Below are 288,358 nucleotides of genomic sequence, written 5' to 3' on the forward strand. Positions count from 1 at the left end.
GGAAAGATAAGTGTTTAGGTAAGTCTAGGTTATTCTAAAACCCATTCCTTTTTTACCACATCATTCCTGAGTTCTAGGAAGACTGAGTCAGCCTGTATCTCCTGAACATCAATCTTGTTTTTCATCATTTCTGGATGATCTTGGGGACTCTTACGAGGTAATCCATGTTCTTCAAATTTACCAACCTTGCTCTTGCCTTAGGGCCTTTGCTCCAGGGTATTTCCTCCACCTGAAACATTCTTCCTCCAGATATTCCATGAAAACAGGAACACATGTCAGATAGGTAATAGGGGATCTGATCACATAGGATCTTGCAGGCCATTGTAAGGACATTGGCTTTTTCTCTGAATGAAATGGGAGACATTGCAGTATTTTGTGTAAAGGAGTGACATGATCTGATTTAGATTTTTAAAGCATCGTTCTGACACTGTGTTGAAAAAGAGACTAAGGGGGCGGAGTAAGGAAGGTAGAAAGAAAGTAGGAGACTTTTTAGGGATTATTAGAGTAATCAAGGGAAAGATAAATGGTGACTGACCAAGGTGATAGCAATGGAAATGAAATGTGTTAAAATTTTTAACCTTTTGTTGTGGAAAATATCAAATACATACAAAAGTAGGGAGAGAAGTTTAATGAATTACCATGTTCCTGCTAGGTACCCCATGAACCTATCACATGTCAGCATGGGTCGGGCACTTTTCAACAGCTGCAACAGTTGTCAACTTGTGACCAATCTTGTTTCTTCTCTACTCCTCCCCACTACCTCCCTGACCCTAGATTGAGGAGGAAGCAATTTGAAGGAGACCCCAGATACCATATTTCATGTGTAAATATTTCAGCGTTTACTACCCCAACTGCTTCTAACTGCTCCTCTGCTCTGCGATTTACCCTGTGGCTCCTGCTTGTTCATAGCTTTGCATACTCATGGCTTTTACTTACTGCCTGCCCTCTTTGTCCTCTTTAAACCTTTTTAAAAAATTTTTTAAATTTTTATTTTATTTTTTTATTTTTGGCTGTGCTGTGTGGCTTGTGGGATCTTAGTTCCCTAACCAGGGATCAAACCCGCACCCTCGGCAGTGAAAGCTTAGAGTCCTAACCACTGGACGCCAGGGAATTCCGTAAACCTTTTTCTACCAATTACTGTGTATTTCTCACATTCAAACTCCCTAAAGGGAGGTTCTTCTAGGTTCAGTTCATTGTGTTGTTCCTTCTGCAGAGAGAAGGAACATAAACTGGCCAAACTGTGTTAGATTGGCTGCTCTTGGGTCAGGCACCCTCTCTTGGTCAATCAAATTGGCATGATATCAAGGTCAGTTTCCCAAAGAGGGGTTATAGCAATGGTAGTCACTTATCAAACAATAGGCTGCTCTCCAGTACTAATAAATAGTAGAGATTTAATGCTAGAAAGGATATAAATTGTAAAAAAAAAAAAAAAAAAAAGTGAGCCTGCAGTGAGGCTAGAAATAGATAAGTGCCTAACCACTTAATTGCCATTTTTACAGTCTGACCTGACTCATTTGGAGTGCTATTCTTGGGTGCCACTAAGGAATTAAGGGACTTTTTTTTCCTTAAGATATTTTTGTTTATAATAGGCTGAGTAATAGCATAGATCATAATGTACTGGACTAAAAGTCAAGACCTACATTTAATTCCTGTGTGCCTCATGGACTCTGTACAACATTAGATGAGCTAATAAACTTGTCTGTGCCTTAGTTTCTCCACTTTCAGGTGAGATTAATACCTGCCCTTTTCCTATTTCACATACGTAGATAAGATCAGAGAGGTAGAAGCACTTTGAACCTTTATTTTTAAAAAGTGTGTGAAAAATCTAAATAATTACTATTTTCAATGTGAAGTTTTTAATGAAGTTATAAAATGAACAGTGGATTTAAGTTCTTGTTTTTGCAAAAGATTACATATTCTCTAATCTATTCATCTTCATCATGTGTGCCAAACATTTTTCTTCCCACGTTGTAATGTATCTGCCATGTTTATATACAACTTAGAATGATACCTGGAACTTGGTAAGAACTATATAAATATTAGCTGTTACCTTCACCAGTGTGAAAAATAATTAGTCAAAACAAAAGTTCATAGAGTTAAATGCTTAAAAAATTGACCACCCTCTGTGCCCTGTAATACACAACCACCTAAAATGCAATTGCTTGAAATACATAAAATAGTATATCATGTGAGCGTGTGAGTGAAAGAAAACTTTTGAGGCCCTGAAAATCTGTCAGTGTATGTGTTTATGAGTAAAGGGGGGATGACACTTGAAGGTGACACTTTTGGTATCTGATAGCCCACTTTTTCTCAAAGACTGGTTAGTGTACCTGCTGCATCAGAATCACTTGAGAGTTTTCTAAAATCCCTGGTTCTATTTTCAGAAATTCTGATCTAATAGGATAACAGTGGAGATTAAGCATGCAAACATTTCTTAAGTTTCTCAGATGATCCTGATGCTTACCCAGGTCTAGGAATCACTGACAATGTAGAAAAATATAATACAGTTCTTTACCCTAGTACATCATTTGTTTCCTATCAGATTATTCAAAGTGGTATGTATGGGGAAATATACAAATCCACACTGGGAAAAGAGGACTGGGAGGATATCTATTAAAATCAGAATAGTGATTATCTCTGGATTATGGGTTTATGGAAATATTTATTTTTCATTTGCTTTTTTATCTCTAAATTTTCTGGTTGAATATATATTATTTTCATAATAAATGTTACTAAGGAAGATATTTACCACCAGTACAAGATTTTAAAGACCTCCATGCAATGTATGTTTGTAGTTTACCAAATGTGGGAAAAAACCCAAAACCATCTATCAAGGCATATGCTGCATAGCTTTTTTTTTTTTTTGAAGGAGAGACGACTTACAAAGCAATGTGGGAACTATATTTATTCATCTGTTTTTTAAAATGTCACAAATTCTTTTAGAACACCAATAAATGTACATCTTAGAGAATGTAAAACAAATTAAATCCTAATTAGCTTTTATGTGTTTTGCTTTAGCAAGACTGGAAATATAAGCCATTGGCTAATGTTTAATAAAAGGACTAATCAGTCAGCAACTTTATACTTGGTGAGGAGAGGAAAATAAGTTCTGGTTCAGTATAGATTTTCCATCTAATATGTGTTCTGGGCTCTGCTCCAGGAACAATGCTCACTCCTTTTTGAAGATCCTCTTGGCTTCCACTCCTTCATATACATAAGTCTGAAATGTGTTAACAAACATAGAAGAATTTGCCATTAAGATTAAAGGCTATATTAAGAAAAATATTAGTAGTATTATAGCTTTGAAATAAGTTTATAGTTTTTTTTTTCTTGTACCTGATAACAACACTTTATACAGATACAGGATACATCCATTTAAAAACACGTTTTGGTTTTTAGTCACATTTTTAGTTACAATAAGCTCAATGTATTGACATATATATGCATCAGAAAATATATGTATTTTAAAAATCAGTAAGATTAATGAGAAAAGTAATAGTCTATTTATTGATGATATAACTCAACAACCCCCAAAATAAAATCATTGCTATGTGATTATTTTTGTCTTTGGAAAATAACTATAATAACCACTCACCTGGACCATTTCACCACCTATAATTTCTCGGACAGCATTTAGTTCATTTCCATTGTCCACCCGTTTGAATTTTCCAACAAGTTTATCTCCCTCTAGGCTCCAAGCCCCCTATGTAAAATTTAAATAAATAAATAAATAAAATAGCATTTTTTAGGGTCTTACATGTGTCAGGCCCTGTTTTGAGGCCTACAGATCTACTTCTTCAAACTTCACTATGACCCTATGAAGTAAATATTATCTCCATTTCACAGATGAGAAAACTGAAATACAGTAATTTACCTAAAGTCACAAAGCCAGGGTTGAACCTAGGTTATTGGGCTCTAGAGTATGTGCTGGTAACCATCATGCTGTCCTCACTCAGTTGTTTCCAAATGCCAGATTTTAAGGCAGATCATCAGGGCTTCTTTTTTCTAAACCTTTCACATTAAAAAGAGTGTTCTAAATTTAGCCATAGTTCATATTAGTTTCATGGAGAAGCTAACAAGCTTTTGCTTGTTTTAATTTATGTAATTGTTGCAGTAATTAAAACATAACCATAATTGATAAAATATTTGACAGTGTAATTGTCATTGCAAACACGTTTAATTTAACCAGAAAAATTCTAAGGGCAAAAAAGTTTTTCAAAAATCAGTTGAAAAATGTGACTCCATAAAATTTTATATCAAATATTAAAAGTTGAATTCCCAATGACCTAGATTGTAGCATTAGACCTTTCCATTTGATCACACATTAATTCACTAATTTATTCATTTTATTGTATTATTTCAGTTACATTAACTAAATGTCTATTATGTTTAAGTTAGATAACTCTAAAAGCTTTTGTTGCTGTCAGATATGTAAAGTTGAAAAACACTGAACTTTAGTTTTCTTTATGAAGAGGTGTATACTCAGTCATTCAAAGATATTTTTCTAATTCTTATTGTTTAATCCTTTACAGATGTGTATGACAATCAAAAAGTTATGTTTAACTACTCTGCTAACTTGTTTGATATATAATGTGGATAAACTCCATTGGCTGCTTCAGTAAATGAAAGAGACCTACATTAATTAAACCATCCAATGACAGAAAGCAGAGATTATTTTAGTATTGTGTAGAAAAATCAGGAATGCCTTGCTTATAAAAAATTTCTTACAGTGAGTTCAGTTCCATCTGCGAGGCTATAATTAAAAGTGACACCAAGCTCAAACACAATTTCAGTGTTTCGAAAAGTGCTTGATTCTTTGACTGTGAATTTATTTCCTTCTTGTGTAATTATCAGTTTCAAATTGTCATGAGATGCAAGCTTCCTTTTCACCATGTTAATACCTGCAAAGGGAAAGAGATTTAAGGAAATAAAGTAAAAAAATGCCATGGAAAATGCTTACTTTTCCAAGTTTTGTTTTAACTAGTTAATTAATCAATTGATATTTTGAGGGGGGAGGAAAACCTGATAGCATTGCCTTTGCACAAGAGCATTCACATTGCTTCTGTAGAAAAAGTTCAGGCTCAATCATATCAAACTATTTTTCCAAAACTTAAGAAAAATTAAATGAAGCAAGAATTGTTGAATCTTAGAACTGAGTAATTTTTTAAAAATTATCAATATTTTTGTTTCAGTGTTAAGTAAACCAAATTCCAGGAGTGTCAAGTGAAGGATTTTAAAAGTATATTTATATATTTATAAGGATATACAACTTTAATTCCACATGTATGGTACTCTTTTTTTTTTTTAATGTCCTTTTGCTTTCCATAATGGCTTTAAAATTTTGAACTTCAGAATTCTCTGTCTTTTGTGGCATTTCCGACTGTCTCAAAAATGAGAAAATTAGCAAACATTATAGCCAAATTTATTATAAGTCAGAGGAAAAGAGAATTAAGTCTCATTTATTCAGAGCTGTGACTTCTGATAGAACTCTCTTTCATTGCTTTATTTTATGGACTTTGCTTTTCCATTCCCTAGAATTTAATGTTTTAAAGTCTGGAAGTTATCATTACACACGGCCATATTTTACTTCCTAAACAAAAAAACTGTCAATTTTCAATCAGCAGTTAACGTGAATGAAACATATCTGGAAGTTTTTTGTGATTCAGAGAATAGCACCCAAGAATCTTTTCTTCCAGTGATGAGGCAGCATATTCTTTCCAATGTAAGAAGTGGGAATATGGTTTTTGCTACTCTGAACCATCAACCATTCCCAATCCGCACCGCCACAACAGGTGTCATTCTCTAAGCCTTAAGGTTTAGAAGGAGTTAGAAAGATGTCTGTGAGAAACAAAAGAACAAGCCATTAAAGTATTAAGCCCTTACCCATTTTTTCCATGAACTTTTCATAGTTCTCGTTTCGGTCTACCTTCCAAGTACCATCGAACGCCATGGTCTCCAGCTGATTGAGCCTCTAGACAATCAGAGATGCAGGGCTGTCCTTAGGAGAGAATTTATGCCATTTCTTATCTTAGAACCAACTTCATACTGTGATGTGGAAGTTTAAAGTTCAAGAGGTCACTTAACTACATTAATGCCAAACCATCATAGTTTCTCTAGTTTCTATAAATTTCTTAGCTCCTCTCCTGAAATTCAGCTGCATTAAAGCATGATAAGCATAACTTACTCTGTCTTAAACTATGATTGTGGGCACATTTATTTCAAGGATTAGAATGCATATTGTCTGCAGATAGTTTTTCCGCTTACGAGTTCAAAGTGCACACTGTGTTGAATGTTACATAATTTAGATCATATATCAAATAACATCTGGGAAGTGAGACTATTAATGACGTATCCCTTTTTTACAATAGCAATTACCTTGTAAAGTAAGACTTCATGACCAAGTACAGCTGAAAAGTTAAGGTTAGTAGGATATTGATACTGAATATTTATTTTTCTAATATGTCCTTTTGCATTGTGTTTTTGGGTTGCCAGGGCTTTGGGTAAATATCCTGGCACCTGGTACAGTGCGTGACACACAGTAGAGACCCATTATATTTTTGTTTTGGTCTTGAATGGTGATAGGCCACTGAGAAAAATTTCAAGAGGTAGAAATGTGGCTGGATAACATGAAAACTCCCATAAGAGAAACAACATCTTTAAACATCTGCCACATGCAGAAAAATCAAAAGCCAGATGTCAGCTATGCCATTAACTAAAACCATTCCTTTGTTTTACTCTCACTCCCTCTCATCCCCAAACCTGGTGCTGTCCTAAGCCAAAACTCAACATGTGTGTTGGGTGGGTTGGGTGTATAGAGGGTAGCTAGAAAGGTGAAGAGTGAAGAAGGTCATCGTATCTGTCCCTGCCCCCACTGCAGGCTTCCAACCTGGAGCATGCCCTAGCTGGTGCGGGAAAAAACATTAACTTAGTGTGAAGTGTGCAGTTTTGATTATTAATGAGCCCGAACATATTCATTATTAAAAAGAGACTATTATTGTGCGTGAATGTGACCAGAGAACCTCTTATTAACTAAAGCTCAGTAGAGAAACTATAGAGCATGCCCAAGATTTCATTCAGGGTCAGGGGAAGGACGTATCTAACAAATTTGAACAGGACATTGGGAAATAGAATAAAGTTTTAAAATGTTTTAAAAAATATTTATTTATTTGTTTATTTGGCTACATCGGGTCTTCGTTGCAGCATGCAGGATCTTTGTTGTGGCATGTGAGATCTTTCATTGTGCTGTGCTGGCTTCTCTCTCTAGCTGTGGCTTCCGGGCTCTAGAGCGTGCGGGCTCAGTAGTTGTGGCATATGGGCTCTCTAGTTGTGGTGCATGGGCTCCAGAGCGTGTGGGCTCAGTAGTTGCAGCACGTGGGCTCTAGAGCGCGTGGGTTTAGTTGGCCCACGGCATGTGGGATCTTAGTTTCCCGATGAGGGATCGCACCCACGTCCCCTGCATTGGAAGGCAGATTCTTAACCACTGGACCACCAGGGAAGTCCCACGTTTTTAAAATTTTGATATCTATTGGGCACACTCTTTCAGAGGAGTTGCCCACTTTTTATTTTCTCAAGCACATTAAACAGTAAACTACCTTCGACTAAATCCGTTGTTTCATTTAAAAAGAAAAAGACATCCAAATATACACACAGACATACACACACACAGAGAGAAAGAGAGGGAGAAAGTGGGTGGGTCAGGGAAGAGAGGTCATAATTTGAGAATAATGGGAAGTCCTTTACATATGAAAAAAATTGACTACCTTTGTACTTCTCTCTTTTGCCAAAGATAATGAAAACCTCATTATTTGGGAACCGTCACCCTAGTGTACTTTCAACTTGGAGAAGGGAAGAAAAGTTTATGGTTACTCTAGAGCCTGGGTTTAAATAGTCTCTCAGGTAATCCACTATTTATGGTGATTTGTGAATTTAGAAGGCCATGGATAATGGATCCAATCTTTTTTTTTTCTAGATTAGAAAAAATAGATGTATCTGGTCACTGGAATAGAAATGTAGTGCAGTAAAAAGAACATGTGTTTTAGAAACAAAAAGACTTGTTTTCAATACTGCCTACAACACCCATTAGACACTGTACAGGACCTTGATCATATCACTCAATCTCTCTGAGCCTAAATAATTACTCATAATTAATCATTATTATCCTCATTTTATAGATGAGGAACTGAGACTCAGAGAGATTGAGTGATATGATCAAGGTATATGATCAATATAAAAATTATATAAAGCATGAGCCTGAGCAACTGAGAGACATCAAATACTCAATAAACCTTTGTTTCTCTTCTTGTTCCCTGAGAAAGAAAATCAATCTCAATAATAAATTTTTGGAAGTATCCCAGGTCTCAAACCACTTTGATATTTGAGAAAGGAAATCCACGTCTTTCTATGGTTTATTAGAAAGTCACCTTTATTTATTTATTTAGGTATTTTTTGATTTGTACTAGTGATTAACTTGGGACTAGGTATGACTTGGATTTGCCTGTTAAGGTTAGCAGGATGCTTTAGACCCCTCTGGGAATACAACTTTTCTCTCTATGATCTCACAGCAATGGAAATAAAAGTGCCTGACTCAGGAAGGTGGGGAGGAAGAAACTAGAATGGCTCCTTACCATTGTTCACCTAACAGTGCCCTTTTTCTCGTGGCCACCTTGAGCTTCCCAGGAAGAGCAGAATAGGATCAGATGAAAGCAAATAGCACTTGGTCTCATGCAAACCTGCTAACAGAATAGACATGTTAAACTTTCAGTCTTCCATTTATCAGTGGCAGTAACCTAATTTAAAGTCGGTAAGGAATCCCTGTTATCTCTGCAGCGTGGCATCACTGGAGTTTTTTTAAATGATTAGATCAAATTTTTAACATTACACTTTTCCTTCTTCAGCTTCTGAACTCTGTAACTCCCCAATTCTTATCACTTACCTGGACCCCATCTAGAAAAGGTTGTACAGAACCTATGGACCAGTTTCCCTTACAGACCTCTCGTACTGATGATACAGTTGGGCCAGTCAGCTGAGGGCAGACCCAGTCCTTTATTTTCTTCTTTGATAATACTCAAGATTTAAGGTCCTGCAGCTTGGGAAAGTGGGTGGATTAGGTGTGTGTTGGGGGGGGTTGCAGACGCTATGGAGGTAGACTTGTACTCTCTGTATGGACTCCGCAGTCTGCATCAGCCACTGAGTGGTATGGAAGAAGTGGAAATCAGCAGAAACTCCTGCTCATCCCTATCCCGTTCCTCCAAGAGAAAGTACCAACCACATTCCTTAACGTGGCTTCTGAAGCCCCTACTTACATCTCCAGTCTCCTGCCATTCCTTACTGTGTACTCTAAAATCTAAATATATCGAACTTCTTGTAGTCCTCAGTCTGTTAAATGTGCTTGCTTTCTGTTGCTTCAGGTCACAGCTTGGTCACTGAGTGCTCTCAGAAGCCTGCCCTGAACTACCAAGAATGGGTCAGGTAAGTCTACTTCTCCCAAGTACAATGACCTTCTAAAGGTCTCAGCATAGCTCATAAGAGGCAAAAGCAGCTGATTCATAATAACCAGGGAAACAGTATCATCATGAAGTCCAGAGATATCACGAGGAGGGGCAGTATGATATTTCAAGCTCATTTCAAAGGAATAGCTTTCTAGAGATCACAGAAATCCTTTTACCCCATTGTAAAGCAGAAGGGAAAGTTTTTGTAGAGCATTTTAAAATATATACATATATATCATTTATGGGATATAGCATTTTCAGGCACTTACTAATCACTTCAGAATTTCTGAATCCTGCTTTTCAGTCCCAAGTTATTTAACTTTTACATGTCAGAAAAAAAACAGTGGTCTCCATTAGGGCCATGTAAGAGAAGGATTTGAGGGACAGATGGAAAGAGCAACAGGAAATTCTTAAGGTTACTGTCCAATCCCTAGCAGTGAATGGGGAGTGAGGGAGAATTATAAAGTTTGCCTGCAGAGTTTACTTCATTGTGTTTTAACCATAAGCCTCTAAATTTTAGAAATATTAAGACCTGTTAAATTATGTTTTAGGATTTTGTACCTGAGATGGCTGGTTGATTTTCTTCCGAAAAGACTATAGAGTTACAGCAGTGTACAGGGAGGTATCTACCAAATAATGGTGAGTGCAACTTGCTGATTCTCATTAATAACAAGACAGCCATCAGTGGCAGTTGAATGATGTTGCACGAAGGATTCATGACTTCATCTTCTGTCTTATCTTTTTTAATCTGGGTCTGTTCCCCCAAATAATGAGTCTCCCTCAAGCAATTTGAATGGAAGGTTGCTCATCTCTTATACCCCTCATACCACAGAGGAAGATGGGTGTGCATTATCTCAGCTCCCCACTCCCACATCCATTATGTTTCTGCCTTTTTTTTTTTTTTAAAGAAAACCTTTTCCTTTGAGACCATTTCCATTTGGCTGTCACCTTCCAGCCAACTTCATCATCATTATCTACCATCTATCCCATCTATCGTCGTTATCTACCATCTGTCACGGAAAATCATGGCACCAGGCTCACCATCATCCTCTGTGTCTTGCCATCATCCTGGGTGAGCTCAAAGTCCATGTGGATAAGCTCCTTGTCACTCTGGCCTCACGGTACCTTAACCTCCTCATCTCTAATAATCTTTACCTCTACACTTTATCCACTTACGTCCAGGGCTGTAACCTGTGGTTTGTCACCACTAGAGTTGTTCCTTCTGTGAAATTTAACATGCCGCTCTCCGGCCACAACTTTTCATCCTCTCAGCTCCTTCATTTTCTCCCACAGTATCAGCCCTTAGCTGGGAGAGAATTTCAGTCAGTTGTCACCTCCATTTTCCCCCAAGTTGGAATCCCCTCCTGGTTTGTTTACATTCTCTATCCAGTCAATACCTGTTGCAAATAAAATAACTCCTGTGCTGTTCCAGGTGCTATTACACACGCACGGTTTCCAGCTTCAACTGAATCGTCTGCCCTGCCTGGCAAGACTTTTGTGTACCTCAGTCAACTCCCTCCTCATTTGTGACAGTGACTGGATCTTTAATCGTTCTCCTATAGTCTTCTTCCCTTGCCTTCAGCAGATGACCTGGGTATTACTCCACAGGGGAAATAAACCAGCAAGCAATAATTCTCCCAGTTTATGTGCTCTCCTTTTCAGTGTTATCTGTTACTACTTTGCTTACTTCTATAAATTCTTTCATGCACGTATTCATTGAACATATATTAGAATTCCCACTATAACCTAGGAACTATGCTAAATTATAGAGATAGAATGATGAACACATACAGTTTCAGTCAAGAGAAAGCAAGGCTTGAAATTACAATAATTTGATACATATAAAGTTTTTTTTTTCTATCTCCATATCTCCCTTTTAATTATTTATTTGGCTGAGGTGGGATCTTTTCTCCTTCACATTAAGATAATCCAGTCTCTCCCATCTTAAGAAATGAAAAAAAGTCTCCCTGGCTTCTATTGACATTTCTAGAACCTACTCAATCTTTCTCCTTCCCCTGATAGCCAGGCTTCTTGAAAAAGTAATCTATACTGTCTCCTCATTCTTATCTTCTGTTAGAGCCTGAGTCTGCTGCAGTGGGGCTTTCATACTCACCCCTCCACTGAAACTACTTACTTAGCTCATTGATGAATTTTTTTGTTGTCAAATCCAATGCACACCCCTTGGCCCTTATTTTATGTCATTATAGCATTCCAGACCATTGACTCCTCCCTTTTTGAAATTTCCCCTTTTCTTTTCTTGACTTTATTCTTTCTTGATATTCCTCTTACTTCTCTGAATGTCCTTTTCAGGCTCTTTCACAGGCAACTCTTTCTCAACCAACACTTTATATTTTGAGGTTGCATCTTAAGATCTCTTTTTATTCCACACAATTTACCTGGGCTATTTTTGCCATTCCCATGGCTTCAGTTTCCGTCTATGTGACTCTAAAATTTTAAGGTACAACCCAGATCTCTCTCCTACCAGGTACCTATTCCTTACCAAGTTGCTCTATGTGCATGTTCAATTGGCACCTGAAACTCCACAAACTGGAAAGGACGTTAATGTTCCACCCAGCCTTGTTCCCTCTTCTTGTATGTCCTGTATCAGTGAATGATACTGCCATGCTAAGAATCATTCTAAAGTCTTTCCTCTCCTTTATCCTTGGCTTTCCATTTTATCAACAAATCAATACAATTTTTACTCCTTAATATCACTTAAATATATCCCCTCTTCCTTTGTATTCCCAGATAATCCCCATTTTTCACCTAGGTGACTGCAATAATCTCCTAAATGATTTTCCCCTCTCTAGTCTCCCAGAATCCAGTTTATCCAGAGAATATCTTTATAAAATGCTAATTTGACCATAACCTGTCCTTGCCTATTTTTTTCTTTTCTGTCCTTGCCTATTAACATTCACTCATACCCTATTGCTATCAGCATAAAGTTCCAGATTCCTTACCTCTCCTGTTCACCCCCATTTACTCTTCCTTCACCAGATGCTATGATCTCTCACATCTCTCTTTGTACATTCTCTTTCCTCTGCGTGGAAATCCCACCCCTCTCGCCATGCTTTTCCTGCCTAACATCCACTCAGCCTTTAAGAAGCGGCTCAGTGTCATCTCTCCAATAGTCCTGACTTGCCTATGTCCTTCCTCTTTGCCTGGGCTCACTTTCCTTCATGTCAGTATCATCATCATAACCCTATTTCTTTACACTTATTGTATTGATTGTAATAGTCTGTTACCCTGTTTGTTTCTTCTACTCTTCTACTTTCAGATTTAAGGGTAGAGATGACGTAAAATGGATACATAGTATGAATGAAATAAGTTCATGTATTCTAATTAAAGCCCTTGTTGCCCCTTTAGAAGTGTCACTTTTTCCTACTCTGGGTACAGGATGTGAATATTGACTAGCTAACAGGTTGTTTGATAATGAGCAGTACACCAGTGCTGTTTTTTTCTTAGATTTTTTATTGATGTATAGTTGATTTACAATATTGTGTTAGTTTCAGGTGTACAGCATAGTGATTCAGTTTTTTTTTCAGATTATTTTCCATTATAGGTTATTACAAGATTTTGAATGTAATTCCCTGTGCTATACAGTAAATCCTTGTTGCTTATCTATTTTATGTATAGTAGTTTGTATCTGTTAATCCCATATTCCTAATTTGTCCCTCCCACCCTCCCTCTCCCCTTTGGTAACCATAACTTTGTTTTCTGTGTCTGAGTCTGTTTCTGTTTTGTATATAGACTCATTTGTATTATTTTTTAGATTCCACATATGTCATATTATGTAGTATTTGATACATGTCTGACTTACTTCACTAAGTATAATCTTCTGTGTGAGGTGATACCTCATTGCAGTTTTGATTTGCATTTCTCTAATAATTAGCAGTGTTGAGCATCTTTTCATGAACCTGTTGGCGATCTGTATGTCTTCTTTAGAAAAGAAGGTCTCTAGGTCTTGTCCCCATTTTTTGATTGGGTTGTTTGTTTTCTCAATATTGAGTTGTATGAGCTGTTTGTATATGTTAGATATTAACCCCTTGTTGGTCACATCATTTACAGATATTCTCCCATTCCCTAGATTGTCTTTTCGTTTTGTTTATGGTTTCCTTTGCTATGCAAGAGCTTTTAAATTTGATAATGTCCCATTTGTTTATTTTTGCTTTTATTTCTTTTGACTTGGGAGACTGATCTAAGAAAATATTGCTACAATATATATCAGAGAATGTTTTGCCTATGTTTCTCCTAGGAGTTTTATGGTGTCATGTTTTACATTTAGGTCTTTAAACCATTTTGAGTTTATTTTTGTATATAGTGTGAGGCAGTGTTCTAACTTCATTGATTTACATGAGGCTGTCCAGCTTTTCCAACACCAATTGTTGAAGAGACTGTCTTTTCTCCATTTTATATTCTTGCTTCGTTTGTTGTAGAGGTGTGTGGGTTTGTTTCTGGGTTCTCTGTTCTGTTCCATTGATCTATATGTCTGTTTTTGTGCCAATACCATGCTGTTTTGATTACTGTAGCTTTGAGTATAGTCTGAAGTCCGGAATGGTTATACCTCCAGCTTTGTTCTTTTTCTTCAGACTTGCTTTGGCAATTCTGGGTCTTTTGTAGTTCCATATAAATTTTGGGATTATTTGTTCTAGTTCTATGAAAAATGTCATGGGTATTTTGATAAGGATTGCATTAAATCTGTAGATTGCTTTGTGTAGTATGGCCATTTTAACAATATTAATTCTTCCAATCCAAGAGCATAGGATATCTTTCCATTTATTTGAATCTTCAGTTTCCTTTATCAATGTTTTATAGTTCTCAGCATCTAGGTCCTTCACCTCCTTGGTCAAGTTTCCTTAGGTAGTTTTAGTTTTACCTGTTTTTTTCCTTCTATTCGTAGATATTTTTTTTGGCACAATTTTAAATGGGATTGTTTTTTTATTTTCTCTTTCTGATATATCATTATTAGTGTAAAGAAATACAACAGATATCTGTATATTAATCTTGTATCTTTCTATCTTGCTGAATTCATTTATTAGTTCTGATTGTTTTTTATGTGGCGACTTTAGGGTTCTCTGTACAGAGTATCATGTCATCTACAAATAGAGACAGCTTAACCTCTTCCCTTCCAATTTTGATACCTTTTATTTATTTTATTTCCTTTTTGAATTTCTTTTTCTTACCTGATTGCTGTGGCTAGGACTTCTAATACTATGTTGAATAGAAGTGGTGAGAGTAGGCCTCCTTGCTTTATTCCTGAATTTAGTGGGAAGGCTTTCAGCTTTTTACTGTTAAGTATTATGTTGGCTGTGGATTTGTCATAAATGGCTTTTATTATGTAGAGATATGTTCCCTCTATACCCACTTTGGTGAGAGTTTTTTATCATGAATGGGTGTTGAATTCTGTCAAATGCTTTTTTTGATCTGTTGAGATGATCGTGTGTCTTTTGTCTTTCCTTTTGTTAATGTGGTGTATCACATTGATTAATTTGTGTATGTTGAACCATCATTGCAACCCTGGAATGAATCCAACTTGATCATGATATATGATCCTTTTTGTATATTGTTGGATTTGGTATGCTAATATTTTGTTGCGGATTCTTGCGTCTATATTCATTAAAGATATTGGCCTATGATTTTCTTTTTTGGTAGTGTCTTTCTCTGGTTTTGGTATCAGTGTGATGGTGGCCTCATAGAATGAATTTGGGAGTGTTCCCTCCTCTTCAGTTTTTTGGAATAGTTTGAGAAGGATAGGTATAAGTTCTTCTTTGTATGCTTGGTAGAATTCCCCAGTGAAGCCATCCAGTCCTGGACTTTTGTTTGCAGGGAGTTTTTAAAATTCCAGATTCTATTTCATGTCTAGTGATCAGTCTGTTCAGATTATCTGTTTCTTCTTGACTCAGTTTTGGCAGGCTGTATGTTTCTAGAAACTTGTCCAAATTAAACCAGGTTGTCTAATTTGTTGGCATATAGCTCTTCATACTATTCTCTTACAATTTTTTGTGTTTCTATGGTATCAGCTGTTATTTCTCCTTATTTTGTTTATTTGAGTCCTCTCTCTTCTTGGTAAGCCTGGCTAGAGGTTTGTTGATTTTGTTCATCTTTTAAAAAAAACAGCTTTTGGTTTTATTGATATTTTCTATTTTTTAATCTCTATTTTATTTATTTCCTCTCTGATCTTTATTCTTTCCTTCTTTCTGCTGACTTTAGGTTTTGTTTGTTCTTCTTTTTCTAATTCTTTTGGGTGGTAGATTAGGTTGTTTATTTGAGTTTTTTCTTATTTCTTGAGGAAGGCCTGTATCTCTATGAACTTCCTTCTTAGAACTGCTTTTGTTGCATTCTGTAAATTTTGTAAGGTTGTGTTTTCATTTGTCTCAAGGTATTTTCTGATTCCTTTGATTTCATCATTGACTCATAGGTTTTTTTAGTAGCATGTTGTTTAGTCTCCATGTGTTCATTCTTTTCCTGTTTTTCTTTCTGTTGTTGATTTCTAGTTTTATGCCGTTGTAGTCAGAAAAGATGCTTGAAATAATTTCTATCCCCTTACATCTGTTGAGGCTTGTTTTGTGACTTAGTGTGTGCTCTATCCTAGAGAATGTTCCATATGTGCTTGAAAAGAATGTGTATTCTGTTTTTGCTTTTGGTTTTTTCTTTTTTTTTTTTGGATGTAGTGTCCTGTAGGTATGAATTAAGTCCAACTAGTCTGTTATGTCATTTAGGACCTCTGTTGCCTTATTGATTTTCTGTCTGGATGATCTGTCCATGGATGTCAGTAAGGTGTTAAAGTCTCCTACTATTATTGCATTATTGTCCATTTCTCCCTTTATGTCTTAGTATTGTTTTATATATTTAGGTGCTCCTATATTGGGAGCACGAATGTTAACAAGTAGAATATCCTCTTCTTGTATAGATCCCTTTATCATTATATAATGCCCTTTTTGTCTTTCTTTATGGTCTTTGTTTTAAAGTCTTCTTTGTCTTATATGAGTATTGCTACCCTCACTTTCTTGTTGTTTACATTTGTATGAAATATCTTTTTCCATCCTCTGACTTTCAGTCTATGTGTGTGTCTTTTGCCCTGAAGTGAGTCTTTTGTAGGCAGTATATTCTAGGTTCTTGTTTTTGTTTATCTAATCTGTCACTCTGTGTCTTTTGATCAGAGCATTTGGTTCATTGACATTTAAAGTAATTATTGATAGGTATGTACTTACTGCCATTTTAATCCTTGTTTTCTGGTTGTTTTTGTAGTTTTTCTTTATTTCTTTCTTCTTTTTGTTTTTCCTTTTGTGGTTTGATGACTTTCTTTTGTAGTGTGCTTAAGTTCCTTTCTTTTTTGGCTTTTGTGAATCTATTTTATGTTTTTGATTTTTGGTTACCATGGAGTTCCAGTATGTTGACCTGTAACTAAATCTACTTTCTTTCTTTCTTTTTTTTTGGGGGGAGGGGCTGTGTTGAGTCCCCATTTCTGTGCGAGGGCTTCCCCTAGCCGCGGCAAGCGGGGGCCACTCTTCACCGTGGTGCACGGGCCTCTCACTATCGTGGCCTCCCCTGTTGCGGAGCACAGGCTCCAGACGCGCAGGCCCAGCAGTTGTGGCCCACTGGCCCAGTCGCTCCGCGGCATGTGGGATCCTCCCAGACCAGGGCCCGAACCCGCGTCCCCCGCATTAGCAGGCAGACTCTCAACCACTGCACCACCAGGGAAGCCCTAAATCTACTTTCTTTAAATTAACAGTCATGTAAGTTCAAACAAGTCCTAAAAGATCTACATTTTTATTCTCCCCTCACCCACATTTTGTGACTTTGAAGCCCTATTTTACATCTTCATGCTTATCCTTTTACTATTAATTGCAGTTATAATCGTTTTTTACAATTTTTTGATTGTTTTTTTTCTATGCACTGGTTTGTTTAAGTGATCTTCATTCCTTCTATGTATTTCCTTCATTCCTATTGTGATTTTCCCTCTTCTATAGATTTTTGCTTCTCTTCTATTTAGAGAAAACCCTTCAATATTTCTTTTAGGATAGATTTAGTATTGCTGAATTCTTTTAGTTTTTGCTAAAAAACTGAGAAATTCTTTATCTCTCCTTCTATTCTAAATGATAATCTTGCTGAGTAAAGTACTCTAGATTGCAGGTTTTCCCCTTTCAAGACTTTGAATGTATCATGCCACTCCTTTCTGGCCTGCCACGTTTCTGCAGAGAAATCAGCTGATAGCGTTATGGGAATTCCCTTGTAACAGACTCTTTGTTTTGCTCTTGCTGCTGTTAGAATCCTCTCTTTACCTTTAACTTTTGTCATTTTAATTATGATATGTCTTGGTCTGGGTCTGTTTGGGTTCATCTATTTTGGGATCCTCTGCTTCCTGTACCTCGATATCTGTTTTCTTCTTTAGATTTGGGAAGTTTTCAGTCTTACTTTCTTCAAATACATTTTCAATCCTCTTCTCTCTCTCTTCTCCTTCTGGAACCCCTATTATGTGTAGATTGACACATTTTATATTATCCTGTAGACCTCATATGTTGCTTTCATTTCTTTTCATATGTCTTTCTGTCTGCTGTTCTGGATCACTTATTCATTCTTCTGTGTCATTTAGTCTGCTATTCAGTGCCTCTGGATTGGTTTTCATCTCTGCAATTAAATTGTCTATTTTTGATTGGTTCACATTTATAGTTTCTAGTTCCTTGTTACAGTGATCTGTGTTTCTGTCAATAATCTTTTTAAATTCAGTGAGCATTTTTATTACCTCCTTTTTGATCTTGTTGTCTAGTACACTGGTAAGCTCTGTTTCATTTGTTCTCTCGGGATTTCTCTGGTTTTTTTTAGTTGGAGTAGTCCCTCTCCATTTTCATTTTATTTAAGCTTCTCTGTCTCTATGAATTTAGGAAAAACAGTTATCTACTGTGGTCTTGAAGGGGTGTTTTTATGTGGGAGAGTCCCTGTGTACGCTGTGTGTGTCTAATGTTTTTGGTGTGAGGGCTGGCTTTGGCATGGATGCCAGCCACGCCTTTCCTCAGGGTGTGCTGGCTGTTACCTCTTGATAGGGGGAGTGGCTGGTGTCGTAGTGTCTAGAGCCTGTTGGACGTGAAGCAGGGCTTCCTCTCTGATCTGTAGCTGTTGTCACCCTGTCTGGGCCAGGGTCTGCTCCCCAGATGTTGAAGTAGAAGCCTTGAAGTTTGGGATTGATCAGGCTCTGTTGCCCTTGAGTGTGTGCCCTGCCTCAAAGGAGGTGATTGCAGAAGCAGTGAGGCCTGTGTGATCACAGAGAACCTGTGCGCCATGTGTGTAGGCGTCTGCAGTTCTGCTCAGAAGCAGGCCAAGGTCACATCCCTTTCTCTCTTGTGTTTGTCCCAGGTCTAGTTGGTGCAAAGTGTTGTGTGGAGTAGGGTAGGGCTGGGGGTTGGGGTGTTGTGGCTGCAGGAATTGAGGTAGCTGCGCTGCTGTCTGAGATCTGGGCTGCCTCTGTGGCAGTTTTCTCCCAGGACCTGTCTACCCCAGATCTAGTGCTAAGCTGTGGTGTGGAGTGGGCGGTGCCAGGGAGCTCTCCGTGGGAGAGGAGCTGCTGTGTACTCCTGAGCATGCTGACAGTGGCTTCTGTCACCCCACTCAGACAGTAAGTACCTCAGGCCCCCTGGGCTGTCTCTGTGTAGCTAGACGAGTTCTCTCCCAGCGCTCTCTGCCTGAGATTCAGCAGTTAGCTGCTAAGTGCTCTGTGGTGCTGTCCCTACATGTGTTAACAATGGCTACTGTGGCCCTACCTGCTGCCAGATGTGTGCACTGACAGTGGTCTTCATGGCTCTACCTGGATCATTCCCCAGGCGCCCTGGTCTGTCTCCATGTGACTAGACTGAGTCTTTGCCCAGATCTCGTGCCAGGCTGTAGTGTGGAGTGAGCAGGGCTGGGATGTTTGCCCCTTTGGATTGGGAAGTGCGGTGATGCAGCAGCTGCCAGTACAAGGCTCTCTCCACCCTGACAGTTAGCAAGCCAGCACATGTGCACTTCTTGTGAGTAGAGTCTAGGCTTCTCCAGCCCTATCTGTCTCAGTGGATTTCCCAGCAGGCAAGGCGGCTTGTCTCCTCCGTGTAGGACCCTAGGACTGGGATTCCCAGATTGTGGCTCCACCTGCTCTCTCCCCAGGGCTCTCTCACCCATGTGGACCTTCCGTTCCTTACAGATCCCCCCAGGGGGCACAGGTCCCAGCTTGATGCCTTTTTTTCCCAATCCTACCTGATTACATGGAGATCTTTCTTGCAGCTTTGGTTGTACAGGAGTTCTTCTGCCAGTTTCTAGTTAATTTTCCATGAAAATTGTTTCACATGTGGTATTTTTGATGTGTTTGTGGGGGGAGGTGAACTCCCCGTCCTCCTACTCTGCTGTCTTGATCCCTGCTGTACCTCACTGCTTTCTATTCTGACACTAAGGTCATGGGTTTACCTTGTGTAATATTTTGACTCCCTGCTTACTTTGCAGCCTAAGTGAAGAGCATGCATTTGCAAGCTTTCCAAAAGAAAGTTAGTTGCAGATAATTGGCTCCAAAGCTATCTAGTTGGTAAAATACTACAAGGGACTTTGGCTCCTTGATGAAATGAAGCAAATTTTCATCTCAGATTGAAAGAATGATGTTGCCAAAGTGCTACTTTTTAGGCTTGGCAGAAGTAATATTGCAGAAATAAAGAACATGTTACCAGTTTTAGGAAAAGCATCAGTGGGCTTTGCTATACCTTTTATATAGCTTTACCTCCCTGCCACAGAGAATCACACTTAGTGAGGAGACTACCATGACTGTATATACTCACTGTAGACAATTTTGAATATATAGCTAAGCACAAAGAAAAGTAAAAATTGCTCAAGGTATTATCTCCCAAGGTAATCAGTGCTAGCACTTACATGTATGTGTTTATAGATATATATATGTATATACACACACCATTCATTTACAGTAAGTCCCCTACATAGGAACCTTCAAGCTGTGAACTTTCAAAGATACAAACATGCGTTCACGTGTCCAATCACGTAAGTTAGTGCTATTTGAGGAGGCACTGTTGGTTTTTGAGGCCCAGGACCCAAACATAGAACGGTACACAAAGGTTGCAGCAGCCGTTCAGAATGCAATCCAGTGCTACCGTGTCATCTATGACGAGAAAAAAAGAGCTACTACCCGGACATCACTGGGTCGTTTTTTCAAGAGGGTAGATAGAATTGAATCCAGCAAGGAACCAGAACCTGTGCCATCAACGTCAGACGTGAGTGAAATTGCAGCTTGCCCTCCATCTCCTACTGCTGACGATCCTTCAGCTCTACCATCTCCCACCTCCTTTCCCTTCACCAGTCAATAACTCTTCTTTCCTCTTCACTCAGTGCCAGCCCCTGTATGCCAGCTGTTGCACTCTACTACTGTACTTTTTAAGGTACTGTACTGTAAGATTAAAAATGTTTTCTTTATTTTTGTGTTTATTTTTTTTTTAGGTATTATTCATGTGAAAAGTATTATAAACCTATTACAGTACAGTACTGTATAGCCAATTGTATTAGTTGGGTACCTAGGCTAACTTTATTGAACTTACAGACACTCTCTCGGAACAGAACTCGTTCATATGGAGGGGACTTACTGTGTATAAAATATACATTTTACACAGATAGATGGGTTCATACTATATATACTATTTTGTAAACACTTCAAAAATTAACAACTATTTAAAATTTTCTCATTTCATTAAATGTTCTCTATATCATTAAGAAATTTTTAAAAATTATATTAATGAACAGTCAGTGCAGTAACTTAGAAAATGTAAAAAAGCATAAAGAAAAATTTAATCAAGGACTCATAATCCTACCAGCTGAACATAATTACTATAATGTTTATGTGTGATTCTTCTGGTTTTAAGTATATGTGTATGTTTGTACACACACATACATATATGTATATTTTCATGTATCCATGTACATATATGTGTGTATATGTATGTATATACATCTTGTATATATACGAATACATAAGTATGTATATGTATATACTCACATATGTTTGTGTGTGTGTAGATACCTACACACATATTTTCCTTTGATCAGATTTGTATTTTAGAAGGCTTCATTTGGCACAAAATATAGGAAAGATTTGAGGCACACATCTGGAAGAGAAGGCTAATTAAATATTACTGTGATCTTGGTGAGAAATGAGGACTGAAAATAAGATGGTGAAAATGAGATTGGAGAAAAGATAACCACAGATATGTGGGAACACCCTGGTGGTATCAGAGACTAGAATAGCAAACAAGACAGTAGATGACAGCTGAACCAGATGGGTATGGTATTTCCCAAGGTCATCAGGGCACAGTATTCTCTTTTCAGCTAGCTCACCTATATGGGAGAATAACCTTTGAAATACAGATAAAGTCCCTAAATAACATCAGTCAATCAGACATTGAAATTTGCCCCCAATGAATGTTTCTACCCTTTTTAACAGGAATTTTCTTCTTAAATCAACTCACTGTTAAGGAAACAGATTAATTTAAATAGAATCACTCTCTTTAGTAACTTAAATTTCCTTTTACTATCTATTTTTTTATTCATTTCATTCTCCCCCCATCCATCCTTCTGTAAACGTAAGTAGAATAAGCACAATTTATGGAGTTTAACTAAAATGCAAATTCATTTTTGTCTTTAACTTTCACTGGGAGAAGTTTTTTTCTTGTGCCTGTATAAAAACCTATGCAGTCCCATGATTTTTCTGACCACTCAAGAAATAAAATGTTCTGTCGGGGCCTCCAAGTTGCACAATTCTAGGGGGCACCATTTGCATTGTAATCTTTGTAAATGAGTCTCCTGGAGCCCAGCTCCAATAAATTATAATGGGAATGGTGCCGCTGGAGTTTTGCAACATGGCCTTGATTCCTAGGGTCACTATAATGTCAAAATCATAGTTTTAATTTAGTATTTAGGTACGTTTTGTGTAATATATTAAAGAATACTTTGCTCTTCCTTCAGTTAAGACTTCTCCTCCCCACCCCACCTTCATCCCAGGGCCTGGCTACAGGCATGCCAGCAGTCTTCAGGGAAGAGTATGCTATAAGCCTTCTTGCTCAACTCCTAGGGTTGTACAGTTGGGAGGAGGGTGGAAAGGTGGCCCCTCTGATTGCCCTGGCCCTCAGCCTAACTCTCCACATGTAGCAGTGCATCACCTTCAGTTGGTCACCCCAGTGCCCCTTGGCTTCTGCCTTGCAGCAGTTTTCCCAAAGTCCCTTTCTCCTAGGTCGGCGTCAGCTCTCTCAGACCATCCTCTTGGAGAGGATACCTTGTTAAATGACCCCAGGCAGATATTTATACCACTATTTTTCTTCTAGTCCCTGGAATTCCCATACTTTTGACCCATTACTAGAGGAGAGTGCAGTACCTTCCTAGTCACGCACCTATGTCCTGCTGTCATAGGTGGCTTTTGCAGGTACAGGTGAGGGTCAGACATTATTACCTTGTGCCCATCAGTCAGGACTGGGACCACTGTGAAGCTGGTGAGGCACTCACCTTGAGTGCAGAATTAAAGAGGGTGCCAAAAAACTCAGCAGTTAAGATAAACAATATTTTAATGAAATACTTTTAAATTAAATATTAATGCAAAAAAGCATGATGAACAAGATATCAAAACTTTAAATAAAGACAGGATTAGTACAGGAGATGCTTACTGAGTTCTGTGACTGTCTTGAGGTGCATTGTAAACAAGCCTCATCATTGTTCCCCCATAGCACTTCTCTCTTTCCAATGAAGTATTCCTCAAAAAATTTTCTCAGTTGCCATCATTTTTTATATCTGTGTTGAAATTTAGGCTCTGTGTTCTAACAGCTCACTTTGAAATGTGTTTTTGTATATTGTTGCATCAGTCAAAATTTCCAGTGTAAATTATAGTTATCCATCTATCCATTCATTGAGTGGGCTTTTGTATGAAGGAGAATAAAAACAATCTTCAAATGCTAATGATTAATGCATTTTAAGAGATGATTAAACTAATGACTGTTAAATGGAAATGTTTACAGTTACAAAGGGAATACCAAATTGATCTGCCTCACCAAGTAGGCCCTGAGATAGATTTGTAAAATTAAAGGGATCTGCAATGCATTCTACTTTCCTCTTAGAAATGTCCCATAAAACATGGTCATGTTACCAACTCCTCTATTCTGCTTATCTGTGTAGAGTCAGCCCTTGTGAGCTGTTCTGAAACAGCTCATTCCATGGTTTCTGATCAGTTTGTCAGTGTAAATAGAGATCTTCAGAAGTAGAATGATGAGCCTGATCTTGTTCAGAGAAAAATTAAGGGCCCTTCAGGCTAGTGGATTGTCAGTTCCTTTGTAAAGAGTGTTTTTATTACCCTTCAGCTGCCTTAGGGGTAGTTGTTAGCAAAGGATTAACTCAAACTTTGTATCAAGGAGTACAGATATGCATGTCATTGTAGACATTGAGATTTTTTTTTTGAAATTTATTTTCAAACTTTTTTTTTTTTAAAGCTGATGGATTAAAGGGGTAATTTAATCAGTAAACATTTGTTATCTGTTTATTTAGCTTACTTCATACAGAGCAATTGGCTCCAGTGATTTTGAGTGGTCAAAGACAATTCTCTAAAATCAGTTCAGGCCCCTTCAGCCTATTTGTGTAACCAGGTACAAATTAGTGAGTTTCCTTCTTGAGTCCAACTGCAGTGTATTGTTCTGTAAAGTGTCCAGTTGTCCGCTCTGGTTGCCTTGGTCAGTTGAATGACCCTGCTCTATAAGCACAGCCTATAGTGCATTTGGCTTAATAAATTAACTAAACTAAACTGTAACATGCTGGCCACAGAAAGGAGGACTTTATAGAACCATTCCTGCTTGGAAGAGCATAATTGGGATTTCAATTAATTATAATCCAGAAAGTTGTCTTACCCCAAGGCGTATGACCCCTGAGACCCCAAATGCCAAAATCTTACTATGTAAAAATGATCCATGTAATAGAAAAACAAACACATAAGTTGAATTGAATTTCACACCATGATGTTTTCCTAAAATATACTGTCTAAAGAGTTCCTGCAAATCAGTTCCTGCTGCTATATAAATGACCATATTTAAATCTAATCACAATAACCCTCCTGCAGTGAAAGGCTCATTTGTTCAAAAAATGATTTATGGCCCAATCCCACCAATGACACCAGGGAGTCTGTAGTCCTGTTGCTGCATGTGAGCAGAAGGTCAGTGAAAATGAAAAATGAACACATACTATAAAGTCCACATTTCTAACAGAACATTTTGCAAAGAATAAAATGGGAATTCAAGAAACATGTACAAGTTTACTTAATATTTTTATTAACATTAGCATTGATATGAAAATACATTTCACATATATAGTACAAAGAGTAACCAAATAAATCCCATTTTAGCCCCTTCTAGTTTAAAAAGTAGAGTGATACTGCAGCAGGCCTATCCCATTAGTGCTCACTATTCCTGAAAAGCACTAATGGCATCTGCTGTAAGCACCTGAGGTGCTTTGCCTTCAGGCTTTCCTCTGGTCACAGAAATATGCTTAGCCCCTGCAAATATGGTATGCTGGAAGTGCCAGAAGATCAAGGCCACCAGGAGCAGCCCTCAACTAATAATGGACGGAGGTGGTAGATAAATATCTAAGCTTCCTTGCTCCTCAGGTAGGATGACCTTGAGATATATTCTCTACAGTCTCCAAGAGGTCCCAGTGAAACTGAGCCTTGGTTGTTCATGGTAATAATCTGCTTATTAACTCACCCTTTGTAACTTCCTACCTTTCCTTTCCCATCTCACTTCCCTACTCCTTTACCAGTGTTTCCTGGGATAGTCTCCCAAATAAGCTACAGTTGACCCTTGAACAACACAGGGTTAGGGGTGCAGACTCTCTGCACAGTCAAAAATTCACACATATAGCTTATATTGGCATTCCGTATTTGCGGTTCCTCTGTATTCGCGGTTCCTCCATATCCCTGGTTCCACATCCACAGATTCAACCAACCTTGGCTCATATAGCACTATAATATGTACTGTGGAAAAAGATCCATGTGTAAGTGGGCCCACACAGTTCAAACTCATGTTGTTCAAGGGTCAACTGTAATTACATCCAAATTCTTGCATCAGGGTTTGCTCCTGGGGTATTCTAACAATCACCAGTACTGTTGAAGCTCCTCATCTTCATCCCCAATTTCAACTCTGTCTCTCCCCAACCAATGCTAACTACTACTTCGATTTTCTTTAATGTTTTTTGAGCTGACTAAATGTATTTCATACTATTTGCATTCTTTTGCAGTTTTTTAAAACTAACCATTATGTTTCTAAGATTCATCCATGGGTTACTTCTGGATTTTTGCCGTTATGTCAATGCTACTGTAAATATTTCTGCACATCCCTCCTGGTACACATGTCAAGAGTTTACCTAGGAGCAAAACTGTTTAGTCATAGACTCTGCATTTTCATTTTTTTTAAAAGTGACATTTCCTAGTAAAGATAGTAGATTTAATACATAAGTCCAATGTTATTTTCTTTCAAAACCCAACTAAAGCTTTTAAAAAGACAAAAATCCATAGAGAGGGGAAAAAGAGAAGATGAGACAATATCAATGCAAGTTTTAAGTCTGGAAAGTAGATGGTAAGTGGCAAATTACTTGCTAGAACTGAGAAAGCCAAATCTAAGATGGGGTGAGGGGCAGTGGATGGGAATCAGGGAACCAACTTAATTTATACTGCAGAATCTTCAAAAGGCTCCATGATTGGTACCTCTAGAAGATGGGATAAAAGGAGTTAGCTGAAATATAGTGAATTGATTGAATAGATTAGAATATACATATAGATACAGAATATACATATTACATATGTTATATCATATGTACTATATATTTGTTGTTTTATTACATATATACTATATTTTATAAATTGTCTTAAAACTGTTCTCATGAAGAAGATATCAGCTTCAGACAGATTTACAACGAATTCTAACAAACTTCTAGAGGAAAAATAGTTATTGATGAGGATGTGGCCTAAGGGAACTTTTACGTACACTGTTTTAGGGAAGGTAGATTGATATATCACTTTGAAAAAGTATTTGGTATTGTATTTCCCCCTGTTTTAAAATATACTTTAAAGTTTTTCTTAATCCAAGTTTTATATGCATATTTTATCCTCCAGCAGCATATTTTTTCTTTGTCTCTTTCATATATTTATTTATTTATTTGTTTGTTTGTTTGTTTTAATTTTTGTCTGCATTGGGTCTTCATTGCTGCGTGCAGCTTTCTCTAGTTGTGGCGAGTGGGGGCTACTCTTCATTGTGGTGCGCAGGCTTCTCATTTCAATGGCTTCTCTTGTTGTGGAACACGGGCTCTAGGTGCACAGGCTTCAGTAGTTGTGGCACACAGGCTCAGTGGTTGTGGCTCGTGGGCTCTAGAGCACAGGCTAAGTAGTTGTGGCGCACGGGCTTAGTTGCTCCACGGCATGTGGGATCTTCCCGGACCAGGGATCGAACCTGTGTCCCCTGCATTGGCAGGCGGATTCTTAACTACTGTGCCACTGGGGAAGCCCCTCATATACTTTCTGAGATGTTTCTTTATCACTTAACTCTTCTACTAAGTATTTCATTTCTTCCATCACATTTTTAATTTCCAAAAGCTGTTTTTTTGGTTCTCTGTTTAATTTTTCATGGCATCCTGTTTTTTTTCCAGAGATACATATACTCTCTTATATCTGAGGATATTAATTATAGATATATTCCTGTTTTGATTCTCTAGGTTTTATACTTCTCACATATATCTAAAATCATTTCATGTATTTGTTTTGCTCTCTATCTTTCAAATTAGAGTTTTTTTCTCAAATGTCTCCTTGATTAAATGCTCATTTTTAGAGACCTGGTGAGCTTGCTAACCATGAACTTCCCTGTAGGGTGACCTAGGTGGGCCATTTGTTGGGGAAAGTGCCATGTAATTTTCTTTAGGTCTTTCCACATGGGCTGGTCAGCTCCCCCAGAGAAGACTCTTCCAAAATCTTGTGTAGAAAGTCAGGGCTTGGGACTTACTGGTGGCACAGTGGTTAAGAATCCGCCTGCCAATGCAGGGGACATGGGTTTGAGCCCTGGTCTGGGAAGATCCCACATGCCTTGGAGCAACTAAGCCCATGCACCACAACTACTGAGCCTGCATTCTAGAGCCCATGAGCCACAACTACTGAGCCCACGTGCCGCATCTACTGAAGCCTGCGCGCCTAGAGCCTGTGCTCCACAACAAGAGAAGCCACTGCAATGAGAAGCCTGCACACCACAGTGAAGAGTAGCCCCTGCTCACCGCAACTAGAGAAAGCCCGCGCACAGCAACAAAGACCCAACACAGCCAAAAATAAATAAATAAATAAATAAATTAAAAAGAAAAGAAAGTCAGGGCTTGGCTCCTAGTGTTCTAAAACGTGAATTGGGTGGGTCTCTCAATATTTAATAGGCACACATTCAATCAATCTTCCTGTTTCTTCATGTTTTTTGTATCTCAATTGTGTCTAGTATCCCTCAGTCAAGAGTTCTTCTGTTTACCCTCTCCGTAGAATAATTCTGCTGGCTGTGAGAGGCAATTATTCATGGGTGTAGTGTAGAGAGGGCGATTTGGGAATTTATCTGCTTCTTTAAAAGCTTTCAGTCATGCCCTTCTCTCACTGTGGCTGCTGTACTTATCCATTTTCTTTTAAAATTTGGCAAAGAAATACTAAAAGATTCTCCAGTGGGTCATGGGGATACCAAACATATTCCTTCCTGCTCCTATTGTGTAAGAGCAACCCTTCCTTCTGATACTCTGGGTCGGTTACTCCTGCTAGGATGGTGACTTCTTGCCTTGTTTTGGTCTCTTGGGAAACAGGATTCCTAACTTGCTGAAGCCAGAGTTGAAGGAGTGGGAAGTGATGGCAAAATGGCAACTTCTACTTTTACTCTTTATTTCCCAGCACCGGATATTCTACCTATCGATGATAGAGTATCATATAATGTTTATTAATAAGTATACTATACCCTGGAGACTGATCCCCACCCTTGCAGTGTATGCATACCTTTATTTCCTTAGGAGAAATTCATAAAGTAGATTTATTTGGCCAAATAGTCATGGTAAAATCAGCTCTCATACAGATGAGGGTAAGTGTTCCAAAGTAGGCAATCACAAATGAATGATTAACTGGCCGAAATCTCATTGATGATTATGACTGTATTGTATATCAAGCTTGTTCAGGGGAAGTAAGAGAGCAGTTAGAGGACTGTGCTGAAATAAGCAGATTGCAGCAGATGCTCTTTGGTTACCATTGCAATAAAAAGCTCATTCACCTCAGCCTTTTTTTTTTCCCTCGTGTAAGAGATTAAAAAAAAAAATAGATAATGGATTTCTGTTTAACTGGGATGTATGGAAGTAATTTGGAGGAAGGAGGTTTGGATGGAGAAAGAGGAGTAGACAGCACACATTCGGATCATCCATGAGAAAGACTCCCAGCTCAGCTGCCTTTGATCTCCAATGCCTTCTGAGATAGTAGAAGTGCATAATGACTCTTCTCTCTGGACAGGGTAATTAGGATGTGTGTTTGCAGGCCAAGAAAGATGGCACAGGTGGGATATACACTGTAATCACCATTGATCTGTGGGCCACAGCTCACACAGGAAGGCCTGAGGTGGCCTCTCAGAGACAGGTGATTAGCCCATTGGGTCACTTCTCCTGTGACAGCACAGCAGTGACAAGAGCAGGGACTTTGAAGCCAGACCTGAGTTCATATTCTAGCTATGTCACTTGCAAGCTGTGTGACTTTGAGTAGGTAACCTTTCTCTGCCTTGTTTTCATGTCTGAAAACTGGGGACAAAATTATCTACTTAATGAGATTGTTGTAAGGATAAAATGAGTTAATGTATGGAAAGGGCCTGGCACATCGTTGCTGCTCAATAAACGTTCACCTCCTTCCCTCCACTCTGCTAGAAGGCCTTTCTGTAACACCCAGAATTGTCCTCTGGTAATTCTATAGGAAAGGCCTCTTTAGTGTGAAATCATCTGCCAGTTGTGCCCAGGACACAGACTTCACAGCTCTTCAGAGCCTTCTAAGGGGCAGGGCTCAGGCCAGAAAGATACTTCACTTTAGCTGCAGCAGGATGGTCCTGAGGACCTCCGCCCTTGCCAAGGTAGAGCTCTCTTTCCCTGCGGAGTTGGAACGGCCCCATCCTCATCTGGAGTTTACCCTGGGTTTTGAAGAGCCTGCAAACTAGAGCAGCAAGGAAGGCCTAGGGCTGAGCGGGAGACCAGCGCCCCCACTTTAGATTTTGGCTTCTGATGAAAGCACCACTGGCTTCACCTCCTCTCCTAAATCTCCTTTGACATGCTTGTGTCTCTGATAGACTTGGAACAGACTGCATGCTCAGGGATGTTTTTTCCCCAAGTCTTCTGCCAGGGCCTTCTTCAAAGCTGGACTGATCCCTTGGTTCTGATAATGCACAGTGACTGTCAAGACTTCTGGGGCGGAAGCTGGCAGGAATCTTTGCCCTCCCAAATTGCTCGTGGGTGTTGATCCAAGCCATCTGGACATATTTAGATGATAAATCAGAAAGAGCACCTTTGCCCTCTTCTCCCAGATCTAGAAACAATGGGGAGAATTACCAGTAAGCAGTGTCCATAAAATACGAAATGTCAGCTCTCCCTTTGCCCATCTCAGCCTATGACATGCCACATCCAATTTGTCTTTGTTCCAACTGTGAGAGGACTTAATTTCATCATCCTGGCCTTTTGCAGTTAAGTGTTCTCCAAAGATATGTTCTATGAGGAGGAGGAGGACTGATAACGGAGCTAATCTTTCAAAGTCCTGCTTAAGCAATTGTAGATAATACAGGAGGAGAGGAAACCTTGGAAACCATCATGATTATCCTACTTCTGCCCTGCTGAAACTCAATCCAAACCCCCCGTGTTTTGACTTCTCTTTTCCCTACATAGATGGAATATGTTGTGCTTTTGTTAAGATGAAAAATCCAAATAATTAGAGAGTGAACAAAGTTTTCAGTGAGTTTGCTGTTTCAGATTTCTCTTGAATAAAACTGTTACTTTAATCATTAAATCATTGATGAAATGGCTTTGTGTGGTGATATCTTATTTCTCTTTAACCTTGGGATTGTTAGCAGTTAGAAGAAAAGAGCAGTGTCTTAGATGGGTGGTTCTCCGACTTCAGCGTACATCAGAATAATATGGAGGGCTAATAAAAAACTCAGATTGCTCAGGCTGACCCTCAGTAGGTCAGGCCTAGGGCTCAAGAATTTGCATCTTCAACAGGTGATGCTGACACTGCTGGTCCCGGAACCACACTTTGAAAATTACTGATTTATATAATAAAAGCCTGACCATTTGGAGCCTTAGAGAGTGGAATTATTTTGTAATGCCAAGTATACCAGATTTGATATGGGTTCAAGTGGCAACTCTGCAAATTATAAAAGGTGAAACGACTGAGTCTCTCAGACTCAGTTTCATCATCTGAAAATCAGGAATGAAAATAATGCCTGCATCGCAGAATTGCTATAAAGATGAGATAAGTTCATGTATGTGAAAGAGCTTGGTAAATGGCAAAACACAATCTAAGTTTAATGCATCCTAGATATACTTTTTTTTTTTAATTTAATTTATTTATTTTTGGCTGTGTTGGGTCTTCGTTTCTGTGCGAGGGCATTCTCCAGTTGCGGCAAGCGGGGGCCACTCTTCATCACGGTGCGCGGGCCTCTCACTGTCGTGGCCTCTCTTGTTGCGGAGCACAGGCTCCAGATGCGCAGGCTCAGTAGTTGTGTCTCACGGGCCTAGTTGCTCCGCGGCATGTGGGATCTTCCCAGACCAGGGCTCGAACCCGTGTCCCCTGCATTGGCAGGCAGATTCTCAACCACTGCGCCACCAGGGAAGCCCCCTAGATATACTTTTAATAGTCAACTTTTATCTTAAGAATAAAAGCTTTTATTTTGACTTCTGGGATAGAAATCTTTCCTTGTTACCATCATAATAACAGTAACAATAATATTGATAGAAGTCTACTAGTCTACTCATTGTACTTTCTGTACTGGGCACTTAACACATTTTCTTTATGTCTTTCAAAAACCTCATAAAATCTACTTTATCATGTAAATTCTTTGCCTATGTAAAAGGAGTATACTGGACAGAATTTAAATTTTTCTTGAGGCCTCAGGGCAGGGCAGCCTCCTTGGGTGTGTGAGGCCCCTGTCTATGTAAACAATACGACTAAAAATGTATTACATGTGGTACACCCATACCATGGAATATTATTCAGAACTAAAAAGAAATGGGCTAGCAAGCCAAGAATAGACATGGAAGAAACTTAGCTGTATATTACTAAGTGGAAGAAACCAATTTGAAAAGGTTACATAATATATGATTCCAACAATGTGACATTCTGGAAAAGGCAAAACTGTGAAGACAGTAAAAAAAAAAAAAAAAAAAATCAGTGGTTGCCAGGGGCTGAGGGAGGGGAGAGGGATGAATAGGTAGGGCACACAGGGTTTTTAGGGCAGTGGAACTGCTCTGTATGATACCATAGTGATGGATACAAGCAGGGAGTATATGTGAAATCTCTGTACATTCCTCTCAGTTTTGCTATGAAACTAAAATGCTCTAAAAAAATAGTCTTTAAATTGAAAAAAAGAGATAAGTGGTTGTCAGGTGTTGGGGGAGATGAATAGGCAGAGGACAGAGGATTTTTAGGGCAGTGAAATTACTGTTTGATACTGCAGTGATAAGATACTTGTCACTATACATTTGTCCAAACCCATAGAATGTACAACACCAAGAGTGAACCCTAATGTAAACTTTGGACTTCAGGTGGCAATGATGTGTCAGTGTTGGTTCATCAGCTGTAACAAATGAACCACTCTGGTAAGGGATGTTGATGGTGGGGGAGACTCTGCATGGGGGGTATGGGGTATCTGGGAACTCTGTACTTCCTGTTCAGTTTTGCTGTGAACCCAAAACTGCTCTATTTCCTTTGCGTGTGTGTGTGTGTTTTATTGATGTATAGTTGCTGTGTGGTATTATATAAGTTACAGGTGTACAATATAGTGATTCACAATATTCAAAGGTTATACTCCATTTATAGTTATTATAAAATACTGGTTATATTACCTGTGTTGTATAATATATCCTTGTAGCCTATTTTATACCTAATAGTTTGCACCTCTTACTCCCCCACCCCTATAGTGCCTCTCCCCTACTCCCCACTAGTATCCACTAGTTTCTTCTCTTTGAGTCTGCTTCTTTTTTTGTTATGTTCACTAGTTTGTTGTATTTTTTAGATTCCACATATAAGTGATAGCATACAGTATTTGTCTTTGTCTGACATTTCAGTTAGCATAATGCCTTCCAAGTCCATCCATGTTGCTGCAGATGGCAAAATTTCATTCTTTTTTACAGCTGAGTAATATTCCATTGTATATGTGTGTGTATATATACACACACCACATCTTCTTTATCCATTCATCCATGATGGATGCTTAGGTTGCTTCCATATCTTAGCAATTATAAATAATGCTGCTGTGAACATTGGGGTGTGTGTATCTTTTTTTGAATTACTGTTTTTGTTTTTTTGGATATATACCCAGGAGTGGAATTGCTGGGTCATACGGTGGTTCTATTTTTAGTTTTCTGAGAAACCTTCATGCTGTTTTCCACAGTGGCTGCACTAGTTTACATTCCCACCAACAGCATACAAGGGTTCTCTTTTCTCCACATCCTTGCCAACATTTGTTATTTGTTTTCTTTTTGATGATAGCCATTCTGACAGGTGTGAAGTGATATCTCATTGTGGTTTTGATGTGCATTTCCCTGATGATTAACAGTGTTGAGCATCTTTTCATGTGTCTGTTGGCCATCTGCATTTCCTCTTTCAAAAAATGTGTATTTAGGTCTTCTGCCCATTTCTTAATCAGGTTGTTTGTTTGTTTTTGATGTTGAGTTGTATGAGCCATTTATATATGCTGGATATTAATCCCTTATTGATCATATCATTTGCAAATACTTTCTCCCATTTAGTAGGTTGTCTTTTCATTTTGTTGATAGTTTCCTCTGCTGTGCCAAAGCTTTTAAGTTTAATTAGGTCCCATTTGTTTATTTTTGCTTTGATTCCCATTATTCTAGGAGATAGATCCAAAAAAATATTGCTGTGATTTATGTCAAAGAGTGTTCTGCTTATGTTTTCCTCTAGCTGTTTTATAGTATCCAGTCTTACATTTAGGTCTTTAGTCCATTTTGAGTTTATTTTTGTGTATGGTGTCAAAGAATATTCTAATTTCACTTTTTTTAACATGTAGCTGTACAGTTTTCCCAACACCATTTATTGAAGAGACTGTCTTTCTCCCATTGGATAGTCTTGCCTCCTTTGTAGTAGATTAATTGACCATAGGTGCATGGGTTTATCTCTGGGCTTTCTATTCTGTTCCATTGACCTATATGTTTGTTTTTGTGCCAATACCATACTGTTTTGATGACTGCAGCTTTGTAATATAGTCTGAAGTCAGGGAGCCTGATTCCTCCAGTTCTGTTTTTCTTTCTCAAGATTGCTTTGGCTATTTGGTGTCTTTTGTTTCTCCATACAAATTTTAAGATTTTTTGTTCTAGTTCTGTGAGAAATGCCAATGGTAATTTGATAGGGATTGCATTGAATCTATAGATTGCCTTGGGTAGAATAGTCATTTTGACAATATTGATTCTTCCAATCCAAGAACATGGTACAGGTCTTTTGCCTCCTTAGGTAGGTTTATTCCTAGATATTTTATTCCTTTGGATGCAGTGGTAAATGGGATTGTTTCCTTAATTTCTATTTCTTTTAGTTTGTTGTTAGTATATAGAAATGCAAAAGATTTCTGTGTATTAATTTTTTATCCTGCAGCTTTACTGAATTCATTGGTGAGCTCTAGTAGGTTTCTGGTGGCATCTTTAGGATTTTCTATGTGTCGTATCATGTCATCTGCGAACAGTGACAGTTTTACTTCTTCCTTTCCAATTTGGATTTCTTTTATTTCTTTTATTGTAGCGCTATAAACTTCCCTCTTAGACTGCTTTTGCTGCATCCCATAGGTTTTGAATTGTTGTGTTTTCATTTTCATTTGTCTCTTGGTATTTTTTTTTTAATTTATTTATTTTATATATTTTATTTTTGACTGTGTTGGGTCTTCATTGCTGTGCATGGGCTTTCTCTAGTTGCGGCGAGTGGGGGCTACTCTTTGTTGCGGTGCGTGGGCTTCTCATTGCGGTGGCTTCTCTTGTTGTGGCTCACGGGCTCTAGAGCACAGCCTCAGTAGTTGTGGTGCAGGGGTTTAGTTGCTCCACGGCATGTGGGATCTTCCCAGACCAGGGCTCAAACCCATGTCCCCTGCATTGGCAGGCGGATTCTTAACCAGTGTGCCACCAGGGAAGCCCCCTCTCTTGGTATTTTTTAATTTCCTTTTTGATTTCTTCAGTGATCCATTGCTTGTTTAGTGGCATATTGTTTAGTCTCCATGTGTCTGTGGTATTTTTACAGTTTTTTTTCTTGTAGTTGATTTCTAGTCTCATAGTGTTGTGATTGGAAAAGATGCTTGATAAGATTTCAATTTTCTTCAATTTTACCAAGGCTTGTTTTGTTGACCAGCATGTGATCTATCCTGGAGAATGTTCCATGTGCACTTGGAAAGAGTGTGTATTCTGTTGCTTTTGGACAGAATGCTCTCTATATATCAGTTAAGTTCATTTGGTCTAATGTGTCATTTAATGACTGTGCTTCCTTACTGATTTTCTGTCTGCATGATCTTTCCATTGATGTAAGTGGAGTATTAATGTCCCCTACTATTCTTCTGTTACTGTCAGTTTCTCCTTTATGTCCATTAATATTTGCTTATATATTTAGGTGTTCCTCTCTTGGGTGCATATGTATTTACAATTGTTGTTCTTCTTGGATTGATCCCTTGATCATGATGTAGTGTCCCTCTTTGTCTCTTGTAACAGTCTTTATTTTAAAGTCTCTTTTGTCTGATATAAGTATTGCTACTCTGGCTTTCTGTTGATTTCCATTTGCATGGAATACCTTTTTCCATTCCCTCACTTTCAGTCTGTGTATGTCTCTAGATCTGAAGTGAGTCTCTTGTAGGCAACATGTATATGGCTCTTGTTTTTGTATCCATTCAGCCACTCTATGTCTTTTGGTTGGAGTATTTAGTTCATTTACATTTAAGGTAATTATCGATATGTAGTTGTTATTGCCTTTTTGTTAATTGTTTTAGATTTGTTTTTGTAAGTCTTTTTTTCCCCTTTTTTTCTCTTCTCTTGGGATTTGATGACTATCTTCAGTGTTATTTTGGATTCCTTTTTCTTTTTTGTGTGTATATATATTATAGATGTTTGGTTTGTGTTTACTGTAAGGTTTTTGTATAGTAGTCTATATATAGATATATATATACATGTGATTGTTTTAAGTTGCTGATCTCTTAATTTCAAATGCATTTTAAAACCCTGCATTTGTATTCTCCTCCCTTCATGATTACTGTTTTTGATATCATATTTTACATCTCATTGTTCTGTGTATCCCTTAATTGCTTATTGTGGATATAGATGATTTTACTACTTTTGTCTTAACCTCCCTACTAGCTTTGTGTGTAGATGATTCCCTAGCTTTACTGTGTGTTTGCCTTTACCAGTGAGCTTTCTCATTTTGTAATTTTCTTGTTTCTAGTTGCGGCCTTTTCTTTTTCACCTATAAAATTTCCTTTAATTGGTTGTAAAGCTGGTTTGGTGGTTCTGAACTCTTTTAGCTTTTGCTTGTCTGTAAAGCTTTTGATTTCTTCCTCAAATTTGAAGGAGAACCTTGCTGGGTAGAGTATTCTTGGTTGTAGGTTCTCCCCTGTCATCACTTTAAATATATCATGCCACTCCCTTCTGGTCTGCAGAGTTTCTGCTGAAAAATCAGCTGATAGCCTTATGGGAGTTCCCTTTATGTTATTTGTTGTCCTTTTTTGTCCCTTGCTGCTTTTAATATTCTCTCCTTATCTTTTTGTCATTTTAATTACGGTGTGTCTTGCTCTGTTCCTCTTCATGTTAATCCTGTATGGGACTCTCTGTGCTTTCTGGTTTTGGGCAACTGTTTCCATTCCCAGATTAGGGAAGTTTTCAGCTATTATGTCTTTAAATATGTTCTTAGCACCTTTCTCTTTCTCTTCTCCTTCTTGGAGTCCTATAATACAAACATCAGTGGGCTTGATGTTGTCCTAAAGGTCTCTTAACCTATCCTCATTTTTCTTCATTCTTTTTTCTTTTTTCTATTCAGTGGCAGTGATTTCCTCTACTCTGTCTTCCAACTTGCTGATGTGTTCCTCTGTATCATTTAGTCTACTGTTGATTCCTTCTAGTGTATTTTTCATTTCTGTTATTGTATTCTTCACCTCTGTTTGGTGGTTCTTTATATTTTCTAACTCTTTGTTAAAAACTTCTAACTTCTTGCTCTGTGCATCCATTCTTCTCCCGAGTTCTTTGATCATCTTTACATCTGAACTCTTTCTTGGGTAGATTGTCTGTCTCTACTTCACTTAGTTCTTCTGGGGTTTTATCTTGTTCGTTCATCTGGAACATAGTCCTCTGCTGCCTCATTTTGCCTAAGTTGCTATTTATATTTTTATGTATGTGGTAGGTTAGTTATGTTTCTCGACCTTGGAGAAGTGGCCTTCTGTAGGAGATGCCCTATATCTCACAACAGCACACTCCCCTCTTGTCACTCAAGCTATATGCTCTAGGGGTTCCCCCTAAGAGGGCTGCGTGGGTCCTTCTGTTGTGATGGGCTGACTATGTGGGCGGTCTTACAGGTTTGGTTGACCCCCAGCCTGGTTGGTTGCCAGGCCCTGCCTCATGTGGATGTTGCTGGCTGCTAGTTAGTGTGGCCTGGTCATGAGGCGGCTGGCTGCAGAACCCTAGGAGGCCCTGGGGCTAGTCCTGGCTCACTGGTGGGTGGAGTCTGGGTACAGAAGACTCCAGGGCTGGTGCCAACCCATTGGTGGATAAAGCCAGGTCCTGGGGTTAGTGCCAGATTACTGGCAGGCAGAGCCAGGTCGTGAAGTATGGCTGCAGGGCCCAGGAATCCTGGAGCTGGTGTCAGGTCACTGGGGCAGAGGCAGGGGATGGGGCACCGGTTCCTGACACAGTTGGGTATGGGGTCTGGGGAAGCTTGTGCTGGCCTGCTAGTGGGCACAGCCAGGGCTTAGCTTGTCCCAGGGTGGGGTCTGGCCTGCTGTGGGTGGGCTGTGTCCACAGGCTGTGTGAGTGTGGTTTTCTTGTGTCTCATGTCTGCCCCCTGATGGTTGAGGCTGGTCTAGAGGCTAATACAGGCTTCCTGGAGGGCACGGTCAGTGCCTGCCCACTGATGGATGGAGCTGGGTCTTGGCCCTCTGATGGGCAGGGCCATGTCTAGGGGAGTGTCAAGAGATGGCTCTGGGCTCAGGAAGTCTTTAGGAAGCCTGTCTGCTGATGGGTGGGGCTGTGTTCCTGCCCTGTTAGTTGTTTGACCCGAGGTGTCCAAGCACTGGTGCCCTAAAGGTTGTTGGGTAAGGCCAGGTTTTGGCACTAATGAGCTAGAGGGAGGATCCCAAAATGGCGGCCACCAGCACGCATGTCCGTGTGGTAGAAGGAGCTCCCCAGGGTGTCTGCCGCCAGTGTCTGTGTCCCCAGGGTGAGCCTCAGCCACCCCTGCCTATCCGGGAGACTCCCCAAGACCAGCAGGTAGGTCTGGCCCTGGATCCTATCAAGTTACTGCTTTTACCCTGGGTCCTGGTGTGAGATTTTATGTGTACCTTTTAAGAATCAAGTCTCTATTTCCCCCAGTCCTGTGGGGCTCCTGAAATTAAGCCCCACTGGCCTTCAACACCAAATCCTCTGGGGGCTCATTTTTCCAGTGCAGGATCCCTGGGCTGGTGAGCCCAACATGGGGCTCAGAACTCTCACTCGTGTGGGACAACCTCTGTTGTATAATTATTCTCCAGTTTGTGGGTTGCCCACCTGGGGCTATGGGACTTGGTTATATCATGAGTCCACCCCTCCTACCTGTCTCGCTGTGGTTCCTGCTTTATGTCTTTAGTTGTAGAAGATCTTTTTTGGTAGGTGCAGTCTTTTTCATCAGTGATTGTTCTGCAATTAGTTGTGGTTTTGGTGTGCTCATGAGAGGGGATCTCAGGGTCTTTCTACTCTGCTATCTTGGCCAATCCTCTTCCAACCCAAAACTGCTCTAAAAAATAGTCTGTTAAAAGAACACACCAAAAATGTATCACATAATTCTTGAGTCCATGTGAGAGTGACTGTGTTAGACAGAATAACGGCCCCCGAAGATGTTCACATCCTAACCCCTGGAACCTGTGAATATGCCACTTTGCATGGCTAAAGGAGCTTTGCAGATGTGATTGTTAAGCATTTTCAAATAGGAAGCTCATCCTGGATTATCTGGGTGGGCCAAATGTAATCATAAGGATCCTTATAAGAGGGAGACAGGAGTGTTAGAGAAGAAAATGTGAGGATGGAAGCGGGGGTCAGGGGGAGTGTGTGTATGTGTGACTGTGAGAGAGGGAGAGTGCTTTGAAGATGTTATGCTGTTGGCTTTGAAGATGGAGGAAGAGGTCATCAACTAAGCAGTGCAGGCAGCCTCTGAAAGCTCAAAAAGGCAAGGAAATGGCCTCTAGATGGAATGTAGCCTTGCTGACACATTTTAGACTTTTGATCGCCTGAACTGTAAGATAATAAATTTGTGTTAAGTCAATACATTTGTGGTAATTTGCTACACCAGCAGTAGGAAACAAATACAATGTTTTTTTCAATGAAAATTTAGGAAATTGAATACAGAAGAGATATTTACATATTTCATTGCCATGTAAAAATCAATTCATTTTGATAGTGTTCAATTTCAGGAACCACCTGCTTGTGTTCTTTACTGTCAAATGTGTTCTTTGTCTCTAACTTCATAACTCCCACTGACAGAAGAAAATAGTGACTCTGCTACACTCACAATGCTGTGGTCTTTAAAACCAGTTTGTACAAAAATAATATAGATCTTCTTGCCTCTGCAGTTCCCTAATACCATTTATTTATATTGGCTATATGATTACTCATGACGCTGCCTCATTCATTGTGCTGCCTGTGAATACTTGCTTCCAATGACTCAAAGTTTGTTCGTGTGCTTCAGTGCTGATTATCACAGATGCAAGTCTTAAACAGGATAGGCAGGAAAAAAATGTGAATGATAATTTCTGGTCATGTGAAATTTACTTTTCAGAATTTTCTAATATAAAATAGAACAACATACCTTCCAACTATGCTTCTCTTGAATTCTTTAGTGAATTCACTGCATTCCTAAAATGGGATCTCTTTCAGTGTTGACTTCACTCCTGCCTTCTACACAGCCACCAGCAGGAAGGAGAGAGGAGGAAGATGTTCTTATTTGCACATTCTCTGTGCTCTCAGAGAGCACAGCTTACAGGCCGACCCAGGAAAGCACTGATTTACCACATTCGTCAGACGCAGGAGAGGACATTGATTGAAAAGACCCACTGGTATGAGCAACAGTCTAGAAACCCTAACAGGAGGTAGGCATAGCACTCCAAGAAAACCGTGCGACACTGGCTCGTATGGAGCTTTGTGGAGGTGGTCTTGTAAATAAGTTCCTTTGGAGAGCATGCTGTGGTCAGGTGGGTTTCCTGACACTCCCTGCCTTGACCCCCACCCCTCTGGAGGCTAGACCTTGGGACAGCTCACATACCGAACACACTTACCTAGGATTTTCAACTTGCACTGGATCAGGGTAGAAAGAAACAAATCCCCAGTGTTTACTGTTTTTATTAGATTAACCACACCCATTTAAGGACTGTGGACTGATGGCTGTCACCCTCCAGTCACATATCTGACTGGGTTAAGGGTGGAACAGGAGACCAAGAGTGTCATTTTAGGGATCTTCCTTCATTTGGAAACACAAGAGTGAGGACTCAATGATTCCTCCCAACCACCTCTATCAAAGAGTTCTGTTGCCTGAATTTCTTGGGTATCTGATCGTACAGTCTTGTGGCTTCTGACTTTGTACACTGTGAATTGTTTCCTCGTGTATTTTGCAATTATGAATTATGAATTTGTCTTTAGTGGCATTATTTCTGTGGGAATTTCATGGGCCTATTTGAGGCTGTGTTCTTCCAAATTGCCTTCCAAAGGCAATTTTGCCTTTGCTGTTGCCAGTTGTTCAGGGGTATTACCTGCCTGAGACTTCTTTTTCTGTTATTTATCAATAACTTGGGTAGTCCTGCATCACATTCAAACCCCAAATCTGTGATAATGTGAGGATGGACTCAATGTTACAATTTTTTTTTTAAACCAGAGCTCAGATTAAGACAGGCATGCTTCCTTCAGTTGTCCTGTGTCTCTGAGTGAATTTTCCCCCCTCCCCTTTCTACATGTTGAGAGCACAGCTCTTCAGAGTTCTCAGTCTTTCTTGGAGAGCCATTCCCCAAGTGCTTCACTGGATCTCAAGACCATGTTTCCTGGTCTGATTTAAAACCCCTTCATGATATAGATCTGCAAATATTCCCAGGCCTGACATAGTATCAGCTCACATGCTTGCTGATTGGATTTTTAATTTGCTTTATTTTGGCCTGTGAGGATTTCTCTTATTTTCTTAAAAGCTCAAATATACATTTAAAGGACATTAGCTGGAGTATAATATATAAAAATACTGAATCATCATGTTGTACACCGGAAACTAACATAATATTGTAAATCAACTACACTTCAATTTTAAAAAAAAGGACATTTGCTTTATTTTATATAACATTCATAAGTATTCATAATATTTGTAAATATATTTTTAACTCTTATCATTTAAAAATATAAAATTTATAATTATTTAAATAAATTGTGAGAAGGCTTTCAAGTTCTCAAGTTTGCTACTTCTAGGTCTTCACATGTTTTCTTCTGCCTAGGAATACTCTTCTTCCTTTTCACTTAGCTATAAACCAGTTGTCACACACTTAAAGAACCATCTGTAAACCCTCCACTCCCATCCTCAGTGCATAGACATGGCTGTCTATTTGCCCTGGTGTGTAGCCTCCTCTGGACTAGATGCTTTGTGAGACCATGCCTATTAGTTTACCCCAGCCTGACACTCAGGAGAGAATCAAGTATTTATGAATGAATGAACGTCTTCTGTTGACTTTTGTTTGCTTATTTTTATTTTTAAATGTAAATCTTGTCTTTTCCGCAAGATCATTGGCTTCTAGCCTTTGTGAATTTTCCTTGGCTCCTAGCAATATGGTAAAACTCCCTGGGAGTAACTCCACCAATGGTTATCAATTTATGAATTAAAGCCTGGTAACTAATTTTTCACGATAGAAAACAAATATTCTTACCCCAAATTGTTTTATTCAGTTTTTTTTCATCTTAAAATTCAGCTCTTTTCCAACTGAGAATTTCTAAAAATGCTGTATTGAGTTTTCTGTTGTCCTTCATTGGAATTACCTTCTCCCTTCTTTATAAAAAATTCAATTTTATGTCAAATGGGAAAGGATAGAAATCTAGTCTTTCACTCAGTGTTTGTTGAGTACCTTCAAAGTACAAGACAGAGTACAGAGATGCTGGTGGGAGGGCTGTGTGATTCAGGTAGGTGTTCTTAGGGCAGGGGAGAATCAAGTATGTTTGAAGCCCTTATGAATGGAGCCAGAACAGAAAAAGAGAAGCAGAGGTTTAAGAAACAGAGGAAATAATGATAGGACATGGTCCTGCCTTCATACACTCCTCCAAGTGCATTACTCATTCTAACAGACTTGGTAGAGCACCCTTAGTAACTACTTCTGTTGGCTTTTCTGGAGAGAGAGCAGCTGTAGCCGAGGTAGTTGTTGAGCATGTCTTATGCTTTTCCTCCTTGGTCAAGGCACATCAGCGAGATCAGGGAATTCGTGACTTTCAGAGAGCTGGTTGGTAAAGGGGGAAGCTGGTGTCTTAGAGGTATATATGCTGGATTGGTGTCATATAAAGCCTAAAAAACACTCCTGTTGGGTAGGGGAAACAGTGATATGAAGTGAAATATGGTTCTAAAAGTAATTAATATAGGGGATATTAATGTTTAAAACTATTGTGATAGTTCATGTTCATTCCTTTTTTCTCCCCCTTAGCCATGCAATCTTGTCCCTTAAATTCACTTAGAAAGATGAATCCTAAAATGTGCCATTGGGATTCTGTCAGATGACTGAAAGAGTCAACTTAGTTCCTGAATAATTTACACACCACACATACACACGCACACGCACGCTCATACATACACTTAAAATGAGGCAAGCATGCCATTTAATTAGATTTCTTTTGATTCAAATAATTATTTTGATTCCATTCATAATTCTTGTGGATTTTTATTTTGAAAAAATGGGTTGTAAACTAGAAACAGAGAGTTTTTCTCCTGCCAAGGCTGAATATAGCTTAAAATCAAGGAATATTCTCTGCAGGTTCAAAGTGTTTCTGTTAATTTGTTGTATGCCTTAAAAAAACAGAAAATTATATACTGACATTTGCATATATCAGATATATATATCAAATATATCCCTGTTTGCTGAGAAGGCAGCACAGCTGATAGCAAGAATGTGGGTTCAAGAGAGTTGTCAAATGCCTCCCTTTTCTACAAGAAGGGATGATGTCTCTGTGGGTGGAATATTGGGTATCAATCAGAGAGACTTCAGGTGATCAGTTATTGTTTGGGGAAAATCTTAAAGAAATGATCCTGGACAAAGGAAAGTAAGCAAATCTTAATTCCCATTGATTTTTTCCATTTGTTTTTCTTTAGCCGGTAAAAATCTTTAAAAAAGCAGTTTTATTCATTGTTTGTACCAAGATTACTTATTTAAATACAACTGGAACTGTGGCGCACTCTAGTGATCAGAAGATCTAAAATATTGTTTTACATGAGCTTTCAGTTTACTTTTGCCTTTAGCTTTGTGAAGTAGGCATAGCCTAGATATTCTGCTCCACCTGAAGAGGGCTTGTCTAGTGGCAAAACTAAATAACGAGTCAGAAATCTTGCATTTTATTAGACCTCCATGCCTCTAGACTAGCAGCACCGAAGCACGGTGGTACCTGGGATTCTGTGATGGCATGGCATTAGCTATTACTAGATGAACTAAAGGAACGTTAACTCTAAAATCCCAAACAAAACCAAAGCTGCTGGGTGTGGGAAATCGTGTATCTAATGCTTCTAGGTAGCCCATTTGATCCACTAAGAATGGATTTGGGACCTTTTACTATTAAAATTCAAAAAGAGAATTAAGTGGAATAAATACCTGCTTTCAAACTAGACAGATCTGGGATCGAATCCAGCTCATGCCATTTGGCAAGTATTTAATTCCTAAGCCTTAGCTCCACATGCAACCTGAGGATGGTAACAATCACCCTCTATAGAATTGTTAGGGACTTGAGAAGTGGTGAGGTGTATGGAAAATGTTGCCCTCAAACTGGTAGCAAAGAATATTAACAAAAAGAATATTACTGAGGTGTCTAGGCTGAGGAAAGAAAGGAGTTTATTAAACCACATTTTTTTCAGCTAGTAGGACCACAGGTTAGCTTGATTAAAGTCTCTCAAACTATTGGGCCCATTCTCCCTGCCTAAAATTCAGAGTCCCTAATAATCACACAACGCTCATACCTACTTGTTCATTCTTCTTTTTATTTTTATAAAGCATGGCAAAATGAGGAAACAACTGACAAGTGAAGAGTTTGCGCAATGGAAAACCACCCTGACCATCTCTTGACTTTATAGGGATCATAGGTGGGTAAGTGTTCCTTTAAAGTGATTTTGTCATAGGAGAGTCACATGAAATGGTTCTCGTGGTGGGGGGAGAGGAAAGACAAGAAATCAACATTCACAATTATTTAAAATGACTTAAAAGCTAAACATAATATACATAGTAACTCCTTTATCCTAGTACAAAAATAGTGCCAGAAACTATATATTTGTTCAAATGTATTGAAAAGGTATAAGAATACAAATAGATATTAACAGTGGCTAGTGATGATTCATAAGCTTTTTCTTAAACTGAAATAGAAATTTATATTTTCAACTATTTACATGGTGTTCAACATCTATTAAGACATGTTTACACAGACTTTTGAGAAGCATATGGAAGGGCAAAGTGAGCTTTAATACTTTCTTCCTCACTCCCTACGCTGGAGCAGAAGGGGTCCAAAACTGTGTGCAATTTAACAGTCTAAGAGAACTCTTGAGTAATCTCTACCTGGCTAGCATATGGAAAAATAATCTACATAGTGGAATATATGACTCCTTACTTACATAAGGTGTTCTCTAAGCTATCAGCAGGCTAAGTGATTCATGCTTGCAAGAAGACAAGATGTTCACTGACAGATTCTTAATAAGTTCCAGGTAAAGAAGGTCCTTGGAAAACTATGTAATACATATGTTATAGATGGAAATGAAAGTGATAACTGTACCCTATATTTTCACGTTAAATCGGCAGGATCAGAAGCTGGTAAGTCTCTTATCCAGCACTCCCTGCAGAGACTGTGAGCTCCTTGAGGTCACTGCTCTCTCTCCCCAGTGGAGCACAGTGCCTGACATGCAGCAGGAACTCAATAAAAGGTGGATCGAGGCATGTCTAACACTGAGCAGTTACGTGATACCACCTTGTTTTAACTGTAGTTGTTGCCAGGAGAGGAGAGCAGTTACATCCCTCTCCCCTCTCTTCTTAAATCAATCTTGTAAAACAAAACAAACAGCATTTCTTTTGATGGCCTGTAAAGCTTTAGGAGTACAATCAGGTGGAAAACACAGGAAAATTGAACATCAGATTGGAGTAAGTCTAACATTTGTGCTCTGTGCTGAAAATAAAGGCACTTCACTGCTAGGCAAGAATGTATCTGTAACCGGTTTCCTCCCGCAATCCATTATTTCCAGTACACTTTCATACTTTCTTTTCTCCAACACTCCTACGGAAGGAAACCATTCTTCATAGTAAAGAGATCAGTGGTGAAACATCATCATCCAGGGTTTGCACCGTGAGATGAGGTGCTCAAAGAGCTCTAAATCTCACACATCTAGTGATCTGCATGAGAAGCCAAAGAAATGTACTATCTTTTTCTCAGTCTTGGGAACTCAACACAGGAAATGACTTAAGGGATTAGATACCTTGCTCTGTGGCCTGCTATCCCATTTCTGACAGTGGTCTCCAGGGCCCATTAGGGCTTACACAGTAGCTGCCTTCTGTGACATCCTCCTCTGAGACAAGGCTTAGCCCAAATGTAACTCCTTCAACAGCACAACTTGTTCACACTCACAGAGGTTAAAGAGACTTACACAAGTTCACACAGGATTGTGGCTGGCAAAGGCCAATCCTGTGAAAAGTACAAGACCAGGCAATTTTATAGACATCTTCTCACAATTTAGTAAAATAGTGGGAACTTTTGGGGCTGAAAATTGAAATGAAATGGTATCATGGTACTCAGCTATAATGAAAACAAACAAACTAATCTAGAGCAAGAACAACTTCTTGCTAGGTTACAGGTAATATAAACATAGGGTAGGGTGAGAGAAGACTACATATATATATTTTTTTTCCAACTTGAGAAGATACTGGAAAGGAAATATTCACATACGAAGAAAATTTGTGCCCATGTACCAGGTAATAACCCATGTATGGAATGATTTTCCTAAAAAATTAAGAATTATTTGAACCAAGTAACCAGTCCTAAAGAAGCACTCTTCTGTATGAACTAAAATACCCAAAAATGAAATAGGTATGGCACTGCCCCACTTCTTTCAGTTTCTAAACTAGTAAGGTAAAATAAACCATTATCTAAAAGTAAACCAAAAATTTATAATCTAAATACACCTTCTTGCTTGTTAAAATGACACACATACAAATCCTCCGTACATAGTCTACTGTGTCTTTAAAAATCTCAGTGACATATATTAGAGGGCTCTAAACAAACTACTAAAGTATTTGACTACCGATTTTAGCATAACTGCTAAATCACAATGTGTATGGCAAAAAGATAGATAGGTTGTTAAAGACTGCTATTCTTCAGACAATTTTTCTATACTAAGGAATTGTGTCTGCATGCATAGGTGTATACCAGTATGTAGATACATTATTTTAGTGACAGTCTTTGTAAGTTACACACCAGTGCCACCAAGAGGCAACCTCACAGATTTCATGTGTATGACATAAAATAGAATAACATCTTGAAAATACAGGTGTCACAACAGTAATACATAGCCCTTACCGCTACAAAGTAATGGCAATACAATTTGTTTTGCTTTCTTTTTAAAACCTGAAGGGTAAGAATAAAGCCACTTTATGTCAAGATACATATACACACTCAGAATTTTAAAAACTTAATGAATATGTTGAATTTTAGGTAGTTTAGGGAACAAGTGGTTATGAATGCAAAACATGTTTGTTTTAATGAAAAGTCTTTGAGAATGCTGCATTATCATATCCCCAAGAGCTTTTCTATACAAACTAGTTATAGAAACTCAGAAACTTTATTCAGGGGTGGGGAAGTGGGTGAACAGATCAAACAAATACCTCTCTTCCTACTCTTGCCCACAAACATTATTGCATATTTAGAGCAGATTTTCTTTTCCTGAACTAGGTTCTCAGTTCATTATCTACTTCTCCAATATGTAATAAAAGTGTCTTTAGGGGCACACATGTACAGTGGGAATACAATTAAATGGGCTCAAATTCTAAGAAAGTGTTAACATTTTCTAAATGTACTAAAAGCTGTGAGAAGTAGATACCACTAACTACAACTCAGGGCCAGTGTTCAGGGTGCATACCCAAACTTCTGTGATTCTGGGTTGACTAGTCCTGTAAACCAAAATATGGCAGTTTCTCAGTCACAAACTCAATACTGCTAAGTTTACTCAAGCTTGAGGTTTCTTACCATATTGTTCCCTCGATTTAATTTTTGACCCTAATATCAAGGATAGCCCTTTGCTGTTTGTACTTTTCTCTGTACTCCATTTAACAAACAGAAAAAAAATATGATTCATTTTGTACCCTCTTATCCTATACAGTCATCTCTCACTTCAGGCCAGTGCTCCCATGATCACTTTTTCTCGCTCTCCTGTTGAGTCTTAAAGTGTTGACTTACAAGCTGTGGCTTATAAGGTGAACGATAAGGAAGTTATTTACAAAAGGAAGTTCAGGATTCAGAACACTCACTGACTGTCAGGAGTGTCTTCCAGCAGAACGTCCTCTTCACTGGCAGCCATCCTTGGCTGTTCCATTTCTGCATCACACTCATCCCTCAGTAAAGTCAGTGACTGGATCTTCTCCCAAGGTTTCCCCTGCTTTCCATCAGGTAGGTTAGATCAAAGTGAGTTTATGGGTAGCCTTTGGATAGATTTATTGCACTGAAATGAGAAATTTCTCTCCTGCCTGTTCTCTAACAACAAAAAAAGCAAAATAATTAAATAATGCCTTTTCTTTACAGTACTACCTTATAGTACTTTCCATTTGTTTAAAGTTTTAACTTTTTTTGTTAAGGTAATACAGTGTTGACAAATATACCCCATTCCTCTTAAAATCCACTCAGCCAACATTTTTCTCTATTCTATGAAGGTTTTAAATGTCACAGAATATATTCACTTTGCTCCTAGCCTGTTTTTAAGAAAAACGATTCCAAACATTCTTGAAAGATTGGTAATTCAGAAAACACAAAACCAATTATTTAAAATCCCCAGCAAGAAAAAACCAAAAAACCAAAAAAACCAGCCTCAGTGCAAGAATGCAACTTGTATCTCGCAGTACACGAAATATCACAAACAAACAGAGCTCGTATCCATGTGCTAAGGGTAGGTGTCATTGATAATCTCAGTTCAGTGGCATAAAACAAATATACAGAAAATATGCAATAGTCCTCTAAAAACATTTCATGCTGTGTTTTGTCAAAAGTTGTGCAAAAATAAAAATACAGCAGTGGCAAAGTATACACCAAATCTGTACAGTCTATAGCAAAACTGGGCATACTGCAGAATACACCATCTGTAAACTTCAACTCTGCATGAATAGGCCACTCAGTTCCGCTTGGCCTGGCTGCTTTCCCCATTAATCAGTGTCTTCTCCTGCTGTTCTGCAAGAGCCTGCCATTTTTGCCTGTTCTTTCTGCAGCCATCCAGCAAAGGGAAACAGTCCTCCGATACATGGGTCAGGGCCTAAAGAAAGAAAAGAAAGCCAACAACTAGATGGCAGCTAGGAAATAAGCCCTCTCCCAGGCCTGACGCAAAGGGCCACATTGTACACTCACTTCATAAGCAGGCCCACTGTTGGGATTCTCACAGACTGTGTGAGCACAGATCATTTATGAACGATTCCTCTTAAGCTATACAGACGGAGTACATGCTGAGAGAGAGACAGCAGACACACACATCCGAAAATAACATTATTGAGCTATGGAGACAGATCTGTGTGGAATCGGCTTTGCAGAGAAATAATCCATTTGCTTTTATGTAGTGCAAATGGTTCTCCCTAAGTGCTGACTGCCTTGAGAGCTGCTTAGTTTTTCTGTTTTTCTGTAAAATGACTTTATTCAATGTACTTAAGTAGATTTTTATCCAAGATTATAATAAACATTAATTTATAACTATATGTATATGTTTAATATAACTAAACATTATTATTTACCAACTACAGTGCCATAAATATTTAGCTACAAGTATGTTCACTGCAGATTTCTTTGTAATAGACAAACATTGAAAATGACTTAAATACCCAACAACGGGGTTAGGAATATCGTGTTACTATTTTGCAGCCATTAAAAATGTCATAGAAACACATTTGAAACAGAAAGATGTATCTTATATTATGGATCACAAAGAGCAATTTTTGTTAAATGAAAAATATATGAAAATGTCATAAAGCATGTGCACTGAAAGGAGATAACCGTGGTTATCTCAGAGTAGTAGAATTATAAGTGATTTTATCTTTTTGCTTCTTTGTATTCTGATTTTTCTATAACAACATATTACTTCTGTAATAATGGTAAAAATGCATGTCTATATCAAATAGAATTCAACAGGAGAGTCAAATAAAATGAATCCTTGCACAAATAGGAAATGTAGAAGGATGAAATCTATAATGGGTGATTTGACTGTTAGTTTGACTATATTTACAGGCATGGGGAAAAAAAATCAAGAGAGACATTAGTGTCTACATCTGAGGAACTATTAATCCAATCCACAAGAAAAGCATCTGTTATGGAAAGAATGAGATATTCAGGGATGTTGGAGACACTGCTCTGAACACACTTCTGCACAGATTGCCGAGAAAGGTGGGGAGACAGTGGTGCAGAGGCCTGACACCCAATGTTCTTCTGTCCTGTTTTCTTTTGCTGTCTCTCCTGTCCTTCCCTCCTCAGCCACAGCTTCTTTCTTAAATTTATCCACTGGCTAGAACCCTGGACTCAGGCTGAGAACTGGATTCTAAATACAGTTCTCCCACTAACTACCTGTTTGGGACAAACATTTCATCTCCCTGGAAGTTGGACTTTTTACAGATTCAATGACGGAATCTGTGAAATGTCTGGATTAGAAGATTTCTAGGGTTTCTTCTGGTCTTGACAGTCTATGATTACTCCATGATAAATGTTCTTTTCCCAAATACTTAAAATTTAAGACAGTTTCCTGTTTAAACTTCTAAAGACAAGGATAGCATCTACTTTCTATATTTGGGGCATGAACACCTAAACTAGTAAACTGGATGTTTTAGGGAGAATATCTTTACCAAAAAAATAAATAAATAAGCAAAAAAAAACCCAAAACAAAACCCCAAGCCAACAGGCATATGGAAATGGGAACCTGCAATATTCTTCTAGCCGCCTTCTTTTAATCGTCATAAAAATTTTCTTAAGCCACACTATGACAATGAGAAAAAGTTAGATAACTATTTTTCCTTATTTAGGCCAAAAGTCAGACTTAAAAAGAATATGCTCTTAAAAAGAACATAGAGTATGCACAGTATACCTCCTTGAGGGTAGCACTGGCACGTGATTTTTCTTAGCATTCCCTACACGAATTTGCTGGAGCCCAGCACATGGTAGGCACTCACTAGGTAGTTATACATTAATGAATTAACATTTTTGAGAAACAGTAAATATAAAATGTGTTCCTTATTCAGTACAAACAGCATGTTCATGAGCAAAAGAAATAATCCTGATAATTTTATTTCTAGTTTGTTAAGATGCAAAAAATATACGCCTGGTGTTAGTCGCTTCAATTTACTTTAGGTTTTAATTCATAACATGGTCAAAGTTTAGCAAGTCTAGTAGTTTTCATAATAAATACCTCATACAGTTGCAAGCAGATGGCATCTATGAATCCAACTTGCATACTTGGGATTTTGTTTTTCTTCTCCCTGTTCATTAGGTCCTGAAAACAGAAACAGACACACACAGATCTGCATTTACTTAAAGAACACAATGCAAGTTGGCTCTAAAAAGATGAATCACTGGGTTAGCTGAGGAATGCTAGATACCTGCCTACCTGCCTTCTTACCACACTCAGGAAGGCCCTGGTCCTCTCTCCCATGTTCGCCCCGGCTGTGACCTTCCCCACATGACCCCCAGAATTGATTACTGACCTAGAATCAACTGCTGACCTACAGTCAAGCACTGACCTAGAGTCCACTGCTGACATGTATTTGGAGAACACACATGCTTTCAAACTGTCTACTGATGTGGCATCAAACACTCTCAGCTTTGTGGAAAAAGCCACTGAGGCCACAGTTGATTACAATTCAGTTGACACAGAGAGCTTTTTGAGTGAAGATTATGCAGATGTCACTGCTGCTTATTCCCAGGAGCTCATGACTGGTGCAGCGGACAAGCCCAGCACCTCCATGGGGAGCAAAGAGCCTGTCTCAGTGCTTGTTTAAAATGAAGCAAATTCTCCATTAGCTGCGACCATCACTCTGCCACCCACCATTTTCTGAGAAGATTCTGAGCTTCTGAACAAGCCCACTACTACATAGTAGGAGACTGAATAACTGCAAAAGACTAATGAGACATAGGATGTACCCAGGGGAGGATAAAAAGCAGGGTGGAAGGAATGGTACACAGACGGAGGAGGGGCATCTCGTAACCATGTCCCATTTAATGGGGGCTCAATAAATGTTCATTTGAATTGAAAAAAAAGACTCTATGCTTCATTTCTGGGAAAAACTTCTCCAATGGTTTAAGAAGAATCTTCTTGTATTCGAGATTCCCTACACTATACAAAAAAGGCAGTATGTATCAAAAAATCTTTAGAATCTGTGTGCCCTACAACACAGCAATTCTGGAATTTATCCTAACAAGGTAATGAAAAATGGCCCACAGATGTTTAGCAACAAAGATGTTTATCAAAGTGCTGTTTGTAATAGTGAACTCTGCAAACATTGTACCAAAAAGTAAATTATGGTTACATCTATTTCATGTAACCATTATATATGATATATAAGAGAGCATCTGTTAGAATGAAAAGTGGCTTATGATATTTAAATGGAAAAAGTAAATTACAAAATATAGGTACAATATGATGACTTGTTATTTGCTTATTTTCTGTAGCAAACATGTATAATCTTCTAGTAAGAAAAGTTTTTAAAAATAATGAGAAATTCTGTTCCTAAGATCTCATAGAAGCATAAAAAGAGTCTACCATAAAAAATGTATATGAATAATTCCTACCAGAAAGGTCTCATACTTACAGCAGGCTCTATGTTGAGTTCTTTTCTCTCTCTGTCTCCTTGGTCAAAAAATTCAGTGGCAACAAGTTCTGCTATCTGAAATCAATAACAGACTAAGTTTGGGTAAATAAAAGCATATTACTCTGTAAAACAGAGACTTTCAATGAAGATAATAAAATCTATCAAAGCTGTAGCTTTCAACCACATCAGTAAAATTAGAATAAAGCAGTAACAACTAATAGAAATTTTATTTGTTTTAATGTGTACCTAATCACAAAGGCTAGAGTTTGTAATCTTCTATAATTACACAGAAAAAAGCAACATTATTTCAACTTCAGCAATCAGTGGAAAAAAAGTACCGTGTGCCCATCTGTATGCATAATCAACGATATATTTATTAAGCATCTGTTGTATGAGGTGCTGTGTAAAACACAGTATCAAATAGGTCCATATACTGAGACTGATTGATACGCCTTTTAGGTTTCTTTTAATCTACCAGTTCCTTCTCTTCCCTTTTTAAAAATAGTCCTTATAATTTTGGTTGTTGTTGAATAAACTGGGTTGTTTATCCTGCAGTTTTCCACTGTCTGGATTTTGTTGATTGTGTTCCCATGATGAAATTTAATGTTTCTCTGTACCCTGTATTTCCATACACCAGTAATGAGATCTAGACACTTGATTAGATTTAGACTTGAAAATTTTTTTTTTTTTGCCACAACTCTTTCACAGGCAGTGCCCTGTACTTCTCTCAAGGGCTGTATAATGCCTGGTTGCCTCTCTCTGTGAGATTAACAACCCTTCATGATCTCTGTCTAGATTCACTAATTAAGAGGCTGCAAAAATGTAATATGCAAAGCAATCATTCCTTTTTCCTTTATAGCTGAAATAAAATAAAGTTCCCCACATCAATTATTTAGTTACCCTAAAGCAGCGGTCCCCAACCTTTTTGGCACCAGGGACCAGTTTCATGGAAGACAATTTTTGCACGGACCAGGGTCGGGGGGGATGGTTTCAGGATGATTCAAGTGCATTACATTTATTGTGCACTTTATTTCTGTTATTACATTGTAATATATAATGAAATAATTATACAACTCACCATAAAGCAGAATCAGTGGGAGCCCTGAGCTTGTTTTCACTTGCCACTCACTGATAGGGTTCTGATACGAGTCTGCAAGCGATTGATTTATTATGGTCTCTGTGCAGTCACACCTCTCTGCTAATGATAATCTGTATTTGCAGCTACTCGCCAGCGCTAGCAACACCTCAGCTCCACCTCGGATCATCAGGCATTAGAGTCTCATAAGGAACGCGCAACCTTGATCCCTTGCATGTGCAGAACGTAGTAGGGTTCTCGCTCCTGTGAGACTCTAATGCCGCTGCTGATCGGACAGGAGGCAGAGCTCAGGCAGTAATGGGAGTGATGGGGAGCGGCTGTAAATACAGATGAAGCTTTGCTCGCTTGCTCGCCCACCGCCCACCTCCTGCTGTGCGGCCCTGTTCCTAACAGGCCATGGACCGGTACCAGTCCTTGGCCCGAGGGTTGGGGACCCCTGCCCTAAAGTACAATTTGTATAAATAAAGCACGAGAAATACTTGATTTTCTCTGCTTTAGTTACTATGAAAAAAAAAATAACTTGGTTCTCAAGCATCCACCAAAGACGACTATGGAAGGTTTTGTTTTATTATTTTTATTATTATTTTGAACTCTTGGATTTAAACATTATAATGTATTTCAGTCCTCACTGACACTCAGACATTGTTCCATTTTGGCCAGCTGAGAGCATATTAAGTTGGCTTCTTTGTTCTTTCGACATGGCTTCATCAGTCTTTGATAGCTTCCTCGCTTTCTGCTATAACAAGATGTTCTAGGCTCATCTTGTACATTGCCTGCTTTGGAACTGCAATCAGCCATTTCATTGTGGAGCCCTAATTCCTTTAAACTGAGGTATTTGGAAACCTCAATCTGGGCACTAGGTTCATTCATTACTACCAGGGTGATCATTATTTTTAAGCCCTTTTAATGGATGGAGCTAAGATACAACGTAAGTTCATACAGTATTTCCTATTCAAATTCAGGACTACAGGATTTCTGCAAAACCTTATCCACCTTAGATCTTTATCTTTCCACTCATGCTGAAAATCCTACTTCTCAACAACACCAATCTAATTTTTCATTTGCTTTTATCCCACATCACCCACAATGGTGACTGAATATCTATACAAAATTGCCACTAATATGATTAAAAACAGTTTTAAAGGTTTCTTTTTCTTGGAGTTCTTTTTGTTCTCAGTGTACATCTCGCCAGAGTTATATGGTCAAATTACTGTTTTAATGTCACTTGGAATAAAACAGTCCCTCTCAGTGTGGTTCTGCAACCAAAATCATTTTGTTTCATTTTACTTTCAAGGTTAAGTGATTTTTAAAAAATTCAATTTATTTTATAACTATAAGAACAATTTACATGGTTCGTAAATTAAATCTACAAAACAAGTGCATGCAAGCAACTCTAGCTTATATCTCTGTTCCCTCTATCTTATTCCCTTCCCCTGAGGGAAATAATTAACTTTTTTGTGATTAATCCTTCTGTTTTTTTAAAATATAAGCAAATATGTACATATATTATTTCATCCCCTTCTCAGATAAATGGTAGGATACCATACCCATTTTTCTCTGCTTTGCTTTTATTTTTTTTTAATTTTTTTTTACTTATAATATATCTTTGTAATCACTCCCTAGTAGTATATAGAGAATCCTCATTTCTTTTTGCTGTTGCAAAGGATTCATCATGTAAATGTACTATAATTTATTCAGTCAGTAACCTATTAATGAACATTTGGGTTATTTCCAGTGTTTGCTATTACAAATAGCACTAAAATGAATAGGCTTGTGTAAATGTCTTTTTATATTCTTGCCAGTACATTTTGGGATAACATTCTTAGGAGTAATGGTAAATGAATTTGTGTATTCATATACTTCCAAAGGGTTATAGTATTTTGCATTCCTTTTTTTCCCACAGCTTCCCCAACAGAGTATGTGGTGAAACCTTTGGGTGTTTGCCAATCGGACAATTGAGAAATGGTGTCTCAGTGCTTTTTTTAAATGAAGTAGAATTTACATACTGTGAATTGCATAGACCACGGGTATACAGTTCAGTATATTAATAAAAGCATGTAACTAGGTAACACACACCCCATCCAAGAAATAGAATATTTCTGTCACCCTGAAGGTGCCCTCAGGCCCTTTCACAGTGAATCCCTGCACCTTCTTCCCTCCCTCCCCACCCAACCGCTATCCTATCAATTAGTTTTGCCTCTTCTAGAACACCACATAAATGACATCACAGTATTCTTTTGTATCTGGCTTCTTTTGCTCAGTTTAGTGTTGATGAGACTAATCCATGTAGTTGCCTGTATCAGTTTCAGTTTCTTTTCACTGTTGAGCAGTACTCCACTGTGTGAAGGAGTAGTGTACTACAATACATTTATCCACGCTCCCGTTGAGAGACTTCTGGATTGTTTCTAGTTTCTGACTATTAGGAGTAATGCTGTTATTGTAATGAGATTCTGTACAAGTTCTTTTGTGTCAGTGTAGTTTTTGTTTGTTTTGTGTTTTGTTTGTTTGTTTTGTTTTGTTTTTTGTTTGTTTGTTTTTTTAAGGCCATGCCTCGTGGCATGCAGGATCTTAGTTCCCTGACCAGGGATGAACCCCTGCCCTCTGCAGTGGAAGCACGGAATCTTAACCACTGGACTGCCAGGGAAGTTCCATGTGTCAGTGTAGTTTTAACTTGCATCTTTTCTTATGATTGAGGTTCTGAGAACCTTTTCAAATGAGTAAGAGCCATTCACATTCCTTTTTCTATCAACTTTTTGTTCAAATCTTTGGCCCATTTTCCGGTAGGGTTGTTGGTCTTTTTCTTCTCTATTTTTAAGAAGTTCTTTAATATTAGGGGTATTAACTATCTATCAGATAAAAGTTGCAAATATTTTTACCTGTTTTTCATTGTCTTTCTTATAGTGTCCTTGCCATGCAAAAAATTTTCTTAATTTTTTAATTTTCTTGTAATCAAATTTGTCAATCTTTTCCTTTGTTGATTCTGCATGTTGAACCATGGTTAGGAAACTTTTCTCACTCCTTGTTTATAAAAGAATCCACAAATGTTTTTATTTAGTACTTGTATGGTTTAATTCTCTACACTGAACTCTATGCCCCATTTGGAATTTAAGTATGCAGAATAGATCCAATTTCGTCTTTTGCCATCCAACTATGGAAGATGGGAAAATCATCCTAACATGATTTAGTAAAGTCTATTTTCCCCCCAGTTATTTGAAATGCTATCTTTATTATATATTAAACATTCTATGCAATTCTCAATGTTCTATTATGTTCCACTGGTCTGACACCAATACCAAACTGTTTTAATTATAGAGGCTTTATAGTGTTGCTTTTTATGTCTGGACCCCAACTTCACTGCTGTACTTTTTCAGGGTTTGATTCAGAAAAAAGAAAGAGTAAATGAAAAGACAAATTCTTCCCTCTTCCATTCTCTTTCCTGCTTGGAAATGGGCATATAGTCTTATTTACTATGGAGCAGGAAGGTCTGTAAAGACATTTCATGAGTGCTTGTGGCACGTCAGCTTTGGCACATTGGAGAGTGCGCTCCCGATACTGTTTTCTCAGCACTTGTTTCATGAGATGAGCCTGTCATTACTGGGCTCCGTGACTGTGCAGCCCAGAGCTGTGACCAACAGTGCGGCCAGTAATCTCAGGTAGTACATTTAGGGTTCAAGGTGTAATCTCAGAAAACAGAACCACAATATACACATCACTGCATATACACCCACCCCTTCTTCTAGCTTAGGGCCTTTATTGCCTCTGCAAGATGTTACAGCAGTTACTTATCTAGAGAGAGGATGTACTTCTAGCCTCCTAGCCACAGGCCCTGATCAGATCCTTCCTGACATCTTATATCAACACGTCCTATACTTCTAAGCACCAGAAATGTTTAAGTTCTACCTGTTAATGCCTATTTAGAGTTGAGGTATAGCCTAATACGCTAACTGTAAGAAAATTAAGTTTGCTTCTTCTAAACTTTAATATTATTAAAGGGATGTGTTAAAAAAAAATCCCCAACTAAGCCAGCAGTAGTATTGGAATTAAACTTTATCAACAGCTAGGTGTTGCTGTGTTAATATAGATGCTTTCTTTCTTAATATATCTTACAAATATTATTAAGTGCTAACGAGTCCTCCAAAAAAGAAAACCTGTTTATGTCCAATTATCAGCTTTTAATACTACTTAAAATTTAGATAAAAAGTTCCCCAAATACTTCAAAAACTACATTTAAGAGTAAAGATTTTTCTTATTTTGACTTGTTAATGATTACTTTTATCGTCACTAAGCAACATACCCGTTGTTGGATAGGCCAGGGTTTTGTAATTGCAGAAAGATCACAAGCTGTCATCAGCATCGCTCTGTTAAGGGAAAAAGAAGCCCAATACTCCTGTTTACTTTTATGTGAATATAAACCCTAGTAAATAGTTACTAATAAAAAAGTTAAATTAAAACCCTCTAAACTATGAGGATGGCAGTTTATAGACTAAAGAAACAGAAATAGAATTTACATACAAGCAGGGCTGATACATTGATATCACAGTGTCATTGTTTTGGTTACCCAGTGAACTACTGGAATTTGCCTTCACACTGCCTCATTTATCTCCAGATTAGCAGCAGGAGAGAAATTATTAACCTTTGAGCAAAAGCTTGCCTGCTATTATTTTTTTTTTTACTTTGGTCTTCCAGTCTAAGTGACAGTATGATGAAAACACATTGATTACTAATAATTAACCATTAAAGGATAACTTCAGCTGTCCTACTGATAAAAGTTCCGTGACAGCAAGAACTATGGTGGGTCATTCTAATTCACTCAACACGTGTAGTGACTCCTATGTGAAAAGCCTTTGAATTATTGAACAGTATCTGCTGGAGAAAAGAGGGAAATGAAAGGATGATGCTGTTTATTCCTTCGCTTGTTAGAGAAGTTGAAAACCATGCTGGAGTCTGGAGTCTGTGACAAGGCGCTATAGAACTCAATACTATATAAAACTACTGTATGGAAATAGTCTCTCTTTAGTGCAGTGTTTTCTCATGTCAGGTCCAAATACCTGCCATCTAATCCTTTTAATTTGTTTGAAGACATAGGCAAAAAGGTCATCACTGTCATATAGAAGCACTCAAGGTAAAGGACTGTATCACTTGTCCCTCTAGGGAAACCCAACCTAAAAGTACGTTCTCCCTAACCATATTAGGCCACAAAGAAAATGGTTTTCTGCCTCTAATTCTATCTCTTATACCAACTCTCTCGCAAGTCATGAGTGCACCAGAGAAATCTTTAATCATGAAGGATTTCAATATACTTGCCAATACAAACTGCCTCCCCCAAAGAAGACTATGCCCCTGTGTGAGCTTAACTACAATCTGGACTGTGAAGAGTGGAAGAGGCAACGCAAGCGCTAGACATCCTGAGTGCTTGTCTGCCGAGAGGTCAGAAGTTAGGAGAGTGGAGCAGTGAAAACTGTGGCACAGACTTGGAATTGTGGTCAGATTCCACTTTTGTCATTGAGAAAAACTGTTCACGAATCACAGTAGCGTGTCTGTACTTTTCTAAGGCACCGTTCTAAAAACATGTTGAGACTCTTAGGTGAAGCATGGCTATAGAGAACAGACAGCTGGGCATTTGTATGTTTCCTTGTAATTTGCATCTTTGTTTGCATGTGAAGTAATACCAATCTATTTAAAGAAATGTTGGTTATAAAATTGTAATAGAGCACTATCCTTAGTATTACTACCTCTGTCTTTTCTTTATTATTGACACTTAGCTCTTTTTTATTGATCCAGTTCGTATCATGACAAAGGCAGTGATAGTAATAGCAAAGGATGGGAGGGAGGGACAGAGGAACAGGTGAGGAAAAACAGAAACCCTGAAGTTCTGACAGCGCTACTCAGCTGTTACGTAAGAGAAGTAAACACTTCACAGCCATGTTCTCGCTCCTACATTTTTTAGGATGCTATTTTCAGGTCTTCAATTCCAAAGAATTGTGAGTATGAACAAGGGAACTCTATAGCCTGGTACTGATACTCCACCACATTTTAAAGGTCCTTCTAGGACAAAAGTGATTCATTCACTTGAATTTGCAAATGCATTTCTTTTCAAGTAAATATTCATTTTTGTACAACACTCAAGAATTCTGACAGCCTCTAAGATCATCACATTGTAACAAATAATTGCAATAAAATTCACTAGGTAGCAAAACTTCAGCTTTAAGGATAGTAATCCTACTTACAAAAACAATTCCTTTTGATGAGGATCTTCCAAGTTGAATTGATTTTTTCTTATAAGTTCAAAAAATTCTCCTCTCCTCCTTTAAAATAAAGAAAAATATTTCGTAGTTATGATGAGTCCCCCAAGCTCTTATCCCTTTGGTCTAGAAAGACTCATGGAGTAAAATTTTTGGGGAAAAAAATCTCAAATGGTTTTTTCTCATCTTAGAATCCAATATAAAAATCATCATTTAAAAATCTTAAATACCTTACCTTCTTCTCTTCCACCATATTCTTTGGTTGAAACATTAAAATCTCACCTCGTTTTTAACTATGAATCACAAGTAATGGAAATTTCAATTCCTGAACATGATTTTAAGAAAATGAACCAGTATGAGTTAAAAGTCTGATGCCAAGAATGATTTAAGAAATTTTGTGTATGGCATAATAAGATCTATATGCTTTCAGTTTATTTTATATACCTCATTCACATATATTATGGTATAGGGTAAAAAATGTTCATAATAATTACTCTGTCACTATAAAGTTGTGAAGTCCTTCTGAAGCAAAGAATGACCAAGTAAAGTATAAACTAATATTCATTCACTGTATAGTGAATACCTCTATGTGCTCAACATTGTTAGGCATCTTGGGAAATTATTAGACATGAGTTCCTTTCACAGTGTTTAAAATCTAGTCAAAGACACAAACATAAGAGAAACTTACGTAACAAAACTGCCCGTCTATGACTAAGTACCAAAAACGAAAAGAGGTTTCAGAAGGGTTCAGAGGGGAGACCCATGTGGCCTAGAAAGGTCGGGAAGTCTTTGTGGTTACAGGTATTTTTCAAATTCTCGGTAATTTGATCATCTTTATTCTGCAATCATTTTGAATACACTGAAATTTACTATATTTTCTTTTACCCTAATTAACTTTAAAGTGCTCCAAAATCCAAGGAAACAGACTCTTTGAGATGTAGTTACTTTCAGATGCACAGCAGTGGATATCTGGTATGTGGTTTTGTGTGTCTCTTCTGTTTGTTTTTACTTCTCAAAAGTGGCTAAAACCATAATGCACATCCTCGTACAGAGGGAGAGAGGCCTGTGTTCCTGGGAAATCCCTTGAGTGTGACTGCCGGACTCCCCTCGCTCCCAAACGCGCAGCAAAGACCTCAGTCTCTGTGTGGGAAACGAATGCTTGCCCAAAGGCAGCAACGTCTTTCCTTGCTTTTAGAAAGGCAGTTTAATGATGCAAACATACCTACATCCCTAATACACTCTAATGCATACTTTAATTTTTGAATCATTAACTTCATTAAAGTTCTGCATTAATATCCTTCTTTTGCCGAAATCCAATAAAAAGAAACAAAATTTACTTGTCTGGCACTCAGCTCCTTTTCCGGCCCACGTAAGCTTGGATGACAGTATAAAGGAATTGTGAAATGGTCAGAAGTTGGGGGAGAGAAGGAAAGGAGGAAAAGCAAATGGCCTGTATAACCTTTAGGTTGGCCAACCTAGCTTGGAATGACCTTGAGATGGTTATTTGCTTTGCGCATTATTTCAGAGACAAACATCAGAAATAACTCTGTATTCTGTCATTTCTATAGCATTAAGTAAGCAGAAGGAGTAGACTTTCCTGGCTTCCTTTGAGAAACTGCTCCATAGTTTGATAGACAGCTTTGCCAGGACATCTGTCCTTATAATCTAAAAATATCCCAATGTGGATTTTTAAAGTTTGAAACAATGCAAACACATCCAAGACCTATTTATCAACATACTTCTTAAAACTTACTTAATGTACAGTGCTAGGTCTGTAGCTAAAATAGCTTGCTTGATTATTTTCAGCGTGGTCTTATATTCTTCAATGGAGAGGCCACTGAGAATCTGATTGCCCTTTATAAAAAAAAGAAAACCATCATTAGCATTCCACCTGGAGAAGCTGCTGATAAGAACAAAATCTGAAAAAATAGTCACATCTCTTAAACACATGCCTAGTATTCTGAACTCAGGAAGATAGAGGACACCTGCTTACATAAAGTAAATACCGTGAAATAATGTTTCCCCTCTATGCACCCACCCCCATCACCTTGTCATACAAGAAGAAACAGCTTCATGATGGTTCATGGGCCAAAGTATGCATGTTTCTCCAACTCTTCTACTCCTTAGGCTTTAGTCCAGGCCCCAAACCTAATAACTATATACCTTTTTCCTTTGGGCAGGCTAACTGCTATGATCTGAGAACAAGTAAAACTTTGAAAAATCAAAAACTGTATTAATAGATGTGAAGAACAGAGTGAGGAAATTGTAAACAATTGATTATTTTAAAAATCATTTCTCTATGGCTTCTGTAATAAATCCAATAACATTTCTGGTGCAGATTTATATAATTTTAACTTCATATTGAGAACAGTGTGTATTCCTCAGGAACATGCCAATACAGATGGGTAGAGGGTGTGAGCAATGATGTGCTTACTGGTGGTATAAAGAAAGCAAGAGCTGAAACATCTATAAGGAATATTTCAAAGGTGGCTAATCCATGTGCAAGTTATCTAAAGTTTTTGCTATGTAACCATTTTTTATTTCTTGCCTGTAATTTAAAGCACAGTGACTCTCTAATCTTGAACTAAGTAAAACACACCTTGGGTACCCAGAATATACTCAAAACAACATCTGTAATTTGAGTCAGATATGCTTCCTAAACCTCAGGGCTGAGAAAAAAAACCCAGAAGCTTAGAAATAGGGTCTGGAGGTAAAGGATTTGTTCTGAAGAAAGGAAACTGCTGAGCCAGGTTCAAACATTGGTTAGAGGATAACTGATGCTGAAATTGTGGTATACGTCTAATTAATGAATCTGTGATTACACAAGAAACCTTATTTTTAAATATTAAGCCACTTTAGATTCTGGGCAAAACAAAACTATATTCTGATACTTTTATTTATTTTAAGACAAAACTATTTCAAGTGGAAAAGTAGAAATGTCTTTTGGTATTGTATTTTTATTTTCCCTTCCAAAAACAAAGGCTATAAATTCTTGTGTATTGGTGCTTACAAAGACAGTATAGATGGGCCTTATAATGTGAGGCCAGCCATAGATATAACCAGATTCCTTTTATGTTAAGTAATACTATCTTACATAAGTTTTATGTTACCTAATAACAGAGAGAGCTGTGATAGGCATACTGTAGAATATGGGTTTTTTTAAAAAGGTTAGCATATTTTCTTTAAAACTAAATACGATATTAAAATGAAGTTTGAGCTGAAGGGCAAAGACAGCAAATTCCAATGAAGGTACAGATGTTGCTGCTACAACTCGACACACACATTCCTGAGAAGTCTCAGTTCGGAAGAACCACACACTAAAAATAACATGGTTTTTGGGAGAAACAGTGTTGGGGGCAGACCACTCAAAGCCTATGTAACTTTATAACCAGAGCACAAACCAAATCAAGAACTGGTACCTCTGGAGGTAACCTGGACAGGCCAGGCTAGCAAGTCTGGAGGCTGCCTCTGAGGACATTAAAGCAGCACAGAAGCAGCTGAGTGGAAATGGTGGTTTGTGGAGGCCCAGAGGCGGCACAGGGGGAACTGGATCGCGCAGACAATGGGGCTGTATTAAGGGAGGTGCTGAAGGAAGGGCAACCTCCTTCCCGTGGGCCCAGAGCAGCCCAAGGCGAGGGAGAGCGCCTCAGGGCTAAGCGCCCATTTTCAATATTCCTAAAACAGAACCGAAAGGGTTGCTCGTGCAGGAGCCAAGCAGAGGGCTTCTTCCTTCCTTGCTGAAGGTCAAAATTCAACTCCCATAATTCTGGCACCTTACCCAAGAAAACTTGTTCATGAAACAGTACAACTTATACATTTTACTGACATCATTCCCCTACCTCCCAATCATACATCAACTAATTCACGTTAAACAGTCACATCTGTAGCAGTCTGTACTACAGCATGTGCAGAATTTATAAGGAGGTGCCCAAACTGGCCACATAACTCTTATCCCTTCACCCGCACCAACAGGTGCGACTGCGTTCCCCTTCACTCAAGTAAGAGAGAGCAGCTTGAAGTCGCTGCGTATGCCTGCTGGAGTTTGCTGGGTGGGGTGGGCTCCAGTACCCTTGTGTCTGATTCCTGTCTGGAAAATCTACAAGGCAAGACACAGGCTGGCTAGGGCTAGGTGCTCTGATGGAGCAGTGAAGAAGAGGTTGCTACCCTACAGGACGGCCTGCCTTCTCTGAGTTTTGGAGGCATGGGGTTGGTTTAAGTCCTGTCCTCTTCAAGAGGACCACAAAGAAGGCAAAAGAACCTGAGCAGAAAGGAGCTGAAAGCCAACAATCAGAGTTCCAGGAGCTGAGGAAGGAGCCATAAGGTGATAAACTGCACAGAGATGATCACTCATATTAAGGCGACATCAGTGGAAAAGCCCCACAGTTAAGGCGCTCGGCCAGGATCACGGAATTACTCGTAAGAAAAGAACTTGGCTTAAACACCTACCAGGCACAAACAGGGGACACTCATCACACTACCAGTCTGTTGAGAATGTTCTTACCCCTCTTGTTTCCTATTCTCCAAGTCTGGAGGGGTAGGAAGGGAGATGGGGGTTTAGGGGTGAGGAAGGAGTCAGAAGAAACATGAGGGAGGGACGAAAGGAGCCAACCAGGGTGGGAAGAGAGAACCTGAGACTTTAAATCGAGCCCCAAATCTGGACTACTACATAGGGCTGCACATTTTGGTTTCTAAATTGAGAACTGTATGCTATATTTTAGGATGTGAAGTAGTAACTAGAAGGTAAAACTTATCAAAGAGTGACCACAAAAGTCATGGGCCGCCTGCGTTTTCTAGGGCTCAGGGAAGAACTAGTGCCACTGGGCAAATGTAAAGAGATGGAGGTAAAATTGCTTTAAAATTATATACCATGCGTTTGTGCTTGTTCAACGTAATTGCCTACAACTTTCACTGTTTTCTTATTATAAAGGTAATACACGCATACAATGGGTAATGTGAATAATGAACAACAAATCAAAATCAGAAAATAAAAAAAGGATTAATAGTTTAACTAGACAAAGACAGCCGTTGTGAACATTTTGGCATATATCATTTTAACCTTATTTTCCTTAACATAAATATGACTAGAGTAACATTATTATATGCTTTCTTACATTGATAAATATTCATTTAGCCAAATTGTTGAATAGCTTTCTTCCTTAATGAAAATGTTTATTAGTGGTCAAAAGTTTCCATAAAAAGAGGAAAAGGTATTGCTTTAGGAAAGAAAACCTTTGAGAGTAGTATAAACCACTTCATTTGACAAAAACAAAAACAAAAACAGAACTGAGAGCCATAAAATACCAGTTTTGTTTGTTTCTAATGTGGAATAACCAAATGGAGGTGAGTAACCAGTTTTCCCTTTTCAGGCAGCATTTAGACAGTTTTGGTTTCTAGAGAAGTGAGGCTGCGAAGATCTCAAATGTTTTGGCTTTGCCTTTCTTACCCAAAAAGGAATAAAGCATGCTCAAGAATTTATGTTACTGGGAATAAATCCAAAACTTAAAAATAAAACTGAATTTATAAAGCTCTCTGTTAACATTCTGCAGCCATAAATTAGGTACTTACAGGACTGTTGAGGATCATCAGGCACTGGTCAAAGTGATGATGTTCCATGATGGAATGGCAGTAGAGCTGAGCCAGTGGGTGTTCACTTCTGGGTTTGTTGAAGAAAGGAAACAAGTTTAAAAAAAGTATCAGTTTCCCCAGTATATCAGTTATCAATTTCTTCTTCTTATTGGTTAACTGAAAAAGAGGCTACTGCACAAAAATTAATCCGGCTAACAATTTTCTCTCCTTTTGCTAAGAAGAGTGAGGGAATCTCTGGGAAATACATATAAAGAGTCAAATTGTTTTCAAATACCAATGTTAACTGCTGCCGGTTCAAAGGATGAACAATTTCATTGGTTTTAATATTTATTAAAATAGTAGAAGGAATAAGGACAAAGGATTACCTTCTCTACACATGAAAAAAATCTCTGAAATAGCTGTGCCAATAATATTTTTCAATTTCAAAAGTGCAATTAATTTAAAATCTGAAATAAATTTCCATGCAAGCCTTTCTTCTGAAATAAGGCTGAAGGTCAGCATCCCTATGTGTGCCTGTATATAAGAAAAGAGTCAACTGAGGTGGAATTAGCTGAGGTGTGAGTGACGAGAGGCAAGGAAATGGGGGCCAGAGGGTGCACATCCCCTTCTGGAGGAAGGAAGGAGACAGATGAGTCAGAAAAAGCTCCCCACGTGGGATCCAGGTTATTTCAATGCAGGACATCCTGGCGGTGCTCTAAAATGAACTTGGGGGAAACAGTAAAGACCGTTTGGCTGAGTGAAGTGAGGGGAGGAATATTATAGTCAATTCATTATATGTAACAGAGTCACACATCAAGTTCTAAAGCATTGCAAGCAGAGTCCTCCACCTCCTACTTCTCATGACCCTTCACATGTGAACATAAAGCACCATTTCCACTCAGACAAAAAGTTATAGTTCTGAAAGTCTCTGTTTCTTGAATTAATAGGACAGGGCTTTATGAATTGTAAAGCATGATACAAGTGTTAGATAATACAGTTGATTTGTTATTCCTCTGTACTAGTACATGAATCATTATTTTACTTTGCATTTAATTTGTTGAAGATAGAGAAGCTACCCAAGACAACAAATGTAACACAGGAAAAAAAATGAGTTGGAGTGAGAGAAGCTTAAGGGAAAACAAAAACAGTAAAACGAAAATAAAGAGAATGGGTGATCTCATCTACTCCTAGTGTTTAACCCACCACCGACATTGCTGACTTCCAAACTGCCATGTTTTGTTGTTGTTGTAACCTTTCCCAAGTGAACTCGTGCCTTGTCTTCTTTGTTCCTTCCGTATTTAGTGAGTTGTACCATGGGTCAGATACTGTGCTTACCACTGGACAGTGGGAAGACAATGGATGGACTGAAATGAGCAGATTTGTAAGAAAAGATAAATTTGCTGGAACCAAGACTGGAGATGCATGGAGACTACTAGGATTTAGTTAGGAGACTAGTGGGAAACTGTTCTAGTAATGCTGGTAAGAGACAGCCTGGATTAGAGTGGTAGAATCCCAAATAAAAAGAGCTGTTTAGGGGGTAGATTAGTTAGGAGTTGGCAATGAATCCTGATGTTGGGAGCTAGTGGGGATGCGGGAGATGAAGGGGGAAAGTATGGAGGCTAAGCTTCTGCTTTGTCATTTCTGACATAGGAAAAAAGGGAGAAGATGATTAGAGATGGGGGGTGAAGGAGGGGAAGATGGACTAGTTGAGTGTTGGATCTATGAATTTTAAGGTGCCTGACGTACAACCAAATGGGTATAAAGGTCTGAACTCGGGTCTGGGCTGGAGAGAGAGATGTGGATCACATCAACATGCTTGGACATAAATCCAAGCCACAGGAGTAGATGAGGTGCTCCGGGGAGATGGCCCGGAATAAGAGAGGGCCTAGCATAAACAGAATCGATGATCTCCCTCCAAATCCTGCCTGTATTCTATAGTCTCTATTTTGGCAATAGCATTTTCTCATCACTCAGACTGCATAAGCTCAAGTCAACTTCAGTACAGCTACCGCCTTCCTCATTCCCTTCACTTAGAAAAGGAAAAGCTTCTAGAGTATCTGTTATTTTCGTTTATATGAGGAATCCAAGCACATCCAGTATTAGTTTAGTATCAGTTTTATTCTGCTAGGTGTTTATAAGTCTATTACCCTGTTAGACTGTATTCCTTTTGAGTTTGTTATCATTAGGGAAAACGAATCTACCTATTACTATTTACTGAGAGCCTATACCATGTCCAGCACTGAGCTAAGTAGTTTATATTTAATTTTTGCAACAATCCTCTAGAGGACACTTCAGCTCACCACATCAGAACCCTCGGTCCCACCTCATACTGCAGCCATTGATGTAGTGTCCAGCTTCACGCCTGCTTTAACAAACTGCACGAGGAGCCCATCAGAAGGCGCCTGCCCTGGCCCGCCGAGAATACCTCTCACTTCTGCCCACAGGAGGGCTCTCTGCACTCACGCTTGCTCAGCCTGGAGTGTGAGGAGTTAAGGCCTCTGGAGGTCCCCTGTGACCAGTGGGGTGTGGAAGCCTGTGGAGCTGCCCCCTCCCCCTACAGTCTCTGTCCTTTTGCGAACAGTTCTGGGTCTCATGTCGTAAGACTTCTCAAAAGCACCTGGTGGGACTGAGCACCAGCTGCCTGTATGGGTGGACAGCTGGATACCTCGTCCTTCTCCTGGCTTTCCCTTTCTTCTCTGTTTCCCACTCCCAGGCCTGCATTCCTGCTCCCTGGGATCACAAGCACTAATCAGCTATATGCACGCCAGCTTTTGTCTCAGGCTGTGCCTCCTGGGTGACCCAGGCTGAGACCTCTAAAACTGGCATTTTAGCATTTGTTTTTTAGATGACCAAAGGTTCAGAGAGATTATCTAACTTGTTCAAGGTCAACAGAAAAGGCAGAGCCGGGATTCACACGCATCCTTTCCGCTGCATCACACTGGCTTGTGACCCACAGCACCCTGCACGCAGTATCCACTCACCGGCCCAGTTAGAAGCTGGACTAGAAATGCGATTAGGTGGATATAACACAAACATGTTTAAAACTTCGAACGCACATCACATTTTTAGACAATGCCGAAAGGACGGTTTCACATTAGAGAAAATTCTTGGCTTGTGAGATAGATGAATGCAAATTATGTGTTTGCCTTTACTTACATTCTAAAAATATGGATTTATGAATCAATGAAAGGGTGACAAATTTCCCATTTACCAAGATATTCATGGAAACCAATGCATTCTATATCCTGCTACTTTTTACTCTTTCCAACACAAGGCTACGTTGCCTCTTTATTTGAGGGTGTGTCACAAGGACCCATTAAACCACTCCCGCTGCTGGGTTATTCCCACACGTCAGTGAGCAGTCACGGGCTAGCATGCCCTCCCTGCGTCTCCTCTTGTCCTGCAGTTGTTGGTCCATCTCTGAGAGTGGCATAAGGATGCCAATGCAGAAATCAAACCAATGTCTCCGAAGTACAGAGCCTTGGAAATCAACAGAAAATGAAAGTTCTGTGAGAAAAACAGCCACCCCAGCACAGTACTCCTTTTCACTGATTCTAACAACCGTCCTTAATCTGGCTTCTCATCCATATATATTGCTCTGGGCTCAAATCTCTTAGCGACCCATGTCAACCCATTTAATTCTTTTTTTTTTTTTTTTTTTTGGTAATTTATTTGTTTATTTTTAAATTTGGCATTAAAAAAATTTTTTTTATTATTTTTTGGCTGCATTGGGTCTTTGTTGCTGCACACGGGCTTTTCTCTAGTTGCAGTGAGCGGGGGCTACTCTTTGTTGCTTCTCATTGCAGTGGCTTCTCTTGTTGCAGAGCAGGGGCTCTAGGTGCATGGGCTTCAGTAGTTGCAGCATGCGGGCTCAGTAGTTGTGGCTTAGTTGCTCCGTGGCACGTGGGATCTTCCTGGACCAGGGATCGAACCCGTGTCCCCTGCATTGGCAGGCGGATTCCCGACCACTGCGCCACCAGGGAAGTCCCAACCCGTTTAATTCTTAACTTCACAATTTCTATCCAAATCATCACTAATGCCTTCTATGAGTCAGGGGTTATTTTATGTTCCTATTCTCTGTGACCACAGATATTCAAGTTGATGATTCATTTGACCTTGTGACCCCAGTTCTTAGACCTCCTTGACTCTGCTGATTGTCTTTTTTTCACATCAACAATAGACAATCTCTTCTTTGTTCCACAGCTCCTAGCTGCTACCAGGCATAGTCTCTTTGCTACTCCCTGTCCCTCCCTGGGAAAAAAAAAAGCAAGATCTTCAACTCCTATCTGTCCTTAACAGTATCCCCCTGTGAAAATAGCTAAAACGTGTTGAGTATGTAGTCTGTGCCAGGTACTGTTCCAAGCACTTTACATCTACTTATACTCCTTAATCCTTATAAGAAACCCTGTGAGACAGGCACTGTCATTATTCTACTATACAGAGAAGGAAACATAGAGAGTTTAAATGACTTGCCCAAGGTCACAAGGTGAGAATAGTCAGGATTCGAATTTGCACCATAACCATCACAGCTCCTGCGTGGTCGTCTAAGGACCAAATGAGCTCATGTATATAAGTGCTAGAAGGAGTTCCAAATGCCATGGGATAAGAGCTATATTAAGTGTTAGCTTCTATTATTATTATTACTATTATTATTAGCAACTAACTGAACTTGCACTTTATTCATATTCAGATCTCTAGTCTCTCAAGCCCTCCGACCTTACCAAGGATGATCTCACTGGCTAAAATAGACTCTCCTCAGTGTGAACTTCACAAATTGTGATTCCTGTGCTGTCTTTACTGCTCTTTTAAGTCTCTCGGAGCCTGCTGACCCTGTTACCACCGTGCCTATTCACGACCTTAGCTCACTCCTGTTCCTCTGTCACAGAGCAGAGAGGACCACGGTACAGGGCAAGTTCTTCCAGGACAACTATACATGATCTGATTGTCGTTACCAGGAAATTTTTTATTGATTTTGCTGAATCTCTTATCTTGAGAAAAACATTCATTTGGTCATTTTACCTCTTCTAACCACCATACTATGTATTACTTTCTCCTCATTGCCAAACCTCCTTCCCCCTCCGTCCTCCCTCCCAAAGGGCACACACACGTGCATACACACTTCTCAGGTCTTCATTGTTACCAGTGGCACCATCATTGTTAATTTCTTGGACCCGGAGTCATGATTTTCCCCCTTCCTTCCTGCATATAACTAGCTGTTCAATATTTAAACAATATTCTCCTTCAGTCTCTTCCTCCCTCTAGCCAATATGTGATGTTCACATACACCTGGCTTCCCCTACCTAACAGCTTTATGGCTGAACTCTGTGGTTCTAATTATTACCCATTTACCTTGTACCTTGCTTACAGACTTTTCTTCCTAAACAATGTCTTCATTACCCATTGCAGCAATGGCTCCTTGTCTTTTCACTACATGGAATATAAAATGCACGGCTTGGTTTTCCAGCTCTCCCTCGGAAGGGTCCTCTAACTTCCACTTGTTCATCCTCTTACTTTCCATCCCTGGTCAGTGAGCCTTCTGACCAGTCAGACCAGCCGTCATGTCTGTTCCATGAATATGCCCACTTCAGGGTGCTCCTGGAGCGCCTTCATGCTCTCCCCTCTCCAAATCCTACGCACTTCAAAGATCCGGTTGCAGTCTCACTTCCTCCATCAACAGTAAGGATGGGCTACGCCGATCATCATCAGTCCCCTTCTCTACTGACCACTTACGGCCCACGTTATCAAATAACACAGGACTTACTAGATACTTTCTGGCATTAATCACCATTGTTTCATGAAACTACGAAAATTCCTTGATAACAGAAGCTGAATTTTATACTTTTATAGCTCTCTTTCTGCCTAGCAAAGTACCAGGCCCCAGTAACTGCACATTATCTGTTTGCCTAAAATGTAGGATAATTTCACTATATTTATAAAACACCAATCCTGAATCTAACCAAATAAATGCATCTACAAGAGTCCTCTTATATTGACTGCAGGCCTAACGTGGGGAAATTTCTCTACATAAGCAGACGTCTTGCACTTCAGCCATTTTGTTCCGATGACTGCCTATTTTTAAAAGAATAATTCAATAACTATCTGGAATCACTCTTCCCTTCATCCACCCATGTGGGAGAAGAAAGCACAAGCAGTGAACTCTTCTCCCAAATATTTTACTGGCGTACTTGAAGCGCCCTTCATAATGGCAATCTTCCTAAGCCAAGAAGGAATCAAAGAATCAGATAATGAATCAAAACAGAGTTTCCTAAACCAGGAACATCTTACTTCAATTTAATTTTCTGAAAAGATGTTCAACAAGAACAAATGACAGAGTTCAGTTTCTAACTTTGCTACCATATGAGGGCTTTTTGTCTTTTTGATGTATTACTTTTATTTTTATGTCTTCTTTTATTGTTTTGGTTTTCTTTACAGAGTGTTTGAATATCTGATGAGGTCTGGACACAGTACACCTTTTTAGAAGTTAGTTCTTTATAGGGAAATATTTCTGATACTCTTAGTCTCCAAAGAGTCCCCTGGTTAAGAAAATCCTACTGGAGGTATCACTCGTTTACCACTAAGGAAAGAAAAAAAAGAAACATCCCTGGGAAATTCTTGGTTTCCTTTACTGAAACCACAAGGATGTAGGAAGAAATAAATATCTCTGAAACTCCTTTAATTTTTTTAAAAGTTATTATTACTTAGGGTAAGTCTGCTCTGCGGTGTATGTGAAAGCAAGATTGTGCAGTCTGACTTTTTCCCAGGACTTTTTTTTTTTTTCAAAGAGAGGATGACGTTTCTCCAGATGTTTTTCCGGGTAATTATTTTTAAATAAACAAAGGAAAAAATAGCTTAGTGGTTTTTTTCACTCCAAAGCAGGGCAGTGTGGCAATCCATACACTAATAATCCCTATCCTAATGATATGGTGTTCAGTGCTGAGGTAGGAAGAGAAGGCAGGACCGCTGGCTCTGATCCTTAGGCTGTGCTTGACTCTGCGCTGTAAATCTTTTCACGTCGTTGTTTCCTCCCATAAGTACTCCTGTGTCGATGTGAGGCTCAGGACCACAATCACATGACAAAGCACAGGGTACAAAGGACATGTCACCCAGCCAGTTCTCCAAAACATTAGACTTTAAAGAGGAGACAGCAAGCCTCTGATGGTCAGGCAAGAGCTTGCTATCTTTTCCCATCAAAGGTCAGCAGAGGACACGGTTGCTACATCGCTACAATTCTTTTTACATGAAGTTTTCCGTTCACTGTATTTAGATAAAGGGAATGTGATTAGAGAGCTTTCTGAAATTCCCTCAAGATATCAGACATGTGGAATTTCCTAGAGAGATCTATGCATTAGCTGAATCACTTGCATACCTTAAAAATGCGCTGTAGTAAGAGATTTCACCATTAAAATGTATGCCTTTCAACTAACTTGCTGCAAGAAAATTAAAATGTCACAGTGGCTCAAAAATCCGATGAAAAGTGATATCACCTTTATTATCTCATTTGTCATTGCAAATGCTACTTAAGCGTGGTCCGGAAGGGAGCCTGAAAAGCTTGTCTGAAGAGTTAGTGTCTTACTCGCAAAACCAGCCAAAACACGGGCTTCTGATGATGACAGGACTATCATTAGCATCTGCTCCTAAGATTTATTTAACACTTAGATATGTACCAGGCATTATACCTGGTAGTGACGTGTGTTATGTCTTAAAACTTATATGAAGCCTATGAGGTAGGAATGCTGTTATCTCGACTTCACAAGCCAGGAAATGGAGGTGTAGAGAGACGAGTGTCCTGCCCACGGTCACACAGGAACTCTGTGGCAGAGGTAGGGTTTGAATCCAAGTCTGACCCCAGAGCCCAAAGTCTCCAACACTGTGTTCCACTGCCTTCACTAAGACCAAAAGCCTCTTTCTAGGCAGCACTTACTAAGTACTTAGGATAGAGCTAAGCACTTTTCAAATATTACCTTTTATTCCAGGGTGAAATTCTACCTTTTCTGATCTAGTCTTAACAGTTTGCCAATGAAGCTCCTAAGTTGGGTGTATATAAAATAAAGCAAAACGCTTGGTAATTATCTAATGAAGTAAGATTCTCAACATAAATAGTTTTTGAACTTCAGGCCAGAGACGTTACCAACACAATATTGGACTTGCATTATTTTTTCCATTTCCCTTAAATAAAACCAGAGTATGTTATGGGAACTTGACCAACTGAAATTTTGTACCATCAAATTATGCTGTGGCTTTTACTTTTAAAACTACAATTTAAAAGAAACAGTCTCTTCTGTTGCTGGGGTGAATGCCTTACCGCTGTATGTAAGAGTTATTCACACCGCGGTGATCCAAATCGTGGCTTAAGGCAGCAATCAGCAGTGCGAGTATCTCCAGGTCAGTCAGCCTGTTCTGCACGACCGAAGAGCAGAAGAAAGAAAGAGAAAGAACAATTTGGTAAAGCGCATTATACCACCTCTTTCCACCAATCACGTGGTTTTTTCCTTAGTGCTTTACATATGTGCTTTCTAGTCCCACAGGACTCACGCTAGAATCCTACTCTGCAGGCAATCAGTCGTACTTTGTTTTCAGAATGGGATTATCATTATCAACAGAAAAAGTTCAAATGCCTCAAATAATCAATAACCTGTCCACCTATAGTCAATATTTTTAATTCTTAAAAATCTATATATGTATATGTGGAATAATCCAAATAAACTTTTTTTTTTTTTAACATCTTTACTGGAGTATAATTGCTTTACAATGGTGTATTAGTTTCTGCTGTATAACAAAGTGAATCAGCTATACATATACATATATCCCCATATCTCCTCCCTCTTTGCGTCTCCCTCCCACCCTCCCTATCCCACCCCTCTAGGTGGTCACAAAGCACCGAGCTGATCTCCCTGTGCTATGTGGCTGCTTCCCACTAGCTATCGATTTTACACCAAATAAACTTTAAATAATTGTTTTCTCTCTGATTTTCAGTTCCCTGCAGATTCTGCTGCCTTCGCTCTCTGTTATCAGTTGCTATATCCTTCACTCTCTCCTATTAGAAGCATAGACAATGTGAATATTAGCAAACAATAGAAAAAAAAGAGGATTAGGAATGAAAATTTGGCTTTGAAAAGTTGTGCAATATATTCCAAAGCCAAATAGAGGTTATTTTTTAATACCTGCCATTTGTATTATCTGTATTACTGTTCTCCTTCATTAGAAAGAAAACACAAGGTAAAACTATTATCAGCTGTATTCTGCTGCAACTCTCAACTTTCTATATAGTATGTCTACAACATACACAAAAATCACCATTTTGTTATTCTTCATAAAAATCAAGGATAGACTTCAGTGGTATCGTCTTTATGACCATCCCATACTCCCAAATAAGTTCACCCTACTTCTTATAAATGTTTGCTATGGCAGGAAAGTACTACTATGGTATTTGATATGGCTTCTTGGACAACAATCACTTTTTTTAGCTCTAGCCAGCTAAAATGTGCACTCTATGAAAGTAGAGACAGCGAATAACATTTTTAGAATTTATTAAATAAAAAAAGAGCATGGAAGCTCTGAATTAAAAACAGTTTTATGATGTATGCCTGGAATCACTGACATAGAATAACCTGTCGATTCCCACTGAAGTTAGAATCTAAGGACAGTGATGTGAAAAATTTGGCCCGGGAAAGAACGAATTACGTGAACGTTTTCTGCATTGATCTTCCTGTAAACAGTCTCTGGTCAATGTATATGAAACCAAAACCTTTTCCATGAAATAGTACTTACAAAATTAGCAGAGTGCTCCAGAGAAAATGTGACAGAGAACCCTGGACTCATCTGTGGAGCCAAGTTCAGGACCTGAGAGGTTTTTGAGGAATTCTACTATGGAGCAGGTTGAATGTGAACATGAGAAATTTGATACTTTTCTTATATTGTAGAGTTTTCCTCTGAAGGAAGCATTTATTTGCCCAAAGGCTATTAAGTTTAACATGAAACTATTTTAAAGATTTTAAAAACTAGGCCATATATATTATATATGAAAGAAAATTAGAAATTATTTTGCCATACCAGTCTTCCTTAATTAACAAAATGTAATTTATTTTGTATGTGGCATTAAATATTATTCTCAATCATCATTAGTGCACATTAAAAAACACTTGAAAGAATATGCTGTATTCTTGCAGCAAAGCAACAAAATGTCTTAAATATATAAATGGCTCTAAGAAGTACCTGAATTTTGCCTGCTTTTAGTGCGGCAAACATGCACTGAGCTGTATTAAAGGCATGTCTCCAATTATGATAGGCAACATTCTTCCGATAGTTCTTCTTAACACTTAAGATCCACCTGCAAAGAACCTTTAGGAAATAAAGCGTAAGTAGTAAAAATAACTGCTGACGTTTATCACACATTTATTAATCTTCACGCACTGTACAAAGCATTTACATCTAACTCCCGGGACTCTGAGGGAGGCACTACCATTTTGATCATTGTACAGATGAGGAAAGTGACATTCAGAGACTTGCCCAAGGTCACAGTGCTTGTAAAGGGTGGGCCCAAAAGTCAAACCTCAGCAGTTTGACTTCAGAGCCTACCATGCAAACCACCATGTTAGCTAAGTTAGATGTGAAATGCAAGGCAGCTCGAAGAAAGGTACTTTTGTCATGGGTAGGGCACAGACTAGCTTTTTACAAGATATTATGTCCGTGTGTCATCAGGTAGGAGAGTCCAGGTAGGCAGTCACACGTGCATGAATTCACTCTCAGGGAGCCATGCAAGCGGCCAGTCTCCAGTTCTTCTCATGCTCCCATTCTGTATGTCTGCAAAGGTAACTGTGCGAGGCTCTGGGGATGGCTTGGGGGCAAGGCACACAGCACATGTCCAAGGACAAACTGGAGCTCCAAGTCCCAATCTTTGTCCCTTTTAAACTATGCTTAAATATTCAGGCAGAGTTACTGCTTGGTTACCAAGAAGTAATTAACAAAAAAATAATATATGCAACATAAAGCCCTGGGCTGTGTGTGTGTGTGTGTGTGTGTGTGTGTGTGTGTTACACTCATATTTTAAAAGATGGGGAAAAAAAGGATAGACTTCAGAAAAATCTCACAAGCTGGGTTTAATTCAACTCCTAAGTGGTGTATTCAGTAAAATCCCCAGGGACTCATGGGCTGTGAGCTTGATAATTTTGTGTTTGTGTTAGCATCAGAGTCTGCCTCTCTTCAATACTGAATGATTTACTATACTTTTGGGGATCTCTAAAAATAAATATGTGCTTCTCCCTACGTGTATCACTGGAGATATTTCAAACACAAAGGGCATTGCCCTGGGGAATAGAAAAAGTACCAGGGAAACGAATGTTGCTTTAACAATATTCGACACAGTTTGATTGGCTGCAAAAGTAGGCCAAAAACAAGGTTTCTTCTTTGTTGGTAGAAATTGTTTATAGAGGATTTGGCAGAAAAATCAATGCTTTCATATCCTCCCTTTTCTTTTCAGGTCTCTTTGTTCCTGTTCTATGACGCAGTTCACAGGGAATTCTGATAAAAAGAACCCAAATGTCCCCTAGCTCTTTCACCCCTGAGAAACCATATTTCCCAGAGGATTTCCGTATGCCTAAGGTTGACGTGCTAACCTGAAGTACATTGCAGCCTGGCCATTTCTCAACAAAGTCGACCCCGAAGATGATAGATTCATCTTATTAGGAGAATTTTAAGTAAGAGCAATTAACTTTCTTTGATATGCTTAGAAAGTGAAGTGTCATAGAAAATTACTGGTGATTAATTAAAGAGTCAAGGAAAATAAGCAGGAAAACCCAGAAATTTAACCTATGGACATATCTCTTTACTAATCATAAATCTGTAGATATAATTAAATAGGCACTTATGCATATAATGTGAAATAATGACCAAAATGACTCTATGAAACCTAATTCCTGATAGACTACTCTATTCTGCTTCTTCTTCTTTTTTTTTTCTGGTCACGCTGCGTGGCTTGTGGGATCTTAGTTCCCCGAACAGGGATTAAACCCGGGCCATGGCAGTGAAAGCGCTGAGTCCTAACCACTGGACTCCCTATACCGCTTCTACGGAAATGGGCCTATTGAACTAGGTAACCCAATGGATACCCCACTGTATCTAATTAGTAACTAGATTCAAGTACAGTTTTGGATTCTGTTATCAAATGTTCTTAACAGCATTTAGGAAAATTATGGTCAGATCTGCTTAATGCTTGGTGGATATGCCTGGCGTGTTCAGATCTGTAGTACAATCTTTTGTACAGGACTACTGAATAATTATGCGCAGTTTGGAAGGCCCTAGGGAGCATGCTCAATACACTGAATCAGTCTCCAACATTACAAAGGCTTCCTAAGTCCTGCACGGCATCCTTAAGATGCTATGGGAGAAAGCAAAGAAAGAAAAAACACAGCTCAGCTCCTGCCTTCAAGAATTTCAATCAGTAGTGAGTGAAAGTAACAAAAGCGCACATATAAAGGAAATAAATTCACATAAAAGTGAGAGCACAAATTTATAAACTGTCAATAGCATTCCAAGTGGCATGAAGTCAATCCTAGGGTTCTCCCAGAAGTAGAGATTTTTAAGTCAGGCTCTGAGGAAAAGTATGTTATGGCACAATATACTTGGAGCAGACTTGGAAGTGGAGGCGTCCTGTCCATTCAGGGGAGGAATGACACGTAAAAGACAGAAGGTCAAGGAAAACAAGTACAGCACACGCAGATTTGTTGGAGTAGAGTTGAAGAATCTGCTTCAGAGATCAGCAAGAATTATAGGAGAGTAACTCAAGATTTGGAAGCCAAGCAGAGACATGAAGATCTGACATAACTTTCAGTAGGAAATATTCTTTGTCGGGGCACTTCATGATGCTTAACATCCTCTCTAGCAGTAACATTTTAATTTTATCATCCTAAAATTATATCTGAAATGTACAGTGACAATAATATCTGAAATAAACAAAACAGAAGAGTCACTAAGGCAGGAAGGCCAACCAGAATAATAGCAATGTTCATGTTGATGTTGGCCGGAATTAGAATAGTAGTTATTCAAACAGAAAAGGAGAGGAGATGAATGAGACATTGAGGAGAAATATCTGCCTAATGGATAAACATTCAAGGAAAGGTAAAAATCAAGACTGTAAGAGAAATTCTCAGTGACTATCTTCATACCCAACACTCAAATGCTATCTAAAAGCTTATGTTTTTAAGAAATAAGAAATAAATCAACTTATATAAGAATTTCATAAGTAGGTACAAGGATCATATTCCTGTTCTGTCCAGGCCCTTTCAACAGACTCAGCACTAGTGTAAAGTATGGGCGATCTCAGGAATGGAAAGGGATTTGAGTCGCTATCTAGGTTTATAAGTCCCGTGACTGGCAAGAAGCAGAACTAAGATTTGCATTTAGAACTTCTGGCTCTAAATGAGATCTTTATTCCATTAATAGAAAAGGCTTTTTAAAATGAGCCCTATAACCTACAACAGAGAAATCTGATAGGGGAGTATAACCATGGTCAAATTTGGTCTAAGGAAGGGATAACTGACATGTACTCTACACCTGTATATTAATCAAAATATACAAGTGTGCACACATACACATGCATGCAAATAGACAATCTCACAGATGCATGTGTAATTCTCACAGGACTCCCATAGGGGAGGTCATACCACTATTCCCAATTAACAGATTACAAAACTGAGAATGTGAGAGATTAACTGCCCAAAGAAATTAGAGGTAATCACTAGTAGAGCTATGACTCAAAATCCATGAACTTTCTACTCCACCATGCTATGTCAATTTCTTCATTTGTAAAACAGGGACAATAATAACCAAAGAACCTTTCTTGAGAGCTTCTTAAAATAATTAAATGATATGATATCTCTTAATCAACACGCTCTTATAGGAGTGAAATATTACTAGAGAAGAGTCTACAGACAGCTGGTCTTTGTTTTCACCCAAGAATAATATAAACTTCGGTTAAATTAAAGAAGGAACTAGATTCGGGCCCCCAGTAATACCAGAAATGACACCGTATTACCCTTAGCTGTATTAGCCCTCAGTTTTCATGCCTCAGTGAGGCTTTGAGAGCAGGGACGACTTATCACTGAAATGTGTACCTAGCACAGTACAGGATACACTGTTTATTGTTAATGAATTTTCATTTTATGAATGAATGGATTGCTGGATAGTGGAGGCCTTCAAGGTATTTACATTTCCAGATAGGAAATCTGTACGAGGAGACTAGACATTCAACTGACCGGAAAAAAGTAGTTTTAAAGGCAAATTACTGAATTTTTTTTTCATATCGGCCTTTCTATTCTCCCTTATTCTTTGATGAGATACACGTAGCCATTATGAAACAGAATAGAATTCCCTGATATCTCCCAACTGGTATTAGAAGGTACTGATTTCAGTCTTGCTATTTTCTGAGAGGCGAATAAGGTAATCGACGGGGGTTAAAATCAGTTTTCATCTTCACCCCATATGGGTGACCCTGTTTGAACCAAGAGCTTGGCTTCACATCAACCTCTTCACTCCCTCATTTCCAAAGGAGTTCACTCTGTTTTGGTCCTTCTTTCTACTGTGTTATCGTAACCTCCACAATCAGATCATGTTACTTCCCTGCTTAAAATTCCTCAGTGACTCACCATTGTTTTCAGGATAAAATCCAAATTCCTCTGAATAGTGTACAAGGTTCTACAGGATCTGCTTCTTGGTTGCTTTTCTCACCACTCTCACCCCCTCAACCAGTGCTCCATGCCTCCAACCCCCTCTTTCTGTCCTCCTGCCTTTGCACATCCTGCTCTCATTGTTGGGAATATTCTCCCCTATTCTTCAGCCTGGTGCTTGATACATGTGGGAACCCAATACATGTCTTTTTAATGGCTGATAACTTTTCTTTAAACATCCTGGGTGTGCATTAGGTGACAGTATGTGAATCTCTGAAACTTAAAAATCCTTATTCCATACTAGCATCCAAAACTAATTCTCTTACACACACACACACACACACACACACACACACTCCAGAGGACATCACCGCATTCCTACCTCATGTTTCATCTGGAAGTTCTGCACAAGGTTGAGGTCAGTGAACATCCGGATTGTGCACAGTGCCGTTTCCAGGTCAGATAGCTCAAAGTCACTGAAGCTGAAGTCGGTGATTTTAAGGGTCTGGGCAGATGGTACCATGGCAGCCTTAGGTAAGGGGAGAAGAAGAAAGTGAAATAAAGCTGTTAGAGCAGCAGTGATTCACAAAGCTTTCTTGCTTTGCTATGGGGAAATAGCACACTGTGTTTATTTTTTTCCTTTTAATGTCATATACTAGAAATCTTTTAATGTAGAAGTTACTCCTTTTTTTTTTTTTTTTTTTTTAAAACTGAGCCACATGTGGGTAACTAATATGGTTCCAGGTAGGCCAGGTGGAGGAGAGAGGGTAACTGTACCTAGAAGAGTAGGCAGAACTAAGGACTCCAGTGACCCTGCCCCTTTATACCTCCTCAGTGTTATTCGTTCAACAGATATTTATTGAGTAATTATTGGCCCCGTCCCAGAGGATAAGTGGTGAGCCGGATAATGATAATGTTCTAAGCATTTTACACTTAATTCTCAAGACAACCTTATGAAATCGATGCTCTAGCTCCATTTTTCAAGTGCAGAAACGTGAGCACGGATGAACACTTCCTTACCCATGGAAGCACAGCCAGGTGAGCACTGGAGCCTGGCTTCCAATGCAGACAGACTGTGCTGCTCTCAGATATGACACAATCTCTAATCTAGAGACCAACAGAACCTACTTTACCCAAGCCTGACCACAAGAATCACCTAGGGTGCCTATTAAAAATAGAATTAGTGATTCTGATTCAGTAGGTCTGGGATGGGTTAAGACACTGGTTTTATGGAGGGGGATCTGTTTTTAAATTAACATCCTCAGTTTTGATTTGTTAGTCATTTAATTGTAGTAAACACTTGCAATTTCTTCAAATACACCTTGCTCTGTGTTTTTTTTTTTTTTTAATCAACGTTCCTTTTACCTCCTGCTTCTCCTACTTTCTTTAACTAAAGGACTTCTTTAAGACACAGTTCCCATCCAAAGAAGAGTTAAATGCCCTTCAGAGCTAAGCCCACCTTGGGAATACCTGTTTAATTACACGAAGTTCACTATAATGTAATTTCTTGTTTATCTGTCTCCTAAGTACACTGCGACTGACAGGTGGGGCTGTACCTGACACATCTTTGTATCCATTGTGTCTACTGATGGATACAGTTTTGATATTTGTTAATATGAGTATTTATTAAATGAATGGAAGGGGAAAAACCTTATTCCCTTCACTTAATTTGAGTTGTAAGTTCTGGTTTTAAGGTCCCAAAACTTCTTAGGAGGGTAGAGCCCATTAACTTGAGTTAGAAAACTAGCAGACCTGGCAAATGCATTCTAATTTGTTTGGTTTGGTACTGAATATTTTTTAAAAACCACCGAATTTGTTATACTATTTAAAAATTGGGAGAGTTTTAACAATAAAACAGGATTTCTGGCGTCTCCTGGAAAATCCGGCCACGTTGAGCCCCAATTCCCATGAAGCAATGCTGGCCACAGCCGAGGCCCCCCCGGGCTCCCTCATACTGAGCAAAGCTGTCAGGCTTCTCTCCTAGATTTCCTGCCGGGCCCCTGCCGGCATGGGAACTTATAAGAACCCCACTCCTCCATCCCCTTGACTATTCACTCTGCCAGCACTTTAACTGCCTTAGCCAGATGTGGCTGAGATTTACGTGATGAAAAGAGGCTTTAACTTGGTGTGGGGCAGAGGGAAGGAAACCAGGTTCTTTCCAATGTTTTTTCCTTGATTCCCTCCAAACCCCTTAAGTTTCTTCTGAGAATCTGGTATATCACTTCTCTGCCTTCCCTCCATCTTTTGTGAAGTAAAAAGGTCAATACTACTAAAACCTTATGGAGCAATCTAGAACTTTCCCCTACCAGCCTGAGGGCGCGCGCACATTCTCTGCTCATCGGGACCGTCTCGTGTTTTACTTACATATACCAGATCTGTTTAAACTTTAAAAGAATGTCACCCTCTTCATACTCCAAACCAAGACTCTTTGCCCAAGCCCAAAATTCACGAGAAAATACACCTTCTGTTCAGCCAATTGGACAGGCTAATGCGTGGGCTGAACTAGGGAAAGAAAGGAGGGCTGAAAATGCTCCGAGAAAGGGTAGCGCTGTTTACACCAGCCTCCAACATCGAGATGGAGCAGACAGCTTGAGGGGAACGGGGAAGTGTGGAGGTGGGAATAGGCCCACCTTTTAACTCAGAGCAGATGACAGCTGCTTCCCTTAAACATTGCACAAGAGAACAGATGTTTGTTCCTTAGGGCATCATTATTCTTAGAGCAGGAAGTTTTCTCTTTCCTTCCACAACGGATATACTAAACACTACGGGATAAAGACGGCCAACATGGCTTGTGCCTCGCTCCATTCTACACTCTAACTCCCGACCGCTCTCTCCTGAGAGCAAAGACGCTTTTCTTCTGCTTGTTCAGCCACGTCACACCACGACTCAACCTTTCTAAGCTGACCTGGGGGGGTGTGCAGACATTTTCCTTCAGAACCTTGTGGTCAGTGATACAGAGGTTCGGAATTCTTGGGATCGATTGCTAATAAGCCATGAGAAAGTCACACATCATTTAAAGCTCTCGTAAACTGCTTCTCTGACCATCACCAGAGAATTCAACTTTCTGTCTGCCCTGAAAGGGCTTGGGATAAAGGAGACTTTAAGTAAAACATATTGCCTGTCATTCTAACTTACCATTTTATAAAACGAAATAGTCTTCATCTTACTAATAGCAGGGAAAAAAAATATGTGGTATTTCTGGGAGAGGTTATGTATATACAATTCTGGATTTTTATAGCTTCTTTCACTGACCGTTTGATTTGTTAGAATTTGCAAAGTGAGATTTCTGACTTTGTTTTTCTTTGGGGGATAATATAACTTATTGCATCATGATGTTGAAGACAAACAAATAACATATTTTATAGATTCTGTAAAGCTATAAATGTGTATATGTATTATGGTTGACTAATCCAATTCGAACTTCTGGAACTATGATACCACCTAATACTGCACAATACTGCTTATTTCCCCACATGAAAGCACAGTGCCTGTGAATTCTCAGGCAATGGCAATTAGATGTTTTAGTGCTTCATCTGAATATAGTTAAGCCTTTCTAGGGTTGGGAGTTCTAATTTGTGTCAAATTAACCAAATATGGAATATAAAAAATATACAAAGCTCCCTGGGTTAAAGATTCAACCTGGCAAACAGTTTGGTAGTATAAAGTCATTTTTCTTCTGAGTTCTTTAATTATATCTGCCACTCAAACTAATAAAGAAACTAGTTACCTCTCGTGACTCTTTAGAGGAAATTCTTCATTTAAGTCCCTTTTTTATGACTCTTTTTTCTAATGTCTTGATCCCTTTTCACCATTCTTGCAAAAATTAAAAAAAAAACAAAACTCTGGAAGTGAAATTCACTAAGGGTGGAACTGGACATATCCTTGGGAAGAGGACTGGACTGGGTTCAAGGAAGCAGTACTCAGAGCTATAAAAATACTTTGCTCAGTGATCTTTAATTAAAACCAGCTGTTCTGAATACCATCTGACTGATGGGGAGCTATATAATAAATTGATCACCAGCCAGCATTATCCTAGATCAGCTACCACGTTTGCATTTGGCATTAGATAATGATCATAAAAAGAGAAACCTGAGAGCAAGGTGAAGCACATGGTAAAGGAATGTTTGCTATTAGGGGTTCTAGTCCCGATGCCCCACTGACTTTGTCACCCTGAACAAGATGTTCAACCTCTGCCCATTTTCTCACCTGTAAAATGAGGGGGTTGTCTCCAAGGTCTAATTTATCTCTGTGTCCAGAGGACTCCAGGATCTGTAACTGCCTTCTCACTTTGGCATCCAAGGCCACCCTGTGAGTGGCATCTAAATCTTGCCAGTGACCTTCCTGTACAGGCCCCAGCTCCGTCTCTGACTCTCTCACCATTTAAAGTAAATGGATGGTGCTCCTTAGCTGTTCCGGTTATACTATGCTTTTCATGCTTGATTCCTCACACGTGAGAGAAGGGATATTCCACTCCTCCTGGCTTAAACAGAGCACCCTAGCCTCTCATGAGTGCAGAGGAGGGTCAGACTGGGTACGTGGTAGCCTCTATACTTACTGCAATAATGCTCTAAATGAAAAATTGAGTTTTTGGAAATTGCCATCATTTGATTTTTTTATGCAAGGCGGGGAGAGGTGTCTCTGTTTTTGCCATTTGTTTTCAAGGTTAATTAACGCTCTCTCTCTCACTTCTGGGCCTCTCTAACTGTTTCTCCTCCTCTGACTAGAATACACCGCCCCCCCCCCAAGTTTTCATATAGCTAGTTCTTTCCCATTTTTTTATGTCTCAGCTGCACCAGAGAAACATTCACTGGTCTCTGTGGTAGATACTGTAGCAAGACTCCATTAACATAACATCTGTTTCAACCTTTTCCTAGTGAGCCTTCATTTTCTGAAGAGTCAAGAAAGCTCAAAAATATATTTCCCTGACTCCCTTTCAGCTAGGGTTCCAGAAGAAATTTGGTTTCTTCAATGAGGTATACTTGAGTGAGACCTGAATTTCAAACTAACACAGTGCCTACCACATGAGGAACCCGTTTTTCTAAAATGTGGTTCCAGCGGGTGTTATGCAGCTGTGGAGACTTCAGTTCTGGCAGCAGCTTTCTCACTCCCAAACTATGCTGCGATGGTTGATTCCGGAAGGAGATGGCCTAGTGGCTTTCTGATTCTGGCTTACATGAAAGTTTCCAAAGTGAGCCAGATCTCGACACCCACACACAATCTTATCCTGTAGGCTGCTGAATGATGGTGTAGGGTGAAATCACAGACTTGACGTATCTCTTAAGTGAACATTAGAGCATTGATCAGGAGCAAGTGGGGCACCAAGAATGGAACTGAGACATTTAAGAAGATGTGGATAACTACACATATCCCAAACCATTCACTCCAGAATATGTCTCTACAGTATATAATTGCATGCTGCCTATACTTTACAGTCATAGCTCTTTTTTTCTGATTATAATTATATAATATTATATAATTAAGTTATACATATAGTCCTTCACTATTCTTTAAAGTTCCAAGAGGACAGAGATTGATTACTTATTGTTATATTTGGAACACCTAATATAATATCCACATAAAATAGGAGAAAAATGTGAATGTATAGATGAAACATTTTTTGTGATCATCAAGCACCTAATCAGTTCTTCATAATATTCAGTTTAATTTGGCAAAGAGCTATAACACAAACATTAGTAATGAACCATGCTGAGTCAGACACGACGGATAAATTATAGACTATGCCTTCTTCTCTTACAGTTCAATTATTCACTTTATTTACTTTTGAAAAATTTTTTATAGCTGAATTCCCTCTTTCATCTGCACAATGAATACTTCGCTACTGTAATTTTAAAAACTCAGCTTCAGCTTGTTTTAAGTGTCATTAAATTTTGATTCATTCACTTGCAAGAACACTGGAAACTCAGGATGGGAAAGCAATGACCAAAAGTTTTCCACTTTTTAGCAGCTCTGGGTAGGACGTTACTTAAAATGGTCAACTCTAGATAACTCCCTTCAAGTAGAGAATTGGTTACACTTCACAAACAAAAGGTTTACATTTATTTTAGAACACATCGTGCTTTTTTCTTCCTACCTGTTTTCCACCTACCTGTTGTTCTTTTTTAGCTAATTAGAAAATGAGTGCATACTTTTGTATGGCTGTTAGCATAAGTGACACCATCTTGGGCTCATACAGTTCCTCCTGTCCTTCCACTGACCCTCCCCAGGACTGTACTATATGGTAAATCATTTCTCCGTCATCAAGGGCTTTGTAGTTAATAGATATTTTTAACAATCATTAGGTCCAGGTGGCCTCTATGCTCTGTTAGCTCCAAACAATGATGAAGACCTTCACTGATGAATTCCCAGCGCCCCTGAGACTAGCTACCCATTCATAAATCTTGACTTAGGAATGCACTCCCTGTTTCCAAGCACATACCCGTATACCCTAGATTAACCGTAAAATTGTCCCAGCGGCCCCTCGGTGGTGTGGAGTGCAGCTGTGAATGCTTCCAAATTGTTGTCCATCCGATCCTACCCTGTAAGTTACCCTACAATGAACTGATCCATTGATTGTATGGAGCTGCCTGCCTTGTTTTTCAGTCTCAAGATACCTTCTCAGTTTGGTGGGCACTTTTCATTCCCTCCATCCCCCAACAACTTTCTTGATGGTGCATAATTAGAATGGCTTGGGCAAAAAGGCTTGGAACATGACGGAGAAGATGAAGGCCTCAATGTGGCTCCTACTACATTAGGAGAACTGCTTTTCCTCCCACTATCACCACTACTAATAATAACTGATACATAATAGGCGGGGGAGACATATGTACCAGGAACTCTGGTCACTACAACTCTCTGAGGTAGGTTCTTTCATTATTCTCTTTTTACAAATGAAGAAACTGAGGCTCAGAGAAGTCACAGATTTGCCCGCGATCATGGAGCTGGAATCTGAACCTAGACATCTCTCTCTAGACTCACGTTCTTAACCATCATGCTATATTCATGAAAATGAAAGCTCTATGACCAGTTAGCCGCTGTTTTATTCATTTCATCAACTATTAAATTATTTCTAGCTTCATAATCACTTTAAGAAAAAAGAAAGCATAATCTTGTTGAATGCATTGAAGGATCGTGAATTGTGTTATTTCATGCTAGATTATAGGCTTCCTAAAAGTCTGAATTTTCCAGAATCATTCATTCAGTTATTCAACAAAACATGTAAACCAGGTTCCTGTTAAGCAATCACTAAATAGTAGCTATTATTATTATGACTCAAGAACTAACAGTCTGATGGAGAAGATAGACACACAAAAAATGGAAATATATCGTTTAAGTGCAACAACACAAGGATGCTAATAAGTTTGCGTAAGTGATCCCTAACAACACAATGACAGAGAATGTAAGTACACATTTAACTACCTTTTTTTAGTCATTTGTAATAGTTAATTTTATGTCTCCACTTGACTGGCCACAGGGTGCCCAAATGAAACATTATTTCTGGGTGTGTCTGTGAGGGTGTTACTGGATAAGATAAGCATTTGAATCTGTGGACTCAGTAAGGGAGACTGTACTCCCCAACGTGGGAGGGCATCATCCAATCCACTGAGGGCCTGATAGAACAAAAGGTGGAAGAAGGAGGGACGTGCCCCTTGTTGCTTCCTCCAAGCCCGCTGGAATGGGGGTATCTCCTATCTTCTCAGGCGCTGGGCCTGGGATTTCAAGCATCAGCTCCCCTGCTCTCAGGCCTTTAGACTCAACTCAATGACACCGCGGGTTTTCCTGGGCCTCCAGTCTGCAGACAGCAGACTGTGGACTTCTCAGCCCGCACAGGCATGTGAGCCAACTCCTCAGAATCTCTCTCTCTCATTTATGCATATATAAAATCTCCTTCTGGTTCTTTCTCTCTGGAGAATCCTGACTAATAAAGTCACCTATTTTTCTAAAGTCAAAGAGAATCATTCCTGAGCTTTATCAGTACCTTACTTAAGACAAATGACAGCCCTTCTTTTATTCAACTATTTCTTATTATGAAATAAGTCCATTTACACAACAAAAGGGACACACTGGGGTCCCTTTTACACAAGCATGGAAATGAAACTTTATAGGAAATAATATGTTTATAAAATGTATAGTCTCCTTGAAGCCCATAAATCACATGTTCATGGAAAATAATACACTTGGGTAAGGTAAATATAAGGGTCATTTAAAAATTATTGAGTTTCATATTTTTGGTGGATGTCTCATGAAAAAGATTTATATTTAGCCTGTGGCAAAGTCTCTGGTAACCTTGGAAGAAAATAAAGACATGTGGCTACACAATTTGCTCAACTGTATAATCTTTACACAAAAAAGGTCACACTTCAATCAAAGGCATTCTGCCTGCCTTAGGTCTGAAGTATCAAATCTCAAGAGCTAAAATAGAAATTACAGAAACAACTCCTAATAGTCAACTCTTAAGAAAAGGCCCTTATTCAGAAAGTTATTTATTAAAATAAGTCTGAAAGAAGGGCAGCCACTGAACTTGGTCTTCCATAAAATGTCAAATTCTTCCAATTAGCCTCAGTGTTTTATGAAGGCATTTTGTTACATTACTCCTTGATGTTTATTCGACACAAATGTTAAGAGGGAAGGAGATTTTCCTCAAGGATCCATTCTTTAAGGAAATTATTTTCAGTAATAAAATTAAAGTAGGTGTTTGATGAGTTTATTGGTAGCCACAAGGAGAGATGCTCAGTCAGGTATTTTAAGTTCTCCTTATCAGTCCCCGTCACTAGCCTGCCTCTTGGGGCACTCTTTTATGCAGAGCAGTTTGGGTCTGGGTCTTTGAACAAAGCCACGCTGACAGCCATCACATTACACTTTACAGAAGAAGGCTAATGTCTCTCTTCCCCACGTTTAACATGCACAGAAAATGTGTTTTCAAAGAAAAAACCCCACACAATTAGTTTACAAGGCTGTTAGAATATATCTTTCTCTAAGAAGGAAGTGGATCCAAATATGAATGAGAAAGAAACCTACTAATACAAAGAGAGGTGAATATTCCAACTCAGCATGTGGAACCAAATCTTAAAGAGAATAAAGAAGTGAATAAGGCATGGCAGGACTAGATTAGTATATTTTCTTCAATAACTATATCAACATATTTTATTATTTTTCCTTCTTTCTAACATTATATAAATGGATTCCTTTAAATCTCAATAGGGAAGAGGCACAGACTATAAAAAAACTTGAATGATGAGCATAAGGTTTTTCAAAACCATGTAAAGAAGGCACATAATAATGTCAAGATTCCAATAAAATACATATATGCTTATAAGTAAAACTTCAGAGAAAATGTATGACTACAACTGGGACTAATACACTCAGATTTGGTTAGCATCTAATTAGTATATAAGAAGCTCAAGAACAGTGCCACCATACTTTGGAGCTAAGACTACCATTGGAAGTAATCCACTAGTAAAATCAAAGCAAAATAGGTAAGATTTGCTTGTCAAATGAAAGTAGGAAGAATCAAACAGAATCTATTAAATCTTGCAACGTGGAAAAGATATAGCCCAATTCATGTTATAGACGTCTATAAAAATGAATGCATCAACTGACAGTGTACAGGAAGTCCAAAGGACCCAAATTGTTCCAGAGTATTTCTAGCACTTTTTAAGGAAGCAGATGCCTTACTGGATGCCTCGTTGCTACAGTTCAGTGACACTAGTTATCTAGATCATAGGGTCAACTCTTCTTTATTATTATCTGCTCAAAATTTTCCATTTATAATTTGACTCTCCATAGAGATTTTCCCCCAAAGTGAAGGAATGTGATGATCATCTTGACATAAGAAAGTGGCTCTATATTCTAACACTGCCTCAGGCAATAGGGATTTGGGTCAGGTATCTGGCTCTGCCCCTTACTGCTGTTACCTGCAGCATTTCACACACATGCCTGATCAAGAGGGTTCACGTGAAGTTTCTGGCTCGGAAAGGTTAAGGTCAAGATGAGGTATAAATTCTGTCCTAGGAAATCCTGCCTAAGTGGCCAGCTTTTCCCTCTCTCTCTATTTTGATACAGAAGACCTTTCAGGATCACAACAGGGTCTCAGTTTGCTTTGAGATACATTACGTGTGATTAAAGAAACTGCTATAAAGCAGAAGCTGTAGGGATTGGAACTGAATCAGCACTGACTCCATGACAAAACTGAGAAGTTTATTTTAAAAAACTAAACTCTAAAACGTATTTATTTACTGTTCTTCTAGCAAGAGAAGGCAGAAAAGGCAATCAATCAAATATTCAGTTATTTGTAATACATAAACATTTATTTCATTCTGATATCTTAACTAACAACTTTCTAATAACCATAACAAGGTCAGCTGGGGTCCTTTTATTTTTATCTCAGTAACTTGTAAGGATCATTAAAAGGTATATGGCAAAATGCTTGTTTAAGGCCCTATTTCTGCTACACCCAATTTTAAGCCAAGAGAAAATAAGATTAAAAATGGGATAAAAACTCAAGTTAAGCAAGGGAAAAAAAGGATTCTGAATTTCCTATCAACTTTGTTATACTTTTGTTATGACTAGAAAACTTTTCTGAACATAGGCATAAATATTTAGTATACTTAAGCACATTATTTAATTCTTTTAAGAACTGATTTCTAAAAATAAAAATTGAGAAGCATTTGACAGCTTTTCAATTTATTTTAGGTTTTAAATTGAGATAAACCATCAGACACATGACTAAGACAGCAATTTTGGTAATTTCTGGATGATGCAGACACCTGTGTATTTGGGGCTGCAAAGGAATTTTTATTAGGATGATAGAAAACAGAATTGAAATCAGTTGCTGAATTCCAACCAATTCAAATGAATTATTTGACCTACAAGCTATGTTATCCTAAATTTCTCAACGCAGCTGCCAGAAATCTATTTTCCAAATGGAACAACAGATGGTTTTGAACAATACTGCAATATAGCAATTCTCAGTTTTTCCAAAGTGTTTTTCTCTTGTTAAAATTATTAACATAATTGAGAAAATAATTTTCAAATTTTTCTGAAAGACTGCGCTATTTTCAAAGAAAAAAGCAAAGTTTAATATCCTAATGGATTTTTTTAAGCATTATCTTTAGAAATGACTCTATTTGCTAGTTTTTATTTATCTAAAACAACAAAGTGTACCCTTGCCCTCATTTTAGAGCTAACTTAATAATCCCACAAAGCCTGCAAGCACTTCAAAATGTATCTCTCCATGTGATCATTTCCAGCTCACAGTATGCAGTTAGTTCAAAACTTTATCACTCTACGAGGATTAGACAAACGGGCAATTAAGCCTGATGTGAGAGATACTTTAAACCTCTAAATCTTTGTAAATAATTGAAAAACTTCTCATTCCTTCAAACATCACCGTGAACAAAAGAAATACAGCCAATTCAAATGAGGCTAACCCCTAGAGAAGCTGAATCTTTCAGATGAAATCATCTCAAGTTCCTTCAACTGTTCTTGGCAGATGACTCAGCTTCCTACTCGGTGATTTAATCAAGAACATCTATAAGTCCTGATTCTCTTTCCTTCTTTCCTAGCTCATTCTCTCCAGTGCTGTGCAATGACGTGTGGGCTTTGGGCTGGACTGCCTGGATTTAGTCCTGGCACCATCACTCACGATCTGGGAGATCCCGAGTAGGACAATCTAAACTCTCTCAACCTCAAATTCCATTTTCAAAATGCTAATACTGACCTTATAGGATGGCTGTGGATTTAATACACTTAAGTTAACACACAAAGAACTTCAAACATGCCAGGTATATGGTAAGTGCTCAATTAAGTGTAGCTATTATTATTTACTATTACTATTATTATTATTATTATTATACCTTTTCTCTCGTCTTGGCCAAAGAAATGTCTCTTTAATACCTAGGCCACTTCAAGGTCCAGACCTCTTTCAGTTTCTTGAAAGAAACTGACTAAATTTCTTAGTCTCACACTCACCCTGGACCTTATGCCTTTGTCCAAGAACGTGCTGGCTTTCCTGCTTGTGAGCAAACCCTGCTCACAAACACAAAACAAAACAAGTAAAGAACTTCACATGATGCAGCCAACACCCGTCTTAGCTATTTCACTCTCTCTTTCATACAAACCATATTTTAAAAAATAGTCTGTATTCATTTCCTCCATTTTCTCACCATTTACTCTTACCCTTTGCAGTTTCACTCCTGAAGTTGCCTTCTAAACAATCACCTAATCACTGAATCCAGCAGCCTTCTCAGTCCTATTTCTCATCCTTCCTATAACAACTGATGGGATCTCCTTTCTTGTAAAAACTGTTCTACTGGCCTTCTGTGCCACTGCCCTAGCCTAAACCTTCCTCCCAGTTTAACTCCCACTTCTCTGCTTTAGCTGGTTTCTTTCCCTACACCTTCCATCTAAACCTATACCCACAAGAGTTCTGCCCGCAGCCTTGCACATCTTCCTGCACTCTCCCCAACTTGCTCCATTCCCATTGTTTCACTACCACGGGACTCCCCCAGATCCCATGATTTAACTTCCAAATCACCGCCTCTAGTTCTGCCCACCGGCCCCTCCCCACTCTAGACCTGCCCTTCCTGGTTGTTGAAGATGTCTATTTGGTTGTTCACTTACCTCAAACTTACCATGTTCTAAATCAAATCTATCCGTTTTCCTTCTTAATATTTCCACTTTTGTTAATGAATGGGATGACCATTCTCTGAATTACCAAGGTCAGAACATCTGAATCATCTTTAGCCTCCTCTCTCCCTAACAGCCCATCACAGACAGGACAGTGATTATATGCATGCCTTCTGGAGAAAGACAGTGTGAGTTTGTATCCTGACTCTCCACTTCCTGCCACTGCGACCATGAGCAAGTCCCTTGCTTCACAGCACAGCTGCCCCGTTTACATGAGAAAATGTATGTAAGGGCACGGAGGGTGAACATTTGGCAAGCCATGGTGATGACGACAAAGAAAAAGAATCTCAACGATCTCAATGACCCTTCTCATTCCTTACGTGACTCTCATCACATCTCATATAGACTTTATGTTGTCTCAAGTAAATTTAAACTCAGAGGGTCAGTCTTGGTTGTCAATGTGTAAGTGCCTCAAATTTTCATTAATCTCATCCAAGGCAATCTCAATCAAGACCTAGAACACGTGACATTCCACTTACATATCAATGTGGTTTTCTCTCATAGTATCCTAAATAAGAATGTAGTGAGAATTCAGGAACTGACCTCATTTGAACCCAATTTCAAATAACATTCTGTAAGCCATATGGTCAGAAATTAAAATCACTCTCAATTCTTAATAACACAGAGTACATTATCAGTTACAAGCTATAAAATCTTTGTTGTTATTACTCTAACCAACCAACCACCTTGCAGTCGCCTGTCCACACTTCCCCATGAACTGAAAACTAAATTTAATTTTGGTTTAAGAAAGATGTAAAGATTATAACAATTATTGGAAAAATATCAGAATCATATAATGTATTACAAAATCAATACGATGCTATCCTTTGCTCTGTGTTATCAGTGAGTTTCTAGCCCTGCAAGAAAGTAGATTTGATTAGATATTTTTATAAATGTCCATATAAATATTTACCACATTTAATTAAATGTCTAGGGGACCATTACCAGTAGAAGCAGTTGTCCTGAGAGAAGCATATTTATGTATTAATTAGATGCCTCTAGTTAGTCATTTCTACCAAGAAAGAGGAGGAGAATTACCGCTAAGGATTGGAGCTCTCTTGTTTCTTCCTCTGCAGCTGAAGCGTGATATGACAGAACCTACAGGGCGAGAAAAGAAGGAATGCAGGTTATACAAGAGAGGACTACCAAACATAGACCACAATTTCAAGCCTGAGATTCTGCTAAAACTTCCTGCAGAGACAGCTAGGCTCCTCAGAACATCATATCTTGTTTGCTGCTTTCTTCAACAGAGAGAAAATCCCAGACTTTGATTCAAATGCTTATTACGGAAACAGAAAGTTATACTCCCTATGTTCAAAGAAAACTGTCACTTTTCCTCTGACATTGTTGATATAACAAACACATTATTTGTAAGCCACACTATTAGGTCAAACTTGGCAGAAAATTTTGGGTCACTTTCTTTTAAAAAAACTGACTTTAGTTATTTTTACTTGTGTACAGAATCAAGATAAAAGACCTTTGCATAAACTGACATTTTAACGTTGATATTTGGAAAGAAAGTAGTCTAGAAGTGGCTCTCAGATGAAGCGTGTAACCACTGGAGAATTCATAAGGAAAAACTGCACAGCAGAGATATAATGTCACACAGATTCAAGGATCCTTTTACACTCATAGGATTCAAGAACTGAGAAGAGTAGGGCTGGTCTATAAGTCTATCCATTAACAGCTGAGGACACCTAGGCTCAGGGATCCCCATGACTTGGCTGTGAGCTCACACCCAGTGAGAAGACAAGAGGGCCTAGAACCCAGCTTTCAACTCCCAATCTAGTACACTTCCCATCGCCCTAGTGAGTTAAGTTGTAAGAAGATGGTAAGGCAGGTTTACTATCTTCTTATAACTTAACATGAGAATCATTCATTCCCATTTTCAAAAGTGATAACTTCTAAGTAATGGAATAATATTTTAGACATTCTTTTAAACCAAGGTAGTGATTGCATTTTAAATTGTCTATCATATTTTAAAAATACATTTTTAAAACTTCATTTTTGACAGAGTCAACACAGAGTTACTAAAATCCCTCAAAGTTTTAGAATCAGTGATAAAAAGGTATCCCATGTTCAGACTTTAAATGGTGAGCCAAGTAATTCAGCAGCCCAAACTAGTTTTCCTTGAACTAGTTTTTAAAATTTTAAGCAATTCAAAATCTAAAGCCAAATGGTATATACATCTACTATCTTGTGATTCAGAACGTTATAATATTATGATACACCTGATTTGTCTTAGTGTTTGAACCATTAATCACTAGGAAATCTCAGGAACCTTGGAGTTGCTGTCTCCTGCTCCTGTGAAATTGACAGGTCACAGCTAAGCTGCTGCTGACACCACAGAGGCGGTTTGTTGAGAAAGGCTAAGACTCTGACCATGAATTAGTCTAATATAAATCAGTGCAATGCAACATGGATAAGTGAATAAAGGAATAACATGACATTCTAAGTTAAAAAAAATTAATTTCATCACACACTGAAGATAAAAATAGCACCTTACTCATAGCGTTGTATGGATTAATTTTGTTAACACAAGTGAGAACACAGAGTAAGCATTTGATAAAGGTTAGCTATTATTGTTGTTGTTTCACTGTCATTATAATGATGTTTTCCAGGTCAAAATAATTCCCTGTCATAAGAAAACATGAGGGGTTTATGTCCCTAGCTTTTATCCAATACCTCAGAAGAAAAAATTTTTTCAAGGTTAAACCTGTGATTGTACATATACCTTCCTATAATGAATTGAAAAATGTATATGTTAAGTGAAAGCCTAATTACTCATATATTTAACTGAAGTAAAACTATAGTGTAAAAATAGAAATAAATCTCAATCAGGAAAATATTCAGAGATTTTGAACAAAATGATATGATATGTGGGATTTGCTTCAAAATAATCAATGGATTAATAGGGAAGAAGAGTGCAGAGAAGTGAGCAAGGGTATGGATGGAATAATAGTAGCCATAGGTCAATAATTACTGAAGACAGCTAATGAACACATGGGGGCTCATTAAGCTATTCTCTCTGCTTTAGCATTATGTTTGAAATTTTCCAAATAGGAAGTTTTTTAAAAGTTTTTAAAAAATTGATAGCTGGCTTAGATTCAATTCTTCAGTGCAAAGCCATGGAAACAGTAAAAAAAAAATTCGCTTAAAAATTGTATATACACATGCACACACACGTACATATATGTACATGTGTGCATATATGTAATTTGAAATATATGTATATTTGTTTGTATATATACACACACATACACATGTGTGTGTGTGTATTTGAAACAGATTTCTACTGGTTTCTAAGCCAAGGTCTCTTATGTAACACTACAGCAAAACTATTAGTGTTATATATTCACATTAGAAAGTAAAGCATACCATCTTGGTTATTGGTAAATCTTGACTTATATATCCTTCTAGCTCTTTTGGTTAGGTATCTATTTATTAGGGGTTGGAGGAAAAGTTAATGATCCATATCCCAAACATTGATTTCCACTGATCTCTACTAGCTAAGAGTAGGCAAACACTAAAGTATATTTCACACCAGTGTATGAAGGACTAAGTAATGCCCTTTATGAAGTCTATTTCCCTAAATTGGTCTATGATGTAAGAAATTTCCATGTTACACGAAGTGAACATCTTCAGGCAGTTAGTGAAATACATCTGGAAAGGGCTGGCCCACTTGGGTAGGCTTGTCCTGCTTGGGAGGGAGTCTGCCTGAGGTCAGTGCCCCAAGCCAGTGGTTCACATTCAGAATCACCTGGGGGAGCTCTGTAATAATGTAGATTCCCAGCTTCTACCCAAGACTTATTGAATCAGAATTTTAGAAGTGGGATCCACACATCTGTAATTTGAAAGACTTTCACTTTTCCTCATTTCTGATTCTGAGTGCTTAGGATTTCTGTTTTTGTTTTTTAAAACGTGTGAATACAACTGCTCACAAGGAGAGATGGGGAGGCTCAGGCAATGGGGAAGGGACAGACGGGGTGCAGTGGCAGTAGACATCTGTGTGAATGGATTATTAAGGTCAAGGACTGCTTTTGGCCGAAAAAGCAGAGGACTGAAGGGACCAATGGCTGGAGCTTTGGTTTGGTCATAAGACCCTTGACAAGTTTCTAAAATATTCTGGGTCTCAGTTTCCTTAGCTGTTTAAATGAGGAGAGAAGGATCTGATCATCTAAAGCACATGATTGTCGTAAAGATACAGTGATATAACAGACACAAAGAGCTGTTACAGGGAGAGGTGTAAGTTGAGAGTTTGGCCATAGAGACTGAGAAGTCCTGTAAGTGTCAGCCCACCTCTAATGTGACCATCTGCTTGGCCATAGCTCTCTCCACTGCTTCGTACATCTGTGTGTTCTGGATTCCCAAGCCACAAAAGATGACAAAAGCTTCCAGAAACTGTTCATCATTTCGGTTGAAAGGCTTAACTTTGCCAGTGGTCTCCTCCATCTTATTAACAAGTTGGCAAACCCCTGTAACAATCCAAGAAATCAAGCAAATGTTACTATTCATCGTCACAGTTCTCACTGACTTTAAGACCCCCCCCCGCAAGACTGTCTTATACTTTTCTCTTAGGAATGCTTGGTATCTCCAAATAAGCAAATGAATCCTCACAAATATAAGCTAGAAAAGTCATCTGAATCAATTTACATGAGAACTTGTTTCACATAGTCCTAAATGTATGTTGTCTGTGTTCAAAAAATCCTAGAGTACTACTTTCTTCCAGACTCGGTCGCAAATTTCAGATCAGCTGAGTCCCCAAAGACAATTTGTCCTTTGGAGACTAACTGGATTTTTGTACATTTGCCAAGAGAGCAATTTTGATGCACATCAGAATTTTGGGTCACACAGACTGCCTTTCCTTACTGAGAAACCAGAAGTTAAAAAACAGTTACATACAAAATAGAATGTAGGAAACAGACAATTCACATAGACAATCTCAAGTTTCAAATATGCACCTCTGCATCTAGGAGAATATTTCCAATCATTTTTTGATACTGCAAATAAATGCACATAGAAATGACTATTTAGTTAGAAATACAAGCAGAACTAATCTTTGGAGACAATCATAACCTAACCTCCCAAATCCTGGCCTTTCTTAGAAAGTCAAACACGTAGTCGATATGAATGGAAGATTACATCAAATCTTTATTGAACTAGTTGTTCTATGGTACTCTGAGCCTAGTGGTCTCTGTGAGGAGTTTGATGACCTCCTACCTCTGGGTTAAAGTCCTCATCTCTTCTGTCTCTGCATATGTAATATAGACTTCCATCATGTGCATGTAGGTACAGTGCTTTAATACACACACGAACTCTAGTCTGCACAGTTTACACTGTGAGGAACGTGTGCCCATGCCCATTTTACAGATGAAGAAACTGAGTCTCAGGAAGGTTAAGTCATATGCTCCAGGTCACTTAGCTAGTATGCTTATGTCTAAAATTGAAACCCCAGCTCAGCCTAGCCCCAAAGGCTAGTTTATTACCACACTGCTGCTCTGTGCCTTTTTACCCCCTTCAGATCATTGCTAGCAGCTCCCTGACTGCATTTTGCTCGCCCACACCTTTGCCTATTCTTTTCCGCTGGCCTGTACTGCTCCCCACTGCTCTCTTTCCTGTTGTCCAATAGATCCCTACATGCCCTTCACAGCGAGTTCCCAGAGGCCTCCCACTTCCCGGGTGAGGCAGGCACTTCTCCTTTCTATCCCCTTAACTTTATCATTTGGAGTATCATGGGGGATTTTATTCTGTCTTTCTTTCTAGACATACATATCTTGGGCTTAGAGATTTTATTTTTTCAGTTCCACTTCCTCAGCCAGCAATGCCTGGCATATAGCAGGACTCAAAAAATGTTTACTGAGTTAAAGAAAGAATGCAGGACTGCGGCTCTGACCCAAACCACTTTCCCATGAAGACTATATTCTGTTATCTCTTATTTTTCCTGGAGCACAAAAGGATCTCACAGCGTCCGTGGTGATGCATGGCTGCACATGAAATCCCTTTATTACCACTGGTGTGCACTTTATTTTTAACCCTACAAATTATCTGTATGCTCATGTTGCTCTTTCTTGTTTGTGGGAGTTTTTCTACTTTAGACAGTAAAGGCGTCCTTATCTATCTGTATTAGTACTGCAGAGATTACTTCTCTAACACATTCTGTTATCAAGAAAAATTTTAAGCAAGACATAATGAATCTGGACACTGCAAGTAAGAACCGTGAGTAAATATGGCAGTCAGCATTCATTATCTTAAAAGACCATGTCCCATGTACGGTAAGCACGCCTGGGTTATGTCCTCCAACCTTTGTGAATCCCCAAATTATAAATATGGAACTGTTTATATGGGCTTCCGGCTATCTCCCAAATCACGTTTTCTTGAGGGTCACGCAGTCTGTGCCTTATCCTCACATCACAATGTAACTGCCTTTCAATTTTTACTAAAGTTTTCTCCTAGTTGATGGCCATTTTTCATAATCAAGATTTTTCTTTTTATCACTGCATAAGATTGATTGCATGTATGGGAAGGAAAAGACAACCCGGAGGGGTTGAGACGTGGCCATCAGGCAGTCTGCTGGGCCTGGGACCGAGGTAAGGAACTCTTTCCTGGACAGCGGTTCAAACCTGGGCCTTGGCCAACAGTCATTGAATGAATATATTAAGCGGTATTAACTAATACCTCAGGAATTGAAAGGTACTAAAATGGCATGTTAAGTGTACAAGTAGGAAGAGTTGGCTGTAACAACCATAGCTCAGGGCAGAACAGCTAAAGTGTGTCTGTGTCACAATCCACCTCTATAGATACAGACACGCAGACACAGAGTTACGCTCAGGGCAAGGAAAGGGGTGAAGACAAATTACCCCTTTAGGAATATAATTTAATTCTTCTTTGAAAGCAGTCACATTTATACAGCATTCAAGACAATCCTGTTGATCTCTTTACACCCTTCATAAAATTTAATTCTATCAAACAAAAGTACCCAAGTCGGAAAAACAAAAAAAAAGCTCTGAAGAAGAAAAAGGTTCATAACAAACAAATAGGGTTCTTTGAGAAAATGTAAAGCTTGGGCCTGTTTACAGATAGTTTTCACAACTTATTCATTAAAGATCTGGAAGAGTGGATAAAGAGTACAATAATGAAATTTAAAACTGGTCATTTGAAATGCCACATCTACTAGCAAGCCATATAAAATCAGAATCACTTATATATAAAAACAAAGTAGTTATTGCAGAACCAAAAATAAAACAAAATCACTCAACAAAACCCAATAACTATATACAAAAATAAAATAAAACATTCAAAAATATATTAGGAGAAAACCAAGAAGTAGTACAGTTAGATAGTAAAATATCAGTGTTAATATTATTAGAGTTCACAAAGTACTTGTACAGACATTATTTCACACGGTCATCACAGCAGCTCTGATAGCTAGTTGGCACTGAAGGCATCTCTGGAAATTATGCTGAAGGAACTAGACAGTTTCTAAACACAAACTTGTTTCCTTTTCTATAATTCCAGGGATCAGATGTTGTTACCAACCACAGTTTTCCTTCTGGCCTCTTGGCAGAGCAGGGGGTCAATTCTTATATCCTGCTTGTGGTCTCCTGTCCTCTCTCCTGCACAACATGGGCTCCAAAATTAGCATCCTGTCTTGTTAATGTGTAAGACTTACCCTTATACCCTTGTCACCTACCTTGCAAATAATTTTTTCGCACTTGTTATTTGTCAATTGTCTTAACTTAGGGAGTTTTTTGGTTGTAGAAAAGATTTCATTTCTCAAGTAACTAAAACAGTTATCTTTTAAGTTTTCAACTATAGTGTCTTGCTTTTAAAAGAAGCTTCCCCATTTTAAAATCACATACAAACCTATATTTTCCTCTGGCACCTTTACAGATTCATTCTATCACATTTAATCTTTTAATTCTACTTAATTTTTTCCCTAAATTGCTACTGGATTCTTGCAAAACTTAAATAGTTATCCATTCTTTAATAATTTGAATTGTCACCTTAAATAATAAATTCATACTTATTTCAACTATGTACTTTTTTCACATTTAAATGTTATGAAATCAGTATGCATCCTAATCAATTGCTTGTCATGATGTAATTGAAATCATTTTTCTTTCTTAAAGATACATAAAATGGTGTGTTTCAACCAATGGTATCTTAGAAACAATGAAATATACTCTATTATGCACAATAACACAACTGTTATATCAGACTTGGGTCTGCATTTAGACTTTCCATTGTGTTCCATCAATCTTGCCATCTCTTCTAGCACACACATAATACTTTTAATAATGTTACTTATACAGCATTATTTTAATTTCTGACAAGGCAATTCTCTATCCATCCACTCTGATTATTTGATTATTTTTATGCTATTCTTCCGGATTAATTTTATATATGTTGGTCAAGAATTCCTCTACCCCCTGAAAAAAAAATCTTATGAGGACATGTATTAAAATTGATATAAATCTGATCTGCAAAAAGATAACATCTTAAATAATAGATTATTATCATCAGGAAATGTTATATCAGTTCACTTACTTAAAGATAACTTAAAGATTTTCAAGTTATCTAGTAGACTTTTATAGTTTTCCTCATATAGATGTTCCTATTTCTGACCAAGTTTATTCCTTGTTACTATTGTAAACGGGATGCTTTTTCCATTATTATTTTCTAAAAAATTTGTCTTGGCATGTAAGAAAGTTATTTTCTTTTAATAATTTGATAGCCAGGAACTTCTGCAACTCTCATTTTAGATAGGTACTTTCAGCTGATTCTTTTAGGTTTTTTCATTCAACAATCGTTATCATTTTGTAAGTTATTTTGCCTTTTCCTTTTCCATGCCTCACCTTATTTCATCCTTTCCTGTCCTCTCATTGCTTTGGTAAGAATTTACTTTGGTAAATAGCTGTTTTTTTTGTTTTTTTGTTTTTTAGTGACTTTAAAAATATAACTTTCTCAACTACTTCTATGAAAAAAAAATTTAACATCTTAAACATCATTTAAAATTTAACAAAAAAAAATTTAACATTATATTGGCGTATAATTGCTTTACAATGTTGTGTTAGTTTCTGCTGTATAACAAAGTGAATCAGCTATATGTATACATATATCCCCATATCCCCTCCCTCTTGCGTCTCCCTCCCACCCTCCCTATCCCACCCCTCTAGGTGGTCACAAAGTACCGAGCTGACCTCCCTGTGCTATGCGGCTGCTTCCCACTAGGTATCTGTTTTACATTTGGTAGTGTATATATGTCAATGCTACTCTCTCACTTCGTCCCAGCTTACCCTTCCCCCTCCCCACGTGCTCCAGTCCACTCTCTACGTCTGCATCTTTATTCCTGTCCTGCCCCTAAGTTCGTCAGAACCTTTTTTTTTTTTTTTTTAGATTCCATATACATGTGTTAGCATACGGTATTCGTTTTTCTCTTTCTGACTTACTTCACTCTGTATGACAGACTCTAGGTCCATCCACCTCACTACAAATAACTCCATTTTGTTTCTTTTTATGGCTGAGTAATACTCCATTGTATATATGTGCCACATCTTCTTTATCCATTCATCTGTTGATGGACACTTAGGTTGCTTCCGTGACCTGGCTATTGTAACTAGTGCTGCAATGAACATTGGGGTGCATACGTCCTTTTGAATTATGGTTTTCTCAGGGTATATGCCCAGTAGTGGGATTGCTGGGTCATACGGTAGTTCTATTTTTCGGTTTTTAAGGAATCTCCATACCATTCTCCATAGTGGCTGTATCGATGTACATTCCCACCAACAGTGCAAGAGAGTTCCCTTTTCTCCACACCCTTTTCTATGAAAAATTTTAAACTCTCCTTGAGTTAGTATTGGTTATTACCAATTTTTATAGAATTTCTCCATTTCATCAAAACATATTTTTTTGGTACATTGTATTATCTAACATCTTTTAAAGTTCCTTCTGTATCTGTAATTACATTTCCTTTCTCATTCCTATTTGTGTTTCTTTTATTTCCCTCATTATCTGTGTTGGAGGTTTGTTTATTATTATTGTGTTTGCCCATTATCTCTTGTTTTACTATCCCCTCTCATTTCATAAATTTATCTTTTCAATTTCTTTCCTCTGCTTGCTTTCTTCCTATTTTTGTTTACTTTGGGGGCAGCATAGAGGGTGAGAAAGAGAAAGGTGCTGTCTTTCTAATTTCTTCAGTTGAACACTTAGTTCAAATAACTTCATTATGTCCTAATTAATAATGGCAAAATATTTAAAGCTATATAACTCCTATATATATAGCTTTGACCTTGTACCTTGAGTTTTTATGTTAAATTGATACAACCACTAATTTTCTAAAATGCTACAGTTTCATTTGGACTTTTGATTTCTTCTTTGTCATTTGGGAGAATGTTTTTCAGTGTCTAAGTGAGCTTTTTCCTTCCAATTTATCCTTTTATTACACATTTCTAGTTTTAACGCACTGTGATCCATGACAGTGGTTGTCAATTCTACTTTTCAGAAATGACTAAGTTTGTGTTGTATGTGTGTGTATCACTAATATTTGTAAATTTCTGATGAATATTTGATAGGAATTTGTGTTTTTAAATTATGAAATATAAAAGTAAATATTTATATGCCAATTAAATCCATTTCATTTTCTGTATTAATCAATTCTAATGTTTCCTTATATTTTCCTGTACTTTAACATTCTATGAAAAGGGTACTAAAGACTCTCACTATGACCACCATTTTGTCCATTTCTTCTTGTATTTTTAATAGCTTTGGTTTTTGTATGTCAATGATGTTATTTAGTTTATAGAAGAATTTATGACAATTAAACTTTCCTCTGTGAATTTAACTTAGTCAATGCAAAGTGATTCTGTATAGTATATGTTTTTACCTTAAAATTTACGTTGTCTGATATTGATATTGTTATCTCTACTCAAATTTTTCCCATTCTGTGTAAAATGTGTTCTTACAAATAGTATATTCTTCCTATCTTCTAGAAATTCCTCAATGTTTCTGGTCCAATAAAGGTAAGCGTCTCTGTTTTCCAGGGCTACTATGAGGTTTCTCTTATTTTTCCATTTCTTCAATCAATTCTTGAAACTATAATCCTTATATTTATTTTTATTTTATAGATTTTCACTTTTATAATTTCAAGCTATAATCTCCTAGTTTTATTTTTTTCTCATTTTCTTTCCATTATTACTGCCCCTACAGCCTTATTTCCTGGCACTTATCACTAATCATAATTAACAATTCTTTAATTGGGAAAAACTGTATACTTTAAGCAATATAAGCAGTATGTACCATGGATGACACTGCACAGTGTAATTTTATTTGCATTAGGAAAATCCTAGCAAATATTTTTAAAAACAAATGAATAGTTCGTGATATTGCCAAATGATATAATTTAATATGAAAAATAAAATTAAGAAGTCAAATTTAAACTTACATAATTTTACAATATTTACTTATATCTTGGGATCATATTGCAACACATAGATGAGCAGAGCATTAGGACGGTAATCAGTTTAGAAAATATATTCAGTAAGAAATACATATTCCTCTCTCATACTTCACTGTCAAACAACGTGTGGTATAACACTATGATTTTTATTACATTTTCACTAAAAAAAAAAGGAGAGATGAAAATGTAAGCTATTTAAAGTGGAGATGTTCTCGACAATATTTTTTGGATGGGAATGGAACTAATTTCTTCAAAATATGCCCTGAAATTAACATGGAAAATAGGCATAAGAATTTCTAGTAAATATGATATGAGAAAAAGGCAAACTTAGTCTAATAAATAGGGGAAATAATTGGTTAAAATAAGTGAATTTGAATGAGGAAGTATTTTCTTAATAGTGTTGAAAACAAAGTGGTGGAAACACTCTGTGTTAGCCAGAGCACTGAGAAAACATCTGATGTGAAAAAATACCTCAGGGAATACATTTGGTGATACAACAGGCCCCGTACTGGTCTAATGTCTATAATTTCATCTAATTGTCAGTAATGGGAAAAAAAAAAGAAGGGAAAGAAGATTACCAAAAACACATGGGCCAGTCTGTCTTTCTGTATGGAACTCTGTGGGGATTCTGTATTAGAATTATATACTAGCAGAATCTGGTCTGTGACATGTAAGAAAAATTATCTACGGCCATGATGTTTTCCATGCTGCATCTGTGAGTACAAAGTATAGTCGAGAATTCAAATTCTCTGTTTTGTCACACTTATAAAGACAGCAGGGAACACTGGAAATTTTCCCTCTTGAAATTAACCTGAACCCCCCCAAGAAACCCCACCAGGGAAATCATTTTTTCTTTCTTTCTTTTTATTGGCAGGGAATTTTTCCTTTCCAAAGACAACATTTACTTACTTTTGACTCTGTTATCAAGCAGGGTGACACAAAATGTACACCAAGAGAAGTCTGATTATTTCAACTGGTATTTCTTTCTTTGTTCACTTGTCTGAAACAGTGACAGGAACACAGAATATGGATTCTGAAGGGATCTGAAAGGTTAGTTAGTTGAATAATGTGCCCATAACCTTTTTTTTTTTTTAATAAATTTATTTATTTATTTATTTATTTATTTATGGCTGCGTTGGGTCTTCGTTGCTGCGTGCAGGCTTTCTCTATTGCGGCGAGCGGGGGCTGCTCTTCCTTGAGGTGCGCAGGCTTCTCACTGTCGTGGCTTCTCGTGTTGTGGAGCATGGGCCCTAGGCATGTGGGCTTCAGTAGTCGTGGCACATGGGCTCAGTAGTTGTGGCTCGCGGGGTCTAGAGCACAGGCTCAGTAGTTGTGGCGCACGGGCTTAGTAGCTCCACAGCATGTGGGATCTTTCCGGACCAGGGCTCAAAGCCCATAACCTTTTAAATGCTTAAAGAGAGAGTGGAGCCAGCCGGATGTTGTGAGCCCTATTCCCATCCAGGGACCTTTGCACGTCCCCAAACTCCTCTTATTTATCACATGTGTAAAGTGATGAAAAAGCCTGATGTATAACTTCCTCCAGCCACTTCCCATTCCCAGTTATTCCAAAGAGATGCTGCTGAGAAAAAGCGAAGATGTGCCTTGATGTGGCAAGTTGCCACTCTGTCCTCCTCCTTATCAGAACTTATTAGTAAATGATGCATCGCTTCTGGAATCCATTTCACATTTTCAAAGGTCAAAGGCAGCTTGTGGAAAGCTCTATATTTATATCAAAAAGCATTTTAAAGAAGCATAACATGGGAGATTTGGATTGACATATATACACTAATATGTATAAAATAGATAACTAATAAGAACCTGCTGTAAAAAAAATAAAATGAAATAAAATTCAAAAAAAATTTTTTAAAAAAGAAGCATAACATTTATAATGTAGTTTTCACCTAACTCCTAGAATATAAAATTTTATATCCTAAACATTTATGTAGTTTCATATTGTAGGGTACCCTTGTCAGTTTTCTTCTGTTGTTTATGTTAGAGATCTGATCGGTGATAATCTTGAAAAGAGAGTTGACATATGGATTCACTAGGCTCTACTTTTTTCTCTGAGAGCTGAGAAGCGTGCAGGTGATGAACAGCCTTCAGGGAATATCACCAGGCTGGCTTCCAAGAGGCTTTATGAGGCAATGCACTGCAGTCAGCAAGCCCAGCCCTGTAGGCTTAGAAACTACTTTACCATGCTGAGGACAGATCCCACTCTCTGGGGTAGAGAACAGTACCTAAGTTCACAAGACTGATTTATAAAATCAGGAGAGAGGAGAAGACAGCAGAAGAGTAAGACGCGGAGATCACCTTCCTCCCCACAGATACAACAGAAATACATCTACACGTGGAACTGCTCCTATAGAACACCCACTGAACGCTGGCAGAAGACGTCACACCTCCCAAAAGCCGTGTGGATGAAAGGCTCTTGGTGCTCCAGCCAAGCATCAGGGCTGTGCCTCTGTGGTGGGAGAGCCAACTTCAGGACACTGGTCCACAAGGGACCTCCCAGCTCCACGTAATACCAAATGGCAAAAATCTCCCAGAGATCTCCATCTCAACACCAAGACCCAGCTTCACTCAACGACCAGCAAGCTACAGTGCTGGACACCCTATGCCAAACAACTAGCAAGACAGGAACACAGCCCCATCCATTAGCAGAGAGGCTGCCTAAAATCATAATAAGGCCCCAGACACCCCAACACACCACCAGACGTGGACCTGCCCACCAGAAAGACAAGATCCAGCCTCATCCACCAGAACACAGGCACTAGTCCCCTCCACCAGGAAGCCTACACAACCCACTGAACCAACCTTAGCCAGTGGGGACAGATACCAAAAACAACAGGAACTACGAACCTGCAGCCTGTGAAAAGGAGACCCCAAACACAGTAAGATAAGCAAAATGAGAAGACAGAAAAACACACAGCATATGAAGGAGCAAGGTAAAAACACACCAGACCTAACAAATGAAGAGGAAATAAGCAGTCTACCTGAAAAAGAATTCAGAATAATCACAGTAAAGATGATCCAAAATCTTGGAAACAGAATAGACAAAATGCAAGGAACATTTAACAAGGACGTAGAAGAACTAAAGAGGAACCAAGCAACGATGAACAACACAATAAATGAAATTAAAAATACTCGAGAAGGGATCAATAGCAGAATAACTGAGGCAGAAGAACGGATAAGTGACCTGGAAGATAAAATGGTGGAAATAACTACTGCAGAGGAGAATAAAGAAAAAAGAATGAAAAGAACTGAGGACAGTCTCAGAGACCTCTGGGACAACATTAAACGCACCAACATTCGAATTATAGGGATCCCAGAAGAAGAAGAGAAAAAGAAAGGGACTGAGAAAATATTTGAAGAGATTATAGTTGAAAACTTCCCTAATATGGGAAAGGAAATAGTTAATCAAGTCCTGGAAGCACAGAGAGTCCCATACAGGATAAATCCAAGGAGAAACACGCCAAGACACATATTAATCAAACTATCAAAAATTAAATATAAAGAAAACATATTAAAAGCAGCAAGGGAAAAACAACAAATAAAACACAAGGGAATCCCCATAAGGTCAACAGCTGATCTTTCAGCAGAAACTCTGCAAGCCAGAAGGGAGTGGCAGGACATATTTAAAGTGATGAAGGAGAAAAACCTACAAACAAGATTACTCTACCCAGCAAGGATCTCATTCAGATTTGATGGAGAAATTAAAACCTTTACAGACAAGCAAAAGCTGAGAGAGTTCAGCACCACCAAACCAGCTTTACAACAAATGCTAAAGGAACTTCTCTAGGCAAGAAACACAAGAGAAGGAAAACACCTACAATAACAAACCCAAAACATTTAAGAAAATGGGAATAGGAACATACATATCGATAATTACCTTAAATGTAAATGGATTAAATGCTCCCACCAAAACACACAGGCTGGCTGAATGGATACAAAAACAAGACCCGTATATATGCTGTCTACAAGAGACCCACTTCAGACCTAGGGACACATACAGACTGAAAGTGAGGGGATGGAAAAAGATATTCCATGCAAATGGAAGTCAAAAGAAAGTTGGAGTAGCAATTCTCATATCAGACAAAATAGACTTTAAAATAAAAACTATTACAAGAGACAAAGAAGGACACTATATAATGATCAAGGGATCGATCCAAGAAGAAGATATAACAATTGTAAATATTTATGCACCCAACACAGGAGCACCTCAATACATAAGGCAAATACTAACAGCCATAAAAGGGGAAATCGACAGTAACACAATCATAGTAGGGGACTTTAACACCCCACTTTCACCAATGGACAGATCATCCAAAATGAAAATAAATAAGGAAACACAAGCTTTAAATGATACCTTAAACAAGATGGACTTAATTGATATTTATAGGACATTCCACCCAAAAACAACAGAATACACATTTTTCTCAAGTGCTCATGCAACATTCTCCAGGAGAGATCATATCTTGGGTCACAAATCAAGCCTTGGTAAATTTAAGAAAATTGAAATCGTATCAAGTATCTTTTCCGACCACAGTGCTATGAGACTAGATATCAATTACAGGAAAAGATCTGTAGAAAAATACAAACACATGGAGGCTACACAATACACTACTTAATAACGAAGTGATCACTGAAGAAATCAAAGGGGAAATCAAAAAATACCTAGAAACAAATGACAATGGACACACGACGACCCAAAACCTATGGGATACAGCAAAAGCAGTTCTAAGAGGGAAGTTTATAGCAATACAAGCCTACCTCAAGAAACAGGGAACATCTCAAATAAACAACCTAACCTTGCACCTAAAGCAATTAGAGAAAGAAGAACAAAAAAACCCCAAAGCTAGCAGAAGGAAAGTAATCATAAAGATCAGATCAGAAATAAATGAAAATGAAATGAAGGAAACAATAGCAAAGATCAATACAACTAAAAGCTGGTTCTTCGAGAAGATAAACAAAATTGATAAATCACTAGCCAGACTCATCAAGAAAAAAAGGGAGACGACTCAAATCAATAGAATTAGAAATGAAAAAGGAGAAGTAACCACTGACACTGCAGAAATACAAAGGATCATGAGAGATTACTACAAGCAACTCTATGCCAATAAAATGGACAACCTGTAAGAAATGGACAAATTCTTAGAAATGCACAACCTGCCGAGACTGAACCAGGAAGAAATAGAAAATATGAACAGACCAATCACAAGCACTGAAATTGAAACTGTGATTAAAAATCTTCCAACAACCAAAAGCCCAGGACCAGATGGCTTCACAGGCGAATTCTATCAAACATTTAGAGAAGAGCTAACACCTATCCTTCTCAAACGCTTCCAAAATATTGCAGAGGGAGGAACACTCCCAAACTCATTCTACGAGGCCACCATCACCCTGATACCAAAACCAGACAAAGATGTCACAGTGAAAGAAAACTACAGGCCAATATCACTGATGAACATAGATGCAAAAATCCTCAACAAAATACTAGCAAACAGAATCCAACAGCACATTAAAAGGATCATACACCATGATCAAGTGGGGTTTATTCCAGGAATGCAAGGGTTCTTCAATATATGCAAATCAATCAACGTGATACACCATATTAACAAATTGAAGGAGAAAAACCATATGATCACCTCAATAGATGCAGAGAAAGCTTTCGACAAAATTCAACACCCATTTATGATAAAAGCCCTGCAGAAAGTAGGCATACAGGGAACTTTCCTCAACATAATAAAGGCCATATATGACAAACCCACAGCCAACATTGTCCTCAATGGTGAAAAACTGAAACCATTTCCTCTAAGATCAGGAACGAGACAAGGTTGCCCACTCTCACCACTATTATTCAACATAGTTTTGGAAGTTTTAGCCACAGCAATCAGAGAAGAAAAAGAAATAAAAGGAATCCAAATCGGAAAAGAAGAAGTAAAGCTGTCACTGTTTGCAGATGACATGATACTATACATAGAGAATGCTAAAGATGCTACCAGAAAACTGCTAGAGCTAATCAATGAATTTGGTAAAGTAGCAGGATACAAAATTAATGCACAGAAATGTCTTGCATTCCTATACACTAATGATGAAAAATCTGAAAGTGAAATAAAGAAAACACTCCCATTTACCATTGCAACAAAAAGAATAAAATATCTAGGAATAAACCTACCTAAGGAGACAAAAGACCTGTATGCAGAAAATTATTAAGACACTGATGAAAGAAATTATAGATGATACAAATAGATGGAGAGATATACCATGTTCTTGGATTGGAAGAATCAACATTGTGAAAATGACTCTACTACCCAAAGCAATCTACAGATTCAATGCAATCCCTATCAAACTACCACTGGCATTTTTCACAGAACTAGAACAAAAAATTTCACAATTTGCATGGAAACACAAAAGACCCCGAATAGCCAAAGCAATCTTGAGAACAAAAAATGGAGCTGGAGGAATCAGGCTCCCTGACTTCAGACTATACTACAAAGCTACAGTAATCAAGACAGTTTGGTACTGGCACAAAAACAGAAACATAGATCAATGGAACAGGATAGAAAGAAAGCCCAGAGATAAACCCACGCACATATGGTCACCTTATCTTTGATAAAGGAGGCAAGCATATACAGTGGAGAAAAGACAGCCTCTTCAATAAGTGGTGCTGGGAAAACTGGACCACTACATGTAAAAGAATGAAATTAGAACACTCCCTAACACCATACACAAAAATAAACTCAAAATGGATTAAAGGCCTAAATGTAAGGCTAGACACTATCCAACTCTTAGAGGAAAACACAGGCAGCACACTCTATGACATAAATCACAGCAAGATCCTTTTTGACCCACCTCTGAGAAAAATGGAAATAAAAACAAAAATAAACAAATGGGACCTAATGAAACTTAAAAGCTTTTGCACAGCAAAGGAAACCATAAACAAGACCAAAAGACAACGCTCAGAATGGGAGAAAATATTTGTAAATGAAGCAACTGACAAAGGATTAATCTCCAAAACTTACAAGCAGCTCATGCAGCTCAATAACAAAAAAGCAAACAACCCAATCCAAAAATGGGCAGAAGACCTAAATAGACACTTCTCCAAAGAAGATATACAGATTGCCAACAAACACATGAAAGAATGCTCAACATCATTAATCATTAGAGAAATGCAAATCAAAACTACAATGAGATATCATCTCACACCGGTCAGAATGGCCATCATCAAAAAATCTAGAAACAATAAATGCTGGAGCGGGTGTGGAGAAAACGGAACCCTCTTGCACTGTTGGTGGGAATGTAAATTGATACAGCCACTATGTAGAACAGTATGGAGGTTCCTTAAAAAACTAAACATAGAACTACCATACGACCCAGCAATCCCACTACTGGGCATATACCCTGAGAAAACCATAATTCAAAAAGAGTCATGTACCAAAATGTTCATTGCAGCTCTATTTACAATAGCCAGGACATGGAAGCAACCTAAGTGTCCATCATCGGATAAATGGATAAAGAAGATGTGGCACATATATACAATGGAATATTACTCAGCCATAAAAAGAAACGAAATGGAGTTATTTGTAGTGAGGTGGATGGAGTTAGAGTCTGTCATACAGAGTGAAGTAAGTCAGAAAGAGAAAAACAAATACAGTATGCTAACACATATATATGGAATCTTAAGGAAAAAAAAAAAAAAGGTCATGAAGAACCTAGTGGCAAGACGGGAATAAAGACACAGACCTACTAGAGAATGGACTTGAGGATATGGGGAGGGGGAAGGGTAAGCTGTGACAAAGTGAGAGTGGCATGGATATATATACACTACCAAACATAAAATAGATAGCTAGTGGGAAGCAACCGCATAGCACAGGGAGATCAGCTCTGTGCTTTGTGACCACCTAGAGGGGTGGGATAGGGAGGGTGGGAGGGAGGGAGATGCAAGAGGGAAGAGATATGGGAACATATGTATATGTATAACTGATTCACTTTGTTATAAAGCAGAAACTAACACACCATTGTAAAGCAATTATACACCAATAAAGATGTTAAAAAATATATATATTTTAAAAAATAATAATAATAAATAAATAAAATAAAATCAATGTCCAACAAGAAATAGATCTGTCCCAGAAACCCGAGTACATGCACCTGCAACTCAGCCCATTGCCTCAAGCCCAGTTCACTGATTTACAATAAGAAACAACTGGCAAAGCGAGCAATGTATTCGAGAGGGTATGAAGAATGCATTATCTTCCTATGAGTTAACATATCTTGGAAAGAAAATAATCAGAACAAGGGAACTCAGATTGGTGGCTTGTTTAATGGCATAAGGCCGTGTATCCATCTCACAGTGAGGACGCATGCCAGCAAACAGACTGGAATCAGTGAGCAGGACCAGCTACAACCTGCTGCATCCATCGCCACGCAAGTGCTGGCCTTGCCAAGTGGTCAGCACACCCTATACACTGCTTCAACCTTCTACATCCATCTCCATGTGAGAGGCAAAGGTTCCCTGAGTACTGCACACAACTGGAGAGGTACTTTCAATATCTGTCCTTTTTTTCCCCCCATTTTCATGAACGATTTCCCCCCCCCCACCCTGCACCGACCTTTCTGACCAACACTCTTCTTTAATGAAATTACAGTCAAATCTTACAACCTGGAAACTCACCAGAATTTTTAAGGTAAATTTATATAGCTAAGCCTTGCTCCGTTAGGGTTTTTATTTAAAAGTTTAGCCTCTGTTCCAAGTTCTTGGGAGAATACTTAACAGTTCAGACTGTTTTCACAGTGTCAATCATGCATGATTGGCATACAAAACCTCACATTTTCTGTTCTACGTTTAATATAACCTGCAATGCCAAGAAATAAATATGTCGATAATAGGAAACATCATCTCATTTTTCTGAGAATGCCTTCTTCCATCATTCCTGCAATAGACATATTTTACTAACCTTCATGTAAGAATGTAAACTCCCTGAGGCAGGGGTTTTTGCTTGTTCACTGACTTATCCCAAGTGCCTAAAGCAGTGGAGTGTTCAATGAATACAACCTACAATCTAAACCATGTATTCAAAAAAGAAAAACCAGAAACCAAGAAGTGAGGCTCTAAAACAATATACATTATCGACTTGATCTCTCTCAGTTTGCTAACTTTCAACATGTCATTCTTAAACCAAATTTCTGTTGAAACAGGATTACAATTACCAAAATACATCATAGTTAATAAGATATTTAACAAATGTTTGTTGACATTTATCAATATAAAATTATTTCAAAATTCTTTTATCATTCCAATTTTTATCTTTTTTTCAAACATTTTAGTCTTTAAATTTACACTTGAAAGAAAGAAGTTTCTGAGAATACATGTTTTTCTTTAATAAGTGCAGAGTAGAGGTCAACAAAAAGGCTTTACCTATCACTTTATTCTTCTTTCCATTTTTTATAGGCGTACAAAGCAAACTTCTAATGCACTGCTGTTTTACATTTCCTGTGTTTTCATTCTAAACAAAAAGAAAAACAAGACAGCTAAATATTATGAGAAGACTGTTTGTCCATTAGATGCTATAGAAAACTATATTGGACCTCGGAAGCCACTAATATATTCTTCTTTTATTAGCTGGAGATAACATCAGAGTGTAGAAAATGTACAAATGTATAATGAAGTTCACATAAATGCACTATAAAGCAATTAGTCTTTACATTATTAAAAAAACTAAATATCCTATTTTCTTTTAAAAATTTTTTTCCATATTTTCCATTTTATTTACCTGTATTTCTTTTATTTTCCATTTTAAACTCTCCAAGCAGCTTACAGTAATACTAAGCAAAGTATTTATTCAGTTTCTACTATCCCTGTGTAGTGGATGTCTGAAATAACTTAACAAGAGGGGCAGAAGTCAAAAGCATTACACCACCTAGGATTCTACATGTTACAAATTTGTCCTTGTTTAGTTTTACCACTGTTATCTATTGCCCTTATTGCTAAAGTTCTAAAAAGTTCTCCTAGATAGGCAAATAACAAAGTCAAGGCAGCTGCCTCAAACTGCAATGCTTTTCTGAAGTCAGATGAGAAAAAATACTAGAATTCAAAGTTTTCAATGTCTGAGAAACTGACCCTTGTAGCTTTGCTCTCAAGGAAAACAGATATTCAGTTTTCCACAGAGCTGTTCACTGCGGTAGATTACCAATTACAGGCATTTAAGCCATATGAAACTTAATTTTTGAGGGTAAACTCAAGAACTCCAGCCATACTATCTAAAGAATGTCATTAAGTAGGTAATAGTTAAATTACCTCAAAATTAGTTTACGATAGTTCATTAATACATGTTTAAAAAACTAATAAAAGTACAGAGAAAAATACTCAAGTATAGCTGATAACCTCTCAACAGATGTTATAAGCTGTTTTATTCTCCTTCCTCAGATCACGGAAAGCACAGATCACTCCCAAAGAGCCAATTCTAGGGCCAGTCCTTCAGTTAAGAGTAACTAGTTTAAGTGCAGATCTGATAGGAAACAGCCTTCAAGCTCCAAGTCTAAAATTGGGTTACTTACTGTCCAGGGAAATCTTTTATCTTTACTGACATCTGGGATATTAAGTGGTTCCATAGTATTTTTGACATACTGAGCATATATGTAATTGATTCTGTTCACTTCACGTTCCCTGTGGAGAGAAGAGAGATGAGTTCTTTCTGTGCAGTGAAAAAAACGCAGGCAAAACGAAGTCAAATAGGTGATTATAAGAGAAACATACCAGTCTTAAATTATAGAGCAAAGAGTATATCTTAATTGGAAAATGCAGCTTTAAACATATTTGATGATTTACAACTTTGGTAGTTACTATAACTGAAATGTTTTGAGAAAACAAAGACCCACAATTTTTCAGCTATCTAAAACAAGTTTTAAATGTCATTAAGTAATCTTATTACCACTGTTAATGGGCATGTTGATTTTTGTGCTGTTTAATGTAAAATCCATATGACTTTTCCCTATGTCTTATTTTCTCATCAGATTATAGAATGACTAAAGTCTAGTGTCTGTTTTTACTTCCTCAGTTATTTATTTAGTCTATCCATTCCAATAAAACAATCTTTTACACATTTCAGACCAAGGGGAAAATCGAGCAGGCCTAGAAGAATTTTATTAAGCCCTTCTCTCTTCTTTTTTCTGCTTTAAATTAAAAAAAATTTTTTTGAACTTACAACATTTTCCCAGTTTCTTGCTTAGTAGGTTGAACATAAAAGGTTAACCTGATGTCACAGGGTTCATAAGTGCAGTGCCAGTACTGGAGTTGGGAAAACAGAACAGAACATGTCTTTTCATCAGGAAACTTCCCATGTTCCTTGGTGATGGGGATGAATTCCGCAAAGAGGGTCAAGTTATAGAAATTTACTCCAGCCATAAGTATGTGCCTGTGTTAACTGTAAGATCACTAACTGAAGAAAATAGAAAAGCCTAATAGTGGGAGGCATTTCAAAATAAAATATGTGCCTCAGGAAAAATGTCTACTTGGTCTGAGTTCTCCAAGTGCTAATCTTTTCCTGTCTTCCATCCTTCTCACTCAGCCTGCCAAACTGCTTCTAGGACAGTGGTTTCAAATGATGTTCTCAATCACTGTGATTCCACAAAGATTCCTGAAGTTGTGGCCTCATTCCTGGCCAAGATAACTGAGTCTTTCCTTTCTTTGCTGTACATTTTAGGTTAAGTGTAATTTGGTCAAATCAGGTACTGACCATATGTCCAGTATTACATACAAGTGATAAAGAATGAAAGGGAAATGACAATAGTAACACAGGAATACATGAACTTCAGACTGAACATTTTCTGAGCCTAGATTGATAATGTGGGAAGGCATGCAAAATGTCAGACACATCAGACCTAGGACATTCCTGGGTTTCTATTTCATACATATTATTTGAGTAGAATCCCAAGAAAAGGTTATAAGTGTAGTATTTAGGTTAACAAAACTATTTTAAAACCACAAATATTTCATGGACAGCAAAAGTCTCACGAAAAGAAAATAAGAAGCTACAGTAAAGATAAGAAAAATGAAAAGGTAGTTACAGAGAGAAAGAAATACACTGGAGAGGATATCTTTGTCCAAATCTCTTTTAAAATGATGATGATGATGATGATGACTTTTATTGTTCTTATCATCGTCATTATGTCAACAGTGGAAGCCAGATGAAACCCAAATAGTTAAGCAACTTGCCAGAGATCATAAATTCAGATGTATAGGCATTGATACAGAGAAGCAGAAGTATTAAAATTACTTTTAAATCAACAGAAACCTAACTCTTTTTTCAATTCCCTGTAAATTTTAAGTTTTCCTGATGGTTACTTTAGTGAAAAATTAGTATTAGATTTATTAAGGTTACGTGATAGCATCTTATTTCTTACTCTGTAAAAAGTGCTAATAAATTCTTACTTCCTCCCCTCAATAACAACAGACTGAGCACTTCTTCCATGAGAGGTACCCTTAGCATCATGGGGAGACAAGCTTCTAGAGGTCAGTAGCTGTCATAATCTTGTAAGTAGCTTGTAATCTAGTAGAGGATTGTGACGGAGAATGAATAATAATACAAGGTCTAGTTGCATGTCCTCTTTGAGCAGAGTCTAGTGCAGAAGCCCCCAGGGGTCCCTCAATAACTCTTCTCCTTTCCTCTTTATCTGGACATATGGCCGCTGAGGATAAAGACCACATTTATCAGCCACCCTAGTGGCTTGGGATCATCATGTGACTAAGTTCTAGGCAACAGGAAATGTGACTGCTTCTAGAAAGCTTACCTAAAAGGCAGCTGATGTATGCTCTCTGCCCCTTCTTTCCCTGTCCCCTATCCTACCATCTGAAGCGTGGATATGAAGGCTGGAGCTGCTTCCTGGACCCTGAAGGGAAGGGCCACTCCCTAGAGATGCAGAGTAGAAAGCTTGCAGGTACCTGGGTCCCTGAGGCCTTTGTAGAACAGAGCAGCAACACAGAGCCTGAGCTGCCTGCCTCTGGGTTTTTACAGGAGAGAGTAATAATATTGCATTCTTATTTAAGCTATTTTTACTTTGGGTTTTTATGATTCACACTCAAACCTAATCCTAACTAATAAAATTGGTAACAATGAAAGCACCACATGTGGAGAAGATGGACAGATAACCCCTTGGTGGAGTGGGTTGGAGAAGAGGGGGCATTAGGGAAATGCGCAAAAGGCTGGTAAGATTTAAGGATGCAGAGAAAGACATCAAGAATGAAAAGGAGGGGGAAAAACAGTATAAAAACATTGCTGAAATGGAAGAGTTCTACGTATATTTCGGAAACATTAAACAGTTACAGATTGTTAGGAATAAAGTGATGGTTTCAGGCTGAAGATGTTAGGACAGGTAGTGGATGATTTTGAAAGTGCAATGCAAAGGGATAGGATCTTCCTTTAAATAACAGGAATATTCTGGTAGCCCCTTGCAAATGTGCCTCTCAGACCTGCAACTGCAGGAGACCTAAATGACCAGGGTCTCTAGTCACTGTGCTCTGAAGCCCAGGGCTGTGCTTGTACTGCAGACACACTTCCCAGGGCTGCTCCTGGGAAAAGACGGAGCACACACAGCAGGGACACTGAGGCAGCCCAGGCTTGGGAGACCCAGGATGCTTCCAGGAGGCTTTGGCCACAGAACTCCCCAACAGCCTGGCCAAACTTTCCTTAGAACTGCTCGGCTGCCTAAGACACGTGCACACAATGCTCTTTCCTTCTTTACCCTCTCTTCCACCCTGGGTCAGACTTGTGTGGGGAGCTCATGGCTCTCTCATCCCCTCCCAGCTCCCTCCCCCTTTACTCTCACACGGGGTTCCCCTAATAAATGCCTTACACAGTTAATCTAGTCTTCGCATCTGCTTCTTGGAAGGCCTGGGCTAACTCAGACCTCTAAGGCTTTTTGCACAGTGGCTATCAAGGGAGGTGTACATGAGTACATCCTTGGGAAGACAGTCAGGGACACGAAGCTTGGAAACAGTGAGAAATGTCTGTGCTTTTAGATGTAAATGGGAATCACTGCAGGTTATGTGAACCAAAGACAGAAAAACACATCAAAGAGACACAGAAATACTAACACTTACTGACTACTTCCTATGTGCTGGAAATTTTCTGAAGCATTTTATGTGCATTAACTCATTTGGTCCTTTCTACAATCCTGCCATCAGTATCTCCATTTTACAGATGAAGAAACTGAGGCTTTGAGAGGTTAAATAATTTGCACAAAGCGCTATAGCTAGTAAGTGGTGGAACTTAAGTTTAAATACAATCAGTCTGATTTCAGAGTCTACACTCTTACACTCTCTATCTACCATTTTTTAAAGTAGTAAAAACCTTTCTACTATTTTAAAAATAGTAGGTGTTACTGTATTTAACTATAATTGTTTTCCAATATAGTTATAACTATATAACAAGTATTAACTAGTATATGTATTCCAAGAAAGTGGGCTTAAAGGACTAATTCTATGTATTTGTCATTTTATGACAAAATGTGCATTTAAAATTAACATGAAGTTAACTGATATGGAATTATAGCACTAAAATACCTATTTCTTAAAATTAAGAGCTAACATAAACTGTACCACATCACACTCACTTTTTCCTTCTAATTAGATGGCTCTTTGAATCGAAGCATAGAAACTCTAAAACCTCCCACCATCTGGAAATGAGCTTCCCTTCTGAATTCTTGGGTGACCCAAACTCCAACAGTTTACTGTGCTTTATCCCAGTGATGATATGATTCTAATAATTATGTATAATGTTCACCCTGAATATTTTTTATTTTTACACTTAACATTTCAAAACTGTCTTCAATAAATTATTTTAATTTATAAAAGGTAATTAGTGGGTTGGTTGGAAAAGTACCAAACTGATACATAACTGCCTAAAAAGGATGATTTGCTTACTGCTAACATCATCAAATTGCCTAGCACTTCATCTCATGGAAGAGTGTTTGGACTGACAAAGTGTTTAATAATGAGAATTGGAGAGGCCTAAATTCTATCAATAAGCAATTTTAGAAATGTAATACAGAATCTGCTGGTCAGGTGTCAATACCAGTTAGTCCTTCAAAAAGCTGAAGTTACTAAACACCATTTTAATTTGGAGTTTTCACAAAATTAAGCCTGAAATCTAATTTTTGTTAAAATAAAACCATATTTACATCACTAAGAGGACCTTTACTGCATCAGTATAATAAAGGCTAACTATTAGCTAATGTAAGGCACTGCTGTTGAATAATTTTCATTATCATTATCAAATCAAACTGATTTTCAAAATCAGTTAATGAATCAGTTTAAATGATCCATGTAAATTAGTCTCTTTTAAGGTAACCACATTGACCTATTTATCCTTTATAAAACAATCTGTATACTAAGACTGTCTTGGTATAATTTTAAAAAGTGTAAAGATATCTTCCATTTTTCCTACAGAGACGGAACGTGATATTCATCAGAAACAAATTAAATATATACTAAGACCTAATGGAAAACTGATGAATTCATAAAAGTACCAACAAAAGATCAAGATGAAAAAATAAATAAATAAATAAATAAATAAATAAATAAAAAATACTAAGACTTAGATATATATATAGTAGGACCTCAGTTTTTTTTTAATGCATATTGACCAGTAGAGGTCACTATCATACCACGTCACGGGCTTGTTCAGCTATCAGAAATAAGAGGACTTGCCTGACTTCACAACAAAAATCAAATGTGAATACATAAAATAAAATTACACAGGCATATGCTGCTATACAAATATTCAAAGGTAAATGTAGATAATTCATCGTTTTATATAAATATTTTTCTTTTTGGCCATGCTGCACGGCTTGCAGGATCTTAGCTCCCTGACCAGGGATCAAACCCAGGCCCCAACAGTGAAAGCACCGAGTCCTAACCACTGGACCGCCAGGGAATTCCCATCATTTTATACATTTAATATGCATTATCATACTGATTTTCCTACTGTCCTCTGGATATATGTAAATTCATAAATATACATGTATATATTTCTTTTTTTATTTGTCTATATAGCAATTTATTATTTATGCAAGACAAAAAGTAAAATAATCAAATATTTACATGTTTAGAAGCTTTCTAAAATGTTCTTTATAAAAAGCAACAAAAATGTATGGTATCATAAAATCAAAATAGTATCTATTAATGCTCCTCCTAAGAATAAGACTTCATAACTGACCTAGGCAGTATAGCCCAATACCAGTATTTAAGAAAGATACATACATACTCACCAGGACATGTGCATATTACCACATATTCAAAAAGGATTCAATTTCAACTAAAACAATGTCAAATATGCCAGAAAATACACACACAGAAGCTTAGAAAAGAATAGATGTGGAGACGGGATATAAACTTCAGTTCACGACCAGCAATGCCAAGAGGGAAATAAAGATCAGCTATTCTGTTTTAACCTTGTGAACCAAAAACTCCAGTGTAGCAGAAAAATCTCTGGGTACAGATACCATGGTTTATGTACCCTGACTACCCATCCCACACCCAAGTCACCAGTCAAGGCCTAGGTCAGGTGTACCTTCTGAGTCAAACCCATTCCCCATCAGCCCCCAAGTTACATTTGCTCCTTTGCTAATTCCTGAAATTCTTTAATAGAAGAAAAGGTCTTATAATCATATTGTTAAAATAATAGTCTTGAAATAATGAGTTTTGATTTAAATATAATCACTTAAACTAACAACTCTAAATCACTGTAGTCAACAGTTTCTCCATCTTGATGGGGAACACGGAAGAGGACAGGAAATGAGAGAAAAGAAAAGAGGAGAAGAAAGGACAGGGTACAGAGGGCAGAAGACAGCTCTGCAGACCTCACACTGATCCATGGGGTCAGTCTTAATTAGGAGGGTCGGAACAACACCAGGCTGTGCACTTAAGTGTTTTGTTCTTGCAGTTGAAAACTCAGGCAGTTCTGCTTTATATGATCTACAGAGATGATTTTCATTTTACTTTGTTTCCAAGTTTTTATCACAAACATTTTCTTCCAATTTTTTATGATGAACTTTTGAAATACATAAGAAAGTTGAAAGTAAAATGAATATCCTATTCCTAGATTCAACAATTTTTAATGTTTTGCCACATTTGCTATATCTATATACGTATGTGCAAACATATTTATTTGTTTAAATATATTAATTTAGATATATTTACTTATTTATTTTTGGCTGAACCATATTTTATTTTATTTTTTGTTGGGAATTTTTAATTGAAGTATAGTTGATTTACAATGTCATGTTAGTTTCAGGTGTACAGCACAGTGATTCAGTTATACATATACATATATATGTATAACTGATTCTTTTCCCTTTTTCAGATTCTTTTCCCTTATAGTTCATGACAAAACACTGAGTATAGTTCCCTGTGTTATGCAGTAGATCCTTGCTGGTTATCTATTTTATATTTAGTAGCATGTATATGTTAGTCCCGACCTCCTAATTTATCACCCCCGCCTGGCAGAACCATTTTAAACTAAGGTGCAGACATCATAACACTTCATCCTTAAATACACCAGCCTGAATCTCCTAAAAATAAGAACATTCTCCTACTAACCACAGTATCTTCCTAATTCCAAAGAAAAGGTACCAATAATTCCCCACCAACACCCAGTATCCAGTCCATATTCAGATTTCCAACTGTCCTAACAAATGTCTTTGATAGCTATTTGTTTTTAACCAGGATCTAATCAAGGTTCACATACTGCATTTGGCTGTTCGGTCTGAGAACAGTCCCTGCCTCCATTTTATTCAATGACATTGACTTTTTGAAGAGACCAGGCCAGTTATCTTATAGAATGTTCTATAGTTAGATTTGCACAGAGGTTATTTTTAAAGTATCACCACCAAGGAGCTTGGTTACTGAGGACATTACTAACTGTGGCATCATTCAGCTACATGAAATAATTCTCTGATAAGTCAACTGAAGCGTAAAAAATCTGGAACTTTAATGTCAGATAGTAAAGCTAAAATAATGTTCTATTTCCATGATCATATGGGGCTTTTAAGTTATAATATCAATAATTAGGAGTAATATAAATTGACACAAATTATTTTAGGGAGTGAAATAATTTGAAACAAATGAATAATGAATAATGTGATAAAACCAGCATTATGCCCAAGAATTCCTGACGCTTTACCCTGGCAGACTTATATTCCTTAGACTAGCTTATTGCTTAAGCAAAAACCACCACTGTTTTGCTAAGGGTGCAAAAGGAAATATGACAAGAACACTTGGTAATTTACTCTAAATCCTTTTTAAAATTCTTCAGAAAGCAAATATACAATTGGGCCAGTAACAAGTATAACCTTGATATGTTAATACTTTCTATTGTTTCTGCATACCAGTTAACAACAACCAAAAAATGAATACTAATTTTAAAATTAAAAAAAATAAAACATGAAAAAGAAATGAACTACAATAGAGATCTGGTCTGATTCTAGCCATAGGGTACATGTATTGGTGTGACTGAGATCACAGGCTTCCTTCTGGTGTTAGTTAAATCCTACGGCTGATTCCAAAGCAGAATAGACTCATCGAAAAAAATGTGTTCAGAAGCCTGTCAAATTTCCAGTGAGGGTCTAATATGCAATGAAAAAATATAATTGAAATATAGTACTTGTGGGTCTTAAATGAGTCAGTTCACAAAACACACTGTACCCAGGCCTATACTAATTATGACACCATTCACTCTATGAAAGAATTCTCCAACAGGTCAAATGCAGTGGAAAAAACCCTGGACATATAACATCAAATAGTAAAGTATTTTCACAAATGAAATTATTTGTGGGAGGAAAAAAGCAGCTGTAGCTTCTATGTCTTAAATTAAATAGGTCGTGAAATAACTATGTAGCCAAAATTACATACTTGTGATAAAGACAGACAGATAATGAAGTTTTCTTACCTTGTTAAAGTATCTGATGATTTTTCTAATTCCTCACACTCCATGTGAAACACACTAGAAAAAGAATCCTGAAAACAGAGCAACGACACAGACTGAGAAATAAGTTTGGGAATGTAATGAAAACTATCTAAATATAGACATATGAGTCTGTGGAACTGACTGAAGACACCAATCCTCGCAATTTCTTTTCACTTTTTCAGACAAAACTGACCTAAGTGCTCACGACATCCTCAAGTCTACCTACTATTACTTAGAACCATGCTGCTGTTGTTTCCAATACTGACTTGCAAAAATGCTTATTTGAGTTTTTGTTTTTCTGCCAGCTGTTAATAAATAATTAGCTTCAAATTTTCTCTATATTTATTCAAAATCCTCAAGTTTTAGCTTTTTTTTTTTTTAAATGTAGAGACTTGCTCTTTTTTTTTTCTTTTTAATTTGTGTCATGCTTTATTTATTTATTTATTTATGGCGTTTATGGCGTATTTATTTCGTTTCTGTGCGAGGGCTCTCCCTAGTTGTGGCAAGCGGGGGCCACTCTTCATCGTGGTGCGCGGGCCTCTCACTATCGCGGCTTCTCCTGTTGCGGAGCACAGGCTCCAGATGCGCAGGCTCAGTAATTGTGGCTCATGGGCTTAGTTGCTCCGCGGCATGTGGGATCTTCCCAGACCAGGGCTCGAACCCGTGTCCCCTGCATTAGCAGGCAGACTCTCAACCACTGCACCACCAGGGAAGCCCAAGTTTTAGCTTTTATGCATACATTGATTGCTATTGTTGGGTCTTTTTGAAGACACCTAATTCAGTAATATTTTATGAGATCATTAAATTATGAAGATTTTAACAACACAGAGAAGTATTTTTGAAGTTAAATTAAAAAGCAAAATACACATTTGCACCCATACTATATCTACAACTGAATAAAAAATTAGAAGGAAACACAAAGAAAACAATGATATCAGTTTAATTTGGGGACAGAAGAACTGAGTACATTTTTTTTCTTGTTCACATTTGGATTTCTGCTCATGTGTTGAAATATTTTTAATCAAAAAATAATTACAGTATAAATGAACATCAAGTCACTTAACTGCTACACCCACCAAATTAAGTCATTAAAAAGCGAGCAAAAATATTAATGGGCATACTGCTGAGCTATATTTTAAAGCAGCACTGATACCAGTCAACTGCTGCCATGATAGGGGTTAACTGGATGAGCTGAATGTTAATTAAAGTGATATTTAAATTGCCTAAAAAAAAGGAGTGCCCTTATGTATAACTTTCAAAAATTAAATGCCAAAGAGCAGGTCACAGAGCAAAAATGATAAACTGACATACTGCATTAAAGAGTTCTGACCTGAACTTTAAAAGGATACCTACAATCTTGTAATTATCTGTATATTAAGTAGTTTATAACTGATTGAAAATATTAAATAATATCCATGACAATACTGACTATCTCCTAGCATAGTGAGATGATTCAGATAATGTTGCATCACACAGTATGGTCTTAGTATCTAATAAAATAATTAAAAGTTTAAAATATAAGTTTTAAATATCTTTTATTATTCTACTTCCCAAAAAACGATCAATTCAGATATCATATGTGGACTGTAATTGACTTTATACACTTGAGAATTCCCATTCTTTTTCCTAACCCACCAATGAGGAGCCTGTTCTCAGGGTCTAAAGGAAAAAGGAAACAAACAACTACATCAAAAAGAAATATACCAAAAACAGTGGTTCATTGGTTGAGAAGGAAAAGAAACCGCATAAAAGAAAACAACCTTGGGCTAAAGGCCCTGATGCTAACAGCCAACTCAGTTGGCCTGTCTAGAAGTAACCAGCACTGTATGAGAACACTCCATCTTTCCACACACATCCTGTCTCTTTACGTTACAAATCAATGGCTTGAAATCTACCAGCTGGAACAGCTTAGTGGCCTTCCACGGTGGGTAAGGAATTTGGGACTAATAGGCACCTTTAGCAGCACTGCCTCCATTGGGCCATGCCTTTTGGTTTCTACATAATCGCTGGTAAAAAGAAATTTTTATAGCCAGCCCATTCAGAAGGTGGTCTACCTGTTCATAGTAAGAGAGCACAACTATTCTCAACCAGAAAAGGCCTGCACACTGTAATGACAATGTACTTCTCCATCAAGGTAGTGTAGCCATTGACAAAAGCAGCACACTGACATTACCAATGGTAACTGTAATACTAAGTGGAGGGCCGACAAGGTGAAAGGATGTATTGAAGGCATCCTCCAACCTCACCTCTACCCCTTTTCCACCAGAACAGTTCACACTTGGATTGGCTTCACATAAACAACCATATTCAGTTGGATCTGAGAGAGAGTTCTGAGGCCAACGTGAGGTTTAAAGCAGTGCTTTAAGGAATATAAAATTTGTCTTTCTAAAAATAAAAAAGTCATACTCTGTACTCACGGAGCAGTCTTCATCCACTATGAAAATGGTGCATTTCTGCACCTGCATGAAAGAAATAATAGTGGCAGCTATTTTCTTTAGAATTACTTCTAATGATTGTTGTTCTTCAAAAATTAGGCTAGCAAGGTCAAGCAGCACCTAGACAAAAAAATTAAGAGCTTACTATTAGTAATTGTTTGTAATTATTAAAGCAATACAATGATTTATATGGGTTGTAAGTTGTTTACATATAATCTAACAAGTTACAACCAAGTTGCCATTCAAGTGTTAAATACATACGTCTCTGCTTACTAACAAAATTTCCCTGTCGATTGTTAGTACAATTAGTACACTGGTTAGGATCACAGACTCTGAAGCCAAAGCCAACAGTTTTTAATCCCGGCTTCCCCTCCTGCTAGCTTTGTGATCTAGGACAAGTTTCTTGAAAATGGGGATAATAATAGTACCAAAATCATGGAGCTGTTGTGAGGACTAAATAAGTTAACATATATAAAGCATTTTGAACAGTGTCTGATACATAAAATACACTGTTGTTTTTGGTGATCCAAACTTCTGAGATCAACATTTATCAACACTGCCAGGATTTTCACAGAGCACAGCAAATATTGTCCAAAATAAACAAAGTTTTAAGAGTTCCTCTTGTGTTCTTCCTGATAATTTCTCTTTTCTTTACTCACACAGGATTTCATCTAGTCTCACAAAGTATTTGTGCAAGGAGCGGGGGAGAAAGGGTATTATAGAAAATTTATTGGAGGTGATACTATCCTTGCTGAGGCCTGAAGGATGAGCAGGAATTGTTCAGGTGAAGTGGGGAAGGAAAATATCTCAGTGAAAAAGAACTGAATTGAGAGAAAGTAGCATGTTGCAAGTTTTGATCAAGTTTTATGAGAATATAGAGTGTAAAGAGGAGAACTAGGGAGATGAGATTGCAGAGGTAAGTGAATAAAGAACCTCAAAAGCCCTATCTTCTTTTCAAGCAGTTTGGACTGTGATGGATTGCAGGAGAGAAGTGACAAGAATCACAAGTATGTTTGTAAAAATGAGGACTGGATTAATGGGTGGCAAAAATGGAGCAGGGAGACATCAGGAAGATGCTGGAGTTGAAGTCCACGCAAGGTCCACAGTCTTATTAACATAAGTTCTAAACAGAGAAATTAAAGGGTGGGGGAGATGAATTATCAAAGAGATAATGAAAAAGAATTACATAAAACCCAAGGGCTTAAGTCTCCAGACTGAAAGGAATGACCAGGTACCAGCATGATGAATGAAAAAAAGAATCATATGGTGAAATTCAGTTACAAAAGCAACAGTAAATAAATAATCCAAAAAGCTTATAGAAAAAAAAAAAAGCACCAAGAATCAGAACAATATGAATGCTAGTAGAAGACAGTACTACCTTTAAATTCTGAGAAACTAATTTTTCAATGCAGAATTTTATACCCAGCCAAATTGGTAGGATGGTACAATAGATATTTTCATACATGCAAGGACTCAGAGAGCTTACCTCACCAATACCGGTTCTCAAGTAGTTAACTGAGAATGTGCTACACTAGAACAAGGGAGTAAACTGAGAAAAAAAGAGTTCTGGGATCCAGTGGATAACCAGTAGAGTCTTTCTAAGAAAGCAGTGAAGGAAAGTTCTACGATGACCCCTCTGCAGCAGGCATGGGGAAAAATAATTTTGCTTGAAAGAAGAAAGAGAGAGAACCTCAATTTGAAGATTCTCCATGAAAAAGAACTCAAGAGAATGCCTAAATAATGGAGAGTTTGCAGGGGGAGGGGGACCAACAACATGAGGCTACACTAGAGCAAACAGTTCAAGGAAAAAAGAAGAGATTTCAGAAACAACAAGAAAAACTAAGTTATATAACAAAGGTAATTATGAACAACAACATTTACATAATTAGTAAGAACAACATTTACATCACGGTACTTATAAACACTTTATTTTAAACTGCAACTTTAGAATTAACCTAGACAAAGCTTTAGAAAAGTCAAGCATGGTTGTAGCACAATACCAGATCTTCCTCGATTTACGACGGGGTTACATCTTGATAAATCCATTGTAAGTTGAAAATATTTAAAGTCGAAAATCTGTTTAATACACCCAACCTACTGAACATCTCAGCTTAGCCCAGCCTACCTTAAACATACTCAGAACACTTATATTAGCCTACAGTTGGGCAAAATCATCTAACACAAAGCTTATTTTATAATAAAGTGTTGAACATCTCATGTAATTTATTGAACACTGTACTGAAAGTGAAAACCAGAATGGTTGTGTGGGGACAGAATGGTTTTAAGTGTATTGGTTGTTTACCCTCGTGATGGCGTGGCTGCTGGGAGCTGTGGCTACTGCCACTGCCCAGCATCATGAGAGAGTGTCATGACATATATCACTATCCCAGGAAAAGATCAATATTCGGAATTCGACGTATGGTTTCTACTGAATGTGTATAGCTTTCCCACCATAGTAAAGTCGGGAAATTGTAAGTTTAACCAATGTAAGTTGAGGACCATCTGTATATATGTTATCAATGTGGGCAATATAAAAGAAAAAGTCCAGATAGGAAAAGCAGAGGTAAGGAGCAGTAATTGGGAAGGAGAGATGAGGGATGCTAAGATCCTCACTTTATAAAGGATGAAATAAGAGATGATGTCTCTATCAGTGTTCTACAGTGTTTCCTGAGCTTATTCCCATGCTTCTAGAAGTTCTCTACAATAATTTTCACATTTTGTATCTTTTGTTTTAATATGAATAATAAAATACAGAAGCATATTCTGGAAAAAAAAAAAGAGATGATGTCTCTAATTGATAGAATAAGAACTAAAACTCTTAATATTACACGCACAACTCATCCAATAACTTTAAACAGTGACATAAAAATACTGGTACCATAATGGCAAAGTAAAGGATGGTATAAGTTAAATAAATCTTCATCTGTTAACAGTGATAAAGCAACAGCTCATGGAAAATACAAAATGGAAAAAATAACTATTAGAAGAAACAGTTAAAATATTTAGAAATTCAATCTGCACGGTTTGGATTTCTAATGATATATATATATATATATATATATATATATATATATATATATACACATCATTATATATATAACATATATATTTTATATATATATATATTACTTGGATAACAATTTAACCATTTTTTAAAAAAGAATTTCTACACTCTCTCTTTAGTAATCAGACTTGCCTGATTTCTCTTGTTCTCCAGCAGTGAAGTCTCATAGAGTTGAGCATTATGAAGAACAATTCCACAAAATGCCAAGTAAGCAGCAAAGTCCTAGAAAACAGGCAAGACAACAGCCAAATAAGAACTGTCAATAACCTGTCTTGTTATATTGCTTGAAACACAAACAACATTCAAAAATATTTACAGTTCAAATAATTATTTGGAAACCAACAGTGTAGATGTTTATTCTGCATAAAATTAGGAACTGATGCAAAGCAAGTGTTAGCTAAATGGTACAACCAGTAGATGACAACTGTTAACACAGTCTCCTAAAGTCATACAGTAGTTGGAAATTAGCAAAGAGAAAGAGAGGAGACACAGATCTCTTTATACCATGTGAAACTGAAATTCACTCTATGCAAAATTTGGTGTAGTCTCTAAACGATATTAAGACTTGGGTTTAAGCTAAGACTATAAAAATAGCCTGTAACTTATTACTGGGGCAAACTGAAAGCTCACAATCTTGTTAGGAGAATATTGGCAACAACAGTCCCATACTAAATTGCAAATTTAGTATTAGTTTAAATATATCATTTTAAACATGATATATCACCCTCATTATACTATACTAAGGTGATGTGCTCACAATTATACTAATTATTGATGAAAGGAAATTTTTACATGGCATACTTTATTCACAAGCATGAATTTATTTTGCCAAGAGATGATACAGCCTAAGAATGCAAATCTTTCAAGAGGCGTTTACATTAATGGGCTATAAACAAATAACGGAATAAATAGCCAATCTAGAACCATGTTCCCCGCCAAATATCCTCAGGTGTCATTAACGGAATAGGAGACTAGATGTCTATTACACTGATTTAAAAAGGTACTTGCTATGTTCTGAAGCAATTAAGACACGGGGACCAACACTAGTGTCAACACAGCCTACAACATGAGACAAAAATAACTCTGTCTTGTTGGAATGTCTTCCAAAAGCTCCTACTAATTTTCAGGGGAGTGACAGAAATAGCAATGGGCTTGAATAGGAAGAATTCAGTGAGCTCCATGATATACATATAATTGCATATTTAAGAAGAGAAATCATAAAACCTACTGACAGAATGAAGTTATAAACAGGTTTAAGGGCTTCTGTCCTTAAAAGGAAAGCATGTCGATGTGGTGTGAGGAATGTATTCCTTCAGAGTTGGACAAGAAGGGTAATAAAATAATGCTGACTGCCACTCTTTCTGAAGCTAAATTCACATCATTCAGCCTGAATTCACACCTTGGCGCCCCACCGTCTGCGTGCAAAGCTTATAAAACATTCTGCATTTGCTTCACCAGGAGGCAATTCTAATTTTAAGCTGACCTGCAGCACTGAACTTGGAGCAGTGCTTTAGGGATTTTACGTAATGTTGAATTTCTTGATAGCAGTGATGAAAGGTAAATGAGAGAGTTAGAACACCGTAACACCCTCCGGATGGCCGCAACATGCACACAGCCCCGGGGGAGGCTTGGTGGCATGGTGAGGAGGCAGTGGGGACGGGGTTCTGTTGACTGAAGACCACAACTACTCCAAACTCAGGTCAGCACTGATTTAGCCAGAGGCAAGAGACACTTTAGAACATTTCGGATCATTTTAAACCATAATGTTTTTGTGATCAACAATTTCAGCAATCACTAATCCCAGAGGTCTATACAACTCTAAAGAGAAAGCATCTTCCTAAATTGAGATCATACCAGACCCAAGTTTTGGTACCTTTTCATCTTTTTCAGTGAATGTCCCACCATTTCCCGATTTCTTGTTGATGGCCTGGGCTACACCAACAACCTGGTATAAGAAGAGAACATTGGTAATTTCGTTGACTGAAATTATTGGTATAAATTCACCAAAGCGTGTTTACAAAATAATTTCTACATGTGCTTTAAAATAACAATAAGCTACAAAATCAAAACAAACCCCTCAGCATCTGAACTAGTTCCGTATCATTTTGTACATTCTTTTTTCCTAATAAGAGTTCAAATGTTTCTAACTTCTTGGGTCCCAAACTATATTTGATTCTCGGATTTCATGCTGCCCTGTGAAAGAAATTACTGGCAATCACTTTTTATGTGAGTAATTCTCATGGCTTTTGAATAAAAAATAAACATTAAATTTATATCACATTTCAAATAGAATATATGATTAAATGAACATTTTATATTGCTTTTAAATATAATATTTCAAATGGGCTAAATGCTCGTTTACTAAAAATGAAATAGGACCAATGGCCAGTCACAGAATTTAAAATGCAGGAGGACCAATTAGGGTAAAAATAATTCTTAATGTAGGGATGTTTTCCAACTTCTTTTGAAATTTCTGAACTTGAAAATTATCTTACCTTCAATAGACTTACTTTGGTGGAAAGAAGTTTTATTGAAAAACAGACTGAGCCTTATTTCAAATCAGAAGGTGTTTGAAAGATAAACTACATCTTAAGAAGACTGAGCTAAACTCTGGGAATATGTCTTAAGTTTCCACAAAACATTTAGCAAGACTTTTAAGAACCTTCTCATCTTCCTACTTAAAAGTATATTTTACTTACCCATTTAGGTCCAACTTGAAGTTTGTGTTATTACCTTATTAGTCTTTTAAAGACCTTTAACTTACTTTTGCTTCCTCTTTACTACTTATAAATTCTACTTGTTTCCTCCTTCTACAATTTAATATCAGTGTAAAAAGCTATTATCCTCTAAATGGTTATACTTTAGAAATATAAAGTCCTGAGTTTTGTGTGGATGGTCCATCCTTTTTTCTCAGCTCACTCTAGCCCCTTAGCTTTAAGAAATGGATATAAAAAATTCCCTTCCAAGATAGCAGAGCAAGGACAGAGAAATACATTCTTGTCTGATGTCGTTTTCTGTTCTCAACATGTTTCCTCCCCACCCTATGACAGAGCAAAGAGATGTTGATTTTAAAAAGGAGAATCATCCAATTATCCTGTACCTATTTTACACTCTTTAGCTCCTGGCTAACAGATTTCTCGATGCTCCAATCTCAATGACAAAATGCCTACAAAAGCTTCTGTCTAAGGTCAAAACGTCTGGACTGCAGCCAGGCACATTCACTTGAATGTAACTGACGGGAGCCTCTTGAGGGTCACTGGGGTCTAATCCATAGCGCTACCAGTATAAGTCGGTGATTTTATTTTAAGCATTCATTCATTTACTCAACAAATATTGTGGTGACTACTGTGTACCAAGGAGTGATAAAAACTGGGAGAAAGGCTACCCGGAAGGAGCTCAAGAGGCAAGAATGGGTGATACATAAACATATATTTACAGCACACGTATGATCACTTTGATGATACAGACGCCCACAGATCGTTAAGAGCACAGAAGGGAGACCAAATATGCATAAAAGAGAAGGTTTCTCAGAAATGATGACATTTGAGTTTTTATTTGTCTTTAATAAATGGTTTGATAAAAGAAAGAGTTAAATTTTTAAATCTTCATTTTAAGGAAGAAGAGATTAAAACAGATAAAGAGACTGTTATGCAAACCTTCTCAGATAATTATACAGTATTACAAGAAGCATGTGTTGATGTGCTGTTTGTACCTGGAGCCGTGTGAGTCAATGTACCATAAGCAAGGCAATTTTCAACCAACACAACACTGTTCACGTAGTTCAATAACTGTTCTCCACTTCGAGAATTTCTACTTGATTCTTTTCTCAAACCCGCCGCCTCCTCCTCCTCCTCCTCCTCCTTCTCTTCCTCTTTCTTTTTTTCCTTTAAATACTCGTGCCAGTTGTCCTTCATCTCTTAGAACATACTGAGTTTTGGGTGTAAGCTCACCCATAGCAGGGACTGTTTTCCATGGGAGCCCCATGTCCCCTGAGTCATGAAGTGTCAGGCATAGCGACTTGCTGCTTGTCTGGCACTGCACTGATGGCGTGAACTTGAACTCCACACCCTGTGGGGCACAAGCCCTGCTCTCATGGTTCACTGGTGTCTCTTCTTTGTCTCGCAGCTGCAGGCAGAGGCAAGCTTTCCTCGTTGCTGAAAAGTTTTCCAGGCCTGGTTCCATGGATGGAACCTTCACAGACCTAGGCTTCCCGTGGGAGTTTAGTTTCCCCTCCCTGCTCCCACCGTGTCTGTGGAGGGGACTCATCACCCCTGCCTGCAGATGTTACCCGCAGGCATTCACCCTACCATCCTGAGTCTCACATCTCCGAAGCCCATCTGGACTTTGGTCATTCACGCTGCTTACCCTGGGTTCCCCTCTTTGTTTCTGATACCCTGGGATTTCCCTTTCTTGAGCTCATCTGTAATTTTTAAAATTGCTTTTGGTGAAACTTTATTCTCTACTTGTTTGCAGAATGGGGAGGTGGGTGGTGTTCTGCACCTGTTCAGTCTGGCAAACTGACCAGAAGTCTTGTTCACAGGCTTTAAACCCTGCTTTGTACCCCCTGAACACCAGCTCTTTACTATATTTAATTTTGTTCCCCTAACATCAGAGCAAGATATTAATCATTAGGCAACTTCATGGAATGAAGACTTCCAGTGAAGAATTTTTCATCCTTTCCGGTGACCAATTATTTCTCTCACTAGTAATTTTATAGATTTAGATATTAGAGGTTAATTTGTTTAAGGGATGATTATTTAAATATAATTAATTATTTTTTTAAAAAACAGGCAAGTTCTTTCAAGGTACTATTAGATCAGGAAAATATATCTGATACTCACATGTGCCTCAATACTTAGCTGGATGACATTTTAAAAATACCACTGATAAAAACAACAGATAAAAATCAGAGGAAAGGTATAGTGTTTGTCCAAGGCAACACAAGACAGTAAAAGACAAAAAGACTTTGATTCTCCAAATTTCAAGGAGCCTAGCAAAACTTGCACCCCCTGGCCTCCTTGTGTTGATAAAAAGTCTTTCCTCCTTCTACCATCTATTGCTCCTTTAAACAAATTAATTTTCTTCAAGACAAGGTTTTTAAATGTCAGTTTTCAAGGACAGCTTTTATGGCAAGAAATTGTCAGACCTCATATCTGAGAGGCAAAGCCCCTAAAAATTTTAGCTTCCATGTCAGAAGCCCAATCACTTCTGCCTACCTGCTATCTACCTGCAGTACTCTCAAACACCAATACTTTATGCTATTTTTTTTTTTTAAAGCACAAAGAAGCTTCTCTGTTTTCTATTTCACTGGCACTTTTCAGAGCATAAATGAATATTATGTCCTCACAGGGTCAAGTGTTCTTTTAGGAATGCAAAGGGCAAGACTTGACTCTCGCTGGGTGATCAGTGAGGAATGTGACAGCTGGTCGCTTCAGGGACAAGTGATCACTGCCACAGCGAGCAATTTCTTCTTCAATCAGCAGCTGCCCCGACCATTACTGAGGCCATACATCAATCCCTACTATACATTTCCCCGTTCCTAGTTCCAGGGGATGCTCAGCATGGAGGCTAAAAGCCAGGGAGAAAAGGAACAAACTCTACAAATCTTAGCTATCCCTCTGTCCCACCTGCAGAATGTCTCTATTATAATGACAGGATTCTAGACCATCTGTAACCTGAGCTGAAAACCTTACTTCACCAGGAAAACAAGAACTTAACGTAGACAGGAGCCAGTGGAGAATTCTTCCCAGTGCTCTTTTCAAACTTTCTCTTGACTCGGTCATTCATTCAGCAACAAATATTTATTCAACAAATAATTAATACACACCTTTAATATACCAGTCACTGTTCTAGACAATGAAGATGGCTCAGTAGTGAACAAGACAGACACAAATCCCTGTACTCATGGAGCTGACATTCTAGTCAGAGTGTTAGGCTTGGAAGGGAATCCCACCCCCATCCTCTTGCCCACCCCTGTTTTACAGGTAAAATGAAACTGAGAGGGTTGACATGACCAATCCAGGCTTTTCCACCTCTCTTCCAAATCCTAGGCAATCAGCAAATTATGGTCATATTCCAGGTGGTAGGCAAAAGAATGGCCTCCAAAGATGGCCTCATCCTAATCCCTGGAACCTATGACTATGCTGCCTTAAATGACAAAAGGGACTTTGCATATGTGATTAAGTTAAGGATCTGGAGACAGGGAGATTATCCTGAATCATCTGGGTGGGCCCAATGCAATCACAAGAATCCTTATGATGGAAAGTGGGAGGCAGGAGAGTCAGACAGATTTTAAGATGCAGCTGCAGGGTTTGTTTTTTTTTTTTTTTTAAAGATCTTTTTTGTTATTTTGATGTTGACCATTTTTAGAGTCTTTATTGAATTTGTTACAATATTGCTTCTGTTTTATGTTTTTTTGGTTTTTTGACCTAGAGGCATGTGGGATCATAGTTCCCCAACCAGGGATCGAACTGAACCTACACCTCCTGCAGTTGAAGCGTGAAGTCTTAACCACTGGACCGCCAGGGAAGTCCCGCGGCTGCAGGTTATGAAGATAGAAAGGAGCCACAAGCTAAGTGATGTGGGCAGCCCATGGAAGCAGGAAAAGGCAAGAGAATAGATTCTTCTCCAGAGATTCCACATAGAAACACAGCCCTGCTGACCCTCTGTGTCAGCCCAGTGAGAACTATTTTGGACTCTGACCTCCAAAACTATAAGATAATACATTTGTGTTGTTTTAAGCCACTAAATTTCCAGTAGTTTTTTGCAGCAGCAATAACAAACTAATATGTTCCATTAGAATTACTCATACATGCTCCCATTCCTTGTTTACTCTTCCTCACCCCACATTATATCTTGTGTTTCACCATCTAAATCCTCACTTTCTTTGAAAGCCCTGGCATCTCACTGCTAATTGTTTTCTTGCCTCAGTCCATCTATGACACTTAAGTCCAAATTTCCCTTCCTGGAACACTACTTTGCACATACAAGTCATCTCATTACTCAAAGCTTTTAATGGTTCCATGCATCCATCTATAGGACAAAAACTGAAGACCCTGATTCCATATGCTCAACTTGAACTAAAATCACTTACATGGGTCTTTGAAGTAGAATGCTACAAAGACCTTTGCTCACGTCATTCCTTGAAATATTACCTTCTAGTTTCTCAGCTGAGGCTGTCTCCAAAAAAGCTTCCCTTCAAAGCCCTCTGAAATTCTGTGTTGCAGCTGAGGGTGCTATAATCTGACAATGAGGTATTCTCATTTTTAACCTCATTTTCTCTGTTCACATCCAACTCAATTGTTTCCTAAGGACATGATTTATATCTTATGTCTTAAGGAAGCATCAGACTCTGAATGTACTCAGTGCTTCACAGATATTTGTTCTTGATGATAATGGGAGAAGTGTCAGATATCAAAGTTTTATTTAGGTGATGTACTTACTGGACAATTCACATCTGAAAAATAGTTAATAAAATTTGCCCATTTTGGTGTGCTTGGTGAGGCCTGTGTTAAGGGAGGGCTCTGGGACGTATGGAGCACATTAAAGGACAGGTTTGGCTCAGGCTTTCAGAGGGGTCGCCTTGGACAGGCCTGGCCCCTCCTCTCACAGTCGCCCAGACCTGAGCCCCCGCCTTCAGTGAGGTCGTAGATTTCTTTTGTCTGGGCCGGAGCGGTCACCCTGCTTGTTGATCTAGGAGGAACTGAAATGGGCCAGAGAATGCTGTTCTCTAAGACAGCTTCCTGATCTGTATGCATTAGATTATACTCCATTTAAAGCTGTTACAAAGGGCGGAGTCAAGATGGAGGACTAGGAGGATGTAGAATTCGTGTCTCCGCACAATTAGAGCACTTACCAGGCACTGGTGGGGGACCACGGACACCTAAGGGGACAGGAGGAACCCCCAGCAACCGGTTTGTGGGATCTTGGTTCCCAGGCTGCAGGTCAGGCCTGAGCTCCTGTGCTGGGAGCTCCGAGTCCAAACCACTGGACTAACAGAGAACCTCAGACCCCAGGGAATATTCATCAGACTGAGGCCTCCCGGAGGTCCTAATCTCAGCACCTAGACCCAGATCTATCTAACTGCCTGCAAACTCCAGCGCTGCACACCTAAGGCCAAACAACCAGTAAAGCAGGAATACAGCCCCACCCATCAAAAAAAAAAAAAAAAGAAACAACAAAAAAGTATGTTACAGATGAAGAAGCAAGGTAAAAACCTACAAGACTGAATAAATGAAGACGAAATAGGCAACCTACCTGAAAAAGAATTCAGAGTAAAGATAGTAAAGATGATCCAAAATCTCAGAAACAGAATGAACAAAATACAAGAAACATATAACAAGGACCTAGAAGAACTAAAGAGCAAACAAACAGTGATGCATACACAATAAATGAACTTAAAAATACTCCAGAAGGGATCAATAGCAGAATAACTGAGGCAGAAGAACGGATAAGTGAGCTGGAAGATAAAATGGTGGAAATAACTGCCAGGGAGCAGAAGAAAGAAAAAAGAATGAAAAGAATTGAGGACAGTCTCAGAGACCTCTAGGGCAACATTAAATGCAGGAACATTCGAATTCTAGGGGTCCCAGAAGAAGAAGAGAAAAAACAAGGGACTGAGAAAATATTTGAAGAGATTATAGTCGCTCTGACATGGGAAAGGAAAGAGTCAATCAAGTCCAGGAACCACAGAGAGTCCCATACAGGATAAACCCAAAGAGAAACACGACAAGACACATATTAATCAAACTATCAAAAATTAAATACAAAGAAAGAAAAAAATATTAAGAGCAGGAAGGAAAAACAACAAATAACATACAAGGGAATCCCCATAAGGTTAACGGCTGATCTTTCAGCAGAAACTCTGCAAGCCAGAAGGGAGTGGCAGGACATATTTAAAGTGATGAAAGGGAAAAATCTACAACCAAGATTACTCTACCCAGCAAGGATCTCATTCAAACTCGACAGAGAAATTAAAACCTTTACACACAAGCAAAAGTTAAGAGAATTCCAGCACCACCAAATCATTTTTACAACAAATGCTAAAGGAACTTCTCTAGGCAGGAAACACAACATAAGGAAAAGACCTACAAAAACAAACCCAAAACAATTAAGAAAATGGTAATAGGAACATAAATATCGATAATTACCTTAAATGTAAATGGATTAAATGCTCCAACCAAAAGACATAGACTGGCTGAATGGATACAAAAACAAGACCCGTATATATGCTGTCTACAAAAGACCCACTTCAGACCTAGGGACACATACAGATTAAAAGTGAGGGGATGGAAAAAGATATTCCATGCAAATGGAAATCAAAAGAAAGCTGGAGTAGCAATTCTCATATCAGACACAACAGACTTTAAAATAAAGACTATTATAAGAGACAAAGAAGGACACTACATAATGATCAAGGGATCAATCCAAGAAGAAGATATAACTACTGTAAATATTTATGCACCCAGCATAGGAGCACCTCAGTACATAAGGCAAATGCTAACAGCCATAAAAGGGGAATTCGACAGTAACACAATCATAGTAGGGGACTTTAACACCCCACTTTCACCAATGGACAGATCATCCAAAATGAAAATAAATAAGGAAACACAAGCTTTAAATGACACATTAAACAAGATGGACTTAATTGATATTTATAGGACATTCCACCCAAAAACAACAGAATACACTTTCTTATCAAGTGCTCATGGAGCATTCTCCAGGATAGACCATATCTTGGGTCACAAATCAAGCCTTGGTAAATTTAAGAAAACTGAAATCATATCAAGTACCTTTTCCGACCACAACGCTATGAAACTAGATATCAATTACAGTAAAAAAGCTGTAAAAAATACAAACACATGGAGACTAAAGAATACACTACTAAATAACCAGGAGATCACTGAAGAAATCAAACAGGAAATCAAAAAGTACCAAAAAAAAAAAAATGACAATGAAAACACGACGACGCAAAACCTATGGGATGCAGCAAAAGCAGTTCTAAGAGGGAAGTTTATAGCAATACAATCTTACCTCAAGAAAGAAGAAAAATCTCAAATAAACAACTTAACCTTACACCTAAAGCAATTAGAGAAAGAAGAACCAAAAAACCCCAAAGTTAGCAGAAAGAAAGAAATCATAAAGATCAGATCAGAAATAAATGAAAAAGAAAAGAAGGAAACAATAGCAAAGATCAATAAAACTAAAAGCTGGTTCTTTGAGAAGATAAACAAAATTGATAAACTATTAGCCAGACTCATCAAGAAAAAAAGGGAGAAGACTCAAATCAACAGAATTAGAAATGAAAAAGGAGAAGTAACAACTGACACTGCAGAAATACAAAGGATCATGAGAGATTACTGCAAGCAACTATATACCAATAAAATGGACAACCTGTAAGAAATGGACAAATTCTTAGAAAAGTACAACCTTCTGAGACTGAACCAGGAAGAAATAGAAAATATAAACAGACCATTCAAAAGCACTGAAGTTGAAACTGTGACTAAAAATCTTCCAACAAACAAAAGCCCAGGACCAGATGGCTTCACAAGCAAATTGTATCAAACATTTAGAGAAGAGCTAACACCTATCCTTCTCAAACTCTTCCAAATATAGCACAGGGAGGAACACTCCCCAACTCATTCTATGAGGCCACCATCACCCTGATACCAAAACCAGACAAAGATGTCACAAAGAAAGAAAACTACAGGCCAATATCACTGATGAACATAGATGCAAAAATCCTCAACAAAATACTAGCAAACAGAATCCAACAGCACATTAAAAGGATCATACACCATGATCAAGTGTGGTTTTTCCCAGGAATGCAAGGATTCTTCAATATACGCAAATCAATCAACGTGATACACCATATTAACAAATTGAAGGAGAAAAACCATATGATCATCTCAATAGATGCAGAGAAAGCTTTCGACAAAATTCAACACCCATTTATGATAAAAGCCCTGCAGAAAGTAGGCATAGAGGGAACTTTCCTCAACATAATAAAGGCCATATATGACAAGCCCACAGCCAACATCATTCTCAATGGTGAAAAACTGAAACCATTTCCTCTAAGATCAGGAACAAGACAAGGTTGCCCACTCTCACCACTATTATTCAACATAGTTTTGGAGTTTTAGCCACAGCAATCAGAGAAGAAAAAGAAATAAAAGGAATCCAAATCGGAAAAGAAGAAGTAAAACTGTCACTGTTTGCAGATGACATGATACTATACATAGAGAATCCTAAAGATGCTACCAGAAAACTACTAGAGCTACTGAATAAATTTGGTAGAGTAGCAGGACACAAAATTAATGTACAGAAACTCTTGCATTCCTATACACTAATGATGAAAAATCTGAAAGAGAAATTAGGGAAACACTCCTATTTACCACTGCAGCAAAAAGAATAAAATACCTAGGAATAAACCTACCTAGGGAGATAAAAGACCTGTATGCAGAAAACTATAAGACACTGATGAAAGAAATTAAAGATGATACCAACAGATGGAGATATTACCATGTTCTTGGACTAGAAGAATCAACATTGTGAAAATGACTATACTATCCAAAGCAATCTACAGATTCAGTGCAATCCCTATCAAACTACCAATGGCACTTTTCACAGAAGTAGAACAAAAAATTTCACAATTTCTATGGAAACACAGAAGACCCCGAATAGCCAAAGCAATCTTGAGAAAGAAAAATGGAGCTGGAGGAATCAGGCTTCCTGACTTCAGACTATACCACTAAGCTACAGTAATCAAGACAGTATGATACTGGCACAAAACCAGAAATATAGATCAATGGAACAGGATACAAAGCCCAGAGAGAAACCCACGCACAGATGGTCACCTTCATCTTTGATAAAGGAGGCAAGAATATGCAATGGAGAAAAGACAGCCTCTTCAATAAGTGGTGCTGGGAAAACTGGACAGCTACATGTGAAAGAATGAAATTAGAACACTTCCTAACACCATACAGAAAAATAAACTCAAAACGGATTAAAGACCTCAATATAAGCCCAGACACTATAAAACTCTTAGAAAACATAGGCAGGACATTCTATGACATAAATCACAGCAAGATCCTTTTTGACCCATCTCTGAGAGAAATGGAAATAAAAACAAAAATAAACAAATGGGACCTAATGAAACTTCAAAGCTTTTGCACAGCAAAGCAAATCATAAACAAGACGAAAAGACAACCCTCAGAATGGGAGAAAATATTTGCAAACGAAGCAACTGACAAAGGATTAATCTCCAAAATATACAAACAGCACATGCAGCTCAGTATCACAAAAACAAACAACCCAATCCAAAAATGGGTAGAAGACCTAAATAGACATTTCTCCAAAGAAGATATACAGACTGCCAACAAACACATGAAAGGATGCTCAACATCACTAATCATCAGAGAAATGCAAATCAAAACTACTCTGAGGTATCACCTCATATCGGTCAGAATGGCCATCATCAAAAAATCTACAAACAATAAATGCTGGAGAGGGTGTGGAGAAAAGGGAACCCTCTTGCACTGTTGGTGGGAATGTAAACTGATACAGCCACTATGGAGAACAGTATGGAAGTTCCTTTAAAAACTAAAAATAGAACTACCATATGACCCAGCAATCCCACTACTGGGCATGTATCCTGAGAAACCCATAATTCAAAGAGTCATGTACCACAATGTTCACTGAAGCACTATTTACAATAGCCAGGACATGGAAGCAACCTATGTGTCCATCGACAGATGAATGGATAAAGAAGATGTGGCACATATATACAATGGAATATCATTTTGCCATAAAAAGTAACAAAATTGAGTTATTTGTAGTGAGGTGGATGGACCTAGAGTCTGTCATACAGAGTGAAGTAAGTCAGGAAGAGAAAAACAAATACCGTATGCTAACACATATATATGGAATCTAAAAAAAAAAAAATGGTTCTGATGAACACAGGGGCAGGACAGGAATAAAGACACAGACGTAGAGAATGGACTTGAGGACATGGGGAGGGGGAAGGGTAAGCCGGTACGAAGTGAGAGAGTAGCATTGACATATACACACTACCAAATGTAAAATAGATAGCTAGTGGGAAACAGCTGCATTGCACAGGGAGATCAGCTCAGTGCTTTGTGACCACCTAGAGGGGTGAGATAGGGAGGGTGGGAGGGAGACGCAAGAGGGAGGGGATATGGGGATATATGTATACATATAGCTAATTCACTTTGTTATACAGCAGAAACTAACACAACACTGTAAAGCAATTATACTCCAATAAAGATGTTAAAAAAAATGTTTGCCCATTTTTTTCTCTGCTCTTTGCTTGATATTAAGAGATCTGTGCGCATACAAGAACTTCGTGTGTCAGTAAGAAATACATACTCTTAATAAGCCTTTACTTATGGAGTTGAAACTTATAGCCTAAAACAGCTTTGGGAGAGTGGGAAAGAAAAGCTTGAGATTGTTAGTTTTAATTTTTAATTTTAAAAATACAGTAAATATTCATGTCCTTGTCATCTAGAACAGTGGTAAAATGGGGCTTGTTAAAACACAGCTTGCTGGATCCTACCCCCAGAGTTTCAGAGTCAGAGATCTGGGTTGGCTCCTGAGAACTTGTTTTACTAAAAGTTCTCAGGTGATGCCAAATGCTGCTGGTGTAGGGACAGAAAACACTTTGAGAGCCATTGATATAGAACTACTAAGCATTAATATTTGCTAATGTTTCCTCTTTTTTTTTAAGTTAAATTAAGATAACAACAAATTGGACTTTTTCCTTCTCAGTCTCATTGTACTCCATGCCAAATTTTGCTCATTTGATCCCCAAATGTTTGGGTTGTTTGCAATGTTTTTGCTATTACAAATAATCCACATTGAACATCTCTGTATGGGTCTCCTTGTGCACATGTGCGAGACCTTCTTTGATGAAATCTTCAAAGGATTACAGAAATTTATATTTATCAGCAATGTATAAGGGTTCTTGCTAACTTCACGTCCTAACCAACCCCTAGTATTATGAGGCTAAATTTTTAACCTCTGTCTATCTGTTGGGTATAAAAATGTATCTCATTATTGCTTTAATTTGCATTTCCCTGATTACTAGAGAGCTTTTTAATTATTATTGCTTTTTAGTTATTACTGGCTACATTGGTTTCCTTCTTCTGTGTTGCCTATGTGTACCTTTGCCAATTTTGACCTTTTTGTTGTTTTGGGTTGTCTGGCTTTCATTAATGAATTTGAGACTCAAGGTTTGATATTTCTTTAAATGGTAAGACTGACTTTACTTGGCTGGGACTCATTTTATCCCTCTGTATGTACAGGCACTGCTACACCTATTTCTCTCAGGAGTATGTTTATCGATCTTCCAGGGTTGGAAGACAAGACAGCAACGCGTATAGGAGTGGATGATTTTAGTTTATTCTCACAGCCTGGGTGGCCAGGAAGAGGGAGCCAAGGTGAAGGGAAGCTTCTAGGAAGTTGAAAGATATAAAGAGCAGTGCCTTGAAGATAACTGGCATCAGAAATACATGATTGATGGCCAGCGGCCCTAATATAGTTAGTTAATAAACTTATTCACAGCCAAAAAGAAAAAAAAAAAAAAGAAAGAAAGAAAGAAAAAAACTTATAATGCCAAAAAGTTTGCCACTTAAAAAAAGGAAAAGGGAGGGCCTGTTACGTAACAGGCACTTTGTCTGTTAATCCATCTGACCTTTGTCACAACCCTTTCAGGTAGATACTATGATTCCCATTTTATCACAAGGGCAGCTGATGTTCAGAAAAGTTAAATAGGTAGTGCAAGAATGTGCAGACCCAGATGCTCTCCAGGTCTGATCCCAAAGCTTGTGTTCTTCCTGCTACTCCCCCGCAGGGGAAAGTGAAACCAGCACTAGTGTATATAAAATACAGGTTCGTAAGCACTATTGTTTAAACTAGAGGAATCATGAAGACCACTGGTTTTCCAGTACATCCAAGACTGTCTTCAGACCCCATACATATGCTTATCTTTTTAAAGCATGCTTTCATCAAAGGGAATGGAACAATTTCAAAACTATAACTTTAAGAAACAAAGACAGGGCTTCCCGGGTGGTGCAGTGGTTGAGAGGCCGCCTGCCAATGCAGGGGACACGGGTTCGAGCCCTGGTCCAGGAAGGTCCCACATGCCGCGGAGCAACTAAGCCTGTGTGCCACAGCTACTGAGCCTGCGCTCTAGAGCCCACGAGCCAAAACTATTGATCCCGCGTGCCACAACTACTGAAGCAGGCACGCCTAGAGCCCGTGCACTGCTACGAAGAGTAGCCCCCGCTCACTGCAACTAGAGAAAGCCCACGCGCAGCGACGAAAACCCGACTCAGCCAAAAATAAATAAATAAAATAAATTTTAAAAAAAGAAACAAAGACAAATCCAAAGTGGCTGCTTAAAAGTTCTGCTTTCTTTGACTTTGATTATAAACCTTAAAGACACATTTTTATAGCCAAGAACTACTTACGTAACATAAAGAATCCTATGTTTCAGGCGAAAACAGGTAATAATGCAGTTTCAAAAATAAGCAGGTTATTCAAGGAAAAGCAGAATTAGTCTCTGATGATAAAAATCAGAACTGTGTTGCCCATGGGTTGTGGGCATTGACAGAGGTGATGAAAGCGTTCTCTGTCTTGACTGGGGTGTTATACAGATGAATAAACATTTGTCAAACTCATCAAACTGTACATGAAGATCTGCATATTTCACTGTATGTAAACTTTAATTTGGTTTTCCAAAAAGTATGTGAAAGTCTTAAAAGTAAATTTGTAATTACTGATGATATCTGAACGTGGCGGTCCACGTGCTGAGTTCTCAGCTGTCCTGGAGCACGCTGAGGTCCTGACCGTCTGCTCCGTGCTACCAGGCAGGACAGATGCTCCCCAGGTGGCGCCGGGACAGACCCACCTCTGGGGGTCAGTAGCTGTCCTGCCCTGGGAACGTCCAGCGGGAGAGGTGCCAACCTGAGACTGCATTCCTTCCAGACAAGGGGCTGCTGGGAACAATTCTTAATCCTAGCGTTTATTCTTATCCCTTCGAGTGCACGCACACACACACACACACACACACACACACACACACACACAATTTCCTCTTCCTTGCCAAATACCAAACTCTCTGCCACACCAGCTTTTAAGCAATGAGGTGTAAAGGTCTTAGAACCACAGGGACCTGCTGCCTTCTAATCAGACCCTTCTGTCCATTGGGATACAGAGATTCAGGCCTGAGACAGAGCAGCACATAACCATTATGAGCAGAGTCTCCTTCTGTGCCCTTTAAAAACTACAGAGACGCAAAGGGTACACAGCAGAAAGGAGCCTGCTGTCTTTCCCATGGCAGGGTACGCGCAGTGTTTACCGTTTTTATTTAACTTTCCATTCCTCCGTTTGTCTGGCCTTGCAACACTCCAAAGGGAGGGAACAGCCATTTTCTGAACCTCCACTAGGTGACGAGCTCTGTGGTGGGCACTGTCACGTTCCTTGTCTCACGATGACCACTGTCAAACCCCCCACTGTGTGTCTGTACCTCATGTTGAAACTTCACAGACAAGTCACCTTAAGCGCAGACTGGTGAAGAAAGTTGCTCAAGGAATCACTGATCTTAAACCAGCACTCAAGACAGTTGTTTTGCTAGAGTCGGAACTCTTTCTTTCAAACTCTATCTCTCTGCCTAATTGGGAATAAGTACAAAATAACAATTAAAAAAATTGTGTCCTCAATATATATTGTACAAACTGTACTTTGTATCAGAATAATTCTATCACTGTTAATGCCCACCACTACACATGACATTGCCAAAAATGACTTCAGAGCCTTGGATCTATTTAATAACTATGATTTATTTTCAGGGTGGTGTCCTGCGTTCTGCCAGGTGCTGGCCTGCAAAGCACACCCTGGACAGTGTTGTTGGGTTTGGACTCTGTTAACCCAGGATTGAGTTTGTTCCAGTACTGCCTGCACTTACAACAGGTCCATGCCTCTATACCCTGGCCAGGTGCTGTGCTAGTAAAGCTTCCTGATAATTACAGGGTAAAGGGGTGTGCTCATAAATGTGGACCTAATACAAACAGAGGAGAAATAACACAGCAAAAGTGGCAGAAAGCAAGTTTCATGCATGAAAACACTGAATAGGCTGAATCTCACTTGCAAATTAAAGGTGGTATCAAAGGAACGCCATCTCAATGGGAGTTGAACTAAATGTTCAGATCAGTGTTCTTGCCTCTACTGGACCATCTAACTGCATCATAGCCAGTTAGATATTCACATCATAGAAGCTAGATATTCCTAACATTTAACTTAAGAGATCCAGGGGGAAAATGTATGTGTGTTTATAATTTTTTTACACTCAACAAATCCTTCGTATAGAGAACTTATAATATTTTACCTCTAAGTGCTTTTTCCTCCAAATGGAAGATGAGCCTGAAAAGACAATCATATATGAAAGCTCAGATGCAGACAGACACCAGTCTCACTAGCAAAACTCCTAGTTTTAGGTGTTACCAGCACAAAGAGACATGCCCTCCTCCACACAGCTATGTCAGATAATATACAAAGCATTTAATTTGGAATCATTGTTGGCAACTCTAGATTTTAATCATTCTATTATTCCAGTCCATAATTTGCATTTTCAAAAACTAAAACAGTAAAAAGAGTTGACTGGTAGCTTTTCAGGTACAATCGTTAATAAAGATGAAAGAAGGTAATTATCTCACAGTGAGAAAAATGCAGCCTTAGAATAAGATGACATGGGTATCAATTCCAGCTCTGCTACTTAATAGATATGGAATATTAGGAAATTTCCTTAACTTGATGAAGTCCATATTTCTTCATCTAAAATGGGGAGGATAACATCAATACAAAATAGTTATTACTGATCTCTAAGGTTCGGCAGGAAGATCTTAGTCCTACTACTATTTACCACATAGCCTTGATTAAATTTCTACCTGAAATCCCTTAATTTGTCAATCTACTTTGGTTTCCATGCTTCAAGACGGCAGAGAAACATTTTTGAAAAAGAAGTTCTCAGGTCAGCTAGCATTATTGCATACCACAGATGCAGTTTAAATGTCACCTCCTCTGTGAAGCATTCTTGTCTCATCTTGCTCTCATGGAGCCTACAGTCTAGGGAGGGGAAACAGAAATGAACCCGTAAGTTAATATGTAGTATGTCGAATGGTGATTAAGTGCTTAAGTGTCATGAAGAAAACAGCAGGGATAGAAATAATGGTAGATAGTCAATAAGGATGGCTGAAGAAAGTCTTCCTGAGATGTCATTTGAGTAAAAACCTGAAGGAGGTGACAGACTGAGCCATGTGGAGAACTAGGCAAAGGAACTTCAGACAAGGAAACAGCAAGTGCAAAGGCCCTGGGGTGGAGAGAAGACAACAACAGTGTGCTAGAGAGGATTGGCAGGGGGAGACAATAGGTGAGATAAGAGGGGCTTCGGGAGCCAGGTCATGGGGGACCTTTCTTAGAGAGTGAAGTGGAAATCCACTGCAGGGTTCTGAGCAGGGGAGGGATGAGATCTAGCATGTTTTCTAAAATTTGTGTTGAGAATAGACTGAAGGGCATCAATGGCTTGAAGCAGGGACACTAGTTAGGGAGGCTACTATAATAACTCAGGTGCTCCATACTGATGGCTCCACACTGAAGCTCCAGCGTGGTAGAAGTACAGGTGGAGAGCAGTGATTGAAGGGAAAGTCAAGGGTGTTTCCTGATCAGCTGGATATCTACTGTGGGGGAAAGAAAGAAGGAATTTAGCCTGATTTTAGCCTTTAAGGAATTTAGCCTGAATAGCTGGGATGACAGAGAAGTTAAGTGTGGTGGGGATGAGTATAGAGCAGGTTTAGTGGGAAGGAAGATTAGGAGTGATGTTTTAGACATATTAAGTTCACGATGCCCGTTAGACATATATAGGTAGAGAAGTCAAGTAAGCAGTTGAATATATGAGTTTAAATTGAAGAAACAATACAGTTGCAATACAAGTTTGGTTGGCAAGCAAATGGTATTTAAAACTATGAGAGTAAATAAAATCACATAAGCAGTGAGTGAAGGTCCAGGGCTGAGCCATTTAGCAGTGTTGTGATGAGCGGGCACCAGCTAAAGAGACAGAGAGGCAGTCAGAGAGATGGGAGGAAAAAACTGGGGAGTCTGAGGTCCTGGAGAGCAAGTGAAGACAATCTGTCCTGGAGGAATGAGTGATCAACAATGCCACATGCTGCCGACCTGCCGGGTAAGGTGAGTATTGAGAAATGATCATAAGCTCCTGCCCTGTGGACGCCATGCGACCCTGCCAAGAGTGGTTTCCACAGAGCGGTGAGGGTGAAGGCCTGGGTGGATTATGCTCCGGAGGGTGGAAGGAAATGGAAATGGCAAACGTGGACAACTCTTTCAAAGAGTTTAGCTCTGATGGTAATCAGAGAAATGGTGATCTCTGAAAGGAGATATGTAGTCCAATGAGCGTTTGCTTTCGTTTTTAAGATGGGAGAAATAACAGTGTGTTTGTATGCTGATAAACCAGTCTGGTAGAGAGGGGAATTTTGGTGACTCTGGTCACAGAGGGGAGAGCTGCTGAGCCGCGTCTTGGAGCAGATGAGATGGGATGAGATCTGGTGCACAAGTGCGAGACTGACCTTTGCTATTTTACAGATGGTTAATGTAAAAGGGAAACCAGAGGATGTAAACTCAGATGCAAGAGCAGGGGGAAAGAGACTGGGGAAGTTCTCTTGTGGAATTATTCCTGTAACTGCTTTATTTTTCACCGAAAGAGTAAGCAAGACCACCGGATGAAAGTGGAGATGGGGATGCAGTGCTGAGACTTGAGGAGAGAGGAGAAAGGAATAGACAGTAAAACAACATACCCCCCAAAAGAGCTAATGGTTTTGATCCCCACAAACCAATTCTCTCCGTTGCATGTTTTATTTTAGGGAATATCACAATTCTCCCCACTAGAAATTATTCTAGATTCTTCCTTCTACTTAACCCTCCATCAAATCAACCCCTCAACCACCTAAACAGAAGTGTAACAAATCCACTCCTAGTCTGGATTATGCAAAAGCCTCCTTACCAACTTCCCTGCTTCCAGACCCAGGACTTTCTCCGTGTATGAACAAATATGGAAATCAAAATCTATCAAGTGTCAAATTATGTGGCTCTGGGTTAGAGATTAAACAAAGAAAACTCTTCATCCTTAACGCTATGGCCACACACATCTTTAAATGACAGCAAATGTTTCTTGGCTTAAAAAAAAAAAAAAAAAAAAAAATCCAGCACCTCCTTCACATGGCAGTTTGAGGACACTTCATGATCTTGCCTCAGCTTGGCTGCACAGCCTCGCCTCCAGTGCCAAGGTATTTACTAGACAGGTTCCCTCCAATCTTGATCCATGAGGGAGGCAGAAAACAATGGTGCAGAGAAATAATAAGGATGCACCAGTGAGCATTTTCCATGGGCATTAAGCAGCAAAGTACCTAAGCTACACACAAACAGTGATCTCATGAAGACCTGCATTTGTGACATAACATTTTAGAAGACTTTTAATACCTCGATGGTTTGCCGCAGCTCAAACAGCAGGCATCTTCCTCTTCTTCTCCTCAGCCCTCCTCTTTTAATTCTATTTCCTCTTTTCCCTTTGATTCAAGCCCATCTGGCAGAGCACACCCCCCAACTTGCCACCTTATTTAAACCTAGTCTGTGTTACCTCTGGTAGTTCATATTATTTTTAGTATATGAAAGGTTGAGAGGCACTAATTTTTAAGATATTATTTTTTTATTGAAGTATGGCTGATTTATAATGTTTCAGGTGTACAGCAAAGTGACTCAGTTTATACACACACACACACACACACACACACACACTATTCTTCTTCAGATTCTTTCCATTATAGGTTATTAGAAGATATTGAATATAGTTTCCTGTGCTATACAGTAGGCCCTTGTTGTTTAAGATATTATTTTAATTAACAAGCAGAGTTCCTCATTTATCATCTGACCAGTTTTAAGGAAAGAGACTAAAGCCTCAAAATGCACATAGTACTTTTGGTGGTTTCACAACATCTCCACACATTCTTTGATACTCTTCTCTTCAAGAGGTGGAACCTAACTGCCCTCCCCAAGTCTGGGCTGGACCTGATGCCTGGCTTCTGACGAACGGTTACCGTGAGGCGAAGGTGAACAGGTCTGGGGACTTGGTCATACAAGGCAGTGCCGCTTCCTCCTTGCTCACCCTGCCACATGCTGAGTACACGGAGTGATCTGTGGAGAGGCCCGCTTGGCCGGGATCTGAGGCCTCCTGCCAAAAGCCACGCGAGTGAGCCCTCCGAGAAGTGCACGCTCGAGCGTGAGTCAGGCACCCCTGCCGCCTCCTGAGTGCGGCCACAGGCAGGGAACCTGGGCCAGAAGCACCCAGCCAGCTGGGCCGCTCTGGCATTTCTGAACCACGGAAACTGAGATAATGAAGGCTGTTGTTCAGAATCACTAAGCTTAGGGTAATTTGTTATGCTGCAAGAGATCACTAACATACTTACGATCATCAAATAATTTGTAATAATCAAGTGGATCTGGAATTCTAAATCCAGGTCATTTTCATTTTATCACTGCTACCAAGTGATATTAAAAAAAAAAGAAAAATATGATTCAAAAATTTTATAAGATAAAATTTATACTTTTATTTAAATTCTGCCTAGAATATTAATTTCCACTCTATGGTAGAAGAGAAACAAGTAGGAACTTTTAGCTGAGGATTTAATAAGAAGGAATACAGAGTACATAGTTTATAAAGTACTTTACCTATATAATCTCGGCTCTTAGATGAATATAGATGTTTGCATATATATATAGAGAGAGAGAGAGAGAGAGCACGCAGAAATTTCACTGACAACCACCTTAACTCTTTAAGAATGCATGAAAATTATTTAATAATCAAAATCCATCCCCAGGTCTAATTATGTGGTTCTGGGTCAGATATTATACAAAGAAATTATTTATGCTTATCTGCAACTGGTTTCAGACCTCTACTAGTCATAATTCAGGATCTATATAAAAATTCTCAAAATTAAACTTATAAATGCTCTATCAAATTAAAAGTGCAATGCATTCCAACAAGTGCTGGAATGGTTATTCTAAAACTACCAATGAAGATAAACCCCATATTGAATAAATCACAGCATTCAGTCTGAACCAAATTTTCTGAGCATTCAAAATAAGATTTGGGTAAATATAGCCTACCATTAACGTAATCTTCAGTCTCAGCCTTTCATTCACTCTTTCTCCTTCTCCTGGATCAGTAGTGTGACTTCAGGGACTGAACCTACTGGCATTATGTTTTTCATCTGATGCTCTTGAGAAATGTTTTTTCCCTTAGGAAAGCGGTTACCGTCTTCTTTGTAAAATACACTTGTTTATTATTTAAAGGGTAATGTGGAAAAAGAAAAAGAAAAGATCTTCACCATCACCATATCAAGTCCAGAACCGACGGAAACTTTTCGGAGTATTTTTGTTTTGTTTCTAAAACAAAGCTACAAGAAAATATCACAGGGGAATAAATGCAATGGACAATTTATAAGTTTTCAAAAAACACGTAACTAGCCAATTCTTTAAGACCAAAATAGATCTAGATCAACTGACAGTCTGCAATTAAACTCTGCTTATTCTTATAGCTATATTTTCATCTAGTCTGACTTGGAATTGTAGGATTATGTATAAAGCTGTAATGTTCTTCATCTGTTCCAAGCTTACATGACAAGTTTAAGAAAAGCCCTAGTCAGTAGTGTGAGCAGAATATCATAGGCAAGCATCTACCCTGTCTCCACCCTCTCACAGAAAGCATGTTCAAGCTTCCTTTCTTAAGCCTGTGGGATAAACACAGCAGGGATCTGCTGTATGAAACCACAGCTTTCGTTCTTCCTCTGTGATTCCTCCAGTTCTTGAAATCCACAGACTTTCCTTTGAACTTGGGTGCTGAATATTTAACTCATTTAACATTTGTTTTGTTACCTCGTATTGATATTTGCTTTTTGGTATATAAGATCTCCCTCTTATTGAAAATGAAAAAAAAGTTTCTAAGTATCTTCCTTGCTTCATTTTTTTAATATCCTCACTGCCTAGACCAGGACTCTACATATTGCAGTGATTCAACAATTACTTTCAAAACAAGATAATTTGGGGGGGGGGGGCGGGGATGAGAATATTTTTAACTTGGGGGGGGGATGAACAGATAAAGTTATGTAGCTTAAATTCTAGAAAACATTTACTTTTATATAATGCAGTTGGAATTACACATTTCATTCCATTAATGCTTTACTTTATGATTTTTGGCAGGCATTAAATCTCTTTTATTCATCAAAGTATTATATTTATTTCATAAAAATCTCATAAAATTTGCCCATATTTTTTGAAGTTTTTCACTGTTCTTTTAAAAGAAGATAAAAACAATTGGATATTTAGATAAAAATGCTCCTTTATTACACTGTAAAAAAACTTATCATAAATCTTTTATTACAACTGCTATATTTGCATCAAAGAATTATATCATCAAATATGATAAAATAAAATCAAAATGATAAAAACAGAGAAGGAGGATAAGAGCTCTGATTCCAAATTAGATTTTTACTTAATAACTGGAATTGACATTCAACCAAGAGAAAACAGGTATCAGCCTAGCCTGACATTATTGGATATAATCTCTACCTCAGATCAATACGAAATTTTCACAGAACTTGCATTATTTCACAATGTCCTGGCTTCTACCTCAATGGTGCAGCCCCTATAAATTAAAAAAAAAAAAAAAAGCACTCATCTCCACCATGTCATAACAAGCAATACTTCAAGAGAGGGCAGTATTTCAGAAATAGGTCATCTGAGCTAGAGAGAAAGAGTTGAGCTTCCCTGCACTTCTTTACTAAACATAAAAGAACCATCTGGTTATAGAAATAACTAATGCATGTGACAAAAATATAAAACTGATCCAAGTGCCCAGGTCTGAAAAATCCAGTGTTAAGCCTGAAAGAAATTTAACAGCAGCTCTAAAAATTCACACACTTGCTGCAAATTTTTTTTCATGATGCTTCCTGTGCATATCACAGAGCACATTGGCCCAGATTAACATGAAACATGCTCCTGTAACTCTTTTATCCCTGGTAAAAATTTCTTCTTGTTTACTGGATGGATTCCCCTTAAGACATTATAGAGGATGTGACTCTGATCCCTCTTTCTCTCCGCCCCCCCTTGCTCCCTGCCCTTCTTTCTCCCCGCCACCACTCTCTCTCATTTTAAAGAGTCTGTCTGCAGGGTGGTTTCAACACTTAACTTTGAAGAGCCATCAGAATATAGCCAGCTCTCCTTGTCTCTACCTTCAAGCCTTGCTTCTAAATGGAGCCACATCTCACATCAGTGTACCTCCCACCCCCAAATCAACAGTAACCTAAATGTTTACTGCAGCGGCTCAAGAAAACACTGAGGGGGAAGAAAGGAGAGTGCAGTCATCACCCACGGCAGAATGTTACGAAACCCTCTTGCCTAGGTTTGAAGCTCAGCTTTGCCAGTTTTTAGTTACGTGACTTTGGCCAAGTTCCCTAAATGTCCCGTGTCTCAGTTTCATCATCTGTTAAGTGGGAATAAAATAATGACTACCCCCTATGGTTGTTATGAAGATTAAATGAATTAATATATGTCAAGTCCTTAGAATAGTTTCCACAGGATAGGCAGTTATTTCCAAAGTCCTACTCTGTCGTCCCTCAAGCCATTCTGTTATAGAGCCTGGGCTGGCTCTCTTCTCTCCCCGGACCCCTTTACTTTTTGTCTTCTTTCATCTTCTCTAGCCAGTAGCTCTCTGACCTTTCCAAAATAAATTATTTCAGCTTCCTCTAGCTTCTTCAGTCCCCACTCCCACACACACACACACACACACTCACTTTGCCCGTTAACGCCATTGTCTTAGAAGGGAGTACGGAGAGGGGAAAATTGCAAAAACTTATCCTCTGTGATTTTAAAAAAAAAATTCTGTCACAGAAGTTTTAGGAATATCTATGATCCTGACTTCTAAAAAGGCATTGCATTATTACACTTATGATTATAACACTAATGAAAAGAACTCCTGAAAATTTTTAATTAGTTTAAATACTTCACGAGAGGCAGATGAAGTGATTATACATTTTACTGAATCTTAAAAATCTTCCTGAATTTTCTAGACTATGTTGTAGTTCAGACTTTAGTGTTCAATATTCAACTGCTCCCTTCAAGCAGCTCTCCAGAGTTAGTACCTTAAGTAACTGGGGTCACTAAAAGGTACCAAGACGTTTTATAAACAGTCAGTAATGACATTTCTTCTTAGGTTTCTTGGTAATTAGTTGGAATCAGTGTTGGCTTACTCAATACAATTGGACTAACACAAAGAGAAGAAACCAAATTTACTCTGCCTCATTTATGAGGAAAAACAATGAAAAGTATTTTTCTTTTACGCTTAAAGTTTGTTAGAGGGTAACAGACCAGTTAAGTCAGGGACTGTGCTGCTTGTCACTTGATCCCAGCTGTTTGGTTATTATGTGGCTGATGACCTCTGCATACAACTTTATCATTCCTTGTTTCTCATAAGAGTTCAGTTAGTTCTATGTCTCCTTTAAAAAATAACAGCTGACATTTATTGATCACTCCCAGTGTGCCAGAAAGTATGGTAAGTCCTTTGCATGCACAAACACATTTAACCTTTACAACAACCCTGTGAGGCAGGTCCTTTTATAACCGTTATTTTGCAGGTGAGGAAAACTGAGGATCAAAGGGATTAACCAGCTCCATCCTGGTTACTCATCATGTAAGTGGTGAAGATGGGATTCAAGCCCAGAGCAAGCAATCTTAACAATTACTCCCAAAAGCCTTACTGTGACCCTCCCTTTTGATTTCAAAAGCTTCGTGGGAGAAAGAGTACTTTCTACTACGTGTACACAACAGCAAACATTGCCCTGAGTTTGTTTATGTAGCTATAAATTTAAGGATAATTCTGGAAGTCGTATATGGCATCTTCTTAGGGGCCTTGGTTCTCGGTCAGCCAAAGTACTTTTTATACTTCAACAGCCATGCTGAGAGTATGCCTGTTTTTCTGACTGTTTCTCTTCATTCCTTTTTTTCTGAAGAAATAATTCTCACAGGAAATAATTTCAAACCGGGCAGGGTGAGCGTGGGAGGAGAGGGAACAAGGGGGAGAGGACAGAGAATAGGGAGGGTCAGCAAGACGTTTAAAAAGCTGTTTGGAAACCTTCCCATCAGTAAAGTTACTAAGACTCCAGTGAAGTTACTGAAGGTTGTTTATCTCATGAAATGCTTCATGTGAAAAAACTTCTGTGGAAACCAGTGAAGAGCTCAGCCTTCATATCAAATCATCATAGGGTGAAACAGAGACAGCAGGAGAGGATGAGGGAGCATGGAGGAAGATAGCCCTGAGGAGGCTGAGGAACCCAGCAGAAATCTTAAGGAGAGCTCTGGACAATCACAATCTGGGGACCTGCAGCTGAACCCACTTTAATCAGGTCTGTAATTGAGCAGACGACCCCTGGCTGAGAGTGGGGTTATTCATTCATGCAATCAAATTTAATGGCTAAGATTTTTAAAAAATTGACAATACCATGCGTTGCCTCGGATGTGAAGCAACTGCAACTCTCATACATTGCTGGTAAAAAAGCAATATGGTACAGCCACTTTGGAAAGGAGCTTGGAAGTTTCTTATAAAATTAAACATACACCCACCATATGACCTGGAAATTCCCCTCCTATGTATTTACCAAAGAGAAATGAAAACATGTCCACAAAAAGACCTGTATGCAAACAGTGGCTTTTCTTCTAACAGACAAAAACTGGAAATAACTCAAATGTCTATCAACAGATGAATGGATAATCAAATTGTGGCACATCCATACCATGGAATAATCACTCAGAAATAAAAAGGAACACACTACTGACATGCAATAACATGGATGAATCTCACAAGCATTATGCTAAGTGAAGAAGCCAGACACACAAGACTACATACTGTATGATTCCACTTATATGATTTATATGACACTCTAGAAAAGGCAAAACAATAGTGACAGAAAACAGATCAGTGATTCTCAGGGGCTGGGGGTTGAGGGAGGAGGAGGAGATCAACTACAAGGGGTACAGGGAAATATCTGAGGGAAGAGAAATGTTCTGTATCTTGATTATAGTGGTGGTTATATGACTGTACATGCATTTGTCAAAAACTCATCAAATTATACACTTAAAATGGGTGAATTTTATGGTACGTAATTTATACCTCAATACAGTGGGGATTTTTGTTATTGTTGTTTTAGTTTCAATCATCCTCACTGGTAGTCATAAAGACAGAAACGCATGTAGCCAGAGGATGCTCTCTTACAGAAGGGCAGTCTCACCTACTTCACCCTGGTGATTTTGTTGCACATTCTCATGGGTTCCCCCAATCCCCACTGTTCATGCTATTTGAAAAGAGATATTTAACCAGAGCATGATTCAAACTGAATCTCTCAGCCAGTACAAAGTTGTTTTTCAGGCCATGGTTTTAAAACATACTTACAAATTAAAAGCTGAACATCATCTTTTTAAGTGCACACAATCATAATCCTTGGTTTATAACTAGGGCAGCCAGATAAAATATAGGATGTCCAGTCAAATTTAATTTTAGATGAACAACAAATAATTTTTTAGTATAACTATGTCCCCAATATTGCATAAGACATGCTTTTTATTTGCTTTATCTGGCAATCTGCTTAAGAACACCACTGGTCCATGCATGGCATAGCCTTTTCAATTTTATTTATTCATTCACAATTAATTAGCTAATTAATTATTTAATCTCATATGCATGTTGTAGCTGCAGGAATTTTTAGTAACTGTGGCTGTAACTACCCTCTTAAGAAACCATGTAGCAACTCTAAGGCACTGAGAACTTATCTTAGACTACTGATAAGTGACTGATTTAGGATCCTGCTCATCAAATTATCTGTAGGCCCAGTGCATCAGCATCAACTTGTTGCTTGTTAGAAAAGAATCTCACTCAGGTCTCACCTAGACCTACTGAATTCAGAATCTGCATTTTAAGATTCATATGCACATTATTGTTTTAGAAGCACTGATTTAGAAAACCGTGATTTAGGAAAATTCCCAAGGGCATATGCAGGGTGGATTAAAGGGAAATTGACTTAAAGTACAGAAACCCCTTACAAGAATATTTTAAAAGTTCAGGCATTACTTCAATATCTGAATTATGGTACAGGCAGCAGGAATGAAAAGAAAGAGATCAAAATGAGAAACACTAACAGAAAAAAAAAAAATCGATGGGACTTGGTAAAGGACTGGATGGAGGAGGGAAAGGAAAGATGTCAGAATCTGAATATAAATCAAGTAGAACCAGCAAAGTGTTTCTTGTATCCCTGGCAGTGGTTCTCAACCTTAGCAGCACATGATAACCACCTGGGAGCTTTAAGAAATACTGATGCCTAGGTCCCAACCCCAGAGATTCTGATTTAAGGTGAAACTCGGGGGCATTAGAATTTCGAAATGCTCCCCAGGTGATTCTAATGTGCAGCCAAGGTTAAGAACCACAAATACAGGCTCTTTCAATCTATTTGTTTTCACTTAGGAAAATGATTTTCAACCCTGGTTACACTTTAGAATTACCTGGGGATCTTTAAAAATGTATCCCTATCTAGACCCTGCCCTTAGAGATTCTAATTTAATTGGCAATATTTTAGAGTCTCACAGTTGATTGTAATGTGTAGACAGGGCTGAGGACACTCAATTGAAGCATTCAGTTTAAATGATGATTAACTATTTTTTTTCTCAAATAAATGTAAAATGAAGAGAGAATTCAGTGCTTACAGAATCCAAACCTTCTAGTTAGGTGAAATATAAACCAACCTATTTTCATTTGCTTGTTACAATTTCACAATAAATTTTGCTTGGTGTTATATACAATTTCTATTTTTTCAAAACCTCATTTTGAATCCAAACAAAAAAATTAGCTGATTACCACTGCAATTGGATAACCATTTATGAAATAAGCATTATTCAGATGTGTAAAATACAACATGAAATAAATTGATTACAACCACAATTATACATCTTAGGATTCAGTAAGGTCCTCAGGAAAGAGGGGTAAAGAAATGACATGTCTAGGGACTTCCCTGGTGGCGCAGTGGTTAAGAATTTGCCTGCCAACGCAGGGGACACAGGTTTGAACCCTGGTCCAGGAAGATCCCACACGCCGTGGAGCAACTAAGCCCGTATGCCACAACTACTGAGCCTGCGCTCTAGAGCCCACGAGCCACAACTACTGAGCCCGTGTGCCACAACTACTGAAGCCCGCGAGCCTAGAGCCCATGCTCCGCAACAAGAGAAGCTACCTCATTGAGAAGCCCGTGCACCGCAACGAAGAGTAGCCCCCATTCAACGCAACTAGAGAAACCCCGTGCACAGCAACAAAGACCCAACGCAGCCATAAATAAATAAATACATACATAAATACATAAATTTATTAAAAAAAAGGAAATGACATGTCTAAAATTTATTTCTAAGTCAAAGTAAAGTATCAGGAGTCAACCCTATTACTAAAGTCTAAATAAAAAACATCAAGCAGAACATTTAAGCACTTTATAGTCAACTTGTCACTACAGCATTATTTCATAAGTGTGCAAAGTGAAAAATTTTTTTCAAAAAGAAAAATGTTTCTAAATGACCTTTTAGAGCAAAATGGAAAATTGGCTTACCTCTTCCCTATGATTCTTAATTGGCATACAAAGAATACTTTGTGTCTTGTAGCCTGTAATTTGGTCAACTTCTGCATTGAACCGAGGATCCTAGTAAGGAAGAAGAAATTCAATTTAGTGACTGACCTGTTCAAAGATTGATTTGATTTTTCTGATTTATAGGATTAGAGAAATCTAATCGTCGACTCACCTTGTTGTTCTGAATGACAATTTTATTATTGTAAAAGGCACCAAATCATACAAGTACATATCATCTTTGACAAAGAAAAATTTAAGGGTTTTTTAGCAGCTAGTATTTATGAAAAAAATACAGATGTAAACAAATGTTAAGAAATAAAGCAAATTCAAAATATTAACCAATTTAGATAGCCTCACTTAAACTCAGGAAAAAGTGGCAACTCTCCTCCTCTGTAATACAATTTGCCTATTCCCATCGCACTGATTCTTCTGAAAAAGAAAAGCATCTTTGCTCTAAAACTTTTCCTATAAAACCCACCACCTCCAAAATGACCTTTTCAATACTGACTTGACTTCCCTTGTAATGACTATATATATATATTTCCTCAGTATTCTGTATTTCTATCTCAGGTGTTTCATAAGAATTAAAATCTTATCTTTTCTTTCTTTTTGTATATAATAAAACTGCATGGCGTTCATCAGACTATAAACAATTCCTCAATCTTTTGAATCTCTTTCCTCTTTTACAAAGTACATCTTCCCACATCCAATAATCACAAAGGACTGCTGAAAGGTGTAAAAGTTCTAAATGTGGGTTAAAGAAAGAAAGATACAGGCTATTTTCCATTAAACCAGATTGAGAAGGTCAAAGGTAGGCTGTAAATTCTATGAGGGGCTTTTTTTGGTTCACCACACCTGTATTCCTAAGATTAGCACAGGAACTCAAAAACATTTGTTAAACAAATGAAGGAATTCATTAACAAATGATATCATAGTTATCCAACATGATCACTTATAGCTTACTATAGTTTAAAGCAAACCTTATAGGTAGGAGGAAAAACATAGTCAAGGAAATGGACAGAGACCAGTATATGAGATACAATTAGAACGGAAGCAAACATACCAGAACATAAACATCTGAATGAATATTGTTCCCTTCAAAGCAATAGCCTTGGGAACTTACATGCTCAACCTAATAATAGCATTATTGTTCTAAAAACTCTGCTTTCGGAATTCCCTTCAGAAAATATGGAATAGTCACACTGGAAAAATCCTCATCTTTGAAGGTCATTTCGTTTTTGTTTTTTTTTTTAATTAGTCTAAAGTCACGCAAAGCCAAAGTTGTGAATGAAGTAAATGATTACACTAGATTCCATCAACTAGGGTCAGAAATGAGGCCAATTTTCCCCATGAGAGGACCAAACATGGCATTAAAGGCAATTTCAAAAGAAAAGTTATAAAATGGTAGAAAATCAATATAAATATTTTATATTATAAATATACACTACTGCATTTTTAATTTTTCTGCAAACATGCTCAAAGTTATACTGAAAGAAAGAGAAAACCTTGGCTCAATGTTTCCAAAAAACAGTTCTTAAATAGCATACTATATTGCAAGGTATCTAAAGAAAGCAGAAAGGATACTGATACGGATAAATTAAAAGAAGTTAAAAATTATGAATTTATATAGTGAATTATTCTGCAAGCTAATAATCAAAATATGAATAGAAATGCATCCTCAGCAATTATTTTGTTAATGAATATCTGAATTACAAGACCAATTTATAAAAAAGAGGATTAAACCCAACTATCTAATCAAAGCAAGAGTCTGAAATTAGTAGCACTTTCACAGAATTTTTTTGTGCATACTGGAAGTTTAAAATAAGTAGCAGCCCTGGATTTCATTCTTCATTGAAGGAGGTAAGAGTAATGTATGCTTCAAAATCACTTTAAGTGAATTCTGGCATCTCAAAGAATTTTTCCTTTAACAATGTACCCAGTGCAGGGGCTATAAACACATAGAGAACTTCTAACCCCTCTAGGTCCAGGAAACATTGAAAGAAAAATGGAGCACTATTATTTCATTATTATTGTGATTATTTCTTTCACTGTTTATGAGAACATGACAGTGTAAAAAAACCACAAAGCTTAGATATCCATCTCCCATAATAAAACAACTAGTACCAGACTTGCCCTCCTGCTGAAAAATATAAGATTAGACCAAATACATGCAATAACTAAACTACACACAGTGAAGAAGAGAATACACATGATTGCCTTGCAATGATCCGGTTCCTCCTGGGGGCAGGTAGGTGGTATCCAAGTAGAGTAACAGTTCCAAATAGAACTGAATTCAGGGCTTCTAAAGTAGCTGGTATGTGCAAGGCAAAGTACCTGATAAGAGAGGCTGTGCTTTGGGTGGGGTTAGGGGTGTAAAGAAGGAGTGGCAGAAGACTGAGTGGCTAGTCACTTCAGACATGTATTTGGCAAGACTCTAAGAGACCTAGCAAAGATTACCTGTTGAAGGCTGAAAGTGAATGGTGATACCAATTCTAAAAATGTTTGAAGACACTGGGGTTCTCCCCACCAGAGGAGATACCTCACTAGGCACCTCAGGCATTCAGTCGAGACACAGAAAGGCCACTCCTTGGGGGTAAGGACCTGAGCAGCAGTCCCTAAGACTAAATTTAAAACTAAAGTAGATCCATCCTAACAAATAATAATACCAAACCTGACAGGACCAAAAGGATCTTCCAGTAACTCCACTGTCTACAAGAACAAAGGTCAGCTCTGTTTTAAAGGAAGTTGATATAATCCAAATGCCCTGCAACAAAACATTCGCAATGTCCAGCATACAATAAAAAAAATCACAACGCATGTGAAGAAACAGGAAATTGAAACCCACAGTGAAGAAAAAAAGCAGTCAATAGAAAACGACCCCAAGATGATTCAGATGTTGGAATTAACAAACAGGGACCTCAAAGCAGCTATTATAAATGTATTTAAGGACTGAAGAGAAAATATGGTAATAATGAACAGATGGAAATCTCTGCAGAAAGAAAAAGTATTTTTAAAAGGTTAAATGGAAATTCTAGAACTGAAAAGTACAAAGTCTAAAAGGAAGAGCTCACTGATGGATTTAACAGCAGATTGGAAACAATGGACGGGTCAGTGAACCTGAAGACAGATGGACAGAAAGTATCTAATCAAAAGGACTGAGAGGACAAAAAAAACCCTGTAAAAAGTTAACAGAGCCTCAATGTTCTGTGGGACAACATCAAATAGTCTAACATATATACAACTGGAGTCCAAAGAGAAGAGAATGGAGCAGAAAAAATATTTAAACACATGACCAAAAATTTCCCAAAGTTAGTGAAAACCTTAAATATATACACAGTGTGAAAATGATATATACTATGAAACATATAAGGTGAAAAATGAAGCCTGGTTGACTTCTCATAAGAAAAATGAAAACCAGAAAAAAGTGGGAGAACTTTTTAAGTGTTGAAAGAAAACCACTATTAACTGAGAATCGTCTAGACAGTGAACATATCTTTAAAGATTACAGGCAAAATAAAGCCATTTTCAGATAAACGAAATCAGAGAATTTGTCACCACCAGACCAGTACTAAAGAAGTGTTAATGAGAGTTCTTCAGCTTGAAGAGAAAGACAAGAGATTCTACAGAAAGGAGTGAAGAGCTTGGAACATGGCTTGAGCACATGCACAAATATATGAAGAATAAGGAAACGAATCCACAGAGATATTGCTATGATTTATGTCAATGAGTGTACTGCCTATGTTTTCCTCTAGGAGTTTTATAGTATTCAGTCTTACATTTAGGTCTTGAATCCATTTTGAGTTTATTTTTGTGTATGGTCTTAGAGAATGTTCTAATTTCATTCTTTTACATGTAGCTGTTCAGTTTTCCCAGCACCGCTTATTGAAGAGACTGTCTTTTATCCACTGTATATTCTTGCCTCTTTTGTCGGAGATTTGGTGTGTGTGTGTGTGTGTGTGTGTGTGTGTGTGTGAGAGTGTATTATGGAATATTACTCAGCCATAAAAAAGAATGAAATAATGTCATTTGCAGCAACACGGATGGACCTAGAGATTACCATACTAGGTAAAGTAAGCCAGACATAGAAAGATAAATATTATACGATATCACTTATGTGTGGAATCTAAAAAAGAAAAAAAAGACATAAATGAACTTATTTACAAGACAGAAACAGTCCCTCAGACATAGAAAACAAACTTATGGAAAGGGAAGGGTAATAAATTAGGAGTTTGGGATTAACATATACATTTTACTATATATAAAATAGATAATCAACAAGGACCTGCTGTGTAGCACAGGGAACGATATTCAATATTTTCTAATAACCTATAAGAGAAAAGAATCTGAGAAAACATATATATATTACATATATAATATATATAATATTATATTATATCTATTAAGAAAAGAGGAAGAAAAAATATACCTTGAGGTGTTAGAATGAAGTTGGAGGTAAGAATTGTTTAGCATATAGTGAGTCGTTAGATATAGGAATAAATAAATAAAAGTGTATGTGTGTCTGTGTATATTTTTTTTTCTAGCTCTGTCTGCTGATAAACTAGTAGCAGTGAGCACACCTACTGCCTAGATCCTGGTTTCTAAATACCATCCCCTCCACTGAAAGGAACCAGGGTTCCTTGGGAAAAAAAGAATGATCATAGGGCTAGGGCAGGGAAAGTAAAAGATAAGTCTGGAACATCTTGTTAAGCAGTTAAAACTTTCAGCTCCCCTAGAAAGCAAGAAAATGCCAAGAGTGATGGGGACATATCAAAAAGACATAGGAGCCGGTAAATCTGATATAATCCGAGAATTTGAATAAATAAAGATAGTAACAGAGCATAACTCATTAAACAAAATAAAAATCCATGAGTCCATAATGATAGAAATAAATAAATAATGAATGAATAAAGAAGGCAAAGCTCTTCTTTACATTGGAATGCCAACTAATATATATAGAAGGTATTATGAAGTTGGAAAATCAGTGGATGACAAAACTGGTAAAGGTACTGATGAGGAATAGAATATTTACACAATAGCAAAATACCTCCTCTTAAGATACTTAATTACAATGGGAAAATTATAACTTTGTAGTGGAAAAACCTAGTGGATACCGCTTTAACCAAGTTATCAAATTTAACATCATCAATACTGGGGTAAAGTAACATCATATGCTACCTGGTAACATATGCTAATCAGGTCTGTGGTATAATAAAAAATATATTTGGTCTAGCATAGAGCTCCTTAAACCCTTGGAATTTCCTGAGTGACAGGAGATTCTTTATATATTCATAACAAGCCCCTTACAACCATACCTGAGTTCATGCTAATGAGAAGACTCACGGGGCAGGGGGAGGGGGATGGAAGGCCTCAAATAGCTTCAGGATGGGGGCTGGCTGCCAAGAAAACCAATCAAGTGATTACAGGATCAGAACTTTCAGCCCCACCACTGACTTCTGGATAGGAGAGAGGGGGCTGAAGCTTGAGTCCAATCACCAGTGGCCAATGATTTAAGCAATCAAGCCATCAGATCTGAGGGAACTTTTGGGTTGGTGGAGATAACTGTGTGCTGGGATGGTGGTGCACCACACCGCCCCCCCCCGCCCCCCGCATGGAAGTTTTGTGTCCCCCCCTCTCGCTCCTTGCCCTATGCACCTCTTCTATTTGGCTATTTCTGAACTGCATCCTCTATAATAAAACTGTAATTTTAAGTAGTGCTTTAGTGTTTTCCTGAGTTCTGAGTCATTTTAGGAAATTATTAAACCTGAGCAGGGAACCCCGGAATTTGTAGCTAGCCAGACATAAGTGTGGCTAGCCTGGGTATCCTATTTAGGGCTGGTATCTGAAGTGGGGACAGCACTGTGGGACTGAGTCCTTAACCTGTGGGGTCTGCACGAACTCCAGGAGCTAGCGTCAGAATTGAGCTGGACTGTAGGACACCCCAGCTGGTGTAGGAGAAGTAAAGAATTGATTGCTGTTTGTAAAACCAAACTAGGTCTCAAGATCAACATCTGTCGTATTCCTGCCCAAAGTGCCTGACTTGAATCAATTCAAGAAAAACATTCTACAAGATAACTGGCCTGTATTCTTCCAAACTACATGTAAAGAAACACTGAGAAACTATTCCAGATTTAATGGAGACCAAAGAGATAGGACAAGTATGTGCAATATGTAATCCTGAATTAGAGCCTTGATCAGAGTAAAAAAAATAACTATAAAGGACATTCATGGAACAACTGGCCAAATTTGACTATGGAATGTTTGATAAAAGTACTGTATCATAAAATTTCCAGATTTTGACAAACGTATCATAATTGTGTAAGAGAATATTCTTGTTAGAAACTATACACTGAAATATTTAGTAAAAATGTCGCCAAATGGTTCAGAAAAAAATAATATGCATATATTACTTATATGTATTATATATAGGAAAAGAAAATAATAAAGCAAATGGGGCAAAATATAAACAATTGGAGAATCTGGGTAAAGGGTATACACAAGTTTCTGATGCTGGTCTTGCAACTTTTCTGTAAGCTTGAAATGGTATAAAAATAAAAATAACAGGAAACAAAAAGGAAATAACACATTAGACTTGCCAAATTATATGCGCTGGTTTTCTTCCACAAAGTGGAATACCTAGAGATTATTAGAACATTGAACAAAGATATAGCAGTTCCCAAACTGTGTTCCCTGGGGCACAATTACACCATGACAAAACTATCAAATATAATAATTTAGCAAAATTAAAGAATTTATCAAAATTAGAACAGTTGCTATTGTTATCTCTTTCCTCTGAAATTCATTTTGGAAATAATTTTATTCACCAGAAATTCACTTGAGCAGCAAGTGAGGCCTGCAGGATGAGAGATGGTGAAGATTTATTTACCTGGAAAAGGACTGAAAAGGGAGGAATGAAGTGGGAGTGGGAGGAGTAGCAGCTCCACGGTGAAGGCCACAGGAGTGACAATGTAACCCTTCCCTAAGATCCTCCAAGTTTTCTCCCTAGAAATCATGGTATCCATGGAGAGGCTGTCCCATGGAAACAGGAGAAGAGCCCAAGTTTTGCATTCCAGTTGACTTAGGAAAAAGAGGGTTGTTTAGACAATAGAAATCCTTTGACATAGGAAATTCTGCGGAGTCTTAAGGATTCCATAAGACATGGAACCAGGGGTTCAGGCAATCTTTGATGGTTAATTTTATGTGTCAACTTGACTAGGCTAAGGGATGCCCAAACAGCTGATAAAACATTACTTCCAGGTGTGCCTGTGAGGATGTCTCCAGAAGAGATGAACATTTGAATCAGTAGAATGAGTAAAGAAGATCTTCATCAATGCCAGTGGGCATCATCCAATCCCTTGAGTACCTGAATAGAACAAAAAAGGCAGAGGAAGGACAAATTTGCTCTCTAAGACATCCATCTTCTCTTGCCCTCCTGCTGTCCATCAGAGCTCCTGGTTCTAAAGCTTTTGGCCTCAGACACAGACCAGAGTTATACCATTGGCCCCCCTGATTCTTGGGCCTTCAGACTCTGAATTACACCATCAACTTTCCTGATTCTCCAGCTTGCAGATGGCAGGCAGACTGTGGAACTTCTAGGCCTCCATATCCAAGTGGCTAATTCCTACAGTAAATCACTTCTTATTTATCTCTATTTATCCAACTGGCTCTGTTTCTCTGAAGAACACTGACTAATACACAATCCAATCTAGATACTGGATGATATCTAGTTTTTATATATGAGGATAATGCCAACACATTTATACAGTTGCTCTGGTTATTATGTGTTAATATTTTATTATTAATAAATGCTCTGCCATATTCAAGAAAGTTGCATGAATGATGGGCTGATGAAGGAGGAGATGATGTGTGACTGAACATCATTGGTATTTGTGATCTAATTGAGACTCACTGGTCTAAGTTGTCGATCTTGTCTTATATTTTAAAATATGAATGTGTTATTTTATTAGTAATAAAACAGTTGACTCCCCAAGCTTATATCATTCTGTTACAAAGTTTTAAAAAGTGAATCAAATGTTGACCATTTCTCACAATTAATCTATCTAGGAGACTATTATTTTTACTCTTGGCTTCAGTCTGAGCACTACTCTATTTCATGGCCTCTTCTTGGTTTTCTACTGCTGCAATATAACTTTTAAGTGTTCTATGGTCACATAAGCTGAAGAAATGTGTCATTTTTACAGACACATATTTAAAGAAGTAGGACTCAGAAAACAGAATATACTTTGATATTCTGATTATTTTCACAAAAGGCTATGAGACAGTATTTTGACTATTCAAGCTATGAGTGGGCTGAGTAATGAATTAGCCACTAGCCAACTGACTTCCACTGTTAATACCAATGTAAACTATGTCACAGATCAATCCCACAACTTCTAATGAAATTCCTGGAACAGGAATCACTTCTGCAAGGCCTCTATAAACACAGATCAAGGGTGTCGAGGGTGAAGCAGCAACATGAGAAATCCACAGCTAAGAGGCTTCACCCTGGGGTCACTGCAAATCAAGGACACTGGGCCTATTTCAGATGGCAGTACAAGAATTAAGTTATTACTAACTGCGAGACAAAAATTATACCATCAAAACTCTAAAGATGGTAAACAGATTAAATAAATTGTATATAAATGAAGAAATCCTCAGGGCCGGAGAAACTTAGGACCATGCAGACAAATGAAGGCTGTCTCAGCAAAGCTGAAGCATATTTATGGTCCCACTGTACTTGGGACTATAGTGCCATTGAAAAGCGGAAACCCAGCTGTCACCTAAGACAGGAAGGGAATTTTGCAAACTTGGCAGCGATTCTGCAGCTGTGTCCTTAATACCCCTCTTGGAGTCTGCCATGGTGTGATGTTACTCACAGAGCTCAAAGAGGTCATGGAGATAGCTCCGTGAAGAATCAAAATGGAAAAGACTGCTGGTATAGAGTGGATTCTGAAACCTATCTCAGGATTTAACCTATCCGAACTATCACATCTCTCCCCAGATCCCGGCCCTCAGTATTCCCCACCAGTTACCATTATTTATTCAACCAACTTCAAGACCCGAGTCTTCTCCAACTCCTCTTTTCTCCTCACTTCCATCTCCTATTAGCTGCCAAGTCTAGCAGATTCCGCTTCTTCATCTTTAATCCATTCCTTCCTTTTGGTCCTGAAGGCCAGTGCCCTGGTTCAGCTCCTTACTTCCTCAGACTATTAAGATAACCTATCCTCCCAGTTTCTAGCATTTTCCCCTCCAATTCATTTTATGACCACCATATCATTCATCTTTCTAAATCACAGTCAGAATCATGCCAGTTTCCCTTTCAAGCCATCTTCAGTTATTCCTCATAGCTCTGAATCAAACACATACTCCTCAGCTTGGCATTCAAGACCCCAGTAATCTCCAGCAGCTCCTCAGCGTCTATACTGACTGTCACCCACACATTTCCATACGAGCACCACAGGGTCCAACTTCCTGTCTCTTCTGCAAACTTCTTTACATCTGGATCTCACTATGCACACAACTCAATCTACTCCAATCTCACCCATCTTCCAGGGTCCACATCAATCACTGCTTCCTCAAAGAAACCTCTCTCCATCTCCCCAATTATATATGATCTCCTGCTTCCCTGAACCTAACACATTTTCCCTGGATCTATTATGACCTGCTTTCCATTCTACTTATTTATCTCACCTACTATAATTTTCTCCCAATCACTATTTATTAAGACTTATATCTATGTTCCAGGCACTGTCTTAGGCATCAGGAATACAGGGGTGACTAAAACATCTATGACCCCTCAAATTACACAGAGGAGCCTCAAGCTAGTATTACTATGGAACCTTCATAGTGTACCATGTGATAAGTAGCTAGAACATAATTCATAAACATACTAAGTGTCATTCAATTAAGATGCTTTGTTTAAAACCTCTAATTCTAGTAATAAAAGATTAATTTTAAATGGGAAATTTCAAGAATCATATAGTATAATCTTTAAGTCCATAACTGAAGTAAAAGTGGAAGAAATATCAAATCTTTCCATCGAAATACTATAGGGCAAAAATTTCCATTTTTTGAAGCTATCCATAAATTTATTTGTTTAATAAAACAAATGAAAGAGTGGAAAGAAAGAAAATCAGACTTTGCTGTCAATGGGAGTTCAAATGAATGAATATGATTAACTGAATGAATGAATTTAAAAAGACTATGGGTTTGGTTTTCTGATGGTTTTTGGACCTATCATTTTAGAATCTTAGTAAATCCCCAGAAGTTCACGTGGAGATAACATAGATAGGGGATATGTATAGTGATCAGGTAAAAAGATGAAAGAATACAACTATGAGATGACCTATGTTAAATTATCATTAAGGAGAAAAACAGGACAAGACTTCTCTCGGGCCTCTATCCTTGACCCAGACATTAGCAAAGAAACTCTGACATTTAAAAGATGGGAAAGTTCTTGCCATATATTCCCATTTTAAATAAGTACACACATTATTACATCTCAGTGTCAAATATCCCCACGATTCACAGTAGTTGTCCAATGCCCCACCCATGTTCCACCCCCCACCCCACCTCTGTTCCAACAGTTTTATTTACCTCATATGCATCTTTGATGTTCAAGGGCTCACCAAGAGCTGCCACGTGTCCCACGATGCCTTTATTCCACTCTAAGCGGATACAGTTATTTGAAGCTTCTTCCAGTGTTGAACCTTCTGCAACGTCAAAGAGGCGGCTAATAAGAAACTTGTCGTTGGCGCTGTCCTCACAGACGAGGAACAGGGAATAGCGGTCAGCGGAGATGAGGCCATGGATATGCAAGAAAATTTTGTGACATAAGGCTGTGACATCCAAGTGGCTAGAAATATCTTTCACTAATTCCAAGAGTCTCGAGCACTGGTCCCCTTTGTCATTATCAAACCGTGGGGGGGTTAGAGGCATCTGCTCCTTCTTTTCTGAGTCAGAGAGGAAGCTCACAGTTCCCTCAGAATCCTTGACAACGATGGGTCTAAGAGGTCGATCAAATTCGGAGGCAGAGATTTTCCTGGTTGGTGTTCCAGGGACACTGCTCTCTGCACGGGGGCTCTGTTGCGAGGGGCAAGAGCAAGATTCCACGTGGCCTCTGATGCCTTCCTTGCACACAGGGATGGTGTGAACTCTCTCAGCAAACCATGCATTGACCATTTCTCTGCAGAAAAGAACATGTGGACACAGTAAATACTTAAGAAAGGGGGAATTGAGCTCTGACCGCCACAGCAACAGTCAGCTCTACCCACCACCAGAGCCTCCCATCAAGTCTCTTAGATAGCCTCAACCACCAGAGGGCAGACAGCAGAAGCAAGAAAAACTACAATCCTGCAGCCTGTGGACCAAAAACCACAGTTACAGAAAGATAGACAAGATGAAAAGGCAGAGGGCTATGTACCAGATGAAGGAACAAGAAAAACCCCCAGAAAAACAACTAAATGAAGTGGAGATAGGCAACCTTCCAGAAAAAGAATTCAGAATAATGATAGTGAAGATGATCCAGGACCTCGGAATAAGAATGGAGGCAAAGATTGAGAAGATGCAAGAAATGATTAACAAAGACCTAGAAGAATTAAAGAACAAACAAACAGAGATGACCAATACAATAACTGAAATGAAAACTACACTAGAAGGAATCAATAGCAGAATAACTGAGGCAGAAGAACGGATAAGTGACCTGGAAGACAGAATGGTGGAATTCACTGCTGCAGAACAGACCAAAGAAAAAAGAATGAAAAGAAATGAAGACAGCCTAAGAGACCTCTGGGACAACATTAAACGCAACAACATTCGCATTATAGGGGTCCCAGAAGGAAAAGAGAGAGAGAAAGGACCAGAGAAAGTATTTGAAGAGATTATAGTCGAAAACTTCCCTAACATGGGAAAGGAAATAGCCACCCAAGTCCAGGAAGCGCAGAGAGTCCCATACAGAATAAACCCAAGGAGAAACACGCCAAGACACATAGTAATCAAAGTGGCAAAAATTAAAGACAAAGAAAAATTATTGAAAGCAGCAAGGGAAAAACGACAAATAACATACAAGGGAACTCCCATAAGGTTAACAGCTGATTTCTCAGCAGAAACTCTGCAAGCCAGAAGGGAGTGGCATGATATACTTAAAGTGATGAAAGGGAAGAATCTACAACCAAGATTACTCTACCCAGCAAGGATCTCATTTAGATTTGATGGAGAAATCAAAAGCTTTACAGACAAGCAAAAGCTAAGAGAATTCAGCACCACCAAACCAGCTCTACAACAAATGCTAAAGGAACTTCTCTAAGTGGGAAACACAAGAGAAGAAAAGGACCTACAAAAACAAACCCAAAACAATTAAGAAAATGGTCATAGGAACATACATATCGATAATTACCTTAAACGTGAATGGATTAAATGCCCCAAACAAAAGACATAGACTGGCTGAATGGATACAAAAACAAGACCCATATATATGCTGTCTACAAGAGACCCACTTTAGACCTAGGGACACATACAGACTGAAAGTGAGGGGATGGAAAAAGATATTCCATGCAAATGGAAATCAAAAGAAAGCTGGAGTAGCTATACTCATATCAGATAAAATAGACTTTAAAATAAAGAATGTTACAACAGACGAGGAAGGACACTACATAATGATCTACGGATCAATCCAAGAAGAAGATATAACAATTATAAATATATATGCACCCAACATAGGAGCACCTCAATACATAAGGCAACTGCTAACAGCTATAAAAGAGGAAATCGACAGTAACACAGTAATAGTGGGGGACTTTAACACCTCACTTACACCAATGGACAGATCATCCAAAATGAAAATAAATAAGGAAACAGAAGCTTTAAATGACACAATAGACCAGATAGATTTAATTGATATATATAGGACATTCCATCCAAAAACAGCAGATTACATGTTCTTCTCAAGTGCACACGGAACATTCTCCAGGATAGATCACATCTTGGGTCACAAATCAAGCCTCAGTAAATATAAGAAAATTGAAATCATATCAAGCATCTTTTCTGACCACAACGCTATGAGATTAGAAATGAATTACAGGGAAAAAAACGTAAAAAAGACAAACACATGGAGGCTAAACAATACGTTACTAAATAACCAAGAGATCACTGAAGAAATCAAAGAGGAAATAAAAAAATACCTAGAGACAAATGACAATGAAAACACAACGATCCAAAACCTATGGGATGCAGCAAAAGCAGTTCTAAGAGGGAAGTTTATAGCTATACAAGCCTACCTAAAGAAACAAGAAAAATCTCAAATAAACAATCTAACCTTACATCTAAAGAAACTAGAGAAAGAAGAACAAACAAAACCCAAAGTTAGCAGAAGGAAAGAAATCATAAAGATCAGAGCAGAAATAAATGAAATAGAAACAAAGAAAACAATAGCAAAGATCAATAAAACTAAAAGTTGGTTCTTTGAGAAGATAAACAAAATTGATAAGCCATTAGCCAGACTCATCAAGAAAAAGAGGGAGAGGACTCAAATCAATAAAATCAGAAATGAAAAAGGAGAAGTTACAACAGACACCGCAGAAATACAAAGCATCCTAAGAGACTACTACAAGCAACTTTATGCCAATAAAATGGACAACCTGGAAGAAATGGACAAATTCTTAGAAAGGTATAACCTTCCAAGACTGAACCAGGAAGAAACAGAAAATATGAACAGACCAATCACAAGGAATGAAATTGAAACTGTGATTAAAAATCTTCCAACAAACAAAAGTCCAGGACCAGATGGCTTCACAGGTGAATTCTATCAAACATTTAGAGAAGAGCTAACACCCATCCTTCTCAAACTCTTCCAAAAAATTGCAGAGGAAGGAACACTCCCAAACTCATTCTATGAGGCCACCATCACCCTGATACCAAAACCAGACAAAGACACTACAAAAAAAGAAAATTACAGACCAATATCACTGATGAATATAGATGCAAAAATCCTCAACAAAATACTAGCAAACAGAATCCAACAACACATTAAAAGGATCATACACCACGATCAAGTGGGATTTATCCCAGGGATGCAAGGATTCTTCAATATACGCAAATCACTCAATGTGATACACCATATTAACAAATTGAAGAATAAAAACCATATGATCATCTCAATAGATGCAGAAAAAGCTTTTGACAAAATTCAACACCCATTTCTGATAAAATCTCTCCAGAAAGTGGGCATAGAGGGAGCCTACCTCAACATAATAAAGGCCATATATGACAAACCCACAGCAAACATCATTCTCAATGGTGAAAAACTGAAAGCATTTCCTCTAAGATCAGGAACGAGACAAGGATGTCCAATCTCACCACTATTATTCAACATAGTTCTGGAAGTCCTAGCCACGGCAATCAGAGAAGAAAAAGAAATAAAAGGAATACAAATTGGAAAAGAAGAAGTAAAACTGTCACTGTTTGCGGATGACATGATACTATACATAGAGAATCCTAAAACTGCCACCAGAAAACTGCCAGTGCTAATTAATGAATATGGTAAAGTTGCAGGATACAAAATTAATGCACAGAAATCTCTTGCATTCCTATACACTAATGATGAAAAATCTGAAAGAGAAATTAAGGAAACACTCCCATTTACCATTGCAACGAAAAGAATAAAATACCTAGGAATAAACCTACCTAGGGAGACAAAAGACCTGTATGCAGAAAACTATAAGACACTGATGAAAGAAATTAAAGATGATACCAACAGATGGAGAGATATACCATGTTCTTGGATTGGAAGAATCAACATTGTGAAAATGACTCTACTACCCAAAGCAATCTACAGATTCAATGCAATCCCTATCAAACTACCACTGGCATTTTTCACAGAACTAGAACAAAAAATTTCACAATTTGCATGGAAACAGAAAAGACCCCGAATAGCCAAAGCAGTCTTGAGGCAAAAAAATGGAGCTGGAGGAATCAGACTCCCTGACTTCAGACTATACTACAAAGCTACAGTAATCAAGACAATATGGTACTGGCACAAAAACAGAAACATAGATCAATGGAACAGGATAGAAAGCCCAGAGATTAACCCACGCACCTATGGTCAACTAATCTATGACAAAGGAGGCAAAGATATACAATGGAGAAAAGACAGTCTCTTCAATAAGTGGTGCTGGGAAAACTGGACAGCTACATGTAAAAGAATGAAATTAGAATACTCCCTAACACCATACACAAAAATAAACTCAAAATGGATTAGAGACCTAAATATAAGACTGGACACTATAAAACTCTTAGAGGAAAACATAGGAAGAACACTCTTTGACATAAATCACAGCAAGATCTTTTTTGATCCACCTCCTAGAGTAATGGAAATAAAAACAAAAATAAACAAGTGGGACCTAATGAAACTTCAAAGCTTTTGCACAGCAAAGGAAACCATAAACAAGACGAAAAGACAACCCTCAGAATGGGAGAAAATATTTGCAAATGAATCAACGGACAAAGGATTAATCTCCAAAATATATAAACAGCTCATTCAGCTCAATATTAAAGAAACAAACACCCCAATCCATAAATGGGCAGAAGACCTAAATAGACATTTCTCCAAAGAAGACATACAGAGGGCCACGAAGCACATGAAAAGATGCTCAACATCACTAATTATTAGAGAAATGCAAATCAAAACTGCAATGAGGTATCACCTCACTCCTGTTAGAATGGGCATCATCAGAAAATCTACAAACAACACATGCTGGAGAGGGTGTGGAGAAAAGGGAACCCTCCTGCACTGCTGGTGGGAATGTAAATTGATACAGCCACTATGGAGAACAATATGGAGGTTCCTTAAAAAACTAAAAATAGAATTACCATATGACCCAGCAATCCCACTACTGGGCATATACCCAGAGAAAACCGTAATTCAAAAAGACACATGCACCCGAATGTTCATTGCAGCACTATTTACAATAGCCAGGTCATGGAAGCAACCTAAATGCCCATCAACAGACGAATGGATAAAGAAGTTGTGGTACATATATACAATGGAATATTACTCAGCCATAAAAAGGAACGAAATTGAGTCATTTGTTGAGACGTGGATGGATCTAGAGACTGTCATACAGAGTGAAGTAAGTCAGAAAGAGAAAAACAAATATCGTATTTTAAGAAAGGGGCTTCCCTGGTGGCGCAGTGGTTGAGAATCTGCCTGCCAATGCAGGGACATGGGTTCGAGCCCTGGTCTGGGAAGATCCCACATGCCGCAGAGCAACTAGGCCCGTGAGCCATAATTACTGAGCCTGCGCGTCTGGAGCCTGTGCTCTGCAACGAGAGGCCACGATAGTGAGAGGCCCGCGCACCGCGATGAAGAGTGGCCCCCGCTTGCCGCAACTAGAGAAAGCCCTAGCACAGAAACGAAGACCCAACATAGCAATCAATCAATCAATCAATCAATAAATCTTAAAAAAAAACCAAAAACTTAAGAACACCCCTCCTTAAATATTGCTACCCTTGAAAGCATCTAAAAATCCTCTCATGGTAAACTGAGGCAGTAATGGTTCAATCTGTCACAGAAAATAAAAACAAGATGGTTTATTTAAGACAGTTTTATTCTGAAAATCTGTAGAGGACAGGTGCTTCAATGAACACTTTGATAAAGCCTGACTCCTATACACATGTATTTTCAGATGTCTGATTTACCATACATCAAGTGTCAAGTCTGCTCCTCTCAAAATCAATTTGTATTAAAGTAAAAGACACTAAATTTAACAATAGTCTTAGGAAAACATAGATACGGAAATTAATTTGCTATTTAAAACACACAACTTGTTCTGACGTTAAATATTTTTAAAAATTTATCTGAATTTGGCTAGCTAATATGCTTAATTTTAGATAATTGTTATCTATATTGCTATATATACATTAGATTTAGAAAGGGAAATGAAAAATATAAACGATTTGATCTGGTATGTAGTAAAAAGATTGTAGATTTCCATTAATATCATCCTGATAATGTTTGTTCAGATAATGGTAAAAATGATCTCTTCTTCTAGATTATCTATTCCTTATATAAAGGAGGAAAACAAAAAAGTAAGCATAACTAGTATAAAAAATTCAGTCCGAGAAAACTTAAATTATTTATGTTGTTAATGTGCCATCCCATGAAGAAACCTGTCTGAGATAAAGCCTTCACAGTGGGTGATTTTTTTAAACAAATATACCGGATCATATATATCCAAATGATTGTTGTTCAATTCAAATAATTCCTCTTGGGCAGCTGTAATCTTATGCCAATTGATGGTGCCATTACTTTAGACATTTTTGGAACTCTTCTTTTGAAACTAACTTCTAAAAAATTTCATAAGTCATATAAGAATATTAGTTTTATCTGAAAGTTAGATCTTCTTTTTCACTGAGCCTTCCTCTCAAAACAAGCAAATAAAACCGCAAAAAACCTAGAGTAATGGCTAACTTCATATATATCTTATGCATTAGACTTGACTTTTTCCAAAACTCAAATTTACTTTCAAAAGACAAAAACTTGCTACCATTGAGGATATTTAAAAGAACTGGCCTGTAAGAGCAATGCAATCTCCACTCTACAATGACTTACTGATTATTTTCACCAAAGGGCCAGGATAAAAAAGTCTGACAGTGTACTATTTTGGAGAGTGTAGGGATACAGACACTCTCTCATCCTTTTGGATGCAGTAGAAATTGATAACACCTCTTCAGAGGGCAAGTAGGGAATATCTAACAAGTTTTAAAATGCATTTATCCTTTGTTGCACAGATTTTACACATGTGGCAAAGGAAGTACCAGGGTATTTATTTACTGTGGTACTGTTTGTTACAGCAAAGATAAGAAGAAACCTAATACCACAAACAGAAGCCTGGAAGACACATCATGGCACATTTATAAATGTAACACTAGACAAAGATTTAAAAATGGTCATGGATACTGATATGAATAATCACCACAATTTATTAAGTGAAAAAAGAAGATCCAGAAGGGGGAAAGAAGAGTTAGCCTTTTTTCAGAGTCTCTACTAAGTCTTTCACTTATAGAATGTTCCCTTAATTATTTTAGTTTGAACAACACTCTATTGTTTGGTAAATATATATTACCCTGAAATGGCACCGGTCTAGAATGAAATGGGTCAAAAAAAGATAACACAGATATTATCAGGATTACCTCATAATTCCAAGTGTTAGATATAGTTATAAATTTTAAAGCTCTCTTTAAAAACCTATGTAGGGACTTCCCTGGTGGTCCAGTGGTCAAGACTCTGCGTCCCCACTGCCGGGGGCACGGGTTTGATCCCTGGTCAGGGAACTAAGATCCTGCATGCCATGCACCACGGCCAAAATAATAATAATAATAATAAACAAAAGTTTTTAAAAAAGCAATGCAGTAAGTATATTGTACAGATCTCCGGTGTATACCTCTAGCACAGAGTCTTTTAAAATATAATTGCCTAATGTTTTATAAATGCATGCCATGGCTTGAGACAAAATTTCCAGTGATGAGAACATACATTGATATTAAAATAATGCTGTATCTCAAAAAGTTCGATAGAAATGAGGGGAACATACCTTGGGAAATGCTTACATAACCTCCAAAATCACAGTAGTAGTGCCAAAGACACTGATGTCAGACATGCATGTGAAAAATGTACAGGAAGCATTTGAATAAACTGTCTTGTAAAATGTAAGACAGGAAAAAAGCGATACATTTAAATTAACATATCATGTGATTTAAAAATATGTACATGCAACTTAAATTCTCAAATCAATATAAAAAGAGGCATTTTAACTATTTCAGTTACAAGCCTGAAACACAGCCTCATCTTATTTCTTACCTTCTCATTGGAAAATGGTGATCAACTTTTTAATCCAACCACCTACTTGACAGCTCCATGTGAACGTCTAAACAGACACCTTAACATGGTGAAATCAGAATTCCTAATGCCCCACCCTTCATCTTGCTCCAGCCTCACTCCCTGCCAGGTTTCTTCATATTAGTAAGTAGCACCATCATCTCCCTAGTTACTCAACCAAACATGTAGGAATTACTCTGGATTTCTGTTTCCTTCAACTCTCTCTTCTAATCCAGCAGCCAAGTCCCGTCACCTTGACTTCTAAAACCCTATAGTCCAATCTGCTCATTTCTATCTCCTGTACCACTTCCCTGGTCCAAACCCCACCATCTCTCACCTCGGACTGTGGCCACAGCCCCTTAACTGGTCTCTCTGATATTATACTAGCCTCCCTTCAATCCATTCTCCACACAGTAGCCAGAGTAATCTTCGAACAAAGTAAACCTTAACATCTTAACTACCCTACTTGGCTTCTCACTGAATTGAGAATAAAACTCAAACTCTTTCAATCCCTTACCATAGTCCCTCTCACCCATGCCCCCCTGACGCTCCTTAAGCACGTCAGACTGCTCCCAGTCTGGAAAGCTCTCCTCACCTGCACCTGGCTGATCACAGCTTCCTCATCTCCTGTGCAGACAGGTCTTCCCTGATCACTGCACCTCAGGTGGGGCCGACACATTACGTTCTCCCCCCACGCTATCTGAATTCTTACTATCATCTATTCTTCTGGTTTATTAATCTGTTGGCTTATTGCCTCCTCCGATGAGATATAAATTCATACTTGTCTGTCTTCTTCACGACTGCATTCCTGTACTTAGGAAACGCCTGTCACATACTAAGTCCTTGATAAATATTTGAGTGAAGTGAATGAATAAATAAATGAAGACTCCTAAATTACCTGCATTAAAAGGGACAACAGTCTTTTGAAAATGTGAATGCTGATATATTTGTTACAGAAAATCAACACTGTTCATCACCCCTTGGATGTAAGCCTCATAACTGACCATGGCTAATTTACCCTCATATATCCTGTAGGGCCTAATATATGTCTTAAACAGAGCCAGTGTCCAAAAATTCTTTGTTAGGTGTTTTGTATTATTATATTTAATAGTCTCACAAGTGTTTCATTTCTAGATATTCTCTTGGAGAGATGAACTCAGTATTAAATGACACAGGAACAGTAGACCTGGTATATTCAGTGATTCAATCAACAATTTTTATTAATCACCAGTCATGGGGGAAAGGGTTTTCTCATGACCACCTTATTGATTATCTGAGTCCCTGTAGATATATCCCTGTGTATGGAAAACATATGTTATCATAACATGAAAACAATCACTTATAAACCAACCGTAAATAAAATTAAATCATCTCTCACACCTCTCTCCCTTCAGGCTTCCCTTGACGTTTTGCAGTGCATGAACTATGTGGCTGTATGAAGTGGGCCGTCCTTCCTAAGACTAATATCTATCATCTCCTGTTGATTGTTTTTTAATACTTCAATCTCTGCAAATACAAATCACCTGCAGACTGAAATTTAAACTCTTATGTAAGATACAGAATTTCTAGAAGTAAACCAAAGTGATGTTGGAGAACTATTCTAATATTACATAAAGCCACTGATAAATAAGGGTTAAGCTCAATAAAAAAACAGCTAACAATCAAAAAATAAAAAAACAGCAAGGATCATGACATAACAAATACCTGAAAAGAGAATTCTATTCAAATAACTGCATTCTAGATTAAGAAGGGCTGCTGGAAAAACTGATGACATCTTCAAATATTAATTTTTCAAACCTATATTTGGGGAAAAAGACTCTCTTTAGGATCCTGCTGCAAACGTCAAATAAGAAGTAAAGATATTGGTTTATGGCATAGTCTTGCCAGAAAATTGTGTATTTTACAAATCAGCTTGGAGTTTTCATTATAATCTAAATTTTACTAAGTACAAAATAAGGTAAATTTACTTTCATAACCTGTGGTTCCATTTTTCAAGATAAAGTTCCAATCAAAACCTTTTCACTGATATTTTTCGGTTTTAACTGGATTCACTTTTAAGTTTCTTTTTTCTCTAGAATGGATTATTCTCATGAAGGTCCTTGAGAGTGTCAGGCGCTAACTAGGCTGGGCACCAGGGATACAGGAGTGAGCAAGCCCAGACCTCTCCTCCCTAAACTGAAGCTTATATTGTGTCCAGAAGTTAATTTATACACGTACTGAATTTGCTGTCATATGAAGTTATACGTAACTGCATGTGAATGAAGAAAGATGGAAAGATGAACATGTCAAATACAAGGGTAAATATGCCAGATGAGATTCAAGAAACTTGGCTGGTAGCTCTGACTGGAGCAAATCACTTCTATGGCCTGAGACAGGATCTCTATTTTCCCTTCTTTCTCTTCCTTGAGTCTATGATATTTTGAAAAGTATTTACATTAGTGATACTGGAAGGAAAAAAAGCACCATTTTATTTAAACCTGGTGAGGCAGGCACTAACAATCCTACTTTCTCAATTATGCAGCTAAATTAAATGGCTGAACCAAACACATTCTGCTAGCTGGCAGCAAAATCAGGAATCAAATCTAGGTCTCCTATTCCAAGTCTTACAGCCTGTAAGACTATAGAAGTTCCCAGAACATCAATGTTTGTCATGAAGACACTTCATAATGTCTAGCTGCATCTGAAAGAGTCAAAAATCAAATTTAAACACACAAGGCACAGAGAGAATAAAATCACTTATAATACACATTCTCTAACTTAATTCTTTCCATCCAGATCGTAAAAGGACGGCACACTACACCACTGAGGTAAAAACACTGCCCCAAGGGACTCAGAGAACAAATGTTCTTAAGGATTGTGTCCTGAAAAAAATCTAACTGAATCCCATGCCTATGTTTCTCTGAAAACAGGTCATGGTTTATAAACCTAAAATGATGCACTGAAAAGAATGTATAATAAATGTGTTCAAGAGAAGAGTAATTCTCAGGGCTGCTAGATTTAGCAAATAAAAATACTGGATACCCAGTTAAAACTGAGTTTCAGATAAACAATGAATAATTTTTTAATATAAGTAGAATCTAAAATTCAAATTTTACGGGGTGTCCTGTATTTTAGCTGGCCACACTAGTCGTTCGATGTTCTGTTTTTCCCAACTGAAATTATTGGCAGATAGACAACAAAGAAAAGGTAGGCTCTATGGAGCATACTAATGAGCTCCAGGCTATCAAACCACTAATACTAATTTTATCATCGAAAGAGCACAAAGGATCCTGTGTACCACATTGTGATCCTGTGTATGATAACTGAACCTTTTGAAAGCTCTTGGATTAATAATTTGTGGCATAAAATTCTTCCTTAAATCAAGCCTTTTCATTTTATTGTCCAAACCATACCATATATTTAATAGAGAAAAAAACAAACTGCAATCTACTTATAAAAGGGAGGTTGACTAATTGCTAAAAATTCTTGGGACTTACAAAGCACCCTGAGAAGTTGTGTTTTTCAGCCATAAATCCAAAATTCCAATCATTATTCTAGCATTTGCTGCCAATGGGATTTGTGACCAGTGGCAAACAATTTTCTTCTTCTGAATTTCAATTTCATCCTCTACATAATAGGGGAAATACTGCCTGTTCTACCTTCTTCATGAAGTGCAAGGTGCTGACTGTCTTCAGCAGAGTATAAAGTCAAGAATACCAAACTGGCCATCAGGAAACAACTCTAGTTCCAACTATAAGAATACACAGATGTGAGGCTGAACCAATCACAACTTCTCTGGAGGTCGTTTTCTACAGAGTACAAGTCCTTCATTATAAAAATGGTCAGCTGTATGAACAGGTCATGAAGACTCCCACAACTTCTTACATTATCAGTAGGCCAGTAGGTGATGATTATTAGTTTGGTCAACTCCTGTCTTCTCCTTTTGCCCCTCAGCTTCTCCATTTTCAAACAGGGGAAAGACTTCTTACTGCTTCACTCACCACACAGGGCTGATGTTTGAGACAAGTTATAAAATGCATGTGGGGCTTCCCTGGTGGTGCAGTGGTTAAGAGTCCACCTGCCAACGCAGGGGACATGGGTTCGAGCCCTGGTCCAGGAAGATCCCATATGCCGCGGAGCAACTAAGCATGTGCGCCACAACTACTGAGCCTGCGCTCTAGAGCCCGCAAGCCACAACTACTGAGCCCGTGCACCACAACTACCGAAGCCCACGTGCCTAGAGCCTGTGCTCTGCAACAAGAGAAGCCACCGCAATGGGAAGCCCGCACACTGCAACAAAGAGTAGCCCCTGCTCGACGCAACTAGAGAAAAGCCCGCGAGCAGCAACGAAGACCCAACACAGCCAAAAATAAATAAATAGATAAATAAATAAAATTTTAAAAAAAGAAAAAGAAAATGCATGTGGAAGCATTTCAAAATCTCTTCCATATTTTTAAGATGTTACTATCTCCTAGACCCTTAGTATTCATTCCAATGGAGACATAGGGCTGGGGTAAAGAGCAATGGCTGTTCATTTCCTCATAAAGTTCAGCCAAGAGAATCAGAGAAAGCGAGGGGGAAAGAGATCGTGTTCCAGGTGGTATGGGTCCACAGGCCGAGTGGGTCTAATAGCGTTTGGAAATAGGCTGGCTACGTGCATCCTGAGCATTCAAAGTCCTCGTCCAAAGCAGATACTGCAGATCGTCATTTATTAAAGAATCCCACTAAGTTTTCCCCCTAAATAGAAGTTACATCATAACTCTCCATAAGTTACATCCTAGCCATTTGAGCAGAAAGAATGAAATGTATGCAAGTTCCACAAAGGTATTTTACCCTCTGCTCCAAGCGCTAATAACTTAGAGACTCTGCTTTCATGTATAAGCAAGTCCTTGTTAACTGTCTTGCGATCACAAGCAGAGCGGCCCTCTTGAAGTCTTTGAGTTGATTTAACTTTTACAAGGCTGTTAATGAAAAACAATAGGCCCTGGACCCTTGAAATAAAGCCACGGCCAAGGGAAATACAATAAAAATTAATGCCGAGAATTTATAATCGATGACAAGATCCTGATGTTTAACATCCCATCCAAATCATTCCTTCTCTCCTCACCAAAATCTGTTTTATTATCCTCCAGTCAGTTATTTCCTTCCATATTTTATTACACAAAAAATTTCTTACCTCATAAATGAGTTGTACTATATATCTTTTTAAAATGGGTAAATTCAATTTAGTTTTGTTTTTAAACTTTTACAATATGTCTTAAAATAACTAGAGAAACCCTGGAGGGTACCAAAATCAATGTTGGGAGTTATTCCTCTCAGGTGACATGAATGTGAATACCATCTGTGGTTTCAAACTTGTAGGTACCACAGATGCTGCTCAGGGCTCACTAAGGAACCCTTTCCCACACTGAGCAAGTAAAGAACCCAAAAGATTGATATTAATTAGACACCAGGAAGTAAAGCCAAGATAAAAACTTGTCATGAGTTTACCATAAATGTGACTTGGATTTTAAATCTCAAGTCTTTTAAAACAATGAATCCAATCAGAAGTTTACTGTCTTAATATTCTACTTTACTGAAGACTCTTGCAGCTCAAACTGTCCATGCAATGATGATTTAATATAAAAATCAGTGTCATGAGGAATAACATTTAACATATTTTGATTTCACGAGGCTTCTTTATAGCACTAACAGCACTGCATTCTTCAAGACAGTGCTTCAATGTGGGTGGATCACCCTACAAAACTAAATGCAAAAGGCCAGGCGGCCAGGTTCTAGCAGCTGCTGCAGGAAAAGGCTGAGCTTGACATTTCCACTGTCAGACATTTGGGGTCTTTAGTAATACACAGAGGAATGGAATGAATAAATTCTTTCGTGAATGATAAAAAAACATCGAAGGAATTCTGTGGGGTAGAAAGCCTGGAAGGTGAGTTGTCATTTTTTATAACGGTTATAACAAAGAGTTTATCTCATCAAAATTACACACATGGCAGAAAAAAAGTGCTATATATTTCATACCACACACCCTGTGTGCTCCTATTATTAAAGAAGATGAAAAGTGTATCATTCTTAAAATGATAGATTCAATTAAGTTAATGATTAAATTTAATGGTACCAATAATATCTTTTTAATGGATATTAAATAGGTTTAAGTTTTTGTATATCAGCTACACTTCATCTCATACTTTACAAAATTTTTACAAATTAATTAGTGATATTCATTGAAAGAAATGGAAGGTCACTGTATGATGACACATACTGTTAAGAATGAAACTTTTCCCCTTTTGCAATTTCTCATTTTCACTCAATATTATTACCTATCACAGGAAGAAAAACTACGGTTTATAGTTTGTGTTCTAGAAATTTTCCACTAATCTAAACAAGTCACAGCTTCTTCCAAATGCCTACTATCTAGAAGTATTAAATAGGATATGCAAAACTTATTGCATATGGGATGCAAGCTCTCACATAACATTTCAAATATGATTAGCAAAAGAGATAAACACACACACACACACACACACACACACACACACACACCTGTGTCCAAAGGGGCTCCATGCAGCAATAACTTTAATTTCTACCAAAGTTGAACTGTTCACTCATTTACAAAACAAATCTTAAAAAGACAAATACCTTAAAATATATATTCAGTATTCCAGATGCCTTGAAAGGGAAAAATAATTAAAATACCTTGTCTAGATAGAATATTTCTTGGCATCTAGAAAAGTAAGGAAAAGGAAAAGAACAATTTACGAAGCAGTGAAAAATTCTGATGTAAACATAATAATTCTCATGAGTTAAAAATATAATTAGATGAAACCTACTTGTAGAGCAACTAGTTTAATGTGCTTTGTACTCTTGCCTAAAATAATGTATCAGAGGATAAAAATTCTTTGAAAATATACTGTACTTAGGGTACTTGTGTTCTAATACTAAAAATATAATTGTAACAGTCCAGTACCTAAACTTTCAGCCATTCTATTTTAAAATGTTATTGGAGAGTTCCTACTTTTTATACTCTAAAATAATATATGGAAATGAAACCCACTTGGGCAAAGTCTCTAGGCACCTCATTTAGTAATGTGCTTGCACATTAAGAGGCCCTAGGAGAAACTTTAGCCTCTTCCTGAGTTAAATTCCTCATGACATTAAATCTATGAGTCTTTGCGTTGCTTCCATTAACATTGATACTGAACTTCAGTAGAAAATGATGGGTAAGGGCCCTAGGTGGGAAGACTTAGGCTTCAACTCCAGAGCTGCTTCTAAGATAAGACCTCAGGTGCACTATTTACTCTCTCTATAAGATGGAGATAACGGCATTAACCCTCATAGGCTTCTTAAGAAAATTAAGGGAAATCATGCCTATAGAGTGATAGCATAGAGTCTGGTACACAGTGTTTAATATGTGATAGTTACTGTTTTTAAGTTAATTGAACATTTTTTTTTTTGGCCGTGCCACATGGATTGCAAGATCTTAGTTCCTAGACTGGTAATTGAACCTGGGTCCTTGGCAGTGAAAGCACTGAGTTCTAAACACTGGGCCACCAGGGAATTCCCAAGTTAATCGAACATTAACTGCAATATATTTTCAAAAGCAATTAATTTTTTTGTAAAAATAAAAAGAATTTATTCATGGGTTTCTACAGAATAACTAGATGTTAGCCATTGTTTCTTTTTAAGCTCCTAGTTTAAAAGCACTAATTTCTCTATAGAAACACTTGTGCAAAAAAAAATTGTTTTAATGTTGGTATTTTCTCAAATTAGAATTGAAAAAACATAGACTCCCTAGACCAATAACCACACTTACATATGACAAATTTTCTGAATAACACATAAAGATTAAGAGCTGAACATGTAGTTGAGGAAAATCACTTTCTATTACTACTCAGAACTTAATTTTTAAAAATAAGTTATAGAATTTGGGGGATGATTTTTTCAAAATATCACAGATATAATAAAACTGTTTGACAACAAGTGTGATATACAACTAATTATCTAAAATAAAAACCATAGCAATATTTCATAATAACCGTAATTCTAAACTGGAGAATGATTTTAATACTTGATAAAACAATGCTTCAACACTCTGCTACAAGAGATCTGGGGATTAAAGTTGATCCATTTTAGTTCCTACCCAAGGGGGCTTACTTGGGGGAATTCTGTAAGTAGGTTGACGCCTGGGTCTCAAGGAGGTTACCCTGGAACAGTAACATTTGGGGAGATTTGCAGAGTGCCTCAAACAAAACAGGAAAAATTTGCAGGCCCTGAATGATCCACAAAACACAATGCATGATCGTGTTTTTTAAGTCTCCTATTAAAACTTCACCCCAGGCTTCCCTGGTGGTGCAGTGGTTGAGAATCTGCCTGCCAATGCAGGGGACACAGGTTCGAGCCCTGGTCTGGGAAGATCCCACATGCCACGGAGCAACTAGGCCCGTGAGCCACAACTACTGAGCCTGCGCATCTGGAGCCTGTGCTCTGTAACAAGAGAGGCCGGGAGAGTGAGAAGTCCGCGCACCGCGATGAAGAGTGGTCCCCGCTTGCCACAACTAGAGAAAGCCCTCGCACAGAAACGAAGACCCAACACAGCTAAAAATAAATTAATTAATTAATTAATTTAAAAATACAATAAATAAATAAATTAATTAATTAATTAATTAACTACAAGCAACTCTGTGCCAATAAAATGGACAACCTGGAAGAAATGGACAAATTCTTAGAAAGGTATAACCTTCCAAGACTGAACCAGGAAGAAACAGAAAATATGAACAGACCAATCACAAGGAATGAAATTGAAACTGTGATTAAAAATCTTCCAACAAACAGAAGTCCAGGACCAGATGGCTTCACAGGTGAATTCTATCAAACATTTAGAGAAGAGCTAACACCCATCCTTCTCAAACTCTTCCAAAAAATTGCAGAGGAAGGAACACTCCCAAACTCATTCTATGAGGCCACCATCACCCTGATACCAAAACCAGACAAAGATACTACAAAAAAAGAAAATTACAGACCAATATCACTGATGAATATAGATGCAAAAATCCTCAACAAAATACTAGCAAACAGAATCCAACAACACATTAAAAGGATCATACACAACGATCAAGTGGGATTTATCCCAGGGATGCAAGGATTCTTCAATATATGCAAATCAATCAATGTGATACACCATATTAACAAATTGAAGAATAAAAACCATATGATCATCTCAGTAGATGCAGAAAAAGCTTTTGACAAAATTCAACACCCATTTATGATAAAAACTCTCCAGAAAGTGGGCATAGAGGGAACCTACCTCAACATAATAAAGGCCATATACGACAAACCCACAGCAAACATCATTCTCAATGGTGAAAAAAATGAAAGCATTTCCTCTAAGATCAGGAACAAGACAAGGCCCACTCTCACCACTACTATTCAACATAGTTTTGGAAGTTTTAGCCACAGCAATCAGAGAAGAAAAAGAAATAAAAGGAATACAAATTGGAAAAGAAGAAGTAAAACTGTCACTGTTTGCAGATGACATGATACTATACATAGAGAATCCTAAAACTGCCACCAGAAAACTACTGGAGCTAATCAATGAATTTGGTAAAGTTGCAGGATACAAAATTAATGCACAGAAATCTCTTGCATTCCTATACACTAATGATGAAAAATCTGAAAGAGAAATTATGGAAACACTCCCATTTACCATTGCAACAAAAAGAATAAAATATCTAGGAATAAACCTACCTAGGGAGACAAAAGACCTGTATGCAGAAAACTATAAGACACTGATGAAAGAAATTAAAGATGATACCAACAGATGGAGAGATATACCATGTTCTTGGATTCGAAGAATCAATATTGTGAAAATGACTCTACTACCCAAAGCAATCTACAGATTCAATGCAATCCCTATCAAATTACCAATGGCATTTTTTACAGAACTAGAACAAATCATCTTAAAATTTGTATGGAGACACAAAAGACCCCGAATAGCCAAAGCAGTCTTGAGGGAAAAAAACGGAGCTGGAGGAATCAGACTCCCTGACATCAGACTATACTACAAAGCTACAGTAATCAAGACAATATAGTACTGGCACAAAAACAGAAACATAGATCAATGGAACAGGATAGAAAGCCCAGAGATAAACCCACGCACCTATGGTCAACTAATCTATGACAAAGGAGGCAAAGATATACAATGGAGAAAAGACAGTCTCTTCAATAAGTGGTGCTGGGAAAACTGGACAGCTACATGTAAAAGAATGAAATTAGAATACTCCCTAACACCATACACAAAAATAAACTCAAAATGCATTCAAGACCTAAATGTAAGACCAGACACTATAAAACTCTTAGAAGAAAACATAGGAAGAACACTCTTTGACATAAGTCACAGCAAGATCTTTTTTGATCCACCTCCCAGAGTAATGGAAATAAAAACAAAAATAAACAAATGGGACCTAATGAAACTTCAAAGCTTTTGCACAGCAAAGGAAACCATAAACAAGATGAAAAGACAACCCTCAGAATGGAAGAAAATATTTGCAAATGAATCAACGGACAAAGGATTAATCTCCAAAATATATAAACAGCTCATGCAGCTCAATATTAAAGAAACAAACAACCCAATCCAAAAATGGGCAGAAGACCTAAATAGACATTTCTCCAAAGAAGACATACAGATGGCCAAGAAGCACATGAAAAGATGCTCAACATCACTAATTATTAGAGAAATGCAAATCAAAACTACAATGAGGTATCACCTCACACCAGTTAGAATGGGCATCAGCAGAAAATCTACAAACAACAAATGCTGGAGAGGGTGTGGAGAAAAGGGAACCCTCTTGCACTGTTGGTGGGAATGTAAATTGATACAGCCACTATGGAGAACAGTATGGAGGTTCCTTAAAAAACTAAAAATAGAATTACCATATGACCCAGCAATCCCACTACTGGGCATATACCCAGAGAAAACAGTAATTCATAAAGACACATGCACCCCAATGTTCATTGCAGCACTATTTACAATAGCCAGGTCATGGAAGCAACCTAAATGCCCATCGACAGATGAATAGATAAAGAAGATGTGGTACATATATACAATGGAATATTACTCAGCCATAAAAAGGAAAGAAATTGGGTCATTTGTTGAGACATGGAGGGAATCTAGAGATTGTCATACAGGGTGAAGTAAGTCAGAAAGAGAAAAACAAATATCGTATATTAACGCATGTATGTGGAACATAGAAAAATGGTACAGATGAACCAGTTTGCAGGGCAGAAGTTCAGACACAGATGTAGAGAACAAACGTATGGACACTAATGGGGGAAAACTGCGGTGGGGTGGGGATGGTGGTGTGCTGAATTGGGCGATTGGGATTGACATGTATACAGTGATGTGTATAAAATTGATGACTGATTAAAATATAATAAAAAATTTTTTTTAAAAATTAAAAAAAAATTTAAAATTAATAAATTAAAAAAAAAAACTGCACCCCTTTCTCTTTCTCTCCAGTGCTTTTTTCATCATTCATATGAATTAACCACTAAAACCAGAATTACAAAGAGTGTGTTAGTTTCCTGTCTAAAAAGGGATGGTTGATAATTTATATGGAAATGTGCTTTATCTGTAGAAAAAACATAAAAATAACTCACATAAAATATAATGTTAGATATTTCTCCTGCTCTTGGATCCTTATTTTACACAGTTCTAGCTGTGTTGTTTGTAAAATTTGACCTAGATCCACCACTCATACTTGGAAAATACTTAAAGAAAACTATTCAATCTAAGAAGTTGATACTCTGCTCCTCTGGTGAGAATCAAGAATGCTTAGAGCTGAAAGAGATTTTTAAACTCATTTATGAATTTCTCTGCCTTGATTTCTCACCCCCTCCTACCTCCCATTTTAAAGCCAAGATTTATTAACCTGGGCCAGTCACAAAGCTTGGGACACAGTCGGGAGGTCTGGACTCCCATTCCAATTCCCTTTCCAGTACCTTACACAATCCACAAAAGGTTCCGTTTAAACCATTAATAAAAATTCGTCTAAAAAATGAGAAGGACACAAAGTCTATTAAATCCCTGTTCTGTTGTTCTAACTCCCACTTATCAGAATAAGGGGATGACTCTCAAAGTTTGCAATTATAATTAAGGTACTGATGATTCTCAAGGTAAAATAAATAGTAACCTACTGAAAATCACTCTATAAAAGATAAGGAAATATGTATTAGTTCCTTTAAATTTCTTAAGAACCCTAGAAGTAAATGCTATTATTCCCATTTTACAGAGAAAGCAAAGAAATAAAGTACCTAAAGGTCATACTTTTAAGAAAGAGGTAGTTCTGGGGTTGAAGCTTAAATCTATCCTATCTGGGGCCCTTAACCACCATAAATTGAAGTAAATTTTAAAGAGTTCAGAACAGTGGCTCCCAACCAAGTAGTGGTGCCAGCTTTTGGGGGGCATTTGGAAGTGTGTGTCACAATAATCAGGTGCTCCTGACATTTAGTGTCTGGGGCCCAGGGATGTTAAACATCCTGCAATACGCTGAACAGTTTCTCACAACAACAAAAAGTATCACTACCAAATGCCAAACAGCATCCCCTTTAAGAAGCAATGGTTTACTATAATGGAAAAGAATATGAAAAAGATTAATCACTTTGCTGTAAACCTGAAACTAACACAACATTGTAAATCAACTATACTTCAATTTAAAAAAAAAAGAAAAAAAAGCAACAGTTTAGAAGAATAAAAGATTAACCTACTATAACAGTGTATCAAATGAAACGGGCTATCTGGGACACCTCCAAGTGATTCCTCCAATAATCTCTACTCTGATGTTACAGTGAGTAGTTCCCTTGCTTCTGGCATGGATTAGAAACAAATGCTGTCTAAAGTTATTTAATGTTCCCAAGTTTTCTCCAGCTATGAAAACATCTGAGAAGCTTACTGGGACCAAATATAAATAAAATGCAGAACTGCTTCACATGGTTTTACATTCAAATTTGACCAAGAGTTGGAAGAGACATGTTTTGTAATTTTCCACGCATTCACAATCACATGTATGGAAAATGTTCCTTAAAGGAAAACTTACTTGCATCTGAAAGAAAACCTAATAACCAAAATCTATGCTGTAAATATGTAAACCGATTTGTTTAGCAGCTTAGAGATGGGAAAGATTGGACTAGATTGGCATGGCCGAATATGAGGTATGAGAAGCCCTGAGAGTCCAGAGCAATTATGTTTTGAAGATCTGTAGTTTCTCTATGGAAATGCTTCAATTTTGCGTTTTCACACTAATGACAATTAAAACCAAAAAAAAAAGTAAAAGATGTATACTTTAAATTACTGGGATGACCACCTTATAATCGAATACTATCCTGCAATTTTAGCAGTCAAGTTTATATTTGTATTTACAATCACACTGCCGCCCAATGGTTCTGGGATAAAGAGAAAATAAAAGAGGTAGATTTAATATGTAAATGTGCTTTCAAGCCAAATAAAAACCAAAAGCTGGTGTATTGTGCTATAGGACTAAAAGTTTCATGATTGTTATGAGAGACCCAGTGGGAGAAATGAATCATCACAAGGCAACTATAGCAAAGGCAAGCTGACCTCACCAGACCCCCCTGCATCCCAATCAGGGCCACATTCACTCTACAAGGATGATTTAATGAATGTGGTCAATTTGCATTTGGCTAGAGTTTTATCATTTTATTCATAATTAACTTATACATTTATTTTGGTATTACAGTTGTATAAATGCTACGATTAAATTATACCTACTCTTAAGAATTCCTCATATAACTCACATTAAAATGAGAGAAAGTCAATACTAGGTATGGCAGATATCTGGAACTTGTGGATGCACTCACATCACTTTCTTTTGGGAATTCCCCTCCCCCTCCCCCCCACTAACATATCACACTATGGGTTACCTGCCCAACAAAGTAGTGAGACAACCTTATTCTTCTGGACACAATGACTGGCCCAGAGCAGGCAAGTGATGCAAGCAAGGCCAAATAATTTTGAGAGGGCTGATATGGATAAGAAGGTACTTTTCAAACATGAGAAATTTAAGACCCACATAACCTTGCCAAGAAGAAACTTTTCCAGCTCACGAAGAAAGCCTACCGAAGAATAAAGCCAATGCAGCGTAGGGCCAAAAGGACGGATGGAGGGAGGGAGGGAAGGAAGGAAGGAAGGAAGGAAGGAAGGAAGGAAGGAAGGAAGGAAGGAAGGAAGACAGATTGATTAGACAGACATACAGACAAAAAGAATGTTGACAAGATTATTTCACACCCAAACCAATCTCCAGGAACGTCAATCATGTGAGTTAATTATGTATGAGTTCAAGTTGAGTTTTTGTCACTTGTGACCAAAAGCTTTTTAACTAAGATACTGGGTATCAATAAGAATGTCTTTCTTTAACAGGGGAACATTACTTAAATTTGGAAGACACTGGACTACATGATCTCCTCCAACTCTAAAGTTCAAAGATCCTGTGTGTGTGTTTTAATTATTTCATCAGCTTAAAAAATTAGGATCTGTATATGTATAGCTGATTCACTTTGTTATAAAGCAGAAACTAACACACCACTGTAAAGCAATTATACTCCAATAAAGATGTTACATGGAAAAAAAAAAAATCAGGATCTTTTCTCTTCTTATGACCTCACTATACTTATTCAACAGAGAGTAGAAGTGATGCTTTTTTTAAAATAATTATTACCAGGGATATGATATCAGGTAGGGATTTTTCTCTCCCAAATTTAGATGTAATAAAATTATTCAGAGAAGACAATTTGCAAAAAGTTAATCTTACTTTACAACTCAGAATCAAGAGAAAGGTCTCAAAGAACACAGAAGCTAACAATGGCACCTAAGACTTTATAAAGCATGTTCACTACAAACTACAAACGGGGCACATGGATATATATATCTATATATATATATATATATATATATATATATATCTATATATATATATATATCCATATATATGGCTTTTTTAAAGCTTTTTAGAATATTCATCAGAATGATTCTTATGAACTTAACACTGTTTTCTTTACCTGCCTTAAATATTTAGTTCGCAATAAGTATAAATTCTTACCAGTTAGAGAAAATGAATAAAGCACTCACACCATGAAAAAAAATATGATTCAAAATAAAATGAGAATACCAAGTCGGTAAATAAGATTACAGAGCTAAATATCAAATGAATGACTCACATGGAAAGACTTTCTTCAGTTTTTATTCTTAGGTTGTAATTCACAGGCACTTTTTTTTTTTTTTTTTTTTTTTTTTTACTGAGAACCTGATTTAACAGATATTTCCAAGGCCACATCAATCAGCTATAATATTGGTCAACTGAATCTACATCTGTCCAGCTAAAGTAATCTCACAGGAAGTCCTGCAAAGTCAGTAGCTAGTCTGCATTCTAAACTCAAAAATTAGTCATTTTTCAACCCTCCAATATCAATCAACTCAGTGATTTATTTAATTGCCCTGCAGTGCTTACCAAAGGTTTTTATCCTAAGAAGAATTTTTATCCTACAATTAGCCCTGAGAACAAAGAAAAAAATCTAACTCAACACAACAGTTACAGGTTTAATAAACTGTTAGTTTGAAAAATATTTGGGGGACAAACTAATAAATACCAAACACTTTTTTTTTAAGCCTTTTCAAGTATGAAAGAACTCTTTCCCAAGCATTATTAAAATGTAGCAGGAAGTTCAAGCAGTTTTAAGTTAATTCATGTTTTCAAATCTGGAGGAAGGGAAGCAACTTAGTAAGACATACTCTCTGTAATCAGATAAGGGTGAAGGTACAAACTTTACCCATACAACTTGAAAGCACTTTCAAATATTTTAAAAGAAATGATATCAGAGACCAGACTCAAGTCATTTTTTTAGGTGGAACTATTTAAAAAAGAAATTTTGTTGCACAACATAATCAAAATGCTAAAAACTGCTCATCTTTAGGTACTGAAGACAATATTAAGAAAATATTGGCAATTCCAATAGATTTTCAGATCACAAACTGAAAAAAAAGTTACTGAATTGTACCACAAGCCTATTTAAGTGTTATACTAAGCAAATAGATTTATTTTGAATGACTAATTGCAATGCATTAGTTGTACCACAGTTTTAGGAATCATGATCTTGTATTGGGGGCTTTAAAAATGGAACTGAATATGAAACCTTGAGAACACTAGTGATAGAAGAGCAATGAGAAACATCATTTCAGGGGCTCCTACAGATTCTTCCAGATTCAATCCTATCCAAATTCAATCCACATGAGTACTTTTAGGGCACTAAAAGTTACCTTCAAGCTGGCTATAAGGACCCTGGTTATAAGCAATACAAGGATAAAAGGACATTATTACACCAGAATTACCATAATGAAAATATTAGAAATAATATCAAAGCCAGACTGAGTCAATACCCACAGGATTTTATTATCTTCAACACTAGTGACTGCTTAACAAAATACGCTTAACAAACCGTGTCTGAAAATTGTGAGTTTATATTCCTATATGATCATAGAAACAATCATTTTTACGATTGAATAGCAATATTTATTTTATACTTATCATCTGACTTTAAGATAATATCTTGCAAAAAAAAAGTTACAGCTTTTAGAGATGAGAAAAAAATACGAAAAGAAAGAAAGAAAGAAAGAAAAAGAAAGAGAAAGAAAGAAAGAAAGAAAGAAAGAAAGAAAGAAAGAAAGAAAGAGAAAGAAAGAAAAGAGAGAGAAAGAAAAAAAGAGAGAAAGAAAGAATCCCAAACTCAGGACCTGGAACATCAACTAATTCATCACAGCTTTGCAGCGTCAAATAAAAGGTCTATCATAAAAAACTACATGCGAGTGTAAAACTTCTGTTTCTGGACTTTGATCCAAGTGGTCATAAAAAGTTGTCCTCACTTAGTATCTCCTATTTCCAGTATATGCCAAATATTCTCAAGCTTTTGTCTAGCACAAAACAAAGCAATAAAAAGTCAATCATATTACCCCTACAATTCTAAATGATCTAAAACATCGTGCACAATCACAGAGCTGATTAGTAACTAATGAAAGGTAAGTTATTCTAATAAGCTGTCAAGAATAACAACAGCTGTTAAAGTGGCATTAGCAGCAGAAAGGCTTCATCTGTGAATGCACGAGCATTAAAGCCCTTAATGAACACAGCATCTCAAACTCGTAGGACTGCAAAGTTTTCTATGATAGCGAGGGTGGAGGTTTTCCATAGGTTTTAGTTACTAGTCTCAAAGTAATTTTTATGCCTATAGATTCAGTTACAAATTGTTCAACTGACACTCTCAAAATTCGCTTAAACAGGTTTTGATTGCTGAAAAGCATCTATTTGTGTGCTGCAAGCTATAGCTTTTAAGGAGGTGCTTAGCTCTGTATTTGAAGATAATTATAGGAAACAATGTAATATAGCAGCAATAATTGCTTTCAAGGTCAACCAAAATTCACAGGTGTTTAAATGAAAGTTTAGTGCCAGAACCTTCCTTCTATTCAGTGACTACTATTGAATGCAGACCATTCAGTCTGAGGAGAGAATAGAGAAGCATGCATGAATGTCAAACAACAATTAAATCAAATAAGGTAGAAATAGTTCTATCAATGAGACTGTTTACAGGCACAGATGGCCAATCTCAGTGAATCCAAATTTATTTAAAATCTTAAAACTCACCAAATGCCTCTACAGAGCTATTCTGTTGCATGGGTTTCCTGAATCACATACAGTATTCATTTTTTACAGTGTGTAACAAAAGGGAAAAAAGCAAAGTAATGTGATCTTCTTGTTAAAGCAAACAAACAAACAAATGACTTAGCTGTAAAGTTAAGGTGTCTGTAATAAGATTTGATCACAACCATGTGAATCACACCGTGTTCAGCAGGTTGGCCTTTTTATAATCAACTAGTGCCCAATCTCTCATTCTTATTTTAAGTCTCCAGTTAATGCCATCAAATATAAGCCCAAACTGGAATACTGTTTCTTAAAAAACCTCTGGCTACGCATAAGACTTAGATTATATTCTTCACACTGACAACTTTCAGCGCCTTGTAACTCCTAAAATTGAGGGCCTGCCCTACTCTTTAATGTCTTACACTTTCATTTTCCGGCTTACACTCAACATAAACTCTTCTCTCAAGATTATACACACACACATATATATCACAGAAAGGGTTCAGCCTCTTGTCAACATCAACTGTAATATAAAAACCCTAACTGAAGAAAAAAGCCTTTAATAGAGTCTCAGATGGTCTAAATTTTACACTAAGCAGTATACTTTTGAGAACTGGGATTTTAATCCTATGCTACTTGGGAAAAAAAGTAATGTGAAAAGAAATGTAACTTAACTCATTCAATTTATTTTCCAAAAAAAAGTAACTCAAAGTTTTGGCAGGCTGTCAAAGTGAAGTGTTTTTATGTATGAGTTAAAACCTACCGCCAAACAATCCCAAGTTTATGTCTTCAAAGGGAGAGGAGAAAAAAAAAAAAAAAAGATAAAGGACATTTACGCTGATTTTAAAATAAGTAATTTTGTTCTTTCTTAATAATCTGCCTGAAGAACATCTCTAAAGAACATCCCCCTACACATTTAAAATATCAGCCCAGTTCTCCTGCCCATTCCCCATTCTATGCGCTATAGTTCATTAAGGGCGGAAGAGTGGAAGTGCGCAAGGGTGAAAGCAAACCGGGGACAGATGGCCTCGGAGAAGGTGACCTCTAAAACCTGTTGGCTCCCAGCAATCGATAATTCCAGACCTAGATGGTTTTAGTGCCTCACCCCAAACTCGCAGAAAAGTCCTCTTCGAAAAGAAGCCACTTTCCATTCAGGGTTTATCCTCTGGTCGCTCCAGATTTAGGATTTTGATAGAAGGCGAAAGCGGCGAAGAGTATTTTAAAAGGAGGGCGGAGTAATTAAAGAGAAGAGAGAAGATTTGCGCCGAAGCCACCGCCTCTATTAAAAACGCCCGAAAGTGATCAAATCGACACCAACTCTGAACGTTCCTTAGGAGACGCGGAGTTAAAAAGAGCCCCATCTAAGACCTCAAAGTATTACATCCACAGGAAAGTAAAGGAAGACAAAAATCTCATGGAGTCCATTTTCAGTGAAGCGTCGCCCCGCCGGTGTGACCCGGGTGCCACCCCCCAGCACCCGGCCCGCACCGCGCCCCCGGGGAAAGTGGGAAAGACGGGGGGATGCTGAAGGAAGTACCTTGTTTTGTCCCCAAAAGGCAACATAGCAAACGTGGTGAGTTGGAGGTGCAGATCAGGCGGCCTCGGCGGACCCTGGACTCCAGGAGGCGCCGGGGGGCGACGACGTGCCCAGGTGAGGCCGTTGACTCGAAGCCGGCTCCCCTACCGCCCCCGCGGTCGCGCCACAGCCCGCCGCCGCCCGTTTGCCTCGCACGGCGCCGCCCCCTGGCTGGGAGCGCCCGGCCGAGTCGCAGCGGTGCGCCGGCGAGTGGGAGCCCAGCGCCCAGCCCCGGCCGGCCCCTTCACCATCACCGCCCCGCGTGCGTCTCCCTCCCGGCGAGGCGGCCAGCGTCAGCTGCCCGAAGGCCGCTGCCGGGAGCCGGCGACGGTGAGGTTCGGGCCCCTTCTCCAAAGGGGTGCGTCTGGGAGTCAGCCCGAGTCCGAGCGCAGCAGCCTTGCCCGCGCCCCGGCTTCGCACCAACTCCTCCGGCTTCGGGGCACCCGCCTGCCACGCACTCTCCGTTCCACCCTCCGAGCCCCTAGGCTTCAGCCTCAATTCCTCTCCAAGTCTCCCGCGAGCGTTTCCCACGCGCGCCCGGACTGCTCGCTGCGCAGCCGCCTCCCAAAGGACAGGCTCCCTCCTCCCCGCCCTCCGCAGCAGCCACCCCAGCGCTTGGCTCCGGACCAAGAAGAGCTGGCCTCTGGGGTCGCCTCGGGCCGCGGGACCTGTCACCCGCCGGGGTCCGCTCCCCGTCGCGCCTCCCCACCGCCCTTTGTGTGCACGCCACGAACCCCTCCGCGGAGCCCGTTCGGCGGCGCCGCCTTGCGCGCAAAAGCGAAGGAAAGGGGGAGCGCGGGACAACCAGGGGACTGGAAGGGGGCAAAAGGCGACAGCACTCACTTTGGGAAGGTTCCGGCATGTTGCTGCCTTTGGGCTTCTTCGTGGTCTCGCCCCTACCCGGGCTTCCCCGCCCCGCCAGGGCCGGGGCGAAGAGGGACGGGGGAGGAGCGGAGCCACAGGGAACGCGTTGGAAACGGTGCTTCCGGAGCTGCAGGGAAGGGGCTTAAAAACTGTTTTGGTTTCGCTAAGGAGATTTAGGGGAACAAGGAGGCTAGAGAAGGGCTAGAGGAAGGCCCGTGAGCGCAGATATATGAAAATAATCTTGCTCCCAGGGAATACCAGGACTGCCAGCCTCTGTGTGTGTGTGGTGTGTGTGTGTGTGTGTGTGTGTGTGTGTGTGTGTATGGGGGGGGGAGATCGGCACGTTCATTTTTGTATTTGAACTTTGTGAGCAAGTTGGATCGAATCCGACGGTTTTTCGACTGTACTCGCCTTAAAGTCGAGGTCTCTACACCGTAACAGGATCATGGCCCTACTTCAAAAGCAAAGGGCCTGAGAGTGGAGACGGTTTAATGGTTAACGAAGGGGAAAATTCAATAGGGGAGAGAGATCAGCCCCAGGTCACGCTCCATGCCCCGGCAGGGTCTTCCGTGGGTCCTCTTCTTACCTGGTGCCTTTCCTAACAAAGTAAGAGAAGGTAAAGTCCCAGTGATCGTCCAGCCACGCTTCGACCGAGTTCTGCTCACACTGCTGCTGCGGCCGCGCGGAGCCGGGGCCGCTCCGCTCCATGATCAGCGCGGCGCGTCTCTGCAGCTTGCTGGTGCTGGTTTTCCACCCCAGCTGGGGTCCCTCCCCTGGAGGAGCTGGACTCTGCCTCTAGACCCTCCCCGTTCGCCCTGCTCCAGTACGGCCGGCTTTCGGCGAAGCTGCTCAGGCACCGGGCCACCCTCCTGCCGCGCCCCGCCTCTCCCGGTCCTCACTGCTCCCAGGTGTGGCGGGGTGCAGCAGCCCCGCGCTTTCCCTGGGGTCTGGCTGAGACTGGCTCTCGCAGTCTCTCGAGTCCCAAGATTCCGAGGCGGCCGCGGCGGCGACTGGCGAGCTCTCCGGAAGCCTAGTGGCCAGGACTAGAAGGAAGCCAAGGCGGCCGCTGGGGTGCGCTGTGTGCCGAGCCGGCTCCAGAGGAGCGCGCAAAGGTGACTTTGGGTGTGTTCGCTGGGCGTCCCACTCTAGGAAGGGGAAGGTTGCGCTGTGGAGAACCATCCCAAGCCCAGAGAGCGGTAGCTGGGGTTAGTTTCGCCCGAAAATGAGAGGTGGTGGTAGCCCGGGCACTTTTCCTCAGGCCTGGGAGAACGATGACTGTCCCGCCTCGCTTTCCCCCAGCCCAGCGCGTGGGTCTGGGAAGAGCGGGGACGCACCTTCCTCGGAGCTCAGCCAGCGCAGTGGCTCAAAGCGCCCCAGCCAAGGACCACTCACTCTTGGGTAAGGAGAGTTGGGGCGTGTGTCACCGCAATAGATTTGCAGGTCCTGGTGGGTAACTTCCAACAAAGCCATTCCCGTGATTTAATGTTAATAATAACAACAATAATAATTATAAATTAAGTGCCTTCTCATCAAAGGTTTAATTTGCATTAAGCCCCTTTTCCTGACTGGAAAAACAAAAAGGTAGATTGAAATATAATAATCACGATGGTTTGTGTATGAAGTCAGAAAACAAGGGCGTCTCCGTACAATTAGGTTAACTTGAGAGTAAGGGCACTACCCAGGTACCAGAGCAGCCAGTTAACCCAATTTTAAGTTAATTCATTTATACTGAACTGGAATTAATACACACACACCATGAAAAAAGTATCTGTTTAAAAGGGCTCAGTCTTACTACCCTGTTTTGTCCAATCCCTATCATGCTTTACAAACAAGAATTGGTGTCTTCGTTTGCTTTACCCTCATCCCCATCTCCCTGCAGTTTTAGTGTGGTATTTTGCCATGACCTAATTTTTTTGGCAAAATTAAACTGGAGCTGTGTTTCACAACGTGCGAATGACACCATTAGCAGTGATATACCAAAAGTGATTTAGCCCACATACTTTTAACAAACTCCTTTCAAAATATTCTTGGCAAGAATGTAAGACATTACTCACCACATAGAAACACATCATTAAACAGATAATATGAGAACTTAAAAAAATGTCTTCCAATCCCCCAATGCAATGGTTTGTACTTCCTGCATTAAATAATTGTCCTTTTGTAACTTCAGTTTCTTTGAAACTTCATTGTTGTATGCAAGTAGCCACAAACCAATAAAAACCAAGCAAAGGAGTAGAGTATGAAGTAATGCATAATAAATTATATCATATTTTAAAATGAGAGTTCTCTTCTAATTTGTTACTGTGATAGTGATTACAGTGCTCATGAACAAAAGTGTTCAGTTTTCCTTGTGGAAAGCCATGCGTTTCTCCTCTCAAGAGGTCAATTATAATTTAAAACTCTACATCCTACTAAAGATGGAGTGAATTTTTGGCTTGAATTGCTTGCCTTGGCTGGCTACCATGATTAAATAAACAGGCATTATCCAAATGTCCATTTTCTCTCCTAACTTCAAAGGGTTAAATTATCAGAAACCAAGAAGGCTTCCGAAAAGTTTGTGCAAGACAAACAATCTGTGGACTCTCCCATGATGAGTCTCATTTCTGTGTGGTGTAGATGTTGGGTTGAGGGTTACTGTGAAGGCCTGTTAACCTGAGTGAGTATATCTCAAGGGATGGGGGATGAGGCATTTCAAAATGTTCTAGTCTCTAGAAAACTCAGATAAAACAATACCTCTTGTGACTTTAAAGTACTTAAAGTTAAGCACATTTTGAACTGGCCTCACCCTGGCCTTTTGTTCTCCAGCTCCATTTATTCTTTATCCCAATTTTCTCCATTATTTTATGTATGTTCTAACTTTTTGGTATGGATTGCTCTAACCATCTCAAATCTTGTTTTAGAATAAGTTGAAGAATGAGTAAATAATAAACATTACCAGGAAATAACTTGGAAAATGATGTGAATGCTACTTACAACAAACATTCAATGACTTAACAGAAAGCCCTCCAATGAATGTATTCCCATTGAATAAAACCCAAACTCTCTAACATGCTTACAAGGTTCCGCATGATTTTTACTGACCTCTACTGCTAAAGGTTTTATTCAAACAACTAGAAAAAACAAACAAAACCATGGATGATCAAATTCCTTTTCCAAAAAAGAGAACACAAATTATAAAAGTCATGACATCTTTCCTGCCTTGTTTTTTTTCAAATACCACGTAATATCTTCTGTTTCCTTGCAGCAAACCTATATATTCCAGGCTTGAAAAAACTGAGTAAATACATTTGCACATATAATGGGATCTAGGTTTCTCATCGTTGAACGGGAAGCCTAGAAGGTACATTGTGGTGTTGAAATGGAATTGGAGGTTAAAAATTAAATGTGTGTGGGTGTGTGTGTGTGCATGTGTCATGTGGGGAAATCCCACATGACAAGGAAATGCAGGCAGCTTTTAAGGGCTGTGGGCAGCCTCCAGCTGACTGCCTACAAGGAGCTCTATCCAAAAAGAAAAATGTATTCCTCACTCTTATAACGGCAAGGAACTGAATGCCACCAACAACTGGAGTGAGCACAGAAGCAGATATTTCCCCAGTCAAGCTTCAGATGAGACCATGATCCCAGCCAATAAATTGACTGCAGCCTTGCGAGATGCTAAGCAGAAGACATCTTCATAATTGACATCTTAATAACACTGAGTCCTAGAATCTATTAACATAGTATATTTATCCATTTATTCTGATCTTTTAAATTTCTCCCAGCAGTGCCTTATAGTTTTTAGTGTACATGTCTTGCACATATTTTTATAAACTTATCTCAGTATATATTCCACTGTCACTGAGAGATACTAGAAGCAATGACATTCATGTGACAATGAGTACACTTAGTCCCAGATTTTGGTTTCTAAATACCATTCTTCACTTTAAAAGAAACCAGGAGTCTTTGGAGAAAAGATTCCACGTTTGTGACAGGGAAAATACAAAATATGCCTGGAAAATCTTGTGTTGACAGAAAATAAGAAAGACTTAAAAATGATACCAACATATCAGAACAGAGGACATATATGAAAGGGGTTTCCAATGTACAAGTCTGAAGCAATTGGAATATCAAAATATATATTGATAGCAACAAATTTTAAACCATTGACTAAAATAAGAAACTGTGATTGCATACTGATATAAATAAATAACTAGATAAGCAAATAAATAGAAAAGAAAGGAATGTTCCTTACAGTAGAATGCCAACTAATAAATATAAAAGGAATCAAATAATTAAAAAATTATTAATGGTTGCTAAAACTAATGAATGAGACTGTGATGATGGGTGGGATATCTACATAGCTTAAAGTACCTCCTCACATGAGAATCAATATTGTCAAAATGACTATACTACCCAAAGCAATCTACAGATTCAATGCAATCCCTATCAAATTACCAATAGCATTTTTCACAGAATTAGAACAAAAACTTTTACAATTTGTATGGAAACACAAAAGACCCCAAATAGCCAAAGTAATCTTGAGAAAGAAAAACAGAGCTGGAGGAATCAGACTCCCTGACTTCAGACTATACTACAATGCTACAGTACTCAAAACAGTGTGGTACTGGCACAAAGACAGAAATATAGATCAGTGGAACAGGATAGAAAGTCCAGCAATAAACCCACACACCCATGGTCACCTAATCTATGACAAAGGAGGCAAGAATATACAATGGAGAAAAGACAGTCACTTCAAAAAGTGGTGCTGGGAAAACTGGACAGCTACATGTAAAAGAATGAAAGTAGGACACTCCCTAACACCATAAAAAAAATAAACTGAAAGTGGATTAAAGATCTAAATGTAAGGCCAGATACTATAAAACTCTTAGAGAAAAACATAGGCAGAACACTCTTTGACATAAATTGCAGCAAGATCTTTTTTGATCCACCTCCTAGACTAATGAAAATAAAAACAAAATTAATTAAACTAATTAAACTCAAAAGCTTTTGAACAGCAAAGGAAACCATAAACAAGACAAAAAGACAACCCTCAGAATGGGAGAAAATATTTGCAAACAAAGTGACTGACAAGGGATTGATCTCCAAAATACACAAACAGCTCATGCAGCTCAGTATCACAAAAACAAACAACCCAATCCAAAAATGGGTGGAAGACCTAAATAGACATTTCTCCAAAGAAGACATACAGATGGCTAACAAACACATGAAAAGATGCTCAACGTTACTAATCATTAGAGAAATGCAAATCAAAACTACAGTGAGGTATCACTTCACACCAGTTAGAATGGCCATCATCAAAAAGTCTACACACAAATGCTGGAGAGGGTGTGGAGAAAAGGGAACCCTCCTACACTGTTGGTGGGGATATAAATTGGTACAACCATTATGGAGAACAGAATGGAGGTTCCTTAAAAAACTAAAAACAGAGCTACCATATGATCCAGCAATCCCACTCCTGGGCATATATCTGGAGAAAACCATAATTTGAAAAGATACATGCACCCCATTGTTCAATGCAGCACTATTTACAATAGCCAGGACATGGAAGCAACCTAAATACCCATAGACAGAGGAATGGATAAAGATGTAGTACGTATATACAATGGAATATAACTCAGCCACAAAAAAGAACAAAATATAATGTCATTTGCAGCAACATGGATGGACCTAGAGATTGTCATATTGAGTGAAGTAAGTCAGACTTCTAGAGAAAGACAAATATCATATGATATCACTTATATGTGGAATCTAAAAAAATACGGTACAAATGAACTTATCTACAAAACAGAAATAGAGTCACAGATATATAAAACAAACTTATGGTTACCAGGGGTAAGGAGGGATAAACTGGGAGATTGGGATTGACATATACACACTACTATATATAAAATAGATAACTAATAAGGACCTACTGTATAGCACAGGGAGCTCTGCTTAATACTCGGTAATGACCTATATGGGAAAAGAATCTTAAAAAGAGTGCATATATATATATATATATATAAAACTGATTCACTTTGCTGTACAGCAGAAACTAACACAACATTGTAAATCAATTACACTCCAATAAAAAATAAGTAAAATAAAATAAAATAAAATAAAATGAAAGTATCTCCTCACAGGTTTCTTATTACTTACCGTGGGAAAATAGTATCTTTACAACAAAGAGACCTTGTGGATGCCTCTCTAACCAAATGATTCGATTTATTATCATTTATACTGGGACAAACCAACAGTATACACCTTTTAATAGAATATACTGAGAAGGACACAACGTTACTTCTGTGTCATTACTGCCAAAAACATGAATCTAATCATGAGGATGAGATTGAGGGATTTACATAAAACACACCTCTACAAAATAACTGGCCTGTATGCTTCAAAGATTTCAAGGTCAAGAAAGACAAAGACTGAGGAGCTCTTCATTATTTATTGCTATGCAATGATATTACCACGACATCAGTGGCTTAAAGCAACACACATTCGTTACCCCTGTTTCTGTGAATTAGGAGTCTAGGTCGGTGGAGCTGGATACTCTGCTCAGAGGTGCCTCACAAGGCAGCCAAGGTGTCAGCCAGAGCTTCAGTCTCATCTGAGGCTCAACTGGAGAAGGATTCTCATCTAAGATCGCTCAGGATGTTGGCAGAATTCAATTTCTTGTGATTGTAGAACTGAGAAATTCTTTTTCTTGCTGGGTTCTGGCTGAAGACCTTTACAGGTTATTGGTTGGAGGCCAATCTCTGCTTCTCAAAGCCACTGTCAGTGCCTTGCCACACGGATTTTCCCAGCATGGCCAGTTGCTTCCTCAAAGCCAGCAAGGGAGGCAGCCTCCAACAAGATGGGCAGTATAAGCTTATAATAATGTAATCAAACAGTCACATACGCATAATCACATAAATACATACATACCTTTGCCATATTCTATTTGTTGGAAATGTGGACAAAAAAAAGTTCCCTGCCATTTCAGTAAACAATGAATGTTGCCTGCCATCAAGCCATCAGCCACTGCAGCTGCCTCAACAGTGTGCCCAGAGGGGAATACAGGCTGGAGAAAAGCAGGATACTGGCCCTAGATATTGTTAGTTAAGATGCATAACAAAGGAACAATTTCTGTGAGCCCAGACTCTTGCATCTTCCCATAAATAGAAAAGCACTAAAAATCATTAAGATGAAATGTCTGGGTTTTGTGGGTTGTTTTGGGGTTTTTTTGTTTTAATTTTAATTTTATTTATTTTTGGTTGCATTAGGTCTTCGTTGCTGCACACGGACTTTCTCTAGTTGCGTCGTGCGGGGGCTACTCTTTCGTTGTGGTGCGCGGGCTTCTCATTGCGGTGGCTCCTCTTGTTGTGGAGCATGGGCTCTAGGCGTGCAGACTTCAGTAGTTGTGGCACACAGGCTCCATAGTTGTGGCTCGCAGACTCTAGAGCGCAGGCTCAGTAGTTGTGGCACACGGGCTTAGTTGCTCCGTGGCATGTGGGATCTTCCCGGACTAGGGCTCGAACCCATGTCCCCTGCATTGGCAGGTGGATTCTTAACCACTGCGCCACCAGGGAAGTCCCTGGGTTTTGTTTTTTGTTGTTGTTGTTTGTGTGTGTGTATGTGATTAGTTAGCAGTAGTCTTTTGATGCTCGACTACATGGTTTTTTTGTTGTTGTTGTTGTTTTGTTTTGTTTCCCAGCAGAATCTCCTCTATGTCCTGGTTCCTCCCTTACATCTATGGAATAGTTCCTCAGAGCTGTTTGAGAGGGTGTATCCTGGGATATAGTCCTCAGTAAGGCCACCAAATAAAACATAATTCTCAACTTTCAGGCTGTACATTTTTTTCAGTTGAAAGAAGCAAGTCAAGGTTTTGCCCTCACATAAGGGGAGGGGATCATACCAGGGTGTAAACAGCAGGATGAGGGGGTCATGGAGGCCACCTCAGGAATCCAACTAGAATAATATTGTATAATAAAGCACAGTGATTGGGACATAGCATGTGTTCAGTAGATATTTGCTGGGTCAATTTAAAAAGAAATGTGGGCTTTTTCTTAGAGTACTTTGGCAGTACTTTTGCTTATTGTATGTATGTAAATATGTCAGCAGTTGATCTCTGGGGAAGGGTTATTTCTTTTAGTGGTCTTTAGAAGTGGTCTTTAGAATAAGCTTAATAAGACCAGCTTATTCTTAGCAGCACTAGGCTCATGTGATATAGCAGTTTTCTGAGGACAGTGTTGGAGCACATGTTTCAAGTTGTTGCACAGGAGGGCTCAGCCTAATATCTTAAATGCGTGAATTTAAATCAGACCATAATTCTCAATTTCAAAGACAGAGCCAACCGATGAATAATAAAACTGTGTCATAGTGCAGTGTCATGATTCCAATCAGTACACAGCATTTTCCCCTCATATCAAACATAGGGTTTTCTACCTAAGTCTCTTGAAGCAGCCAAGAATTCACTTTGATATACAAAGGCTGATGCACGTGAAAAGACATTACACAGAGGATGGCAAGCAGCTGTTCTTCATATCAAGGAAGGTCACACATAGAGGAAATGGACTTACTTACATTAAAACAGGAGAGATTTTGGACAGATACTAGACACACTTTCCTGACAGAGGGATGCAACACAGATGGATTCATGATGAAAAACAACTGTGGACTTTTTCCCTAGAGGGGAACCTTGAGGTTCCTCGCTGCCCTTTCACCTGCATATGGAGAATATGTTAAAACAGAGGAATGATGTCGTTTTAATTGATATATAATATTAACCATTCACAGAAACATGAAATAACCTAAAACACCTACATCCAGAACAAATCTATATTCTTTTCATCCACTTTCCTACTAAAGAAAAGATTTCATTCTCTAGAGAAAATATCCTGTGCTAGTCAGAATGACTAAAAATAAAATAATTAGTTTAGAAAGAAATAGCAAGGAGTGAAACACTTTTAAGTTAACTGCATCCAGGTGTGACACACTTAACTAAAAACCAGTTTAAAAGTAGGTCATTTAAAATAAACTCTTTGAAGGTTAAAGGAACAAAAATGTGTATTTTTACAAGAAAACCAAGAGATACAGGTTTGTTGATCTCGATTCTAGCCTAGAGAATCATTTGCCTTTCCTTTTTAAGTTATAGACAAAAATTTTTTAGTTGATGCTCAGTCTCATTTAAAAAATCTCAGATGGCTGCATAGACACCATTGTGAAGCCTGCCTCCTTCCAAATATATAAGGAAAAGTGTGATTTAATTATTATGCCAGAGAAAAAGAAAGAACCTCATGACTGGAGATAACATTCATCTTTTAGGAGTAACTTTTGGATAAACTTCTTTGACTCAATTCTTTGAAAACAAAAATCAACATTTTACAATTTAGTAAAATCAATTAAAACTCAAACAAGACTGCCAAATTAGCGATACTTAAGGTGTGTAAAAATTTTCACTCCACTTTGATACATGCTTTGAAAATACTCCATTTTTTAAATAAACAAAGGTTGTACAGAGATCTAGATGAAGCTAGAAGTTCAGTCTTTATATTGATAGATATAGTCACAGTGACTCAATTTTCCCATTCCTTTCTTATAGGGAAATGAAAAATATATTTAAAGGTGATACCATGCAGTCATAATATCTGGAAGTTCTAGGATAAAATTTCCAGCTATGCTTACATAAAAATGTTGTCTTTAAATAATAGCACTTCCAAGAAGAGTAATCAGTAAATCAGTCGAAAGAAGGAAATACTCCACAGAACAGGCCCCGATTCCTTCAGTTTATTTGTTTTCATTCTTCTCTGTCAATGAAATCACTGAGGTGGTGCATATATTAGAAGTATTGTGCAAGCTATTCCAGCATGAGAGTAAAGCCTGCAAAATTTCTTTCATATTAGGCCTGGGAACCTGAAAAACATTTCAATAATGTCTTAAAACTCTAGAATTGATCAATGCAAGTGATTTTCTCTTTGCAATAGTTACCTTGGAAGGCCATATGTTGTTTTTTTTAATATTTATTTATTTATTTATCTTTGGCTGCATTGGGTCTTCGTTCCTGCGCGCGGGCTTTCTCTAGTTGCAGTGATCGGGGGCTACTCTTCCTTGTGGTGCATGGGTTTCTCATTGAGGTGGCTTCTCTTGTTGCAGAGCACAGGCTCTAGGTGCATGGGCTTCAGTTGTTGTGACATGCAGGCTCAGTAGTTGTGGCTCGCGGGGTCTAGAGCACAGGCTCAGTAGTTGTGGCGCACGGGCTTAGTTGCTCCGCAGCATGTGGGATCTTCCCGGACCAGGGCTCGAACCCGTGTCCCCTTCATTGGCAGGCGGATTCTTAACCACTGTGCCACCAGGGAAGCCCGGCCACACGTTTTTATAAACTGTGTTGCCATTGCTCAAAACATTTTGGGAAATTCCTCTTTGAATGCTTTCAGAGTCCGCATTAGACTTTTTGCATCTCTTCAGTAGTGACATTATTTTGGTGTTTTTATTTTATGCTGAGAGTGAATTTGTTTCTTTGTATATTTTAAATAGCCAAAATTACTTCACCTATGATCTGGTGGGAAACATTTTTTTTTTTTTTTTTTGGTAAAATGAGAAATGTTTATAAAGTAATGGCACTGATTTTTGTAGTCTGGATTGGAAATTTATATAACCCTGTTTGCCAGCTGTGCGACTGCCCAATGCCTCAGTTTCCTTATCTGTAACAGTAGTAACAATGGCTCACATAGACTTGTTCTATTATGGGATATAATAAATATACTTTAGTACTCAGAGTGCCCAGCACACAGTTAGAGCTCAGTAGTTCTTACCTGGAGAATAGCTACATGAAGGGATTTCTAGCCCTTTCCTTTCTATTAAACTCCTCACTCCATCTATTCAAATCCAGCACATCTTTCAAAACTGACTCCAAATCTATTCTCTGAAGTCACCTTTTTGGTGTAAATAATTCATTTCATAATTTTCTCTTTTTCCAACCAATCATGGAGTCCTGAAGATTGATCTTACATCATGACTCTTAAATCTGTCCCCTTTTCTCCAGCCCACTTCCTGTCTTCTATCCTTGAAGCCATGCATTCTCCATGTTGCAGGCAGAGTGATCTTTCCAAAGTGTAAGCCTGATGGAGTCACTTCCCTCTTAAAACATTTTAGTGTTTCCCCATTATCCTCTGGATAGAGGACAGTCTTCTCAGTGGGACATATAAAGCCATTTGTGATCTGAACCTGGTTTATTCTAGAAGCATCAGTGCCACATTTCTTTAAATGTAGCATATTCTCACTTTCCCAGGACTTTGCAAGAGGCTGAAGTTTGCTCTCTTTGGCTTCTGGGTAACTCCTACTGTTTCCTCTGGATTTAATTTAGAGATTAAGTTCTCCAGGAAACTCACACTCCCAGGCCCTCTACGGGTCCCACTTCCCACCCAAGGCTCATTTAGGTATACCTCTTAAGTAATCTCATAGCACCTGCTCAACCATTGCCCTGTATTGTAATCCTCTCCTTGAAATTTATTTCCACATCAAGACATGAGCTTCTGGAGGGCAGGCCCTGTGTCTTATTCATGCTAGTCTTAGTTGAACACCTCTAGGACCTTGTGTTCATATTTATATCTCTAGGAACATAATAGGGCTCAGTAATCATTTATTGAATGAATGAATAATGTTTCTGATGTCTTATTTACTGCTCTTGTAACTCATTAACGATTTTTATTGTTATTAAGATAAAATAAATCTCCCAAATTTGGGCTTTCACACCTGCCCTCTCTGACTTGAAAAAACCCAGAGTTGCATAGCTCAACCTCTCACTTAATGTGGATCTTTGCTCACGTATCACCTCAGAAGGGTCTTCTGAGTAAGTAAATAGGACACACGATCAGACCATTGTCAAACACAGCTATATTTTTCTTGATACACTTATCTACTCTGACAATATATTCTATATTTATTATTTGTTTGTTTATTCCTGATGTCTGTAAGCTCCGTAACGTTGAGTTTGTTTTATTCACCACTGGGTCCCAGCTCCCACAATACTGTCTGGCACATGCTGGGTGCTTAATGTTAAGTAAAGTATTGAATACCAGATTATAAGGTCCTTGAGAACAGTATATTGTGTATGCTCCACATCATAACCTAAAATATTATAGTATGTAATTGATAAATATATGCACATGTATTTGCTGTAGTCACCTAAAAAAAGTAACAGGGTGCCTCTTGAGGCAGGCAATACCTGTAGGTAAACTTTGATGGGGGGAAATTAAAAATTAAGTGAACACTTCCAACCTGTGAGAAAGGAGGCAGACAGTTTCTTTGAATCAGATCTTCTGCTAAGAATCACGTGATGTTTTGTCTTTAGTTATGTACATGTGGTATAGGAAGGTTTCCCTTGTTTGAAGGGGGAATGACAGTTGAAACAAAAGGCTGCCATGCCCTAGGACCCCTTGAGTATAAAAGGTCCCTAGGATGGAGTTAATTTGTATAAGGAATTTGGAACATGTGGAAGAGAGGAACTAAAACATGTATCTTTATTACCTGTGATTTAGCATTGGGAGGCGGCTGGGGGAGGCGGGACTTGGGCGGGTACAGTGTGCCAAGCTGGATCAGGATGTCCCTGATCTAGGTACAAAGGCAGAGAAGAGCAATGGTTCCCCCTGAGGAAAAATCATCTGCAAAAGGGGCAGAGGTGGATTTATCCCAAAGTTACAGAAGCTTCCAGGATCATTCATTTACAGGACCCCTTCTGAGTCTCTGAGCGAGTCCCTAGCAATGTGACCACATCACTGCAACTATTTAACTGCTGACTGATTAAGACAACTGACTCTTTCCACCCAAAATTCCTCCTCGGACTTCTTCAGTAATATCACTGGAGTGGCTGAAGGCGTTTTGGGGATCCAGCTAAGAGGAAGTTCATAAGTATACATTTAGTTTGGTTTAAGGGGGTATCTTTATCTGGTTCAAAGTCAATTCTTTTTATTGTTAAGTTTTTGCTAGCTGCCCTGCTGTAGGAATGAATTATAAGAATATTCCTACCACCCATTCTTCAGAATCACCTAATCTCAGGACAAGAAGGGTCAGACATCCTGTTGAAATATGAATGTGTCTTACACCACCTGTCACTAGAAGTATGTGGATAGTTCCGGAGAAAAAAGCTCTTTCTGACTTGGGGAATCTGGAAAACTGTGATGAGAGTTAGTTTAAAATGAAACTGTAATATGTTTTAAAATTACTGGATAGCAAAAAATTCTGGAAGGTATAGAAGAAGAATGCTACTTTACTAGTCTTTGCTGAAAAAGGTATTAACTATTTGATTCCGATGATAAACCAAACAGAAAAGGATGTAGAGTATGATTTTAAGGCCTTCACCTGATACTCTACCATTCCCTGCCTTCCATCAAGAAAAAAATTTTTTCTCTAAATAGAACCTCATGATGGAAGGGGACATAGTATCTGACGTTGCTAGACTCTTGGGGTACAAATGCACTGCATCCCAAGCCTCAGCATGCTAGCACACACAGACTAACATGTTGCTACCCACCCTGTGTAAGAACGATTTGCCAAGAATATTTCAATGGTGGGATTCCAGTTGGAGGGGAGTCTAACTGGAGGGGATATTGAAGCACCAGAAATTGAGGGTATGTAGGGAATGAAATTCTAGCGCAAACCAAAGAACACTGTTCTATATGAACACAGATTAACACTGCAAGAATGAAAGGTACAATAATAGGAAATACAAATGTAGGTAATGAAGGGCTTATATGATTCTCTCCTCTTGGTCATTCCTATGTTCTCAAGAACACACTCCTATATAACTCTAGCACAGTGCTTGAAAGCCTTAAAACAAGTATTTGAGGATTAAGAGACTCATTGGATATGCTGGATATCTTCTGTTTGTTCATCCAGGTCCTACTCTGTTCCCCAGAAAGCTGACCTATAAGGACCATATAAGCAAGTTCCTTTGGAGCCAAGAATATACACTGGAGAAAAGACAGTCTCTTCAATAAGTGGTGCTGGGAAAACTGGACAGTTACATGTAAAAGAATGAAATTAGAACATTCTCTGACACCATATACAAAAATAAACTCAAAATGGATCAAAGACCTAAATGTAAGACAGGATACTATAAAACTCCTAGAGGAAAACATAGGCAGGACACTCTTTGACATAAATTGCAGCAGTATCTTTTTGGATCCATCTCCTAGAGTAATGGAAATAAATAAAAAAATAAACAAATGGGATGTAATTAAACTTAAAAGCTTTTGCACAGCAAAGGAAACCATAAACAAAACGAAAAGACAACTTACAGAATGGGAAAAAATATTTGCAAATGATGCAACCAACAAGGAATTAATTTCCAAAATATACAGACAGCTCACACAGCTCAATATCAAAAAAAACAAACAACCCAATCAAACAGTGGGCAGAAGGCCTAAATAGACATTTCTCCAAAGAAGACATACAGATGGCCAACAGGCACATGAAAGCATGCTCAACATCGCTAATTATTAGAGAAATGCAAATCAAAAGTACAATGAGGTATCACTTCACTCCAGGCAGAATGGTCATCATCAAAAAAGTCTACAAACAATAAATGCTGGAGAGAGTGTGGAGAAAAAGGAACCCTCCTACACTGTTTGTGGGAATGTAAATTGGTATAGCCACTATGGAGAACAGTATGGAGTTTCCTTTCAAAACTAACAATAGAGTTACCATATGATCCTGCAATCTCACTCCTGGGCATATATCTGGAGAAAACTATAATCCAAAAATATACATGCACCCCAATGTTCATTGCAGCACTATTTACAATAGCCAAGACATGGAAACTACCTAAATGTCCATCGACAGATGAATGGATAAAGAAGATGTGGTATATATATATACAGTGGAATATTAGCCATAAAAAAGAATGAAATAATGCCATTTGCAGCAAGATGGATGGACCTAGAGATTATCATACTAACTGAAATAAGTCAGACAGAGAAAGACAAATATATGCTATCAATTATATGTGGATTCTAAAAAAAAAAAAAAGGTACAAATGAACTTATTTACAAAACAGAAATAGACCCACAGACATAGAAAACAAACGGATGGTTACCAAAGGGGAAAGGGGGAGGGAGGGATAAATTAGGAATTTGGGATTAACATATACACACTACTGTATATAAAAGAGATAACCAACAAGGACCTACTGTATAGCACAGAGAACTATACTCAATATTTTATAATAACCTATAAGGGAAAAGAATCTGAAGAAAGTATATATATATATGTGTGTGTGTGTGTGTGTGTGTGTGTGTATATATACACACACGCATATATATAAAACTGACTCACTTTGCTGTATACCTGAAACACAACATTGTAAATCAACTATACTTCAATTTAAAAAAAAATATGAATATGACTGTATTGATATTAATAATATATGTGATTAAAGTATAATATAAATTTGTATATTTATAAATTTGTAAGTTTTCTCATTTTATTAGATTTTAGCAGGATTAAAAATAAACAAGCTCTTTTGCCCTCTGGCTATTGGTTGCCTTGGTTTATAGGGAGCATCAGAAAGAGATGGCAGGCCTGGAGGAAAATGAGCTCAGAATCTTTAATAACCTGATATGGTAAACTAAACATGATGTCAATTTTTTTTGCTATTTCTCTCATGGAAGGGTGGAGTCTAATTCCCCTCTCCCCTTTAATCAGGGCTGGCCTAAGTAGGCTGCTTGAACAATTGAATGCAGTGGCAGTGACATTTTGAGACTTCTGAGGCTATGGCATCACAAGAAACCTTGAAGCCCCCACTACCTAGGTCTCTTGGAGCACTCCCTCTTGGAGCTCTGTGCTGCCTTGTAAGAAGTCAACTACCCCGAGACTTCCCTGCTGGAGGGAGCCATAGGGAGAGACCGAGGAGAGAGACACATGCTGGCCATCCCCTAGCTGTTCCAGCCTTCCGAGGCAGACGTGTGAGTGAAGACAATATCTTGGAGGATATCGCAATCCCAGCAGATATATCATGGAGAAGAACCAAGGAACCCAGCCAACAACCGTACTGAGGCCCCAGATATATGACCCCTGTCAAGCTGTCTCAAACATCTCCAGCTGTTCAAACCACCCCAGCCGAGACTCCAGGCTTTTGTGAAGCAAAAATAATCCATCTCTGCTGTGCCCTTGCCAGAGTTAGTGACCCACAAAATTGTGAGCACAATACGTGATTATTGTTTCACAGCAATAAGTAACCAAACACCTGGTAACCTCCCAGCTGGGTCAGCCCTGGTTGGCTGTGTCCCTCTGCCAAAGTCCCTTACAGACAACCCTCTCCATAGAACTACGTCTGCCTTACAGCCTGTGGGAGCTAACGGCTCCCTGCTATCTCTAGCTGTACTATCCTTTGTTATTGCCTTTTAAAAATCTTCTCCACCTTTCAAAAAAAAAAGTCACTTAATTAAATTCGCCGAGTGTCATCTGTTTCCTGTCAGGATCTTGGCTTATATACCAGACCTGATATACAGGTCTCAAGATTTATTAAAGAGCAGGGGAGAAAGCTACAGTCTATGTAAGAGGTTCAAAATTATGCTTTAGAAAGCCAGAGACAAACTAGCAAAACAGTATGTGTGTATAGTCATATCAGGTAATTAGTACGTTACCCTTAATGAAATACTTTAGAATACTTTAGAAGAGACTAGGTTTTTAATGCCATCCTTTACGTTCTCTGGATTCAGTGAGTCTTACCCATTCTTTTGCTTTGTGAGGCAAGTGGTCATTTTCTGGCATACTGTCTTATTTTATTTAACAAACAGTTATGTCGCACTTTCTATATTTAAGGCGCTCTGGAACAATATACAAATAATAATTCATTTGATCCTCCTAATAACCCTATCAGCCATTTTACAAATGAAGACACTGGGGCATGTAGAGATTATATTACTGGTTCAAGGGCTCACAGCTAGTAAGTGGCAGAGCTAGGCTAGTACTTGAAGCCACACAGTTCAGCTAGAGGGTGTACACTCTTTACCACTGTGTTATGCTGTGAAGTCTTGCCAGGAAAGACTTAGGAAACGGGAGAAATGAGTCACCCTGCTCTGCTGTGTGATTAGGGTCAGTGGGTGCCGGTACCACCTCTTCTCACAGGTGTCAGAGATGATGGACGGCAAAAAAGAGAAAGAGGGTGGGAGCTCCTCAGTGGACAGACACTGGAGAGGACAAGTGTACTAGTTATCTGTTGCTGTGTAACAAGGTGCCTCAAAATGTAGTGGCTTAAAGCAACAATAATAAGTTTTTTATGTCTCATGGTTTCTGTGGGTCAGGAATTCAGATGGGGTACAGCAGGGTTGCTAATCCACTACACCTGGAGTCTCAGGTGGAAGATGTGCAGGCTGGGGTTGGAACCATGTGAAGGCTCGTTCACACCTACGTGGGCCTAGCTGGGTCTGTAGCCTGGAAAACCCTTCACAGCCCCTTACCCTCTTTCCGATTCCAGGAGTGCTTAGAGGAAAGGTTACCCACAAAATGAAATGTGGTTTTACCTGTAGGAGTTACTATTTTAGAGAATCTGGCTTGCGTGATTATTTACAATTGTTTCAGTCAGGATCTCTGAAGAAAATAGAGGGTAAACTCAAACTGATTAAAAGGATTATTATTTAAAAAAAATTTTTTTTTTAATTTATTTTTGGCTGCGTTGGGTCTTCATTACTGCGCACAGACTTTCTCTAGTTGTGGCGAGCGGAGGCTACTCTTCATTGCAGTGCGCGGGCTTCTCACTGCCGTGGTTTCTCTTGTTGCAGAGCACGGGCTCTAGGCAGGTGAGCTTCAGTAGTTGTGGCACGCGGGCTCAGTAGTTGTGGTTCGTGGGTTCTAGAGTGCTGGCTCAGTAGCTGTGGCACACAGGCTTAGTAGCTCTGCGGCATGTGAGATCTTCCTGGACCAGGTCTTGAACCCGTGTCCCTTGCATTGGCAGGTGGATTCTTAACCACTGCGACACAAGGGAAGTCCCTTATTTTTATTTTTATTTTATTTTTTTAACATCTTTATTGGAGTATAATTGCTTTACAATGGTGTGTTAGTTTCTGCTGTATAACAAAGTGAATCAGCTGTACATATACATATATCCCCATATCTCCTCCCTCTTGAGTCTCCCTCCCACCCTCCCTATCCCACCACTCTAGGGGGTCACAAAGCATGGAGCTGATCTCCCTGTGCTATGTGGCTGCTTCCCACTAGCTATCTATTTTACATTTGGTAGTATATATAAGTCCATGCCACTTTCTCACTTCATCCCAGCTTGCCCATGCCCCTCCCCATGTCCTCAAGTCCATTCACTACGTCTGTGTCTTATTCCTGTCCTGCCCCATGGCTCTTCAGAACCATTTTTTTTTTTTTTTTTTTAGATTCCATATATATGTGTTAGTATACAGTATTGATTTTCCTCTTTCTTACTTCACTCTGTATGACAGTCTCTAGGTCCATCCACCTCACTACAAATAACTCAGTTTTGTTTCTTTTTATGGCTGAGTAATATTCCATGGTATATATGTGCCACATCTTCTTTATCCATTCATCTGTCGATGGACACTTAGGTTCCTTCCATGTCCTGGCTATTGTAAATAGAGCTGCAATGAACATTGTGGTACATGACTCTTTTTAAATTATGGTTTTCTCAGGGTAATGCCCAGTAGTGGGATTACTGGGTTATATGGTAACTGTATTTTTAGTTTTCTAAGGAACCTCCATGCTGTTCTCCACAGTGGCTGTATCAATTTACATTCCCACCAACAGTGCAAGAGGGTTCCCTTTTCTCCACACCCTTTCCAGAATTTATTGTTTGTAGATTTTTTGATGATGGCCATTCAGACTGGTGTGAGATGATACCTCACTGTAGTTTTGATTTGCATTTCTCTAATGATTAACAATGTTGAGCATCCTTTCATGTGTTTGTTGGCAATCTGTATATCTTCTTTGGAGAATTGTCTATTTAGGTCTTCTGCCCATTTTTGGATTGGGTTGTTTGTTTTTATGATATTGAGCTACATGAGCTGTTTGTAAATTTTGGAGATTAATCCTTTGTCAGTTGCTTCATTTGCAAATATTTTCTCCCATTCTGAGGGTTGTCTTTTCGTCTTGTTTATGGTTTCCTTTGCTGTGCAAAAGCTTTGAAGTTTCATTAGGTCCCATTTGTTTATTTTTGTTTTTATTTCCATTTCCCTAGGAGGTGGGACAAAAAGGATCTTGCTGTGACTTATGTCATAGAGTGTTCTGCCTATGTTTTCCTCTAAGAGTTTTATAGTGTCCGGTCTTACATCTAGTTCTTTAATCCATTTTGAGCTTATTTTTGTGTACGGTGTTAGGGAGTGTTCTCATTTCATTCTTTTACATGTAGCTGTCCAGTTTTCCCAGCACCACTTATTGAAGATGTTGTCTTTTCTCCATTGTATATTCTTGCCTCCTTTATCAAAAATGAGGTGACCATAGGTGCGTGGGTTTATCTCTGGGCTTTCTATCCTGTTCCATTGATCTATATTTATGGTTTTTGTGCCAGTACCATACTGTCTTGATTACTGTAGTTTGTGGTATAGTCCGAAGTCCAGGAGCCTGATTCCTCCAGCTCCGTTTTTCTTTCTCAAGATTGCTTTGGCTATTCGGGGTCTTTTGTGTTTCCATACAATTTGTGAATTTTTTCGTTCTAGTTCTGTGAAAAATGCCATTGGTAATTTGATAGGGATTGCATTGAATCTGTAGATTGCTTTGGGTAGTAGAGTCATTTTCACAATGTTGATTCTTCCAATCCAAGAACATAGAATATCTCTCCATCTGTTTGTATCATCTTTAATTTCTTTCATCAGTGTCTTATAGTTTTCTGCATACAGGTCTTTTGTCTCCCTAGGTAGGTTTATTCCTAGGTATTTTATTCTTTTTGTTGCAATGGTAAATGGGAGTGTTTCCTTAATTTCTCTTACAGATTTTTCATCATTAGTGTACAGGAATGCAAGAGATTTCTGTGCATTAATTTTGTATCCTGCTACTTTACCAAATTCATTGATAGCTCTAGTAGTTTTCTGGTAGCATCTTTAGGATTCTCTATGTATAGTATCATGTCATCCGCAAACAGTGACAGCTTTACTTCTTCTTTTCCGATTTGGATTCCTTTTATTTCTTTTTCTTCTCTGATTGCTGTGGCTAAAACTTCCAAAAACTATGTTGAATAGTAGTGGTGAGAGTGGACAACCTTGTCTTGTTCCTGATCTTAGAGGAAATGGTTTCAGTTTTTCACCATTGAGAACAATGTTGGCTGTGGGTTTGTCATATATGGCCTTTATTATGTTGAGGTAAGTTGCCTCTATGCCTACTTTCTGGAGGGTTTTTATCATAAATGGGTGTTGAATTTTGTTGAAAGCTTTTTCTGCATCTATTGAGATGATCATATGGTTTTTCCCCTTCAATTTGTTAATATGGTTTATCACATTGTTTGATTTGTGTATATTGAAGAATCCTTGCATTCCTGGGTTCATAAACCCCACTTGATCATGGTGTATGATCCTTTTAGTGTGCTGTTGGATTCTGTTTGCGAGTATTTTGTTGAGGATTTTTGCATCTATGTTCATCAGTGATATTGGCCTCTAGTTTTCTTTCTTTGTTTTGTTTTGGTGTCAGGGTGATGGTGGCCTTGTAGAATGAGTTTGGGAGTGTTCCTCCGTCTGCTATATTTTGGAAGAGTTTGAGAAGGATGGGTGTTAGCTCTTCTCTGAATGTTTGATAGAATTTGCCTGTGAAACCATCTGGTCCTGGGCTTTTGTTTGTTGGAAGATTATTAATCATAGTCTCAATTTCTATGCTTGTGATTGGTCTGTTTATATTTTCTATTTCTTCCTGGTTCAGTCTTGGAAGGTTGTGCTTTTCTAAGAAATTGTCCATTTCTTACAGGTTGTCCATTTTATCGGCATAGAGTTGCTTGTAGTAATCTCTCATGATCCTTTGTATTTCTGCAGTGTCAGGTGTTACTTCTCCTTTTTCATTCCTAATTCTGTTGATTTGAGTCTTCTCCCTTTTTTTCTTGATGAGTCTGGCTAATGGTTTATCAATTTTGTTTATCTTCTCAAAGAACCAGCTTTTAGTTTATTGATTTTTGCTATTGTTTTCTTCGTTTCTTTTCATTTATTTCTGATCTGATCTTTATGATTTCTTTCCTTCTGCTAACGTTGGGGTTTTTTGGTTCTTCTTTCTCTAATTGCTTTAGGTGTAAGGTGAGGTTGTTTATTTGAGATGTTTCTTGTTTCTTGAGGTAGGATTTTATTGCTATAAACTTCCCTCTTAGAACTGCTTTTCCTGCATCCCATAGGTTTTGGGTCATTGTGTTTTCACTGTCATTTGTTTCTAGGTATTTTTTGATTTCCTCTTTGATTTCTTCAGTGAGCTCTCAGTTATTAAGTAGTGTATTGTTTAGTCTCCACGTGTTTGTAATTTTTACAGATATTTTCCTGTAATTGATATCTAGTCTCATAGCATTGTTGTCGGAAAAGATACTTGATACGATTTCTATTTTCTTAAATTTACCAAGCCTTGATTTGTGACCCAAGATATGATCTATTCTGGAGAATGTTCCATGAGCACTTGAGAAGAAAGTGTATTCTGTTGTTTTGGATGGAATGTCCTATAAATATCAATTAAGTCCATCTTGCTTAAGGTATCATTTAAAGCTTACGTTTCCTTATTTATTTTCATTTTGGATGATCCGTCCATTGGTGAAAGTGGGGTGTTAAAGCCCCCTACTATGATTGTGTTACTGTCAATTTCCCCCTTCATGGCTGTTAGCATTTGCCTTATGTATTGAGGTGCTCCTATGTTGGATGCATAAATATTTACAATTGTTATACCTTCTTGTTGGATTGATCCCTTGATCATTATGTAGTGTCCTTCTTTGTCTCTTGTAACAGTCTTTATTTTAAAGTTTATTTTGTCTGATATTTGATTTCTTTAGATTCCCATTTGCATGGAATATCTTTTTCCATCCCCTCACTTTCAGTCTGTATGTGTCCCTAGGTCTGAAGTGGGTCTCTTGTAGACAGCATATATATGGGTCTTGTTTTTGTATCCATTCAGCCAGTCTATGTCTTTTGGTTGGAGCATTTAATCCATTTACATTTAAGGTAGTTATCGATATGTATGTTCCTATTACCATTTTCTTAATTGTTTTGGGTTTGTTGTTGTAGGTCTTTTCCTTCTCCTGTGTGTCCTGCCTAGAGAAGTTCCTTTAGCATTTGTTGTAAAGCTGGTTTGGTGGTGCTGAATTCTCTTAGCTTTTGCTTGTCTGTAAAGGTTTTCATATCTCCATCGCACTGAATGAGATCCCTGCTGGGTAGAGTAATCTTGGTTGTAGGTTTTTCCCTTTCATCACTTTAAATATGTCCTGCCACTCCCTTCTGGCTTGCAGAGTTTCTGCTGAAAGATCAGCTGTTAACCTTATGGGGATTCCCTTGTATGTTATTTGTTGTTTTACCCTTGCTGCTTTTAATATTTTTTCTTTGTATTTAATTTTTGATAGTCTGATTAATATGTGTCTTGGTGTGTTTCTCCTTGGATTTATCCTGTATGGGACTCTCTGTGCTTCCTGGACTTGGTTGACTATTTCCTTTCCCATATTAGGGAAGTTTTCAGCTATAATCTCTTCAAATATTTTCTCAGTCCCTTTCTTTTTCTCTTCTTCTTCTGGGACCCCTATAATTCGAATGTTGGTGCATTTAATGTTGCCCCAGAGGTCTCTAAGACTGTCCTCAATTCTTTTCATTCGTTTTTCTTTATTCTGCTCTGCAGTAGTTATTTCCACTATTTTATCTTCCAGGTCACTTATCTGTTCTTCTGCCTCAGTTATTCTGCTATTGATTCCTTTTAGAGAATTTTTAATTTCATTTATTGTGTTGTTCATCATTGTTTGTTTGCTCTTTAGTTCTTCTAGGTCCTTGTTAAATGTCTCTTGTATTTTCTCCATTCTAGTTCCAAGATTTTGCATCATCTTTACTGTTATTACTCTGAATTCTTTTTCAGGTAGACTGCCTATTTCCACTTGATTTGTTTGGTCTGGTCGGTTTTTACGTTGCTCCTTCATCTGCTGTGTGTTTCTCTGTCTTCTCATTTTGCTTAACTTACTGTGTTTGGGGTCTCCTTTTCACAGGCTGCAGGTTCATAGTTCCTGTTGTTTTTGGTGTCTGCCCCCAGGGGCTAAGGTTGGTTCAGTGGGTTGTGTAGGCTTAGTGGTGGAGGGGACTAGTGCCTGTGTTCTGGTGGATGAGGCTGGATCTTGTCTTTCTGGTGGGCAGGACTGCATCCAGTGGTGTGTTTTGGGGTATCTGTGACCTTATTATGATTTTACCAGCCTCTCTGCTAATGGGTGGGGTTGTGTTCCTGTCTTGGTAGTTGTTTGGCATAGGGTGTCCAGCAGTGGAGCTTGCTGGTTGTTGAGTGGAGCTGGGTCTTAGCATTGAGATGGAAATCTCTGGGACAGCTTTCGCCATTTGATGTTATGTGGAGCTGGGAGGTCTCTGGTGGACCAATGTCCTGAACTTGGTTCTCCCACCTCAGAGGCACAGGCCTGACACCCGGCCGGAGCACCAAGACCCTGTCAGCCACATGGCAAAAACCACCAATTTGATTTGTCTGGTCCCTTACATGATGTTGAGTAAGAATATACAGGGAGATTCAGGCAGCTTCCTTGGGATTTCTCAGTTCAATTTTTGGAGTGCCCTTTGAGGCAAATCCTTCCCAGTCTTGAAATCTGGATGCAACAGGCTAATGGTAACAAAAGCTTTGCTTAAGTAAACTTCGCTTCTGATCCAGGAACTGCGTAACTCTGTTACACATGGCATATCTCTCCTCATTTATCAATGAGCTTTGGCCACTTAAATGTCTTGGGAGTCATTTGCTAAGGGCACCTGAAATGAACAAACCTCCTCACTGAGCCCAGGAATGGCTGATCTCTGCTAGGTGACCTGATGCAAGTTGAACTCTGAGGCAGAGCACTGCTTGGACGAGCACGGGAAGGAACATGACGCAGACCAAGCCCTGACCTTTGCTGCGGCCTTCACAGCAGGGCCTGGTGCCTGGGTGCTGCTTGTTCAGAAGTGGCTCATTTTAATGTGCTCTGACCTAAAGCTGCAGCTGGTTTCTAGAAAGGGAACAAAAAACACTGCATTTAAAAACAGCAGCCAAGCTCCGCACAGTCGCGATGAGGCCCCGGAAAGCCTGGCTGCTCGTTCTGCTCTTAGCCCTGGCGCAGCTGCTGGCAGCGGCGAGCGCCGAGGGCCCGGATGAAGTATTGACCTAATGGTAAGATTTACCAACTTTTGGGCTTCCCTGGTGACGCAGTGGTTGGGAGTCTGCCTGCCAATGCAGGGGACACGGGTTCGAGCCCTGGTCTGGGAGGATCCCACATGCCGCAGAGCAGCTAGGTCCGTGAGCCACAATTACTGAGCCTGCGCGTCTGGAGCCTGTGCTCCGCAACAAGAGAGGCCGCGATAGTGAGAGGCCCGCGCACCGCGATGAAGAGTGGCCCCCGCTTGCCACAACTAGAGAAAGCCCTCGCACAGAAACGAAGACCCAACACAGCCATAAATAAATAAATAAATAAATAAATACTTAAAAAAAAAAAAAAAAAAAAAAAAAAACAGCAGCCAAGCCCTCCCTTAACCTTGTCTGATCTCTGGGGAGTTAGTTCTAACCCCCACCCCATCCCTGTCACAAAGAAATCTGCAATCTCCCCTTATTTTTAAAAGTGTGGGAGTGTTTAAAGAAACCAAAACACCTCTCCTTCTTCTCATCTTCTGGCTAAGTAAGCCAATAAATATCTGATTTTTTGTTAGTTTGAGTTGGGTTGTCTGTCATTTGCTGCTGAAAGTATCCTAATCTATGCATTATCAACACTTTATTCTGGTGCTGAGTCAATAAAACAAGTAAAAAAGATAGTCCTTGCTCGTGATATCAAAATGGTAAGACCTATGCAAACCCAGAAGTCTATACTTAGGGGCCCGCCAAGCCAAATAAACACCTCCTAAGGACTGCATTAGTTTAAAAACTTGCCAGTTACAATATACCCGTTCATCTTAAGTCATCAAGTTTCAGTTCCCTAACATTGTACATTGTGTGTTTTGTGAAATTACAAGTTTCCTGTGATAGCAAGAAGCCCAAGTAATAATTTACCTGGCAAAGGAAGGTGAAGAGTGAAGATGGGTATATATTTGTGTATGAATTGCTGTAGAACCTCTGCATATTTTTAACACCACATGACATGATTAAAATTTTTAAAAAATTAGCTGATTCGGCGGCTTCCCTGGTGGCGCAGTGGTTGAGAATCTGCCTGCCAATGCAGGGGACACGGGTTCGAGCCCTGGTCTGGGAGGATCCCACATGCCGCGGAGCAGCTGGGCTCGTGAGCCACAACTACTGAGCCTGCGCGTCTGGAGCCTGTGCTCCGCAACAAGAGAGGCCGCGATAGTGAGAGGCCCGCGCACCGTGATGAAGAGTGGCCCCTGCTTGCCACAACTAGAGAAAGCCCTCGCATAGAAACGAAGTACCAACACAGCCAAAAATTAAAAAAAATAAAAAAAAAATTAGCTGATTTAAAAAAATCCAACAAATTAGGAAAAGGCCATGAGTTACTTTTCAGGTACAGTTAAAGAGAATCCCTAGAATCAGAGCCATTAAAATTTGTTTTCAAGTTGTAATGGCACCTTAAAAAGAACATTTGATCCTTGAGTAGATGACAGCAATACATATAATTTTTAGCAAGCATTCTGAATTGAAATGATCACAGAACTATTAAATTTCAAAGTGAGACTGCCTCAAGCAATTAACCTAAAATAATGTGTCCATGTTGTTTAAAGATCTAGCAGAGAAGTCTAATTGACACTTATGAAATACTGTTTCACTTACACTCAAATTTAAAAGTACGCTTGTGACTTGAATAATGCTCTTGAGTATAAAATAGGACCCAGATTTACTTTTAAAATTTAAATGCATTTATTTAAGTGACTATTTATGGTCTATAATCAAATTATTAACTTTTTTAAAAAAAGCATTTACTTTTTCTGTAAAAAAAGATTAAGTTTGCTTGCTTTCCTTCCCAACTAGCATTTATGGTACATTTATTTGGTGTAAAGGGGTAAAAACGAGCCAGCTTTTCTGTAAGCTAGAGAACTGACTTTTGGCATCCCAGAGAGATTTCTTCTTTGCATTTTACATTTACTTTGCATTTATGTATTTTGCAAAAAGCAATAATTCTATGTTTTTAAGTAGCAAGACATCTGTTCTGTTGGTCAGAATCTGTTCATATATAATCACAGTATCATCCCCAATTGATCTTATAGTAACTATTTTCCAACCTTTTCTTGGATTGATGGTTTATTATGTTAAACATTTATTACTTCATGTGAAATAGGTACAATCTTTAAACCAAATTAATAAATATTTATTGAATATATATATGAGAAGTGTAATATTTAAATATTATTATTTTCCCTGTTGGACATAAAAATCCAGGTTGTTTAAGTCACATTATCACCTGATAAGGTGCAGACAGTATCCCAACTGCTGTATTTACAGTAAAGAAAAACTAATCACTAACTGTAAAGAAACTTTAGTTGCAAAACAAGTTAGTGAAAACATGAATAGTGATAATTATAATCATATCCAACATTCGTTGAGCATTGAATTTAGAAAATAAATGTTTCCTAGTGCCTTTTGAAATCTCTATTACCTTGCCTGCTCAAGCCTTTTTCCACTAATAAAAATATGACTCTATTCAGATAAATTTATCCCTTATATTAATTAGTTCTACAAAAGCTAATTGACTTAGAGCTTATAATGCTTTTTTTCTTTTGCTTTAGGACCCAAACAGGCAATGTTCTATTGCCCAATATAAGGGAAGGTAACTCATGTTTTGAAGAATAATTGGACTATTCATAGGATCCAGAAAGCTCCTCAATGTTTCTTCAAAGTTTATTCATCCATCTGTGTATTCATTAAAAAGGATTTTTTTTGAATGCCTACTATGTAAAATAAATTCTAATTATTTGTAAGTGTTTTGTGAAAATACATTAATAAATTCTAATTATTTAAAAGTGTTTTGTGAAAATACACTATTACTGGGAAGATAGCTATTAGGGTATTTATTTTCTGTTTATTTTATAAGGAAATGTACCCCTCTGAGTTTGATTTAGATATGTATTCCTAAAGTAAATATTGCTATTGATGGCTTCCTGTTTGATGTCAGGCTAGTTAAGTGACCCTAGAAATCTTCCAGTCGTGTTAAAGTTTCCTTTACATGGATTCCAATATAATTGCTGTCATATTATTTGATATGTAAAAACCAGCTACCTCCTATATTCAAACTTTTATAGCATTTTATTCTTACACTTACTAAGAGACAAATTACTTTATGAAAATAATAGTATTATTTTTAAGGAATAATACTATGTCTCATTTAGGCCAACATTTAACATGTCACAATTTTTAGACAGAAATTAAATTAACTATCCTGGCTTCCTGGTTCTTGGGAAGTTATTTATTACTATTTTTTTTCTTATCTGCAAAATTAAATTCTACCAAATCTACTGAGTTTCCTACATCTGGACCCACATCCTCTGCTCTTCCTGCAGTAGCATTGCCCTTACCAACACCCCCCCCACCCCGCCCCAGCTTGTGTACTGGGTCCTGTTCCTCCTTAACTTCTCTGAGGCTAGGTTGATCCCTTCTCTCTTCTGCATCATCCTTTCTTTCTGCACTAAATTATTCCCACCAGCTAAAAGCATGTGGAATATCTCCCATCTCATTAAAAAAAATCCCTCTCTTGACTCCTCATCCCACAATAGCTCTGCCATTTCTCTACTCGCTTGTATGCTAGAACTCCATACCTGTTTCTATTTTCTTCACTTCCTCATTCTCTGCCTGGATCTTTTATTTGAACCCACATATTTGACTCCTCCACAGCACTCTCTCTTAAACCCACTGCAGTTAGGTTTTCTCCCATTTCAGCTTCATAGAAGAGCACTTGTTAAGGTCACTAATGACCTCTACTCTGCCATATGCAACATAAAATTCTCAGTCACATCTTGACTTATCGGCAGCATTTGGAGCAATGACTACCCCTTCTCTGTTTTCTTCATTTGGTTTCCAAGACACCACTCCCATCTCCCTTTAGCCCTATCTCACTGGCTGCTTGTCTCTCTTAGTTGCTGGATCTACCTCCTCTTCCTGATTAGAACTCAGTCTTCAGCCTTCTTTTCTATTCATACTTATTTCCTCAGCAATCTCATCTCTTCGCTTAAAATTTCCAAAATTTTATGCCCAACCAATGTAGAGCACTGATTTTTATTTCTTATTGTGACCTACTAACAACTAGGAAAGAAGATTCTGTGGCATCCTTCTTTCTTGATTCCATATTCAATCCCTCATCCTACCTGCTATCCTTGGGAGCAAATGTGATGTTCACTTGTCCACTCATCTGAACAAATACTTACTGAGCAATGTGTGCCAGGCTCTGTGCTGCCTTATCCATAATCTAGGCTTCTAATGGTTTCTGGCCTTTGCCCTCTTTTCTTTTTTCTATCAGTTCTTCTTGCTCAATCTTATCCACCACTCCCATTAGTTCAGGAATGTTCTAATGACCCCTCAAATATATATCTCCAGCTCAGACATTCTCCTCCTCTCTGAAAACTCAAAATTCTACCAACTAGATTTCTAATCCTGGAGCAAACACTTCAAATTCAACATTACAATTTAAATGTAATTTTATTAGAAATGGAAACAACACGAACAAACATCTTCCTGCCTAAGTCAGAAATGAGTCATTCTCAATTCCTCCTCTTCCCTAAGCTCACAGTGCCTTTCTAAGTATCTCCATACCTGGTCACCTTATCTCTATTACTGCCAACAGTGCTTCAACATTTACTTGCCTTAACCATTTTCTCTAAGAATATCTCAGCCTCTAGTCTTGTAGTCCTCCAATCCTTGACCCACATTGCTGCCAGCATGATCTGCTTAAAATTAAATCTGAATAATTGACTTCCTTGAGTATTATCTTTGATGGCTCTCCGTCTCCTATGGAATAAAGCTCATAGTTTCATTCCTTGTAAACACAAAACCTTTTGAGCCACATCAGTTCTTCTGCAAGAACTTTAAGTTCTGGCCCAACAGAATGACTTGCAGACCCATGAAGCCGACATGCTCTTTGTATCTGCATGTGTTTCCACACCCTGTGTGTCTGGGGAAGATGCACTCTTCCGTCAAGACGCAGATCAATTTATACTAACATTGAAGCTCATTAAGCACTGATGCCACCAAGAGGTAGACCTTCTCTCTTGTATGCTATATTACCTTGTATAGATCTCTCATTTTTTTCCCCATGTATTTCATGTAGTGTAATTATTTGTCTGCATGTTGTCTATTCCACTGTACGGGGAGGTCTATGTAGGCAGAGACCTTGTATAATTCATCTTATTATTTCAGTCCACTATTTTTATTTCATCTTTTCTAAAGAAGAGGGAACAGCTGATGTGCACTATCCTTTTAATGAATATTTTTAAACTGCAGAAGTTTAGTTTAGATAAAACATTTTTTTTCTAAAATACAATAACTATTTTCCTAATATTAGTTACTCACATATACAGTTTTTACACTGAAATATAATTCACCTATCAATCATAAAATTTACCCTTTTAAAGTATACAGTTCACTGGTTTTTACTATATTCACTAAGTTGTACAACCATCACCACTATATGATTCCAAAATGTTTCTAATCCTAGAACACTTTCATTACCCCCAAAAGAAACTCTGACCCCATTCCCTGTCACTCCCCAACCCCATCCCTTCTCCAGATCAACTAATCTATTTTCCACCTCTATAGGTTTGCCTATTCTGACCATTTAATATAAGTGGAAATATATAATATGTGGTCTTTCATGTCTGGCTTCTTTCACTTAGCATAATGTTTTCAAGGTTCACCCAGGTTGTAGCACATAATAGTCCTTTTTATGAGCGAATAATATTCCACTGTATGGATATACCATATCTTGTTTACCCATTCTTCAATCGATGGACATTTGGGTTTTTCTACTTTTGGCTACTGTGAAATAATGCTTCTGTGAATATTAATGTACAAGTTTTTATGTGGCCATACGTTTTTAATACTCTTAGGTATATATAAGGAATGGAACTGTTGGGTCACATGATAACTCTGTTTACCTTTTTTTAAAAATTTATTTTATGATTTATTTATTTATTTATTTATTTTTGGCTGTGTTGGGCCTTCGTTTCTGTGCGAGGGCTTTCTCTAGTTGTGGCAAGCAGGGGCCACTCTTCATCGCGGTGTGCGGGCCTCTCACTGTTGCGGCCTCTCTTGTTGCGGAGCACAGGCTCCAGATGCGCAGGCTCAGTAGTTGTGGCTCATGGGCCTAGTTGCTCCGTGGCATGTGGGATCGTCCCAGACCAGGGCTCGAACCCATGTCCCCTGCATTGGCAGGCAGATTCTCAACCACTGCGCCACCAGGGAAGCCCTCTGTTTACCTTTTTAAAGAACTGACAAATTGTCTTCCAAAGTGATTGCACAATTTTACTTCTCCATGATCTATATATGAGGATTCCAATTTCCCTGCATCCTCATTAGAACTTGTTATTGTCCATCTTTTTTTTATTACAGCCTTCTTAGTGGGTATGAACTGGTAGCTCATTGTGGTTATAAGGGTTTGATATCATCCTCCTGTAAAACAGTTATAACTGTTCCATTCTATCTAAAATCAGTAAAAAAATATTTTGTTTTATACCACACTGAAATAAATGTGAGGTTAAGACTCTCAGAAGACAGCTATTCTTTTCTCTTATCTAAACATCTTTAACGTTTCACAGGACTTAGCATATTTTAAATTATTTATTATTCCTAAGGTTCTTCCAAGACTCTCTCCTGTTTCCCAATTTTGGGGGCAATGTAAGGCCCCCAAATACAAAGCTCTTGATTTGACACAGATTAACTTTGAGGGAAAAATACTTTCTAGCTCCCATCTTCCTATTTATCCTATATGTAAGCGTTATATGACAGTGTAGGGCTAAGGATTGAGATAACACGTTTAATTTGTTGTCCTTTGTGACTCTTTAGATTTTTTTTTTTTTTTAACCAGTCTCTCCTGGTAACTAGCTATTACCTTGCTTTTGTCCGTAATTAACCCACCTGTCTTTAGTATTATTTGAAAACTTTCATAAACATACTATAAATTCCTTTCTGTTGCCTAACATGGTATTCAATATAGATAGTGGGTTTTACAAATTGGATGATTTATTTGAACATATGGTAGGGTGAAGTGACATTTGTTATAGTGCCTGTTTGTACCCTTACACACACATTCCCTTGGTTGAGTCTTTCAAATGAGGTGACTGTGACTGTGGCCAGGACTCTAGTCTCTAGTTGAGGAGACGATTATTTTAGTTTACACAAAAAAATGGTGACAATGATTTGCCCAGATGGATTTTCCAAGCTGATAAGTTAGGGCCAGATGCTGCAGGCCATTTTCTGCAGTGTTAGGGCTTTTGAGAGACTTCTGTTGACATGTCCAAATATATTCTGTTGGGGTGATTGCTCTGTTTCTCCCATGCTTACATAAATATTCATCCAGTGATCTTGCATTCATACACTTTAAGCATTTCTCAGTTTTGTTTGTAGGCTTTTAGCTTAGTCATTGACTAAATACTTCATTCATTCATTTATTCATTCATTCACAATTAATTCACCCTGGATCCATAGCGGTGTGCCTATGATTTACATTATTATTATTATTATTAAAACGTTATATCCTCAAAGACCTCCCTGACTTTTCCTTCAAGCTATCATACGTTTACATAGTTGTGTAAAGCCTAATCCACCCATTCTATGCAACCTTACCTTAGATATCCTAGCTTAAATATTATAACTTTACCCTCATGTGAGTGCATGCTGGAACATTCAGCTTAGTGTCACTTCACCCTTGCAAATGTGCACAACTAAACATTAATCACCATGTAATTCATCTTACTAATTATACACAATTATTTTATTTTGTCCTAGAAGTCTAAAGTAATAAGCATTCATATTTCTGTCTCTTAATATACAGTGACTTTTTAAAAAAAAAAAGTAAAGCAAATTATGTATGTATTTTGTGTCTTGTGATTTCTTTGTTATACTGACTAAGAGCATTGAGATTGTTCTCAAGTTGAGATTGATGTTGGAAAGCATCCAACTTCCCCAGTTCAAGTACATCTTTCTCACCAGTAAACTTTCTTGCTTTTTGTTGTTTACATCTTTAACAAAATTACATTTAATTTGAGCCAGTGGGAGCTCTGATAATGAACCATAAAAAATTGTTCTCTCTCCCCTCTCCCCCAAGGATATCATGTTTATCTAACTAAAAATTTGAGCAGACTAAATTTCCTCAAATATATGAAAAGTAGGAATAGACAAGGCTATGTATTCTAGCAATTGGAATTAAAAGATGTGGTGCCGGACTTCCCTGGTGGTACAGTGGTTAAGACTCTGTGCTTCCACTGCAGGGGGCAAGGGTTCGATCCGTGGTAGGGAAAGTTCCACATGCCACATGGTGTGGCCAAAAAGAAAAAAAAAAAAAAAAGAATTTGGGCTTCCCTGGTGGCGCAGTGGTTGAGAATCTGCCTGCCAATGCAGGGGACACGGGTTCGACCCCTGGTCCGGGAAGATCCCACATGCCACGGAGCAACTAGGCCTGTGAGCCACAACTACTGAGCCTGCGCATCTGGAGCCTGTACTCTGCAACAGGAGAGGCCACGATAGTGAGAAGCCCGTGCACCGCGATGAAGAGTGGCCCCCGCTTGCCATGACTGGAAAAAGCCCTCACACAGAAACGAAGACCCAACACAACCATAAATAAAAATAAATAAATTAAAAATTTAAAAAAAAAAAAAAAAGATTTGGTGCCCAGCAGATATTCCATTTATCATTCAGTTTATATCATGAGGGGATTTGTCACTGCTGCAATTAGCATGTACACCTGTGTAGTCTGGGACCTACAGTTATGTCTATAAATGAAAGGTTGTATCCAGAGTTCCCATAGGTACTGCATCGTTTGTTTCAATTTGGATGTGCAATCAATGACATGGTCACAGTCCATAAACTTGAGCAGAATGTAGCATTGGGCTTGATGACATGGTTTTATGGTTACAGATGTTCTCTCATCTTTCAGATTTGCTTTGTACTAAATTATCCACCAAATACCATATCTTTAGAAAACTTTTTCTCTCAATCCCAGTTGTATTCACTTTCTCTAAGGAAGAAGATGCATCTTGACCCCCAAGTAATAAATTCAGTGAGTTCCCCAGGTCCTATTCTATGTCTTATATCATCATATTACTTTCAACAACTTTAGAGGTCAGGAATTTAAAGTTCCTCTGTCTCATTTTGTTGGCTTCATTGGTCAAATTCTTATTATTAGAAATGATTTTAGAATCCTAATTTTAGTAGCAATACTCTGAAGGACTAAGACTGGATCTTGCAGAATGGATGTCTGGCTGTGATCTTAGTCAATTTATGGAGCCATATAAAGACCTCAGTTTTCCTGTATATAAAATGGATAAGAGCCGGATCAAGATGGCAGAATAGAAGGATGTGGACCTCACCTCCTTCCACAAATACATAAAAAATATATCTACATGTGGAACAGTTCTCACAGAATACCTACTGAACACTGGCACAAGATCTCATACAACCAAAGTTGCAAGAAAGATCACCATGTAACTGGGTAGGATGAAAGAAAAAAAAAAAAAAAAAGGAATCGGGGTGGGACCTGCACCCCTAGGAGGGAGCTGTGAAAGAGAAAAGTTTCACTCACCCTGGGAAGGCCCTTCACCAGCAGTAAGATGAGCTGGGACAGAAGGGGAGCTTCAGAGCCTCAGAGGAGAGTGAAGCAGCTGGATTGTAGTGGGAAGAATAGAGAGAGACCTGCAGAGAAGGTCCTGACCATCTCACTGCAGTCCCCAGCTTGAGGCCTCATGGTGGCTGGTGAGCGCAGGGCCTGGGTGCTGAAACTCAAGCTTCAGAGAACAGACCTGGGGAGAGAACTGGGCTTGGCTGCATGGAGACAGCCTGAAGGGGCTGGAGTGTGGTCCAAGCCACAACTGGGGGTGTGAGCAGGAAGGAGCCTGGCTCCACCATTGAAGCCCCATTGTTAAGTTGTGCGCTCAAAGGGAGGGACAGGGACAGCCACAGCAGTCTCATTCTTGGTGTGCACACACTGGGTGCAGCTCCACCTCTACCAGCTCTGGGAGCACGCAAGCACCATCAAGTTGTACACAGAGGCAAGGCTGAAATCCTAGTGGATTCCCAGGGACCGCATGACTTCAGAAGCAGGGCTGAAATCTGAGTGTCTCAGCAGCTGTGTGATCTGTGGATTTACATACCACAGGCAGCTTTGTAAACTCAGTGCCTGTGGGACATCTGAGTGGATTACTGCAGTCAAGCATGCAGAGGCAGGGCCAGGGTCTGGACTGACTCAGTAGCTCCCAAGGCAGGTCCAGGTGCGCAACTATGGCAGTCCCAGTGCCTGACCTCGGGCTGAGGGCAGTGCCAAACACAATGTATTTTGTGAGCCCACACAATGGGTGACAGGTGACACCATGGAGTGCACTTCCTGGTGGACAGCTCCTGCAGAGGAGCAAAGATGAGGCCCCGCTCAACATCCAGTGCAGGCTCTGGTCACCACAACAGCAATCATACCCCTTAATCAGGAGGATAACGGCCAACACACACTGAGGAAAGATGTGGCAGGCAATACTCCCACATAAAAATAGCCCTTCAAGACCACAGTAGAAAACTGTTTCTCCTAAACTCACAGATTCAGAGAAATATAAGTAAAATGAAGAAGCAGAAGGACCACTCCCAATTAAAAGATCAAGAGAATTCCCCTGAAAGAACAAACAATGAAACAGACATCTCCAGTCTACCAGATCCCGAGTTCAAAAAGGAGGTAATGAAAATACTGAAGGAATTGAGAAAGGCTATTGATAGAAATGCAGATTACTGGAAAAAGGAATTAGAAACTATAAAGAGAAGCCAGTTAAAATTAGAAAACCCATTTGCCGAGACAAAAGCTGAGCTAAAGGCAATCAATAGAAAACTGGATAATGCAGAAGAGCGAATAAGTGATCTGGAAGATAGGATAATGGAAATCACCTAATCAGAACAGCAGACAGAAAAACAAATGAAAAAAATGAAAGCAATATACAAGACCTAAGGGATAATACAAAGCACCATAATCTATACATAATAGGGATCCCAGAAGGAAAGAAAGAGAAAAGGGGATCAAAAAAGTACTTGAAGAAATTATGGCTGAAATCTTCCAAAACCTAAAGAAGGAAACAGATATCCAGTTACAAGAAGCGCAGAGACTCCCAAACAAGATGAACCTAAACAGACCTATACCAAAGACATATTATAATTAAAATGGCAAAAGTTAAAAATAAAGAGGATTCTAAAGACAGCAAGAGAAAAACAAAGAGTTAATTATAAGGGAACCCCCATAAGGCTGATTTCCCTACCAAAACGTTGAAGGTCAGAAGGGAGTGGCAAGATATATTCAAAGTCCTGAAAGGGAGAAACCTGCAACCTAGGATACTCTACCAGCAAGATTATCATTTAGAATATACGGAGAGAGAAAAAATTTCTCAGACAAGCAAAAACTAAAAAAATACAGCAATACTAAACCTATCCTAAAGGAAATAGTGAAAGGTCTTTTTTAAAGAGAAAAGAGGGCTTCCCTGGTGGCACAGTGGTTGAGAGTCTGCCTGCTAATGCAGGGGACACGGGTTCGAGCCCTGGTCTGGGAAGATCCCACATGCCACGGAGCAACTGGGCCCGTGAGCCACAACTACTGAGCCTGCGCGTCTGGAGCCTGTGCTCCGCAACAGGGGAGGCCACGATAGTGAGAGGCCTACGCACCGCGAGGAAGAGTAGCCCCCGCTTGCCGCAACTAGAGAAAGCCCTCGCACAGAAACAAAGACCCAACACAGCCAAAAATAAATAAATAAATAAATTTATAAAAAAAAAAACCCAAAACTGTGAAATTTAAAAATATTTATATTAAAAAATAAATAAATAAATAAAAAATAAAGAGAAAAGAAGTAAGAATCTATAGGAAAGAGAAAATCACATTTGGAAAGTAAATCACTTAAATAAGCCAGTACTCAGATTAAAAAGAGAAAGAATTAAAAAAATTTCTGTGAAAGTGATGACCACAATGAACAGCAAAAGGATGAACATGAAGATATAAAGGAGGACATCAAAATCATAAAATGTGGGGGAGGAAAGTAAGAAAATGTAGACTTTTTCCCCCTAGAATGTGTTTGAGCCTATATGACTACCAGTCTAAGGCAAGTAGAGATAGGAAGGGGTTAACATACTTGAAAAACAGGGTAACCATAAATCAAAAACATAAAATAGAGTCACAAATCAAAAACATAAAATACAGTCACAAAAATGGAAGAGAACACAAGTATAATACAAAAGAAAACCATCAAACCACAAAAGGAAAAACAAAAAGGGACAAAGAAGAAATACAAAATCAACGGGAAAACAAGGTTTAAAATGGCAATAAATACCTATCTATAAATAATTACCTTAAATGGCAATGGACTAAATGCTCCAATCAAAAGACACAGAGTGGCAGATTGGATAAGAAAATAAGAGCCTACAATATGCTGCCTATAAGAGACCCACTTTAGGGCAAAGGACACACATAGATTGAAAGTGATGGGATGGAAAAGATATTTCATGCAAATGGAAATGACAAGAAAGTGGAGTAGTAATACTCAAATCAGACAAAATAGACTTTAAAAACAAAGGCCATCAAGAAAGATAAAGAAGGACACTACATAATGAAAAAAGGATCAATACAAGAAGAGGATATTATATTCGTTAACATATATGCACCCAATATAGGAGTACCTAAATACAGAAAACAAATATTAACAGATATAAAGGGAGAAATTGATGAGAATGCAATAATAGTAGACTTTACCACCTCACTCACGTCAGTGGACAGATCTCCCAGACAGAAAATCAATAAGGCAACAGATATCCTAAACGATACAATAGAACAGTTAGACTTAACTGATATTTTCAGGACATTACATCCAAAAAAAGAAAACAAAACCCAGACTACACATTCTTTTCAAGAGTGCATGATACAGTCTCTAGGATTGACCACATAGCAGGACACAAAACAAACCTCAACAAATTTAAGGAGACAGAAGTTATTTTAAGCATCTTTTCTGACCACAACAGCATGAAACTAGAAATCAACCACAGAAAGAGAAAGGAGAAAAAAAACTATTACACAGAGACTAAACAACATGCTACTAAAAAAAACCCAATGGGTCAACAATGAAATCAAAGAGGACATTTAAAAATACCTTGAGACAAATGGCAATGAAAACACAACCATACAAAATCTATGGGATGCAGCAAAAGAAGTTCTTAGAGGGAAGTTCATAGCAATATAGGACTTCCCCCAAAAAAAAAAAAAAAAAGGAAAAAAGAAAGGAAAAATCTCAAATAACCTAAACCTTCCACCTTAAAGAATTAGAAAAAGAAGAACAAACAAAACCTAAAGTCAGCAGAAGGAAGGAAATAATAAAGATCAGAGAGAAAATAAACAAAATAGAGACTTAAAAAAAATTAGAAAAAATCAATAACAACAAGAGCTGGTTCTTTGAAAAGGTAAACAAAATCGACAAATTCCTGGCCAGGCTCACCAAGAAGAAAAGGGAGAGCACCCAAATAAACAAAATAAGAAATGAAAGATGAAAACTAACAACTGATACCACAGAAATACAAAAATCCATAAGACAATACTATGAACAATTATATGCCCACAAATTGGACAACCTAGAAGAAATGGACAAGTTCCTAGAAACACACAGCCCACCAAAACTGAATCAAGAAGAAATAGATAATGTGAACAGACCAATCACTAGAAGTGAAATAGAATCTGTAATTAAAAAAAAAAAAAACGAAAAAATCTCCCTGCAAACAAAAGTCCAGGACCAGATGGCTTCACTGGAGAATTCTCAAACATATGAAGAAGAATTTATACTGATCCTTCTCAAGCTCTTCCAAAAGACTGAAGAGGAGGGAACACTCCCCAAGTCATTCTATGAGGCCACCATCACCCTGATACCAAAACCAGACAAAGACAATACCAAAAGAGAAAATTACAGGCCAATATCTTTGATGAATGTAGATGCAAAAATTCTCAAAAAAATTTAGCAAACTGAATCCAACAACACATAAAAAAGATCATACACCACAATCAAGTTGGATTCATCCCAGGGTCACAAGAATGGTTCAACTTACACAAATCAATCAATGTGATACACCACATCAACAAAAGAAAAGACAAAAACCACATGATCATCTCAATAGATGCAGACAAAGCATCTGATGAAATTCAACATCCATTCATGATAAAAATTCTTACCGAATTGGGTATAGAGGGAGCACATCTCAACATAATAAAAGCTATTTATGACAAACCCACAGCTAACATAATACTGAATGGTGTAAAGCTAAAAGCCTTCCCGCTAAAATCTGGAACAAGACAAGTTTGCCCACTCTAACCACTTGTATTCAACATAGTATTGGAAGTCCTAACCACAGCAATCAGACAAGAAAAAGAAATAAAACGTATCCAAATTGGAAGAAAAGAGGTAAAGCTGTCATTATATGCAGATGACATGATACTACATATAGAAAACCCTAAAGATTCCATACAAAAACTATTAGAATTAATAAACAAATTCAGCAAGGTGGCAGAAGACAAGAGTAACATACAGATATTGGTTGCATTTTTTTACAATAACAATGAAATATCAAAAAGGAAAAGTAAAAAAACAATCCCTTTTAAAATTCCATCCAAAAAAAAATTCTTAGGAATAAACCTGACCAAGGAGGTGAAAAGACCTATATGCTGAGAACTATAAAACATTGAAGATGATTCAGAGATATAATATGCTCTTGTATTGGAAGAATTAATATTGTTAAAATGGCCACACTACTCAAAGAAATCTAAAGATTTAATGTGATCCCTATCAAATTACCCATGATACTTTTCACAGAACTAGAAGAAATAATCCTAAAATTTATATGGAACATAAAAGACCCAGAATGGCCAAAGCAATCCTGAGGAAAAAGAACAAATCTGGAGGAGTAACCCTCCCAGACTTCAGACAATACTACAAGGCTACAGTAATCAAAACAGCATGGTATTGGCACAAAAACAGACATATGGATTAATGGAACAGACTGGGGAGCCCAGAAATAAACCCACACACCTAAGGTCAATTAATCTTGGGCAAAGGAGGCAAAAATATACAATGGAAAAAAGACAGTCTCTTTGGCAAGTGGTATTGGGAAAGCTACACGTAAATCAGTGAGGTTAGAACATAACCTCACACCATACACAAAAATAAACTCAAAATGGCTTAAAGATTTAAATATAAGACATGGGACTTCCTTGGTGGCACAGTGGTTAAGAATCTGCCTGCCGATGCAGGGGACGTGGGTTTGAGCCCTGGTCTGGGAAGATCCCACATGCCGCGGAGCAACTAAGCCTGCAAGCCACAACTACTGAGCCCACGTGCCACAACTACTGAAGCCTGAGCGCCTAGAGCCTGTGCTCCACAACAAGAGAAGCCACTGCAGTGAGAGGCCTGCGCACCGCAACGAGGAGTGGCCCCCGCTCGCCGCAACTGGAGAGAGCCCGCACGGAGCAATGAAGACCCAACACAGCCAAAAATAAATAAATAAATAAGACATGACACCATAAAATTCCAAGAAGAGAACATAGGCAAAACATTCTCTGACATAAATAGTACCAATGTTTTCTTCGGTCAGTCTTCCAAGGCAATAGAAATAAAAGCAAAAAGACAAATGGGACCTATCAAACTTAAAAGCTTTTGCACAACAAAGGAAACCATAGACAAAACAAAAAGACAACCTATGGACTGGGAGAAAATATTTGCAAATGATGCAACTGACAAGGGATTAATTTCCAAAATATACAAACAGCCCATACAAATAAATATTGAAAAAACAAACAACCCAACCAAGAAATGGGCAGAAGACCTAAAGAGACATTCTCCAAAGAAGACATACAGATGGCCAATGGGCACATGAAAAGATGCTCAATATCACTAATTATTAGAGAAATGAAAATCAAAACTACAATGAGGTATCACCTCACTCTGGTCAGAATGGCTATCATCTGAAGGTCTACAAATAATAAACGCTAGAGAGGGTGCAGAGAAAAGGGAATCCTCTTGCACTGTTGGTGGGAATGTAAATTGGTGCAGCCACTATGGAGAACAGTATAGAAGTTCCTTAGAAAACTAAAAAATAGAGCTATCATATGATCCAGCAATCATAGTCCTGGGTATATATCTGGAAAAAATGAAAACACTAATTCAAAAAGATACATGCACCCCAATGTTCATAGCAGCACTATTTACAATAGCCCAAACATGGAAGCAACCTAGATGTCCATCAACAGATGAATGGATAAAGAAGATGGGGTATATATACACAGTGGAATATTACTCAGCCATTAAAAAGAATGAAATAATGCCATTTGCAGCAACATGGATGGACCTAAAGGGGATTATCACACTAAGTGAAGTAAGCCAGACAGAGAACGACAAATATCATATGATATCACTTATATGTGGAATCTAAAAGAAGGGTACAAATGAACTTATTTACAAAACTGAAACAGACTCACAGACGTAGAAAACAAACTAATGGTTACCAACGGGAAAAGCAGATGGGAGTGGGATAAAGTAGGAGTTTGGGATTAGCAGATACAAACTAATATATATAAAATAGATGAACAACAAGGTCCTACTGTATAGCACAGGGAACTATATTCAATATCCTGTAATAAACCGTAATGGAAAAGAACATGAAAAAAATATGTATATATATGTATAACTGAATCACTTTGCTATACACCAGAAATTAACACAACACTGTAAATCAACTATACTTCAATTTTTAAAAAATGGATAATAAAAAAATAGCAGGATTGATACTGAAAGGAAAACCCACTTAAAATGAATACACTTCAAATATCATTTTATATTATTCATAGCAAATTGCGTGCAGTTTGCAAATTCATCTTTAAAAATTCAAGCTAAACTATATGAAAATGAATTCCTCTTGATTCATAGTTAACGTTTCAAAAAGTTATTTCTTTGCATAAAGAATGAATCAGTTATTAATTTTTGGTATACTTTTGGGGATAAAATTATATAATATCATGACAGACAATCTTTACTTCACATTTGGCTTTTTAGCAGGATCATAATCTTTTGATAAATTCTTCTTTTATGAAGAACATAACCTGCTAACAGTTTGCTTATTTTCTCTTTTTCAGTTGTTAACTATTCTAAATTTTGCCAGGTCCTCATTTGTTAATGTCTTTGCCTGTGATCTGAACAGTGTTCCAACATATTTTTTTTATCAACTTCACCTTTTCCAAAATCTGCAATTATACTTTGTTTTTGGTTTTCACTGTGGTGCAGGATGTGTCATACAATTAACAAGAAAGTGAGAGACAGAAACTTTGGCTCCTGTACTGGGATGCTTGCATTAAGTAGAAGTGATGCTTGTTTGAGTGGGAATTCATTCTATAAGTGGTCAACTTATTAGTGAATATTTTGTGTTATTGTGACTTTTACTTTCCTCTTACCTACTGGGACTCGGTAAATGAATACTGATATAAAATCTCCCTAACTCATCTATATTACTGAGAAAACTAAATGTGGGACTATATCCAAAACACTTAGCACAGTGCCTGGCATACATTAACCAATCCATACATACTAGTGATTGTTACTATTAGCATTATTTTTACCAACATTCTTTAACAAAGATAGTTAAACCATAAACAGTAAGTCTTTGGGGTACCCACTAATAGAATGGACTTAACCACCTAGCAATTCACAAACTTTTAGGTCCTTAGACCACTACAGTGATCTGGGCCACTCATTTCATTTATTCAGTTCACCAGAGTTTACTTCTACAAACCAACTAACAAAAAATACTTTTGTAGAAACTCTTTAGCCCAATCCATTCGTGCTGTTTTTCTCTTCAAAGGGAGGACATAGAAAGTATAGATAAAGAGTTTAGGACTCTAAGTCAGAGATTGAAAAGGAGAAGAGTTTTTGGCCGAATCAGTATCTGAATGAGAGACCACGAAGCATGTCAGCTGCATTTCTTTTAGAGACTTTGCTTCCTTCCTTTCCTCCATTTTATTTCCCTTCAGTTTGCCTGCAGTCCTCTTTAAGCTAAGATAGAAATCAAAAGTACAAGTAAGATCCAATCATTATGATTTTTTTTGAAACTGGGGAGAAAAGAGCCAAAGAATGGTGATAAATGGAAAGATAAATAGCCCTGGCTGAGAGCATGCAGTGCCCAGTTCCTGGGACTTGCAATCAAAATGACCTTGCTAACAAATAAACTGACCTTATATAGGATGGTTACCATTTCTTCAGCTTGACACCCGCTCCCCGCCTCCTTTCTATCCTTGTTTCCATTCCTAGCTTTATTTTTTAAGTGTGGGTTACCAGATCAGTAGACACTTTAATCTGCTATCTGGTCCAGTGCTTCTCAAAATTAGAGTGCTTAAGAATCCCCTGGGGATTTTGCTAAAAATGCAGGTTCTGAGTCAGTAGGTCTGAGAGTCTGCATTTCTAGCAAGCTCCCAGGTGATATTTACGCTGCTGATACAGGACTAAGGCCTATACTTTGAGGAGCAAGAATTTAGTATATTCCCAGGAATGTTGGGTAGGATGAAATGAAAGCTCTTAGTGATTAGATTAAAGAGTTTTCCCTTTATCAGCATTGCTATATATAAGGAAAAGAAATTAAACTGGTCTTTCCAGCACTACTTGGGTTTGCAAAGCCATGCTAATTACTCTATTTCTGGCCTTTTAAGGACATTTCAAAATAATGATATTCTACTTTCTTCTTGAGTATCAACATTAAGCTCTCTTACTAATTTTGCTTTGACCAAATTATGAAAGTATATAGTCTCATGTTTTCGAAGTTGCTTCAGGACCTCTTGCTTTTTTACCCTCAGGGGAGCCCCTCTATTTATTCTAAACAGAGTGTAGATAACTGGTAATGACAGTGTAAACAGATGGGAGTGCAATATTAAGCTCCTACTGTGTGACATAAGCTGTGGTAAGTGCTAGAGACACAACAATGAATAAAACATATATGGTATCTAATTGTCTCCTCCCTTTAACCCACGGAGATGGGTATGACTTTAATTGTGCAGATGAGAACACACAGTGAGTTAGATAACTGCAGCAGTTACAGCTGGTAAGTGGTAGGAGTGAAATATAAACCTAGTTCTTTTTGACTGTAAAACCCTTGCTAAAGCTCCTGAACTCATTCTGAATAGGGAGTTGCCTACCCCCTCACCACCATAAATAACTAGGGGCTTTGTATTCTTTAGTGTCCAAAAAAAGTCACTTTATTTTTCTTTCTTATCCTTTCAGAATAAAGCTGCTGACTCTATAGTGACAGCTGCCAATACATTTTATAAATAAGGATCCCATCTTCAAGCACAAGTAATCTAAACATATACAATATTTTAAGACTGCTTTACAATTAAATTGTTTTTTTCACTTTAGTGTGATTTTCCTGTGTGCTACCTCTTGTCCTGGATGACCGACTAGAACAGGTATTTTTTCAGAAAGGAAACTCCTACAACACACAGAAATCAATTCAAAGTGATGTTAAGATTTAAATGTGAAAGGTAAGACAAAAAAGTTTACAAAGATATCGCAGGAGAATAACTTCATGAACTTGGAGTAGGGAAAAACTTCCTAAGCAGGATACAGAAAACACTAATCAAAAAGGAAAATACTGATAAATCATACTATATTAAAACTTGTTGATAAAATATAATATCAAGGAAGGCAAGCCACAAAGCAGAGGATATTTGCAATACACAAACCAACAGAGTTAGAATACAAAAAAAATATTTCAACAGATCAGTAAAAAAAAGATAGAAAACATATTAGAAAATGTTGCAAAAGACTTACATGGAGAGACACTTGACAAAAAAATAAAGTGTATCCAAATTGCCAGTAACATGTGAAAATGTTCTCAACCTCATCTGTCATCAGGGAAATGCAAATTAAAACCACACTAAGATATCACTGCACACACTCCAGAATGTCTAAAATGAACAAGACTGACAATACCAATCTCAGGCAATGGTTTGGAGCAACCAGAACTCTCATATACCATTAGCAGGAATGTAAATTGATACAGCAACTTCAGAATAACTTTTCGTAATATTAAAACTGAACAAATGCACAGCCAATGACTCAGTAGTTCCACTCGTCGGTACATATACGGCAGATATGTGAACTACAGAAAGTCAGGTACGTGAATATGCATATTCTTAAGCATTCATAATAGCCACAACTGGGAACGATTCAAATATCTATAAATATAGAACGGATAAGTAAACTGCACTTTATTCATTCAATGACATACTATTTAGCAATGAACGTGAACAACTGCTACACGTAACAATAAGGGTGAAATCTCATAAATATAGTGTCCAGCAAAAGAAGTCAGACATAAAGAAGTACACGTTGTATGATCTCTTTATGTGAAGGTCAAAAACAGGCAAAACTGATCTATAGTGTTATAAGTCAGGAGAGTTACTTTTGCAGGGCAGTGAACTGCCAGGGGCTCGAGGAGGACTTCTGGAATCCTGGAAGGGTACTATTTCTTGACCTGGGTGGTGGTTATCCAGGTGTGCTCATTTTATGAAAATTCACTGAGATGTATACTTATGTATATGTAGGCTAATGCCTACATATTTCCTATATGTATGTTCTTTTTTTCAATAAAATGTAATATATGAAGGAGTAAAATTGAAGACTGTGTTTTTGATGTCATCTGTTACTAGCTTTTTTTCCCTCTACAGCAAAGAAGCAAGCATTTTCTTGATTTCATTCCTTTGCCTTGCAAAACTGAAATCTGTCTTTTAAACAAATTTTTATGACATTTGTAAAATATATTTCTATTACTGCTTTTTTGTCCCCAGGTTTTGTCTTTTCAATATCAAATCCATTCTGTGATGGTTATTTTTCTTTCTTTCTTTTTTTTTTGATTTCTGACCCAACCCTGTTTTTTGTCCCTTTTCCATTTGCTTTTATGTTTCAGTAGAGTTCTGGTAATAATCCCATTTGACCTTAAGACAAATGCATTATCAAACATTAAACAAAGACTGGTTGCCATGGGCCTGATGTGTGACCTCATTCCACCTAACATTTAAGGAAATAACAGTCCTCTAAGAATGATGGGACAATTGCTTCCTGAGGATGTGAGGCTTATGACTGAATAGATGCTCTTTGAAGAAAAACATAGATGATGGGAGTATAAAGGGAGTTTATCCTGTCAGAAGTGAAAAACCACGCTGTCATCATAGCTGTGCACACTTTCCACTGCCACCACCCAGTGTAACTCATGCCAGCACATGGTGAGAATGATTTGGAAAAGACTTGAGTTCTGGGGTCATCAGATAGGGATTCAAACTCTAGATCTTACTAACTGTGTTTTTGAGCAAGTGTTCAATCTCTCTGGACTTCAACTGACTTCTCTATAAAAATGGGGATAAAAATATCAACATCACACAACTGTTGCAGGGGTTTCAATTACATAAACATATAAATGTCTCTAACATAGTATTTAGCACATCTAGATGTTCAAAAGATGAAATTATTCTCTTTTCTATCCTTTCCCTTTTTAGGCAAAAATATGTCACTGCAATGGTTTGCAATCATATTTCAGTTTTTGATTCACAGCAATTTGGCTATGGAGATGATAGGCCCTGGAGTATTTATTTCATGAATACATGCTGGATCCATATATATTTTCATACAGTATTTTTTTTTTTACCTTTTGAATTTTCTAGATGCAATCTTTACCCTAAATGGGTAAGAAAATAATAGTAATTGTAAAATTCCTTTAATGGAAAAGAAGATATTTTAATATTTGATTTACTATCTTAACGGAATAGAAGGAAATAGTGTAGATGAGAATTTATTTTGTATTTTCAATTCCTATTTTAAAGTCTCACAAATTTGTAGACCTGAACGTAAGTGTGGTGTTTTTAGAGAAATGCACATTTGGCTACTTTTTCCCCCCAGTTTTATTGAGAAATAATTGACATCACTGTATAAGTTTAAGGCATACAGCATGATGGTTTGATTTACATACATTGTGAAATGGTTATCACAATAGGTTCAGCTAACATCCATCTTCTTATATAGATAAAACAAGAAGAGAAACAAAAAAAGAAAAAAGGGGGAAAAATTTCTCCTTGTGATGCAAACTCTTAGGATTTACTCTCACAACAACTTGCCTACACAAGCACACCTTGGATATATTGCAGGTTTGGTTCCAGACCACTGCAATAAAGCGAATATCACAATATCACAATGAGTCACTTGAATTTTTTGGTTTCCCAGTGCATGTAAAAGTATATTTACACTATACTGTAGTCTATTAAGTGTGCAATAGAATTATGTCTAAAAAAATGTACATATCTTAATTAAAAAGTCTTTATTACTAAAAAACGCTAACCAAGGACTTCCCTGATGGCGCAGTGGTTAAGAATCCGCCTGCCAATGCAGGGGACACGGGTTCGAGCCCTGGCCCGGGAAGATCCCACATGCCGCGGAGCAACTAAGCCCGTGCGCCACAACTACTGAGCCTGCGCTCTAGAGCCCGCGAGCCACAACTACTGAGCCTGCGTGCCAAAACTACCGAAGCCTGTGCACCTACAGCCTGTGCTCCGCAACAAGAGAAGCCACCACAATGAGAAGCCCATGCACCGCAACGAAGAGTAGCCCCCGCTCACTGCAACTAGAGAAAGCCTGTGCACAGCGACGAAGACACAACGCAGCCAAAAATAAATATAAAATAAATAAATAAAATTTAAAAAAAACGCTAACCATCATCTGATAATGCAGCATTGCCACAAACCTTCAATTTGTGAAAAACACAATACCTTTGAAGTGCAGTAAAGCAAAGCACAATAATACAATATGCCTGTATATCATTCTTCAGTGTTAGCCATAGTCATCATGTTGTACATTACATCTCTAGCCCTTATCTTATAACTGGAGGTTTGTACCTTTTGACCATCTTCCTCCAATTCCCCCTCCCTCACCCTCTGCCTCTGGTAACTGCAGGTCTGATCTCTTTTTCTATGAGTTTGGTTTTTTGTTTGTTTTTTAAGATTATAAATGAGATCATACAGTATTTGTCTTTCTCTATCTGACTTATTTCACTTAGCACAATGCCTTCAAGATCCATCTGTGCTGTCACAAAATGGTAGGATTTTCTTGTTTTTTTTTAATGGCTGAATAATATTCCATTGCATACATACACCACATCTCCTTTATCCATTCATCCAACAATGGACACTTAGGATATTTCCATGTCTTGGTTGTTGTAAATAGTGCTGCTGTGAACGGGGGGGGGGGGGCGGGGAGAGGGGGGTGCCGCACAGATATCTTTTTGAGTTAGTGTTTTTGTTTCCTTTGAATATATTCCCAGAAGTGGAATTGCTGGATCATGTGATAGTTCTATTTTTAATTTTTTGAGGGTCTTTCGTTTTGTTTTCCATAGTGGCTGCACCAATTTACAGTCTCACCGATAGTACACAAGGGTTCCCTTTTCTCAACATCCATGTACATTTGACTACTTTTGATTACAGCCAGGTGCAGCTGGCTTTAAAAAATGTGTTACTTAGGAAAGTTGAAATAGCTGAAGGGACCCTTAGTATTGAGCATTTTATTCCTAAAAAATATAGGGAGGTGAAGCAACTTGCCTAAGGTGGCCATCGAAAGTTAGGACTCAAAAAAAAAAAAAAAAAAGTTAGGAGTCAATGAATCACCCCCTCTGTTCTCTGAGTTTCAAGTGGTAAAAAGTAGACACAAATGTTGAGAAAGAGTTACTGTATTAATGACTGCTAAAGCTGAATTAGAAGACGGAGCTGAGACCCAAGGTTGAAACGGCAGTGTTCTGTAACTTCGACTCAAAATGGACACGTTGGAGCCCTTCTGCAGGTGGCGTTGGCTCCGCAAAGCTGACTCCACCTACACGTGCCCGCCTGCCTCCCTGACGAGTCTAGGTCTACCGCGCAAGCTCAGCCACTGCGGAGTGCAGGATAAGAGGGAAAGATGAGCCCTCGCGATTTCTGTGAATGACCCTCCTCAGATAACACTCCCCCGCTGAACAATGCCTTGTAGATCATCAGATGCTTTTACCGTGCCAGAAAATATTTATTTGAAATACTATTTGCTCTGTAATCTTAGCCAGAGTATTAATTTGTTTAGCCTGCCTCTTCAAACTACTTAGGCTAGGGAAAATGACAACCTAGAACCTGCCCAAATGATCGGTAATGACAGATGATGATGATGATGATGATGATGATGATGATTATTATTATTATTTTGGCTATCACTTTTCTTACCGTTTGGTAGATTTTCCCCTTAGGATCAAACAACTTGGTATAATACCTCGCAAATAGAAGTCTTCGAAGGATGATACAGAATGTTGTCCTTTGTCTTATTCATATCGATATGGAGCTAGTCCCCCAAATTCTCAAGGAGCTCTTTTATAGTTTCAAACAGTAAAACTGCTCCAAAAAACTGTAAAGCCTGAAGAGAAAGAAAGAAAAAAGAATCAGCCACATAAAGGCTAAGGATTTTTTACCACATGGCAGTCAAGATAAAATTAGGTGAAAGAATGCGTTTCTGGGCACAAATAGCAGTTTATCCCCTAAAGTTAAGAACCTCATAGTGAAATATAAGTAGGGAACTATAACTACCATTTTATTGTCACCTCATTAGCAAATCAGGTTGATATCAGTGCAGGAATAAACACGGGCAGCTTTTGAGCACAGAGAATACTAATTTACTTCTTTATACCTCCACCATGTCCCAAAAGATCTGAAGCATCTAAACATTATTGAGAAAAGAACAACCTTTTTTTCCAGGAATTTGGCACCTAACACAATTGCATTTAGCAGTGTGGATATGAAGGAAATACACCAAAAAAGCCCAGTGAATAATTCACATATGTAGTCTCTGTAATTTGTTAAATCCTCTGTGCCTCTGGAAAACTCCAGGAACTAAAATAACTGAAAGGGTTTGGAGGGTTGACACTGAAAGGCACTGCATCATATGTCTCCATGAGGAATCAACAACTCTCAAGGTAAATACACACCTTAGCTTTAATTTACTACTTTACTTAGCCTCTTTCACTTAATCTCTTTCTTGCTCCTTTACTCTTGCTCTCTCTCCTCCAAATAAAGTCTTGTTTTTAAGTACAGAATAAATGAACTTAATAAATTAACCTTCAATCTCTGTGATCTTCTATCACAAATTAAAGTGGTTCAAGATATTTCACAGAGTCTTGACCATAAAACATAGGTTAAAAAGGATATTCTTTTTCATGTAGTAAAAATGGAGTATGCAGCTATATATTTAGCTTGGTGGGTGGCTACCTTACAATGGTACTTCTTCCCATTTCTATTAATGGAAAGTGTAACCTACACATGCTGTAAGAGAGGTTATTCCTTGGTGTTCCTTCCTTCACCTTTGGACTTAAATTTCTGTACTCTCTTGAATATAGAATCTAACTCCCTACTGCTGCAACTGTGATGTCTTTTGTTGACAGGAGAGTGACAGCTTGGGACCTGTATGTATATGGCTTGGTTTCTTTGGGTCGTGATTATTCTCATAACTGTTTTTATCACTGTGACACTGCACCCATTTTAATCATTCCTATATTCCAAAGATTTTGAAAAGCCTGCTCAGATAGAGTAATGAGAATAAAAACAAAAATAAACAAGTGGGACCTAATTAAACTTAAAAAGCTTTTGCACAGCAAAAGAAACCATAAACAAAATGAAAAGACAATCCTCAGAATGGGAGAAAATATCTACAAATGAAGCAACTGACAAAGAATTAATCTTCAAAATATACAAACAGCTCATGCAGCTCAATATCACAAAAACAAACAGCCCAATCCAAAAATGGGTGGAAGACCTAAATAGACATTTCTCCAAAGAAGACATAAAGACGGCTAACAAACACATGAAAAGATGCTCAACATCACTAATCATTAGAGAAATGCAAATCAAAACTACAATGAGGTATCACCTCACACCAGTCAGAATGGCCATCATCAAGAAATCTACAAATAATAGATGTTGGAGGGTGTGGAGAAAAGGGAACCCTCATGCATTGTTGGTGGGAATGTAAATTGGTACAGCCACTATGGAGAACAGTATGGAAGTTCCTTAAAAACCTAAAAATAGAATTACCATATGACCCAGCAATCCCACTCCTGGGCATATACCCAGAGAAAACCATAATTCACAAAGACATATGCACCCCAATGTTCATTGCAGCACTATTTACAATAGCCAGGACATGAAAACAACCTAAATGTCCATCAACAGAGGAATGGATAAAGAAGATGTGGTACATATATACAATGGAATATTACTCAGCCATAAAAAGGGACAAAATTGGGTCATTTGCAGAGACGTGGATGGACCTAGAGACTGTCATACAGAGTGAAGTAAGTCAGAAAAATATCATACATTAACACATACATGTGGAATCTAGAAAAATGGTATAGATGATCTTATTTGCAAAGCAGAAATAGAGACAGGGACGTAGAGAACAAACGTATGGATACCAAGGGGGAAAGGGGGGGTGGGATGAGTTGGGAGATTGGGATTGACATATATACACTATTGATATTATGTATAAAATAGATAACTAATGAGAACCTACTGTATAGCACAGGAAACTCTATTCACTGCTCTGTGGTGACCTAAATGGGAAGGAAATCCAAAAAAGAGGGGACATATGTATACATATGGCTGATTCACTTTGCTGTACAGTAGAAACTAACACAATATTGTAAAGCAACTATACTCCAATAAAAATTTAAAAAAAAAGAAGTAGTGAAAATAAATATTTGGAAAAGTTTTTGTTGAAAAAAAAAAAAAAAAAGCCTGCTCAGAACATAGACTATCCCTTCAAAGTCCTTGCTGCTCTTTAGTTTATAAACTGAAATTGATGGTTTATCTATTTCAGTAGTTCTTAACATAGGGTACAAGAATAGAATCACCTGTAGGGATTTTAGAAAATATATGTGATGATTTCTGAATGGGGCCCATATATCAGAATGTGTATTAATCTCCCCGCACCCCCTCTCCAGGATGATGCTATTGAGCCTTCAGGACTGAGACTCACAGAGCTATTTACACAACTGTCTTGTGCTGTTTGGAGGGGTAATGCAGCCTAATTGTGTAATAGACCCCGTAGCCAATCTGTCTGGCTTCAAATCCTGGCTGCTACTTTCTCCCAGTGTGACTTCAGGCAAGGTACTTAGCCATTCTGATCCTCAGTTTCCTCATTTGTAAAATGTGGATAGTGGTAATAATAGAACATACATCATACATGTAAAACAACCAGCATAGTGTCTGGCACATAACATGTAGTATAAAAGTGTATTAATAAATATTTGATTCTCACTCCTAGCAATTTTTCATTTTAAAATTTCTCCCAAATGTTAAGGAGAGCCTTATTTATGTATATGTGGTCTATGTATTTTAAGTGGTTAACAATCTGGTGTTCCTAAATAAAACACTAAAATTTTCTGCTGTTTCCTTGTTTCATCCCTGTAATCACTCAGCATGTGCTTAAGAAAATCCAACTAAATGATTATACTATTTAATTAAAATTTGATTATTTATACCCTCACTTTATTCCAAAAGGGCTTGGGCAGGTTCTTACAAAATACATATATAACATAACAAGCTAAGAGAACTAAGTAATGAAATCAGGGCAAAAGATAAACAAGTGGAGGAAGACAAATTAACCTTTTAAGTTTGGCTCCCAAGAAGGTACCCTATAAGGTCCTGTACTCTTTTAGTTCAGGCCCACATCATTCATTCAAGGCTAAATTCATACCAGAGGGATATTTTACACTATCTGCACAATAGCTTTCCTGGTAACACAAGAAACAGAAGGATGACTTTTATTATTGCTATTTTCATAAGCAGGAAAATTTAGGCTCTAAAAATGCAGCAAATTATTCTAGATGATTTTATAGGTTAGAAACATTGAAATACCAATATTCAGATGCTATTTGTTTTACCTAAAATGGCTTAATTTATATAACAATGTTAGATAAAATATAAAGCCTTTAAAAATACCTGTTAGACATTACTGGCCCATAGAAGACAACGGTTTACATTCGACTGTCCAAAGAAATGAGCTTAAAATGTGTGTCAAATATGGCATTTATTTCCATTTCTATGCTCCACTTTTATCAAAGCATGCAACTGCTTGTGGTTAGCTCTTAAGTCTATAAAAGGAGACTGATGAGAAGTTGAGGAGTTTGGCCCAGCAGTCACCCACACTCTCCTCCGGACATCCTTCCCCTGTGTTGTCGAACAGCTGTCACAAGTACACCCTACAGCCCCATCTGCAGGGTACCCATCCTGGACAGCTGCCTGCAGGCAGATAGGTTAGTGTGTATTCCCCTCAGCAGCCAGAAAATGTGCAGAGTTCTTGTGGACTAATCCACTAAGACAAGAGAAACAGAAAATAACTGTCAAGTCTAAATTTGTTAGAAAGCCACTTAGTGCTTCAACACCCTTACTGTCAGGCTTGATCGCGGTAGCATTTCATTCTCTGTGTCAGAGGAGCCAGGTTTGAGATGGTGCACATTAGTTGCTGAGGATGTTAAACTCTTTAGGATTGTTTTGTTGGTGAATCTATTTCAAGACTAAAAATTTCCAGGGATCTTAAAAGTTACGGTGCCTCCCAGGACTTCCCAGGAGAATTCATGTGTATTAGTGTATATGTAATGTTCCCCCTCCCAGATAGCCAACACTGATCTTAATCTCCCTGAAAATGATAGGTTGGCAGGAAAAGTTAGAATCTGAGGTGAAAGTCTCCGGGTTATTCTAATTTTAGTTTTGATCTTAAGTTTTAGTGTCTTATATTTCAGGCTGATAATTTTTACTTATATTCTTACCAATCCATTCTGAAGGGTGAAGGATGTTAGAGCATAGAAACCCCATCTGTGTTTTGTATTCAGCACACAGACAACTATAGCTTTTAATTTCTTTCTTTGACTTCAGGGTAACTGGTGGGTTGTACTTAAAGATATAATTATCCTTCCTTACATGCCACTCACTCCTTTATAAGATAGCTGTCATCACCAGAAGCATTGTTCATTTATGCATTGGTTACTTATTGACTGATTACTAGGTACATGATCCTGGGGTATGTATTTTGGAGAATACAGAGAGCAACAAAAACAAAAATTAAATGGTAGTGGGGAAACATGGATTTTCATGTCTGACCTAGGTTTGAATCTCAGCTCCATCATTAATTTGTTGTAAAATTCTCAATTATTTTCCTTTAATCTGTTTGTCTATCCTCATGCCAGTTCCACACTGCCTTAGTTACTGTAGCTTTGTAGTACTGAAATCCGGAAGTGTGAGTTTTCTAGCTTTATTTTTTTTTGCTATTTTGGTTCCCTTGAATCTCCATATGAATTTTAGAATCAGCATGTCAATTTCTGAATAAAATGTCAACTAATATTTTTGATAGGAATTGTGTTGAATCTGTAGGTCAATTTGGGGAGTATTGGCATCTTAACAACATCGAGTCTTTCCATCCATGAACAGGTCTTTCCATTTATTTAGGTCTTCATTGGTTTCTTTTAACGATATTTTGTTGTTTTCAGTGTACTTATGTTGCACTTATTTTGTTAGATTTATTCCTAAGTATTCTTTTTGATACTATTATCAATAGAATTGTTTTCTTAAGTTCATTTCCTAGTTCATTACTAGTGTATATTAATATAAATGATTATTTTTGTAAACTGGTTTTGTATCCTGCAACCATGCTGAACTTGTTTATTAGTTCTAATTGTGTGTGTGACATAAAAATCATGTAACTTTCAAATAGAGATGGTTTTACTTCCTCCTTTCCAATCTGGATGCTTCTATTTCTTTCTCTTATCTAACTTCCCTGGCTAATACCTCCAGTTTAATGTTATGCAGAAGTGTTAAGAGTGAACATTCTTATTTTTGATCATTGAGAGAAAACATTCAGTCTTTCACCATTGAGTATGATTGATGTAAGCTGAGGTTTTGTTTTTGTTTTTTGTAAATGTCCTTTATCAGGTTGAGGAAGTTCCCTTCTATTCCTCATTTGTTGCGTGTTTTTATCATGAAAGAATTTTGGATTTTGTCAAATGCTTTCTGTGACTCTACTGAGATGATCATGTGGCTTTTATCTTCTATTTAGTTAATATAGTGTATTACAATGATTGATTTTCATATGTTGAGCCCACCTTTCATTTCTGGGTTAAATCCCATTTGGATATTTTTATTTTTAAACCATTGGTCAAAAGCAATATTTCCCCAATATAAGCTGCAGAGCAATAATTCCATTGGATGCTAATAGCTGCTCCATGAAAAAAGAGTTACATTAAGTAAATTTGAGAAATGCTGCATTAGAGTTAAATAGGTTTCTTTACAGCATACTATCTCAGAGACTATAATATACTAATAGACTTTGCAAATCTCTAAGGGGGAGGTATGGTATGCCATGTTTTATAAACTTGTCTGGCAAGGGTACTTTGTGAAATTAATTTTCCATCAAATACATCTTGAGAAATATTGGTCCCAAGAATTTTTTTGTTTGTTTTTTTTAGAACTAGGTGTCTCTCTTTTTTTTAAAAAAAATATTTATTTGGTTGCACTGGGTCTCTTAGTTGTGGCAGGCAGGCTCCTTAGTTGTGGGAGGTGGGCTCCTTAGTTGTGGCTCATGGGCTCCTTAGTTGTGGCATGTGAACTCTTAGTTGTGGCATGCACGTGGGAACTAGTTCCCTGAGCAGGGATCGAACCTGGGCCCCCTGCATTGGGAGCATGGAGTCTTAACCACTGTGCCACCAGGGAAGTCCCGGTCCCAAGAATTTTGATTAAACTTCTTTAGCATGTAATAGTGACCTAGAAAAGCTTAAAACTGCCAGGATTATCAATTTTTAAAATTATATATTGCTGTCTAGAAAAATGCATTCAACATACAATAAATATTCATAGAGTGTCTATTATGTGTCAGGTACTCTTCTAGGCACTGGAAAGGTAGCAATAGGAAAAAATGACAAAAGAAATCTCTGCTCTGTGGAGTGTACATTCTGGAAGAGAGGCAAACAATGAACATAAAAATTATGCAAATCATAAAATATGTTAGAGAGTACTATATATTACATAAAAAAGAAAAATCAAGTAAGCTCCTTGACACCAGTCTTGATGATGATTTCCTGGATTTGACACCAAAAGCAAAAGGAACAAAAGCAAAAATAATCAAATGGAACTACATCAAACTAAAAGGCTTCTGCACAGCAAAGGAAACCGTCAACAAAACGAGAAGACAACTTACTGAATGACAGAAAATATTTGCAAATCATGTATCTGATAAGGGGTTAATATCCAAAATACATCACTCATACAACTCAACAGCAAAAAACCCCAAACAATCTGATTTAAATATGGGGGGGTAGGATGATCTGAATAGATATTTTTCCAAGAAGACATACGGATGCCGAACAGGTACATGAAAAGGTGTTCAACGTCACCAATTATCAGGAAAATGCAAACCAAAACCACAATGAGATATCACCTTACACCTGTTAGAATGGTTATTATTTTAAAAATCAAGAAATAATGTTTCTAGGTACTTTTGCCATAAGCATCTTTACCACAAGCATTTTTGCCACATTTCTGCTGCATAACTAATTGGCTGTAAGGCAATTTTGCTGTAAATGATAAAATAACTGGTTGATAGCTTGGTTTGACATACAAAAAGCATGACAGATGATGATGATTTTACACCAAGAATTGGTTTTTTATTTTGAAACACACTACATGGGAGGAGAAAGAGGCCAGATCCACATTTCCCATAGAACTTTGTAATGTCTCTCAATGGACACATGACATAATATTCCAAGAACAAACAACAGTGTGGAAGGCTTTCATAACACAATAAAAAGCTCAGTTATAAATATGCATTCTAGTATTTGGAAAGTCTATCTTAATGAAGGAAGAAATTTTAGTGAAAAAGAAAAAGTGTGATGCTCAACAAGGAGAAGGATCAACAAGCAAAAAAAAAAAAGAAAAAAAGACAGAAAATTCTATGAAAAAAAGACTTTGAAGACAAGTGCTTAGGTACAAACCACAAAATAAGTTATATGCACAATATTGCCAAGAACCTTCACAGATTTTAAATGTATTCAAATATTTTGTATTTTGCGATAAAGTCTTTTAAATTTTATTATTCATTTTTGATGTTTCCTGTTTATGTCCCTTTTAATATCCCTCTTTTATTTTTTGTTATTTTATCTTTTATGGCAAAACTGCCTTGTGGCTAAGTAGTTATGTGGCAAAAACGTTTCCAGCAAGAATGCTTGCGGTAAACGTGTCTACAGCAAAGACGGTTATGAAGAAACTACCGGACGTGGAAATAGCAAGTGTTGGCGAGGATGTGGAGAAAAGAGAAACCTTGTGCACCATTGGTGGGAATGTAAGTTAGTGCAGCCGCTGTGGAAAACAGTATGGCGGGGTCCTCCTAAACTTAGACATAGAACTACCACGTGATCCAGCGGTTCCACTTCTCTGGTATTTACCTGAAGAAAATGTAAACACTAATTCAAAAAACTACATGCACCCTCATGTTCACTGCAGCATTATTTACAATAGCCAAGACATGGAAACAACTTAAATGTTAATTGACAGATAAATGGATAAAGAAGATATGGTATTATACATACAATGGAATATTATTCAGTCATTAAAAGAAATGGAATCCTGCCATTTGCTACAACATGGGTGGACCTTGAGGGCACTACGCTAAGTGAGGTAAGTCAGACGGAGAAAGACAAACACTGTATGATTTCATATGTGGAATCTTTAAAAACACAAGCTCACAGACACAGAGAACAGATTTGTGTTTGTCAGAGGTGGGGGGTGGGGGCTGGCAAATGGGTGAAGGGGCTCAAAAGGCACAAGTACAAACTTCCAGTTATAAAATAAATAAATCATGGGGATGTAATGCACAGCATGGGGACTGTAGTTACAAATAGTGTGTTCCATATTTGACAGTTGCTAAGAGAGTAGATTTTAAAAGCACTCATCACAAGAAAAAAAAAAATTGGTAGCTATGTGTAGTAATGGATGTTAATAGACTGCTTGTAGTGATCATTTTGTGGTATATACAAATATCAAATCATTATGTTTTATACCTGAAACTAATACAATTTTATATGTAAATTACACCTCAATTTAAAAAAAAGAAAATGAAAAATCGGCTTAAGAAGTTTTGGAAATTCTGGGTAGGAAGATGGGAAACACAGTGAAATATTTATAGGACATTCAGGCTAAAGTGGACTGATTGAGAGGGAAGGTGGTAGGAGCATTCATTGCCTCTTACCTGGATTACTGCAGTAGATCCTAACTAATTTCACTGCTTCAACTTTTGCTTCTTTCCCCCACCCCATGGGTTGACAGTAGTCTCTCTGTGTGTGTAGGGGGGATGGAGGTCTAGGTGATGGGAGTAGGCAAAAGTAAAAGCAGTGAAATTAGTTAGGGGTCTATTTCAGTAATCCAGGTGAGAGAGGATGGAGGCTCAAACCAGCAGTGAAGGGTTCATATTCTGGGTATTTTGAATATGGAGTCAACAGGATTTCCTGGATAAGAGAAGAGAGAAGCTTGGATAAGAGGTATGAGAGAAGGAGAGAAGTCAAAAATGATTCTAAAGTTTTGGTCTTGTGCAACTTTAGAATAAAGTTTCATCAACAGAGAAGGGAAGACTTCCCATGGTGCAGTGGTTAAGAACCCGCCTGCCAATGCAGGGGACACGGGTTCGAGCCCTGGTCCAGGAAGATCCCATATGCCTCGGAGCAACTAAGTCCATGCGCCACAACTACTGAGCCTGAACTCTAGAGCCCACGAGCCACAACTATTGAAGCCAGCACGCCTGGAGCCCATGCTCCGCAACAAGAGAAGCCACCGCAATGAGAAGCCTGTGCACCGCAACGAAGAGTAGCTCCCGCTCGCCGCAACTAGAGAAAGCCCTCACACAGCAACGAAGACCCAATGCAGCGAAAAATAAGTAAATTTAAAAAAATAATAAATTTATTAAAAAAAAAATACAGAGAAGGGAAAGTATGTGGGCGGAGCAAGTTTGTGAAAGGAAGTGAAGATTTCAGTTTTGGAACATGCTGCACTTACGATTTCTACTTTTATATATTAACTCAGCGTAGGAATTAAGACACATGGTCTCTATTGTTGACTTGATGAGATACATCTTTTACTTAATACCAGTAGAGACACCAATCTGCCAGTACTTTACATTGTGAATAGCTAAAGACATTAGAAAAAAGCCAGAATTAAATACATGCTATTTATACTACTTATTCTTTCATTTGTATCCTCCCCCCACCCTTTTTTCCAAAAAATTGACTGGTTTTTAGAATTTGTCTTTTTTGTGGACTAAGGAGCTTGCCTAAAGTACTTGTTGATCCTGTTTTACCAACCAACCAACCAACCAACCCAGCCCACAAAATAACAACCAAAAACAAAACAAAGAAAACAACAAAACTCCTCCATTTGTCTTCTTATGGAGTAATCATTCTCCAGTCTTCTGCTTTTAAAATGCACATCCAGCGCTGACACATAACTGTGAATTAAATAGACTACTTTCCCCCAGCAATTGAAGAGGTGATGGAAACAACTGGGAGAGCACTAGTGACTGAGGAGAGGAAACTATAGTCTGCAGGGTATAGATTATCCAGAGGAGGGTGGCACTGTTGCCTGTCATCCTGGGCATATCTTGGGCTATATTTCCCAGCTTCCTTTGAAGTGAGGTGTGGTCATGTAACTGAATTCCAACCAGTGGAATATGAGTAGAAGTGGCCTGGTCTACTTCCAGGCCTGGTCCAGGAAACCACTCCACTTGATATTTATTCCATCCCATTTTGATTAGCTGAAGACTAGCCTGACATATTGAAACAACATGTTGAAAATAATGGATCCAAAACTGGAAGAAGCCTAGGTCTCTGAATTCTGCTCAAAGAAGACCATCTGTCAACCAAGAATTCCCATTTTGGACTTAACATGAGTGGGAAATAAATGTTTACTGTATTTGAGCTATCATACATTTGTAAGTTTATTTGTTATAGCAGCTAATGGTCTCAAAATTAATGCAAAGAGAGAAACAGGGGTTCAAAAGCACGCTTACTGCTCACATTTCCCTATTTAGCTCTCCAGTTTGGAGCCAATTATAATTATTACATTTTAAAAAATTTACTTTCCATTTATTTTCTGTGCATGTACTTTTAAACAGTTAAGATCAATCAGGGCAAATAGATTATATCTGGAGCCAATTATTTCCTTCAAATGTCCTATAAGCATATAGTTTGAGGAGTGGAATTACAAGTGCATACCTTATAATGTAGGGCTTAAACTAAGCTCATGGAACATTCCATATACTATAATACTGACTTAAGCATGAATTTAAAGATATAAATCTTTGAGGCTTGAGAAATTAGCAAGCATTACTGAGATATTCAGTTTTCCCAATTTGATTTGCATTGCCAGCTAAATCTGTTTACTGAGTTCATGGTGGCATTTAGAGATCTAATTCAATGCTCTATTTGTAAATTTCTGATCATGCTTTTGGATCATAGCCTTTCTCAAATATTACATCCTTTCTAGGGCAGTATTTATTATGGACAAGTTTTCTTAGAAGTTTTTCACATTTTTAATATATCCATCCCTTGGCTATAGAGGCATACAGGGTAAAGACTACATTTTCAAATTTCATATACACATGTCCTTAAGAGAAAAATAAATTTGTTTTCAACATGGGAGAATCTTCTGCAATAACTCCATGTTAAACACACATTCTTTAAAATAAAGTACAAAATTACAAAAGTGTGGACTTTCTAACCTTGTACTGAGAGGAAAAATATAAGTAAATTAACCTTCTGTAAGGAAATGAAAATATTTGAAGATTTTATCTACAAATTTAGATACCTAGAGTAAAAATCTTCTGGTATTTAAATTCTGGCTTAGTTTATGTGAAGACAGATACTACCTGGTATACTATAATAATACATGAACATTGGCAAGCTCCCCTTCCTCAAATATCTCCCCTAAGTAGGTGACACAGGGTCTCAAATGTATCTATGTCTTGCAATACTCCTAATAGTAGTAGCAGTAAAAAAAGTAATAATAAAGATAAAGTTTTATTGAGCACTATCATGTGTCAGGGACTATGTAAAGCACTTTTTATGAATCTTTTAAGGTAATTCTCACAAGGACTCCATGAAGAGGCAAATATTATTTTCTACTTTTCCAGTGAGGAAGTTGCAGCACGGATAAGTTTAATGACTTGTTCAAGGTTATATTTAGTATGTGAGAGAGCTAGGAACTGAACAATTTGGCAGTCTGGCCCCAGAGCCAATGCTCAATATTCCTGGAAAGGCTAACATATTAAGTCCCTTTCATTAAATGCAAATCAATTAATCATTTTTATTAATGATAGCACATATAAGGTGTTAAAATAATAATGCAAGAAATTAAAAGGAGAAATTACTATTACTTATCTCTATATTAATACATGTAGTTATTCTTATGGTTATATAAGTATAGTTAAACTTATAGTACTTATTATGAGGAATATAGTACTTACACTAGTACATTAGTGCTATATACTATATATAAAACTAAATCATGGTTTAAATATTGGAAAGTTTTAAATTTATTGTTACCTAAAAATATAGCCAAAACTTTAAATATTTGAGATATATATTATACACACATATATACTATACTATATGCTAATATATTAAATAAACTATAAATCATATAAATAATAATCAGTATGAAATACAATTAAATGAAATATTAAAAAACATTACTTTGTACTAATCTGGGAAAAGCTCAGAAACATATGACATACAATAGATAAAGTGCTGGTGACATCTTTAAAAATGAGTTTTTTGGGGGGGACATTAAATGGTTTAATGTCCTTGCATATCTTCAAGGTGGTAAATATATTAATATTTATGTTAATATTAAACTATAATAAGTCAAAGATACATATTTAATTTCTAGGACAAAAATGAGCTTCTTGAAGGCAAGTCTTTTTAAAAATCTCCAGCACTAGTCCAGTGTCTGGCATACAGTTCAAATAAATGAATAACTATTAAAGAGTTGTATTAGGCAGGGCTCTCCAGAAAAAACAGAACCAATAGAACATATACAGATATATATAGGAGGAGATTTATTATAGGAATTGGCTTACGCAGTTATGGAGAGACAGGAAACCTGGTGGTATAATTCTGTCTGAGCCCAGAGGCCTGAGAACTTGTGGAGTTGATAGTTTAAGTCCCAGAGTCATAAGGTCCAAGAATCAGGAGCTCTGATGTCCAAGAGCAGGAGAAGATGGATGCCCCAGCTCAAGAAGACAGAATGAGGCCTTCCCTTTACCTTTTTGTTCTATTCAGGCCCTCAACTGATGGGATGATTCCCACCTGCTTTGGTGAGGGAGGATCTCTTTTCTCAGTCTACTAATTCAAATGCTAACCTCTTCCGGAAACACCCTCACAGACACACCCAGAAATAAGTTTTACCTGGCCTTCCCTTAGCCTAGTCAAGTTGACACATAAAATTAACCATCACAAGAGTGTTTCCAAGTAAAGGTCCATTTAGACCTGCTTCACATCAATGAATACTAAAAGTGATTCATCATCTAACAAATTTATTATCTATATTAATTTATAAATAGTTTTAATAGTTCTAAACTAGGTCTTGTAATGAGTTCCTGTCCCTATAAAAGTTGAACTTTTGATCTACAATTTTTTTACATTATTAATCTGATTATCAGCCATTTTCTTCATAGTTCAAAAAGTCAGTGATATACTAGTTCAATTCAAGTCAGATAATCATGGTTCCTAAATTGGTAGTTTGGGAATTAATGAAATGACATTGTATAGCTGAGCATGATAACTGAAAGGCATATTTGAGAGCTGTGCTGACTAGTACAGTAGCTATTAGCTGCATGTGGCTATTTAAATTTTGTTTAAATTTTTATTGGAGTATAGTTGACTCACAATGTTGTGTTAGTTTCAGGTGTACAGCAAAGTGAATCAGTTATACATACAGTGACTATTGAAATTTAAAATGATTAAAATGAAATACAATTAAAAATTTAGTTACTCAGTTGCACCAATGGTAACTGCACTGAACAGCACAGATACAGAACATTTCCACCATCACAGAAAGTTCTACCAGACAGTGCTATTCTAGAGAAAGAATGTATAATATGAATCAATTATCTTCATAGATAATTTAAAAACCTCACTTTTGCTGGTAATTTCTTATTTTCCATATCTTTCTCAAAGTGTTCATCTAATAACATAACTGGCATGAATTTGAACTCTTGCTCTAGCTCTAGAGAAGGCACTAACCATGGGGAAAGTATGCCTAAAGGAAGCAAGGAGAAAATCAAAAGCAAGAAGCAGGATAATGTACAAATTGTGCCATCAGCTTTTTTGAGATCAAGAAATCTGTGTATAATACGCCATAGATAAGTCATTTAGTCTTACAGCTTTTGTGAGCAAAAATTTCCTTAGAGGAGACCTAATAGAACCTAATAGAACCTAATAGAACTATGGAGACCTAATAGAACCTAATAGAACCTAATAGAACCTAATAGAACTATGGAGCACTATGTGACTCGTCAGTTGGGTGAACAGCCTAAAATCAAATACTACAAATAGAAAAAGAAATTAGAAACAGTAAATATAAAAGGACATAGGTAAATTCCAAACCATTCAGTGACAATGTCATCCAACTGCTGCAGAGGATGGAATTTTTCCTTGATGCTTCCACACTTACGGGATTGGGATTCCTGCTGCTTTCTTCCTTTCAACAATCAGTGATGTCTAGGTTTCCAAGCACAACTCCTAGCTCGTCTCTAGATACTACCCTTCTACTCTGAACTTTTCAACCTGGGATTCCTTTCTCAAACCTAATCTAAAAAAATGACTGATTACATCCAAGGCGATGGCACAATATCAGCTATTTAAATGTTCCAGAAAAGTTCCTATTTCCATTACAGACAAATTCATTCCTAGCCTCTTGCTGACCCAGTTACAGTAGGTTCATTGTAATTAGATCTCTTACGGTTACCAACTTCTCTTTTTCAAGCTGCATTTTAACCTGTCTCTTTTTCAAACACAATGTAATAAATATTAGATTTCAAATATTCACAAAGACAAGCAAAAAGAAAAAAGATGTTTGCACATGAGCACAGACGTAATTCACTGCAGTGTTTAATCTTTATCTTTTTAAAACAAACTCTAGCTTTGGGAGGAATACTGCAGGAAATAGAAAAAGGAAACAATGTCTCACATGCTTCTAAATGTAGTTGAGACATTTTAAATAAAATATTTAGCCATTTAACCACAACTTTCACTTTTCATCACCAAGCAATTCTGATAATATGAATTGTTCATACATTGCATTGTGTAAGATGCATCAATTTCATTTTGAGTAGAATTAATAAAGAATATTTACAGGCGTATTTTGGGAAGTCTTATTTTGGTGCCTTATTTCGAACCAAGCAAAAATAATTAAAAATTTTAACTTCTAATTGTACCTTCTTAGGCTGCTGTTTACAGTCACCTGCTGGTCATCCACCTGGCATAAGACACATACAAGTCACACTGGGCATACTCCAAAGAAGAACTTTGAGCCTCCTAGAGTTAATTTCTGGCACACTTTTCTTTAACAGAAGGAGAGCTACAATATTTTCTAGAGGTAAGATTTACTGTGGTGTTAAGCTTGGGAGTATGATAATTTTTTCGGAAAGTCAAAAAGTTATAGACTTGACTCAGAGCTAGTACATACTTCAATATTTTTACTAAAATGGAGGAATGGATGAGATAATAAAATGACTGGTAATGTGTAGTGGAAGTCCACATTTGAGCTACACTTACTGCCAGAGTTCAGATATTTGCTGGAACACATCTATAGATTGTTTGAAGTCTCTTTCAATGAAGAATTTAGAAACCTCCTTGGAAAGACATTATCTTAAAGGAAAGAGAAATTTAGGTATGACAAAATTATCCCTATAACAAAATCTTCACTATTGGAGTTTCAGTTTTGAATACAACCGTGCTGGTCTGGCTCTAACTTAATTCCTGGGGGGAATGAGGGACATGTTCTCTGCACCTCCAGCTTGCATGTTTTTTAAATAATAAAAGTCTTTTCAAGGTTGTTGCTCCCTCATTTGAGGTCCAAAGAGTCAGTGTTATACACAGTCAAAGGAGCAGAAAGACTGACATTTATGTGTAGATAAAGTTCCAATTCCTTCTTTTTCATACTAGGTGACATCCTTCAATCAAATCAGACAACATTCAAAGCCCTTAATCTGTTATGGAGAGCATGACAGACATAGTCTCTTCCTTGAGAACAGTTATGGTCTTGGAGGAGGCAGATCCCAAAAACAAGTACATCAGTAATTATATTGTTACAAGAAGGTGAGCATTTATGACAGGGGATCTAACAAGGGACAGGTAAGGAAATCCTCTTAAGAGTGAGATTTAAGTTGATAACTGCAAGATAAGTCCAGTTAATCAGGTCAATGGAGTGTGGAGAAAGCATTACAAATACAAAGAAGAGCACATGCAGACTCTGGGGGCTAGAATGAATCTACTGTGTTTGAAGAACAGAAAGAAGCTAACGTAGCTGTTGCAAACAGATTGAAGAGGAGAACAGAGGGAGGTGAGGCTGCAGCAGTAGGCAGGAACCAAATCATAGAGGGCTCTGTCAACCATGATAAGGGTTTTCACTTAATCCTAAGAGTAATGGGAAGTCATAAGAGGGTTTTGAGTAGGAAGTGACATGATTAGATTTGCCATATTACACGTCCACTTTGGCTGTCTGTTGGTGAATGGATTACAAGGTAGCCAGAATGGATGTGGGGAGCCTATTGCAATAACCAAACCAAGAGACATTTGTGACTTTACACTGGAGTGGTAGTTCTCAAAGTGTTGTCCATGGACCCCTAGCAGGCCCAGAGATGCTTTTATGAGGCTTGCAAGGTAAAAATTATTTTCATGATAAAACTAAGATATTATTGGCCCTTTAAATTATTTTGACATTTGTACTGATGGTACAAAAGCAATAGTGGATAAACTTCTGGAAATTTAGCTCTAATTAAGGCTTATAGTCATTGAATTCTTTTTTAACATATTCTCATTGAAAACTGCAAGTTTTATTTAAGAATTTCCTTGATGAAGCAGAAACATTTACTGATTTTATTAAATCTCATCCCCTAGTACACCTCTTTTTAATATTGTGTGACAAAACGGTGGAACATATTGCAGAAGTAGCTCAAAGTTATTGCCAGCTTCCCATAGCAGAAGCTGTTTTTCTCTTTGTGGTAGCAGAGGTCAGTTGCTCAGTGTAGCAGAGGGCTAAAGAAAGACAGCTAGTGAGACTGGATGCTCTAAAAGAAGAGAGATAAAGACAATGTAGGCATATATAAATATATCTATGGGCATGTATGAGTCACTTTGCAAAGCTATTTAACCTCCCAGTTCTTCCTGTTATGTAGTCATAGATAGGCTCTCAGGGTGACCCTGGAAAGTCATCGTTGAGTACTAACAATGATGTGCTAGAGTGGGCTCATAAGGGATCAGGAGAATGGATTATGTTTGTCTCTTCCCAACTCCACATTCAGTGATGTCAGGTTGGTAGACTGAAATCAAATGTGGTGGTGGTATTAACACCACATTAATTAACAAACACTACAAATGGGGCCTCCTTTTTTTTTTTAAACCCTGGACAGCCAGTTGTTAAACATTTATCAGCACACCTCTGGTCCAGCCGGGTCTCTAAATTCTTTCTCCCTCTCATGTTCCTAAGACAAATAAATCATCTGCTCTCTCTCTATTAATCCCCATTTATTTAATAATCTTTGTTTTAATAATCTCTGGAGATAATAGTTGGCATTGTTAGATGGAAATATTTGGCATATAATATGTGCTCAACAAATATTTGTTGAATGCTGATAATTGAATAAAATGTGGGTCAAAAAGGCTAAGAATATACATCTTAATTGCTACTGATATAATTTATTGCCTGTCTTCCATAGCACATATTTTGAATATAGCACTTACATCGTATTAGAGTTATTTGTTTAAATATAAATGCCAAAAATCTAGCCATTGAGACAAGCAATAAAGTCCCTGAGTTCTTTTATTTCCAATTTACTTTCATGAAAATATATTTAGAGAAGAAACTAAAATCTTAATTTCTTTTCTCAACGTTATATGACTTGTATAGTTCTAGTGTTAACATCCATGTAGGGAAAAAATAGGGACTTGAGCCTTTGAGAGAGCCTCTGTTCAATCATGCTTTATGATGCTCTGCAAAGCCGGCCTTCTCTAGTCAATAACTGAAACAGAAAAATGAGCTCACTAATAATCAATTCCCAGTCATTCAAGGATTAATGGGATAGTTTGTGGAGTTGTTTTTTATCTCCATCTTTGCTTTTCTTTATTCTCTTTTTGGCTTCCTGCCACTGAGTTTTTGCATTATTCATTAGAATACATACTAGTGCATGGTTGGGGAAATAAAGGGCTCTGAAATGCAAATCTTTCTTTTACTGTTTGTTAGCAGTTCTTCAAAAAGTGCTGTTGCAGGAGGAGGAGGTCATAACAATTAAATGAAACTTGTTTGTATTTATAGGTTTCAAATAATCCATTTAACATAAAGGTGGATCTGCTTAACTTTAAAGAGAGGCTGGAAACACTACTTAAAGTTAAGTTGTTTAAAATCTCTAAGAATCTTATATTTTGTCCACTCGTACCAGGGATCAAAAATCTTAAAAAATTCGATAATAACCCTTCTTCCTCCAAAAAAAGTCTTCATGTCTCACAATTGTAAAATGTATTTCCACAGCAGGTACTTTGTCATGATGAGTACATTTGAGCATGTTCCTTGGAAGATAAACAGTGGAACATAAACAAAATGTTGGGCTTCAGTTATAGTAGAGCTTTCCAAAAGAAATAAAGTGACTAGTTAATCCTCAGAGTACTGGAATTTGCTGGACTGTTAGCCAAATGAATATTTAGGAGATCGCCATGTGTTTCTGTGTACATATGCTCGTATCTTGACACTCTGGTCTGAGGAAAGAGCAGAAAGGAGACAAATGTGGGACCACTCACCTCAATACAGAAGGTGTTAAGGATGGTAAAGAAACAGTTCCTATTCATGAATACACGTGGGTATATGTGTGGGTGTGGTGGCAGGTGAAGGTGAGGCAAAGACGGGACAGCTAACTGTTGATTAACATCACTGTCCCTGGGGCTTCCCTGGTGGCGCAGTGGTTAAGAATCCGCCTGCCAATGAAGGGGACACGGGTTTGATCCCTGGTCTGGGAAGATCCCACATGCCGCAGAACAACTAAGCCTGCGTGCCTAGATCCCACAACAAGAGAAGTCCGCTCTCCGCAACTAGAGAAAGCCCGTGAAGCAACGAAGACCCAACACATACGAAAATAAATAAAGCAAATGCAGAAAATATATTTTAAAAAATTATTTAAAAAATAACATCACTGACCCTGTTGACGCTTGGAGCTAAGCAGCCAAAGTCTCTAAGAGAATTTTCCTGATTATCTCCAAGGCTGCCATGATGAGGACCTCTGGCCTGGGTGAGGTTTCTGGCAGTCTGACTGTGAAGCTTTTTTTTTTTAAATTGATGGTGATGCCATTTCTCTAGTTTGAAGATTAAGCTAAGCTTTACTACAGTTCAGTTGGTCTTTCTGCCTCTCCACAAAGTGTGTATGGGTTTATGTGTGTGTGTATTTTTCAGCACTCTCTCAGGATATTGGAAAACACCTAGCCACATACAAATAAACACACAGTTACCATTAAATTTACTGTGCAGCATCTAAGAGTGCAAAAACATATTGTTCTGGGCACAGAAGAGAAATCTACCTCCCCAAATCCTCTCACAAATCCAGTCTGGATTATCAGACTTAACTGAATCAACATCATGTCCCCCAATCTCTCACTTCTACAGCAGCCATTCTGGGGCTGCACTAGGACTAGGAAAAAAGCCTCTCTGCTTGCACTGGTTTGGAGGGCATAGAAAAATAGGAGCTAAAAGAGGCAAACCTAGACACCATTGATGCAGTTATCAAGAGACTTATAAATGCTGTATGATTCCCAGGAGAACTGTTTCCTGCCCTGGTCAGGTCAACTTTTGGGGGTGATGTGTGATTTCTCTTCCTGAGCCAACAAATAGTGAAGGTCAACCTCCTACTGTGGGGTAGGGGTCAGGAGAAGAGGAGAAGAATGGATTTTCTATATTGGTATTAGTTGCAGGCATTTTAATTTCACTTTTTAATTTATATACTTGTCTCTGAATAAAATGCTATTTCAAATATTTAATTCAAGGCACACACTGGTGCCAAAATGCAATAAGGTGCAACTTTTGATTTTTTATTTAGGCCCTTAGATGTTGTTATTCTTTATTCCTGAAATTTCCCTTGAGTCCTTGGCATATTTCTGTTCCTTTGCCTGCTCTTTAGTTTCCTTTCTTACCAGCAGTTCCCGAGTTTGATTCTGTGAATCACACAAATTCACATTGAGTCAATGGAGGTATTTTGAAAACTTACCTTTGAGCTGCTATTTTACCATGTTATTTTCCCTGTATCAACCAACATCCTCTAATGGAGACTTATTTCCCTTAACCTCATGAGACACAAAAATGTCTCAGAACATTTTTCAAAAAAATGTATGTATTAAAGATCAAAACTAACATAAGGCAGAAACATCCTCCGTGAAAACAAAAGGGTGGATAATTAAGTACAGTTTTTAGTCAAAAAAAGACCCTATATGTATAATTAAAATCAGAATTCAGAATCCTGCAAATGGCTTTGCTGGAATTATATAATCACATAGGTAAAAAGGAAAACAAAACAAAAATAATATTGAATTGCAGTATTTATTTTCACTTACTAACAGACTAGTAAAGGAGTCACCCCAAACTGCAACAAATCAGAAATAATTCATGCTCAATCAACAAATAATTTTTAATATCTATCATGTCAATGTGCTAGGCTTAAAGCTTTTATGAAATACCTTTATTCTTCCTATTGATCAGGATGGAGGATTTAAGCTTTATCCTCTTCAAAATGACCTAAAAGTAATTTTATTTGGAATTTAGTAGATATTTAATAATCATTCTAATTTCTCTAATTACTTATAAATGTTAATTATAGAAACTGATTCCTAAAAATTCAGTCTGAATAATATTCCAAATCAATAAGAAGTCAGCAATTGCATCACTATTCCTACTGTTTCATAACCACAAAGTGAAGACTAACAAGACTTGATCTATTTTATCTGTCTTCCCTAACATGCACCTTTAAGTAAGTTCTACCTCCTGTACCTAACTAAGTACCAGCTGACCCATGAGGGCGTACAATTCACACTCCAACTCTACACCCAGTAATCCCAGGACTTTGGATCCTGTTCCATTCCAGTTGGACCTGTTTGTTGCCCCCTTGGATCAGCCTCTCATGGTCAGCCCTGCTCTAGGCTGTGGTTCTATTACACATACTTGGTTTCCCCAGCTATGACTACTGTGCTTCTTAAGAACAATGATTTGCACCCTCCATTTCCTTTCTAGATTTTGGCTCCTTCTTGTTGAATTCCTAACTGAGCTTTAACACGTCAGGCTCTAGTCCCTAAGCTTTGTGGCATCTGGCCAGTGCCCTTGTTGAACCCATTCAAGTTATAATGTAGTTATATATTCAAGAGTAAACTCAATAGAATTGATAGTAGTCATGGTATAAGCATTTTTATAGTTAAATGAAAAACCGTTTCTCCGACATATTTGTTCATAACGTGTATTTATTTCTTCTGGTTAAATGCTCTATCTCCTTATCAGTAAAATACTAATAAAAGTTATTTGAGATATAAATTTAGGGTTTTTTTCTACATTTTGACCAATCCAAAAAAATTTATTGAACTCTGTAACTATTTGTGATTAAATGATAAATGATAATGTAAAAGCACTTTCAATAGTGTAAGTGTTCTACAGGTGCTTATGGTTACATTATCATTACACACACCTGATAGTCTCAAGATAAGCCAATGTCTCAGCTTATCACTAAATCTATAGTTGAGTTAGATTTCTGCAGGAGGTAGCATTTTCAGTATATGAAGTTTCATATATGAACATCTCACTTCGGAAATAATTTTATAAAAGCTCTAAAAAGAATAGTATCAAAATGAATTATAAGAATGAATGTCACTTTCAAATATGCTCACCTTGCTTTTTTTGTGAATGTGCTGAAAAAACCTGATTAAATATTAAAGATTTGGATACGGATTTTTGTACTTTCAGAATCTCCTACCCCATACCTCATATAAAAACAATTTCTTTTAAAATAATATTATATCTGGGTGAGAACACAAGGTTAGCCAACTAAAGCAGTCACACGACAATTATCTTGAAGAATAACATGTAATTTACTTAGCAAAAGAAACCTGAGTTTTCCTACATTTTAAAAAAGCTAGGTAAATGTGGGTTTGTGTGTGATTCATATTATTCCACAGGGAGAAATCTGAATGCTTTTCAAAATATGGGTCAACTGAGTTCACTACACATGTTGAAAATTATATAACTTCCTGACTTGCTTAAGATGTAATGATCATGTCATTGTCAACAGAATTTAATTTACAACCCAAGTGGGAATGTATTCAATAAATTTAGTTTTTGTTCTAAATAGTATACTCTTAAAAGAAAATAGCTCTCATTGGAAAAAAATTGTTCATAACTATGTAGTTTCTAAACATAAGTGGACAAACATGCTGAAATCAAAGTCACATCAGAGAAACTGACCCAAAATAATTTGCTAAAGGGAAGTTCATGTATACTCAGAACTCATGGAACTCTAGCTCTGGCTGAAGACTTTGTAAATAAATCTCGTACAGCATAGTGAACTGGAGGTTAGAGGCTATTTAGTATAAATAAGCAAAAACAGAGCTTGTATTTGACATACCCTATTACAGAAGACTTTCCCCCAAGGTTTTCAAGTATTGGAATTCATAATAGAAAGCCAAGTATGTCCTTGGAAGTCTAGTGGATGTCATCAATTATGTGACATTTTTAAACATGTATATTGGAACCATGAGCTATGAACTATTTAAAAAATCCTTATGATGCTAGTCCTAGGGATTTGTGTGCAAATTTAATTTCCAAATTTGGGATATCACTGAGCTTTATTAAGGGAAAAGATAACTGCCTACTCTCTGCCAAGCAGAGTATAAGGTTTTTCATTTCTAACTCTCAGTTTCTTGTAACAATCAACAAGGTAGGCATTCTACCCACAATTTACAGATGAAGACTCTGAGATTCAAGCTGTAAGAACCAACTTTGTGGGGAGTTCTCAAACTTCATTCATTCATTTATTTATTTATCTTAAGCAAATAAACTCATGCTTCATTCATTGAGAGAGATATGTTTATCTACTACAGACTGAAAAGGAAATGGTGTGATTCCCAAGTCTGCGGAAATTCCAGGAATGACTGAGTATGTGATAGGTCATTGATCCAAGGGGTCCCTTTCAAGAACCGAATGATGAAGCAGGAGTTTAGAATGTGGAGAAGACAATCAGGGAAAGAGCAGAACATAGACTTATGCATTTGGAAGAAGCTACTATATATATACATATACATGTATGTTTCACAGCTCATTTTGAATCTCAAGGTGCTGAGAAACACCATTTTCCTTCTGTATTCTTTATCCATATCCCTTGCCTAGTAGTTACTCCACACTTAGGAGCCAACCCATTCACCAGTTATCATATATACATACAGGTTCAGAAGACATGAAATAGTTCTAGGAACCAGAGGAAATACTACAAATTTCTCATTCCCCAGCATCTTGACCCTCAGATTCCTGTGGAGGAGAACCTGGGGTGGGAGTGGGGGTTAAATTCAATTCAGTTCAGTTAAATTATAAAGTATAATCTTTCTAAGAAGACCATCTGTTATGCCTATGACTGTTCCTTTCTCCTTTCTTCAGGGTTAACATGAAAAACATGATCCATCACTTCCACTTTTGGAAACTTGTTCCCCCTAACCCCTGTCCATTTGAGAAAAAGATAAGATGAGTGGTGCTTATATTAAATCTCTTATTTCAGTTTGTTTTAAGGCTTGACTTATCTGAAGCTCTGACTCTTTCCTTTTGACTCCCTAGCCTGAGCAATCCTTCAGCAACCTATGACCCAGGAGAAAAAAGATGACAGAGCTGGGGCTGGCAAAGTGTAATATGTAGACAAGAGTGATTTTTATCATCTTTGACATAGCCTAATATGAGTCATATCTGTATCCATGTGGTTCAGTATTTTATTACCAATAGAAAATCTCAAGAGTATGGCATCAAATTTAAAATTTAGGTACATCCCAGCTTCTTTTAGTAACATACAATCATAGAAGTTTAGAGCTGAAAAGGACTTTTGCTTTTCCATTTAGTCCAACGCCCTCAATTACCTTAGAAAGAAAAAAAATAATAACTTCTGACACATGCCAAGTAAAGTATCAGGCTTTTTATATACATGTTGTCTATACATATATTTTACATTCTCTCAAATTACTATAATAACCATCAGTGTAGAAATCATTATCCTCAATTTATATTTGAAGACTCTGACATTCAAAGGATTTAGGGAGATTTTAAGATTTTCAATAGGGAGGGAAGCAGACATTTAAAGAAATTACTCCATTTGTACCACAGAAAAATTTTCAGGGTATGAAAGTGGACTTGAGGATATCAGTTGTGGCTTATTGCATTAGTTTCATGATGTCAAGTCTGGACTAGAGTTGGTGGGAATGGAGAAAAAGAGACAATAGAATCAATAGAAATTCAGAGTATAATGGGACTTGGTTATAGATCTGTTGTGGGAGGTGAGAGGAAGGAGAAGGAAGAGCCAGATTTGACAACTAGCTTTTAACTTGAACAATTGGCTGGATGGTGGAGACACTTGCAAAGGTAAAAAACCCTGACAAGAAGATTTGGGAAGTGGGGGTGAAGCAGGGAGCCGAGGAGGCTTGCAGGGGGCAAGGAGATCAGGAACTGATGACATGATACAGGCAACTTTTTGTTTTCTGTTTTTTTAATATTTTTTTTCTGTTTCTGTAATTTATTATTTTTTTATTGAAGTATAGTTGATTTACAATGTTTCAGGTATACAGTAAAGTGATTTATATATATATATATATATTCTTTTTCAGATTCTGTTCCATTATAGGTTATTACAAGATATTGAACATAGTTCCCTGTGCTATACAGTAGGTCTTTGTTGTTTATCTCTTTTATATATAGTAGTATCTATTAATCCCAAATCCCTAATTTAGCCCTCCCCCCTCCTTTTCCCTTTGGTAACCATAAGTCTGTTTTCTACTTCTGTGAGCCTATTTCTGTTTTGTAGATAAGGTCATTGTATCATTTTTTAAAGACTTTTTCAAATAGTTTTTAAGATTGGAGACCTGAGTATACATTTTCTACCCAATGCCCTCTCAATCTTTTTCACTCCCCTTATCCATGGGGCAATCCAAAAGACACTTGGTCCTTGGGTTTGAAAATGCAGATGTTAACTGCATTTTCTGGGTAACCACAGAAGTTTAACAACTCACTTGATCTAAGACTTTGTGATCCCCTTGGACTTAGCTAGATTTTAGGTAACTTGAGAGAAAGGGTATTGTCGTAAAAGAATTACTAGTGTAATAGGGATCTCATCTCAACCTAAACTGGGATTTGGAATTTTGGTATGTGTTTGATGAAAAGGTGCAGCTAAAAGTTCAAAGAGGCTATTTTGGTGAGGTAGTTTACATAGAAGGAAAGTATCTTCAAAGAGGAGGGTGTCTGGAGATAGAAATGGAAAGGGATATGGGTGGACAGGAGGCTGTCTCTTCTATTAATGGGTCCCATAGAATTAGTATGAACCCTGATGGTGACATGGACTGCAAGATGAATCTGTTTCCACTGGCACCAAGGCACCTATCATGTGGCTTAGGGGCCAAGGTGATGAAGCAGGATAGAGGTTAGGGAAAAACATCATTTTCTCTCAACACTATAAATATTATGCTCCATTCTCTTCTTTCTTGCATGGCTTCGGAGAAGTCGGCTGTGATTCTTATCTTTGTTCCTCTATAGATAAGGTGTTTTTTCCCCTCTGGCTTTTTTCGGGAATTTTTTCTTCATCTATGGTTTATCATAATTTGCAAATGTATGCCAAGGTGTAGGGTTTTAGTTTTAGTTTTTTGTCTTTTGCATTTATCCTGCTTAGTGTTCTCTGAGCTTCCTAGATCTGTGGCTTGGCATATTACATTAATTTGGGGAAATGTCCAGTCATTATTATTTCAAATATTTCTTCTGTTCCTTTCTTTCTTCTCCTTCTGGTATTTCCATCATGCATGCTACACTTTTTGTAGTTGTCCTAAGTCCCTGGATATTCTGTTCTGTTTTGTTCACTCTTTGTTTTGGTTTTTGCGGACTGCTCATCTGTTCTTGCATGCTGTCTTCTTTATTCGTTACAGCCCTTAGCACATTACTCATAGGTGTTTTAAATTCCTGGTCTGATAATTCCAACATCCCCGCCATATCTGGTTCTGATGCTTGTTCTATCTCTTCAGACGGTGTTTTTTTGCCATTTGGTATGCCTTGTAATTTTTCTTGAGAGCTGAACATGATTTAGTGGTAAAAGAAACTGCTGTAAATAGACCTTTATTAATATGGTGGTGAGGTGTGTGGGGAGGGGAATAGTTCTCTAGTTCTGTGATTAGGTCTCAGTCTTTCAGTGAGCTGGTGCCTCTGGACTGTGAAGGAGCATCCTTTCACCATGTCTAGGCATAACACAGTCTTGTTCTGAGATAACAAAGCCTGTCTGGGTTTGAGGGGTTTTACTTTGCAAGAACCAGGATAGGAGTCAGCACTCTGAGTAGGGAGCCAGTGTTAAGTACCACTCTCAAGTGACTCCGCTAGCCAGGACCTCAGCAAGGGAGGACAGGCAGAAAAATCTTGGAGGAGTGCTCTTCAACCCTGTGCTATGCATTTGGGGACTATGGAAATGGGTGGATGAGACCCTCAATTACACCTGGAGGGCGATCAGAGTTGTTATTGTGGTTTTGTTTGTAAGCACAGAGTGGTGAGGCCTGGGGGAAATATGGACTATATGAGAAAAGTAGTTCTTAAGCTGAAGTATGCTTCAGAGTAACTGGTGGAACTTTTTAAAAAAAGATCTCTGCCCATGTCCCACTTGCATGGTTTCTGTTTTAGAAAGCCTAGGGTGGCATCTTGGCAACTGCGTTATGAAAAAGCTCTGTGAGTAATTCTGATGCTTATGCCTGGTTAAAAACTACTGCCTTAAATTTATTAGAGTTGAGTCATTTGACGCTAGTCAAATAGCTAGCAAAAGAGAACGAATTTAGATTTTTGGATGTATTTCCCTTTTAGACTTTATTGTTTTATATTCTTAGCCCCTTCTCCCCAGCTTCCCACATTCGCACTAAAACAGCTTCCTTTCCCTAATATTGGTTTTCTTAATTCCTCACTGAAGGCTTCTCTGAAGGAGAATTATAGGGAGATCCAGCCAGCCTTAGACTCTTAGATTCTCCATACTTGGACTCAGATAAAAAGGAAAATTAAGAATGTAAACATCCTATTTTCCTTAGAAGAAAATGGCTCACAATTTTATTTTGTTTGATCAGTTCAATGTTAAACAACTGTGTGAATATTTTTCTTCAGACATCCACTCTCTTCCACTGCTATTTCTACAACTCACTCTACTGTTATTTTTGCTTAAAAGTTATCAATGGAATTTAGACATCAAAGCACCTTCACTTCATTTGTCCATTCTGGCTCCACAGGCTCCAGAGTTGTGAGCCACAAAAATGATCCCTCACCATACATAATTTCATTCATTACTGTGTAAACTGGAGGAGAATGTTTTTCTCTTGTAGAATCTACAGTAATTAAAATAAACTAGGTTAGTGACAATTCCTGGTTCATGAATCCTTTATTCCCTAATTTTACCCATAATTTTCAATCCAACAGAAGTCTAGTCTTCTTGAAATAAAGTTCAAATAACTGTGTAACAATTTTTTTCAGTGCAAAAATTTCAAATGTCCATTCTATTAAATGGAGGTCAAAGTTACATCGGGAATTAAACATATTTTTTCCATTTACTCTCCAGGAATTAAAGAAGAAAAAATAGATCAAGCTCCAGTTTGAAAGAGCCATAATTCAGCAGACTTTCGTATTACTTCTCAGAGGAAGAAGCCTGAATTTCTAAAGAGAGAAACGATGCATTAAGTGCTGGGGAAAGAAAAGGAGGGTCTTTAGTCCTGGGAATGTAATAACCTGTGGTCAACTGAGTGCCCTGAGGCAGACTGACCCAATCAGCTGTTGGGAAAGTAACATCACTGTTTTGCTGTGGGGAGAGACACATTCTATCTAATAAGACACAGTACACCATGCAGGGAGCTTCTGGCATCATGAGAAAAGGAAGTGCTGTTCCTTGCAACTGAGAAACTGTAAAATGTCTCACCCGTCTTCCTTATTTTTTTTTAAATGCTCTCTTCTCTTTTTTATAAAATTTTAATTTAAAAATTGATTATACAAAATAGAAGTGCTTAAAAATCATCTACTATTTAACACTTGTAGATGACATTTATTTCTCATTTTCAAAATGTTTAAATAAAATACATCTAAATTAGAATTTAATGTTTATTGCATACAAGATGAAATGAAAACTGAAACTCTTTATTGAATTTTTTTATTTCTTAACTTATTCAGTTGATTTGGATTTACTATTAATAAGTTGAAAAGAAACTTTCCTTTTCCTCAAAACTTTTGTCCTTTGAGTGACTTTAGACAATTGATTTGCCCTATGCAAACCTCAGTATTTTACTTAGACATTAGGAAAAAATGTGAGTAACTACCTATTATTATCATAGAATGGATTTTTCAGGTTAAATATATTTTTTTAATTACTCAAATATATTCCTTGGAACTATTTAATCATAAAAACTAAAACAATATATGATTAAATTGATTTTGCTGTTTGAATGAATTCACTTGACAACAGTTATAAGATGCAATTTAAAGACTTTTATGGGCCAAAGTTAGGGCTAGGCATACACTTTCTACCCTGAAATCTCTGGTATCTTCGTATTACCCAGAATATGTAGCATGGTCAATGGATATGCCTTTGAAAAAAATAGAAAAAAGAAAGAAAAGAAATGCCTTCTACTTCTCAATGCTTATTAATTTAAAATTCAAATTTTATTTACATTTTCAGTGGCAGAATCATGTGGTTTAACATATAAAGTAGCATATGAATAGTGGCTACACCAAAAAGAGGCTTGGGGAACCATCTTTTAGTGCCCTAGCCCTCCCTCCAGTTACCTCCACAAATTTATTAATATGTTTACCAGCAAAACAATTACCATTCTCTTAATTGTATGAAAATCATCGTTTGAAAAAGTTTTTATTTTCATTGATCTGTGATATGTAATTTAGATAAAAACAAATGAGACAAGTCTCCTAATTTCCCCACCCCCCCCCCACTTCCTGCTGCCCCTCAATCCCCCCATGTGAACATGCTGATCCCAGCAGATATTTAAGTGAATATGGAAACATAAATTTGAGTGTTCACTATCCTAGAATAGTGCCAGTATCCCACAAAGACCCAAACTGTCATGCAAATAAAGTCCTTACTAAAGGAAAAGAGACAAAGATGGTTTTCTGGAGAACAGAAAGACTCAAATTAAATGGCTATATAGCATATGCTCCATAGATGACTGGGATGAAGTCCTATCGTTTAAATAGCTTTTATTGTATCATTTTTATATAGGTGTGTTTTATAGGAAAGCTATACTGAAAAATAAAGAAATGATAGGGATTGTCTGTGGATTTCTTTTCTTTTTTAATTCTTGAATTGACTTGGGCTTAATTTTTGAGGGTTTCCATCCACAGCTTATTTCTACACATCTGCATCCTACACACAGGAACTGGAGGAAAAGGGGAGTGCATTTTATAATTTCGGAGACTAGAGAATAGGAATAATTAAGAGGATGTTTGCCTGGAGAAATACTATACTGTTTAAAATGTTCTTTTATAGTTATTTGACAAGAACCTCAGATTCTTCTGTTTCTGGGAACTCAAAGGAATTTACATTCCTATAGCTGATTTTGAGACTGATGCATGTGTAAAATAAGGACACAGTTGAGGCCACAATGCCAGTCTGAGATTTCCCCTGAGGTATTGCTTTAGTTTCTGTTTCATCAAAAGCATATCAAGAAGTCACTATGTGTAAAACATTGTAGTTTGGGGATGGATAGAAAGAGGAATTAGACATGGTCCTTGGTTTCAAAGGGGATTTTAATCTGGTGAGGGTGATAGACTGGAGAGAGTACACAAAAAGGATTTAGGGAGTGAATAAGATGGAGGTTGTGGGGAAAATGCTGAAGGTGAGCTGAGAAGAGAAGGTTACAGCCTTGTGTGTTGTTGGAGATGTCTTTGAACCCCCATTTCACAGAGTCAACAATGTTACACTACCTAGGTTGGAAGGCAGACTTGCAAATATATCTCACTTGAATCTAGCATCTGATCGCACTCATTAATCCTACCCATAATATCTACTATTTTAATAATATCTATAATCTCAGTGGTTATTATACTTTGGAACAGTTTGTATCCTTTAGAAAATGTGAATAAACTATGATTCTTTCCCACAGGGGAGGAGGGGAGGAGGAAGCATAAGAAAAAGTATTTCTAAATACTTTTCTTTCTAAAGTATTGGGCAATCATTTAACCTCTCCATGTCTCAGTTTCTCAGTCTGTAAAGAGGGAATATCAAGACCTACTCCATAAAGTACTTGAGAGAATTAAATAAGATAATTATATACCACGCACCTGAGGTCAATTAATTTATGACAAAGGAGGCAAGAATATACAATGGAGAAAAAGTCTCTTCAATAAGTGGTGCTGGGAAAAAAGGACAGCCACATGTAAAAGAATGAAATTAGAACACTGTCTAATACCATACACACAAAAAAAACTCAAAATGGATTAAAGACCTAAATGTAAAGCCCAATACTATAAAACTCCTAGAGGAAAACACAGGCAGGACCACTCTTTGACATAAATTGCAGCAGTAGCTTTTTGGATCTGTCTCCTAGAGTAACAGAAATAAAAACAAAAATAAACGAATGGGACCTAATTAAACTTAAAAGCTTTTGCAAAGCAAAGGAAACCATAAACAAAATGAAAAGACAACCCACAGACTGGGAGAAAATATTTGCAAATGATGCGACAGACAAGGATTAATCTCCAAAATATACAAACAGCTCACACAGCTCAAGATCAAAAAAACCAAACAACCCAATCAAAAAATGGGCAGAAGATCTAAATTCACATTTCTCCAAAGAAGACATATGGATGGCCAGCAGGCACATAAAAAGATGCTCAACATCATTAATTATTAGAGAAATGCAAACCAAAACTACAATGATTTGCACTTCACACCGGTCGGAACGGCCATCATCAAAAAGTCTACAAATAACAAATGCTGGAGAGGGTGTGGAGAAAAAGGAACTCTCCTATACTCTTGGCGGGAATGTAAATTGGTACAGCCACTATGGAGAGCACTATGGAGGTTCCTTAAAAAAACTAAAAACAGAGCCACCATATAATCATGCAATCCCACTCCTGGGCATATATCTGGAGAAAACTATAATCCAAAAAATACATGTACCCAATGTTCACTGCAGCACTATTTACAATAACCAAGACATGGAAGCAACCTACACGCCCATCGACAGATGAATGGGTAAAGAAGGTATGGTATATATACACAATGGAATATTGCTCAGCCATAAAAAAAAAAAGAATGAAATAATGTCATTTACAGCAGCATGGACGGACTTAGAGATCATCATACTTAGTGAAGGAAGTCAGACAGAGGAAGACAAATATCATATGATATCACTTATATGTGGAATCTAAAAAAAAAGATACAAATGAAGTTACATACAAAACAGAAACAGACACACATATACAGAATACAAACTTATGGTTACCAAAGGGGAAAGGGGAGGAGGGAGGATAAATTAGGAGTTTGGGATTAACATATACACACTACTATATATAAAATAGATAACCAACAGGGACCTACTGTAGAGCACAGGGAACTATACTCAATATTTTTTAATAACCTATAAGGGAAAAGAATCTGAAAGAGGGCTTCCCTGGTGGTGCAGTGGTTGAGAATCTGCCTGCTAATGCAGGGGACACGGGTTCGAGCCCTGGTCTGGGAAGATCCCACATGCTGCGGGGCAACTAGGCCCGTGAGCCACAACTACTGAGCCTGCGCGTCTGGAGCCTGTGCTCCGCAACAAAAGAGGCCACGATAGTGAGAGGCCCGCGCACCGCGATGAAGAGTGGCCCCCGCTTGCCGCAACTAGAGAAAGCCCTCGCACAGAAACGAAGACCCAACACAGCCAAAAATAAATTAAAAAAAAAAAAAAAAAAGAATCTGAAAGAGAATATATATATATATAACTGAATCACTTTGCTGTACACCTAAAACGAACACAACCTTGTAAATCAACTATTCTTCGATAAAAAAAATAATTATATAAAGTATTTAGCACTGATCCCAGAGCAAATACTCAACAAATGACAGGCATTATTTTATTCTTTCTTTCTTCCTTTTTCTAGGAGGCTGTGTTCTTTCATTCACTGTGACTTGATGAGACAGTGACAAGGCTGGGGGATCAAATAAGGGACTGTTCACCAAGGAAGGTGGCGGAGATAAAGGGGATAGCCGAGTTTCATGCCCAGGCATAAAATATGATAGAATAAGGAAATCGAGGAACTTCATAGCAAGTGATCTGTGAGACTGTCTAGGAGAATACTGCAAAGGAACTATGAAGCTGCTGCTCTAGATGTAAAGATTTTGTGGATTTACTATAATAGTAATACTAACGGTATTAATTTCAATAACAATGACAAATGCACACTTACAGAGAACTTACTATGTGCCAGGCCTTGTGCTTGACTTAGCTTACACAGACCACCTCATTTAATCCTCAGAACAATATGAAATAATACAGTCCATAATACCTCATCTGAAGTCTAAAATAAAAATCTCTGAAAACTAAAATCTTGAAATAATTGATTCAACAGCAAAATCTGACCTGAACTGACATGAGGATATTTTTAGTTTTTATTTATCCCATTAAAAGTAAATATTTGTGCATTTTGCTATAGAATTCTTAATGTTTGGTCAAGGGGTGTTTCTCAGACCCTACTAGGGTAATGTTCCATATTGCCATTCTAAAAAATGTCTCTAAGTTCTAAAATTTGCCTCGTCTCCAGGATTTCAGATAAGGTAGGGTGAGCCTTTGAAAAGAGCTAACATTTATTGAGAACTTGCAATGTGCCATGTTTGGGTCCAAGTCTCTACTTATGTTAATGCATTTATCCTCATAATAATCCTCAGAGGCAGATACATTTACCATCCTTCCTGCTTTATAGTTGAGGCAACTAAAGTACAGAGAGCTCAAGGAGCCCAAGGGTACCAGCTGGTAACTCAGAGACAGAATGTGAACCCAGGCAGTCTGGATCTGGGAAGCTTTTGCTTAATTGCTATACATACTGCCTCATTTATATTATTACAATTGTTATCCTCATTCTACAGATGAAAATTCTGAAAATTAAAGGTTAAGTAATTTTATCCAAGATAAAATGTCTATGTGATCTTGGGCAAGATACTTTACCTCTCTGTGCCTCAGCTTTCCTTTCTGTAAAATAGAAGTAATGATAATACATACCACATAGGATTGTTATGGGGATTAAGTGAAGTTAAAACACTTAGAGAAGTGCCTGACATAACTTATGCAATCAGTACATTTTAGCTCTTACTATTATTACAACTAAGCCATGTGGATGCTAGAAGAGAGGAAGAGGATATGATGAAAGTCAATCCTCATGCAAAGATTTACTATAAAGGTAAAAGGGATAATATTTTTTCAGGTATTAAATCAGTGTTTATTTTTTGTTCCCTAGTCCCTGGGTGTTTAATGACTGCCCTATCTGTTGAATCAATGGCATTTATTGCTTCAGAGAGTAGGTACAGAACAAAGAGGTCTTTTATTCCTCTTTGAGTCTAAGAGCTGACATTTTTAAATACATTGCAAGACTTTATTCATGAAGTCATGCTTTGTTAAAGAACAAGAGTGTTTTATAAGGCTCAAAAGCTTCTCTTTACAAGTAAAAGTCTGGGCTTGGTTCACTCAATTCCTATAGTATTGTATTTATAAGCCACAGCATCAAGAGAACAAGGACTATACCGCAAGGAAAGTTCCCTTATAACAGGATGGGGAGTTCCTTTTCAGTAAGAACAGGATTTGAAAACTAGAGAAAGAGAAGTGGGAGAGTATAGATATGAGGACATACTCACCTGCTTGGGTGCTAATGCCCTGGGGAGAGGGAAGAGGACATGCTGTAAGCTCTATAGCAAACCCTGCATTTAACCTTGTGTTGATGCTATGTAGTCTCTGGGAAGAAGAGCAATCTCTGAGGCAATGTTTGAAGACTGCCTCAAAGAATTCTGCATATTGTGAAATGGTGAGGAAAGTCGGCTGATGGCTCTTGGGCCTCCCACAAGGTCACAGATTGAGACCATCCGTAAAACAGAAAAGAATCACTATAAGGACCTTAGGATGAGGGAACACGATAAGATCCAGAGGCATCAGGGGCGGATGAAACCATGGAAAAAGACCAGACTGGTCATACATCAGCAGGCATTGGTGTGGGCTCTTCAGTGATAAGGGAGGAAAGGAAAAATTGCTTAAGACAGCATGTGAACCAAAGAGCTTTCTCTATATCACCATGTTGGCCTGGACCCACAAGCCAGTTGTAGAGGAAAGAGATTTAGAGAAGTCTCTGTAAGAGGGGAGAAACAGTTGTGACTAACCTTTAATTGACTTATTTTTTTCCCCAAAATATTTTAAAATGAAAAGAAGCTGACTTAATTTTATTAGTCCAATTTTATCTTTTCCTGCTTGTAGAAGGAATTAGACTTCAGAGGATGTGTGAGATTAAATAATAAAGGTAGCTACATTTTTTTTTTTTTAACAGCCAAATGTATGTTTTAATTCTATTATTTCAGAGGTACTAAATCTCAGAATTTTCTAAAACCAAACCCCATTCTAAGTTATGTCAGATTTTGGCCATGAGAGATAACAAGGATATGTAATCACCCTCCATTCAAAAACAATTAGAAAAGTGGACAAATTTTAGTAAATAACTATTTTAAGATATTTGATGGTAGGCAACACAGGACAGTAATCCTGGATGAAAGAGAAACAAATGGGTTAGGTGAACCCTACTGTTGCCCAGGCTTTCTGCCTGGAAGTAACTTCCACTGAAGTACAGGAAGAAGGGTGGAATACAAACAAAACTTGGGTATGTCAGTGAATTGAAGAGACAGAAATTATCACTTGGGAAGCCAAGGCAACTAGAATTTGTGGAACAGACTGCCTAGGAGGAAGGAGCTATGGAGAAGTGCTCCAGATATCTTCAGAGGAGTCCCACTGAATCTTTGGCTGAATATCAATCCACAAATATGTCATTGGACACGAACAATATCACAGGATAGAACAATTATCAGGGAGCTGTAAGCTGTAAAAATTTCTGGAGTTCATAAAGGTCTGAGAATCATTCAAGTTCCCATAATCTAAAGTAGAGACCTTCGTGAATATATGATGCATTTAGTTAGAGACCCCAGAAAGGCCTCACCTTAAAAGTGGGACTAAATAAGCACTATAGGTAATTCAGATTCACCCTAAAAGATATAATAAAATGCAGCACTCAAAAACATAAAACCATGACGTCCAGCATCCAAACAAAATTACCGCATATTTGAAGAAGGAGAAAAACGTGACCCATAACTTGGAGAAAAGTCAGTCAATAAAACAGATCCAAAATGAAAAAGATAGTAAAATTAATTAACAGACAAGAACTTTTAAACAGCACAAATCCAACATACATATTGAACAGTGGTAGGAAGTATTCAGAATGAAGCACAGAGAAAAAAACGATTAAGAAAAGTTAGTTCTCAGTGACCTGTGAGACAATAACAAATGGTTTAACATATTTGCAATTGGATTTCCAGGGAAGAAGGAAAGGAAGAGAAAAATATTTGAAGAAACAATGGCCAAAAGTTTTCCAAATTTGATTAAAAAAAACTATAAACCCTCAGATCCAAAAGGCAAAATGAAGCCTAAGTGAAATAAACATAATAAAATCTCTCCAAGTTTCACTATAATCAAACTGCTGAAAAGATGTTGAAGAGGGAATCTTAAAAGCATCAAGGAAGGAAAGATACACTGCATCCAGAAAAACGAAGATAAAAATAACAGCAGACTTCTTGTCATAAATTATGCAATTCTAAAGATACTGGACTTATCTCTCTAAAATGGTGACACAAAAAAGTGTCAACTTAAAATTCTATATCCAGTAAATATATCTTTCATAAATGAGTGCAAGTAGAAATTGACAAGCTTATTGAATAATTTTTAGGAAAATTCAAAGGATCTAGAATTTCCAAATGAGTTTTTAAAATACAGTTGACCCTCTGTATCCATGGGTTCCACAACCACTGATTCAACCAACTGTGGATCAAAAATATCCCTGCCCTCCAAAAAATCCAGAAAGTTCCAAAAAGCAAAACTTGAATTTGACATGCACCAGCAACTACTTACATAGCATTTACAACCATTTACATAGCATTACACTGTATTAGGTATTACAATTAACCTAGAAATAATTTAAAGTATACGGGAGGATTGTGAAGGTTATATGCAAATACTATGCCATTTTATCTAAGCACCTTGAGCATGCATGGCTTTTGATACCTATGGACAACTGTAACAAAACTGGAGGATTTATATCATCTGATTTCAAGGCTTATAAAGCTATTGTAATCAAGGCTACATAATAATGGTGAAGAATAGACATGGATCAATGGAACAGAAATGATAATGCAGAAACAGATCAACACACATAATCAACTGATTTTCAACAAAGGTATCAAAAAATCAGAGGGGGAATGGATAGTCTTTTCAGGAAACTGTACTATTATAACTGGATATCTGTATGGAAAAAAATGAATCTCAGCTCTTTCATTAAACCACACACACACACACAAATATTTCAAAATAGGTCATTTATGTAACTATAGGAGTTAAAACCATAAATCTTTTAGAGGAAAACATGTGAGAAAATCTTTATGATCTTGGGTTCGGCAAAGAATTCTTAGATAAAACAATCATAAGCAATACATGAAAAATTTGATAAATTGGATTTCATTGAAACCAAAACTTTCACTTGTCGAAAGACTGTTAATGCAAAGGCAAGCTGCAAAATGGGAGAAAATATTTGCAAAATATATATCTGACAAAGTGTGTAAACGCAATATATACACAGAGTATATGAAGAACTCTCATAACTCAATAATAAGACCATCCCACTTAAGAAATGGACAAAAGAAAAAGATTTGGACACTTCATGGCTAACAAGCTCAAGAGAAAATACCCAACATCATTAATCATTTGGAAAATGCAAATTAAAATCACCATTAAACATCACTATACACCCATTGCAATGGCTTACACTGAAAATGCTAACAATTCCAAGCATTGGCAGGGACGTAGAGAAACTGGAACCCTCACATATTGCTGAATGTAAAATGTCACACTCATTTTGGGTAACAGTTCAGCAGTTTCTTAAAAAGTTAAATAAAAACTTACCATAGAAGCTACTGTGTCTGAAGAAACAATTAGTAACATATAGTAGAAATAAATCGCATGAAAATTATGGCACAAGGAATGAGAGAGCAAAATGGAAGTATATTCTTAAAATTCATATATTATATTGAATTCGTATAATACCATTTGAAGGACGACTATATTAATTTTAAAATGACTGCTCCTAAGGACCTGGGAAAAGAAGAAAGGATCCCAAGGTCTTTCCTTTCCAGTTCCAAAAATAATTTCCTTTCTTGGATCTGCAGGGAAAGCTTCTCCCATGATACCGCCCCAGCCTCCTCCCTACATCTCTGCCCCTAAGCAGCAAGCCCAGCTGTGCTGGAGTCACCATCATCCTCCTCTCCCGCAGCCCGCTGGGTCGGACAGCATGGACCGCTTCCTGACCTCTGTTCTCCTAGGGCATGAGACATCGCGGGTACCAAGTTCTCCAGCCTTTTCCTCCTGTTCTCCCAAGGAGAGATTCCCATTTCTCCTCGGCGCTTGTCCCTAGCTGCGTTTCCGTGGACCACGGGTTTGATGTACTGACGGTTAGGTATGAGGAAGAATCTTGGCAGGGAGGGAGGGAGGCACGCCAAGTACTGTGAAAACCGTTCCCTCTGCTGGGCCCCATTGAAAGCGGGGACAGCACAGTAAATTTGATGTTTAGGGCAGTGGCCGCCACACACACATCCAAATGGGTTCCAGTTTCTCTACATCCCAGATAGGGCAAGGAGGGGTCTGGCTCAAGCTATCCTGCCAGCGGCGCCGGTCAGCGGGTAGAAGGGGCTTCGGAGGGTGGGGGGGTCTAGCTCCTGGATGAGGCTCACCTGTGCCGAGCCAAACTCTGGTCCAACAGGCCCTGACAGGATCAGACCGGCACAGGCCGGTTCCGGGAAGCAGACTGCACATGCGCAAGCTGGAGGCTCTCAGCAGCCGGGAGCCCCTGCGCCTCCTGTGGGCAGAGAGCGGAGCAGGCGCCCACATGCGCCCACCAAGGAGCGAGGAAGGTCTCAGCGACGGGAAGGCCACCGTTCCTTCCCAGTATTAGAAACTTAGGGGCTGTGGGGCAGGAGGCCACCGGAATGGAGCCCGCCTGAAAGTGCCGGCGCTGTCTGCTTTTACAGCCCTCCCGCTGCGGACCCAGGCCGCTGCTCTCGGTCTCCTCTTCGTGCTGCTTAACCGAGGACGGCTCCCTCCAAACACCACCTGCTCCTGGGCACTCAGAAACCACTGACCCTGCCACCCTCACCTGCCCTGTGCCTCCTGTGACCAAGGTAAGTCTGGTGTCCTAGCCCTGCTTGCCCCCGGGGGTGGGGGAGGGGTGGATATCAGACGAGTCTAGGGAGCAAGACAGCGAGAGCGGTGACGGAATGTTCCAGGGGAGGTGGGTAAGGGGTACCGTGATGGGGATACGTGTTTTTGCAAGAGACTTTGACAAGTTCAGGCTTGAAGAGTGAATTGAGATAGAAAGGGCATACATGTTTTAGAAAGAGTAAGTTTACCTTGCAAATCCTTCGCACGTTGAGGAGAATAGAAGGGGAAACCGAATTTCTGGCCAAACACCAGTTGGCCTTTCCTGTGCAACTCCTCCAAACAGTGGTGCATTCGACGGCATCCTCCTCCCTTTAGGTGCCCTCGGATTCAGCCACAGGCGTGTGGCCGCTGAAACACTGTCTGTAATGGTCCCTGACTGTTGGAATTTGATCGTTTTCAGGACTTTGCCTTCCGTCATTTAAGTCACTCCTGAAGTGGGAATGGGGGGGGGGGGGCTGGGGGGGCGGGAAGTTCAGGTTCCTGGGGTCAAATACGAAGAAAATTCACAGAGACCAGGAGGACCAAACAAACAAAAACCAAACAGAACAAAACAACAGCAACAAAAAACTGGGACCCAGAGTTCCTTCAAAAGGGCAGAAATCAAGGAGTTTCAGGATTTAAAAGATGACTTGGTTATGGGGGGCATGGGGGGGGTGGTTAAAGGGACAGGCTCACTCTCAGCAACTAGGAGGGTCCCAGAAGGAGCAGAAGCCGTGCCCGGCAAAGCCAGTGGGAAAACCACCTGGGTCACTAGGCGCCTCCAGTCCTGGTTCAGCTCATTATTACTTACACACCATGTTGCGACAGAGAACAAGGAGAGGGAGATGTCACTAAGGCGAGTGACATTTAGAAGTAATTGTAAGCTGTGTAAGATAAGGGGATATTTTAACAATGGATTTGACCACATTAGGACGTTCATGGACTAACTCTTGTTTGGTCGGTAAACAAGCTGTTTATAAACAAACTATTATTTCCTGTTACGCTTTCCATTCTTAGCTTTTAGAAATCTTACCAACAAGTAAGTCTGGGGTATGTTCTTTCTATTGCTTTAGTGATGGCTTCGTATTTGTGCTTCCCCCCACTCCCCCCATCCATTGGGCTTAAGGTTACAGAACTAGATAGTATGGAAATAATTTCAGAAGTGTCCATGGAGTGAGAGAGTATGTGTTGATTTGCGTTTCACAGTATAGGTATTTGTTATTACTGTTTGTTCTATCACATGTTGATATGTGGAATTATGAAAATAAGACAGATTTTGTTTTCTGTATTCTGGAACTCCACATGCATGGCTTATAGTGTTGGTGAAATGCTCTCTATAAATCACAAGATGTCTTCTTTTTAAACCAACAAACTAAATGTTGATCAGTGAATTTGCTTCTTCAGTGACCTCTTTGGACAAAAGAGTCTGAGGCAGAAGAACCAGGAGTGCTTAAGAATGCTGGGATCTGTAAGGTGCTTTGTGAACACAGGAGGCTGTTCACTATAGCTTCATGACAGCAGCTGATACTGGTGATGGGGAGGTTTCAACTTTTCTCAATATAAGAAGAAAGATTTAAATAAAGGTATGTGGAACATTGGTTAATAGCAGACAATAAATCTTAGCATGAGAACTTGGAAAATTTCCTACCCTGTATTTTGTTTCGAAGTAAAAGTCAGATACACTACAAGAGTCACTGTTTGTCTGAAGGGCAGCTTATTATGGGACAATTTGAATCTGCTGTTGTTAGGGTCTGTGCAAGTATTCATGGAGTCGTGTACTTCACAGGATCGGAAGGGCCTTCAAGAAGTAAGCTAGGGTCTGATCTCCAGTAGGATCTCACCTTCCATCCCAAAAATCAAAGTAGCAAAAGTAACAGATTAGTACACACATGGAAAATGTCTTTTGCCTCACTTTCCCTTCATTTTTTGAAAGACCGAAATGATCTTTCCGATTCCAAGGCCTCAATACTTAGTATAGATGAAAATATACATAAACCAACATCTTACCTGTCTGAAACAGGAAGTTCTGTTAAATGCCTTGTATTTATTTTTTATTTTTTAATTTTTTATAAATTTATTTATTTATTTATTTTTGGCTGCTTTGGGTCTTCGTTGCTGCACGTGGGCTTTCTCTAGTTGCGGTGAGGGGGGCCTACTCTTGGTTGTGGTGCATGGGCTTGTCATTGCGGTGGCTTCTCTTGTTGTGGAGCACGGGCTCTAGGCACGTGGTCTTCAGTAGGTGTGGCATGCGGGTTCAGTAGTTGTGGCTTGCGGGCTCTAGAGAGCAGGTTCAGTAGTTGTGGTGCACGGGCTTAGTTGCTCCGCGGCATGTGGGATCTTCCCGGACCAGGGCTCGAACCCGTGTCTCCTGCATTGGTAGGCAGGTTCTTAACCACTGAGCTGCCAGGGAAGCCCTTAAATGCCTTTTAGAGAGAAAAGATAAAGGTCAGTGTCTTGTCTGTGTCTCTAGCTGCTTTCCCAATATCTAGTCTATTCCATCTAAGAAGAATCTAGAGCAATGTACTAAATCAAGGTAAGTGATGGTCTTAAGCTAGATGGTAACTTGAAAGTTTAGAGAGTTTGACTTATATGGTTGTTGTGTGTATAAGTGATGTGTTTTATGAACCTTAAGGACAGGTGATAAAATCTCATAAACATCTATAGAAGCACTCAAATCACCTTAGATTAGATAATGAACTTTTAATTAAAATCTTCTTACATTTTCTCTTAGACTTCCTGGTTGATTTCTTGGAATCCTGGAAGCTTCTGAGCAATGGTTTTCCCAAGACTCTGAGGCAGTAGTTATGTCATTTAAGAATCCAGTCGGTAATTTTATCTTTATTCTGGTTACGTTTCCATTGTAAACAGTTTAAGTATGTACACACACAAGTCTATACATAGAAGACTCCTTCCCTCTTAAGCTATTTTTGCGTTATTCGTAAGCCAGGGCTGTGTACTGTCAAGGATCAGATAGTTCTCCAAAAAGCTCTTAGGGAAAAACTTTGGATTTAAAGGGAAATAATTATTCATTAAACCTTTAGAAAATTCTCAAGCTACAATTCACCCTTAAGTTTAAAGAATGGCAAACTCTTAATACCACCAATTTTTATCTTATTTTTTCCTCTAGTCTTTGTGAAAAAAAATCTAATAGAATTTGTCTGGTGTTGTTTTGCTTATTCTAATAAAGTTGCTTTAGTAGCATCACTTATGTTCCTATTCTCTTATATTACATTTCTGAGTTGTTCATTTACAATATATTTATGTTGTGATTTCTCACAATTTCTTTATGGAGTGTGTTATTTCTAGATATCTGATCATATTTAAATCTTTAAATCACATTTAAATCTTAAATGCTTTAATCTTTCTGTTCAAATAGCAACTTTTTTTTCTTCAATGTTCTGCAGAGGAAGTAAGCAGATTCTCACAAGTTGAAATGTTTAAATGTGTCTTCCCACATTCATGGGAAAAAGAAAGTATAACTGTCACATTTTTAGCAGCAAAATACTTAAAATAAATAGGTCAACAAAACTACTTGTTGTGAAGCCCACTAAGAGATACTCCCATCCTAAATTACTCAACATATAACTATATTCCTATGAAAAAGAGCAAAACATAACAGGAAAGTAAGATAAGTGTCTCTGAAACATGTCAGGTCCTACTGTATATTAACAAATATCAGTCAGTTTCTAATTTAGACTTTTAAATTACACAAAAGGAAATTTGTTTGAGAACTTTCTATGTTATATTTGGAAATTTTAGAGTAGTTTTAGAATAGGTTATATTTAGAATAGGTTTTTGTTTCCTGGCTTGAGGA

At 38.0% G+C, this 288,358-nt stretch overlaps 2 protein-coding genes across 4 annotated transcripts; both read right to left on the reverse strand.

Moving 5' to 3' along the window:
- Positions 1–3,169: 3,169 nt before the first annotated feature.
- On the reverse strand, positions 3,170–5,950 carry FABP2 (fatty acid binding protein 2). Its single transcript, XM_059924238.1, has 4 exons — positions 5,884–5,950; positions 4,729–4,901; positions 3,596–3,703; positions 3,170–3,220 (listed from the first exon to the last, which is right to left on the reverse strand). The coding sequence occupies exons 1-4, from the start codon at positions 5,948–5,950 to the stop codon at positions 3,170–3,172; spliced, it is 399 nt and encodes a 132-aa protein (XP_059780221.1).
- A 38,217-nt stretch (positions 5,951–44,167) lies between these two features.
- PDE5A (phosphodiesterase 5A) lies at positions 44,168–198,184 on the reverse strand. Of its 3 annotated transcripts, none has more exons than XM_059923519.1 (21): positions 197,747–198,184; positions 168,771–169,359; positions 158,160–158,249; positions 130,262–130,333; positions 128,521–128,610; positions 125,307–125,444; positions 122,872–122,939; positions 114,485–114,593; positions 113,346–113,433; positions 96,772–96,947; positions 93,511–93,570; positions 80,171–80,317; positions 75,341–75,466; positions 73,431–73,525; positions 65,129–65,216; positions 61,317–61,417; positions 59,549–59,626; positions 57,616–57,679; positions 52,226–52,300; positions 50,827–50,910; positions 44,168–48,699 (listed from the first exon to the last, which is right to left on the reverse strand). In XM_059923519.1, exons 1-21 carry the CDS (start codon positions 197,866–197,868, stop codon positions 48,562–48,564), a joined length of 2,598 nt encoding a protein of 865 aa, XP_059779502.1. In that variant the 5' UTR covers positions 197,869–198,184; the 3' UTR covers positions 44,168–48,561. The 3 variants fall into 3 exon arrangements, with proteins under 3 accessions (XP_059779502.1, XP_059779504.1, XP_059779503.1); XM_059923521.1 differs by lacking the exon at positions 197,747–198,184 and adding an exon at positions 197,140–197,263; XM_059923520.1 differs by lacking the exon at positions 197,747–198,184 and adding an exon at positions 196,258–196,812.
- Between the last annotated feature and the right edge of the window lie 90,174 nt (positions 198,185–288,358).

This window comes from Balaenoptera ricei, chromosome 5 (assembly GCF_028023285.1).
Source record: "Balaenoptera ricei isolate mBalRic1 chromosome 5, mBalRic1.hap2, whole genome shotgun sequence".
NCBI classification, from domain to species: Eukaryota; Metazoa; Chordata; class Mammalia; order Artiodactyla; family Balaenopteridae; genus Balaenoptera; species Balaenoptera ricei.

Excerpts from the sequence above, each read along its gene's own strand:
- FABP2 (XM_059924238.1), bottom strand. The coding sequence starts at position 5,950 with ATGGCGTTCGATGGTACTTGGAAGGTAGACCGAAACGAGAACTATGAA. Across the intron at positions 3,704-4,728 it reads CAGATGGAACTGAACTCACT|GGGGCTTGGAGCCTAGAGGG; the intron begins GTAAGAAATTTT and ends AATTTTACATAG. Across the intron at positions 3,221-3,595 it reads TAGGTGGTGAAATGGTCCAG|ACTTATGTATATGAAGGAGT; the intron begins GTGAGTGGTTAT and ends AACACATTTCAG.
- PDE5A (XM_059923519.1), bottom strand. The coding sequence starts at position 197,868 with ATGGAGCGGAGCGGCCCCGGCTCCGCGCGGCCGCAGCAGCAGTGTGAG. Across the intron at positions 75,467-80,170 it reads ACTTCCAGATGAAACATGAG|GTTCTTTGCAGGTGGATCTT; the intron begins GTAGGAATGCGG and ends TATTTCCTAAAG. Across the intron at positions 57,680-59,548 it reads CATCAAAAGGAATTGTTTTT|AGCGATGCTGATGACAGCTT; the intron begins GTAAGTAGGATT and ends TTCCCTTAACAG.